Source organism: Caloenas nicobarica, chromosome 11, assembly GCF_036013445.1.
Source record: "Caloenas nicobarica isolate bCalNic1 chromosome 11, bCalNic1.hap1, whole genome shotgun sequence".
Lineage (NCBI taxonomy): Eukaryota > Metazoa > Chordata > Aves > Columbiformes > Columbidae > Caloenas > Caloenas nicobarica.
The window spans coordinates 2493198-2780632 of record NC_088255.1 but is presented as its reverse complement, the minus strand read 5'-3'; the positions used below and the strand labels follow the sequence as shown (position 1 = coordinate 2780632).

At 45.8% G+C, this 287435-nt stretch overlaps 5 protein-coding genes and 1 long non-coding RNA gene across 9 annotated transcripts; 1 reads left to right on the top strand and 5 right to left on the bottom strand.

Moving 5' to 3' along the window:
• Positions 1–16481: 16481 nt before the first annotated feature.
• Positions 16482–116720, bottom strand: BICD2 (BICD cargo adaptor 2). 2 transcript variants are annotated; one of them, XM_065642426.1, is made up of 8 exons: positions 116319–116655; positions 64281–64493; positions 40766–40918; positions 37887–38339; positions 35882–36901; positions 34655–34806; positions 21732–21942; positions 16482–18572 (listed from the first exon to the last, which is right to left on the bottom strand). In XM_065642426.1, exons 1-8 carry the CDS (start codon positions 116556–116558, stop codon positions 18567–18569), a joined length of 2448 nt encoding a protein of 815 aa, XP_065498498.1. In that variant the 5' UTR covers positions 116559–116655; the 3' UTR covers positions 16482–18566. The 2 variants fall into 2 exon arrangements, with proteins under 2 accessions (XP_065498498.1, XP_065498499.1); XM_065642427.1 differs by lacking the exon at positions 16482–18572 and having other exon boundaries at positions 18581–21942; positions 116319–116720.
• Positions 116721–143535: 26815 nt separating this feature from the next.
• Positions 143536–149017, bottom strand: LOC135993190 (antigen-presenting glycoprotein CD1d-like). Its single transcript, XM_065642856.1, has 6 exons — positions 148936–149017; positions 148490–148618; positions 147101–147358; positions 144172–144453; positions 143783–144067; positions 143536–143636 (listed from the first exon to the last, which is right to left on the bottom strand). Exons 1-6 carry the CDS (start codon positions 149015–149017, stop codon positions 143536–143538), a joined length of 1137 nt encoding a protein of 378 aa, XP_065498928.1.
• A 1444-nt stretch (positions 149018–150461) lies between these two features.
• Positions 150462–160383, bottom strand: LOC135993189 (uncharacterized). Its single transcript, XM_065642855.1, has 14 exons — positions 160302–160383; positions 159723–159980; positions 159283–159564; positions 158894–159178; positions 158690–158782; positions 156544–156801; positions 156104–156385; positions 155720–155999; positions 153734–153843; positions 152209–152469; positions 151379–151660; positions 150990–151274; positions 150761–150857; positions 150462–150625 (listed from the first exon to the last, which is right to left on the bottom strand). The coding sequence occupies exons 1-14, from the start codon at positions 160381–160383 to the stop codon at positions 150580–150582; spliced, it is 2901 nt and encodes a 966-aa protein (XP_065498927.1). The 3' UTR covers positions 150462–150579.
• A 2797-nt stretch (positions 160384–163180) lies between these two features.
• Positions 163181–165106, bottom strand: LOC135992907 (T-cell surface glycoprotein CD1b-1-like). Its single transcript, XM_065642331.1, has 6 exons — positions 165025–165106; positions 164446–164703; positions 164005–164286; positions 163616–163900; positions 163408–163504; positions 163181–163241 (listed from the first exon to the last, which is right to left on the bottom strand). Exons 1-6 carry the CDS (start codon positions 165104–165106, stop codon positions 163181–163183), a joined length of 1065 nt encoding a protein of 354 aa, XP_065498403.1.
• A 13403-nt stretch (positions 165107–178509) lies between these two features.
• On the bottom strand, positions 178510–180017 carry LOC135993032 (uncharacterized). Its single transcript, XR_010606800.1, has 3 exons — positions 179986–180017; positions 179624–179729; positions 178510–178824 (listed from the first exon to the last, which is right to left on the bottom strand). It is a non-coding gene; the product is annotated as an uncharacterized LOC135993032 (long non-coding RNA).
• On the top strand, positions 179994–264982 carry PHF2 (PHD finger protein 2). 3 transcript variants are annotated; one of them, XM_065642612.1, is made up of 23 exons: positions 179994–180052; positions 180442–180624; positions 221220–221305; positions 226209–226323; positions 229111–229271; positions 231513–231654; positions 234505–234691; positions 235222–235384; positions 236813–236900; positions 237495–237601; positions 238786–238877; positions 240147–240236; positions 241294–241665; positions 242573–242692; positions 243953–244071; positions 244669–244847; positions 245066–245139; positions 246728–246885; positions 255932–256209; positions 258401–258496; positions 259427–259536; positions 260729–260990; positions 264105–264982. In XM_065642612.1, the coding sequence occupies exons 2-23, from the start codon at positions 180527–180529 to the stop codon at positions 264191–264193; spliced, it is 3186 nt and encodes a 1061-aa protein (XP_065498684.1). In that variant the 5' UTR covers positions 179994–180052; positions 180442–180526; the 3' UTR covers positions 264194–264982. The 3 variants fall into 3 exon arrangements, with proteins under 3 accessions (XP_065498684.1, XP_065498685.1, XP_065498686.1); XM_065642613.1 differs by lacking the exons at positions 179994–180052; positions 242573–242692 and having other exon boundaries at positions 180385–180624; XM_065642614.1 differs by lacking the exons at positions 179994–180052; positions 260729–260990 and having other exon boundaries at positions 180385–180624.
• The last annotated feature ends 22453 nt before the right edge of the window (positions 264983–287435 follow it).

The following is a 287435-nucleotide window of genomic DNA, read 5'->3' as shown; positions in this document are numbered from 1 at the left end:
GCCCGAAATCCCATCGAAAGCAGCAGACGGGGAGGCTTCAAGAGGCTACAGGGCTGCCACACCAGCTGTTGCCTTCGGAGCCAAACGCGGGGCATGTGGCGTGGCCCGGCGAGGCCGCGGGTCCCCGGGCCTCCCCAGGCCGCGGGGGCTCCCCAGGCCGCGGCGGCTCCCCAGGCCGTGGGTCCCCGGGCCTCCCCAGGCCGCGGCGGTTCCCCAGGCCGCGGGGGCTCCCCAGGCCGCCATCCTCTCCTTCTTGTACGTGTCGGAGCAATTCAGATCCAAGCCCTGTTGTTCGGCCCCCTCAGACAACCCAACCTCTTCCCACCTGCCAGAAACCCACCCCAAGCCATAAGGTCTTTCAGGGCTCCTTGAAAAATCAGACGAGGAGGTGCCCCCTGCGCCACCGCTCTGTGCCCCAGACGGGGAGCAGGACTCGCCAGGAGAACCGCAGCGAGACGCAGGACGATGCCATCGCAGGACGATGCCATCCGCGTCTCCTTCGTGGGCAGCGGGACGCTCGCGTGGCGCTGCTGAAGTGCCCCTGCCTTTTCAGGTGAGCTACACGCTAAAAGGAGAGCTTTCCGAGACTTAAGATCTTCAGCTCCTCATTGCAAGGAGTAAATAATACTGAGCAAAACAAATGTACTAAGCTTAAAAGCATGTATCGAGCAATCTGTCTTCAAAAGAACAAAACCACGTAGAACTGTCTTCACAAAGGCATTTACCTTCAGGGAAAAAATGCAAAATGGCAAATTCAAAAGTTAACTACCTCAGGCTTTAGTCTATCATTTTTATGACCCAGTAATCGGCCGTTGCTCCTTATCTTTCCCCTGAAACGTCCGTCTTTGATGAAGGTCCCATTGTGGAAATACACTTTTGGGTAACTTCAACAGTGTGGTGAAATGGAGAAACATTTTTGTAATGAAATTCATAAAATGGATTTATTTGGCGTAATTATTCCAGAATAAAAGGAGTAGCTGTTCTAGAGTAACTCAATGAATAGATCTAGTTAAACTAGAGTAAGAAAGCAGATTTATCAGTAACGTACAAACCTGGATTTCTTGATGTTACTTTTGAAATCCTACCTGTTACTTTCAAAATCCTGCCTCAAAGCATTAATAGACATATACAAATTTAACCTACAACCAACAGCTTTAGAGATTAGACTCTCTGCACTTATTGCTGTCCGAAATGGTCATAGCTCCCTAAAGTTAGTCCCGTCCTTAGCACAATGAAGCAAGTGATCTCAGCAGATCTGAGCTTACCAGCTATTGCTACATGGTTATCAGATGTAACAGCTGTTCAGCAGCAGAAACGACGATTGCTGAAAATTACCCGGGTTCTTTGCTCTCAAGAAAGCCAGGTCCCTGCTATAAAGTATAAAGCTGAGACAAACAAAGCATTTAAACGTATTTGATACAGCATGAGAACACCAAATAATGTTATTGAAAAGGATCAGTTCATGTCCTGTCCAATTCTTTCTCCACCCTCGCCAGCGTTTTGATTTTTGGTTGTTTTGGGGTTTTTTTTCCTAGAGAATTAGAGCATTTTTCATTGTAGGTGCTCTCAACTCTCACAGTCTTGGCGTTTGCAGTGTTTAATGTGTATCTCTGACCAGAATCAGCTGAATAGTTCTGGGGGAAGTTTACAATTTAAGCAAACGTTAAATTGCAGCCATTACTTTTGGCCAGCTAAGACTCTAACAAAGGGCCAGTATAAGTTTCTCCACATCTAAGAATAAGCCATTTCTTCAACCAAGGTAAAGAATTTGGAGTCAGAGAGCAGCTTCAGTAGATAAGCAACAAAGAAAAGAGGGGCTCTTTTTTGCAACTTTGCTAGGGATTTGACAGAATAAAAGCTACTGAGAAGGTAGGCTGACACTACCAGCAAAAAAACCAAACCAGTACAGATTTGGGGTTAGAACAGGAAGGTGTTTGCTGGGACACTTTCTCTGAATAACTTTTCCCCACATGAACTGACGGACATCCAATCCGTTAAAAGTGTGAGGAGCAGAGCCTGGGATTGTGCTTTGTGGCGCAGTTTATGAATCCTGAGTAAAAGCCCAGGACTCAGCCTTTGATTGAGTTGCAGGCTCTAGATCCATATCCAGCTTTGTTAAGCCCTTTGCTCCTAACATGTCTTGGGGCCCCAGCTGTTTGCCTTTGCTGTCTCTCTCATGAAGGAAGCATAGTAAGAACAAGTCCATCTTGTCAACATTTCTCTCACTTCTGCCCTTCTCAGGCGTAATCTCACAGAAGCCAAAACTGTTATTAAATAGAATAGAAACTGATTGGAAATCTTCCACATTGAACTGGATCTTGCTGAGCACCTTAAGGTCTTGGTTTTATTAAATCTTATTTGCGAATGCAAATTACCCTTTGTACCCAGTACAATATGTTTCTTTAAGCTCTGAAGCACTGGGCAATGTCTATTGAATGTGGTCTTCCTCGTGAGGTATTTTTTATTGCTTTCAGACCCTTGGTGTCTAATGCACATGTACACAAGAGTAACAGAAAAGGGTCACTAAATGCGATGTAAGCAGTTAGTAAAGTTCACACAAATATGCATTCTTTCTCTCCCCAAAAAGAAAAAAAGTTGCCTGTCATATCACATTAAAATGCTTTCTCAACATAAATTTATTCTCCCTCCTGGCAGGCTTTGCAGTTCAATAAGGATGACCATTGCATGTCCAGAAAAGATAAATCTAAAGAGGGTAAAAATAACCTCTCTAGATTTAATGAGACATTGAGGACCAAGAAGCGAAGGCTTTGCAAATACTTGGGTTTTGTCTGACATGCTTTTCATGTAAGAGATGCATGTTGTGTCCTCTTCCGGATGATGTAATCCTCAGGGTGACCCTCATGTGCTTTTGCCATCATATGACACTCTACTGAATATACAAAGTTCCTTTGTGTACAGAGCACTTATTTATAACTCTCAGAAGTTTGATCAGACCTTTTTTTTTCCTTTCTGAAGAGACTACTTTTGATTTGAAGATGAAGACTTGAAGATTACTGTAAAAGTCTTTTGAGTATTTATGCAATCTCATTTTTGTGAATTTGAAACTGAGCCTTTTCAACTGCAGGGAAAGAAGTACTGCTTTATTTCTCATTAACAATGAGATTAAACCAGCAGTTGCAATAAAAAAATTAAATTTTATGGCAGCACTGAAACAGATTCTGTTGCTTTCACTTTTCATTTGCAAAAAGAAAAAGTGGGAAAAAGTGATTCATTAAAGGTAGCTTTCAAGGGGAAATATTTTTAAGCTGAAATCCTACTGAGGTAAGGTTTGAGGTTTTTTTAATGATACCTTAGGCAAAAGCAAGTTTATGCCACATTCACCAATACCAGTTGCAAGAACAGCCAGGAATCCAGAGGAAAAAAGCACAGAAAAACAGAGGGAGAAAAACAAGGAACTGCAGGTAAAAGTAAAACAGTCCTGGACTCAGGACACAAGTCCTGCAGCAGCTTTTATGCTCTGGCATAAGATCTTTACAGCAGAGTGGAATAGTCTGTATTTTATCCCCACTTCATGAAGGAAGTGAAGTTAAATATTTACTAGGGCTAGTGTTCTGAATCATTGTTAATCCTCCTTAACAATGAGGCATTTCAAATCTTGGTCTTTCTAATTTTGCTGTTATTCTTTGTACGCCGGCTTAACAGTTTGTTCGTATAAATTGATTCAGATCTTCTTAAGGTAATATACATCAAAGTTGTTATCTGGACTCCCTGAAAGCAGAAGTAGGTCCATACCACAGATAATGAATGTTCAGAGTGTGTCACCTCTTTCCAGAGCCTGATCTTCCCAAGAAGAAATGTTCTTCTTGGAGTCCCCAAGGAGGGCAACGGAGCCATTCTTCATCTTCTAAATGCTGGGGAAAACAATCGTCCTGTTGCTCTTAATTGACAAATAGCCATGAGCTACAAGGATGGTGGATCCACTCCCTTCTGTGTCTCTCTTGTAAAATGATAATACCACCCTAGATCATCAGGGGACCCTGCCCAGAACAGCTGCACCTGATGTGCAGCTCTCCGCACGCACCGGAGAGGACGATGAGGACGAGGAGGAGTTACCGACCCCCCCAGCTCAAAGCCAGCGCGTGTGGCAGCCAGCAGACTCCTCATCTCTCAGTGAGTGTCTCTGTTTGCTGGTCACAACCACAATACCGAGGCTGGACTTGCGACAGAACACAGTAGTGTTACAGAAACCTCTGTGCATACATTAGATTCTATTTACTGTGGGTTTGCATTTTTATTTTTAGGTTGCTGAAAGCCGTGGGCTTGTCAGATGTGTATATTCATCTGCAAAACTGGGGAAGAACTCAGTGACCCAGAAGGTCCTTTCAACTCCCATGTTTGTAATTTATTTTGTGTCACATTATAAAGTAAATGAGGAGTTATAGCTTGTCGCCATTCGATTAAACATTTCCAAACAACACTGACTTTCATACTACCCTCTAAAACAAGATATGCCTTATGAATTCAATCATCTGACATGGCACAGATGCACTGAGGGTGATATTTTTCAAAAGCAATGTCTTCCAGGAACATAAACTCCATTATTCAAAAGGAAAGGGACAGAGGTACCTAAATGCTCTTAGCGTTGTGCAGGATTTACGTTGAGCCGTTTCAGAAATTATTAGTTAAATATTTGAATAACATAAAGGGCGTTGTAGATTTTACCCCAAAGTTTTCAGTAACCTGAAGTCAGACAGACTGAGATTCTGTCGGTTTGTTGCTTTGATAGAGAGACACCAAAACTGGAACCTCTGTCAAACAACAGAGGGAAATACTGTTTTTCTGGGCACCATCGGATTATAAATTTACTCCTGCTTTGGCCTGAAAGAGGCTAGAAATGTTGACTTTTAAGACATGCCACAGTGGTCTGGCAGACAACAACGTTTAACTTTTAAACAGGAAGAGAGAATTTTGGCACTTGATTTTTGTCATCCTGGTCACTGTTAATCTGGGTCCAGAAACAACCACTGACTTACTTTGAATTTTGATAAAGGCATTCTCATCTCTTTTTTACGTTACTCTACACACATCACAAATTATGTAATTATTCCATGACTTATGGGTGACCCCACAAATCAGTTGAAGCCAAAATATTTAGTAGAACTTCTTTACTCAGAAAAAAAAAAAATCAACAAAGTGGTTAGTACAATATTTATGTAATCTATAACTGAATCATCCAGAAAACCAACATATATTCTTTAAAAGTAGATTCTCTTTGACTCTTCATGAAACTACTAGAAGGTTCTCATACGATAACATTCTTGAATGATCATTTATACAAGTTTCAAACCAGTGATCAGCCGTTGCTCTCATTGCGGACCCACTCTATGTGTCATCAGGATCTCAGTGAATGCAATACTATCAAGGGTTACCCACAACTTACTCCTTCAGCCCGTCAAGCTGCCCTTACAACCACAACTTCGTATGGTGATAATTCCAGTTCTGCCCAGCCCATGGTTGGGCTTAGCTAAGGCACAAATCAGAGCGGGGAGGACACTCGTGCCTTGCAATGATGTTCACATTTTCTGTCACATGGAAGCTCTTGTGCTACCTCTGTCCCCAGGAAAGCAGGAAAGTAAATCTGATTTATTAAAGCACAGTCAATTTGCATCTCCTGTCTTCAAGGAGTCAAATGGCCAAGCCTCTCACAGAATTCATTGGGTAGGCTGAATCAGCATAAGCATCTTGTGTGACCTCTTCAAAAACAGTTTTAAAAATATAATCCAATTTATGTACTTGTATAAAGCCCAAACTTCCTTGAAAGTCAGAATCTGCAAGTGGCTTTTTAGCCAAAGGAGATTTATTTCTAGATCTTTGTCTACTGAATTATATAGCAGATGTAATTTTTACCTTGTGCATACATTTTGGATATACCTAATAGACAAGAGATGTTAGACTACCTGTTTTTCTTTCTACCTGTACTTTTTTAGATGTCACTGTAATGAGAAAAGGCAGGCTTTAATTAGCATGGTCTAAACTAGGGATGTTTGTGAAGCTTGAATATACCAACTATTCTACCATGTTTTACTCTTGAGGGAAAAAGTAGAATTGAAGATGAACTACAGACCCAAGAATGGAGTTTCTGGTGGAGTTTCTTTAAATCTCTGAGAGAAATCAAGTCTTTCGTGGAGCGCTACGAGGCTTTATTTATTGATTAAATAATGGAATTGTTTGCTACTTTTGATGTAGTAGGTCCATCTCCTGTTGAGAACTGACACCGCTTTTAGCAGGTATGCCACCGGAATTAATTACTGTGGTTTCTACATTAGCACCAGGCAGCAAAACTTCATAAACTAATGTAATGAAACTAGGTTTTCATTTTGATAGTTAGGATTCAGTCACCTAGGCCTTGAATTTGCCCAGCTTTGTTTTCCTGCCCATTATTATTAGTGACTGAGTAGCCTGTCGCAGACTTTTCTCCACCAGTGTCCAGAAAGGAACAAAACATGTCTGTGTGTAAATCCCTTCTGCAAAAGAGAGGAAGACTCCACCTCTGTAAAGACTGAACCATTAAAAACCCAAAAGGTGGCAGCGTTAGTGCAAGCCATTAAATTTAGGTCCTTTCTGTGTATTTATCAAATTCCCTTGAAACATTCTTGGGCTGATTTTTTGCCCACATCTCTATGGACATCCACATCTTACCCTGATTCAGTAGCAAAGTTCCGTCGTCTTTTTCTTGCCTTCATACCTCAGTGATCCCCACTGAAACCCAGGTTTTCAGTCCGTGTTATCGCAGAGACAGGCCGTTTGGCGCTGGGGTTGTTTTTTACCAGATGGTAAAAGCATCTGTGGCGTTATTTCTCTTCTGTGAAGAGCGATAACGACCAAAAAGGTCCACCATGAGTTCAGGTCCAGTGCAGAACAGAGCAATCAGCCAGACACAGCTTTTTTTATGACTTTTCAGACCAGTTGTCCATGTTGTGAACAGGCACTGGATTTTTCTGCAGTCACTGAAATAGGGGCAAAAAAGATCCGTTAAGTAAGGAAATTGCCATTGAAGCCATAATGAGTAGGGGACACAACCAAAGCACCCAAGCAAGTACCATTCCACAAGCAAAGCTGTTCTCTGAACGGTTGAGTGCACACAGGGCCCTGAGCTGGCAGATCACCTTCCCCAAACGTCTGGGGGAGCAGGTTAGAACAGAAACAACAAGAAACGGCCTGTGAGGACACCAGAGATGCAGGAATTCACCGTCGCCCCTTAATGACAGTAGCTTTGGGGTGGCAGGAAGGCCAATGTACCTCTTCCATCAGCTCTAACCTTTTCCCGATCAGCTGCAAAGCAAGAGCAGGTTCCTTGTTCTCTGACTCCTGAAAGTAGTGCGAGATCCCAAACAGTGACGGAAGAGAGCCAAAGCATGACAGCTTCTATAAAACTCCATATTTAAGTTTCTTCTATCTGCCATGCATATGTGGCCATGACATCCATTAGGTAACGAGATTTATTATTTATTTCAATAGTTTTAGCTTTGTTCCTCTCTGTACGATGGGACGTGATGTCTGCTGTAAGACCTTCTGCAGCGCTTGCCAAGCTTCCCACCTTTCGCAAAGACCCTGTGCAGACTGGCAATGCTGGTAACTGGTGAGCTGAAAAGACGTAGAAGTTCTCACTTATTTGCAACCACCTCCCCCAGAAGTGGCCACAGGCTGCTGTACTCACCCTTGATGAAATCTTGGCCATGCTGTTTTGAGACAGCAAAGTCTCAAACTCGGGATTAAGGACAAGCAAAGTGGAAGATGCAGCTGAGCTCTTGCTGGTCGACAACCACTCTGTCAAGCCTCTTGACCTAATGTGCAGCTGGAAACAGCTTTCGCTGGCCCACATCCCGTTCCTACTGGGCATTAATATCAGCAGGTTCCTGATGACGGCAGGTCCAGCGTAAGCCCAAACTGGCGCACTGACAAATGACACACACTGGAGCTACCAGAGGGATCCAAAAACAAAAGCGGAAAAAATTATTCGCACTTGTGGTTCTACTTCTTGTCCATCACGTGATTCTCAGGGTAATCAGTTGCAGCAGCGATAACCATTCATAAAGCTTCGTGTTGCAAACCTGCCCCACCAGCAGCTCATGAGAAGAGCAAGAAATACATCCAGGATGAGCTGGGAAAAGCCACAGGGAGCACTGGCAAAGCTACACAGAGGAAGAAGAATTCTTCAGTGTACTCATGCATGGGGCTTGCCTTTTAAAATATTTTAATGTTCTATAGGCAAGACCTCAAAAATCAGCCACTGGCACTGAATTTAAACATTGGCATTTGGGGTTCTGTAGTTTGTTTGTTCGTGGGTGGGTTTTTTTGTTTGGTTGGGTTTTTGTTTGTTTCTTTGTTCTTTTTTATCCTGATATCTGGAAAAGAGTTCTTGGAAAGATGGGAACAAGATTTGTCCCTCCTTCTCTTAGACCACAGTCAATCTTATTTCACAGAGCTGAGATTACCGAGAGAGCTGTTCCAGACATTTAGTAGTTCTGTAATTAACAGAGCATGAGGGGGCTGAACTGGAAATTTGGCACTTTGAGCACAAATGCCACATAGAAGAAAAAACAGTTCAGATCTTCAGTGGTGGCCAGACTTGTAAAGAATACAATTTAACAGGCAGGTGGCCAGACCCTCCAGCCATGCTGATCTGCTAGTACGAATTTTAACTCATTTGTCCAAATTTATGCCTTGATTTGCTGGGCACTAAGAATAAAAACCACAACCAGCAAGGTGAGAGAACAAGCATTCCTGTCAGGTCTCCACCAGGCAGGTCTCCCACCTGGCAAGGGCTCGTGCTCTTCTTCCTTCTGCTCTCTTGAAGCTCACTTGGAAAGATTTTCTTCACACTACTGAGAGCAGGTTTAGACTGCCCAGCATAAACAACTCTGCATGAGAATACCTGGATTTTGTGGCAGGAGCACTAGCGGTCTGCAATCACGTGAACCTTGCCAACCTTTTTTTGTAAACATTCCAGCACAGTGGACTTATCACAGCATCTGCCCTCACACAGCTGTGTGCACCGAATGCACCGGACCCCTCCAAGGGGGACTGACTCCTGGTGAGGATGTTGCAGAGGTGCAGGCTTTAAATGAGCAACGTAGAGCTGGGCACTACGTGGTTGTCACAGGGACAGCACAGCTGTGAAGAGCAAGATCTAAACCAGTCAGGGACCAACTGCCATGTTCACAGAATCACAGAATATCAGGGACTGGAAGGGACCTCGAAAGCTCATCCAGTGCAATCCCCCCGCCAGAGCAAGAACACCCAGATGAGGTTACACAGGAAGGTGTCCAGGCGGGTTGGAATGTCTGCAGAGAAGGAGACTCCACAACCTCCCTGGGCAGCCTGGGCCAGGCTCTGGCACCCTCACCATGAAGAAGTTTCTTCTCATCTTTAAGTGGAACCTCCTGTGTTCCAGTTTGCACCCATTGCCCCTTGTCCTATCACTGGCTGTCACCCAGAAGAGCCTGGCTCCATCCTCCTGACAGTCCCCCTTTCCATATTGATCCCCATGAATGAGGTCACCCCTCAGTCTCCTCTTCTCCAGCTCCAGAGCCCCAGCTCCTCAGCCTTTCCTCACACGGGAGATGCTCCACTCCCTTCAGCATCTTCGTGGCTGCGCTGGACTCTCTCCAGCAGTTCCCTGTCCTTCTGGAATCGAGTGGCCCAGAACTGGACACAATATTCCAGATGCGGCCTCACCAGGGCAGAGCAGAGGGGCTGGAGAACCTCTCTGACCTACTGACCACCCTCCTTCTAATCCCCCCTGGGCACCATTGGCCTTCCTGGCCACAAGGGCCCAGTGCTGGCTCATGGTCACCCTGCTGTCCCCCAGGACCCCCTGCTCCCTTTCCCCTACACTGCTCTCCAACAGGTTGTTCCCCCACACCGATCTTCTGGCCCCCTCTCCATGGACCTGGCTGGCACCTCCTGGCTTTCTTGCCTCTCTCCCAAATTGCTCTTCTGTTTCTCTCTGTCCATGACTTACTGCACAATTTCCAGTGGGTACTAAAGGTGACAGATCCCCCAGCCCTGCCCAGAGCGTGTCCATCACCAGGATAACGTGTCCCAGTGTTTGGGCTCTTTTGGCTTTAGCTGGTACTGGCACCGACACTGCCTTGGCTAGGAGCTTTCCATGGGCACCTGGGGCAGCAAACTTAGTTTTCTTAATAAAACAACAGGGAAACTAGTTTAGTTAAAACCACATTCAAAAGCAGCCTAACCCAAGGCTAGTCAAATGTATCTGCTTACACACGATATTGACATTCCGATAAGTATAGCTGTATTTAGATTGACTCATATTAATTACAAGAAATATCCTGATGTGCTTTGATAGGAACTCATTCTATGAACTAAAGCCGAAAGAGGATTGCTACAACCCAGACTTGCATGAGACATTCTGAAACCACACACAAAAGCGTTCATATATGCCAGGGAACACACTTCTCTCCCACACGTTCTCCTAATTTTCTTGCACTGTTCCTTCTTTCTGTAGCCTCATGTGCCTCTTCCCAGCCCCTGATGGCCAATAAACGTGCTAGCTGATCCCTTTAAGATGGAGAAATGCACACTATGCAGTCTGTACTACCAGACTACACTAAATTGCCAGCTGCTTTTTTGGAATTGAGTTGTTCCTAGGCTTTATGCCAAACGATCCCTGCCCACGGCAGATCCAGCTGCTCCAAGTTGCTCAACAGTCCATCCTAATCCATTGCTGCCATTTTTTCCTTGCTGCCTCTTTCATATTCTTGCATACCTCACTCTCTTTTTCTTTTTTTTTAAATCCGCCCCATGCTTACACCCTTTGTCCCCACTTTATCTTTTCTCTTCCTGCCACTTCCCCTTCTCACCCCCACAAAAAAACCACATCATTTTTTCTACAAATAGGAATTTGAGGCTAGACCAGTGGCTGCTTTTGCAAGCTTCTTTCTGCCTCCATGAAAGTAACATCCCTTCTGAAACAGGACACTGGTGAAAACTGGCCTTCAGAGCAATGGAGGAAGCAGCAATGACAATTTTGCATCCTACAAATGACACAGAAAAGCAAGAAGATTTGTTGCCCATTTGCTGACAGATGTTCTGTCCAGTTTCTCAAAACAGCCCTGAGCTCCATGGATATGATGAAGCAGCAGAAGTGACAGTCGCACTTTACACCTCTTGGAAGAGCCTTCCCGGTGAGAATGAAGAGTCTAACCCAGCTCAGAAAAGGAATCAGGAAAGCTCATGACAACAATGACTCAAAGGGAAGGAGAAAAAGGCATGAATTCTTACTCTACTTTCTGCCACCCAACCAGCTTCTCCAAGTAGATTGGAAAGGCAGAACACAAACATCGTCTTAAGCTCTCGGCCCTTCTCTGGGCTGGAATTCCAGTGCTGCCGTGGACTGTTGAGAACTCAGGGGGGTTGTGAACAGCACCAAGAGCCCAACCTCACACTTCACTGAGGCGAAAGATACTTTAGCCTCTGCGTAACAGCTCTTAGAAGTAAAGTGTTCTCAGCTATTCCTCACCCTCATTGTTCCAATTGAAAGCCAAACAAGCTTTTAGCAATTTTTTTTTTTTTTTTTTTTTACAGAAAGTAAACATTCAATCAAAAAATATATATACATGTACATTCCTATGTCGTTGAAAGAAAAAAAATACCCAGGCTTTCATCCATACAGCACAAAGGAAAAAAGGTAAAAGTTGAAGATGCAAACTTTTTCTCTTCCCCTACCATTTTTGTATTGTTCCCAAAACCAGTAACTGAGGAAACCCACAAACCCTAAAAACCACTAACAGTGATGCAAAGCCAGGGCTGTAGTTTCACTGGCAGCCTATAGGAAGGTGCAAGTCAGAGACATCTAGAAGGTGCCACCATGTCTGATGAGTTGCCAGCAGCATAACAGAAGGTGCCAGCCACAGCCAAGTGCTCTGTAAAACAGGTGCCTGAAAATTGGATTCATTCCTGTTCCAGCTGGTTCCTCAAGTCATGTCAGCAGAGACCAGAACTGATACCTAATGGCTTCTCAGCAGCTTGCACAAACCCAACAGCATGACGAGAACCCCCAAGAGAAAAGCAGCGCTCGTGTTCGTGGTGAGATCTGGAGGCATCAGGTCTGAAGGGCAAAGTCCACCTCGCCAGGGAGAACAGATGGAGGCCAGGGAGCTTGGGCTGACGCTTAGTGCTGACACAGTGTGGTCAGTTCTCTTTTGGCCCAGCTCTTCGAGCACGGTCAGACATGCTACTTCATCTCCAGCTCAGCTGGGTCCCCACTTCATCCTTTGGATACACTGACAGAGTTGCACCCTGTTCTGAGTCTGCCCAGTAACCTGATTTGTTATTCAGATTCAAGCATCTGGAGTCAGGAAAGAGTAAACACCAACTTTTTGCCAACAGATGTGAAACACAGCAGACCTCTGGCATGTCAGGCTGTAGTGGTAACTACCAGTGCTGAAGTAACTATGAACAGCTGTCCCTGCAGCTGCACCCCGGCGGGGAAGGCACCGGCAGCAGGTTCCTGGGCTGCTCGGGTCACGCTTGAGCTGTTTGACCCGAGTATTTGCACTGACAAAAACAACTCGCCACCCTAAGCATGAAAGTCATAGAATCACAGAATGTCCTGAGCTGGAAGGGACCCCCAAGGACCATCGAGTCCAACTCCTGTCCCTGCAATGACACCCCACAGGTCACCCCGTGTGTCTGAGGACGTTGTCCGGTCTCTTCTTGAACACTGTCAGGTTGGGGCCGGGACACCTCCCTGGGGAGCCTGTTCCAGTGTCCAGCACCTCTGGGTGAAGAACCTTTTCCTCATGTCCAACTGCCCCTCCCCGGCACATGTTCCTGCCATTCCCTGGGGTCTGTCCCTGTCACAGAGAGAAGAGCTCAGCCCTGCCCCTCCTGCTCCCCTGCTGAAGCTGCAGCCCCATGAGCTCTGCCCTCAGTCTGCTCTGCTCCAGCTGAACAAACCCAGGGGCTTCAGCCGCTCCTCACACGGCCTCCCCTCCAAACCTTCACCAGCTTCGTGGCACTCTTACTGGTGACAGATGGGAATTCTGTCCTTACGGAGAAAGGTAAACCCACAAATAACTTGCTTTTACAAACCAAATGTTATTTTTTGAGAGCTGTTACTAAACAACCACATGACTGGCAGCTAAAAAGAATTAATGCTTTCCCCACCCTAATAAGGCACAAGTTCAGGCCATTCTTTAGATCCAGGTAAGACCACACTTCAAAAACCTCCTCCCAAAGCTGTCAGCAGCATCGGCTCAAGGCTCCTCCCTGACAGAGTCGGCCTCTGAATGGAGACAGATGAATGCTCAGCTTAATAAAGGCTCATCGTTCATTTGGCGATAACAGGGAGCGAATATCCTACTGCTGGATCAAATACTTCACTCCTTATCTCTTGAAAAAATCTCGAGCTCCATTAATTTAAATTCCAGGGTAGAACCCACACAGGAAAATAAGCTAAATAATATTTGAGACTAGTCGAAGCTGCCTAACCGTTTACTCAATATAATTTGGAATGAGGATACAAACTGTTCTAGTTAGGAACAGTCTCATCACCAAAAATTAAGGTAAAAAACGTTTGTGATTATGAAATTGCCCAATGGAGTGTTTTCCTTACTCAGAGTCAGCATGCACCTGAGTGCTGGGAGACTGTCTGAACCTAAAATTTCTGTGTAAAAACAGGGAGAAAGGTTTCAAGGAGAAGATAAAAGAGAAACTATCTTGTTAACATCAAGTAATACAAAGTAGCATATACTAAAATGAACGGTTGTTTTTCCTTCCCTTCCTTAGATATGGAGATCTGTAATTCCTCATATACATTACTGTTTGAAAAGCAGTAATAATCAGTATCGGAAAAAAAAATACTGTTATTGAGAATAATGGATTATGCAAGCGTTAGCAAGAATTTATTTTTAAAAATTCTGCTCTTTGAATATGTATGATCTCTTTAAAACTGTATACTAAATCGTGAGCTTTTAAGTTTTTCCTGTTCGTTAAGCCTCTTCTAGTATTTTAGCACAGGACATTCACAACTCAAACGTCCACCTGCTGACATTTTAAAAAATGAAATCGCAGAGATATTTTTTTAAATGTAAAGTTGTTCAAAATTCTTGCAACATAAAGAGACTTGGGCAGGTACATTTCTGGCCTTCGCAGAGCATCCTTCTAACCCGACATTTGATTCAGTAAAGAGCCACAGTGTTTATGGGTTCTGCCCATAAAGGCATTTTCTGCTCAGTGAACCGACTCTGACTCTCACTGGGGTGGTGGGCTCTGGGCTCAGCTTAAACTCACCGCATCCACCTAAGCCAAGCTTTGCCTATGTACGTAGCCTTAATCAGCAAGTAGCACATTACATATATACTGCTATTTGCCTAGGACAATATACTATGTTTTAAGTAAATTTTAAACTTTCTCTCTGGTTTCCTCCAGCATAATCACAAAAATCAGCTTTCATTACACTGTTCCCACTTGGTACGTTATCTTTACTTCAGAAAAGGTCTGCTTTAATATCTAGAGCCAGATCCAGCTTGTTTGCTTCTTGGCCTTTTGGTTTTGTTTTGTTTTTTTTTTCATTTTAAACGCAGTTACTGGATCTAAGACATTTTACGAGCACTTCATTTGATAATTATAAAATGCGATGATTGAGTTAAGAGCAGCAGGTCCCAAAGTCGCCGGGCTGGGTGAGGTAAGGCTGGTGGACGCAGATTCAACGTTTGAGATCAGGTCTCAGATGAAAGGAAAGAAAGTTCCCCCTGCAGTGCTGAGAGCTCCTTCTTGTGGAAATTTGCCTTTGCACTGAGAAGCAGCAACCACCACCCACCACTTACTCTTAAAAGAGAGGAATAGGATGAAATCCTCTTTTGAGTAGCTTGTACGCAAGTGTTTTTCTCAGCAACCACTAATGAATGTTTGCTTGAAGCTTTTGTATATAAACATTCAATATAATACTCAAAATAATCATACTAACTAGCTGCTTTGCTTGTTTTTGAGCTTACAGAGGTGATCTTCGTAGTTTTTCCTTGTTTTCGCTAAGTCTTTGAGTGGAAAAATACCGTTTCCTGGTCCTGTAGGTCAATCTACATCATCAGCCTTCAAAAACCACAAAGAATGCGAATCTATTTTTGAAACTGTAACTTCTGTAAATATTTGTGTAGCTGAATTTTACCGTCTTATCCAGTGGGATCTCCAAAAAGCACCTTCGCCTTCATCCTGTAAAATGAGGTATGTGGGGACTTTCAAGTTTGCTTCTCCTTATCTTGAGGCATCTAAGCACATCTGAAAATCTGCCCTGTTCCTCCTGTGGGAAGTCAGTAGCTTGTGTTCAAGCCTCACTTGCAAGAACGGAGCGATCAGCACTGCAGGACGGATCCCACGGCAGCAGGAGCGTTACGTGAGCTGGCAGGTTCCTTTCCCAGAGACCAAACTCAGCAACATCTGCAGCTGGAATGCAGCCAGTGACCCCCCCCCGGACAGCACGGGTGACATTCCCTCCCTTCTACACAGAAAAGAGTAAAATCAATTCACGTTTTAATTCATAGCCATTTCCTAGACAAGCTTTTAATCTAAATATTCTACTGTTTTCTTATTAAAGCATTTTTGAATCACAGCATTTTACGATTTCGATGGGCCTGTTCTGCTGCCGCTGTCATTTGCATGTCTCTCTATAACGTGTCTCCCTTAGATGACCCTGCAGGTAAAGCTCCCATTATTGCAAATTGCAAAACTATACAATCAAGGCAAGCGTCCTGGCAAATATGGTCTGCTAGTTTATCGCGCACAATTCAACAAGTATTTTCAATGCCTCAGTAAAAAATGCCATATTGTTCTCCAGTTATAACATCGATCAGCTGGTGTAACGCCCCTGACTGCAGGCAGGTACAGAAACAATAAGCAGAATAGTTCTAGGAATCCTGCCTGGGGACATAAGAGTTGTTAAACCACAGTATAAAACCAGACTTGGTATTTCTAGGGGCCAATACCAAAATTCATTAATCCAGGAATATCCTTGAATCCATGGGGCAAACCTCAGCCTCACCCTCAGACTTCGAGCATGGTCCTTCAGGGGGCTTTTGGGTGATTTTTGTTAGTTCTACTGGATAAACGTAATCTAAGACATTTTGGAGAGTATATGAGAAATTAAGATGTAATTTCAGGAACTTGTCACCCCTGCCACCAAAAGTGTTTAGTCCCTTTCCCGTGCCAGAACAAGTGTCCCACGGCTGGTGAGTGACGCCGGTTACACCAGCCTGGTCGTGCCAAAACTAACCCAGGAAAACCTCAGGAAGCAGCACAGAGGATGCTGCTCCCCAAATACCAGCACAGATCATTAATTTTCTAGTTCTGCAGCGAACTTTGGCTTAAGTTTTCCGTTTCTCTCAGATAAGAATTAGTATTTCTTTAGCCCCGCACTGAAAACAAGCTTGGAAAGACCAGCCAATTACAATGGCACCTTCTTAAAACACAAAAACAACAAGCAGAAAACACAATTCCTTTTCTCTTTTATTGATACTGCCAATGTGACTACCTTTACGCAGGCAGATTGCTTTCCTACATTAAATGTTTTTTTAATTAATTTAGAAGTAACGTTTTGCCTTCTATACCTCCTAAGGTTATCCAATTAACACACAGATATACTTTTAAGAAGTTTCCGCATTTTTTCTTTGACATTTTTTTTTTTTCAGATCTGTGTAAAGGTTACTTGGCAAGAACACATGCATATGACGTTAAATGGAGACCAATCCACCACTAAAAGGTAATGCACATAAAACGTAATACAGTACTTCGACATCATTTCAAATAAATACCCACATACAAATGTAGTAATTTTAAATGCAACAATATTTCTTATGAATCAATACTGTAACAGAAGATGGAATTATAAGTCCCCACATCTAGGAATAATAATGCTTTTTGTTCCAGGAAACAGAAATCTTCTCCCAGCTGGCAATATTATTTCAATTTGTACTTTTTTTGAGGAGTGGGAAGGTTTCCCCCCAGCAAGTACCAATTCAATCATTCGGATGAGCCTCAACAAACGGCCGGGATGGGGACAGCTTGTTGATGCACTTCTCCATTTCTGTTTCCTGAAATTACAATGATTAGATACAACATGCAAGAGAAGATACCAATGTTTTGTTGTTCTCATTTGCAAACAATACTATGGTTAACTGCATCCACCACCGTACAAAGCTAACATAACAGCAATATTCCTGATACGTTCTCTGTACTGTTACCACAAACGTGTTAATACGTCTTGCTCGTTTGTTCAGCATGAGTCCATTTGGTTCCCAAAGGGTATTTGGGTTTGTTTGAAGTTTTTTTTTTTTTTCATCTATACCCCTGAATTTGCACGGATTTGCATGATGAAATATCATTGACTAACAGAATTTTTTACAATTCCTTGAATATATAATCTCTATAGTAAGACTACCCATTAAAAATGTGCAAAAGGGGAGTTCACTTTGCACTTATTGCTCCATGTCTTTAATAAATTCCAAAACAGCTGTTCCGTTTCTTCTAAGTTACAGGACTTAGACTACGCTATTCTAAGAGTCTCCCTTAAAATGATTAAAGGCACTACTGGCAATAATTAATGACAGAAAGGCGCTGATATGTAACACCCTATCATTGACAACTTTAGAATTTTTCTTTCTAAATGTACCATAATTTGGCACAATAAAATGAAAAAGTAACAAAACAATTCCAATTTGGAATTTAACTGGTACAGTTGTATAAAATTCTGTTAATCACTAATACTTCAACTTCCTAAAACCCAGGAATTCTGGAATTTATAGTTAATACTAGTTATTTAATATTTTTCAAGTGCCTATTACTGTTTTAACCAGAGCAAAGTCAAGTTTTCTTCTTGTTACATTGAACTATTCCTAAGAATAATAATACAATATGAAAAAAACCCCAGAATTTGAATACCCTGGATTTCTTAATGAACATGGCAGTTTAAAAAAAAAATCAGTAATTTAAACGTAAAGCTTAACATTTTATGATCATAAAAAAGCTGCTGAAGCACAGTTTAGCAGAGCTCCTGGTTTTGTTGAAACTCTTTTCTAATCACAATCTAGAGCCCCTAGAAAATCTCTGCCATACAAATTCCAAAATCACAAGCCCAAACTGGAGAGAGACTACGATCACAAACCACCGCATTTTATAAACTCTTCTACATAAGGAATTAAAGAAGCTAAAGAAAAATATCAAAATATCAAAAGTGCACAGGTTTAACAATCAGATAAAAAACGAGCATCTGCAATGAAATAAGAAATTCCCCTACCCGAACATTTCTAGTAGATCATAAACGAATATGGTGATCGTTACATTTGCAGGTTTCTTCAGCACTTGTAAGTTTTCTTACTGCAGCAGCACTTACAGGTAAAGCTTGTTTGTTTTATAGCTTCAGGCATAGAAGGAAAGTTTCAGGTAGTATATAGGAAAAGGTGTTTTCAAAAGTTAGGATGGGGTCAGTGGTTTCCATTCTTTGTGCAACGGGCTACCACATGTAACCGTAACGAAAGAGGCTAAGAAATGCTGTTACCCTGCTGGAAAGGCCTTCTCCAGGGACTACTCTACAGCTGAAAAACGGAAAAATAAAATAGCATTAGGGAAAAACAAACCAACAACACTGTTTATTTCTCAATTAAAGAACTGAAACCAAAGTGCTGCGCAAGCGGGTTAGTGGGCTGGGGTCTGTTAGATCGGCGGGGTGGAAACGGGGGCTCTCCAAGCTGACGGAACAAGGCTCGATGCGCTTCGCCTGGAAGCAGCAGCTTTGCAGAAAGAAGGTTTCTTACAAGTACTGAATAAAGCTTTGCTGTTCAAGCACAAGATAACAGCCATGAAGGTGCAAGGAACATTTCCAGTGAAGCTTTAGGTCTCCAGAAACATGCAGGTCAGCGGATCATGCAGAGAACACCATCCCGAGGAGCCTGCTCGCAGAGGTAGGTGACGGCCTAAGAAATTCTCCATGCGTTATCCCAACCCATTGAAAGTGATACCAAAGACTTACAGCAAATGTGTGTTTCAAGAAATTGTTAATCAAGAATTACAAGAGTCAATCTTAAATAATACCTAAACATAGAAACAGCAGGATCAAGTCGCCTTACCATCATTCCTCATTTCTGTTTAGAACAGGTGCTACAAGAAGTTAAACCATCACCTTGACAAGCTCAAATAGTGGGCAGGTTGGCTTTCTTGTTTTTTAAAGATTCACATAAATGAATGAAGATGGAAATGACTACTAAGACTATTGGGCAATAGCAAAATTGTTCATACTTGGAACTGAAAGTGTGAGCGAAGACTGATAGTAATAGTCACTGTCTGGTAACATTGAAATCTTTACAGAAGGTTCCAGTTAATTTGAAAAAAACTAACAACGCGTTCAATTAGTTTCTCCAATTCACCTTCTTGCCATTAGTATTTTTCAAAAATACTGCCAGCAGAGACATGGAAGCAGGAAAAGTTGTATAAAAGCTCCCTACCAGAGTGGAAGCAAAACTGTAACTGTTTCTACTGGAGCAGAAAAAGTTAGCACTCAAATGCCTGCTTTTCTGAAGTCTTTTAAAATTATAATTAATGCAGGAATGAGAAGAATAAAGGCCTTTTGGAAGATTGTGCAGCAAAGAAGAGAAAAGCAGGATTGAAAATTGTTAAAAAAGATGTCTCGCTTCTAAAATATCAAACCTGCTATTTGCAATATTAAAGCTCAAATTCAGGAGAATTCAGTGTTTTCTAAAAAAAAGTAATAATAGATGCACAGGGCCTAGTTTCTAAAGCCAGAATTGCCATTTGTTTAAACTTCTCAAGCAGTGATGTTTGAGCAACGTATTAGACCTAAATCACTTGAGGGTTGTTTTTTTTTTTTCCCTCCTCTCAATATTGGTAGATGCAATTCTGGCATTTGACATTCGGATGGTTCCCAGCTTTGTGGCAAGGTTTCTACAGTCCCATTTGTTTCAAGTCTCATTGTATGAATTTAGAAATCTTTTGCCTGTGCCCTCCTCTCCCCCAATGTCTGAGAAGCCCCAAATCCCCTGTAGTTTCCCCTCCCTGTGCTCCTTATCACCTTCTCTTAGCACCGTGACATCTCCTGGCTACTTATAGGCAGAGCGGCGATGCGGAGGGAGCAGCTGCCGACCGGCTCCAAGAAATGGTGGTGAGATGAGGCAGTACCACACCAGCAACATTGGAATGGCTTTAGAAAACAGCACTAGCAAGCAGACTCGCATTGCTTTTAGTAATACTATAGGCATACAAAATTATTTGAAAGAGTACAAAATGAACAGGGCTTTACATTAAAATAAAGTTTGAGGCTAGGCACTTTGAGACTCTGGTTTAAAGAAAAAAGTGTGCCTTCTTGTGCTCCACAAATTTTCCACAATTTTAGAAGCAACATTTTCGACCTTTTTCTCTTATGTAGGCACCAATTATGAAGTACACTTTTATATTATCAAACATATTGTAATTAAGTGGCTAAAAAGGCTCCTTAAAAGGTCAATAGCAGACGAAGGTTTATTTGTTTTTAAAGATTAATATCTATACTAAGCTACTTCATAAATAATGATTAGCAGGATGATCTGGTTCAATTTCCTGTGCCTATAATGTAGAGCCCTGTGAAACATCTGCTTGCATAAGGAATGCAATTTCGTTTGTGTAATTAAAAAAAAATGATCAGAGCTCTGAAATACTATCCTATTTCAATTAATACTGATAGCTGAGAAAAACTGGTTTGTGACTGACAATACTAGATCATAGTCACATTAATTCTACACATACAGGTTGTGTGGCTACAGTAATATATAAAACAGATTCTTTCCAAAGTGTTACGCTTGCAAGGAGCAACATGAGACCACAAAGATCCTTTCAGGACATGACACTTTTCCACAGCATAACTTCTTAAAGTGGAACTGTCTACCAGGTAGGATCCCAATTCTTCAACTTTTAAGTTTTATATCAGATGGAGTAAATATTGCATATTTTAAATATAAATGTGCAAGTTTCTTCTGGTTAACCCTCTGAAGAGAGGGAAGCAGAGTGTAAATAACGTACCCTACCAAGCTTTTCCTAGCTTTTATAGCCCATAAAAGCTTTAGGACTCTCGTCAGTGGTGATATGACAGCAAGTTCTCAATATCTGCCACAACAGGCAAATTAAGTTTGGTTCCAGTTTCAAAATGCTCTGCATTTTCAAGACATACCTCTAATTTTAACAATTGCTTTTCACCACTTCTTAAGCCACAATAACAAGGAAGGTTTTCTGTTTGTTTCTGTCTGTGAACGCATTTATTGAAGTATGCTGCAACTCTGGAGAAAGGATCACGTCTGTGCCTATACAAACTACAATTAGTAGCACCAGATATACTATATCAGGTGTACTCTTTTAACACTCACCATAAACAGCAAAACCCATACATGTTAATTGTGGAAAAAGCTAATTCCTTTCCACTCTTCACTTGTTAATAGCATCCCCATACTTACGAATTCGTTACAGTTAAGACCACCATAATACAATTTGTATTACCTGGTTCAACAACATACTAGTACAAGTCAACTCACTGCGACATTAGATAGTGGGGATTTAGGCTGACAGTTACAGCATAAAATGAGATGCATAATACGATTTTTTTCTACACACGTGTCCTAGTCACAATAGATTTTGTATTTCTCGCTACAAAAAACCTGGTTGTTAAGGACAGATCCTTCAGACCTGTCTCCACAGGACCGAACGTGACTTACACTGGGGTTACTGCTCTTGGCTTTGGAAGCTGATTTTGTGCGCACTCTTTTGGACTGCTCGTGGTCCAGCTCCAGATGTTCCAGGCGCTGGGTCAGTGCCAGTTTCTGCTGGATAGCCATCCGCAGCAAGGAGTTCAGAGTCTTCTTCTCATCCTCAGCTGCCGCAAGCTGCCGCTGCATTTCATCCAGCTGTGTGACGTATTCGTCACATCTGCAACGAAATACATCGACCTTTAGCAATCCTGTTTCCCTCTATAAAACATGGATCCCTTGTGTCTGGCTGGTATTAGCAGAGCGACAGCTTTGCAGTTGCTTGCATACACACGCTTTTAAACGTGAACTTCAACCAAACCTGTAGAAAATTGCATTTACTTTTCACTGGGTTTCTTAGAATCCCACACTCGGCACTTACGTTCTCACCTCTCAAGATGTACTATAATTAACAGCATCCTTAGATAATGAAGGTATGGAGCCTGACACAGAAGTGCTCCTGTGTGAAGGCTGGCAAGATCTTTCCATAGCGAGTGGGCGCAATTCAGTCAAATCACTTTTGTCTGTGCTCACACAGACCACGACGGTTCTCAGCTTCAGGCTGCACAGGGAGTCTGGGGGGAATACCAGGAGTTTTATCTCTAGCAAGTGGTCTTTCTATGATTGTTTTCACCACCAAAATGAAATGTGAAACAATTAGACGAAGGAACAGAGTGTTACCGGGAACCCTGCGGGGAAGCCGTACGGATGCCCACAAGCTGTTTCATTTACAGTCATTTTCACTGAGCTTGGAAGCTACTTAACTTGCACGGTGCATCGTGAACAATTTAAAAAAATTAATGTCTTCATATGTAGACGCATATTTACTGCACGTGGAAGACCAATTATACATATGGGTAGAAAAAGAAATATTCATAGGTACCAGCTGGAATTTACAATGGCCACATCTGTAAAATACAACTTCTTCATAAAAGCAAAAATTTCAGCAGAGAAGTTCCTTTTAACATCAAAATGGAATCTCCCCGACTTTAAAGGACAGTTGTCATTATTAAGTAAGAAAAAAAAGCAGGCTAGGGCAAAAAAAAAGCAAAAAACCAAAACAAAACACCACTACAAAACAAAACTGCGTTCACATGCAGATTTATCAGCTGTGCTTATACTATCAGGTCCTGGATGCTGCTCTCCTTGACTTCAAATAGCAGGATTAGACCTATAATCCTAATTACATTTGCTTGGGAAGAAAGAAGGAAAAGGAAAAAAATAGAATTTTATTTTTTAATACATATGGAGAATAAACAACGATCCAGAACTATTCATGTAAAACCTGTGTGGATACAATGTGATGTAGCTCAGCGCTGCAGGAGGGATGGAGCTCAGGGCCGCTGCGTGAGTGGGAACCTGCTCTCCCGAGTCTCTGGCGATCAGCACAGTCTCTCTCGTACTGTGCAGCGTGTCAGGGGTTTCACTTTTCAGAAAACAAACTCAGGAACCTTAGATTTGCTAGGATCCCAACACCGCCCATTCCTCTTCACTGCCAGATGGACCTTCCAAGGCAGGACCAGCCCTCCCCCCGCAGGGCGTGGGAGCAGAGCAAGGGCCGGGCCTCACCCCGCTCAGCAGCGGAGCAACGCGGGCTGAAACGGCCTCGGGAACTCGGAAAAGATGAAAATACATCTTGATGAGAAGATGAAAATAAATCTGCCTTGCTGCCCTAGAGCATCGACCTGTTGGAGAGCAGTGGAGCTGGGGGTCCTGGGGACAGCAGGGCGACCATGAGCCAGCACTGGGCCCTTGTGGCCAGGAAGGGCAATGGGACCTGGGGGGGATTAGAAGGGGGGTGGTCAGTAGGTCAGAGAGGTTCTCCTGCCCCTCTACTCTGCCCTGGTGAGACCTCATCTGGAATATTGTGTCCAGTTCTGGGCCCCTCAGTTCCAGAAGGACAGGGAACTGCTGGAGAGAGTCCAGCGCAGCCACCAAGATGCTGCAGGGAGTGGAGCATCTCCCGTGTGAGGAAAGGCTGAGGAGCTGGGGCTCTTGATCTTAGAGAAGAGGAGGCTGAGGGGTGACCTCATTCATGGGGATCAATATGGAAAGGGGGAGTGTCAGGAGGATGCAGCCAGGCTCTTCTGGGTGACAACCAGTGATAGGACAAGGGGCAATGGGTGCAAACTGGAACACAGGAGGTTCCACTTAAAGATGAGAAGAAACTTCTTCATGGTGAGGGTGCCAGAGCCTGGCCCAGGCTGCCCAGGGAGGTTGTGGAGTCTCCTTCTCTGCAGACATTCCAACCCGCCTGGACACCTTCTGTGTAACCTCATCTGGGTGTTCCTGCTCCGGCGGGGGGATTGGGCTGGATGAGCTTTCGAGGTCCCTTCCAACCCCTGACATTCTGGGATTCTGTGAACAGAGACCTGTTTTCTGGGGGGTTGAGGAATTTAGAATTCTTTATACTTCCCCACATTTAGAAGATTGTTCAATATTCTTTTCCTTCCCAAGAGACAAAAAGATTCTTTCTACAGCTAGAAGTAAACACTGCATTAAGACATCGGAGGTGACCAGGATATGATGCTGGGTCACCAGCTTAAAAACCAAGAGGAAAGCAAAAAAGTTTGAGAGAAATATTGTAAAGAATCCACTAACTGCCTTAGAAATGTGGATACGAAGGCAGCTCTGAGAGACCTAACCCATAGCAGCTCCTCTGCCTGATGTAACTGCACTGCCTACTTTCTTTTTATTAAAATTTTTTTAAAAACATTGAAATATAGTGGAAATTTCATTGAAAAAAACCCAACCAACCCACCCACCCCATGCTGATGACCAAAGAGTAAGTTGGGGGTACTCTACTATTTGTTTTCTTTATACATAGTTCATTCTTCTTTCTCCAGCTCTTCTAAACTCTGTGGATAATGCTCTTTGTTGTTTTGCTCATTGAACAGTTATTTACAATGGATAAAAGCTATTGTACATAAGGCACAGACTGAACATTACTGGGAGGCCTGAGGGCTATGGGATTTCCCTCCAATTTTCAAACAGACTCATAACATCTGAGGCGAGAAGTGCAAGTCTGGCTGTATCACAAGTTATCTGTCTGTTTTCTTTTCTACTCACGTCTCAAACCTGATTCCCTCAAAGCTCCACTGCTGCAAACCAGGGGAATGTCCAGAAAACGTTACCAATTCCTCGAGGAATGTGATGTGAGTGCTTCAGGAAAACACGACCTGGCACTGGAGTGACCTGTCCCCATTACCCCTGTTTCATTCTCAGTACTACCCTGCCAAGAGATTTGGGCAAGGCAAAATAATGAGGAGGTTTTTTCCCCCTTTCCCAGATCCCTTCTTGTGAATCAAAATGTATCCCCCCTCCTTTTTTTTTTTTTTTTTTTTTTTTGTACAGAGCAGGCAGTTTATTTAGCCCCCAAATTCTCCGCTCGGTGAAGCGCTGTCGAGATTGCTGCAGTCTGTCTGGCGTTTGACTTCCACCAGAGAGCTGCTCATCAAACCACTCAAGGCAAGAGGGGCAGATTTCTGCCCCCACCCCACCTCATTTAGAAACAGAAAAATTAAATAATAATTTTTAAAAAAGACATTATGGAAAAAAAGCAAATCCATTTCAGTAAAGCAGAGTAGGGACTTCCCACACAGTCTTGCTAATGTCCCTTAATCCTCTTCTCTAAACGTTTCTGATATTACCCTAATGCTTCTTGATCAAACACAGTCAGTTGTGCCAAACCCGAGAGCTGACTGCTAACACAAACACTTGTCAGAGCCTAGAAGGCAGTAAAATAATTTTCATGTGAGCCAAGCTATAATTAAAGCCATGATTTTGCCTCCAAAAGGTTATTGTAGCAAGTCATTATCTCATCAAGCACAAAGCACAAAGGTTTAAAACATCACACAACTCTTCTCAGAAATTACATGGCATTCACTATTTCAAATATCTAAATTAGCTTCTTTTCTTTTTTTTCCATAAACGTCTGCACAGTGAGTTTTCCGTCCCTTTCCAACCAAATGAAGTGTTATCAGTAGTTTTTACTGCACCTGAATAACTGTTCTCTCACACATCGGAGAGGACTGGGGAGAGGCAGGACTGCTAACTACTATGACTACGCGCAGTTTTTGCATCCTGAACCTCTTTTCCTGATCTCTCAGTCAAATGAACCGCTCCAGCCTCCAACGCAGGCGGCTCTGCAGCCCGTGGCTGTGCAGGGTCAGCGAACGCGCAGCATCGTTCCCTCGGGCGGCCCAGCGAGCGCCGACGCGTTTCCCTGCACGGGGAACCAGGACCTGCCCCATTTACCATCTGCCTTCCTGCTCTTCGCTGACTCCCAGTTTCATTTTCTCAAAAAACCCCACCAAAATTAGCCTCTCTAAGCATATAGGGCGACAGAGCTCCTAGCACTACTTAGCTTAATGCAAAGCTAGGAGTAGTACCAACAGCAGCATATTTTTTGTACTATGTGTATCTGTATTTTTGCTGCTTTGCAGCTGTAATAAAGGATCCTTCCCTTCTATGATTTCATTTGACATGTGCTGAGCTACTTCCCTGCTATATATTCAATGCAAAAAATCATTAAAAGGTCAGAGCAGAAAATGCCTTTGTTTTAAAAACATCTCTGAAAGCAAATAATGGAGCTTTCATGCTTTAAAGAAGAATAAGAAATTAGCGTAAGCCTGTTGTATATTCACACATTCACAGTTTAAAGTGGATTGTGAACAGAAGGCTTTGATGTTGCCTGTTTTCTTATGACTGGTAATTAACAACGACAAAAAAAGGAGCTTAAGGAAACATCAACTAGGCTTTTAAAAACACCTCTAGCTAAAACAAACATCTACGCAGAGGAAGTAAATATCCTGAATGTTAAACATAATGATGAGAAAGAAGAATGAAATCCTTTAAAACACTATCTGGAGCCAAATTATTGAAAAATATAAGAATGGGCTGTCTCGTTTTCCAAAGCTGCATGCCACTGCTTCTCACAAATGCCATTTGTGCTTTATTTCTACATACCATTTTACTTCAGCCTTAGCATGTACTATATTTAATAAAATGTACAGCTAAATTCACTACTGAATCAAGATCTGTTCTGGCAAAAAAAAAAAAAAAAAAAAGAAAAAGTAACCAAATGCATCTGAGTATAATTATACTCCTCCTCTGCAATCAATGCAAGGACCGTGTGACAACTTCCAAGACAGATGTGACACAAGGAGGCCTGTTCAGAGAAGCACCAGCTTCTATATCCAAAGATTAAATTGTCAGCCTACATAAGAAGTTAAAACATGGAGGATTAAATAGCAATTTTTGGCCTTATTAAAAACTAGGAAATATATTAGCAGAGCAGCAGTTAAAATGACACGTAAATGAGCTCTGGCTGCATTCGGCTATAAGGGATATTAGCCACTCGCTACTTCAAACTGAATCTTTATATTAGAAATTAATATGAAGACTGAATTTTAAACACTCCCCCCACACACTCCCTTACCTCAACCCCTTGTGAAAACGAGCTCATCTGCAGAGAAAGGGACAATTTTGTATCACAAAGGATGAACACAGGAAGATTCTGACGGTAATAAAGCTCCCGAGTCTCCTTTCAGAAGGTGGCCCCAACTCTGCCTTGTGGGGCAGACACGGGTGACCCCACCACGTCCCTCGGTGCTCTGCTCCTCACACCAAGGTCACATTTACAGCCACAAGATTTGGATTTTTAAGTGGAAGAACACGGAAGGCTGTTACTAGGGACTGACAGCAGCAAACTCTGGCCTCGGTTTGCACAGGGGGAGCTGTGCAGATCCAAACCCCAGGAACAGGAACACGCTCTTCAATAATCCTTGAACAAAGTAAAGCACAAGTCCTGAAGAAGGCAGAAAAAAGAACGACCCAGATTTAGGCAAATTAGGATTACAGATAAGCGAGTTCAAGGGAGTATCTAGGGAAACTTTAGCCAATTGCTAATTTGTAATTCCTTCCTCAATACCTCACACTGAAAACTCATCTGAGTTGTATATTTGAATGGAATAAATGCTATGACCTCTATTTGTAGAAACCATTGCGATTTTCACCAAGAACTGAGAATAGTTTATAACAAGCTATAGTTTTCCAGAATGTTCATCATCAGCCATGTGTAATCAATGTCCATTAGTAAAAGCTATTAAATAATAAGGAGACATCATAAACTTTTACAGCAAATTCTGTCCTCCTAGAATTCAAAAGAAAATTCCTTTCTTTTTTATAGTTAAAGGTTGAATTTAACAATCCTGTGCCACTAGATTAGAAGCAATTTTCAAGCTATCACACAGGCAGGATCTTTTCCCAGCCTCCACTGAGGGGGGTAATATCGGTGGAGGATCCGTCCCTCTCCACCCTGTACCACTGGAGCTGTGCACACACTTTGTTTTTATACAGGTTGTGAACACTGACACTTCCACTAAGTGCCAAATGAAACCAAGACTTGCCTGTCTAAAAGACGATGGATACAAAGAACTGCCTCTGCAGTCGTCTCCCATATAAGGTATTTTGCAGTAACTCCCCTTTCGATTAAAAACAAAAGGGCAGACAAGCTACATGTGGCATTGTCTTTACTCTGAATAGTTCTACAGCATCACAGAAACACCTCCTGTGTTTTACACTCCTTAGCAGCAGGTATTCAAATGAAGCACACAGGGGTAAGTGGTGTGGACAGAGCTACTTCAAAAAAATAAATGGGAGAAGAGCGCGAACTCCTTGTTGCGACCCAGGTTCAGGGTCCGTCTACAAGGGGCATCTTCACCAAGGCTGAGTCTGGATATATCCGGCATTATTTGTAGCAGATATTTTAATTGCTAGACACATTTAGATTCTCGAGCAGGCGCGTCAGTATTATAAACATGACTATGTGCAAGACATCACTCCTGTCTTTTTGTAGCATCTCTAAGACAGCCAAATGCCTTCGCCCTGCCCAGACATCTCCTTGCTTTCACACGGGTGCTGGCAGCCCAGACATTTTTCTTTCCCGATGTCATTCATCTCCTCTAGATCTAGCACAAGGAAGAGGAGGCAAATGCTGTTACCCCCCTCTGGGAATCCCATTCTGGACATTTTCGAAGTCACATTTTCTGTCTGGCCCCTCTGAGCGTTTAAACTATGGGATATTTTTAGAGAAGTGCGGAGTCCAGTATGAAGACCCTTTAGCTGTAATTCTCAATCTGGAAAGGTTCTCTGCAGTGTTCTGTGCATGAATTTAAACTCCTTCATATTCTGCAGGACTTTGATGTCCATGGACACAAGAATAGTTTCCCAAATGCTTTGGATATTTGGAAAACCAACAGAGCTTTTGTGATTCTGAACGGATGGATGTATTCATTCGAAACACCCTTTCTCCACTAATGAACAATAGCTAGCTGCTAATTTCTTGTGTGTATTCATGGTTTTGTTTCTTTATCACAAGTACTATCTTGTAATTTTAACCTTATGTGACATGCTGTCAGTCTTTCCAGGATGTTCTAACACTGGCCACTCGGCCCCTTGCTGACTTGTTACAGAGTTTGTCTCTACTTTTATTTACAGTTTACAAAGCACTGGGACATGGGGATAGCCATTATTTACATCTAGGCGCATCTGTTCTTGGCTTTTCAAAGACTTCTGCTACTGCTAGATTTCTTAATTACTGTTCTATCTTTATTTTAGATGGACGAGAAATGGTTGTTCTCTTACTATTCTTGCTTGTCCTCAGGCTCTGGAAAAGAAACCAAAAATACACAAGCAGCAAAGTTGTGAAACCTGTGTCTTTAACCAGAGGAGTGAAGGTGTATCCTAAGTCACTTCTCTGAGCCAGTTTAAGCCTGTCAGGGTTTATCAGGACAAACGCAACTTCGTATAATTGTTTGGTTTTGTTGCCTGACCCTGAGCAAATAAGGCAGCGAGGAGCCAGCTTGGCTGTTTGCAGCGAGCGCTGCGATGTGGCCGGTCCCATGGGAGGGACTTGTAGAGAGAGGAGATCGGGGCGTCCTCCCGTGAGGGCACGTGGTACCTCACACCAACGGCAGAGACGAGAAACTTGCAGGATCTATCCAAGGACAGAAAAACGGCACAGGGAAGAGAAAGGTGAAAAACCACATTGTACTCTCATTGTGTCTGGTAATATGCCCTCTTCTATATTTAGCAGAATTTTCTGAAGAATGCCTACTCAAATTCGAGCAAATAAAACACAAGGAAAAGACTAGCATAACAAAATAAAATAACCTTTTTCTTTTTAAAATGCAAAATTGTGTTTAAGCTCTCTCCTTGTCCAATCCACAACAAGCTTTTCTCAGCGTATCCTTTCCTTGGCCGTGAAGCGATGGCCATACCGGCCTCCTCCTCTTCATCTAACCATCCTTTAAGGACTTCAGCCTCAATTGCCAGCTGATGAATCTGCACACTTGTGCTTCACTATCACTTGGAGTGTATTCTGGAAACTGCAGACTCAGAGGTGTTCTCCAAACAACCAGGAGAAACCTACAGTCTTCTTATTCCTTCTTTCCTTACTGAAAAGCTAAACAAGCCTCATGCTTAAATGCCAACCTGGATTTTTCTCATCTGTTTTGATACAGCATGCTTTTTTCTCTCCATAGTCAGTCTTAAGAAATCTGAGCTCTAATGTGCTTGCAGTTTGAACGACAAATTGCTTAGAGGCAATCTAGAAATATAACTTGACCTACAAGACAAGGAAACTGCATTTCACTCCTACCCCAAATCATTAGAAAACAGGACGTATTTCCTTCAAGTTCCCCCAAAACACTCGGGAGACACTCTTTGTCTAGCAAAGAAAGGAATCAGCTTTTCTTCTGACAATGTTTTAGGGTAAGATGAATTAATCCATCTCAAATTTGCTACTAACCCCTCCTCCTCACACTTAAGTAGGGATTTCTATTGCTCTGTATTAAAAAATATCCTTCCATCTTCTTAACTGACTAAATGAGAGTTAAAAAAAAATAATAAACCTACCATAAAATATTTCTGGAGGTTAAATATTTTTTGTCAGGATAAACCAGCAGCAGCTCCCCAAGCACCTTTTGAAGTGACCTGAACAGCACCAGCGGTATCTACCTCTAGCCTGGGAATTCCTGTTTTCACTCACTGCTTTTTCCTTCCTTGGTGCTGTTAACATAAGGTTTTGGTCACGTTAAAATCAATAAATACTCAGACACTTTGAAAGTAGCCCCTTGATTCATATGTACTTGAACAAAGACCTGAGTGAAATGAGTTAACTGCAAATATGGGCTCTTTATACTTTTTTGTTATAGAGATGCAGTTAAAACTCAGATCAAACTCTGAGAGTAAATACTGCGTTTTAAAGACTTATTCTGTCTTTTGGAAATTTTCATTGAAGATTTCATTTGAAAACAAGCTAGTTATTAGTTTATACTACCTAAGGTAAAAATTCTAAGATGAGTGGTTTAGGTGAAGACATATTATCTTATGCCACTTTGCAAAGATTTATTCTTTAAAATACAGAAGATATTCACCTCAGATATTATTCTAGTTCAATGTTGCAACTCTGCTGTGAAAGTGACTGCTTTCTTTAAGGTGTTCAATCATGTGAATACAAGCTATTCTGTTTTAAATTGCTAAGTACATAAAACTCATAACCCCCTCAAAACAGTAACCAGAGTAGTGCCTTTCGTATGATGGATTTTGAGAAAGATTATTTTGTGAAACATTCTTTCAAACAGCTGCTCCAGATACTGCAGGAGCCAGATGGTATCCATAAAGAGAAAGAAGTACTGCTTCCCATCTTGTAATAAAGCTGAAGGCTGCATCCTAATGCACATTTGCTGCATCATTGTCAGGCCCTGGTTATTGATGTTTTGCAGCCCCCAAGATGCCCATTAGCAGGTGCAAACCTACCTGACAAAGTAAAATAAAGGTGATGTTCAACTTCTCTTTGCATTTGAAATGGAGAAGTGATTGGATCTTTTTTTTCTGGTGAAGAGAGAGTTTACTACAAAATGTTTGACTGTAATGTAGTGATAAATAAATAGTTATTACAGTCTAATTAAGGAGATAAATTCAATTTTCAGCTCTACAGGACAGATTTAAATCTGGCTTCCAGTGTTTTCAGTCTGTTTGCACATATAGCAGGGATGTGTGTTGATTAAGAAAATCTGGATTTTAACAGGACGGCTATTGCATGTACATCTATAGTACGTTACACATATCTTGATTCATTCCTTTGTACGACAGCTTAATTTTAGGCACACAGGGCTGCGGCAATCCCTGGAAGCTGTTCATCTGTGTTTTGCAAGCCTTTCTTTGTCTCTAGGCTCAGGTCTTATTGTATTTTCATTACTTATTAAAAATAGCTGGTAGTATTGTCAAATTAGTGGGATTAACCTACTTTAAAAAGGAAATTAGGTCAGTTACTATATTCATGCCCAGCCTTCGACTCTCATGTATTGTTACAGATCTCTTGCGTCCTCCGAAACGGGCAGTTTCCTGTGGAAAATACAGCCCTGCGTGCGGCAGTCTGCTTCACCCACCCTCGAGCACAGCACTGAAACAATCACGGTGGGGTAAAGGCCCCGTCACCTGTGATCAGCCTCTGCTGATAAAAGCCTCTCGGCCAGAGGAGGACGGTGACTTACTGCAGGCTGCTAAGAGATGCCCCATTAGCAGGTCGTTTGCGACAGTGAAGACAAATGGGGCTGTTACATACTTCTGATATTTGAAACACACCTGAAAAATCAGACTTCAAAACAGTTTTTGAGGTTATCTTCACCAAAGCACCTAGGAACACCCCTTCCAAACCTACCGTACCTGAAATGGAGAAGAAGCAAGCGCTGCCATGGAATGCACTCACCAACCAGCAAGCCATGGATCCTCTGAGAAGAAACTTCTTCCCAGTGAGGGTGCCAGAGCCTGGCCCAGGCTGCCCAGGGAGGTTGTGGAGTCTCCTTCTCTGCAGACATTCCAACCCGCCTGGACACCTTCCCGTGTAACCTCATCTGGGTGTTCCTGCTCCGGCGGGGGATTGGACTGGATGAGCTTTCGAGGTCCCTTCCGATCCCTGACATTCTGGGATTCTGTGATTCTCTCTGACCAGAGATCGGGAAGCAAAGGGGGACTGGACACTACCTGCAGTAATAGCTCTAGATAGCTATTGTGGCATCGGAAGCACAGGGCACACTGGAGCCAGAAGCGATTCCTCCTGCTCTGTGCAGCTGCCCCTGTCTCAGGCCACATGCAAAGTCCAAGGCCCAGCTGCTTCTCTGCCATGCAAGGATCAGGAACGCAAGCGCTCACAAGGCAAAGGCTCAGCAGACCATGTCTCCACTCACTCCATCCTCAGCTTTTTGAGTCCTCCTTTGCTCTTGGCCCCTTATGTTTTTCACTAGAGTTACTAAGTAAAGCACATATTCAGAACTGATGATTGCCATTTAGGCAGGGGAGTCTGTTGTGCATCCACGAGCAGAGTTCACTCCTGCCTCCAGTCACCCGCAGCTCCCCGTGAGAGCTCCAGGGTAGAGCCCTTAAGCCTGTTCCTTTCAAAAAACCTTTTATTCTGCCTCCAGTTTCCCCATGCCATAGAATCTTTATTATTGTCTTCCTGGTAAGAGGACAAGATTGACCTCTAGATAATACACCTAGAGAAAGGCAGAGAGAGAATTACCCTTCTGGCTTTTCTCTGACAATTCCTCCTCTCCAAACCAGTTCACAGTCACCCTCACTCTCACACCAGGGTAGGAAAATTAACATGTAGGGAAAACACGCAGTTACATGTCATTAGCTACCTATCTGCATCTAGGAAAAACAACTGAAAGTTAATAGTGTGCTTTTTCTCTTTCCTCTCAGCTTCAAGCTGATCTACAACTAAAAAAGAGATTGCAATTTCTGCATATTAATTACACCCCAGAAAAGGGGAGACAGAGAGGAAAGAAAGTAGGACAAATCCAGCCTGTACAGGGCGTTCCTTTCTCTAGAACAATGAGCCGCCACAATGCAACTTCTAGCATTCCTTGGTGTCCACTTCTTTCCACGCTGACCCACATGCACAGATACTGCTGAGAAAGGCTGAACCGTCAGGAAGCGTAAGGTTACTCAAGGAACACGAGAGCCGCTGCAGAACCAGCCCCACAAAAAACATGCAGAAAAGCCTCAGGCATCCTCATGAACACCCTTGGGATTCCTTAGTACTGTACTTGTTAGCAGGTAACAGAAAGAAAACCTTTGTTGTTGTTTGGTTGGTTTGGGGTTTTTTGGTGAGTTTTTAAGTGTCCAGAGAAAGCAGAGAGCAAAGCAGCGCACAGCACATGCAGACTCTCCCACCCCCTTGTGCCAGCTGAAAAGGAGAGTCCAGCTTACAGTGAACAGCATCCTTTACAGTCTCCCTTCGCCATCTTCTTTAGGCAACGCATGGAATATGCAGGAAATGCACACTGCCAGGGATGTCTCTGTGAATCCCACTAGACTGGGGCTGACAACTTTTAAATCAAGCTTTTTCTTTTCCCGTTTTCCGGGACCATCTCTGCACAGGAGCCAACTGAACGTTCCTGAGCTGTGAAGCAGATCTGGATTTTGTAACATGATGCTGTTGCCTCAACATTCAACTGCAGGATGGGCAATCTCATAGTAAGATGTTTGCGACATCTTTACTTTTTTCTGGATCATTACACGGCAAGCAGAGTCACATCTCCATTGTGTAACAAATGCTCATTTTGCATTGTTAAATGTCACTTCTCAAAGTCAGTGGCTCCAAGAACCAGGGATAATCTTGCACCCAAATGAAATAAATACTGCCACAACTTCTTACTTTGTAGCAACATTCTATATCCCTGGCATTTTCCTCATCAATAGGAATATATCACAAAGAGAGCAAAGAGAGCCCACCCCGCCACTCTGCACGGGCAGGTGGGCAGACGCTCAGCTCTTCCCCCAAACAAGCAAGGAATGACATTTTGCAGAGTTCATACATTCTTTACCTTGTAGCAAACATTGCCCTCAGGGAAGAGAAGGTCGCGGCATCTTCTTTCAAAGCCTTCAACTCATTTCGCAGCTTCATCATTGTCTCTGTAACCATAGCTTTCTCGTTTTCATACTTGCTTTTTAAGTTGGCAAGGGCTACCTCCGCAGTCTGTTTACCAAGAAGAACAGAAACGTACCAGTTAATGGAACTCTTCACCAAGTGGCTGGCCAAAAGATTTTTAATCACCGTTCACATAATGAAACATTTACTTTGCACTGGAATGTTAAACTTCTAGTCAACTTTTCTTGTACAAATTAAATAAAATTTCATTTTTGAACACTGGAAACAGATCAGGCATATGGGTCTCCTACTCCCATTAACTATGCAGCAGCATCTAGGGAGTTACAGAATATAAATTTAGTGACACCTATCTCCAACTACTAAAAGAAATTAAACTTTCTTTGTTCTTTGTGTTAAGTATATAACGTCTATTTACTATCTCTATATTTAAACGCATTCATCAATCACTTGCACAGTTCTCTAACCCTTAGAGCATTTTACCTATCTTACATTTTGGGGCACCTTTACTAAAATAAATGTGCAAAAGAAAGCCGAAAGTATGTACATACTACTTAAACAACACAATACATTCTCTTTTTATATTTTGAAGACAACTGCAATTTACATTACTTTAAAGGAAACAATGAAGCCTGTCACATGGTGTCCTAATGGCTGTTATTTTCATCTACTGCACTGCTAGTATGTATCAAACGGCACAGCCCAATCCCCAAAGACTAATTTTACCTTTCACCCTTGTTATTTTGACCATGTTCTTCTATCACATCCTCATCTTGAAAGGCTTTCTTTTATTTTGAAATTTGAGAGAGTGCATAAGCTTAAGAACTCTTTTAAGGGTAACTACTGGAATTCTTTCAAGCAGAAAATAGGATTTACTCCTTCATTTTAGGTGTCTTACATTAAATATAACCTGATAAAATTCAGACAGCAGTAGACTGCAGCTATAATAAGAAGTCTCACAAGTGTGTGACCAGCAGAAGGCAGTGAAAGCCCCAGCGCGCGGCTTTGTGGCAGGACAGCTGTGCCCCCAACAGGGGCCTGGACCGAACAAATAGCAGCAACAAAAGCCTCTCTGAGTTGAAAGTACGGCAGTGTGACAAATTCTCTTGTCTTTGTGACCTAATTCCTTGACTCTACAACCTTCCTATCTGTGAGAACTGGTTACCTGTTTGTTGGCCTTCAGCACAGTTCTCAGGGTTGCTATCTGTTCTCTCTTGGTGCTCAGCAGGGACTTCAGCTTCAGGATTTCTTCCATGAGAGCTTCCTTGTCTTTGTCCACCACCGGCCCAAGTTCTTGAGTGGCAACACGCTGCCTGGACAACTCAGTTGTTCTGTCCACAGCGGCTTGCAGGTGTTTGATCTGATCCCGGATTATCGCGATCAAGTTGTAAATGTTCATTGGTTCTTTCCGAGGATCCGACACGGGAGACGGCAGAGATGACACTGGAGATGGGCTGCTGTCACCGCTTCCATTCTCCGCCTTTCCTAGCTCTATAGTTAACAGCCCTTTAGAAAGAAGAATGGGAGACCTTCTTCCCTTGGTCTCCGGACTATTGCGTCCACCTTTACCTTCCTTGTAGTAATCCAGCATCACTCTGTTTGGAGTTTCATTGTTGCACATGCAGACGTGGTGGTATAAATTGGCCAGTTCTTCACTGAAGGTGACCAGTTCATCTTGGGCCACGCTGAGGCTGCCCTGTGTTTCTCCAGCGACATCGCTGACTTTCTTCAGCTCCTTCTCCAGCCTGGCCACCTGCTCTCTATCATGCCGACTGGATTTTTCTAGCGAGGTGATCTTTTCAGTGAGAGCTTGGCTCTCAGTCTCGTATCTGTTCTTCTCTTCCTCATACTTAGACTCACACTCTTTGTATTTGGCCTTAAGATTTTTAAGCTCCTCTTTTAGGTCAGTAATCTCTGCCACAGCCACTTTGTACTTGCACTCCAGGATCTCTGGCCCATTGATGTCGACTTCATAATAGTCTCCATCTTCATGGCTGTCTCGGTCCTTCTCATTGTCAAGGGCAGACTGACGTTCCTTGCTGACCTGGAGCTTCTTCATCGCATTCAGGTTTTCTGTGAGCCTGCCGACTTTCTCATGCTGCTCTGAGAGGGCCCCCCGTGTATTTTCCAGCTGCTTCTGAGATTCCTGTAGCGTTGTTAACAAGTTCACCTTTTCTCTTTCCATCTGAAATGCACGAACACAGACATTGTATGTAAAGGGAACTCTATCACCTAAATGATTTTATTCTAAGAGACGGCAACTTAGCCGAGGTCCATATGGCTACAGAAATCTGATCACATGCACATTATGGAAAAGGCTGTTTAATTTATTCTAAAGCTATCTCAAGCACAGTGTCTCTTGCCAATTCTTTCTCATTTCCACTTCAAAATGCACATTTTAACACTTTTCTTCCATAGCTGATGGTCTCATTGTGAAAACAACCTTTCAGCTGAAGATAAGCCAAATTTTACTGTTATCTTGCGAATTATTAAGTAAATATTAGAAAACATGCAGCTAGTCTACAGTGGAAGCTTGGAGCTTCATCGAAGACTCAGAAGTACTTAAGCTTTTGAAGTTTCTCCTCTCAATGTTCTCATTTTGAGAACATCCAGCATTTTTCTCCACAAAGGCTTTTTCTTATAGAACACTTCAAAAATGCTTGACAAAATAACTAGAAAACATTCCTAGGCAACACAAATATATACCTTCTTTCAAACTCTCCATCCTCCAAATAGCACAAATATAACACAGAACTGCTTGGTACTGATTAAAACTTCAATTTCTTTGACCTAATGAAAGAAACTTGTTATGGGTACAAAAGTCCTTTTCATGAAGATCACTGGAGTAACTGTCAATTTTTGAACAAAATACTACCTGTCTCGCTAGTGACATAACGAGTAGTCAGAGCATGTGCTGCATAGAAGATGCAGTACAACCTTCCTCCAAACAGTGTACACGACTGCCAGCTTCTTTGCATTAAAAAAAAAAAAAGCTGTGGATTTCCACTGACAAACATTTAACATCCTCAAATTCTAAATCAATCAGAGCCTTTACAAATATAGTTCGTACCGTATGGTGCCCACGTGAGATATTGAAAAGACTGAAATTACAGTACAAAAAACTCTAGCAGCTATTTGGAAATACGCAGTTGTTCAGGAAACCCATTTACCTGTACAAGCTGTTGTTTCAGCTTCTGGATTTCAGAAATGTTTAATTCACTCAAAAGATCTGAAACCAGACTGGGGGCTGGAGGGAAGCTTTCATTTTTCTTGGGCGTTGATGTACTATTCTTGCCATTGCTGAGCTTGCTGAGGCAGTTTTGTTCCAATCCGTTCATGATTTCATCATTATTGGGCTCCGTGGCTTCATCACTGAACTTCAGTCCATCCAAAGAGATGTTCAGGTGGCTGTTGTACATGGAGTCGTTGATGTTCATGTAGTGAGAGAGCTCCTTACGAAGGTTGTTCTTCTGCTCCCGCTCTGTCTTCAGGGTCTCTAAGGCCTCCTCAAGCTGCCGTTCCGAGATCTCCTTCAGCCGTATGGCATCTTCCAGCTGGCTGTTGAGAAATTCTGTTTCCTCTTCGAGCCTTTTGATTTCATGTTTCAGGCCTTCAAACTCTACCTGGAGGGGAGGGGAAAAAAAAAAACCTAATGAAAACGTCTGCCCACAAGACATCAAGTGATTTTACTTTTGAATGTTTTATTTCATTAAATATGGTGAGAATAGAATAATTTTTTCAGATCTGGAGTCTAGTTTTGGCACTATGACTGTAAACACTGCTTACATCATTTACCTTCACAGAGACCACGGAATAAAATTTTTAAGCGGCTATTCCAGCTTAATGAAGACAGGCGGGAGATACAGCGTGTGATACAGAGGCATCACAAAACAGGCTTTCCCAGCACATTATGCAAACACTTTCTCTGTTTGATTAACAAATTTCCTGGCCAAACTTCCCACAAATTCAAGCTCAGATTTCCAAAACCCAGCATGGCAAAGCTGTGCTCCCGACGCTCTGCTGCTACGACAGGACACTGGGCTTAAAACTGCTGGGATGCACCGAGCAATCAAGCTCTGCTTTTATACATTAAAAATAAAATGGTTTATTATTTCAACACATCTTGAGAGAACTACAATTCAGACTCTACACTTCAGACTCGTAGTGCTGCTGCATGAAATTTGATGGCATGTTTTAAGTTTTTACCTGCAAAATTGCTTTTTTTTTTTTGAACCTCTCTTGCACTGAAATTACGAACACCAACCATTAGCGTAAAATTTTGAATCCCTCGTGGGCAGAAAAAAAAAAGCATAGAGAACATATTTTCCTCACCTTGAAGCAAAGGCAGGAAAAAAATACCACACAATATATGATCCTATTGATTTTTGCCAACTGCTGAAGGAATTTTAGATGCAAACATACACCAGCCTGGTAGCACCGAACCATGCCTGACTTAAAAACCAGGAACCAATCACGTTAATTCAGTTTTGCAAGTTAAGCCTGGGAAAACGTGATGACTTCTTCTAGTGTGATAATTAAAGCTTAATAAAGTTAATCAAGTAGGATTAGGACAAGGTAGAAAATGAAATAATCCGTAGCCACGAAAGGAATTAGCTCTTGGTTCTATATATGTCTACTGAGCAAAAATATTTAAGATGGTAGTCTATTTTCGAAGGTTCAGAACACAAACGCAGTAGCCAATAACTCCTAGCAACTGACAGATAGCATCTGAGGTTAAACTTGGCTCAGCCCAGAATGACAGCATTCTTCAATATTCTTATTTTAGAATGTGAACATGGAGCTGGGAACTTTCACTTGCTCCTCTAAATACAATGAATGAGGAAAAAAACCCAACCAACCAAACAAACAAAGGTAAAAAATGAAAATAAACAACTCTGCAGGCTGGATTTTACCAGAGCACTATCTCTTCCAGTCTGCACCCAGAGCATAACGGCACCTTCATCCCCACCGCATGATGTCAGGGCACTCAAAACAGCGTCACTAGACCAAATGCATTGAGGTGACAAGAGGTCCAACCTGGAACCCCCTTTGGGCACACCAGTGAGGCCAAAGTGATAAACCCCGACATGGATTTTCACCGGGAGATAAATGAAGTACATTCAGTATCCCAAATACATCGCTTGGTAGGGCAGCTTTTATTCAGACCGCTGAAGGAGATCTGAAGCAAATCCTAATAAACTTTTGCTATGCGCACACTCCAACAGATTGTATTAACATCACTGTTTTCTTCAAGAGCTTTTATTTCAGGAATGTGATAACATTTTCTCAATTGAACGTTGAGTTCTATTTATACAATGAGACTGATGGGTACCTGAAGAATAAAAATATTGAGTCCCCAATTGACAGATGAAGAAAAGTGAACCGTGCCAAAGACCACATCTGATCTAATTATCTCTGCAAATGATAACTCGGGGAAATTGAGTTGTTCCAAAAATGCAGTTTTCTAAAATTCTGAAAATAGGTGAAACTGTGCAATTAAGTGTGACTTTTCAGATGAGCAGTAGTCACACAGGTCTGACAGTACAGAGCTATTAGAACAGTAGTCCACGTCTAATGAAAGCAGCTAGAAGAGAAACAGTACAGAACTGGAGAGATAACGTAAGCGCTATGTAGCAATAAAAACATCTGTTCAGAAATACACCCAGTTACAGATATGGTAGATGAGGATGGAAAGATGGACAGAGAGTATTGCAAAGAGACAATGAAAACCTAGTGTAGCAAAAAGACTAAACCAAGTAACGAATCAGATTGGTAGAGACGTCACTTCCATCGAAGAGAGAGAAGGCAGTGGAAGGACTAGGAGGTCAAAATAAAAGCAATGAAGTCTTCTGGCTGCGTATAAACAGTCAGAAAGGACTTAAACACTTTGCAACAACTCTTGGTACTAGAAGATAAGAGCTTATGGTCTCAAAAGTAGTACAAGCACAGACAAGGAGTGGTTGGATATTCGAACGAGACAGAACCGTGACATAACACAGGAATTAACTGGTCCTACCAAAGCAGTGCTCACTATTTTGAAAAAACTTACCTGATTTTGCTTCAGGACAGACACTTGTTTCTGGAGACAGATGTTTTCCTCTTCCAGCTCAGTGTAGTCTTGCAGCAAACGCGCTTCTCGGAATTTATATTCCTTAATATCATCTCGCAGACGGGCCCTTTGGATTTCCACATTCTGATTGACCTGGAAAATCAAATAAATTCGAAAATGATGGTGACTTGGTCAGCTACAATTAAATTTCAAAGTTTTATCTTTCCTTATGTGCACTAATCAATTAGATTCTATTCAAACAGACATTCTTCCCCTCCCCTCAAAATGAAATTACTGAAATCCAAATCATTTACACAATAATTAGATTTTGCTTTTTTGCTTCTCTTACAAATTCTCATCCTTGACTCAAAGAAAAGTTAATGAGCAAGCAGAGTGCGCTGGTTTGACTGGAAGTGAATTAATTTTCTTCACACAGTTAGAAACCTTTCTTTTTTGTAGCTAGCATAGTCGATATTTGGATTTAGTTTGAGAACAAGAAGATAACACCCCGGGACAGAGTTAATGTTTTTTTTCAGTTGTTATTGTCTGGGTGCCAAGGTCTTTTTGAGGTCTCTGGCTGCAGGTGTGAGGCAGCTGGGAAGGGGGACGTGGGTGGGACAGACCTTGACTGACACCCAGACCGATCAATGAGAACATGCCGTGGCATTAGCATCAGGCTTCAGATTTAAGGAGAGTCGGGATCTTCCGGCTAAAGGGAATGGAGAGACCTGTTCTGGTCTCTGCTCCGTTTCGGAGGAGTTCTGTTTGGGATGTTCTTTAGTTCGGCCTTTTGCCATCCCGCTGTTTTGCAGAGGCCTCTGGGCCTTTCTGCCTCTCTCTCTCTTTTCTCTCTGGGATCAGCTGCTCAGGACAAGGATTCTCCTTCCTGGGACTGGCTGCTCCTTTCTTTTATATTCTATTTCCATTTTATGTATATTTTATCAGCAGTGGTATATTCGTATTATTCTGTTATTTCATCAAACTGTGTTTATCTCAATCCACGCATTTCTCCCTTCCCGTTTGATTCTCTCCCCCATTTGGGGGTAGGGGACGGAGCGAGCGGCTATCGTGGTTATATTGCCAGCTGGGGTTAAACTGCGACGCAGGGAAAGCAGCACTCACACCTACATTGTCTCACTGGCTGTAAGCACCAAACAATAGTTGTCCAGGTCAGAAGTCAATGCCTAAATCTGTTAACATGAAGGGCCTTTTCACAAGAGAAAGACAGATTCAGATGACTCCAGGTATTCTTATTTGGACATGTTTTTGCTGCTGCTTTTCAACAGATCTTTTCTTTATGCCTAGTGCAATAATTTGGCAACATTTTCTAATGAATCCTTTTGGAGAGAGACACTGAGTTAAAGCTCAAATTAAATCCAGGATCCCAGGTACAAAGAAACAGCAACTGTGGTTGACTTATAAAATGTTCGCTCTCCTCAGCCCCAAGACTTATGCAAGACCTTAAAAAAATTTTAACCAAAAAAAAAAAAAAAAAAAAGGTCACCATTGTTTTGGGATAGATAAGAAGTAAAAATCAATATATTGGTGTAGAAGGATCTTCAGATCTTTTGTGAATATACACGGACACTTAAATCGAGCTAGCACTTAACCAGCTATGTGAATGGCTCGCTGTACTTAGCTTTATTTTTTCCAATGTTATTTTCCTTCTATCCACACCTTCAAATACTTAACTAAAACAAAGTGAAAAACATGTTCGAAAACATCAGTGTAAATATCTTCAGAGATAGGCAATACAGTTCCCTACAAAAATAGTATCCAGATATTTTAGCAGCCATACATGTGAAGTGACAGGATGGTTTTCCAAACAGTTCTAAATCGGCTCAAAACAAACACAAGCTCATGAAAGAGGCATCCCATCAATTCAGCTACTTAGGTTATGGTATGTTATTTCTGTTTTCATCTACCCAGCAGCCCAGCCAAGAAAGCTTCATCCTCTGCTATACAAACTCAGATTCTGCCGTGTTCTCCACTTCTGGTTAGAAACAGGAATGTCAGCAATGAGTAAGATATGGTCTCACTCCTCTTGCGGGTGCACAGAAGCAATACAACAGGTATTAACAGGCACCTACAAAGAGGTGAGAGATAAAGGAAATGACTGTGGCAGGAACATATGCCAGGACTTGGATCTGGCATGTTCTGAACACAAACACAGAATCACCTGCAACTGTTAAGACCGATAATTTAAATTATAGCTCTCTCACACATCAGGTAGAGATTAGACTATATAAACTTGTCAGTTTATTTTTAGCAACGAAGAACGCTACTTCCCGGCACACTGAAAAGCTAAAATAAGCACTCATTGCTGAAACCAGACACTACAGTACAACGATGCCCATGAAAACTTGTCACATCCCATATTCCACACCTGAGCAGGCGTTGGCTCCATCTTTGCACAAACCCAGGGCCACAGGGAGCTGAAGGCTACAGGCTGACGTGAATTCCCATCGTAACTTCGCCTTAACAACGGCAATGAAGACCTCTTGCCTTCAGTAGAAAGAGCCTCCAGCTGAATAATCCAAACTGTTAGGACTGCAAAAGGCTCTTACATCAAACTGTGTTTCATACAAATTAGGAGATCTTATCTGTAATTTCCCCCATTCCCAAGCAAGTGAAATGCAATGGAAGACCTCCCACAAAGCTTTTGGCAGCTTCTCTCCTCACCATTCAGGGGTTGCTTTGCTCCTCCTCCTCCCTGGATGATTTAATCTTTGCAGAGGTCAATGCCTGGAGAAATCATTGGAGCCAGTCTTCTTTGAGAAAGAATGGTTTCTGTCCAGTCTTGCCCGTTTAATTCAGAGCAACAGTAAGAGCTCATTATTTAATGCAAAAGTATCACTGTGCTCTGCCTAGCACAAGAAAAATCATTCTATTTCAATGCGTGTACAGGAAGGGCAGATTTAAAAATAGCTCCCTTGTTCCCTGACTGGGCAAGGAAGATATAACCTAGATTTATTGGCTGTTTAGCAAGCTGTACATTCAGTTTGCTCTTAGCATTTTCTTGTCAAACAAATGTGTGTGTCTGCAAGCTGCAAGGTTAAACGAGGTGCCACGCTCTCTCGTATAACTGACCAAATGGTGGGATTTTTTCTGCAGGGAAGAGACCAGATTTTTCTATTACCCATACAGAAAGTGGTGTTCATGTATTTTAAGACAGATACACATTCATTGCACGTGTTGTCACAGGCGGTGTTCTACAGTTCCTCAAATCTGCAGAAAAGGTGAGTTGATGGATGAGTTTGAACCTTTCTGTGACTCTTGTTGCTTCAGTGGTTTAGTGGCTTCTTCCTTCCTCCTTGCCCTGAGCTGCCCCTGAGCACAGGAGAGAAGAGGGAGCTGGACCACAAGGGTTAGGCCCTCAGCTACACACAAAAAAATAAAAATCACACCTCCACTCCAAGCTAATCATACAGCACTTTGAAATATCATTACCACTGTGCACAGAATTGATGGCCATGAAGTCCCGTTGAGAGATCATCTGTCTGACAAAACTCCTCAACTTCTCAACCTCAAGAACATTCCTGCTACACAGACACCTCCCCATCCTTCCTGCCCAGGAAGAGACTGTGATCTGAACATGATTTTGCTTGATCTAAAGGCCACAGACCACTCTGCTCCTGCTACTAGAGAGCTTGTCTTCAGCCTTTTCATCCTCCCAGCTTTGCCTCATGCAGTTCTGCAAGGGGCCCCTCTGGGCAGCACCGGTGCTAGAAACAGCAGGGATGTCAAACACAAATACTGTCCTTCATCCCCGCCAAAAGCCTGCTCCTCAGCACTTGCTCTTCCAGTACACCCCAGCATACAAAGTTAGGTAAAATTTGACCCTGGGAATTAAATCGAGAAAAAAGAAAATCTCCGGTAGCTGATTCCCGCTGTTGTTTTGGGCTGAGCTCACCAGTCAAGCTGGGACACCGCCATGGTTTGGTTACCGTGAACTCCAGCTCCTGAGCTCACGGCTCAGTTTGAGTTGCCCACTGTGGTAAACATGCTCACACCTAATTTTACATGTTAAGAGTCAAAACTTAGCTTGCCTAAATTTATTAGGAATTCTAGGATTAGATTTAATGCTTCATGCAATAAATTTTCTAGATATGATCGCTCCCTCTTGTGCTCTTCACGGGGAGGATTCACAAAAAAGGATGCAGACTCTTTTGAATAACTACAGTACAGTCAAGAAAGGATGGCAACTCATATGTACTGTGTTTCTGTGGGGAAAAGAAAATCATAAAATCATTCAGGTTGGAAAAGACCCTTAGGATCACCAAGTCCAACTGTAAAGCTAACAAACACTATGAAGTCCACCAAAACAATCAATAAAACATCACATCTTACACAATTTATTAAATATCAGCATGAAAATTGGGAAGACTACTTCTTACTTATGTGACCTAGTGCTTTCTTCAGCACTTTTTTGAAGGAGATGCTTCAGCCAACATTTTTCTGAATACTGCCTTCATACTCACTGCTGTCACTCCAGAAAGGCCAACCTCAAAGCTACATCACCTACCCCAGCTATCGACGGTGAAATTAGAACTCAAAATATGGACCATAAACCTTTTCTATGTGCAAAAAGAAAAGGTCAAGTCAATCACTAGATATTAACACAACCAACAAGTTACATTATTTCAGCCTCAAAGACCAGCACTTGCAAGCTGTGTGTGAAATTCACAGCTGCCCATTCGATTTTCCTTGTTTCCTTTGCACATGTGAGGACTGGGGTCCTATGGCAAACTATCACACAACTGTGTCATTAAGGGCTAGGATATGAAATACTCCTAGCCCAGAGCCAATTAAGATTGCATAAGAAAGCAAAAATAATCTTCCCCTAGTTTGCAAGTTACAGGCTCTTAAATATTTTTAATTGTATTATAGATATAAGCCAAAACACTAATATTTGAGAAAGAAAAAAAAAAAAAAAAGATAAAGGTTCTGTTAGATCCAACTGTTTACTATATATAAACCAAAGGTTTGGGAACCTGTACTTTCACTGCTGCCCATAAAGATCCATGGCGTGACAAGGCTGTTTGCAGCCCCTGGCAATGGGCAAACATTTTGGGCAGGAGAGGCGGAGCGGCAGCTCCTCCTGACAGTGGCCTTCCCTCCCTCATCTTCCTCAGGTGTGGGAGCTACAAGAGCTTCTTGGTTTTACAACTTTGCCCACTCTGCTCTTACAGTAGAATAACTATAAAACAGTATTAAAACATGTAACTGTTTATCGAGGAAAAGCTGAGGGAGCTGGGGCTCTGGAGCTGGAGAAGAGGAGACTGAGGGGTGACCTCATTCATGGGGATCAATATGGAAAGGGGGAGTGTCAGGAGGATGGAGCCAGGCTCTTCTGGGTGACAACCAGTGATAGGACAAGGGGCAATGGGTGCAAACTGGAACACAGGAGGTTCCACTTAAAGGTGAGAAGAAACTTCTTCATGGTGAGGGTGCCAGAGCCTGGCCCAGGCTGCCCAGGGAGGCTGTGGAGTCTCCTTCTCTGCAGACATTCCAACCCGCCTGGACACCTTCCTGTGTAACCTCATCTGGGTGTTCCTGCTCCGGCGGGGGGATTGGGCTGGATGAGCCTTCGAGGTCCCTTCCAACCCCGACATTCTGGGATTCTGTGATTTATTTATGCAGAGGAGAAATGCCGCAGTGGCCTGGCTCTGGTTCCTCGCTCGCAGGAGAACCTGCCTCCAGTCACACCTGCACACGTCATCACATCCGCAGCCGCTTGGTGCAGCAGAAGATGCTCCTTTGCATGAGAAAAGCTCAGGCAACCTCAAGGTGGGAAAAGCAGCAGTTTCATTTCCCACACAAGCCCTGTACAACGATCGGTCTGTACCACCACATGCACACATACCCCACACACTGAATGCCAGGAAATGCAAACACGTCTGGTGGAGGCTGAGGGCCAGGCACAGCTCTACCTATAGCTGATTTCTATACATATAGAAACATATAAGAACTACCACTCCAAATTTGTGTTTATGACCTTTCTTCAGCACTCAACTATTCCCACTGACATTCGACAGTCACTGAGTTACTCAAATGTAACTATCTCAGCTTTTATACTTCAATTCCGTTCAGGAGCCACAGACATCCCTGTCCACTCCTACACAACAGAAATGGACTATTCTTTTGATACAAAGCTTTGCAGTTTTTTAATTGTATTCAGCACCTGTGCCCTCTTCTCCAAACACTGCATGGGAAATTACTAAGAAAACAGTTGTTATAAGCAACAGAAAAATTAGCATGCTCTCAGAAGTGTTTTTAAATACAAACACATTCAAAAGAAATATTGCAAAAGACAGACCACACAACCAGTAGGGAAGGTCACTGTCCACATCAGTCAGACTGTATTTTCCAAAATTTATAGCAAGTGTTTTTGGTGTCGTGATCACACAAGCCCGCTGGAGAAAAAATAAAGCAGATATTACGCAAAACTGTAGTTTGGAGTCTTCTCCACTGTTTTGTTACAAGTCATGCCATGACATGGTCTATCTGATGAAAAGCTGCTCGACTTTCTAAGCCTTGGTGTGACTGCAGACAGAAGTAGATACAAATAGGGAAGGAAGCGGGGAGGCAGAACACTGTGGTCACTTAGAAGCAGAAGAAATTGTGTTTTCTTTGTGTGTTTTCATAAACAAAGTCAAGCTTTAATTGCATTTCATACAGAAAAAAAATTACGGAGCCAAAAAAACCCCAAGAGAGAGATGACTCATATCCCAGCCAGTCTCCCTTCCCAGGTGCCTCTCTGAAATATTATTTCACTCTGGGAACAGGGGAAAAAAACCCAAACAAAGAAAAACCTCCCCTCCTCTCAAAAAAGAACCAGCAGTGGCAATTGCAGCCAAAAGCAGAAGAGAAGCTCCAAGCCCAGCAGCACAGCACTTGTGCCCAGTGCTCTCACAGAAACGCAGTGACGCTGTGATGCCAGCACAGGATCACAGGGGACTGGAAGGGACCTCGAAAGCTCATCCAGTGCAATCCCCCTGCCGGAGCAGGAACACCCAGATGAGGTTACACAGGAAGGTGTCCAGGCGGGTTGGAATGTCTGCAGAGAAGGAGACTCCACAACCTCCCTGGGCAGCCTGGGCCAGGCTCTGACACCCTCACTGGGAAGAAGTTTCTTCTCATATTCAAGTGGAACCTCCTGTGTTCCAGTTTGCACCCATTGCCCTCCAGCACAGCTCAGCAGCGCGACACGGGAGCTCTCGTGTTAGCACCTCAGGCTGTTCTGCAACTCATGCTAAAAGAACTTACTAAAAAAGTTCCTCACCTCACCCCTTCTGAGGTTTCCTACACTGGGGCCAGGTATATGCCCACTTTATGCATTTGGAGCCACTGAGCAAATCTGACCCAATTTCTCTTTCCTAGCAGAAGTTGTGGTCTTCTTATTCTTTTTATTTTTTTTACTAGGAGACAAGATCTGAAGAGCTCTAATTCATGTGAGACAGGCCCAGCGTTTCCAAGCACAGCCAGGTTGAACTTCACAACAAATATCCTGCAGGCAACAAAAATCAGAGATGACAGGGAAGAAGAGGTGGAATATGTGCAACTCACAGAATATTTATTCTCCTGCAGACAGTGTGGAACAAAGCACACTAGCTATTTATCATAACTTAGAGATAATGCTCCCAATAGCTCTGAAACATTAATGGAAGACATGCAGCTACCCTGAAACTTTGGTAGTAAATGTGCAAATCTGCATGTTTTTTTAGTAGGTTTGGGTGTTGGTTATTTTTGTGGGTTTTGGTTGTGGTTGTTGTTGGTTTTGGTTTGTTTGGGTTTGGGGGTTTTTTTTTGTTTGTTTGGGGCTTTTTGTTTTGTTTGTTTGTCTGTTGGGTTTGGGTTTTTTTGCTTTTTGTTTGTTTGGGTTTTTGTTTTGGGTTTTTTTTGTTTTTTAACCTGTCCTCTTATTATCCAAACACCTACCCCATGCAAAGCATCTTACTGCAGATACATATGCCAGTAATTAATGCTGGGGCACCACCCTACTAACGTACTCAGATTTCTTGATTTTTTTGCAAACCATTAAATAAAAAGCTTTGTGAAGCTGTGACCTTAAGGACGGGTTTATTGTGACATTGGAAAACAAGGAAACGCACTGTCATTGATTTCTTTTCTGCACAATATTACAGGCACCTGAGGTGAGACTCAGTTACTACAGCATACCCTGGAGCCATTTAAATCTTTTATAACAACTTAATCAGCATTAAGTCTTGCTACAATACATATGTCGTATTACTTAATGTGGCATTTGCTGTTTCAACAGTTGATCCAATCCAGAGCCAAATCAAAAGCCCACCCTCCGAACCCTTTCTGTGTCACAGGAGGGTTAACAGCTGCGCACGTAGAGCTGGGACGAGCAAACCGCCACTTACTCTTGTGTAAGAGAATGCAGCCCTGCTCTAGCGATGCTCTCCCACTGCAAGGTGACAACTCCGGGGAGGATAAATACACCGTCCCCCGAGCCGCGAGCTTCATCTGCCCACCCAAGCGGGTGGTCCATGCCCTGTAGCCCCTGGGTGTCTGGCATAAGGCAGCAGCGGTGCCATGTCTTCACAGAAACAAACAGATCAATGGTGTGGAAGAAGCTGGGAGGACTGGAATGAAGCTGGGGGCACTGATGAGTCTCTGAGATCAGAGGACAACTTTTAAAAGCCATCCAAACCCCATTTTAAAACTGGAATAAGTCAGTTACTGTCAATGGTCTCATTTCCAAACAGTGATCTCATCACCTGTAAAACTGTGCCGGTTTTGAGCTCCAGGAGCACTAGAGGGGACCCTGCCCCCTCTGTGTGTCCCCAGCCACACTTTTTTGGAGACCTGGACTTGTCCTCCTGCAGCACTGGGGCTCTGCACCTCAGCTCTGGCTGAGTGTGGGAGACTGGATGGAAAATGCTGACCCAAACTTAACGACAATGTTATGAATGGCAGCATGTCACGTTATTATTACAGTCTCCCCCTTCCTGCACTCAATTGCTTGCTAAGAGCAGTTAAACTCCAGCTGCTTTTCAAATATCAAATCTAAATGCTTGGCAGCTTTCCATGTCCTTCACTGCCACAAAGAAAACATTTAACCCTTTCAGGGCCTGCCAATAAACTCTTAGGTAGCTGCCATCTTTTACCTCCAGAAGGGCTGGTGGAGCCAAGCCCAGCTCCAAGAAGGGTCACTGCCACCCAAAGTATCCCCAGGCAAACACCCCCGGAGATGGGGGATGCTCAACAGCAGCCTCGCTCGCTGCTGCACCTGCTGAAAGTTGCCCACAGCCTCAGCCAGCAGGTTCTGAGGGGTGTTCTGTGGGCTGTGTTTGTATTTTCAGACGCTAATGAGACAGACTTGAGGTTGTTTCAACAAACCTCCTTCAAGTTGAAATGAGAAGGAAGAAGAGAGCTCAGTAGCTGAGACAACAGCCCTCTGCATTCAGCAGCATGACCATCATTGCCACAGGTTTGGGAAGACACGGGAATGCCGTCCCCTGGAGGACAGTTGAACTTGGATATACCTCTGGAAGAGACAAAGTCCAGCTCCCACTGCAGTGATTCTCCCTATGGATGCAAACTAGAAAAAGACTGGAAGGGTAAAGCACGCTTCCAGGAAAACAGAATGAACTATAAACCAGATAGATAAAGAATGTTTGCTGCCTCTTCTGTGGTTTTGTCTACAGCCTACACTTAGGGGAATAAAGTAATACCAAAAGGGTATTTCAATTAGTAACTCTAAGTCACATATAATTAAAAAAAAAAAGTCAGTTGTGACATCAAACAGTTTTTATATTTCAGATTGAGACTGCTTATTAAAAGCTAATAACCCAAATCAGGCACCCCCTATATCTGCACTCCTTAACAGAAAACAGCAATGAAACCTACAAGTGAGATATTGCTCTGCCTGGAGAAATGTGGTGGCTCCTAGGACTTACAGAACAGGAGGTCACAAAGCAAACTTTGAAACAGTAATTTGCTGAAATTGAGTTCAGACCCTTGAAAGCTCTCAGGGCTTCATTTCCTGACTGAAGCATATAATCTAGACTCCTCTAATGCACCAGCTGTCTTAGGAGAGTCAAACACGTGCAATTCACTGCGATCATTTGGTAGCAAAGCCCAAACAGGCCAGTTTCCCTAGAGACCGGCCTACATCTCTAGTTTTGAGAAGACACTCCCCCTCTCTAGAGCAACCATGCTGCTGGGATATGGCTCGCAATAGATCCACAACAGCCCTCATCGGAACAGGGACTATTTCTGGTGAGGTGTGAACTCGTCGTGTGCTGGAGCTGTGTGCTGGGACTCGGGGTGTGCTGGCCCAGCCCGGCCAGGGCCATAGAATCATAGAATCATTTCAGTTGGAAGAGACCCGCAGGATCATTGAGTCCAACCATAACCTAACATAGCTCTAGCGCTAAGCCATGTCCCTAAGAATCTCATCTAAATGGCTTTTCAACCCCTCCAAGGATGGTGACTCCAGCACTGCCCTAGGCAGCCTGTTCCAATGCCCCACAGCCCTTTGGGGAAGAAATTGTTCCCCAGATCCAACCTCAACCTCCCCTGGCGCAACTTGAGGCCGTTTCCTCTGGTCCTGGCGCTTGTTCCTGGGGAGCAGAGCCCGACCCCCCCTGGCTCCAAGCTCCTTTCAGGCAGTTCAGAGATCAGAAGGTCTCCCCTCAGCTCCTGTTCTCCAGCTGAACCCCCAGCTCCCTCAGCCGCTCCCATCACACTTGTGCTCCAGCCCCTCACCAGCTCCATCGCCTCCTCTGCGCTCTTTCCAGCACCTCAAGGTCCTTCTTATGATGAGGCAGAGCTGCTGCTGCTCCCAGGTACCAACAGCCTCGGACAGAAGGAGACAGGCTGGCGACCAAGGTGGGAAAGCTGCAGGGAATCCCTTCTAATGCCATCAGATCTTCCCTTGTCAACATCCTGAATAGTCTCGCTTGTCCCTAACCAAGCTAAAACAAGTCTAATGTTTTAGTATTTCCATAAACCACCTAGAAAAGGTGATAAACTTCTAAATGGTTTTCTGCCTGGTCAAGTTTTTTCGCTGTTGTTACTTTTATTTTTTTAACATCCTTCTGTTAATCAGCGATAAAACTGCACTTTTACCTGCTGTTATGCTCCTTTGCAAGTCCACGTTAAGTTTGCCTCATTAGAAATGTCCACAAACCACATATTTTCAATGATCGTAAGTTTCTCTTGTTAATTAAAGCCTGCCCTCTTCTGTTACAAGGTCTGTTGGAGGCTCATTTATTTTCTTACTCATATTTCATACTCATACTCTTATGCTAAAGGCCTATTTTAAAGTTTCCATCAAGTGTTTCCTCGGGCAGGTTTAACCCCACCATACCGCAGCAGCAGGCCAGGAGCAAATTTCTGCGACTTCAGCACTAGATACCACAAATCTGCCAGACTTAAAAGAATTTACAATTAAAATAATGTTGACAAAACGTTGAAGTTAATACAGCTGTTAAAGATTAGAGGTCTCCTACTGACTTAATTTGGCCATAACTGATTTATATGTAAGGCACGAGATAAAAACTTTGGCTAAATTTATACTTTCAGCATTAGCGGCCTGTTTTCACAAGATGCCGCACCTCCTGGACGCGGGAAGTGCTTAGTTTACACTACCCAATTCTACCGAGATATAATCATCTCAAAACCACTGGCTTAGAGCCCCATCACTACTTCAAACAATTTTAATGAAGTAAATCCCAAAGGACTTATCTATCTAAATTAATTATACCTACGATGCTACTTTATAAGTAGCAGAGGCATATGAAAGATTTTGCTTACATTTAGATTATGGAAGTGGTACTTCTTTACAGAAAATCCCATAGAATAAAGGAAAAGGCTGTAATATTAATATCATATGGAAGCCTTATGAAGGCTGGATTTTAAGCAAAATTCCCTTTACAGGTTCCAGCACGGTTCCTGCTGCCAAACTGAGATCACTCAGCATTCCCAATTAAAAGTTTTTGTTTTCTAACCTAGCAGCAACATTTTCTAGTAACGCTTCACATACAACGCACTGACTTGCACACAGACTGCACAAATTGCAAGCGTCTCTAGTGCAATTTTTTTTTTTTAAGTGAAGTTGCTGTGTATAACTTGCATTAAACTAAAGGCAGAGCCTCTGATGAGAAAAAAGGATCAAGTGAAAAGGGATGGAAAGCAAGGACGGAGCAGAGGGAAGATCAGTCTGGGCATAACCCCAGCTGCTGCCATATCACAGGCTATATTTCTGTTTTCCAACAGACAAACTGAAGGTTACAACAGGAGCGGGACTCAAGCAGCCCAGATTTTCTTTCAGCAGCCTTGTTTACCACTTAGCAGGACAGAATTAATAACTTTCTGATGACTTAATAAAATTACTTCATATATACTAGGACTAAATAATGAAATTTCCTTCCCTTTTCACAGTTGTACTTAAGACAGTGTGTAACATCTAGCTTGTACTCTACAGAAATAAACAGATGTGCGACACAGCAATTGGATCGTTGTCAAATAATGACTACATGCTGTTTCCAGAGATTTCCTTTGTCTCATGACGCTTATCTTACAGCTACAAGAGGCTTTGAAAAGCCAAAAACTCTGCAGGGTCAGTTGTTCTGAATGTATTTATGCCACACCAGCCTCTTCCTTGCAGGACACGCTTTGGAGGGAGCAGTCCAGTTCTGCGTGCAGAACACAGTACATGGAAGTTGTATACCAGTCCCTAGCAAGATACTGGTTTTTTCCAGTCACACTCAAAAGTGCACAATCTGTGCCTCTTAGAGGGCCACTGACCTATATTTCCATAAAGCAAGTAAAAAAAAAAAAAAAAAATCAATCTTTGGCCATGTAAGTGTAACACACTGCCCTCTTTTTATTAAAAAAAAGATTATTTTCCTAAGAACTGTTTCCATAAACCACACTAAAATTATACTGTATAAAAATCTACATGTAGGCAAAACTGGCAGCTGCAAAATAGAAGAGTCTCTGTATCACGAAAAAAAGCTATGTTCATGGACCCCAGGCCAGTTTTTCCTTCCACAAGTGTTTTTGTCTAAATTCCTCTGAACTCGAATGGTTGAGACATAGAGATGATCAAACAGCTCTGTTAGAATAACCACCAGAACATACACAGCCATCATTAATACACAAAAAGGGCAAGTCTCCATTCTAGATTCTGCATTTTAGGGCAAAATACCATGACAGCAGAAGTGGCAGTGCCCTATTCTGGGAAGCAGTTGGCAGTGCCTGTGCTGACATGCCCATCTATATTGCTGGGTAGCCATCAGCTGTCCCAACTAATACCTGCTATTTTCATACTGGCCACGCAACTGTAACACTAAGAACTTCCTTGGATATTCTCAAAACCAGATCCAAACCAGTAATTTATCACAGAATCACACAGAATCCCAGAATGTCAGGGGTTGGAAGGGACCTCGAAAGCTCATCCAGTGCAATCCCCCCGCCGGAGCAGGAACACCCAGATGAGGTTACACAGGAAGGTGTCCAGGCGGGTTGGAATGTCTGCAGAGAAGGAGACTCCACAACCTCCCTGGGCAGCCTGGGCCAGGCTCTGGCACCCTCACCATGAAGAAGTTTCATCTCATATTCAAGTGGAACCTCCCGTGTTCCAGTTTGCACCCATTGCCCCTTGTCCTATCACTGGTTGTCACCCAGAAGAGCCTGGCTCCATCCTCCTGACACTCCCCCTTTCCATATTGATCCCCATGAATGAGTCACCCCTCAGTCTCCTCTTCTCCAGCTCAGAGCCCCAGCTCCTCAGCCTTTCCTCACACGGGAGATGCTCCACTCCCTGCAGCATCTCCGTGGCTGCGCTGGACTCTCTCCAGCAGTTCCCTGTCCTTCTGGAACTGAGGGGCCCAGAACTGGACACAATATTCCAGATGTGGTCTCCCCAGGGCAGAGTAGAGGGGCAGGAGAACCTCTCTGACCTACTGACCACCCCGCTTCTAATCCACCCCAGGTACCATTGGCCTTCGGGGCCACAAGGGCACAGTGCTGGCAGGTTATGAGGCTATCAGGTTGAAATCAGCCGTCTTTTCAATCTCCGTTCAGGATTTCCCCTTCAGCCTGACGCAGCACAGGTATCCGTGGGTCAGGGAAATGCCAACTATCCCGGGTTTCTCCCATCTGGTTCACTTTTAGAGCCGCAGACACCTCCCTCTGGGCAATCAAAGACTAAGAAGTAGCAGGGGTTAATGAGTTAGCTATGCTCACTAATGAAATAAAAGGAGAGAATACCACGCAATGTCAATTAAAAAAATCTGATAGCCTCCTTCATCTACAGGTGATCCGGTAGCCGTTTATGGGGAGGGAAACTTGATATGTTACAACCCCAAACTTACTTCACCTAAAAAAAAAGGATAAAGAGGAGTAAACCACATCAAAACTAAACTTGAAAAACAAAATATGGGTGAAAAAAAAATAATGGCTTCTGATACAGCCACAAGGGGGTCAACAGCACAGCCACGTTATTTCCGACACCGCAGGCACATCCCCAGCTGGCTCTTTGTGCTGTGCAAGAGCGATGTTTTTCACAAGCCACGTTCTTAAAACCCACCGTATGTGACTTGAAAAAAAAATCTCAGGGTGCAGTTCTGAGTCAGTCTATCAGCACAGAAGCACTAGGAGAAACAAAGGAATTTTCCCCCAAGCACATTACAGTACTGCTTTGAGGCATACTGTGGTACGTGCTCTTTCCTATTTTCAAAAAATGCCAACAAATCTTGCTGGGACAGATTGCCGAGGGTCACCTACTTAATGGAAGCCGTGCCAAGCACGGGTGAAACAAAGCCATCTCCCTGCTTCGGCATCTTAACATCACACTGCACTCAGCAGGAAAAAACAAACCAACCTCCCACCTCTTTAATTAACAATTTGCAAAGTAACTTCAAGGCATTGTTTCACTCATTAGAGCGTTTCCAGCTACTTCGCCAATTGTGCGTATTGATTTTACATCCGTCAGAAGATTACAAGAGACTTTCTCCCTCCAGTGCTCTTGCCAGTCAGAAACCCTGAGCAGAATAAAGGTCGCAATGAAGGTTGTGAGGAGCCGCGACCGAAGATGAAGACTCATCCTGCTATTACTGCAGCACCCATAGGCACCCAGCAATTTAATTAGAACAATGAAAAGATCCCCCAGCAAGCGCGTCACCAGCTTAATTCCCAAACAATACAGTATTGCGGAATCTTAACTGCTAATTGAAACCCTGAGAATCATATTTAGAGTTTTACACCGTCAAAAGAATAAGAATTTATTTTAATATTTCTTTAAAATCTGAAAATATGCAGTGTTTAAGTGGTGACTTTTAGTGTTCCCATTTTCAGTATTAATTCATTTTTCGACACGGAGTTTCTAGGCAGCAGCCATGACAGCAAGAGAAACGCTGTTGTTAACATCTTTCCTCTGAATATATCAGTGCACAACAACAAAAGAGAAATCATGAGCAGATGCCTCCTTGAATACGTGCAAAGCACACCAACTGAATTTCCACAACCGTTCATCTTCGGAATGGATTTTTATTGTGTTTCAAATGGCTAAAAATGACAGGCAGGACTTCCTTTTTTGTAAAAATACTCAGCTCTCACAGCTCTTAAAAAAAGAAAAAGAAACTGTCAGTATAAAAATCGACTACAATGAAAATAAAAAGGTGGGAAGAGAACAGCTGCTGTGCGCAGCCATCTGTAACGTACGGAGCTGCTATCGCACTGGTAGTGCCGCCTTTGAACCTCCCGCACTGGACAAGAGACAGGTTTTAAAAAATAAATAAAACAAAACCATTCACACTGTGACCCTTCTAATTCTTTCAGCACCTTAGAGGACAAGAAATCCGGTCCTGCACGCTAAACGTGATGCCTTCAAGAAGCAAGCTCGGCACTGCTTTGCTTTTGGAGACGGAGTTTACCAATCTGCAAACAGCCACTTTTACATTTGGAGCACGTCTAGCTGCTGATTTCCAGCCACCCTGCTCTCTTCAGATGTAACTCTTTCAGTTTGTTTTAGCATTATTTAAATATGCTTCTGTATGCAAAGTTCAAAAAGCCAGCAGTGAATCAAGGAATATCTTCTATGTGCTGCTGTGGGCTATTATTTGAGCATTACACCTGGGCTCAGAAAGGACAGAAAAATCCACAGGTATTCAGCTCTGCAAAACCCCTTTGTGCTCAGAGCCTTTTCCATTAGAAGTTGAGGGTTGCCACAGGACCCTTGAACAAGCTGCTGCCTTATGTCCAAATTCGGTGCTGATAAATACATGGATTTCTATGATCTTTCAGGGCAAAAAAGACAATGTGCAAATGCACCAGCCTCCTGCAGCCTTTCCTGTGCAACATATGGGAACAGCAGTAAGTGGTACACAAGGCTGAAGTACAAAGCCACCCATAAATCCCTGGTACAGAGGCTTCCTAGCAATGCTTACTATATTCTGCAATGGAGAGATGACTTTTTTTGTTTTAGCTCCTCAAACAAAAGGAACAAGATTCTAGCTCTCTGTCAACATCCCATCCCAACCCTCTGTTTTCTTTTTGCCTCTTTCTTTTGATAACAACCCCGCTCCTGTTTCTAGGGTGACTACGACAAGTTTCTCTCTCAACTCCGTCTGCCTCCATGGGGTCCCCAGCCCTCCATATCTCCTAGAAGAAAGGTCCCTAGAAAAGCTTTTAGTTACACCTTCCTTCAGTGCAAGCAAAAATCTTACTCTGCCAGAACTCCAAGCTCTGTTGCTCCACAGCAATCAATTTTACCATCAACTTTCAGAGCTCTCCAGCCTCCTTCACTCCAATTAATCCAAATATTACCACTAAGGTCACCTTCCTTCCCCTTGCTCCAGGTCATATTCCCCATGAAAAATGTGCCTGTTCCCTGCTTTCTGCATTTGACACCATTTTAATGCCATTCACATCTCTGACCTCTTTTCCATTCTTCACACTTCTGCTTCCAAAAGCTGCAAATACTCCTCTACTATTGTCCTTTCTGCTTGGAAAGAACTCCCCTAGAGATCAAGTAATTTTTTTCTTCCTTTCTTCTCCCAGATTCTATCATGAAAGACAATAAATCTTTCAGCACTTTCCCTTCTCTAAGCTATTCATCTATATATGCAGCATTACAGATCAGACACTATTCAGAATGGGGAGGTTGGTTTGCTCTACACCACACAAGTGTGTACAGAAATAAGTGTTCTACAAGCACATTTTTGCTATGTGATCAACATTACCTCAAGTTTCTTTGACCTTTTCAATATATCCAGAAATATTACAGCAATAATGCTGAGCATTTCATATTATTTCATTGCATCAAAAATGTATCCCCCCCTTCCTCCGTTTATTTAAAAAGGGAAGAATGAGCCCCCTTTATTTGATACAGAAATACAAGTCAGACTACATGAACCAAAGGACTTCAATCTAGGATACATGCAATAAACTACCTGAACACACTTTTGGCTACTCACCACTAGTGCACAGTCTGTAATTCAGAGCGCAATAAAATGTTGTTTCCACTTACTCTCTGCTACAATAAAACCCTTGCCTTCTTTCAGCATGGCTCCTGATACAGCTTTTAGCGAATGCAGAACAGGGAGGCTTTCCATCCTTGGCTGCAGGGGAGACCTGTTCTGGATTTCTCTTATTTGTTACCAGCGTGTTCGAGTGGGAGAAACAGAAAGCAACACAAAGGGCTACTCAGCATCTTTGCTATAAATCCTAGCGGGAAAGAGAAGCGTAATCATAACTTTAGGAATACTCTTCCTTCACTGACAATGTTAAGGAAACCTGGAGAACTTTGTGCAATCAGACTATTGTGTATTTATAGAGCTGTCAGCCACCATCGATCCAAGCAGGCAGGGTCACATCTCACAAACAAGTTAATGGCCTACCATGGGAAAAACACTGGCTCTGAAAAACACATACTTGCTAGCAAATAAAACAGTCAAATATTGTGAGCAGGCTGTGTCCTGGGCTTCCCAGCAGTGCCTCCTCTGTTCCCAAGTTTTAACTGCAAGGCCCAGAAAGCGGCACAAGCAGCCGTCACGTCGCCACGTCCAACGGCACCGAGAGACAACCGCGGCAATCGTGTTCCTGCATGGGTCGGAGGGGCCTGATCTGGTACAGGCTGTCTTTCCAGTGACTGAGGATCAGCTTCTGCTCGAAGCTGTTCTAATCAGAGTGCCAGCAATTATCTGTGTGTCCTTCCGTGACGCATTTGCCTACCGGCAGCCAGAGACCAAGTTCTAGATCTTCACTGAAGAATAAACACGTCAGGGCTGGTTGGTTAGTTTTTTAGGTTTAATCTGAGAGCGTGGGTGAGCTTCATAGGCCATAAACTTAGTTAAGGAAATTATTTACGGGATTTGACTGGAGCATGAGGGTTGTTGGCGCCACTTGAGACTCTGGAAAACCAAATTCATGACCTATTCTGCCAATGTGAGGCAGGACAATAGAGTGGAGGGACAAAACTGACAGGTCTGTATAGAGAGGTCTGTGTGCTGGGTAGCCTTTTTCTCTAGGGTTAAAAACAAATAAACAAACAAAAGCCCAGGATAAACAATTGTGCGTCTGTGTTCAACACAGACCTGAAAATCCCAGCATCATCCATAGAAAACAGAGAGAGAATCCCCGGCGCACAGCAGGGCCAGGTCACTGCACGGTGTGGTTGACACACACTTTCTTGATAAAGCCTATTAGACAATAATGCAGAACATGAAAGTTTCTTCAGAACAAACCTGAAAAAAACAGCTTCCATTTTATAGTCTCAGAGGAATAAAATTACTCATACATTGCTGATAACTTTTAAAAACATGCTATTTAGTCCATATTGTATTTTATCGTATCATGTCAGCTATTTTTCTTAACAGGTAAAAGCACACACATTAAAATCTACTTCCTTCTTTAGTTTACATAATCAGAACAGCTTTACTTGCCTGGGAAAGAATCACTCATTTGTTTTTCAGCTTCTTTATACTAGGCACAGCTACCTCATGACTTCACAGCCAAATCACGCTATGAAATCTGTTTGGGTGCCATTAAACACAGGAGAGATGAAAGAAGATCAAAAAGGAATGGCAATTAGCAATTACTCAGGAGCAATTACTCCTTCATTGCCTCCTCCAGGACACAGGAGCTGCTGAGCTAGCTAACGTCAGCACTAAAACTCATCATCGGTAACCACCCTGTCGGCCTGTCTCAACAGGCCAGAGTTAGATAAGTCACCCGAAAACGTCAAAACCACTTGTGTCTGCTGCAGCAGCTCCAGGTGCACCCAATGTCACTTCTTCTCCTTCCCAAACCAACTCAATGCTTCTGTCCAAGTGTCCTAACGAGACACAAAAGGAACGACGGCACCTCGAACACGCAGTTTCGAACGCGTTTCCAACTGACACGGGTCAGCCTGGTTTCAAGCCACCACCAGCACCGCTGCCAGCGGCACCACCAGAGCTGCTGCCCGGTGCCCTCGACCATCCTCCTCCTGCCACTAAGGACTGACCAGACTCTTTCAAAAAAGTCCCAGCAACAGTAAAACTCCATGTCCTATCAAATAGCTACAAAAGAGCAGATAAAGACTTTTGCAGCCAGCTCTGACAAGCAGGCCTCCCTTAAAAATACATCAGAGATTCAGCATCAGTTGATTTCCTGACCGTTTGTTTTTCTTTTCTTTTAAACTTTAAGTTTTGACAGGAGGAGCCCTCTGCCCAGCCAGAGGACACACAATCAAGCATTTTCCACATCCTTCCTGTTTTCTGTGTCCAATCCAGAACAATTTGCAATGGAAGTAAATTTTCCTGTTCCCCCAGACATCTTGCAAGCCTGTTCTTTTGATAGGCAATAATATGGGACTTCCAAAATACACACTATAAAGACTAGATCTGCCTACAAACATTCTCCATAACAAGATGGAGAAGAGCCACAGTATTTTTTCCTTCCTCAGCAGTCAGAAAAAACGAAGGAATTTCCACTATGTCTCTGTGGTATAAAGCAGTAGATTGTATTCCACCTTCATCGTCAACATGTTCAGATGACAGCACAGGCTCCTCGAAGTAAATCAACATCAGACTTTTACCATAAGGCAGCCTAAAACTAAGCACGGCAACAGGGACTGGGGAAAACCACACTGCTTATCCTGCTCACTAGCTTACAACAGCCACAATATGTTCTCCTTGATTTCTCTTGCACAATGCTTTCAAATTGAATATGCTATTAGATCTACACATCATCACAGGAGGCCTGTGCGTTTCCTCCTGCTTCCACTTACCTGGACAACAATGGTGAAGTAGCAACTCTTTGAATTTGTGCCACTTCCTACTGCATCGTATGAGAGAAAAGCCAAGTCCCTTAAGAGCGTCATGTTGAATTGGCTTTTTTGTGGGCCAGGACAAGGCTGATATGTCTGTTCACACATCCTGTCTCGCTGTTCCCTACTAGTAATTATAAGACAAATGAAACCAAAATGCAATAAACAAATAGGTATCTTCAGAGGAAAATAATCGCATACCACACATGGTCAATTGGTACAGACGTTTTCATTTTAAAACTAAAGCTTCCATGCCATTTCTCTCTTCCACACCTCTTCACCTCACCATAATTTATCAGCAGCAGAACAAACAGCAAGGCTAAAAAAAGGGTAGGAAAGAAGAATGCATGTACCGAGATGCTGTTTAATCTCTTTATCAATGATCTGGATGAGGGGATCGAGTGCACCCTCAGTAAGTTTGGAGATGACACCAACTTGGGTGGGAGTGTTAATGTGCTGGAGGGTGGGAAGGCCATACAAGGGATCTGGACTGGCTGGATCGATGGGCTGAGGCCAATTGTCTGAGGTTCAACAAGACCAAGTGCCGGGTCCTGCACTTGGGTCACAACAACCCCATGAACGCTCCAGGCTGGAGAAGAGCAGCTGGAAAGTGCGGCAGAAAAGGAGCTGGGGGTGTTGGTGACAGTGGCTGAACATGAGCCAGCGTGTGCCCAGGTGGCCAAGAGGCCACCAGCATCCTGGCTGGTACCAGCACTGGTGTGGCCAGCAGGCCCAGGGCAGTAACCGTCCTGTGCTGGGCACTGGGGAGGCCAAACCACGAATCCTGGAGGCAGTTTTGGGCCCCTCATGCCAAGAAAGCCCTTGAGGTGCTGGAGCAAGTTGAGAGAAGGGAACGGAGCTGGGGAAGGGGCTGGAGCACAAGTGTGATGGGAGCGGCTGAGGGAGCTGGGGGTTCAGCTGGAGAACAGGAGCTGAGGGGAGACCTTCTGATCTCTGACCTGCCTGAAAGGAGCTTGGAGCCAGGGGGGGTCGGGCTCTGCTCCCCAGGAACAAGCGCCAGGAGCAGAGGAAACGGCCTCAAGTTGCGCCAGGGGAGGTTGAGGTTGGATGTGGGGAACAATTTCTTCCCCAAAGGGCTGTGGGGCATTGGAACAGGCTGCCCAGGGCAGTGCTGGAGTCACCATCCCTGGAGGGGTTGGACAGATGGAGATGAGGTTCTCAGGGACATGCGGTAGTGCCCAAGTTAGGTCATAGTTGGACTCTATGATCTTAAAGGTCTTTTCCAAACAAAATGATTCTATGATTCTACAAGATGACACAAAGCAACATTCAGATAAACCCCTAACTACACATTTATCACATTAAGTTTTGATTTTTATTTTTCTTTAACTGAGTTCAGTTTCCAATCAAAGTTTCAAATCAGTCACATCCAGTTAATTATCATCAGTCTTTATTTCTAGTCAAGTAACTAAAGGCATCTTGCCACATTTAGCAGAAGAGACCTTAAAAAAGTCTTAAAAAAAATAAAGTCTTCACAAGAAAACTGACATCGCGCACTTTCCGTTTTCCTGCACTGTTCAGTTCTCACTGGGCTCCATCTCACACGTTTGTGCACAAGCGTGTGTGGGTGAGGTGGAAGGACACAGCACAAGAAAAAAAAGCCCACACCCTAAAACCTTTCAAACAGACAGCTCGTCTGAGGGTTGTGTAAAGCAAAATGCAGCTCCAAGTAAAGGTGGCTGAAAAGTGTCAGCATCTAGAAGGAAAAATCACCTTCAGCTGCAGTGACACAGGAAGCAGGATGGAAATTTGCCCATCAGCATGCTTTTGAGTGGTGTTTGGGATTCATTACGGACACGATGCTGCCTCTGGGGTGGAGAGCTTTTCTTTTAAGCTGTTCTTAAAGGTTCAAAATATAGAAAAGATTTGTGTGTGTGCTTGCAGGGACTGGTTCCTTCATGTGGCCTGATTCCAGCTCTGTTATCCCACAGCCGGGACCCATGAAATTAAAGGAGGGCTTGCATGGCCCATTTGATCACCTCTGCCAGTTTGCCCTACAAATCTTCTCTGTTGTACCTTAAAGAGAGGAAGGATTGAACTGCCACATCTCCACAGAAGTAACTCACATTTCCCCATGAATTTTACCACCACGTGTTTGTTACTGTGTCCTAAAGAAGTTAAATCAGACACTTCTGATTTTCAGCTGTGGTGACAGAGTATGCCGAGATTAACACGTGGGCTCTTACATGATTCCCCTTCCTGGCAGGGGAGCCCAGGCAATTATCTCCCGGTCAGACGAGACTCGTACCCAGCACTTCAAAGGAAGGTGCAAGAAAGTTCATGAGTAATAATTGCGGATTGTTTACCACATCATCTGCAGTTTACAGTCTCTGCAACTTTTACCCAGTTTAAATTTAAGCAATGGTTTGAGCTCTCAAAACAATCTTTTCTGCATCGGTGCCGCAGAGACTCTTGCTGAACTACAGATTTCATAAGTAATTAAACTTTTAAAGTCAATTTTTCAGTGATTATTTCCCCTCAGAAACAGACAGAACAATAAAAGGTCAAAGGTACTTTGAGGTAGTAAGTTAAACAACCTATGAAAAAAGTAAAACACATCACTTTCTTGAGAGAAAACACATGACTCTGAGCTTTACTACTACACCTTTTGTACAATTCAGTGTTTTGTTATGCTCCCACATCCTTAGAAGTTAGGGTGGAAAAAGTGATAAAAGGGGAAATTATGTGCCAAATATTTTGCAGCAAGAGAATCTGTATTGGGAGCAGGGCAGAAAAAGTACATCTAAAGCGTCTCTGTGCGTGGACTAAATAGATTCCTCTGCTTTTTAAGGCAGCAGTTCTCAGACTGAGGGAACAGATGTGCAGTACCCACAGCACAGGCATGGCCCAGACACTCAGCCACATGTCTGTCAAACGAGCTGGGGCACACCACAGTCATTACTGTAGAACTAGTATGGATTTGAACAAGGCAGAGTGACTTTGTACTGGGTCAGAACCACTGTGGGCACAACAGGTAGGTTGAGTGGATAGAACCAGAAAGCTGGATTTACTGGACTGTTGAATTACAGCTTCGATTGGATGTAATACCTCGCTGAAGTCTCAGAGAGACAACCCATCTTAGCAGCCGCCAGCAGTATTAAGCAGATACCAATCAGCTCAAGAATTTTCCTTATGTTGGTTACACAGCACAAAAAACCATAACCGCAACACGAACTGTGATGCACACTGTACACCTTCACTCACCTCTTTCAGTTCCTGTGCAACAGAATTAAGGCGTTCATTTTCAGACTGGGTGTTGGCAAGGACATTTCTGAGCTGCTTCAGTTCCGTCTGTAGCTCCATAACTTTCTTCATGTAGTACTCTTCCTTGGTGGCCGATTCCTGAATCAAGGTCTCCTCTCTGCTCTCTCCATCTGCTGCTACCTTCTTGTGGTTGGTATGGGCCTGCCCAAAAGCCTAGGAGAGTCAGAAAACAAACCTTTTACTAGTAAACCCAGAATTTTGCATATGTAACTTCCATTGTAAATAGCTGAGAGTATTAACCCTCACATCTCTTTGATGCAAAACAATGCAACCTTTTCCTACACCCTCCTCTTCTGGGATCAGACTTTTAAATGCTGTCAAGTGGTGATCACAGGACTCTTTAAAGTAACATGTAGCACCCAAACAGTGTTCTGTGATACATGAGATATTTATGTAGAACCTCATATAAACCCTTGTGTGAGGGAAAAACAAGGTATCAATTTGAGTTTGCTGTTAAAGCAAGACTTTGGTTTTCAACAAGACAACTGCAAGATAATCAGACACTTCGCAGAATCCCAGAATGTCAGGGGTTGGAAGGGACCTCGAAAGCTCATCCAGTGCAATCACCCCGCCGGAGCAGGAACGCCCAGATGAGGTTACACAGGAAGGTGTCCAGGCGGGTTGGAATGTCTGCAGAGAAGGAGACTCCACAACCTCCCTGGGCAGCCTGGGCCAGGCTCTGGCACCCTCACTGGGAACAAGTTTCTTCTCATCTTTAAGTGGAACCTCCTGTGTTCCAGTTTGCACCCATTGCCCCTTGTCCTATCACTGGTTGTCACTGAGAAGAGCCTGGCTCCATCCTCCTGACACTCACCCTTTCCATATTGATAACCATGAATGAGGTGACCCCTCAGCCTCCTCTTTTCCAAGCTGAAGAGACCCAGCTCCCTCAGCCTTTCCTCACACAGGAAACTTCTCATAAGGGACACTTCTGCATGTGCATATTCTCTATAGTTGGGTCAGTCTCCTGCAAAAATCAAATCACTGAAAAGAGATTTAGTATAAACAGCCTGTTCCATTTCTTAGGCTAGGAGCACACTTACTCTTCCTCATCCAGCTCTACCAAGGAAACATTATCACCACCCTCAGCTGCTCGTAGCTGGAGATTACTGCCCCCTCCACCCCGCTAACCCGCCGAGGTCAGCAGGGCTGCTCTGGAGCCCGATTAAGCCGGCGTGGGTCACTCTGGCTGAAGTGGGTCAGCGACGCTCACCCCGCCAGCTCCGCCACCTGCGCTCCCAGACGGCATCTCAGCAGCGCCGACGAAGGGACTTAGAGGCAGGTCACAGCATCTGACCTCTTCAGCATATCGTGCTCCTGATCAGGCCTCTCATTCGCGGTTTTTACCTCTTCCTGCTTCTTTTTGGGGGTTCTCATTTTGCTTAAAGCTCTACCAGGCGATGCTCCAAGCTGCAGCGCTTTTCAAGACAGGAGCGCCAGTGCATACAGACAGCCCAGCTGCTGCATAGCAGCGTTTAAGAAACCCATCAGTGGCTTTCACTAATAGATGTTATAAAGCAAAGAGTTTAACATTTTACATAGGTATATATTAGTAACACAGCCTGGCAGATGGACCCAAGTCAATGAGATGAATGAACGCGAGCTTTTAACTGCAGCATGTGCCCGCACCGCAACCCAGCCCATGATGTATTTGGAGCTTTCAGGTGCCACAGCACCTTTTGGGATGCCAGTGTCCATAGGGCAGATTTTCATAGCCAACATTAATACCAGGCATTAAGCCAGGTCAAGGACAGATCAGCATCTCACAAAACTCCTTGTCTAGTCATGTGTTACGTTTTTCAATTAATCATCTTTCGCTAGCTCTTCAGAAATATACTGTCAGCGCAGAGGAAAAATCTGCTTTGAAGAGAAGCAGATTTCAGTATTTTATTACTTTTGTATGTTAGACCAGATGCAGTAATTATTGAACAGAGCTGAAACATGATTGAATGTGCTAGCCCTGCCTACAGTTAAAGACATCCACATATTGCTCCTATCAGACTAAATTTTATTTCAGATAAGCAATTCAGAGATACAGGAGAGAAATATCCATTGAAGAAATTCTAGCCAGATTCACTGAGATGACCCAAGGGAAATTAAAAAGTGTCACATTTCAGACAGAAAGTAAAGCACCATCTGTGTAAGTCCTTGTCAAATGAGTTTCAACAAAGCAGCTTAAGAGCCTAATACCTATGATCTCCGTAAATGTTAAAGGGATAGCAAAAAAATGCAAGCTTCTCAAACACGCTGGCTTTTTTCTGTAAAAAAATTAAGATCCACTTTTCTAGACTTGCATTTATTACAAATCTGATGCAGAGAAAGGGACCCTGGACATCCATTTGCCCAGTGAAGTGGCACCATGTTCTGGTAGCGGGATGCACCCATCACAGGACATTCAAAGCCCCATCTGATCCCCTAGTCCAGGCGGGATTCAATCAAGGAACTCAGAAATACTGCTAAAGGGAGAAACTCTTGAGAATGACGACTATTTGCTCTCAAAACTTTTGACGTAGATGCTAGGTCTTTCTTTAACAACCGGAAGGCAAATGCCATCATCTTGCAGAAGTCACTACTGACAGCGAGTATTTGAACACAGAAATTGGGATAGTGGATGAGACTGGGTTTTTTAATCCAATATCCTGTCTTCTACGAGAGGCTAATGCCAGATGCTTCAGAAAAAGGTGCAAGAAACTTCATTATCCCCCAGAACTGGTGGTTGCCTTAAGCCTTGAAGCAGAATGCTTAATGTAAATTTGGAAGAGCTATTAACATTTAGTTATCCATGTCAAATAGCTGCTTATTTGTCATGGGTTTATGCGTTTTTGGCCTCAATAAAATTCTACAGCAATAAATTCTGTATTTTAAATCATACTCTTACATGACCATTTGTCAGTTTACAAGTTTCCCATATTTTCATAAAAGAGAATGCATTTTTGTTCAGAGACTTGAAGGTATGTTGTTATTCCATAATCCCCCCTCAATGATCCATTGTTTTTCGAGACGTCCATCACACCCTTCTATTCCCTGGTGAAGATGAGGTGATATTCAGAACGCTATCACTGCTTTCCATGCCATAAGACAGTTCATCTCTTTTTAGAAAGTGCCTTTTCTTATGGCTTATCTCAACTTGCAGAATCCCAGAATGTCAGGGATCAGAAGGGACCTCGAAAGCTCATCCAGTGCAATCACCCCGCCGGAGCAGGAACACCCAGATGAGGTTACACAGGAAGGTGTCCAGGCGGGTTGGAATGTCTGCAGAGAAGGAGACTCCACAGCCTCCCTGGGCAGCCTGGGCCAGGCTCTGGCACCCTCACCATGAAGAATTTTCTTCTCATCTTTAAGCGGAACCTCCTGTGTTCCAGTTTGCACCCATTACCCCTTGTCCTATCACTGGTTGTCACCCAGAAGAGCCTGGCTGCATCCTCCTGACACTCCCCCTTTCCATATTGATCCCCATGAATGAGGTCACCCCTCAGTCTCCTCTTCTCCAGCTCCAGAGCCCCAGCTCCTCAGCCTTTCCTCACACGGGAGATGCTCCACTCCCTTCAGCATCTTCGTGGCTGCGCTGGACTCTCTCCAGCAGTTCCCTGTCCTGCTGGAACCGAGGGGCCCAGAACTGGACACAATATTCCAGATGAGGTCTCACCAGGGCAGAGCAGAGGGGCAGGAGAACCTCTCTGACCTACTGACCACCCCTTCTAATCCCCCCCAGGTCCCATTGGCCTTCCTGGCCACAAGGGCCCAGTGCTGGCTTATGGTCACCCTGCTGTCCCCAGGACCCCCAGCTCCCTTTCCCCTACTAACCCAAGCACAGGGGATCTGCAGAGCTCAGCTCACAGGGAGCGGCTGCGGCCCGAGCTCAGGGACCAGCGCTGCCGAAGGATGCTGCTGTTCTCGGGAAGATCCAGCAGAAACCCTGCCATTCGCTTGAAAGTATTACTGTCAGGGCTCGGAAAGCTGGGGACGGAACAGATACTGAGTGGACTCTGACAATGAACAGAACACAAGAAACTTTCTTCCCAGACACAGTCATCAGGATAGGCATCCTGGAACAATCCCGTCTGGGTGGATTTATAAGCTAACACTTCAAAGGCACCTCAATTCTAACCAAGTTTTATTATCTCTCTTGTACATACTTAGAAATGACCTTATACATTCATGTTACAAACCATTTTCATACTTGTAACAGCCCGTGTGGAACGGGAAATTTAACTTTAACAAAATTGGTTAAATTATAGGGCAATGCAATTACCTTCCATGGCTACAGCCCAGGCCTGTTTTAAACCAAGCTATTAAAAGAAAAACTGACTTTTTAGCCATAATCCTTCACTTACCCAGAAGCCCAGCATCTACCCATCCACTTTTGCTTTAACACTAGATAAAACACAGAAATAGAAGCCAAATTTACTCTGCTCTTCTTCCTTGTCCAAATCCTCTATTTCTATCTACTAAGGTACCAAAATAGTGAAGAAAACTGTTCACAGTTCTATCAGAATGATACTCGTAGGAGTATAATCTCTTCACAAAATAAATGAGTTTCTGACAACTCATTTGCACACACCTTGCTGGATGCGAGGGCTGCAAAGCTTCATGTTCTGCTGAACAGCTGCCTCAAGGAATTATGAGAAGACACTAATATGAAGGGACTATCAAATTCCCTTCTTCCAGATATCCCAAGGTCAAGCCAAAAGTAAAATCAAAGAGCTCATGAACCAAAATGCTATCTTGCTGTTTGCTCAGCTACATGCACTCAACCAGTACATTGGAAAACACTTTATACTTGTCATGGTTTAACCCCAGCTGGCAATACAACCGCGATAGCCGCTCACTCACCCTTCCTCCCCACCACCCCCAAATAGGGAAGAGAATCAAAAGAGAAGGGAGAAACTTGGATTCAGATAAACACAGTTTAATAAAATAACAAAATACTAATACACTACATATGTGTGTGTGTGTATATATATATATATATATATATATATATATATATATAAAAATAAAAGATACCCAAGGCAATTCCTCACAAACTCCATCCACAACTGAGCAGCCAGTCCCAGGAAGCAGCACCTGGTCCCAAACAGCTGATCCCAAAGAGAGAAAAAAGGCAGAAAGGTCCAAAGGCCTCTGCAAAACAGCAAAAGGCCAAACTAAATGTCCCAAAGCCAACTCCCTCAGCTCCGACAAAAAGAGTGAAAAAGAATGAGAGAGTGAGAGAGAGAGGGAACATGCAAGCGAGAGAGAGACAGGAAGCTCCCCACGCTCCTTAAATATGCAGTATGAAGCTAACAGGCTGGAATACTCTTATTAATACTCTTATTGATCTCTCTGGGTGTCAGTCAAGCTCTGCCTCATTCATCCCCCCTCCCTCGATGCCTCACACCTGTGGGCAGAGCTCCGAGTGTCCTTGGCTCTCGGACCAGAGCAATCACAAACCTTAACTCTGTGCTGGGGTATTATCTCTTGTTCTCAAACTAAGTCCAAATAACGACCGTGCTAGCTATGAAAAAGAAAGGTTTCTAACTGCATGAAGAAAGTTAACTCATTTTCAGTCAAACCAGCACAATACTGCTGGACAAAGGTATGATTTGCTTCCACTTATCTCCTTAGAAAGCTTCATGAGAGACAGATGGAAAACTCTCCTTTGGTTTTAATGCTATCTGAAACTAAAACCAACCTCCACCCCAAACACACACAACCTCAAATTCTGTAGAGCCACTTATCTCTAGACCAAGTGAACATGAAACAATCCCCAGCCAGGGTGCTCGCAGTGACATGGTGCGAGGGCAGCGAGGAACACATGCCGAGCTCTGAGAAATGCACCAAATTATTCAGACACTAATTATCCGTTATTGCTAATAACATGCTGCTGAAACTGCTGCAAAGCTGCACATCAACTGAAGCCCTGACAAGGTTTCCCTTTTCAAGCTGCTATCCCAGTACATGTGGTCCTTCAGCCCTTCTCCCCCAAATACAACAAGGAATGCTGCCCAAAGGCTCTTTATGACAACCCTGAAGCCAAGGGGAATTTTATCATAATGAGCTGATAACTTTTACCAAAATAAATATCATCAACAAAGATATTATTAAATCAACTTTTGTGTTTACAGCATTACTTACATCAGGAGACTCAAAGCAATTAGGAGACACATACTATCTCATTCTTAAATAGCCCAGAAAAATCTAACTGCTTAAAGTCAAGGAGATTTCTAACAATTTAATCTTCAGCCAATGATGTCTTACATTTCAAGAATTCGAAAATTCTCCACAGTAATTATGAATAGGAAAAGGAGTGTGGACAGCAAGTGCATGAGGCAGACTCATCCAATAACTCGAGTGTTACGTAAAATGAAGCTCTTCAAATGAAGCTCTGGATTAAATTGCATTTAAACAGGGTTTAAAGTACCTATTTCCAAAAGACAGGCTCAGTAAAAGATGAAGTTTCTTCCAGATATGATGATTAAACAGATTCATTTGTGTATTTTGCAGGAGGAACCTGATTTCAATCATCTTAAAGACGAACATGAAACCCATCACACTGAAAGAGACTTTCATATAGAACTTCAAGCTTTGAGAAGAAAGCACTCCTGATACCTTGAAGATTAGCATACTTGTTAAGGTATCAAGTACTTCTCTAACAAGATTAAGATTTTGAACTTTTTTTTCCAAATGTTCCTTCACATGCAGATGTTCACTGATCACATCAAATGTAAAGAATCTCTGAAACACACTTCTTGGAGAGTTTCGAATGCTGCGATTCTCTCAGAACAGCTGCTGTGATATGAGAGATGCAAAAACTGATCACAGTGATGCTCAAAAGCAAGACTCTAGGCCTTGTGGAAACTGGGAACAGGGCTGCTTTGTTTGCCTCTTTGATCTGTCACTCCAGACCACTACTTAGCCAGAAGCAGGTCCTAAAAAGCATGAAATTCATCCCAAAGTATGCTGGTTATGCTTCCATATTTTCTGGTACTTCCTGAACTAGACTGCTGAAAACAAGAGGTTCATGTAGGCTGGGCAGTTTAGCGTAGCATAAAATACTAGGATGCCACTGTCATAAAAAACCCTGGTGCTGGGGAGAGTTCTTTCTAGGTTAGAGCGAAACCAGTACGACCTCAAATCCTCTACTGACTTTTCTCCAAAGAGCCCGTGTCCCTCTGTACCCGGCTTTTTATCCAGGGTGCAAGTGCAGGCATGCACTGAACCACAACAAGAACACAAAAGCAAAGAAAAAGCCTCGGAGCTGCTTAAAGTAGATGCACCAACAAGGAAAGAGGCACAACCCACCCCCAGAGATGTTCCTGAGGAGCAGAGAGCAGAAATAAGATTTCCCTCTTACTCAGTAAAAATGAAGAGGAGGTTCCTGTGTCATGAAAGAATACACCCAAGAAAGCAGAAAAGAAAAATATTCCAGTGAAGGAGCTTCATAAGATAAGTTGCTTACACTGTCATCTAAAACTGAACTAAAACTTTCTCCATTTAAAGAAACAGAGAGCAGGGAAACACAACTGCTTATAGATGATTTGCAGGATTAAGAGGGAGGAAAATCTTGAAGGGGCTCAGGGCCCCACCATACAAATCAACTTCTGGACAGTGACATATACCGTGCATTCCCTCAAACTTACTCTTCCTTCGATATAGAGGATTTTATCACGCAAGTCAAATTAAATAGGAACTGAAGGTTTTGCTGAACTGAGGCCTAAGACCATGGAAATGTAACTTTTGCTTAATGTATTAAACAGCATAAGGTATTACTGAGGATATCTATAATATTCAGCTTTTAAAAGTTCTGGAAAGACATGTTCACCAAATTTTTGCGAGGTAAAAAATTAGGGAACACAAGGTAAGATCAAAGTACCTCCGTATCCCTCTCTAATTGTTGGATCTCTGGCATGTTACCCAAGTCTTCGCACTTCCCAGTTACAATTTACATCCCACTAAATTAAACAATTAATCCTAGTAACATGTGGGGGTGGAGCAGGGGGAGAGTATTTCAGCTTGCAAACAACATGAAAAGCTTAAATATACACATATATACACACACACACACACTTTGCACAAACAATGTTTTGCTGGTGTGATTCTTCAGCCTGAACCAAGCCAAAATGATCTTTTTAAAGGAAAAGTTACCCTTTTTTTTTTTTTTTCTTTCTCCTTTACTCAGCTTATCTCACATTCTTTGGTTGCTATGATAGAAACAGTTGAGAATTAACAGAAGAAAAAGCCAACATATTCTAAAACATGAATCAGAAACGAAGGTCAGATGTTCAGAGATGCAGGTACTTACTATCCAGTTAATAGGTAGCCTAGAGCCAAGTACTGGGAACCCCATAGAGTTTGCTAATGCCTCTTCATACCCCCGTCATTAAGTCCTTTTGGAAACAAGGTGTCTGCTGTTTCATCGCTGCTGACCTGAGTACACAGCTTAGTTTTTCAAAGAATAAAACTCTCTCATGCTGATTGTTCGCCCCAGTCACTCAGGAGTTACTAAACAGCTATCTCAGCAGCAGCCAGGGAAAGAAGCATTAAACTATTAGTGATTTTAACATCTACTCTTTAATTGCTTAAAATTTGCATTTACATATACTCATGAAGTGAAAGCATTGCAAATTTGAATACATCCCTCTCAGTCTATAAAACTCCTAACAAGGGCACATAATAAACCTGCCATATAACAGAAAATTGCTTTGAACACGTTGAAATGAATGGATATTTTCAACCTCTAAGTGGTTTTAATGCTGTGCTCAAGTTGCATCATCTGACTGAAAACCAGCTGGGAGGAGGGAGCTGGTGTGCCCAGCATCGCCCAGCACCACCCAGCACCCCTGGGTGCTGCGCAGACAGAGCTCTTTAATACACCCCCCTGTGCAACACCGAGGGAAAGCCTCTCTTCCTTAGCACGTCAAGAACGTCAAACCTTTCTTCAATAAACACACGTTTTGGGAATTTCTACAATTTTCCTCTCCATGTGCTGGTAGAGAGGACAGATGCCTTGAACCGGGACAGCAGCGCATCTTGCAGTGAACGGCACTTCTGCCAAATTTTCATCACGCGCACCAGTTCAGTTTCCTTAAATGAAAACAGTTCAAGGGCAAAGAAAAAAAGAAGGATAAGGAAAAATTCAGATAAATAATCAATTTTTTCCTTGAGCACAGCTCCTGCTCGCTCGCAGTCCTTGGAGTACACAGATTTCCAAACTGGTGAAAACAGACACCAAGAAGAGTCTAAACAACGGGCTTCGGGTCTTTTTGTCTTGGGGTTTTTTTGCATTAATGAAATCCATGCAAAACCTTGCACTTCAAAAACCTTTACTGGTTTACAAACACACGTTTCAGTGGGATTTAGCTACAAAAAGCCTCCCAAGGAAAGGTGATCTTATGCGCAACAGCATCACAATGGAGAGAGCAAGTCAGAAGCAGGACCAGCAGGGAAACAGTGCCATCCGGCTTGTCTTGGACCTGTGCATTCATCAGTCGCAGACCTGGTTAGAACTGAGGGTGCACAGCCCACCTTCCATAGGGGATAAAGAGGCACCTACATGCCCCTTAGTGTCCCCTTAACAATTTGCTGCCCAAAGCAACTTGCCTGTGGCACTGCCAGTCCAGAACTACAGTTGCCAGGGCCAAAAGAGTTCACTAATAGTGACTGCAAATACAGGATGTAAAAGAGGTGTCACTGATTGTATAATAGCTGCTTTTTTATCTGTAGACATGTGGAAGAAATGGGAAAATAAGATTCTGAGCATAATGCTAGGAGCAGAGGACAGACACCAGCTTTACAGCTGCAATGCTCCAAGCTGGAGACAACCAACAGAGAAACAGTTAATGAACAAACAAGATTATGTCAAAGACTCCTGGCATGGTCCCCAAGATATCTCAGACACCAAAACAAAACTTCCAACCTGAAGTCTTCACATGCAGATTAGGATCACGGACTTAGGAGTCCATGACAAATGACATCACCTGAAACTGCCGGGGACATGACAAACAACACTGTCCTTTTAGGATTCATACACTTTTAAAAAATGTTGGGTAACTGGATGCCTTTGCTACTAATAAAAGTTCATATTCACATGTCATATCTAATTTTCCTTCTTTTAGAACTGCATGATAGTCACGATGCCTGGTCCCGGCATCCCACCCTGAGGGCAGGGTGCTACCTCCAGCAGTCCTGGTTTTTCAAAAAACCTTCATGGACATGCATTACAAACAGCACAACCATCCAGCACCTACAAGCTCCAACTTGCTTTAGACATGACAAAACTCCAGTATTGCAGTTTTCAAGATTATATACTTTAGAGGCCAAGACTTAATTTCCCCACGCTAGAGAGCCTAAATGCAGGTGTGCCCAACCTGCCTTTGTTCCCCAAACTGCTCTGTCTCAGACTTCTTCTTTATACTGTAGGTTATTTTGCTATCTTAAGGGGTCATATTGCTTTATTCGCATAAATATGGAGCTAGGAAAGCAGATGTAATTATCTGCTTTTTGCTTACCACAGATTCCCAGATAGCGTTAATGTTTGGTATACAAGCTCTGGATAAGCATCAGCATATAAAAATCATTAAGTCTCTTGGAGACATTTCTTGCTATCGATATTGAATTTTGAGCATGTTTCTCTGCTTATTCCACAAATGTGGTATGATAACAAAAAAGCAAAAGAGAGATTTAAAAGATAGAAGTCCGAGATCAATTCTTCAATCGTGCCAGTTATTTTTAACTGCAAACAAATCAGGGAAAATACAACTGTTAATGCAATGGAGAAGAAAAGGAAATGCTAGCTGCAAGTGAATGTTTAACCACAAATCCTTCAACTGAAGGAGAGTCAAGATGTTAGTAAAGTATTTGCAGTAAAGCAATTAACATTTTATACCTGGTGTGGAATGAAAGCTATGTGTATTTCTGGAGCGACTACAAATTTGCTTTTACCAAATGCCTAACAGATTAAAAAAAGGCAAAGATAAGCATTTCAATAAAAATGTAAAGAATAAACCATAGTACGTTGCTACAGGACATAGAATCACATCACTGGTATGAAAATACCAGCAAGACATTAGCCATTTTTGCTCATAAAACACAGTAACAACATCTGAGTGTAGAAGCAAAGGTCAAGACGTTTTGGAAAAGTCGAAGTCTGGGCATTGGAACTTAAGATTGTCTCTAGTTGTTAAGGATTGCTACCTTGTGCTGGTGGCATCGCTCTGCATCTGCCAGATGCCTTTTTCAGGTGTTGGTCATTGTCAGAAATGCTGGACTGAAGAGATGACAGATCCGATTCAATACGGGAATGTATTTGTACTCCCTTACCCCTTCCCGCACTCAACAGCAACCCTGCCCTTAAAATCTCATACGCCAATGCCATGCAAAAAAAAAAAGAAAAAAATATAAAGAAAGAAAGGGTGTAAGGAGGAGAAATGCTTTAACCAAGCCACTCACCCTACAAACAGGCCCATGGTGACAAGGGCCACCGAAGACCATCTGCATGAGGTGTTTCCCACTCAATCTGTCCCTCTCCAGACTTTCCCCTCCTTCCTCTTCCCCCCATTTTGTGATTCGAGGGAGTTTAATCTGTATAGAGCAGTACAGACTGCAGCTTTTCTGAAGAGCTATGTGTAAAGCCACTCGCAATTTGAGTTTAAATATGCCTCCCAACTTGATTCTGAAAGCATTCCTCACCAGGAGAGCTGGCCAGGGAACAGACCAGCTCCAAGTGTCTTTGAAGCAGTTTGCAAATGGTACCGTGCAGTGTTGGTTTTCTCCTCCCCCTACATGAAAATCCTACATTTTCATATTTTGCTCCTAGCAACTTCATTTTAATTATCAATGTCTCATCAATATTAAACTAATCAGGATATATTAATATGCATCAGAAGATTAATTAGCACTAAAAGCCACACAAAGTTTTGTTCATGTTTCTGCATTGTCAGTCCAAAAATTAATCATAAAATTTTAGCACCAGTTCAGCTCCTAGTTCTTTCTGCTTATCAGATTTCAAAATGAAAGACGTTTTCTGTGGCTTCAGCAAGCATTGCACATTTTTCATAACAACAAATTCATTATTACCATAATGATCTAAAATAGCAAAGTGCAAAAACACTTATCTAAAGAGACTGATGCCTCTTTACAGGGAGCAAGGAATTTAATAAAAGGAGGTATTATATTCCTCTTGCGCATTGCATTCATATGTTTTCATTTTACATTTTCTTGTTAAGTGGCCATCCGTGCATTCTTCAGTTATTAGACCAGTGCTTTGACTAACCACTTCTCAGCAAAGTCCTCAAATGAACGCTCTAGATTTGTACAAGAAGCCTAAAGCCGCAGTGACACAAGCGTTTTCATGTGCTCCCATAAACATCCTAATCCTTTGAGCATGACCTAATCCCGCGTCCCGCTGACTCAGTCCCTCTCGGCTCCCAGCTCCCTCGGCTGGTGACCAGGGTTGACGGCAGCACCGGCACGACGGAGAGGATGGATGGATGTGCACAAGACACTCACCCCTCCTTCCAGCAACCCCCAGCTCAGCTGCTCCGCTGACACCAAAGCGGTAACACCAGTGAGGCTGCTGGGCTCCTTCACATTCCTCCTAAATCGCTCCAGCACCTTTTACCTGGAGTCTTGCTTCATCTTGGAGACCTCACTACTGTTAAACACTCAGCAGCATCAAGCAAGTTGCAGCCCAAACAGAACAGGCATTTTGTGCCATTATATCAGTAGAAGAAAATGCCCTACAGGAGCTGAAGCTTTTAAGAGACTAAAATTTGAGAGGAAAAAAGAAAATTAACCTCATGCTTGTGTTTTGGGAGGTTTTCGATACCACAATACAAAGCAGACAGCACCACGGCTCCTGTTCCGGCTGAGCCAGAGTGCCCATCGGACTCACGTGAGATTTAACAAGGTTTCAGGTTCAGCAGGAAGAAACGCAAATGCCTCATAAGATCACAGTGTTCTCCCTCACAGATTAGAGGGGCATTCCACAGACGATTTAGAGGCATTACTTATTTATTTAAATGATAAAAAACACACTGGAGCCTATATTTAGAATATATTGCTTCAGTGCGCTGCTGCTGGGATGAAAAGATTCAAGGATAAAAAGTCTAATTCAGCCTGTCAGCTTTGTTAGCTAGACGCTTAAACTGTATTAACTTGCACAGTCCAGAGGGTTAAATGCTATTGTGCCTAAATCACTAGCTAAGCAGCAGCTCTACATATTGTTACAAGAGCTAGTGGCCAGATGTTGGCCATACTGGACACAGGTGGGAAGGGGCTGTAGCCTCCTCTCCTCCCTCAATAAATACTCCTTTGATATGACTCACCAAAAAAAAAAAAAAAAAAAAAAAGAATATCTGAGGGATAAAGCACAGGCTAAATGAAGGCAGTGGCAATGGCTCTGAACAATGCAGTAGGCGCTGCACTTAATCACCAGCACTTGACTTCTTCTGTTTACAGGCACGACCGCTGCATTTCCATTGCTTTTGTGATTTGGTATGTAGGATCCTCTCACAGGCGGGAACCAGCATGTCCAGAGGCTCCAGAGGGATTACTGAAGCTGAGAGCTTGGCTTCAGGTGTGGAAGTTGCTGAAGCAGCTAAGAATCAGTTTGCTCCCAAACTGAATTCATGCGAAAAGGTGTTAAAATGACAGCTCGAGTCAGGAGGTTGAGAAAAGTGCCCAGGATCCTGCCTGAGGAGCAAGGGCCCTCAGCTCAGGCCTGCGGGACAGCTGCTCCTCGGCCCTGCTCTGCTTGGCAAGGCCAGCAGCCTCACCAGCAAGTCCCTCTGGAAATTATTCTTACATTTCAATTCTTACCCTCATTCAGCAATAAAGCTTGGACTCGCTGGTGAGCAAAGTGTTAGAATCGGGACCACCTCAATAAGCACAGGCAAATCAGACAGCACGAGCCAAGCCAGAGCAGGCCGCAGCAGCCAAGGCGCAGTCTGTTCATTAAACATTCATTCCCTGGTACAGAAGTTCAAGCTGACAACTGCTTGGAGAAAAACAAACAAACAAACAAACCCACCCCCCCAAAAACCCCACAACCAAACAAAACCCAAAACAAACAAAACACCAAACCAAACAAAACCAAAAATTAAACCACACCACCACAACAAGAAAAACCCCACAAACCGAACCGAAACTCACAATGCAAAAATTATAGCAAAAAAAAAAAAGTGTGAAGAATGCACTGCAAAATAAACCAGTCATGCTTTTACCGTGTCTTTTTTATGAAAAAGGGTAATAGCTAGATACTTCAGGACTAGAAAAGTGCAATTTTGAGATTTTTTTTTTCCTAAAGAAAGAAAGTAGAAATTCCTTTGGGCACTTGTAGCTGTGCTCCTTTGGAACTGATTCCCCACTAGTCTCAAACATTAAAAGTGCTTTCTTAATTTCAAAGTTTTCATTATGTGGACAACTGCCCACGCCAAAATAATCCCTTTCTTTCATAAAGGCCACGCACCAAGTATGAAGCAGCAATTATTTCTGGATGCACTTGACCCAAGGTGAAATTTCTTGGGCTGTCCCATCCCGTTACCCCATTGTCAGGTTAAAATTTGAGGCAGCTCCTGTCCTCTTCATGGTATACAGATAAAACATGCTAAGGAAGAGAAAAGGTTGCTCTCTGTTGCTTAAAACATCTACTTAACATGTCATCCCAAAAAACGGCCCTACTAGCATCACAGGAGGGAGCAACACTTTTGCTCAAGCGCAAAGAGAAAAATAAGCATCAGCTATTTTAAATTACCCTTAAATTCAGCATGTGTCCTGCTGAATCTGTCCCTTCAGACCAGGGGGGGACTACGCAATCTGAGAATTAAGACCTTTTCCCCCCATTCCCTGGTGGGGGATGCCAAAGGCCGGCTGGCAAGGCAAACCGTGCAGGACCAGCCCGGGGAGCAGCCACCAGCCCGATGGCAATGGTGCAGATTGCACATGAGCTGCCCTGCATCACAAACAGACTGGCCTGCAAACGGGTCAGGCTATCGTGCATAATTCATAGCAGCTTCCCCATGATTTGCTAACTGCCAGCCCATAGCTCTGTGCTGTTATGAAAAACAAGATCAAAGAAGTGGTCACAGATTCATCACACTGTGCTGTTCCACCCACGACACATGTACCCATGCAGACTGCAAGGGGCTGTATTAGGTATAATGCTGCACTAAATAGAGTGGTAAGTATTCCCAGCTCTTAGAAAATGCCTCATATGGCTGTTCAGACAGCCGTTTCACCACTTTCTTCTTCAGTTTACTGACCTACAGTAGGGAAACAACAGTCCCAACGCACTGTCAAGTACAGGATAGTAGTAAATCTACAAAAAAAGGAGGGCAGGAACACAATAAACAAGTGTCAGTTTTATACTTCAACTATTGCACTCTTCTGTTAAACAAAGAAGCATGTGAAACCAAACCAAGCACCTGTCCAAAAATGTATGTATCACAAGACGACATTTCTACAGCCAACACAGGGGGAAAGAAACTTCATCAGTGATAAAGCCCCAGCACTTCTATGCTTTGCAGCAGTTTTCAAAGGCAATGCTTGCATTAGTAAGTTTTCTTCGTTTAACTTTGTTATAAACTCATTTACCAAGAAGAGCGTTTACTTGTGGACTTCATAATGAACGTGAGAAGCTTGCGCTCATTCCTGATTTGCACCCTGAGTCACGACTAGTATTTCCCACATATTTCCATAGGATCAGAGCACTGGCCAAGGGCCATCTCTTCAGAAGCATAAGCTGCAGAAGGAGCACATTTGCGTTATTACATCCAGAATCAGATGACAGAATTGAAAGCGATTATACAAGAGAGCATTTTTTTTCATTCCAATTAAATCCTCTGTCCTGCAAACAGCACCATGATGCCCATGAAAAACAATGCATTTCTCCTATTCACCCGCCTCCCTAATTCCTCAGTAACTTCAATAACCAATCTTCTGAGATTAAAAGGTAATCTTCAAAACTATAAAAGAGGGGTCTGAAAAACATAATGAAAATAGGATCAATCCAACACCATAAAGCATGCTGGCAGCAAACTATGCAGCTCCTGCCCAGCCACAAATGCCCTGGAGTCAGGCGGCCTCGTCACAGCAGGTTCTAATTAAAGGCTGTCACTTGGAAGTGAGAGATGGGGCATCACTGCCTGCCTGCGGCCACACACCCAAGCGTGCATATTCTTCTCCTTTAATCTTTTCATAAAGGAATCTCACAGGAATATAAGACATGAGTGTCCCTTGTGCTCATTTCTGCCCAAGTGAAACCTGCCCCGTCGGTGCACGGCCCCTGGCGGTGACAACCCAGCCAAGAAGCGCATTTCTCCCCATTTTTCAGGCTGCATGTCCGACTGCATGCGATACTGAAATGTCAAGTGGCAAGGGGCAGTCTCTAATAAATGCCATGCTGCCCTTTTTTCCGCAGTGAAACACTGCTATATGAAGCTAATTGTACTCAGCAGATTAACCAACACGAGGTATTAACCCCTGCTTTCACTCACCCGGAGCTGTTTAAGAGCTGGAGCTTGTTATCATCGTAACATTGCCATGGGTGGTGCACCACCACAAGCAGACTGGAACATGCACAATGTGTTCCTCCAAGAGGAATTAGTTTCAAACTCGTTGAACAGACATGCAGGCATATATATGGAAGAAAGGGAATATAAGAGAGCTTGTCTGAAAAGAATCCCTTGCCTTTCCCCATACGTTTGGAAAGCATAGCAATGCCCATGTGTGTGTGCACACCAGGAGAGCGGTATCCTCTACATACCATCACTACAGCAAACACACAACAGAGATGCTCGTTTGCAGTTTGGGCCCATTCCAGTAGATGCATTTCAGCTGCTTCTCTGCTGAAAAAAAATCAAGCAAGATTTGCAGAAACAGCCCTTTTTAGGAGGCTATTGTTAGCTGCTCTTCCAGTGAAAACAGGGTTTATCCATCAAAAATTAGATAGAACCCAAACCCCAATTAAAAAAAAAAAAAAAAGGGCAGCTAATCAAGATATCCTCTTTATTTTTTTAAATAAGTATAAAAGTCATGAGACCCAAAAAGTTTTTTTTTTTAAAAAAAAACCACAACAAAAACCAACAAAAACATTTTCCTTCAGTTGATCTTCACAACATCTCAAAGAGATTCAAGGCTTTTTTTTGGTATTGATTAGCAGAGACCACCATACATCCTGCCCTCCTTCAGCTCCAGGCACAGAATGGTGCTCAGAGCCCACGTGCTCTCCTCGTGGTGTCAGTGAGCAAAGCCAGCCCTGCTAATGTGCACTCTCTGACCACCAGGCAGAGGGACCGGAGAGTTTAGAGTTAAAAGCCAAAGGACATCAGTCACAAAGCATTTCATTCATTACTGTTCCCTCCCTCCCTCACGGAAACACGCTGCTCCTGAAGATGCCAACACAAGTGGGTTTCATGACACAGCTGGTGCTATAAATCAGCATTTGCATCTTCCCAAACAGTGCTCTCTGTCACTCACAAGCACATGTGAGAACTGACATCAAAAATCACATTTAGTGAGAGCGTGGAGCATTTCCTCAGCCCCTGGTGTCCTGCCCTGGGGACAATTAGCAGCGTGGTGTCCCCATGGCCAAATCAGGACCTGCTGATGCCTCCACCATCAGTCCTCTCGCTGGGAAAGCCACTAGCAAGCTTCAAAGTCTGTCTGGGAGTAAGTGGCTGCTAATCAGCAGCTGCTCCAGTTGGTTCCAGTGACTGGAATGGGCATTCATCCAAGGCTTTCGTTTGTTTGTTTGTTTTTAAGAAAAATTGCTGTAACCATAGCAGGGAAGGAAAATTAGAAGGCCTCAAATGCATTTTGCTGAGCTTAAATTAGAGAGAAATGGGAGTTTTGGTGTGCATCCATTTGTGCTTTCTTATAAAAAAAAGAAGAGCATGTGGGGGCATGAAGATGAAGGGGAGCAATACAGAAATCAATATAAAAAAGTCCTCCTTTCAGGATAATTTCAAGCCTGATGGATGAAGGAAAAAAAAAATTAAAAAGCTATCCTGAGGCATCTTTGTCTCCTCTGCATCGTAACAGATCAGTGAACTAATGGTCTTGCCTGCCACAAGCAGACATCTGCACAGCTCAAGACCAGGCCTCAAAGACAAGCAAGATGCTGCTGGAGATGGAGATGTGCAGGATAAGGAGTTAATGCTGCTGAACATCAGCACTACCTAGTAGTTTGACAGCAACAGAAACTGTAGACTTCTACTCCTGAATGCAAAGCATGCCCTTCACTGCCCATTGGGTACCAAAGCATGGCTAAAACTCACTCTTTCCAAAACCACATTGTGGAAATGTTGGTCATCAATTGCTGACTTTTAAACCCCTTGGCTAAATTTGATGCAATGCTTTATTTGTACAGGCTGGTTCACAACATCAGTTCAATCCTGTTAAGCAGTCCACTGGGTCTTCATCTTGCCCTGCATATGAATCAAGAAGTGACTGTAAATAGATTAGCAACGATAGACTGTGGCTCTTCTGCAGGTGCTCGAGCTGAGCAATTGTCAGGACTAGCATAAAAAGCGATAGTGCAGAAATTTGATGTAGGTATTAACTGCAATGAAATAATTTTGAAAAACTGAAAACCAGTATTAGTGATCTATAAATATTACACCAGACCTCTGCCAGCTGACCACAAAGCATAAATCACTGAAGTCCATTAATAGACCTGAGAAGATATGTGATGAACCTTTAAGGGTGTAATAGACCCTAGAAATGTTAGAAAAAAAAACTATTTCTTCTTAAAATGTTAGTTCTTTTCTTAAAACTCAGCAAGATCATACTGACATTACACACTTCATAACGGACAATGTAGGGTTACCTTAAGTACATGCCTCACACAACCTTTGTTATAAAAATTCATGGAAGAGAAAACTTTCATCAAGTGCTGTTAAGCACAAAGGCTGTTCAGCAAGTGCCTGATCAACACATCACTGGAATCTGGGCAAATGCGTCCTGGGGACGTCTCTGCTAACACTATTGCATTCCTCCTCATCTTCAACCTAAGAACGTAACTTGAGAGTGAGACAAGTATTAACTAATGTTCAATAACATTAGCACCAGCATTCCCCCCTCATACGTGTGCCTTTTTGCTCTTTTACGTTTAGCCCTAAGTATCGTACCACAATGCTATTACCACAGAGTCAGCTGAACTTTCGTTACAACTAAAAACTTCCGCAAGGAGATAAAAGAAAAATCAAATGAGATCTTGGTCCTCTAAACACAGATGTGACGGTATTTAAAGTTAGGAGGAATTATACTTAGCTGATAAAGCAAGTAGATACATGATATCCATCTCCAACCCAGCACCACCACCAGTTTCCTTCAGAGCCCCAGCCCACCATCAGACTGCGGCCAGCCACCGCATGGGTGTCACTACAACCACACGGACCTCAGCTCCTCATTTGTTCCTCACCATTGCGAAAGCTCTCACATTTCCACAAGTTTGGGAGTGGACTCTTTCTCCCACGCTCAAATATCCCCAGGGGCCAAACACAAGCCTTAGCTAAGCAGCCGAAGTGGATTCACAAACACCAGCTCACAGTTGATCCAGCAGCTACGGGGAAGTCATAAGGTTTTTCAAAACAACGCATCATGCCAGCCCAACCCAAACATGGTCACCAAACTCATCTTCCAAGAGGTGACACAGAATCACAGAATGTCAGGGATCTGAAGGGACCTCGAAAGCTCATCCAGTGCAATCCCCCCGCCGGAGCAGGAACACCCAGATGAGGTTACACAGGAAGGTGTCCAGGCGGGTTGGAATGTCTGCAGAGAAGGAGACTCCACAACCTCCCTGGGCAGCCTGGGCCAGGCTCTGGCACTCTCACCATGAAGAAGTTTCTTCTCATATTCAAGTGGAACCTCCTGTGTTCCAGTTTGCACCCATTGCCCCTTGTCCTATCACTGGTTGTCACCCAGAAGAGCCTGGCTCCATCCTCCTGACACTCACCCTTTCCATATTGATCCCCATAAATGAGGTCACCCCTCAGCCTCCTCTTCTCCCAGCTAAAGAGCCCCAGCTCCCTCAGCCTTTCCTTGTACAATGGTAAAGATTTGTGCACACTGCAGGAAAGAATCCAGCCCTTGATCTGACTTTGATTTTGTTAAAATGATGGTTTGTGCTTTCTTTGGTGAAAGCCCAATTAATACACAAAATTCTAGATCACCTTTCTATAAAATATTGTGGTTTGAGTTGGCAGAGTCAAGAATATGGAGCAGGATTAGTCCTTCCAGAACATCACAGCAGCACAACCCTGAAGCATAGCTTGCTTATCAGTAGATGTCTGTTAAGTAATAGACTGTAACTGTGAGGAAATAAAGTGACATTGCAGAATTTTGGGGTATCAGGCTCTTCATCTACTCCCATAAAAGCCTGCTGAATATCCTTCAACATTATGGGTTAACTGAACAATTGAGAGATGTTGCTGCAATATTATGAACTACTTTTCTATAAGCTTAGCCTAAAAATAAAAAATATAACACCTCATTCTCACATGAGAAAGATTACTTATTAAATATTAACACAACTCACTTATGCAACCGATGTTTAATTACAGAGGTCTAAAAGGTTGACCATGAATTTAAGTTGGCGCTGAGGGAACTGCTCCCTGGCTCAGCATCCAGTCCAAGGAAATTAGACTTAACCTCTCCCTCACCTCCTCTGCCCCGATCCAGCACTTGCAAATGCAGAACTAAGAAGAGTTTTGTTTTAACTGGGAGCAAGTTTGAGTATTTAGGGATGAGAAGACAAGACACAGCTTCCACTCACTCTTTAATTATTGGTAACCAAAGGACCACCCACGCGCAGAGTACAGTGTTGCAAGCCTCCTTCCATTCTCCTCAGTACTGAGACTTAGTGAACTGTGGAAGGTTTCAGTCCCCAACAAATGATCTTCGATCTATATGGTTAACAGTGAGCACGAAATTCTGCAGTAATACTTCTGTAACTCTCTACTTTTTTTTTTTTTTTTCAATACAACAATCAATGGGCATTAGCATCTATTGCATTGCATGAGGAATCCTGACTCGGAACAACGCTCCCTGCGCAGTGGGCACAACCCGCTCCAGGAACAGCCAGAGGAAGGAAGTCGTGTCCTGCAAAACGTATCTAATGTAAAGCTCATTACCCTGCTGTTTGTTGACCGGGACAGTGGCTTCCTCTGGTGTGGCAATAGTAGAGGCTGTTGCGAACAAACCCAGCTCCACAAGGGTCGGAAATACGGTTGCGTAAATGCAGTCCAGCACACACAAATACCTGTGAGTCGCTAGTACCAGAATGGACCAAGACATGAGGCACTTTGGGGGAAAACAAAATTTAAAAAAACCAAACCTCAGACTAATTATTTAAAGTATCTAAGAACACTTTAAAGCACTGAAATAGTAAAGGAGACTGAATGATAACTGTGGAATCGCTTACTGCATATGTTAAAATTACCTGTGGTCAGGTGAACTCAGCTGCTCACTTACCTTGTACACAGGGAGCTTTACAAAAACCAAACCTACTAGTCAGGTTTTTTGGTCTTACTGGTCTTCAATCATTCTGACACACGCACACAAGACTGCACAAGACGTCTTGTCAAATATACCATTAGTAGCAATTTCTGCACTACAAAAGCAGACTTTTTCTTGTTCTCTTAATAGCCCTTCCGTTAAAAACTCCTTACACCTGAATAGCAAATGTATTTTCCACTTAGAATGGGAGCAAAGGCCCAGAGTATTTAATCCAACTAGCTTGTACAGTATTTACAACAAACTCCAGATGAGTCTCTTGATTCCATTTCACATTTCTTGCTTGCAGCCTATGGCCAGGCTTCACACCGAACTACAGCATATCCACTTACCATTGCCCCTTATGGTTTTATATTGTTTAAAAAATAAACATTAGACATAGACACATTCGGACCTTTATTTTAAGCTTGGAGTTAAAAAGCAAGAAGGGATGGTGGAAAAAACCCCAGCCTTCTGGTAACACGATTTCTACAATCAGACAGGAGACAGCAACTGCCAACTGCAACAGCACACACGGCCAAGTCACTGGTGTGCACCATTTAACCTGAATCACGCAGCGGAATCAACGTTCCACCCAGCCGGAGAGAGTGCAGCCGGGGTGCTCCTCACTGCGCTCAGATGTCTCGCTGCTAGTGCTACCGCTTTCAGAAACAATTCACAGGCAGGCTCTTTGCACAATTTAAAAAAAAAAAAAAATAAAGGGAGGACAAGTGCTTTTCAGCCTACACAACTCCACGAGACGCTTTCTGGAGAAAAGAGAAGGATTAGGAAAGCGAGAACTGCAAAAATAAGGGAGAAAATGAAGCACTAGTGCATTACTTAGCACTGGCAAAGAGGAAGCGAAGGCTTCCTTTGCAGGAACCGCCGTCCCCGCAGGACCACAGCGCAACGTGACGCAGGCCAGGAGGACGCAGCCCCATCACACCGCATCCCAAACGTGCTGGGAGCTATTTTTACATGGGCCCATGGGGGTTACAGCAGTTGCTGCTTGTTTCAGAGTAGAATGCCTGTCAAAATAAAGAACTAATAGACACTGTTCTTGCTGGCAGATGGAAAGAGCAAGAGGTTTTGCTACAATGGGTAGCGCAAAAGACAGACCTGAGCACAACCACATATGTGCCAAAATGATTACGGATCCCCGCCGCTCCGCTCAAGGCCACTCTGAGCAGCATCCACAGCACCAAAGAGACTGTGCCCAGGCCCAGTGCTCCTGGGACGTGTCACTGCTTTGTCACCATCTGAGGGTCCTAAATTCTCTTGAGACTGTGTCAGCAGCAAAGCAAGTGCCTCCGCTTTCTTTTCAAACTTTTAAGTATTTCTCACACTTCTGATGATTCAAGTTCATTTTTGTTTTCCACTTTGTGAGCATACCCACAGTTTCCAAAGCCCAGACTTGATGGAACTACAGGGTGCTTTGGCACCTCTTCTCTAGATTCTTTCAAGTGCCATATTGTTTTAATAATTAGAGAATGTTTGCAATTACTATAATCAGAAAGATTCCTGCTTGCTTTTAGTGCCCCCTGGCCACTCCTTGGAATGACTTGAAAGTAAATTCTTATTCCATACTATAAATAAAAAAAAAAAAATATCATTATATCAGTTTCACATTCATTTTCCTCAGTTTCGTAGATACATGGTCACTCTATCTCCAGATTACCATTCCTCAGGCAGTAGGAAAATGGGTATCAGGTAGCCACTACCTTGTGTACAGACCTCAGAATTTATCACAAACTCCACTTGAATTACAAAGGCGTCCACATTTGACACCAAATAACAAGAGGGGGCTTCATTCCTGTTACTGCACAGGCAAACACAGACAATCCAACCTTGCAGCACTGGGCTTTGCTCATTAACACTGAGTTCTTCAATTATGACAACTGCAATTCTGCAGAATTTTAAAGAATTGTTTAGGAACACCAAGACACTTTAATCCATTGGTGAAATTAACCTTAACACAAGCCCATTCTTTTATCTCCTTGACATCAAGGCTTCAGCACCGTGACATGTAACAGCATCAAAAGGAGCCACAAAATTCTATGTGACGCCAGAACAAAAGGCATCCATACCATTAACCACCTTGACATTCCCAAACAAAACCTGAGGTCTTATTTTAAAGCACAGAGTCTTCATGAATTCCTAACGGATGTCAGAGCCACACATTAACTAGTTGTGCCATGGTATGACAGAACGTCACTTTTCCTCTACCTACTGAGTAACTCCAAAGCTCACAGGAGCAATTTAAGGACCGTTGTAGTTAACTATTGACAAATACCATTCGTGCCATTTCCAGCCATGATTGCTGGCTCAAAAAAGCAACTTTACAACAATGTGTTTCTTGTTCCCACTACCTGCCCTAAAGCCCACGCACTCAAGTTCTGCTTTCATTTAGAGGAATGTAAGTATAAGGTGGTAAAGATTTAGACTGGGAAAAACAAGTATAGAAAATAGATCGTATCAGAAGAGATACCTAATCTTCATACATGCTACACAGTCAGATTCTGTTTGTATCACAGAAAGAAACAAGCAGTCAGTACATTTGAAATCTACTCCAGATTTGTAAATATGCCATTCTGGTAGTGATGTCTTGCCGTTTTTTTTGTACCACAGCTGGTTTTAGTAAGACAACTTTAACACACCCAGGAAGCCTCACTCAATATCGATGCTAATTTTTTCCATGGTCTTGCTAAAAAAAAAAAAAAAAAAAAATTCATCAAAATGAAGTCTTCATTCTTCAGCTCTTAATGATTTTAATAAGCATCATGTGTTGTTTAGTATTACAAGAAATTACCATTTCCAGGCTGTGAATGCAGAGGTCCTGCTGCTATGAATTACAGATCCTCACTAAAAGCATCGATGCTTTAGTGCTTACCAGGCTTCCAGCTATGCAAGGCCCTTGTGTTTAAAACATTCGGCATTCCTTAAATTAGAACCCTCCGAATGACTGAAACCACATCACTTTATAGAATCTCGCAGCCCCTTTGGCCAATTCACTTTTCTTCAATTAGATCTACATTTAACACAAGAGTCTTTCGAATTTTCGATTTATCTATTACCCCTCAAGTGCAGAGCTCTCCTCACAAGGCTTTAGTCTAACACAGACACTGCAATTGTGAACAGAAGAGAGTCTTCACTAGCATGGAGCTGCTGCAAAAGCAAAGTCCAAGCACCATGAAGTCACCCGCTACACACAATGCGCAGCTTGTGCTCCGCACGCAGGGCACCGGTGACAGTCCCCGCCAGCCACGGTGACATCAGCAGCCAAATACAGCCCAAAGGCAGCGCCGCAGAGCGGCTCTGAGCCAAATGGGTGGCATTGAGACTTTAAAGCTTATGTTATTTTATGTATCCTGCCCAAACAGGAAGGAATACAGGCAAACGGCCAAGGAAACTGGAAGCTAGAATGCAGAACACACCAAAAAACCCCATGCAGACAGGTGCAGGGTGCACAAAATAGTAAAGACTTTATTGGCAGGTATTGGATTTCTAGTTATGGAATATAGCTACACCAACACAGGAGATTTCACTTAACTATGAGAAGAAACTTGTTCCCAGTGAGGGTGCCAGAGCCTGGCCCAGGCTGCCCAGGGAGGTTGTGGAGTCTCCTTCTCTGCAGACATTCCAACCCGCCTGGACACCTTCCTGTGTAACCTCATCTGGGTGTTCCTGCTCCGGCGCGGGGATATTGCACTGGATGAGCTTTCGAGGTCCCTTCCAATGCCTGACATTCTGGGATTCTGTGAATAATCTTGTACAACAGCAACCAGCTGGCAAGCCTCAGAAGCACAAAGCCCTCCAACATCAGTTGTGCAGTCTTGGGTCCTTATTAAGCGAGCAGAAAAAAAGGTGACAGACAAGTTAGCATGGAAACAAGGAGAAGGTAAATTAAAATCAACAGATTCATAGAAATTCCATGACAGAGGCCACATAGTCTTGGTTTTGGGAGGAATTAAACAGCACACGCCAGCGCAAAGATCATGAGAACTATGGGTACTCTCAGCAGCCACTTTTCAGAGCTGCTCTTCCCCATATTTAAAAAGGAGGGCATGTCTCCCTGAAGTTCAGTCCCATAAATACAAACAGCAAATAACAGAAGTGACGTCTGGCACTTCTGCTGGAAATAATGATCTTGGCTCAAATTGCACTAAACACCATAATTAAAATTGATGAAAAAAACCACAGATCCTCTTCCTCAAAACTGGCCAGTTTCTCAGCCAAATACAAGTTAGAATACGTCTGCAGGAGTTGCATGGCAGAATTAATTCATTTAGATACCGCCACCAAAAGATGTCAAAAGCGGCCCTTTCATTGCCATGGCTAAGGAGCTAACTAACAGAATGTAGTTTAAGGACAGATGAAGATATACATGTTCACAGCCACATTTGTGGATGCCAGAATTACAGCCAGGTTCAAGTAGGTTGCGGAAGAACGGCAAGAGGACTGAATGGTAAACTACTCTTATAACAAGTGAGGTATGGTCTGAGCTTCTGCCTGAGAGCGACTACAGAAAAGTGAAAGCCTGTTACGTATTTAACATTTTCAAAAAGAGCAGTTTAAAACACAGACTTTATTTTCATATAAAAGCTTCTCAGTTCCACCAGGACAGATTTAGGCTCTCCAAGGAATCACACAGAATCCCAGAATGTCAGGGGTTGGAAGGGGCCTCAAAAGCTCATCCAGTGCAATCCCCCCACCGGAGCAGGAACACCCAGATGAGGTTACACAGGAAGGTGTCCAGGCGGGTTGGAATGTCTGCAGAGGAGACTCCACAACCTCCCTGGGCAGCCTGGGCCAGGCTCTGGCACCCTCACCATGAAGAAGTTTCTTGTCATCTTTAAGTGGAACCTCCTGTGTTCCAGTTTGCACCCATTGCCCCTTGTCCTATCACTGGTTGTCACCCAGAAGAGCCTGGCTCCATCCTCCTGACACTCCCCCTTTCCATATTGATCCCCATGAATGAGGTCACCCCTCAGTCTCCTCTTCTCTAAGATCAAGAGCCCCAGCTCCTCAGCCTTTCCTCACACGGGAGATGCTCCACTCCCTGCAGCATCTTCGTGGCTGCGCTGGACTCTCTCCAGCAGTTCCCTGTCCTGCTGGAACTGAGGGGCCCAGAACTGGACACAATATTCCAGATGAGGTCTCACCAGGGCAGAGTAGAGGGGCAGGAGAACCTCTCTGACCTACTGACCACTCCCCTCCTAATGCACAGTGCTGGCTTATGGTCATCCTGCTGTCCCCAGGACCCCCAGGTCCCTTTCCCCTATACTGCTGTCCAACAGGTCGTTCCCCAACTTATACTGGAACCTGGGGTTGTTCCTTGAAGGACAGAGCTGCTACATGCACTGGGTGACTCTTCATCCAGCTGCCTTATCACACCAAGGCCCAGTCTCTAAAGTCACGATAAACCCAGAATTCTCCAAATCGGATGTAATCTGAGAAACCCAAAGATGGCCTGTGAATACGGTCTATTCCTGACTTCAAAATAATTTCAGAGGAAATATCATTAAAAAAAAAAAAGTTCAGAAAAGAAAACCAACACCACCCAAAACCACCCCAGCAGTCAGTGGCCTGTCCCTGCCGGCTTAGGAGCAGCAAGCGAGCAACAGGTAAGATGCAGGAAAAAGCCGTCTTTGAACTGCAAATTAGCTGTACACAATTACAGGCTACTGAAAATACACCAGAATTATTTAAAACAAATGACTGAATGATAACATGACAAGAGCCTGATTATTTTTTGTAATGCTGACGGGCCTTCTTTGTTAATTAAAAGACTGTGAAGAAAAGAGAACTTGTGTAGATTTTTTAATTATTGGCTGAACTATAAAGTGCCACAACGGAAAAGGAAACCATTTAAAAAAAAAAAACAAACGAACAAACAACACATCTTCGAAGTTAAAAGCAGCATCAAAACTTGCAGGATTCAACACAGAAAAGATAGAATCACCAAACTCTTCAGTGAATTGCTCAGCAGACATTTAATACATGCAAAGAACAGTTTAACTACAGTTAGAAATCAACAAAAATATGGATCGTTACAAGAGGTTCCACTAGAGTGTCTTGAAAACCTCTGTCTTGGGAGTCCAGAGCCAAGGTCTGAAATCTGAAATAACCCTCGTGCTACAGAGGATGCAATGAAGCACAATAAAGATGTTCAAACAGCACGATGGATTTACACACAGTGAGAAACTGCAAAAAACCATTACAAAGGAAAGGAGTGGATCAAGATTATCAAAGACAAGAAACATGAATAATCTACATTGTGACTTTATTCCAAAGCTCCAGACATTCAGAAATAAAAGGGAGTAAATTAAGTCGGTGAATTTTGGAGCCTTTGAAAGCAGATAACAGTTAGAGCTCCTAAAATAGCTGGTGGAATACATCTGTTTAAGCTAAGTCTATATGTTGTATTTCATTAAAGAGTGAATTTCCAACTAAGACAACTTAAGACTTTGTACATACATCTAGTGAACAGATTTTCTCCCCCCACAGACAAATTTAAAAATAATTACATGTGCTCCATCATTTCAGGAGATAAGAAGCTCATTTTTGCTGCCATGCTCTGTGGGTAATTGTTTCCAACTGTAAACTTAGGTAGGAAGTGCTACTTAGGCAGATGCAGCATGATTGTACATCCACTGCATGAAGGGTGCAACAACTCCGTGGTTTGCATGGCAGACGGTAAATGCAGCTGTGATAAATGTAAAATCCTGACCAGAAATAGCAGATCCCAAGTTGCTTGTTAAATAACACAAGACAGAACTCTATACACAAAAACCCAATAAAAAGACACAAAGGCTAAGTTCAGGCACTTTCTTTTTAAGCAGTACTAATGAAGTGGTAGCAAAGTATTGCTTAAAAAGAAAAAGGAACTATTTTTCTTCCTCTGAATGGAGCTAATTTTATTTTCTTGTGCTCACAAGTCCATCACAGCCCTGACTTGAGTAGGGCATGAGACTGCAGAAAAGCAGAGCAGCAGGGAGGAATGTTGACATTCCTCAGCAGTGCTCTGACTTCCATACCCACTAAAAACAAACAAATGTCATTGTCAACTTAAAAAAAACCCCAAACACATACAGGAAACTTCATTTAGGATTTTGGACATGTGAGGGAGCTTCATTTTTTACGTGCTGCAAGGACTAATTCAAAGGCTATTTTTCATGAGCGCAGCTGTTCAGCCAGTTCTTCAGTTTTCCTGCTGTTGTTTTCCAAGCCCAGGGATGTCTGTCCAGATTTCCACCACGTCTGCAGCCAGAGGCCCTTCACATGTGTGCAGCCCGCTTTCTGAATAACCGCTACACATGGTAACTGGTAATTGAAAACCCATCTTTAAACAAGTAAACACATCTTGACTCAAGTTCTGAACTCACATTCAGTAGGAACAAAATGCGGGTTTCGTTGCCGTTAATTATAAGCCAAACAGAAAGGTTTGGCTCCCTAAGGTCACCTGCCTGAGGAGCTTATGTATTTGAACCCATCTGCCAACATCCCAGCAAGAACCACCGACCCTGACGCTTTGGGGAGACCACACTATTTCAGGAGTCAGCTAGTCCTGTACACATACCGAAAGCCAAAACCAGGTCTGATCTTTGTAGGAATGTCACAGAGGTTTATATACCTGGTCATAAGTGAAAAAGAAGAAGAAAAAAAAACAAAAAAAAGACCCCACACAAAACAAAAACAACAAAAAAATCAACAACTTATATAAAAATATAAGATTTTACATAATAATACTGCAGGATTTCAGATCCTGTTGCTGGAATCATCCCACTGAAACTCCCCAAGTGATTTTTTTTTCCCCCCCCCCAAGGAACATGGAATAAAGGCAAACTTCTGGATATGTTTTACAGTAGCACATTCATTGATGAGTTGGGCACCAATTTGTGCCCCCATTCTTGCCCCCTCCCTCCTTTACTACTCAACTGCATTTCCTTATTTAAGAACTTTTTTCAAAACAAATCCACATATTTATGAGCAAATAAACTTTTGATTGCAGCTTGCCCTATGGACACAGTAGTTCACCCAAGAAGAGGCATAAAAGCCCCACGTTAACAAGTGATGAGAAGGTAGTCCTCTCCTGTCCCTGAGGGTGAAATTGGTTGCATATCACGTTTTTTAACCCAGATCAGTAATCCCAAAAGAGAGGTCAAAAGTTAGCACCCCCTCCCCCCCACAATGATTTAGGTTGTGGGAGTAGCATTGTGCCAAACAATAATTTAAGCTCCAGTTTTATGCACACAGTTGCCTTGATTAAAACAAACCAAGCCACGGTGCCAGGACTATTCTCTTTGACCTAAGGCTTCCCCCATGCAGGGCCAGGGGGTGACGAGCTGACGGACCCGGCACAAATGGCCACAGGGAAAGTCATCTCCCCAAAACTGCTCCCAAGTTTCAAACCAAATGCAACACAAGGAAGTGGGAAATAATTAATCTACTTCTCCATATCCCTATAGGGGATTTTTGAGTAGGATCTGCACAGACTGACCAGAAAGTTTGAGTCCTCTCAAGAAATTATCCAGACCATTGTTGTATGGGTCTGTTGGACAGCAGCCCAAACAATAAGCTGTTTTTAGAAAACCGGGGATTCATCCTCTTATGTGGCATGAGGGAGGGATTTAGCCTTAATTTAGCACCATTTAGAAAAGATTACCCTTTAATTGCAATAGGAGTTGGCAGACACAGGCAGCAATGAAAAGCCTTTATCCTGCAAAGCTTCCAGCCGGCCAGTGACAGTTCCACGGCCAGAAGAGGAGAGTCACCCCGGGCTGTCCCCAACCTGCCGCCAGGCCCGCGGGGCCGAGGGAGGGGAGGCCGGGGCTCCCGGCAGCGCCGCTGCGGAGGCAACGGCATCCGAAGGACAACACACACCCCGCGCTGCCACAATACCCAGGGAGGAGCTGTGGCCTTGTGAAGGGCTCAGATGTAAACAAAACACGGAGCCCAGACGGGCACTGGCGTAGCTCCGGGCCCTGACTGGTTCAGGCAGAGATCACGTAGCGGGGGAGATGCCAATTCCTTCCATTTTGGTACCAGTCTGGCTAGACCGGCAGACCTCAGCTTGCCGTCCGCTCTGCCATTCCCTGGTGACAGAGGCACTGGGCTGTATTTTTGGCCGCGGGAGCTCTGCCGGAACAGACACTTGGCACGTCTCAGGCGTAGGGTTGCTAGAGCCCTGCCAAGATCCATCACCCCACAGCCACTCAGAAGCCCATTACAAATATCATCTAATTGGGAGCAATCCTAATGCTCTTCCAGAATGGGGTCCAGAAAAATTTAATTATTGTTCAAACATTTTGCTGCAGCAGAAACTCCTGTCTTACATGTGTGCACAAACAATAAATTGGAATAATCCCAATTTAGGCTGGCACAGGAGACATCCCAGAGCCTATTGCACAGTTTAACTCAATCCAGCTTTATTTTAAAAAGCTCAATGAAAAGTACTAATTTCTGTGCATAGATAAGGCCTTAAGGCAAGGTTAAACCTCCTCCCCGTCCACTTCTTACCTGTGCTTGGCAGTGCCTGGCACTTTTGACCGCCTCACGCCTCAGAGATGATGCTACTGCCCAGCTGGTGGAGTTGTACAGGGAACCCGGGAGGGGAGAAAGAGGCTCTCCAGCAAGAAGGCTGGGAGCTGGAGAAGAAAATTGTCAGGAAAGGACTGATTGGACAAGGAACCACAAGAACTATTAGGGAGAAAGCAAATCTTGTAAGGAGGAGGCAAAGAGCATGTGTTCACGGGGAAGAGATAAGAGACAATAGTCAAGACAGTGGCACAGGATAACAGTGGCAACAGGGAGATCAAGAGAACCTGCGTGGCAGACACTACAATTGGGTTCAGGAGGAAACTGAGGAAGAGGAACAAAACCAAGGGCAGGAGGAAGTAGGAGTTGGAAGAAGAGACGTGAGCCTGTAGCTGCTCCACCACAATGGCTTTCAGACATCAACGGGCAGCCAACTGTCCTCAGCCCCTTTGTTTGGTAACTGCTTCCAACTCTTAGCCTAAGGCTATTTGTTTCCCATGCAGGTCTCTCAGGGAAAGCTCAAAAAGGATGGCCTCCAACAGAGCTGTGTAAGGGTTCTTAGAAAGATCACACATGAACCAAAACTAGCAGAGATACAAGTCTGTTCAAGACATTAATTCAGCCTAAGTCTTTACAAAGGACAGAGAAATCATCCTAGCCAGGACAAGGAACAGTGTGTTTTAAACTTAGCAGTATGGGAGAACTGCACTTTTTGTCTAGTTTTCACACATGCAAGCAGGTGATTTTGGACCTTCTTTCAGCTGCACCAGAAGTTAAAGAAGAGAAGTGGATGACCAGACTTCAGCTTCACCAAGTAGGCACATACCGTTTTGAAGCACTGCGGATTATTTGAGAACCGTTTACCGAGGGCATTCTTGCCTAAACATTTAAGTTCCCTTCGACACCAATAGCCTGGCGTCGCACTCAAAAATGCCTCAAAAGACACTTTAGAGGAGCAAACAGTAGTGGGATTTTTTACTTGCTTGGATTTGCTTTCTTAATGAGGGATACATTTTTTGCAGTTAGATATTCAGAGTGCCTGTGTAATATTAACTGACTCAATAAACCACTGCAAAGTATCATGCTCTTGGCATACCGATAAAAGAAGTTTATTGCTCTGCCACTCTCCCCAGAACCAAATATGAAGCAATTCTGCGTGCTCTGGTGCAGCTGCATGGATGCTGAAGTTACTACCAACAGATGACTGAAAGCATCTAACTACATTTAAGATGTAATGTAGGACACCTCAATTCGTGTTTGCCCCGCTCTGGTCATAAAGAGGTAATTTATGAAAAGTACATTTTCCCAGATTCAGAAAAGTAAGCAAGAGACTGAAGAGCAAAGTCAGGATTGAAGTAAGTTTTAAAGCTATGTTCTTCAGCCTTTCAGAATCAAACACCTGTCTCTTCTTAAGAGCAAGCTACCCACCATTCCTTGGGTATTATTACACTTTGCATTCACTGCTGCCCCTGCTGTTCATTCTCAAACCAACACTGGGTATGTCTATACAGGACTGATGTTTAAAACACAATTAATTCAAAACTAATCTACAATCCCAACACAGAACTGAGAGAAGCAGAGCCCCACCTTGCGCTTGGTGAACATACTGAAGCAGATCAGTTTTGTTTTTTAAGACTACAAGGAAGAATTTTCTGTCTCTCCATGAGCACATTTCACATTTAGAGCTGAAATTTGAGCAAATCGATTTGTTGCATTATTAATAGACATTGTTTTGAAGCACATGAAGGCCTAAAAGTTAAAGAAAAACTAAAGAAAGAGGAATTCTAGCTGTCCCCACAGACGTTTTTCAAATTCTGCAAATGTAGCTTTTCCATTATTACAGCAGTTTCCTCCACTCCAAGAAGAGAAATAGACGTTTCAAGACACTAGATCAGTAAGTCCAATGGGAAAACACTATAATTATGCTCTGCTGCAACACCAGTTCCAAAGGCAGCATTAAGACTGATCTTAAAACAAAAGAGGAAAAGTTAAACAATCCAAGCCTGTGCATTTGAGAGCATTCATGTGCACACAGACATCAAGTGCCAGAGCTGTCAAGAACAGCCCACTAATCTTTTACCAGTACGATCTAGCTTTAGAGCCTCATTGAACCAAGAGGCAATGGGACAAAACTCAGATCTGCATGAACTCCACATCTTGTGGAGGCTCTATTCCCTCGTACAGTCGCATCCACTGAAGATTAAGGCCACATTCTTCATACAAAGCCTAATATTATCTGCAGTAACACAAAGCTAACACATGACTTACACAGCATGGTACTATGCAGCGAATAGAGAAGCCCAGGGCAAAAGAAATACTTCCATCAAATTAATCACTTTCTATGGAGACGACCTTGCCACAGAGGAGAAGAATGATAATAAGATGAGAAAATACATTCCTTGTGAAGCACACATAGAAATACAGTGTCAACCTTGATACTATTTCAGGCCTATTATGAGTAAGTACAGGACAGGCCTGTTGCGAAAATAAGGGCATACACAGGCAAACTGATGAAGAAGAGGCATGGTGGACCCCAGGGTCAATAAATGCTCTTTGAGGATGGTTCTCACAATTCCCAGAGCCAAGAACCTTAAAACCAAACAGACGCCTCGCAGGGGCTTCGCTAGCCCCAAAAGCCTCCCTGGATGAGCCAAATTCCAAGAGACATTCCACAGCTGCAGTCCTACACGCTGAGGAGCATGAAAGGAATGAATGCCTTACCATGCTCCTCGCAAACCCTGACAATGGGGAGGTCAGAGGGAACATCAGACCAATTTTGATGTTAACAGGCTTTGTGTCCCGTTCAAAAGGTCTATTTGCTTCAGTCCAAATAACTCATTTATATTTTAGTGCGCTTGGCCACACAGGCTAGGTCAGAACAACCAGCTACCAACCAGTATAGTAGCTAATGTAAATCCACACAATTTTCATTCTATGCAGATGTACCTGCAGATATTAGCAGCTGTCACCACAACATTTCTCACTGAACTGTTGCTTGGTTTCTACCTGTTTCCCAAGTCAAAAGAGTAAGAAACAAGGAATCTCTAGAGACATTTCCTTGCTTCCTTCCACAAAGAGAATAATAAGATAGAGCAGAGTTATTATTAAGTCCTTAGGTGGGGGGCATCTCAAAAATGAAACTGCCGGGAAAGCTGTGTTCTGTCTACCCTGGCACGTATCCATGGGAGACTGAAACACAGAACATTTTGATGGGAAAGTTTTCCTCCAAACTTCCAGGCCAGTCCAGCGTTCAAGTCCACTGTCCCAGCAGCCCTGAGACAAAGCCTGCACCTCAGCACTCAGACACTCTCTTGTCTTCCTAAAAGCCTCCCAAAATTCAGAAAGGAAGAGTCACAAGTGAAAATCCATACTTCAAGCCTGATTCTACTGACCATGGATAGACCTCGGTACAAGCCTCCCTCCAATTCACCACTGTACTCACCTCCACTGGGGACCCAGAAGGACAGGAAAGTCTATTCAGCCATGGCTCACCCTGGAATACAGGATTTTTACCATGCCAGAACCCCACAGATGTTAAAGGTGACCCATCATTCATGCACACCATTCTAGGAGTTAAATAGGAGTTCACAAGGACAGAGAGTAGAATAACAGAATGATTTTAGTTGGAAGAGACCCTTCAAGATTGAGTCCAACCATTAACCTAACACTGCCATTAAACCATGTCCCTAAGACCTTCATCTCTGTGTCTGTCCAACTCCTCCAGGGATGGTGACTCCAGCACTGCCCTGGGCAGCCTGTTCCAATGCCCCACAGCCCTTTGGGGAAGAAATTGTTCCCCACATCCAACCTCAACCTCCCCTGGCGCAACTTGAGGCCGTTTCCTCTGCTCCTGGCGCGTGTTCCTGGGGAGCAGAGCCCGACCCCCCCTGGCTCCAAGCTCCTTTCAGGCAGTTCAGAGATCAGAAGGTCTCCCCTCAGCTCCTGTTCTCCAGGCTGAACCCCCAGCTCCCTCAGCCGCTCCCATCACGCTTGTGCTCCAGTCTCTCACCAGCTCCGTTCCCTTCTCTCAACTCGCTCCAGTAACTCAAGGCCTTTCTTGGTGCGAGGGGCCCAAAATTGACCCCAAGATTTGAGGTTTGGCCTCCCCAGTGCCCAGCACAGGACGGTCACTGCCCTGGGCCTGCTGGCCACACCAGTGCTGGTACCAGCCAGGATGCTGGTGGCCTCTTGGCCACCTGGGCACACGCTGGCTCATGTTCAGCTGCTGTCACCAACACCCCCAGCTCCTTTCCCAGCCGCTCTTCCCCGAGCCTGGAGTGTTCATGAGGTTGTTGTGACCCAAGTGCAGGACCCAGCACTTGGTCTTGTTGACCCTCAGACAATTGGCCTCAGCCCATCGATCCAGCCAGTCCAGATCCCCCTGTATGGCCTTCCCACCCGCCAGCACATCAACACTCCCACCCAACTCAATGTCATCTCCAAACTGACCGAGGGTGCCCTCGATCCCCTCATCCAGACCATTGATAAAGAGATTAAACAGAACTGGCACCAGTACTGAGCCCTGTGTTTGATCAAGTTCTGTTGCAGGCTTATGATGATCTAATTCTCTAAACAAAACAGGTGTTAAAAGAACATCTGAGTTTCAACTCCACTCACAGCAAACCTCGAGGGAGGCGGAGAGAAGAAAAAATTGGACGCGCTTCCCTCCCACCCCATAAATAATACGAATATACAAAAGTATTATTGTTTTTTCAGCTCACTCCCACATCTTTCTTTCCCGCCTTCTCATTCACAAAACACACTGGAAAAAATTATGATCAGCCAGGTATTAAAACAGTTGAGTTACTTAAGTTAGCTTTCATGTAATGGCCAAAACGTAACTGGATTTTGTAGGCTGAATCACCCTGTAAAAGTGGCTACCTTGGATTTGTAGTGCTTTGCTAAAACAATACAGGGAATCTTGCACAGTGATGCAGAATACATGCATGGGTGGGACGGGGGCTTGAAAACTCCTGAACATGAGAGTGATTAGTAGGATCACTGCAAAAACCTAAATGCAGGAATAAAACTATAAAGCCTGTGAAAGGCCAGACGCTGACAGAAGACAACCCATCTCTGCATTCCTTTCTTAAGAGGTAATACTGCAAGTGTCACAGCAGTCAGCATTCCTTCAGCCCTCCCAAAATCCAGTCAAACACCTATCATATCTCACATGCTCCACTTGCTAAAATCTTGATTCAGCTACTCAATCTGTCAGCAAGTATTCACTGCCTAAAAATAGCTGGAGGGAGGGGAATCATAAAAAATGAGTTCAAACTTTAGAACTGCATCCCAGACTATGGGGCATATTATAAAGCACAGCATGTAAAAATAATAAAATAAAAATATATAAAAGCAGCAGGAAAACAGAATTGCAGAATAGTTGAGGCTGGAAGGGACCTCTGGAGCACATACAGTCCAACTTCCCTGCTTAAAGCAAGGCCACCTACAGCAGGTTGCTCAGGACATTGTCCAGTTGGGTTTTGAATGCCTCCAAAGATGGAGGCTCCATAACCTGTGGGCAAATAATAGAAAAATGAGAAAGTAAGTTAAACATAGCACACTGTGCTTGTGGTTACTTATGTATATGCTATGGTTCAATCTAGTTTTTACAGACTTTTCTGTAGCAACACAAATACATTAGAGGCTGGAGCTAAACAACTCCACAGCTGGATTTGTTCCAAGTGACTCAAATGTGCTCTGAAAATATTTCTGTGATTACTGAACAAGACTTCATTGTAACCAGTGGGGGAGGGGAGAAATGTTTTAAAACACCCCTACTCTCCAAACACTGCTCAAATTTAGCCAGTTAAGTGCAAGCAGTCTCATTTCCCAGGGATTAGTTTGGATATTTTTGCTTCAGCTCACTTTTAAATAGCTTCTTAAATTGGACTAACAGTAGAGAACATAGGCTGCACTCATGAAAAAAAAAAAAATTTAAAAAAGTACTGATTACCCCTAAAAGAAGAAACTTATCAAAAATAGCTGCCTTATATTTTGCCTATCGAGCCTTAGTCAAATGTGGCTGTAATGAAGCCAGTGTCAAACTGCACCTGAGAGCCAGAAGAATCAGTGGACCCACATTTGCGTTCCTGCCAGTGGATGCTGCTCATCAGCGTGTCCTGGGCCCTTTCCATCCATCCTAGCCCGGAACCATCTCAAGGTGAACCTCACTTATTCTCACACAGAAAGCACAGCCTCTCGTCGCGGTTCGTACCTCCGGTGCACACTGTTGTGCGGCAGCTTCCCAGCAGAACATCCTCTGTTGCTGCTGCCGCCGCTCACCCTCCCAACGCCCAGCACACTCGCCCCAGAGAAACCACTGCTTGGCCAAAGACAAGACACACAAGCACCAAGCCATGAACGTTAAAATCTGCTGCAAGATCACCATCAGCTCTCCCCCTCTGACAAACTTAGCTCTCTTGCAAAGACAAACTTCCCACTGAAGCCTGCCGGTATTTACAGGCAGTCCCAGGGGAGTGAGACAGCTCTGCTGTCTGGACGTTATTTATCCTGGGGCAAAACAACATTCCTTCCTGCTAACTATGCTTTAGACAAAGTAGCCTGGGCCAAGGCTTGTCATTTTATTTTTAAGCCAATTGTGCATATACTTTTACACCTGACATTGCTATAATGTTAACATAGTGAACAGAGAAATTACCATGTAATGCTTATTACATAAATAAACCCGTGCAAGACAAAACATGGCATACATACACAACTGAAAGCAACAGGTAATTGCTAACATTTTAAGAAAAATATGACAAGCTTGTAACAGATTTGTCATGTTGAATTCCAAATAAAACTCCTAATATTTTTTTATTGTACTCTAAGCCTTCAATTTTGAAGGTCTTTCAGTAAAAATCCTTCATGAAAAGAAAAAGGAGAGACTTCATAAAGATTACGTAAAGTACTCTGCACTCCAACTGCGGCGATTTCACAATCGGCAACAGGAACGAAACCAAATCAAAGCCCTGTGGGTTTTACAGAGGAACACGGGACCTGAGAGAGGCGGGAGGGCTGGAGTTGGCTGGTGACTGTGAAATCCCAACCGCAGCAGCTCCCGGTTCCCATGGGGAGCTCAGACAGACCAACGGACCCACCTGCCACCCACCCCAGGTGACCCCCAGCCCCAGAGATTCCCCTCCAAGACCATGAAGACTGTGGCTCTTGAGCACTCAATACATATAGGGACAGGTGGGAGGGCGAGAGAAACAGCATCCTTTGAGGGGAAAACAAATCAAAACAATCACACAACAAAAACCCACCACAAACAAACAAAAAGTCACCCAAAAGTTTTGTTGGTGGTGGTTTTTTTTTCCCCCCATGTATTCCCTTTTATCTTCCAGACACAAAGAAATCTTGAGACAAAACTGAATTACCAAAAGGATGCATATTAAATGAGGAGATTGAATTCAGCAACTGTAATAAGAAGGGATCTGAACAAAAGGGCCAAACCTTCACGCAATGGCAAGCATGGAACGACCAGGAGCCAGAAAACGAGAGGCAGCTCCACAGCTACCCAACTCACTTTTGGGAAAGATACCTCCAAAAATCCTTTCACAGATCCAATGAAACTCTCAAACACAGTTTATTTGGATAGCAGAAACACCACCCTTTCCAAAACTTTAGAAGAGTTGGGTGGGGAGGAATAAAAGAGAGAGAAAGGGAAGAGTTATGGAGCAAGAAGTGACATCCTCCAGCCCCACAGCTCCAGGAAGGAGGTTCCTATTGAACGCAGTGCTTGGGCAGTCAGAGGGAATGCTTTGATAATACAAAATAAACAAAGATTTAACAAAGATTTAACATTACCAGTTCAGTCACTAGCTCCTATTCTCATTTTTGCTCTCCTTACCCTTTCCTCCCACTCAACTGGCAGCTGCCAAGATCTACATAAGAGATTGATTTACACATCCTTTCATTATATATTAAAAATTCAATGATCATAAACATCTTTCAAAATTCTGAAGAAGAGCAGCAGATTTAAGGTATTTTCTTGCGTTTAGCTATCGTACGCAAAAAAACCAAACATTTGAGCTTTTTCAGTCTTCTCCTAATGCTTCAATTTCTCGGACATGCAAATGTACACACAGAAAGGAGCAAAAATACAAGTAGCTGCCTCCTGTTGCAAGATATTCACCACACATCTACACCTTATTAACTTCCAATGTAATACAGAAATCTATATTGCGTTAGTTGTGTGTCTTGGGATTATCTGTGTTTACAATTTGGTTTGATGCCTTCAGAGAGATTTCTCAATGCAGTTCACCAAGGTCATGTTAAACTAGCCAAGTCCTTCCATTCAGTATTTAATTGCCTGTACTGTAGTGCAAATGTGAGAGAATGCGCTAATTACATGGACTGTATTTGGGAGTTTTATCAAGAATTGCTTAAGTACATTAAGTTTTACCTGAAAACAAATTTTCGGAATTTCAGGATGTATTTCCTTTCTCAGCAAAGATAACAAGAATTAGAAATTCTAACCTTAAACAGAATTAAAGAAAGAATGGATTTAAGATTAAACTCCAGTAGTAGGAAAGCATAAAATCTAAAATCCCTTTCCTTCAATTTACCTTCTCACAAATTTAATGAGGGAAATCTGTAAACTAAGGATGCAAGACGACAATTTAAAAACTAAGTTTGCTGTTTCAAAAAGCAAAGGAGCTATTCGAATTCCATGAGGTTTTTTTGTTGTTTCCAAAAGGAGAGAATTCAACACACTTCCACTGGTTTATTTAAAACAGCTGTGCTCACAAAACAGCCATTCCCATTTCCTGCCCATAAAACATTCCCAACCCATTTAGAATAACGGAGGGAGAAAAACAAGACAAAAATCTGGTACTGCAACTGCAGAACAAAATCCAAGTATTTACAAGGGTGTCTCCCTGAACTTCCACATGCCCATGCTCCCACCAAACACCGATATACGGCTTCAAGGAAACGCCAATATATAATTTTCCTGTTGTTGGAGAAGAAAGGTCCTTGCAGTCCTGGTCATTAGGTTTCAGGGTCCGTCTGCATTCCCATTAAATCTCCCATTTTGTAAGTAATTAGAGCACACCACAGACTACCCTCTTCTGCTGTTTTTAGAAAAGTTGCAACAAAGGGTCTTTGAAAGAGCAAGTTTTAACTCTCATTAAACTCAAAGCAGCTACAGAGTTAAGGGCATGATTTTGTGCTTGCATTTGTTTATATAAGGGGCTTAGGAGTATGAACATCTGTACAAGGTTAGATGCTCAGTTAACACTTCAGACGTGCATATACAAAACTGTCTCATGACTGCCAGAGGGCTTAAATTATTTTGCATTTAAAACTCCACTACTGGAGTCACGTAATTCATCCTTTTCAGGAGAGAAGGGGAAAATGCAGGGGCAGTTCAGGTGCTTTCTATTACAGCCTCTGCAGGTGCACAAAAGAAACAAATCAACCTAATTGTCAATTCCTCCTTCCTCTATCTTCACTTCAAAAAACTGTAGGCATGGCGGGGTTTGGTTCTTTTTTTTTTTTTTGTTAAAGGCACAATTCCTGATATCTTGGCATTGAAGACTGGCAACACTGCAGTGCGCAAAGCCAAGATTTTGGCTATGAGAAACTGTATTTGAGGCTAGACAAGCAGCTCTTTCATGTTTGTCTGCCAGGAATGGGTTTGCTGCACAAGTGTGGGCACAGAGATCGGCACATCCCGTGCGAGCCCAGCACATGGCAGAAAAAAGAGTTCTTAAGGTTTTATTAAGTCCCCCTGACTCCAATTCTTTTTTCTTGCAAGACTGTCATAACTCGCCTATGAAACAGTCATATTGGACTGGTCTCTGCTCCCACTGAAGTCCCAGATGATCTTGTCACAACTGAATAATCAAATGTTAGAGGGATCTTACTAATTAGGAAAAGTAAATTACAATTCTGCTTTCATTGGCTCGTGTAGCCTTTGCAGTTGACATGAGGTGTTAGATAAGTACCTTCCTGCCCACCTGAAATGGTTTTGATCACAAAAATGCCAGGAGGCAAAGACCATCATATCCTAACAAAAGAAGACTGAAAAACTCAGAGATGTTTGCCAAAACAATGACACAAAAATCAGATAAGTTTGGATTTAAAGTAAAAGTCTTATTAAAGATACACAAGGAAAGAAATTGTGAATCAAGACTAAAAATAAGCCCAGCGTAATACTTGAAATTGCAATCTACTGTACTTATCTTTTCTTTCCCAACAGGAAAGCAAGGCCTCCACATAAACACAGAAGCAATGCCAAATAAACCTGTCATAGCAAGGGGATTTTCCAACTTAACAAAATGTTCTGGTTTTCATGCACTCAAAGTTAACTCATTGACACTATTAAAATGCAGATTTTGCGTAGCTATACAGTTACGCTGAAGATCCCACTTGCACATTAGGTGTACTTGTTATGTACACATAGAGCAGATTTTTACATGACAGGATCTCATTCATCTCGAAAACCAACCAGCCATTCAAATTTCAGAACAACCATCCATATTGTTATGAAAGACCAGAAAGCCAGCCAACAAAAGCTAGAGCAGTAGGATTTATTTAAGATCACAAAGCTTATCATTCCATTATAATTGGGAGAAAAGAAAATCACCGTATTTTTCTAGAGGACAAGGCCAGGACAAAGCCTTCTTAAGGGTACTAACGCTTCAGAGGGTGCACAAAGGTTTGCATTTTCTTATGTGTTTCGTCACACTAAATATGTTGCTGCATTCAAAATGCAAATTCTTCTTTAAAACCCTCTGCCTACCACTGCAGCTGTAAGATGTGGGAAAATCTCCCAGTACTGCTGACTGACAGAATGAAAACCATTACCAAATGTGTAAAAAGGACTTGTGCAATGAGAAATGTCAGAGACTGAAGCCACAAAAGTTTGAGGACGAAAAAAACCAAAAAAAACCCCACACATGGAAGAATAGGTATTTGATGAAGGGAAAAATTACACCTCTTGTTATAGGTCAAGCCTCACTGTTATTGACATTACAGCTGTTAAATTATGTACATTTATATAAATTTGAAGGAGATAAAAGAAAATTCGAGCTGGAAATGAATAGATCCATCTTTGTTCCTCACTTCAAGATAAATTATGTACGTGAAAAATTATTGCCTGATTTTAACAGCCAAGAATATTTAATTTTAACTACTTCTTGGCTAAAAAGAAACACTTTATGAAAGCATCACCAAAAGGCAGCCAAGCAGAATTGCTTGCACAGCTGTCAGAACACAGTGAACTAGATGTGAGTCGGACTGGAGCCTTTATTCACATAGCTTCACGTCTCAGAAAGCTACTGGATTAGACTGTGCCAGAGAAAAGTTTAAATCGGGATCACTGCTGAATTATTTCAGCTAAATCAGAGACCAAAATTTATTTAGAGAGGTATGTTTTGGCAAAATAATCTTTCTTCTTTCGATAGTACGTACCAAAGCTGCGGGCACATTCTATACAACGCTGCTTTTTCCACTCATTGCCCCTTGGGGACAGTTGCACTCATCCTACAATAGCCGAGTCCCATTTCAAAGGCCAGAATACCCCCTCCAAATGACTTCAGAGCAAACCACAAAATAATTACATGCCGACTGCTTGAAAATGCATTCCCCCCGTTTCCTTCCTAGCATCATAGTGTCATAAAGTTTCCCTCACAGCTACTGGCAGGGCCCTGGCAAGAGCTGGGTTGGGCTACACACACCTCACTGGGCATCACAACCAAACCCCTCCTTCAAAACACACACAGCCTTGTGTGTGGGGAGTGCAAGAAAATCCCTCCTACTTTATAGTCATCAATTCATGCAACAGAACAAGCTCCAAACAAACAGAATCCATTGATCATTTGAAAACAAAAAGGATTTTGACCTTGAAAAGAGAGTAAAATCGGATATAGCAAACTCTCTGTGCACAGGAAACAAACCTGTTTGGTTTTGGCAGGTTAGATGGCAGTTGTTTTCTTCAGTATTGCTACAAACAAATCAGCTTATTCATCCATTAGGTCAATACACTTCTCTGCCTTAGGGCCAGAACTGAACTCCGGGGCCTGTCATTGACAGACGGGACACGCGGAGAGACTTCCCAATGAATTTACCATAATATTGCCTTGTTGCCTACAGCAGGGCACCCAGCACCACTCCATAGGCTTGCTAAGATCCACACTGCACGTTGGCAGCAATTAAGGGGTAAAACCGAAAGACTGAAGGAGACAGAGGACTGTGGCATACTGCAGAGGCTGGGCCATACAGCACGAGTGCAGCACACCACCAGACATGACATTTGCTTCAGCGAGAGCTTTATCGGTCCCAATACAGTACAGTCTTCCCTGACCCAAGTGCAAAATACAGCCACAAGAACTGCAGAGAAACCACATCCATTCCCACAGCTCACAGAATCCCAGAATGTCAGGGACTGGAAGGGACCTCGAAAGCTCATCCAGCCCAATCCCCCCGCCGGAGCAGGAACACCCAGATGAGGTTACACAGGAAGGTGTCCAGGCGGGTTGGAATGTCTGCAGAGAAGGAGACTCCACAACCTCCCTGGGCAGCCTGGGCCAGGCTCTGGCACCCTCACCATGAAGAAGTTTCTTCTCATATTCAAGTGGAACCTCCTGTGTTCCAGTTTGCACCCATTGCCCCTTGTCCTGTCACTGGTTGTCACCCAGAAGAGCCTGGCTCCATCCTCCTGACGCTCGCCCTTTCCATATTGATCACCATGAATGAGGCTTCCTCTTCTCCAAGCTCAGTCTCCTCTTCTCCAAGCTCAAGAGCCCCAGCTCCCTCAGCCTTTCCTCACACGGGAGATGCTCCACTCCATCATCTTTGCGGCTCAAGCCACAAAGCGGCACAAGAAACACCAGTTCAAGTACCGCACACTGCAGCATCTCTCTGCAGGTGCTGCAAGGGGAGCCTTCTTCAAAGCGGTATTGCTGGGGGCTTCTACTGGGCACCGCTGCGTGGGTGACAGCTGCATGTTCCCACATCCCCGAAGCAGAAGCTTGTGCAGCCCCTGATGTGGCAGAGGACCTGCCTGGAAACTGAAGGTCTCAAAACTACAGTCATTGGTGTTTTGTCACACAGGAGTTTTCATGCAGCTCTGCTATGGCGATAGCTGCAGTTTACTCATTTCAAATCACAGTTCTCGCTTGCCATTTCAACATCTGCTGGAACAAAGTAGTTTCAGGGATGTTAATACTTCATTTATCTCTTTGAATTTAGGACCATTTTTGTTCTAATGTGAAAGAAAATTCTAATGACTTGGAAAATTGCCTCGTTTCCCTAAAAAGGGGCGAGTGGGTGGGAATAGCAGTTCCTGGGTCTGTGTGCTGCCCTGGAGTTAATGGATTCACCATTTCCTCTTTCACTCTACTGTATGTGAAGTTGTGACTAATCTGTAGCAGCGTGGGGCCACAAGATGACTTCCAGAGTGTGATGCATCCTCCAGGCATTCATTCGCTTTCTTTCTCTGCTTTTGGCAGACTGCAGAGAATTGTTTGTTCAGATCTGGTAACCCAGCAACAGAGGAATATAATGTGGGTTTGAAATATGATCCACAAAACCTTAGCAGAGGGAACTGACATAAATAAACTTTGCCATCCAAATGAATGCAGGAGCACCCATTTCAGAGAATAGCTGAAGTTTTAAGTGTAATCACTGCAGAGCTGCCCCTTTTTTCTCATTTTTCCCCTTCCTCTGGCTCTTGTCTGTCTTCTTTCCACCTCCTGCTTTCCTTCCTCTCCTCTCTCCCCATCTGTTTTCCCTACTCTGACTGAAATACAGGCCAGGCAGGGGAGTCTGACACCATACCCCCTGTGTGCCAGGCTCACCCCCAGACAGGCGTCGCTTTGGAGGGGGCGAATGGCACCTGAAGGTTGCAGACTACCCAAAGAGTCTGCTAAAGGCTGCGGTCTGGCTTGCCCAGGAAACAGCAGGGTTGGGCACCAGGGCTCTAGGGAAGCAGGGACCCACGTCACATGTAGAGGGTCCTTTACACAGAAAACCGTTTGGCTCTGGGGTCTGCATGCCCGGTCATGGGCCTAAGTGGGAATCTTTGGCCCAGAGATAGTTGAAGCAACCTATCACAAAATCACAGAATGTCAGGGATTGGAAGGGACGTCTGAAGCTCATCCAGTCCAATCCCCCCGCCAGAGCAGGAACGCCCAGATGAGGTTACACAGGAACCTGTAGAGGCGGGTTTGAATGTCTGCAGAGAAGGAGACTCCACAACCTCCCTGGGCAGCCTGGGCCAGGCTCTGGCACCCTCACCATGAAGAAGTTTCTTCTCATATTTAAGTGGAACCTCCTGTGTTCCAGTTTGCACCCATTGCCCCTTGTCCTATCACTGATTGTCACCGAGAAGAGCCTGGCTCCATCCTCCTGACACTCACCCTTTCCATATTGATCCCCATGAATGAGGTCGCCCCTCAGTCTCCTCTTCTCCAGCTCCAGAGCCCCAGCTCCTCAGCCTTTCCTCACACGGGAGATGCTCCACTCCCTTTAGCATCTTCGTGGCTGCGCTGGACTCTCTCCAGCAGTTCCCTGTCCTTCTGGAACTGAGGGGCCCAGAACTGGACACAATATTCCAGATGTGGTCTCACCAGGGCAGAGGAGAGGGGCAGGAGAACCTCTCTCGTCCTTCTAATACACTCCAGGATGCCATCAACCAGCCATTGCCATGCTCTCCAAATGCCCCAGCAGCCCCTCCATCCCACACGCGGAGCCTCAGCTCTGCAGTGCCCTCAGCCAGGACTGAGCACTGAAGGATGCCAAATGTAAGTCTCTAATATGAACAGCTTATCTGAGTAAAGACAAAAAGCATTGCAAGAGAGACCACATCCCAGTACAGACCTTTACCATACCCGCCAGCCTGATGGTGATGCTGTTGCCACCATTGAGCTGAGCAGCAAAACTTGCTTAAGATGCTCTTCTCATCACCTATTTGCTGTTGCTGTAGCATGCTACTGGTGAGGTGGTATCTGCACAACCACACACAGCATGTGTGTGAACCAAATCGGGGAACAGACCTAATTCAAAACCAAAAAGGATTTGCTAACAAAAAAACCAACAACAACAAACCACCACCAACAACAACAAAAGTAAAAGAATAAAGAGGAAAATCTGGCTGTATCCCCTCCACCAGGACAGCAAACACACGGTGCTGCCACACTTCCAGAGGAAAAATGTGTACTAAATGGCACTACTGCTGCCAAACTTTTGTTTCATGAAACCCTGGGTTTAATCTAAAGTAGAAAATTAGAAACAAATCATCTAATGTTTGCTGGAAGGTCAGGGACAGCCCTCATTCTGGGCCAAGGCAAAAACAAGCATCACAAACCAAAAATGAAACACCACATTCCACCAAGATCCAGCTCTCAGCTGAGACTACAGCACCTTAGGGAAAACCACTAGTCTGGAAATACAGAAGTTTTTTAATAATTTAATTCCACCCAAAGGTCCTTACTGTTGACCCAAATATTTATGGATGTTCTATTACATAAGGTATAGTGAATTTTATCAGAAGAGCCCAAGAAGAAAATTTGGCATTTTACAAGAAAATAATCTGAAATCATCACTTTGAGAATATTATGATTTCTGATTTTTAAGAAAGGCAGTTCAAGCAATAGTGGCAAAGAAAATGAAGTTAGCAACACAAAACCTTACAGGTTACTATTTCTAGTACAGCAGGAAAAACTGGAATGTTCAGCTTTTCAGGCTTTGTTTTTTCCAGAATAAGGATACATAAGAAAAGCAGATTTTCCAAACCCCAGTATTAAGTGTTTATATAACACTGTAGACATCAGATTAAATTACAGGTGGCTCTATTCTTAATGTAAACCAACTGTAATTTATCAAAATATAAGCAGCTTAGTTTACGTGGGAATACTTTGCTTACCCCAACTGCAGTTTTCAGTCTGATTTTACACTAGAGACAGCAATTCTGTTCTCTTGTTACATTTCAGGCAGGTGTTGGAGTCCAAGTAACAATCACTATTAAATCCACAAGACAGGTTTGCAACAGTATAACTATTTTCCATTAGTATGTGCAAAACTGGTATCAGTTCCCCAACACCAATTTGTAATTCTACTTTTCTTATTCCAGATTTACATGCGTATAACCAGAATTCAGTTTTGTCTAAGCTGGTCCATTTAAAAAAACAAAACCAAACCAAAACAAAACAAACAAAAGAACCCACCACAAAACAATTCCTTTATGTGCTAAACCTTTGTTTTAACAGCACTGGAAGGTTAGAGGTAATCTCAAGCGCCATTACAGTCCTTCCCTTTCAGCAGGAATCAATACGACACCTGAATATCGGTTAGGAGACTGCAGAGGTGTACCCGAGGCCTTAAAGGTATTACTACGTAACATCATTATTTACCACAATTAAATGGAAAGACCTGGTCAATCCAGCACTGAACTACGAGCACAGAGGATTTAACCCCAGCCTGCCTCTGGCTTGTTAGGTGACTTTAGCCTGGGCATTTCTTCCCTCTTTGCCCTTATGTTCCTACATACAAAATGAGCATAGCAGTTCAGCAGCGTAGTTGGTAAAATGCTTTGAAAGGGGATACATCCAGTGAGGAAAATCACTGCTACTTCAGTAACCAGCTTATATGTCTGTTTATAAGGTATACAGTATTATATAAGGTATACCAGAAAGGGAACAATTTCTCCTCCACTTTTGAAGGTGCACAGTTAAAGCATTAAACCAGTCTGGATAAAGTATCACATATCCAATTAATCATTACATATGCAAGTGAATTAAGCAGAGCAAAACTTCCACTAGTGACCACAGATACTGAACAGTCCACTGAGCAGCATAAATATCACATGTATCACCTCAGTTGCCCAGTCCATCCCCCCTTAGCTTAATGGGAAATTAAGCAGCAAGGTGCTATTTGAATCTTTTTTCAAAGACAGCTGCCAAGTCTACCCAGGAATCCTCTACAGAGAATTCACGTCATGGCATAAAGTCAATACATGATCCTTAAAGGCAAAAACCAGAAACAAGAGTCATTGCCACCCTACAAAGAAATGCAGAGTCATGTACAGAGCATTGCCACCCTTCATTGTAAGCTTCCCCCACCTCTCTTCAAAAACATATACATCACATTAATTGTGCTGTACTGACACATGCTTTTAGACTTTATGGACAGCCACAGTCTACTTGCGTACATTTACATTATTACAGAAATAAATTATTCATCATATAATGCCCTTGCTTTCCAAGGGATTTCAATGCAAGTAGACCACCACCAATACAACATAACCACCTAATCAGAAAGGAGCTTTGGACAGCAGGCAGTTTCATAACCAAGCTAATAGTTATAAATCTAACTGACATCTCAAAAGCAGCGTGAAAGTACCGAACGAAGCAGATAACCCCTCTTCCAATCTAACATTCCACACCACTTTCCTGTACTAATCATCAGGAACACCAATAACTGAATCCTCAGACAATCACTTCTGTGAGCTGGAACGCACAAAGAGCTGATCCTACGTTATCTTCCCCGTAACTACGGAAATCCCGGCTCCGGCAGGTAAGCAGCCCTATAATTTCTACAATTAGCACCATCACAGACAAAGGCTCACAGGGTGACTTACTAGTTGAACACAGCCTATAGAAACAAATCCTTGTTACTTCACCTCCTAGAGGGAAAAAACCCCAACAATAAAAATTATATGTATACAATGTGAGGCAGTATTTCACTACAAGAAAACCAGTAGGTTATTGCTCTGAACTAGGGAAAACGTATCATCTACAGTGTTTAAAAGTATGAAATCAATTCCTTTTTACAAAAGCAAAGGTGGGACTCTAGATAACAAATAAGTTTACCTGGGAGACAGTTTGTATTTTAATTTAGTTCTCCCAAATGAACATGACAGAAGAAATGAAGCACAAATTACCATAAAATATATGAGATCAAGACAGCATGCAAACAGGTAAAAGGCCAAACTCAGGGAAGACTCGACAATTTATCAAGGACCCTGACTAAAGACAGGCTGGTGTGGAGCCTCAGTGCAAGGGCAGAACAGCTGCCCAGTTTCACCAGCAGGACTTGAACTGCAAATACTGGCTGCCCATGGAAAGCTTTACAAAACAGGGTACAGCTCTGAGGATGCCACCTGCACTTACCAAAGGGATAAAACTGTGGAGGCAAGGCTATGAAGTTCTGCCACAATTAGGGATGGAGTCAGGGAGGAGAACCTGGACAGAAATCTGTGGAAGATCTGGCAACTGTAGCAGAAAAGCCTGTACTTTCAACAAAATATGTTACAAAGTTCCCATGCTCAGAGCCCATTTAGCTACAGTATGAATGGGGCCATGATATGGGGTGCCTCATAACATTAAACAAATTAAAGTATATCGAAATCTACAACACCCCGCAGGACAGGAAACTTGGCTGTGTGCCTGCACAGCACTCAGCAAAACATGGCCTTGTGCTACTGAAGTCTCCAGATGTAGAGAAGAACAAAATAAGATTATTTATAGAGACTAGAATTGCTATATTTTAAAAGGCTGCATGACATCACAGTTAAGCAGCAAGAGATGGAAAGCACTCCTGTTCTAGTCAGACATGCCACCATCAACCCCGTGCCTTCCCCAAGAACAACCGCAGGTAACCCAAGGTGGAGTCCCTGTAGGTTGGAGCTTGACGTGTAGTAAGTCTCGTATGCAAGGCTCCTCCAGCCGTGCCCGGGAAAAGCAAGAAGTTGCATAAACAGCAAAGCTGATAAACTCCTCCTCTGACAGCATGCTTCATGCATTTGCTAGAGGTTTACAAGATCTAATGCAGACCAGATTCCTCCACAGCATCACAAGAAAGCTAGAGGAGCAATGCTTTTTCCCTGTGTAGGTTAACTAGCAGAGTCCTCAAGCTGTTCCCAGAACTGTATGCCTCCTAGGTTTTGACTTAATTACGAAAGCACATGTACACACAAAGGAAATCCTTCAGAAAGTTAAAAGCAAAAAGGAGTGAATCATTGCTAATCCTGCCATTTTAATTTTTTTTTTTCCAAATCTTTTACAAGCTTCTGAAGTGCTACAGCCCTATGAGAATGAAAATAAGCTGTCTTCAAGCTTTTTTCCATCAAAAAGCCAACGCATGTAATGCCCAAGTGTACACAGCACAGCCCAGTGAATAAAGCGCTGCTTGTGACTGAAGCAACCAGGCTCCCTCCCGTGGGTCAGGCACCAGCTTGCTCAAAGATGCTGGGCCACTCCCTTCACCTCTCAATGCCACAGTTTCCCATCCCACCTACCAAACGGGTTTACTGACTTTTCTTTCCCTTTAGCACAAGTTCTATTGCACTCACCTTCTTTTCCAGGCTCCTCTACCCTTCACTGTCATGTAGCATCTCTGCTACTGTATGCTGCTGTAACCACCTTTGTCTCAAGTGGCTTTAGTTACAGCAGTTCATCAGTTCAGCTTGCATATTTAGTTAACAAGTTTATAGCCATGTAATTCAAAGTAATTAACCTCTTTTCCTTATGCTTCTTTAACATAATAAAAGCAGAATAAAGTTTTATTTACAAGACAAAAAGAAACACAGGATGCAGGAAGCGAGGGCGTTGACAGATTCAGCTGAATTCGTAGCAGTTTGTTTACTTCCCATTTGAAACCGGGTATTTTGACTTACTTGAAATCCATTTCTAACTGAATGAGTTTAAACCAAAGACCCATAAGATACAGTTTGCACTGGTCAACTAAATCCACATATATTCACTTCTTAGGCTGTATCAGATCTTTTGCAATCAAGACAAGGCCTAAATCACTTGAGAATAAGCATGGGCTTTGCCTGCGCAGAAACAATCATCAAAATAACCAAAGGTACAGGCAGACAAACGAGTTCCCATGGCACATGCTAAGCAGCAGACTGGCAGGAGATGAGCTGTGCTTTCATAAGGAGAGCCAGCCATGTGTCTACATATTCTGGCAAGGGAGTGCCACTCCATGCGCAGGCTCTTCCTGAGGCAGCACTTTTCCTGTGTTCTAGATCTGGAGAAGATCTTGCACGAGAATGATATTAGAAAAAAATTCTTCCCGGAAAGGGCTGTCGGGCATTGGAACGGGCTGCCCAGGGCAGTGGTGGAGTCACAATCCCTGGACGGGTTTAAAAGGTGCATAGATGAGGCTCTTAGGGACATGGGTTAGCGCCAGAGTTGGGTTATGGTTGGACCCCATGATCCTGCGGGTCTTTTCCAACTGAAATGATTCTGTGATTCTATGATGTATGCGTCAGTTGACCTAAGAAAACAGTATTTCTTCTGACGAACCTTAGTCCTCTGTACAGATTAGATCTGAGATTTCCTCCAATAATAATAATAATAATAATAATAATGGTGGGCCAACAACAGGGAGCTGCACCAAAACAAAGCTTTGTGAGCTAAAGCCCACTATATTATTGCCGTGCTGCTCCGCACGAAGGAAGCCATTAACACCACCGCACGGTTTCCCCCTCCGCACAAGAGCAGGGATGTGACAGCCGCCGAAGAGGCGTCCGGGCCCCGGGCGCCGGCGCTCACCCCGGCCCGGCCCCGCCCGGGTCCCGCTCCCCGCCGGCGGCCGAGCGGCTCCGCTCCCGGTGCGGCCTGAGGCGAAACGGGGCGGGAAGAGAAAGAAAAGCATTGACGCGCTGCTCCCCCACATCTCCCTGGCACAGGAGAGCGGTCAGGGCCACAAAAGCCTTTTTTTGGGTGGTGGGTTTTGGTGGTTTTTTTTGGTCCTTTCCTTCCCCGGCGGGTTCAACCTCGCAGTCTGAGGCCTGGTCGCTCTCCTTGAAACTCTGCGGGAGGGCGGGGGAAGGTTCGCCCTCCGACGGCCTCACGGCAGCGCCGGGGCCCCTCAGCCCACCAGCCCCGGCTCGGAGCCGGCCACCTGTCCCGCTCCCTCCTTCCCCGAACCGCCTTTGTCGCCCTCGCCCGCCGCGGCCGGGGCCGGGCGGCCCCGCGGGGCAGGCACCTGCCGCCGCCTCACCTCCTTCAGCTGCTCCATCTCGCTGCGGATGGTCTCGTATTCCAGCTCCAGCTCCTCGTACTGCTGCTTCAGCTGCTGCTTCTCCTCCAGCACGGCCAGCCCGTACTCCGCCGCCTGGATCTTCTCCCGGGTGGTCTCGCCCAGCTCCTGGAAGAGCCGCTTGATCTCGCTCCGCAGCCACTCGGGCTCCGACTCCATCACCAGCCTGGCGTACTCCTCTTCCTCCATGGCCAGCGACATGTCGGCGGCCGCCGGCTTCCAGCGGGCGAAAGGGCGAACGCGCGGCCCGTGTGCCGCTCCTAGCAGCGGCGCGGCCCGCGGGCGGCCATGGCAGAGCCCGCTCGGGCTGCCACCAACGGGCGAGGCGCCCGCTGCGCTGCGCTGCGCCGCAGAGCCCCTCACGCCGCGCCGCCGCCGCTGCGGAACTCAGCCCGAGCGCCGACCGCAGTGAAATCATTCAAAAAGCACGGCCGGCCCGGCGCCCCGCGGCACGCTGGAGCCGGTAGTTCGGCCCCGCCGCCGCCCCGCGGGGCGCGCCGCCCGCCGGACTACAACTCCCAGCATGCACCGCGACGGGCGTGGGCGGTGGCGAGGGAGGAGAGCGGCCCCTGCCGGGCGGCGGCGGCCGGGCCCGCGGGAACGCGTCCGCTGGGCGGGGCCGAACATCGGCTGTAACGGCCTCGTCTGTCAGTCTCGTCTGTCACGGCCTGGTCTGTCAGTCTTGTCTGTCAGTCTTGTCTGTCAGTCTTAGCCTGGTCTGTCACGGCCTGGTCTGTCAGTCTTGTCTGTCACGGCCTGGTCTGTCAGTCTTGGCCTGGTCTGTCAGCCACGGTGCTGGAAATTCACAGAATCCCAGAATGTCAGGGACTGGAAGGGACCTCGAAAGCTCATCCAGTGCAATCCCCCCGCCGGAGCAGGAACACCCAGATGAGGTTACACAGGAAGGTGTCCAGGCGGGTTGGAATGTCTGCAGAGAAGGAGACTCCACAACCTCCCTGGGCAGCCTGGGCCAGGCTCTGGCACCCTCATCATGAAGAAGTTTCTTCTCATATTCAAGTGGAACCTCCTGTGTTCCAGTTTGCACCCATTGCCCTTTGTCCTATCACTGGTTGTCACCCAGAAGAGCCTGGCTCCATCCTCCTGACACTCCCCCTTTCCATATTGATCCCCATGAATGAGGTCACCCCTCAGTCTCCTCTTCTCCAGCTCCAGAGCCCCAGCTCCTCAGCCTTTCCTCACACGGGAGATGCTCCACTCTCTTCAGCATCTTCGTGGCTGCGCTGGACTCTCTTCAGCAGTTCCCTGTCCTTCTGGAACTGAGGGGCCCAGAACTGGACACAATATTAACAAATTAACCTTCATGCAGCCCAAGCAAGAGCACAGCAGAAAATGCACCACCATGCACACGTCCCTGGCAGCCGGCTCCCTCTCTCAGGACTGCTGGAAGTCGGGAGGCATTGGAAGTTGTTAACACAGCGAATGCCATGCAAAGGACACCTAACAGAAGCCACACGTGGGGACAAAATCAGAGATGTGGTGGGATGGTTCCCATTTGCCAGAATGGAGGGTATCGTAGGCCACACCAGCACAGAAAGAACAGAAGGTTGACGTGAGAAGTGTTGGCATCAGCCCTCAAATCCGCAGTCAAGAGCTGCCAGTGCCTTGTTCCCGGTGTTTCACATCTCCGTTGCAGTTCCTGCTTCAAGTAGCTCTCCATTTGCTGACAGGGAACAAAACCCATGTTCCCTGGCATCATCCAGAGGATAAGCACATCCATGGGACAAGCTGCTCACATAACCACCAGACTGCATGATAGAAGGAGGAAGATGTCGCAGCAAGTTCAACTGGCATAAGTAGTTGTGAGACAATAATACTTGGGCAACTTTGCCACGCTGCTTGAAAAAGAAGTTGCCAATCTAGTAGAAAAATGTTATCAGCTGTTGCCACAGGTTACACCATTGGGCACATATGTTGGCAAAGGCACAGAAATTGCGATACTCATTTCTCCATCACGGGTAGAATTAATTACTAAAACATATCAAAGGATGAACAGAGTCAAATGCCTCTCTCTAGTTGGACCACTGTAATTCCTAAGCAGCTTCACAAAAGTGGTGTGAATGTGCCCCTGCTTTACACCCAGAGGGCTTCCCCCCATCAGCAGGAGGGCTCACCTGGCTTCCCCGCTGCTTCACCCTCCTTTAGTGCAGAAAATGCAGCTCCAAGTTTCTTCCAGTGTCAGAAATAATTGGTAATGAACTGGTAAGTAAATGCCAAACATAATAAAAAATATTATGTGTTCGGGCAGTCCACAAGGTCCAGAATGTAAAGCAATGTATTTTTAGGGTTTTTTTCAAGCTACTTTCAACTTCTGCCTGTCTTCATCATGCTCTGTCCTGGTGCTTATAAACCTTTACCCTTTAACAAACGGTATAATGGCTGAATACTGCCTCTTAGTCATGAAACTGCCTCAACCAATTTTTCTCCAGGGCCCTGACACCTCCTGGAGCTCCCCATGCCTCACATGCAGGGATGCGTTTGCCTCATCAGCACCAATGCAACACTCAGACACCCGGATGTAAGAAGTAGCAAGTCAATGTCCTCAGCCTATGGTGTGTATGTGAAATTCCCTTAGCTTTTTATTTTCAGAATTCCTCAGGGAAGTTTTTCTGTTAAGAGAAAGCTAAGGTCCCCATCATCATTCAAGGTAATGATACAGCATAATAAAAGCTTGGAATGAGTGTAGGAGCGCAGCCTGGCCTGTGCCCATCACCTCCTCCTGGGCACAGCCAGGAGCCACTGCCCATTTTGGGCACCATTCACTATTTCCAAACTCCAAAGGCTTAGCTGTTACCCCACTGAATCAAGGTGTCATCGCCAAGTGTGTTTACGGTGCTATAAGCCTTATACAATAGGTGGAGAAGGCCAGCTTTTTTTCCTGCTGAGATTTTGAAGTTAACCACTGAGCACAAGGTGGTAGAAACACACAGGAACCACCTTGAATACTAAAATAAAATTGGATAGTTTTTCTTATTGTAGGAGTTAACCCTGGCGAGCAGTGCCCAATTCCTTCTCTTGTTTTCTATTTAAGGAAAAAACAAAACAAACCAAAACAACAAAACCAAAAAACCCCCACAAAAATAAAAACAAACAAACAAAAACAAAACAAAAACACACACAAAACCCCCACAAAACCAAACACTTTAGGGGTAGGAACACTTTGGGACTGGGTAGATCTTTGGGTAAGGTATGGTAACGACTGTTCTTAAAAAAAAGATCCTTCAAAATAAGAAACTGAAAGGCTCAGGTGGCTTGAAAATATTTATGTTCAAGAGTGTGGTGGGTTCCTGGCAGAAAGCTGCTAGGGATAGCACCTGCATGCAAGTAATGAGCAGAGGAATTAAGAGATGTTTGTCACAAAACCAAATTCTTAAGATGTCTAAGCGTCAGGAGAAAGAGGCAACTTAACTTTGGACATTTGATGGAACACCTGGGCTGCCTTTGGGAGTGTACAACGGTGAGGATTGCTCCGTGACCCAAGCGGTTGGATATCCAGCCTGGTGAACGCAGGGCCCACTGCCAGGAGCTGCGAAGTAGGAATGGCTGGAGGGTCCAAATAACGTCACATCTGGCAGACATCTGCCAGGTGCAGCAGGGAGCAGATGCTCAGGATAGGGAGAGGAAGGGAGGAATTTTCCCCCCTCAAACATCTCCCTGTTTCCTCCTCCTCCCGCTTGCACTGCAAGCCTGGCACCTCTCTCACAGCCACCTGCAGCTTCTCCAGACTGTGCTGTCTGCTCTTGCTTTTCAGCATTTTTGTTTGTCAGTCTCATTCACCTAAGGAAGCCTCTCCTGTAGGTCTGCAGAAAGGGCCAGGTCATCCCAAGTGGTTGACCTGTTCTCAACTGAACTGCAGTAAAGTTTATGCTTCACGCTGCTGAAAATGTTCCCTTTTAAACCATTGTTGCAAATCTGATTGACCGGCAGTAAATGAGCTGCCATTACTTACTCTCTTTTGATGAGGTAAACACACCCTTATTTGGATTTAAACCAAGCCTGTTTCATTTTAGATAAATCATATAGGCATATGTTTAAACTGAAGCAAAACAAGAGCCTCCACCGAGGAGTGTACCAGTATAACCAAGCAGATCATTGCAATGCTATTTCTCTCTCTTTTTTTTTTTTCCTTCATCTTCATTTTCTTATTATAACTCAAAAGGGTCCCAGCTGCCAAAGGTCACCTACAGGGGAATAATACAGTTATGCAAACACACAGAAATGCAGCACGTACTTTGGCAGGGACAGATTCTGCTTTCCTCTGTGCAAGTAAGAAACACTTCTACTTACTTACACCAGTGTGAGGAGAGAAGTTTGTGTATTTTCTCTCTTCTCATAAGCTCTGAAGTGAGACAGGCATAAGCCAGAGCCTGCTTTTGGCTGCACTGTTAAATGCAGCTGGAATTTCATGAAGTCAATTTAATTACTCCAAATTGATGTGACATGGGTAAAATCAGTGCGTCAGAGTCTTGGCCCCAGAGGGGACACAGGAGCTCTGGTGCCTTTGAGGAGTATTTCTGCAACCCCCCACAATGTGCCAGAGTCTCAGGATGCTGCTGGCACCTTGTGCTCCATCATTTTTTGCCGAAGAGTTAACCTGGGTGAAACAGCGAGGCAGCATTTCTGCAGTCAGATGATTTCCCCACTCCTAGGATATCTTCCTGGCAACGCCAGTTTTCCTAATATAAAGCAAAGCTCTGGGAAGTGCTTCAAGACAAGGCTCATGTAAAAGTCCTTTCAAAAGTTCCTCTCTACTTCCAAGCAAGCGCACTTCTGTGGCATCTCATGGCTGGGCTGGAATTTATCTATTTTGAATGACTTAATGTCACTCAATAGATGATGTGTAAGTTTGAAATAGAGCATTTTCCCTACACCAGGGAAGCCAAACTGTAAATTACATCTCTTGCTGATGCATTCACATGCCCATTACGCTTCTAAGTAGCTCAACAAGGTGAGAAATGGCTGTTAGTCCTTCTCTGCTCATCTTGCCCTGTTCTTAGCATAGTATTGCTCTGCCAATTTTCTAGATTAGATTAAGGATAAACTTAAAAAAAAAAAAAACAAAACCAAAACCTAACAGTGGCATTAAAAGCTAATCAACTAATTTAAAATCTAATCGACTAAATAATTCATAGTAGGTCTGAGCTTATTGTTATTTTCCTCTCATAATAAGGCCCTCAACGACAAGAGCATCAAGTTTAAATAAAGAAAAATCAGAAGGCGGGTGTAGCTGCATAGGCTGGTAGAGAAGGAAAGTTCCTGCATTTTGGGAAGCAGTGGGAGCAGAGAGAGAGGTGACAGTGTGCAGGGACAAGCACAGGGAATTCATGAATTTCACCATCTGCTGTAATTCCTGTATTAATTACTAATAACTTGAATTCCTATTAAATTCCTATTATTCCAAATTAAAATTGTTTTATGAAAGCAAAATATATAATTGTGTTCAATGCCAGCTGCTGGTGACTGAGGCAGGGCTCAAATTTAGCCCTTGGAAATATCACTGTGTGGATTTAAGATTGTAACTGTGGCTTCCTATTTTGTACATCTGGTTAGAAATAAATAGACTTATAGCCTAGTCTTTGTCTTTTGATGCCTATTCCTCTGCTCTGGCTTTCAGATAATGCTGCCTTTCCAGAACTGATTAAAAACTCTTGCTATCAAAAAACCAAAGCAAACCCAAAACAAACAAACAAAAACACACCACAAACAAAAAAAGAAAAAACAACCAAACCCCGAAATCCAAATGAAGGCAACCCCAGCAACTAAAAAAACATCAAATGTACAAAAAGGGATAACTGTAATGTGTTGCTATGGGCAGTGTTTCCACTGGATGTTACAAAATCCACAATTAAAATATAATGAAATGCCTCACTGCTCAGTTCAGAGCCTCCACAGGAGGGTTCAGGAAAACAGAGCACCAAGTTAATGGCACCTTGTTAAATGTAACGATTTAAACAATTAAACCTTAATGGGGTACTTTTTATAGCTACTGCAATTTTATACATCTGAATCATTTTTCGAAGTGGCTTTTGTGTATCTGCAAAGCAGATGCAGGGGTGTATTGGTGCAGGTTGTACAGACGGCATTGCAAGAATCTATTCACGCTAGTTATGGACAAACATAGCTGTCCAGTCTTCAGTGGAGATAGCACTGGTGCACAGCAAGAGCCAGGTCCCTTCTGCAGAGCCTTTACACTGACAAAAAACAGGGGTGCAGTACTTCAGAAGCACATGCTTGTACCCAGCAGTCAAATTCTTTGCTGCTATAAACATAATTAATTCCATAGAAAGATAAAAGCAGACATGCCACAGCTTTTCCTAAGCAGTGTCTGTGGGACTAGGTGCCTCCATCCATAGTGTCATCCCACCTCACTGGCGACTGGGACCATTGTAAGAGAAGAGGTGCACTTTCTTCTCAGCACACGCCCCATTTCTTTTGATAGCTCACCAGGGCTCTCCATATGAAGGTGGGCTGCCAAGAACACATGAAAAAAGAAAGCTGTTGGCAAAAATATGAACAAAAATAGAATTAGTTTTGCTTTCTTCTTCTGGCAGGAAATACAATAGGCTGGGAAAGCAAAAGCTACATCTTCCTTCACCATACCTGGAAAAAGACTGGTAGTTCGGGGGAAAAGCTGGAAGCCGGAGACAGCCTGATGTGAAGCCACATCCAAAGAACCGCAACCCTCTATCACCCTGTCATGAAGACATTCACACTATTATACAGGTAACATCATTCAATATGTAGCACCAAAAAAAAAAAAAAAAGTTAATGGTCGTGTTCTTGACTAGAATACCTGCAATTCTTACAGGCAGTCATGAATGCAAATTACATGGTAATTATAGCCCATCATTACAATGAGAAGGTCCACTGACAAAGTGCTACTATAAATGAAGACCCACATGCATATGATGCCAAGAACATAGCTGGCATTCTCCTGTTTCCATCTAAGCATACTTTCCACACAGATAGCCCATATATATCCCAGACCTCTCACACTCGAAAAACATGTTCCACTTATTTGTCACTTCACTGAAACTAGCTGTATTTTTATGTCATTGTGGCTATTAGTTTCAAAGAGTACAGCATTTGTCAGTATTTCATCTGTATGTTTTGCTCTTGCAACCTCTGTTTCTTTCACTTCTTCCAAAGCTCTTCTTGCTTTCCACCTTCCCCTGCTTAGCTCAGCACAAGGGACCAGTTTTCAGTCATCTGGAAAGCTTCTCTTTGTCCCAGTGGTGCATGGTCTCTGGCATAGTGCAGCACCACTCACAACATTTCTAAATCCATCAGCCTCATCTTTACCTGTTAGCAATGAATGTTAAACTCCTACTGCTTTAGACCTTTTGCAGATGGACAACTAATGTCCCATTGCTTCCTGAAGACGTTCTTATAGAGAGAGGAGTAGACCAAATGTTTTACTTGGCCAGCTGATTATGTACTGCCATGTAACATCTTTAAAATGCCAACTGATTCTAAGTATAGAATCATGGAATCATTTAGGTTGGAGAAGACCGTTAAGATCATTGAGTCCAACCATTAACCAAACAGTGCCAAGTCCACCACTAAACCATGTTCCTAAGTACCATGTCTACATGCCTTTTAAATACCTCGGCGGATGGTGACTCAACCACTTCCCTGGGCAGCCTGTTCCGGTGCTTGACAGCGTAATTCGGTGCAAAGAAATAAACATTAAGAAAAATTAAATAAACCAACTGGAATCATCAAGTTGGGCTTTGAACATGTGTTCAATAAGGACATGTCAGAAATGAGGCCTAAGCTAGGATCAAAGAGAGCAGACATTGACCAGAAGTATCTGTCTCCAAATGCAACACCGATTAGACAAACCACATGCCAATTTCTGCAAACAGTTCTGTGTTTTAATAACTTCAGAAAACTTATTGACATGAGTAAAATTCCTCATGCAAGTATTTGCGTGATCACGCAGGAGCCAGCATGGCTGGAGAAGTGTTTTATTTTGCTCCTTCACTATTGGTAGTCCAGTGAGGAAGGGGATATCATCTCCCAGTTTGACATAACCAGATAAAAGCACGTTAACTTGACATATATCGTGGCATTTAACTTAAAACTAAACCAGCCTAAAGGAAATTGTATAACTCAGTGTAGTTTCTTTTACTGCATTGCACATCCAAATTAAGTGTCACTGCAGGACTGACTTTTTATTGTTTAGATGCTAACTCATGCTCTTCTCAGCATGTCCTGTACATTCTGTTTTCAGATAAGGTACCTACATAGGGAAGGGGTTGTTCTTCTTTAAGAGCATGAAAGAATCCCTCTTACCACATAGCAAATTCAGTTTGGAGAGTGGCCTGTAAGTAGCTTTTGTCTTTTGTGGAAAATATGAGTCAGATCCGTGAAATACAAACAGCAGGTAAAAAAGCCCTGAAAGCAAATGATCTGTTGAAAGGTATGCTTTGCATTTGTGTGACAGTCTTCAGATAAGGTTCACAAAACTACCTAATGATTATTTGAATGTTTGATATAGATAACCACTATTTATATAGCTTCCTCTCTATATGGATAGCGTGTAACAACTGTGATGTGTAACACCTTTCACATGGAAGTACACTTCTGGGAATGGCTCTGGATTCTGGGTGCTTTGTGTTTTGAATTTCCACTCCAGCTCTGGATGTTCAGTAGTGCTAAAGCCAGTGGGAGCTGCAGATACACAGTAAATCCAGCAAGTGTAGGGACATGCACCCATAAGCCAGATATGGAGAACATGCTTTTCATGAAACTGCTTTTTGGCAGGCAGTTGTAATGCACTCAGCTAGAAGGAAGTCCAAGAATTCACAGTTCTAATCTCTGGAATACTAGTCTCAGCAACAAACATATTAAAAAAGAAAAAAAAAAGTGTTACTTGTTTCAGAGACAAGACTAAAATTTAATTTTGTTGAACCCTTCAAATAACATATCCCCTATCCTCTCCAGCAGTTGGATGACCATCTGTTTCTGGAGAAGGAAAAGTACCTCCTTTCCCTTCTCTACAGCACACTTCCCATGCAAAAAGATTTTTAACCTACCATGGTTTTAGCCTGGTGAAAACTGTTTAGCAGTAACTCAAGGTGGGGCTCACCACCAACTCACCTTCTCGGGTGTTGCAGCCCAGTTCTCTGCAGGGAAAACTGGCTAATACGATGACCCTGCTATTATTTGTATTGGGTGACCCAGACACCTCTGGAGCCTGTACAGTAAGAGAGAAAGATTTCAAAAGTAGAGGGAGAAATTCAACCTCGTGCAGTACCTTCGAAAATCTCTCCCCAGAGGCATAACTCCAAAAGCCATTAATGGGGTAGAGAGCTTTCATTATTTGAAGCGTGTTTATTGTATCGCTTTCCCCTGAGGAAAACAGCACCCGGCTGTGAAATGGAAGGCAGTTAATGGATTGCAGGAGCAGGAACTAAATATGTTTTCTTCTATAAGTACAAAAGAAGAAAAGGGCCAAGCACAGGTGCCACCCACAGAGGCTAACTGCTGCACCAGTTCCTCAGACAACACCAGTTTTACAGCTTCTCACTGAGCTTTGCATGAAAGCAGTGCAGATGCTCTGCCCTGGGAGAAGGACTATTCCTCCCTGAGTAACGTTGGCTGAAAGACTCGCACTGTGCACAAAGCTATCTGAACGGGCTAGAGGAGACTTACTGGTCCAGGGACAGAGGTGTTTGACAGACACAGGATCTCTGGGGCACTGTCTCTCCGTTTGGGGCTCTCTCTCACCTCCAGCCTCTCCTGCGGGCGCAAGACCTGTGCCCAGCCCTTGGTCACAGAAGGGCAGGTTGGAAGGATGCACCTGGGGTATGCAGCCCAGCATCCCACTGGAAGACCAGGTCTCCCATAGCTTGGTTCAGCTACTCCCAGCCTCTCTGGGTAACATCTTCCACTTCGCTCCTTCCCCACAATTTAGGCAAAATTGCTAGAGTGCAATGGCCCAATTGTGATTATGGATGGTTTACATCCCTGTCAAAGGCATCCTCAGGCAGCACATTTCATTTCTCCTGCTTGCACCCTGTAGAAACCTGCCACCCCATCACCCCAAACTGGCCCCTAAGACAAGCAAATGTGTTCCTATGCACAACAGCTGAGCTCTGGCCATTAGCGAAGGCACACGCCAGGCTGGAGGCTCACAACTGCCCTTGCTTTCAAGGACCTAACAGGAAAGAGCAAGCAGAGGAAAGAAAGCATTATCCTGCACCTGGCATATAAAAATTCTTCTTTCCAGCAGAATAAAACCAGGATATCCCCTAACTGAATTACTCATATGGCTGTGGCTGTTATCCTGATGCTGCAGCACAAGCAAACAAAAAGGAAATAGTGAAATGGCAGTGTAAGAAGAAGAAATGAGAATGGATTCCCCACTCAAGTCTTGGAAGAAGAAAGGAGAATGGATTCCCCACTCAAGTCTTGGAAGATGAGGCAAAGCCAGAAAGATTCCCGCTTTTAGAATATTTATACACATTTTTAACAAACTAGCATATATAGGAACTGTAATTAGGTATCTTGAGTTCTTCTGCTGACTTAGAAGATACCGACCAGAAGGTTGCAATTGCATAGAGATTCTTGAATTTGTTCCGTTCAGCTGAGCTTCCCTTGAGCTGAGATTGAATCATGGATATCTTCTGTCTGGGAGCCAATATCAGTCTGAAGGAAATACTGAAGGATAAGGTAGAAGGGGATGTATTGATTGAAAAATATAAACCCCATGGCTTTTATATGCAAGGTTAGAATAAAATATAAAAATGGGAACATAAGTTGTATTCATTACATGGTCCAAACACTTACCTTGTGCCAAAATTCTTCACACAAATAAAACATTTGTGGGGTGAAATGAAGAGTGTTTTTACTGCTTCTGTAAACAAGCAACTACATTGTCAGCTCCAAGCTCTCTAGAGTGTATGTGCTAGCTAGAGACAGCTATGTCTGCATATCAGTGTTACGGATTTTTCTACGCCAGTATTCAATTTGAACAGAACTGAAACTTCCACATTTCTCCAAATACTGATAAAACAAACAGCAAAAGAAAGGGATGATTTTCCCCAGTTTTTCCACCTAGTTCAGCAAAAGGCTCTGGTTACAGCATAATTTCCCAATGAGAAGAGAACTTCCCAGTGAGAGTGAGAACTAAGAAACTCACTTAGAAAACTGAGATTTGTGAGATAACCTAGGAGTCATCTCAATAAGACTTTGTACCATGGCCTCCTCGTTCCCCTACTTCAAGAGTCTGTACCCTACTAAACTATTTACAGTCTACATAAACTAAGAACGAGTAAAACCAGAGTGTTTTGAGAAACAGATGCTGAGACTGCTGTTTCGTCCTTCTCTGCTCCTGGCAGACAGGTAACGTTTCCAGTCAGACTGATCCCGTGTAGCTACACTTGCGGGGCTGAATTTCTCTTTTGTTCAGTGTTTGTTTGTTTGGTTGTTGTTGTTGTTTTTCTGCCATTCCCTCATGCTGCTTGCCTGTCCAGCAAACCTTTAAAAGGCCCAACCCCACTTTTAGATTATACACTTCCAGCTGGCCACAGCCTCCTTTACCAGAGCTTTGTCATCAAAGCCCGCAGCTCAACTCCCGCCCTAATTCTTTCTCTTGCTTGTTTACATTCCTCATATTCCCACTTCAAACGCTTCACCGCATGACCCCTGCTTTGTGGCCATACCTAGGCTGTACAAATATCTCAGGGCACTCTTATTTTCTGCAGGTTTTCTGTCTCCTGCCACTAGATGAGCAGGAGCGGCTGGGCGCGCAGGCCTCACCCACCCCAGCAAGCTTTCCTGCAGGGTCACCACAGCCCCACAGCACCGTGAGATTTTGAAATACATCCTCAGCGCCCCGCTCGGGCAGTGCAGAGGGAATTGCTGCCTTGTGCGATATGCAGTCAGACCTTTCAGACTTGTGCATGTGGACAAAGTCACTTTTTCAAGATTTCTGTGCTCCTGGGAGCTGGATTGTCTCTCCATGTGACACGGCAGTCATTTCCCACTCCGCTCTCTGTCCTCTCTTTTCATTGTGCTGATGTTACAGTGGGGGGAAAAAAGAGAAAAAAGAGAGAGAAAACAAGAAGTTTTGCACAAATAGGGTGGCCCAAGAATTTGGGCACTAGTTAGGAAGTCTACAACATGCAGCAGCTGGTGGTGGGATCTCACCTATTTCCCTTTGTAACTGGGTACCTTGCACACGCTCCTAAAACCCTTTTGCTGTTGTTAACATTCTTGTTGCCAGTGCCAGAGTTTCTTTGTTCCATTGTTATTTCAGTAAAACCCCACTCCTCCACTATCTTGTGTTTGCTGTTCTATCTATTGGGAGATACACGTAGAGCGATGGTGGTTCCTGTCTCCCCTGCCAGGGCAGGTCTTCCTGAAGATGACGGGTAATCCAAAGTACTGGAAAGTGGGAAAGCAAATGTCAGAAAGGACAAACCCTGGAACTGCACAGTCAGAGAGAGAAGCTGCAGCCGCCTGTGAAGACCTGTCATCACAGAGGGAACGCAGGTGAAAAGATGGGGCTCAGCAGAGCCGCGTGGAAGTGGGAGGACCTGACCAGTGAGCAAGTTGCGTTGGAACAGACATGCCTACACACCTACTTTGTTGAAAGCCAGTAGGTCTTGCATCACTGTAAATGAGTTTAATCATATGCTCAAGTGCCAAATGATTCCTCCAAATACTCAGCTATTAAAAAACAAAATCCAAGGGAAAAAAATTGTTGGTGCGAGGTACTTCAGAGCAAAGTCGCTGAAGTTAATTCTCACCAGCTGTGATGAGGACAAGCCGTTTTTACCAATACACTGTAAGCCTTCAAAGTGTTTTGTTAACATTTTTGACCTATTGGTTAATGCTCCTCTCTCAGAGAGTTGCACCTGTCCTGCTAATAACTAAGGAAATAGTAGCTGTAACAAGAATGCTGCCTTAGATCGATGACAGTGTCAGTTGTATGTCGGTATGGCTCTTGATCCTATAATTTTTTTCCAATCATGACACTTATATTTTATTGTTTCAAGCACAGTTTTAGCAGCACATGGTGTTTTTCTGTAGTAAAGAATCCGATGCACCAGCTTGCCACAAGTGGAGATTTATTTACTTTTTTTTTTTAGAATTAAGACAGCATAAGATTATAAAGGTTTAGGACAAAAATAAGCTTTATTTGAGGCAGATTTTGTAAAGGCAAAATGTCATATAGTAATTCTTCCCTTTCCCTGTAGCATCATTGATTCAATACATATTTGCTTGGCTTCTTAAGAACATTATTAACTGTAATTTCTTCAGAGTAATGAGATTTAATCCTCCCTTTCATAATTGCACATACTCCCTAGCCTCGGGACATTTCCAGTTGAAGGTAAGCATGATCAGACCTGAGACAAGAGCACAGGAAAGAAGAGGGTGTTGAGATTATTAACAAGGAGACAAAGGTAAGAGCAATTGCTCAAAGACCTGAGCTTTTCTGGAAGGATTATCAAAAAGGAAAAATAACTTAATCATGGGAACACAGAACATGCCAGGAGAGTGCAGGGCAGTTATGACAGAAGGAGCAACTGTGCAGTTTCCAGAGGTGGCTGTAGTAGGAAAAGCTGAAAAAATATTGTCTTCTCTTTGGTCTTCACTGAGTGTTTTCATTCCCTGCCCCTCTGGTTCACACAGCACTACGCAAGTCTGTGTGCAGGTCTGGTAACACAACTCCAGGACAAGAAGCCCTGCAGTGTGCCAACGCGGCGAGTGCCTCCAGGGCAGCGCAGGTCACTTGCTGTGCTCTGCTCAGACTGGAGCTGAGTGCGCTGGTGGCAGGGGAAAGCAGGCAGTAAGAGACTTTGAGGTGGATTTTTGTGGCCCCCCAAGTCTGAGTGACGGTTCTGTCCTTGCAAGGAGCAATCCTGTACACCCCCCATGCATGGACCGGATAACACTTCCATCTAGTGGACAGTCCGGCAGATCTGTGCTATTTTGTACCCAGGTCTGAGCCACAGGCTGCCTTTGACTTCTCACAATTTTATAAAAATTCTGGTGTCCAATTCTTCTGCATCATCGACTGGAGGACTGGGCAGAGAAGAACATGATGAAATTCAACAAGGGCAAGTGTAGAGTCCTGCACCTGGGGAGGAATAACCCCAGGCACCAGTACAGGTTAAGGGTCGACCTGCTGAAAAGCAGCTCTGTGGAGAAGGACCTGGGAGTTCTGGTTGACAAGAGGTTGACCATGAGCCAGCAACATGCCCTGTGGCCAAGAAGGCCGGTGGTATCTGGGGTGCATTAAGAAAAGTGTGATCAGCAGGTCAAGAGAGGTTAGCTGCCCCTTCTACTCTGCCTTGGTGAGGCCCCAACTGGAGTTCCGGGTCCAGTTCTGGGCTCCCCAGTTTAGGAAGGACAAGGAATTACTGGAGAGAGTCCAGCAGAGAGCTACAAAGATGATTAGGGGGCTGGAGCATCTTTGTGGTGAGGGGAGACTGAGAGAGCTGGGGCTGTTCAGCTGGAGAAGAGAAGCTGAGAGGGGATCTCATCAGTGTTTATAAATATCTCAAGGGTGGGTGTCAAGAGGATGGACCAGACTCTTTTCAGTGGTGCCCAATGACAGGATGAGGGGCAATGGGCACAGACTAAAGCACAGGAGGTTCCATCTGAATACGAGGAGAAACTTCTTTGAGGGTGCCAAAGCCTAGACCAGGCTGCCCAGAGCGGGTGTGGAGTCTCCTCTGCAGACATTCAAACCCGCCTGGATCGAGCTGTGTGATCTGCTTTAGGTGAACATGCCTTAGCAGGTGCGTTGGACTAGATGGTCTCCAGAGGTCCCTTCCAACCCCGACCATTCTGTGACTCTGTGATTCTGTGATAAGGAGCTTATAAAAAACATGGAGATAGACTTTTTACCAAAACCTGTTGTGTCAGGACAAGGAGCAACCATTTTAAACCAAAAGAGGGGAGATTTAGATTAGATATCAGGAAGAAATTATTCACTGTAAGGGCGGTGAGACACTGGAACATATTGGTCAGAGAACATGCGAATGCCCCATCATTGGAAAAGATCAAGGCCAGGCTGGATGGGGCTTTGAGCAACCTGATCTGGTAGAAGGTGTCCCTGCCCATGGCAGGGGATTCGACTAGATGATCCTTGAAGGTCCCTTCCAACCCAAACCATTCTGTGATTCTGTGATCAGTGTGGTGGGGATCAGCTTATCTCTGAGAAAAGCTCTCAGATTTCTACTTGGCTATCCAAATTCAAAAAGTTTGATTTGATAGTGTCGGTCACCATGGATTTGATGCCTTATAACTCATGTATTTCATCCAAGAATACTAAGGTGGGGTTTAGGTAAGGCTGATAGGCTTGAATAGGTTTTAAACTTAAACCAAATTATTTCCAAACCTAATTCCAGTTCCATCAAAGCTGATTCAAAGTTTAGATGAACAAGTAGATCAGGGCAAATTCATGACCTACAGTCTAGATAAAAATGAACTTAAATTCTTCTATGCTATTCAGTATATGTAGCCTATGTCAGAGGTAAAACCACTCTTTGTCAAAATGTTAAAACTCATTTTGGAGAAAAAAGGAACTGCCTGATCACCTTGGAAAAATCCAAAGGGAGTTTCAGGAGAAGTTTCTCCCATCTCTTTTACACAGCAACCACAGTAAATCCCAGAGAAACAGTCTGTCAGCATCAACACATTTAATGCAGATAGCAAGAACAAGCTGGGTGCTCTTTCCCTGTTTATCGTAGCTGGGAAGATTAAAATTTAACATGCCATTGCTAGGTACAGTATGTATTTCTGAAGTCCTGTTTCAAGCCTCTATACACAGATTGTCAAAAGAAACTGCAAAACAAAACAAAAACCAAGTACCCAAGTCCTAGTCCATCAAGGAAACTGAATCCCCAAATCACAGTCCCTGAAGGGACCAAATGTCTCCATCCTCTGGTTTCCAAACAGCCTTTTATCAGAGTGAATCTGACTTAAGGTGACCTCTGTCATCTGCAAGGAAAATTCCCAAGCAAAGAGCTGAATCTGCTGATGAATTAGCACAAATATTCAGATTACTCTGGCTTGGGGGAGAGGGGAAAGGGAAGGAGGGAAAAGAGAGAGAGAGATATCTTCAGATTTTGGCTTTACTCTGTTATTCAAATCCAGCTGTGTAGCGCTCGAAATTACAGTTGCTAAAGCTGCTACACTGTTTCATTTTGGCTGCTGACGTTTTAAATGCTGCTCTCTCCTTTACAGACAACCATTGCTCTTTCCATCTGCCTGCATGGTGCCATCCCGCGTGGTCCACCCAATGCTGCCTTTAAGTCTAGGGGAGCAACCTTTAAAATAGCAGGCACACCCTGTTTGTAAAAGCACGGACGGATAGGAACTGCAGTGCTAGTAATGGCAGTGGTGAGTGGGTAGCAAAGGTGAAGCTGAAATAAATAGGGACATCCTGAGCAAGCTGTGTGGACCATGTCTATAGGTCTGAACTGGTGGAAGGTGATGTGATGCATGGTGCTGAGTGATTCCAGCTGCCAGATTGCTACAAACTAAAAGAAATATACCAGTGTTTCAGACTGGTGGGCTGGTACCATCTGGGTATTAAAACCAAAAAGGGCTAATCTGAGGTAAACAGCAATGGCAAAGGATTAATAGGTGCCACATGGGTTCCTGACCCTTTTTTCTCTGGTACATATCAAGATTGTCCTGAAAGTTGCTGTGGGCTTGAATACAAAGTTTAGAAGCTTCTTATTCTATCTTCAAAATAAGCCAGGAAAGCCTGAGAGGACAATTTGGGGATCATACTGGCTGGAGTAACTTGCTGAGTGTTTTGACCATTTTTACCCCAATTTCTATACTAGTAGGAGAAACAGAAACAGTGTAAGTTTAGCATATCTTTATCTTTAAGAGAGAAATTATCTCTCATCAAATTTTGAGTTGATTATTAAAATTTGAAGGCTGTTTGCACAAGCAAAAATCTGGAGCTAGTCATTTTAAAGCATGACTGAAACAGCCCCTGCATCCTTTCCCAGGACTTCGACTTCTGGACCATGCTGCAGTCAGCCCGTGCAAGCAGGAGCATCAGCTCAGCAGCTCTCTCAGAGAGATTTCAAGAGGACCAGAAAATAATGAAATAGAGAAGGCAATAAAGAGATGTGTCAGCATAGATGAGCCTCAAAAACCCAGGTCAGAATTAATCACAGAATGTTAGGGATTGGAAGGGACCTCAAAAGATCATCTAGTCCAAAATCAAGTTCAGATGATTTGTAGGAATCAAATGACATAAAGGTAGCTTTCCCTGCTTCTCTAAATGTGTTTGCTCCAAACAGTAAATAGCTTGGAGAGGTACAATTTATGCTTCTCTGTCATAAACTGTGGAAGCAAACAACACTTCCCACTCTGACGAACGACTGCAGTAAGCATGGGAGGGAGGCTGATGACCTGATTTTGCAGACCAGGATTAAGGTAGGCATTGCTGAAGAGATGGTGAAGAAAGTGCCTAAGACAGAGAAGTTTAACAAGAGGATCTGGAGGAGCTGTCATCAGGTGAAAAGCTTAACACCTTGGTGGCGGAGGTGCACAGGGTGTCCCTGCCATAGGAGCAGCAGTGGGAGGATCACCTACATTCTCATGTGTTCTGAAAAATCTGGCCAGATCTGGGCATCCAAAATGAGGGAGGATTAAAATCTCTCTCTTTGCTCCTCTCTAAAGCATGGGTCAAAATCCCCTGCCTCCACAGGGCTGAAATGTGAAGCTGTGAAGCACCAGTAACTGCTGTGTGCCATAGCCAGAAGGATTTGTTAATTCTCAACAGTTATCATAGATGCAGGAGGTAAGACTTGAGTCACCCGCTGCCAGTGAAGAGAAAATAAAGTATTAACTACTTAGCGACGGTTGCTCATTGCTGCTCTGATTGGTTCAGTGACAGCCACCAGCCTCAGGAATCCTGGAAAGTCACACAATGTGTAACAGCTGAAGGAAGTCCTGGGAAAGGGTTTTGTGCAAGAAAAGTTACTAAAGCCGAGAGCCTTCCTCTGTATGATAACTTCCAAGTGAACATTGTATAAAGGGATCTGGAATGCTTATAAAGTCCTGGGATCAGCAGGTTTTTAATGGCCAGTGCATTTCCTGCAGCTGCACAAAGTATCATCTGACATATCTGTACTCCACAGGAAGGTAATTGATAGGCTACAGTCTGCTGTGCCTCTTGGAAAGCATATGCCTTGATTGAGAAGTGTCAGGGTCCTGTATACATTTAAGGCAGGATAGAAAACCTGTAGGTATGGCAGAGGTATTGCCATTCTGGGGTTAATTAGGCATTAACAACTGAGGCACATCGTGCCTTTTCTGGGGATTAATGACCATCTGGGAGAAACCGATGGCCTAGGAAACCCTGATTATTAGTGTTTAGGGCTTGTCCTTCCCCAAGGTCATTAGTCCGGCTGCAGGGTATGGCTGGATCAGAGCCCAGGTGCCCGTTCAAAGCCCCACCGGACTTTGTGCCTGGCCCTGCCAGCTGCTGATAAACTGATACTGGTGAGAAGGTTTCAAAAGCATTCAGAGACCATTGTTTGAACGAAGGGTAAAGGTTCAGAGCTCAGGTACACTTTTCAGTTTATAAGATCCATCAGTTAATTTGTTTTACAATAGCTGTTTTCCCCTCAAGCTCATAAGCAGCTATTTTGCTGTTATCAGTTCCCAAATGTGCAAGCACTGTAGTGTCTCTGCGTTTTGCCTCCCGTACCTGCCAACAAGAGATATCTCACAAAGAAGTTGGAATTGCAGGATAACCCACCCAAATGTGGAGATTAGATTTTCTTGCTTCTGTATGAAATTGGAAGGTTTATATTTTCAATACTTTTATACACACACTTTACGTATATACACATATGTATATGCACACAGAAAGAGAGAGGAAGAGACAAATGAGGTGATGATGATGAGGTCCACAGAGCTCTGATCATTCTGTACTTTACAAACGGGTTAGATTATGTTATCATGTTGCTGTGGCTGCCCAAGACAGGTGATGCAGCATGGCTCTGTGTTTTCAGACAGGCTTAGCAATTACAAACATCTTCCTGTCTCCTTGCCTTACCCTGAAAACTGAATCAAGGAAAACAGAATTCCAAATTCCTTTCTGAAGTTAGTATTACTTCTTACTCTCATGCATGTATTTCTAAACGTACATATAAATCGTGTTGCTTCTCCATCTCTGGAGGTCTTCTATATGTTTGGCAGTAAGAAGCAAAAGGTTTCATGTGGCTATGTAAGCTGAGGCCCAGGTCTTGTCTCAGGTGCATGTTGGCATAGAAACTCCTAACATGCCTGTCAGTATTGTGGTTTCAATATACACCAATAACTATTCAGCAGATGGAGGTCATCTGCCACCAAGTGCCCATTTAACATAGCTCTGTATCTCTTCCGTTCTTAACTAATCTCAGTTTTATGTCATTTTGAGTCTCCATCCTCAGCTCTTGACTGACTTGCCTGAGAGGACCTCTGCTCCAGCATACGACGCATGGTACAAAGCTGCTGACTGTCTCTGGTCCTGAGCTCCTCTGCTTCATCAGGGTGCCCCAATAAAGTTCTGGAAACACTTATGGGGGCGGTTGAGTTCCCTCAGCTGCCCTTCCTGTCCTACTGGAGATTAGACCTCTTGTGCCCCTTTCTATAATAGAATTAACCGAAATTAATATGCTCTGCCTTTCCATCTGCCTCCATTCACCGCCAGCTGCATTAACTGAGACACTGAATTAGTTCAGCCCAGCAGGAAGGACTGTCCAGAAACTACATGAAATTGTTTTTTATTTGACTACTTTATGTCCCTCAATTGCTTCCAGTCAGGCAACTTTCCGAGTCATGTTTGAAAATCAGAATACTTTTTTTTTATTATTATTCCTTTGCCCTTTATCTTCTATTTTGTCATTCAGAATTCTATTTCAGAAGTGTTTCATCTTGCCCTCCCCACAGGCAGAGCCACTATTGGGCGCTGCCATCCATACCGCACAGTGGAGTCTTGAAACAGTAAGAAATCCTGAACTGGGGATAAGAAACTTGACAGTCGCCAAGAGGGTTGTCAGCAGTTAAACTCCATTAACTCCCATCTGCTAGCGCCTGCCAAAAATCTCATGGGTAGATTGAAAAAACCCACTTTCCATACCGGTGAAGAAAGTATGGCTGAGCAAATAAGGCTCCCCATAATTTTTAACTTACTTTTGGTCAAGTTATAAGCAGCTGGGTAGTGTGAGATATTTAGAGCCCATTTCTGCTTGAGCAGAAGCAATAGTGGTTTGACAGGTAATAATGGATCACATCAAAAGCAAACTTCTTAAAGGTACTTTTTTTTTTTTTTCCAGCAGAAATGAGCCACTGAGTTTTAAATAGCTCCAGACTTTAGCAAAATGTGTATTTGTCCATAATTTGGCTTCAGCCCAAGTGATGCATTCAGCTAGCATCCTGCTCTGTTACTCACTCGGTTCTTCCCTTGCTCACCAGCATTTGCTCAGACATTGAAAAATTCTTCTTTGATTGCTTAGCAAAAATATATTACTTGAAGTGTTTAAAACTCAGGACCTTTTAGCATATCCCAGCTACTGACAATATTGTTGAACACAATTGTATTCCGCACAGTGTTTCCCAGTGCCTGATAAAGTCACGCATGGGCAGGCTGTGCTCAGGGGGTGGGGACCAGCATCTTTCGCTGGTAACAAGTTTTTGTTAACAGATAATCTGAGTGTTTGGCATATGTTCATAGAGCCATTTAAGTATTGTCTCCTGCAATGTATAGTGTATATCCTAAAACCCTTTAAGTCTTAACCAAAACCCTTCGTGTTTATGCTCCATTTCTCCATGAGGCTGCTGAACACAAATAGCATTGTTGTGTTATGGATTATAAATCTGATATACCAAAGAAACCATTCTTTTCAATATTATATTACTTAAATATCTTCCAATTTTTGTATTAATTGTTTGCTAAAGGTCTTTAGAAGTAAAAACAGAAAGAAGGAGAAAGGGCAAACAGTAATACAAATAATCAAAACACTTCCCATCCCTCCTCACCAGGGAGGCACCTGGCCCCAGTGAAACACACATCAAATATTCCCATTGCTTCAAGTGGGTGCTTTTCCAGCCTTGGTCTTTAAGGGCTGGATCAAATTGCAATTATTCAGCTAAGCATAGAAGATTACAGTAAGTTCTGACTCTTTTTGAATGTCTGATATTAAATTTCATTCTGTCTCTTTTTTAAAAAATCAAGAAATAGATTTGTTTTAAGAACATAAGCTAACATAGCTAACACATATCTCTCATATCCTGGCAGAAAAAAAATATTTTATACCTTGTCTCCTTATATCTTGCCTACTATGTCCAGGTTTTGGTGATTCCTGCCAGCCTACATGCTTTCCAGAGAGCCCTGTTTGCCTGTAACATTCTAAACTGCACTGCCAGTCTGTTTAGAGGAATCAAATTAATTTGTGACAAATGCAGTTGCTCCAAGTGAAAAAAACTTCAAGTTCTGGAGTTTATTTATTTTATTGCTTTACATTGAGCACATTCAAATAATAGTACTTTATTGTAACATAAGAATAGTAAACGACCTCTTTTTTTTCCCTCCCCATTCAATCTTTGCTATTTGTGGTGAAAGTATCTACTGTAGGCACAGACATCAAAAGATACAGCAACTTGCATTTGCTCGTATGGTTGGCTGGAGTAAACGGGAGAAGGACTGGACTCATCCGAAACAGTGCAGCACTAGCTACGGAGCAGATGTGCTGCTATGTAAGGGCACAGAATGAAGCAGTTCAAGCTTCGATTTTAACTTTGTTCAATTAGTTATTCAGAAGTTGAGCAGACATAATTGAGGTCTTTCTAAGCAGGAATATTCAAGATGGTAATTGCAGATGGCTCATCATTATTTACTTGATGGCCCTTAATCATTGCTTCAAATAACATGATTAGCCACAAGAGGTTGGATATAAATAATATAAACTACTCCCTTTTTTTAGGGTATGCTAAGCTGATCTTTAAGCACTTCAAATTCCTTTGCAAGGTTATTTCCAAGTTTTATAGGGACTGTGCCTCATAAAGGTGAACACCGCTTTATAATGCCCACTGTCGCCCTTTGACAAGCTTATCTTGTGGCCATTGTGTTGTTCTAATTAAATTTTGTTGATGTTAGTAATCCAGGAACTGTGGTCAAATAGAAGTGTCAATGATTTAACTACAGAAGAATTTCTCTTTTTAATTATTATGTGGCATGCGCCTTTCTTTAGCTGGCCATAGGTTCTGTTCAAAGGCATGTGTGCATAAACATAGACAGCAAAATAGTCACCCCTTGTATGGATCATTAAAAGGCCTATCCATTAAATTTGCTGGGTTTATATTAAGGATTTGACATTTTAAGACAGAGCACCTTATCAAGGAGAGGTAAGCAAGGAATGGAAACATCTAGCAGACACAGCTAGTATCTATCTAACAAGAACACAGTTTTTGCAAAAATTGGCTACCGCCTACCCAATAGCACACTTTAACTATGGCCCTTCATTCAGTTCTCACATGCTCTTTCCCCTCGTGCGTCTTGGACCTTTCTCCTGAGGCATAAGGAGGTGACAAACAAGCTATTTCTCTGCCGCAGATCTCCATTGCAGGGCCTGTGCTGCTTTGGCTTGCCTGTATGCTTTCAAAAAAATGAAAGACATGAACTCTTGCATGTGCAGACTTAGGTTTCTGTCTTTGGTATGAAATTATTGCAGAGGGAGATCGGAACCCAACTCTAGCCCCGTGAGTGCGTCACTCATGCCCTTTTAAAGCTCGTGTTTCTCCTGACTCAGTTGCAATTTGATCACATTGACCTTTTCCAGCCCTAAGATGCAGTAGTGCACAAAAATGGAACTAGAAGTCACAGGCACTTAGAAAAACAGAAAAAGGGACATATTATTTGGACTCCTATTCCAGTCACGCTGATTTGCGCTATAGTAGTTGAAAAAAATGCAAGTATGTGTTGAAGCAAAAATAGCTCTCTACAGTCGCTATTATGATCCCATTTTTAACAAATGATTTCAGATATTTGCATAAGGATTCACATCTATGTGCAGTGCTTTGAAACACCAGCAGTCTCGGGCTTTTTTCTCAGGTCTCCACTAGCACTACTGACGTCTGTGGTTTGCCTCAGGCCAGGTTACGGACTCGTTATGCTGCTGTGTGAAGAGAGGCAGAAACACATAGAATCATAGAATATTTTGGGTTGGAAAGGACCTTCCCAGCTCCCCCAGTGCCATCCCTACCATGAGCAGGGACATCTGCACCAGCTCAGGTTGCTCAGAGCCCCGTCCAGCCTGGCCTGGGATGTCTCCAGGGATGGTTCAGCCACCAGCACTCTGGCCAACCTGGGCCAGGCTCTCACCACCTGCAGTGTAAGAAATGTCTTTCTTATATCTAGTCTGAATATGGGAAAATAACACAAGGTTGACAAGGAGGAGAATTGTAAATAAGCTTGAGCAACTACAGATGGAGTGTAGAAAAACATACATTGTGCGAACGGCAGGACGTACGGCTCCAGCCACTCGAATCATAAAGCAAGATCAATACTAACATGACCACCTGGGTGGTCAAAGAAGAAATAATACTAACATGATTAAATCACAGCAATTAGTCAAAACGTAAAGGGCCTTGGACAGGTCATATAGAAGTATATTTTTTATGAGTGTAAGGAATGATAGCCCAGGCCAGTGAGAATGATACCTCGGGCCAGAAAACCGCGTGTGAATGAGTGGGTCTGAATATTGCCCACAAGATATGCACGGGAACGTGACTGAAAACAGTCACAACATGAGTGTGGTGTGTTTGGAACAACATTTTTTGAAAAATACATCCTGTCTAACCTCTTGGTCCAGGCCCATATCTATAGACCTATGAACTGAGAACTGTTAATAAAAGACAGCTCAGCTCGGCTCTGCTCTGCCTGGCTCTGCTCTCGCTGCTAACAAGAACCCTCTGTCTGTGCGTCTCTGTATGCGTCGTTCTCATCGCCGCATATATCATGCCAGTTGTTGTTTAGCCTTGTGTGCCCCACAAGTAGAACCTCTGTGTTTAGATAACATAGGTCTGTGACAGTCTTAAAGGGACCTTATCAAACACCCTTGAAATTCTGCTCTGCTGCAGGTCATCTTTTCCACCAGGGCTAGTTCAAAGCTGGTACAGAAGGACACAATTGTTTCCTGGCAAGCTTCCTTTATGCCCCATAGGAACTTGATAATGTAATGGTATTTCTGGCTTTGCTTGGGAGACAAGGGAGACCAAAGCCCTTGTATAACAGCCTGGCAGAGTGAAACCCATGTGATGGTCACACACATGGCAATCCAGGTCTATGAGCTGTGAAAATCCCAACAGAAAGCTCCTTTCTACAGCACTCGTATATTCTAAACATAGAAGAGAGATGCTGTTGTGCTTTAACCCCAACCAGCAACTCATCCCTACGCCATTGCTCGTTCACTCCTGCCCAGTGGGATGGAGAGGAGGATCAAAAGGGTTAAAGTGGCAAAACTCACAGGTTGAGGTAAAGACAGTTTAATAGGTAAAGCAAAATCTGCATGTGCAAGCAAAGCAAAATAAGAAATTAATTCACTACCCGTTGGCAGGCAGGTGTTCTCCCATCTTCAGGAAAGTCAGGCTCCATCACGCATAATGGTGACTTTGGAAGACAAGTGCCATCACCCCCAATATCCCTCCCTTGCTCCTCTTCCCCCCAAGCAGAGAACAGTTCATGAACTGAAGATTAGGGGTTCGAACCCCATGTGTGCCTTCTGCCCACCATTTACCCAGAGATTTTGTTTGTTCACCTTGAGCTGTGGGAAAGGGCCGTGTGTGTGAGGAGGATCTGCTTTCTCTATTTAAAGTTTATGTGGCAGCAAAAATATCGCAAGATTAGAACTAGACAAGAGCACTGAAACCAAAATGGTAAGCAACACAGACAGCTCTAACAACACATTTTCACCTGATTGCATTGTAATGGGCTGTGATTAAATATCACAGTCAAGTCCCTGAATTATTTCCAGTTCAGGAAAGAAAATAATTAATTCAAGCCTGAAAGTGTGATATATTCTGGTGCAAAAAGCATTTTTCCGGATTTGTAAGGAACATTCTGCCAGGCAAGTTTGAAATGATGTTACTTTAAAACATAATTACCTATTTAGGATATTGGACAGTAAAACATAGGATTTGGTTGCTTATAGTACATACTTGTAGGATAAGCTTTGACCTAAGAAGGGTTTGAAGTGTCAAACTTGGATCAACAGGCATATTGCCCAAAGCAATCTTGCACTGAACCAGCTTCAAAAATGCAGTATATTTTTTGCATTTGTTAGGCCTTTCTCTCATGATATGTGCTGAGACATGCACACAAGTATCTTTAAGGCAGAGCTGCTCCTTGTAGAACAACGAAAGCCAGGAGCCTGCTCCTGCTCTAACAGCTACACAGACATCAGTGACCCCATAAGCATGACACAAACCAGTGGCCTGCTCCTACCCTGTTAGCTACTTCATCTATCAGTGGCATCACAAGAGCCTTCACAAGCCCGGTTCTCCCCCTGCCCTATGAGCTAGTCAGCCACAAGTGACATTGCAATCACCTGCACAAGCCAGTCCCAAGGTTTTCAATCATCGCTGGTCTCATGCTGGTGGAATCACTGCTATGTATGAGGTTTCCTGAGACCTGCCATTGCAGGGTTGTTAAGAAAAACGCTCTGCGAAGTCTCCGAGCCATCTTGTCTGGCAGGGATGGGAAAGATCTGTGTACAAGGACTCTAAATCCCACTGGTGGGATTTCCACGATGAAAACGAACACTACTGAGGACATGCATCCCCAAAGCCCTGTGGTGCACAGTGTCTGGGCACACTGCTGTCCCCAGCACTGCTCCAGAGATAGGAATGCGGCTTTCTGTGAGTGTTTCTGTCTCCTGGGGAGGGACTCACTGCCCCATGGAGCTCCGCCAGTGCATGGGTTGAGCACACAGCTGTGTGCCTGCATCCCAGGGCCTTGCTTGACTGGGGCACCACTGCTAAGCACGGTGCTACAGGCACATGTCCCTGATCCGCACCACTCTTCTGGCTGATAAAAATAACATAGCACTAATATACTGCTACTGCTAATATATAACTGGAAATGGAATATAAAATAAAGGATACTCAATGCAATTCCTCATAAACTCCATCTGCACTGAGCAGCCAGTCCCAGGAAGGAGCATCCTTGTCCTGAACAGCCAATCCCAGAGAGAAAAGAGCGATAGAGGCAGAAAGGCCCAGAGGCTTGTGCAAAAAGGCAGGATGGCAAAAGGCCGAACTAAAGAAAGTCTCAAACAGAACTCTCCTGAACAGGTCTCCATCCCAGCTCCAAGAAAAAAACCAAAAGGAAAGAACCTGAAGATACCAACTCTCCTTCAATACAAGGCATGATGCTAATAGCATGGATTAATCTTATTGCTTAGTCTAGATGTCAGTCAATGTCTGCCCCATCTATGCCCCCCTTGCAAGCCACCTTACACCTGTGGGCAGAGCTCTCAGAACGTCCTTGGCAATTAAATGTCCAGGGCAATTAAAAACATTAACTCTGTCCCAGGGTGTTATCTTATTGTTCTCAAACTAAATTCAAACATCAACTGTGCTAGCGATGAAAAAAGAAAGGTTTCTAACTGCATGAAGGAAAATTAACTCGTTTTCAGTCAAACCACCACAGACAGTAGGAGAAGTGAATTCCTGGGACATCCTTTAAGAATCACTGGAAGACCACGTGTTGCGCATGTTCAAGAAGCTTAAGCTTAAACTATCACATATTGATTGTGAAGGCACACACAATCTGTCCAAAAGTTTGCTTGAAGAAGCCAACGAACCAGTCAAACTTGCTGAGCACGTGTGAGTGCTAGGAACCAGATGCTCTTGGTATCGCCTCCAAGGGTGAGGAATGGCATGGACCTTCTCTTTCTCTCCCTCTCTTCCCACATGCATTGGAGTGTTAATCTGTGGATTTTTATCAGGGAGATGTGGGGGGGCCGGTGTGGCCCCAAGGCATCTCTGGTATGGTGTGTCTTGTGCTCTCAGTTCCTGCAGAATAGGAGGAGGTGGGTGAGGCTGGACAAGGGCAGGCAGCCCTCACCAGGCAGCTCCCACCCGCCTGTAACCCATAGGGCTGGTGCAGCTGGGCAAGGAGGAGACCTCACCTGCGCCTGTAGTACCAGATGGCCCCAGCGAGGGCTGCAGCTGTGGCCAGCAGTACCACAATGGTGATGCCGACACTGAGAGCTACCTTGGAGTTGTCTGGAGGAGAGAGGAGAGAAGGGTTGGGGGTGCACAGGGAACCAGGGATCCATGGCCAGAGCTGCAATCGGAGCCTGACCCACCATCACACAACCTGACCCGCCTGTGCCCACACCCTGCATCCCATCCCCACGAGTGGCACCTACCCCACGGGATGAGGAGGCTGCGGGTGCCCAGGCTGCGGTGGCGCACGCGGCAGGCGTAGCTGTGCCCGTCACGGGGGGCCACGGCCAGGACACTGTGCAGCTGGTAGGTGAGGTCGGCGTTGGGCAGGATGGCGCTGGTGTTGATCGCTGGGCCTGGCGGCACCTCCTGCCCATCCCGCAGCCAGGCCACGCTGATGGAGCGCGGGTAGAAGCCGGTGACGCGGCAAACCAGCAGCAGCTGGGCTGGGCTGGGTGTGCGCGCGAAGACGGTGGCCACGGGCAGCTCTGGGGGGCGAGAGCAAAGGGATGAGGGGAGCCCCGGTGGGGACCGCTTGGCTCCAGTGTGTGGGGGCTCTGGGGTGGCTGTGCCAGGGTTGGGGTGGTCTCACCTTGTCTCTCCAGATCGGCTCTCCCATACTGAATGAATTTCTTCATGTGGTCAACACAGGTGACATTGAGAAGTTGATGCAAAGTCTCAGAGAAACCGATGAAGGTGTTGAATTGCATCTCAACTTGAGCTGCCAACTCAGTCTTCTGCTCCCTCTTCCAGAAGCTGTTGTCCACATCGAAGCTGAGGAAGTCGTCGGTGTTGTAGGCAAGATGGTAGAATTTTGTATAGGAGCCATTGGGATACAAGTCACAGCCAGCCACGCACTGGAACACGTAGGGGTCTGGGGGGGATGATGGACATCATGAGTGCAGCTTGAGCCGGAGCCCGAAATTGTACCTGCTTCTTTGAGCACAGCCCTTTCCCTCTTCCCTCTGCACCCCAAGTGACTCTCCCCAGGGACAAGATGTGAAAGGCCAAAGTATGTTAATAGCAAGAGGAGGTCTAAAGAAAACAGTGGATTGATACTTGTTGAAGGTGACTAATAGGGATGAAGAAAAAATGGAGGCATTCGATGATTTTTTTTGGTTCAGTCTTTAATAATACTGGTAGACCTTGGGCTGCCAGTCCTGAGTCAGAGGACCACAACTGCGGGAACAGTGACTTTCCATTTGTGGACAATGAAATTGTAAGGGACCAACTGTATCAGCTAAATGTTCACAAGTCCATGGGGCCTAAGAGAATTCATCCCAGAGTTGTGGTAAGACACGTCTTATCATCTACCAAAGGTCTTGGGAGTCTGGGGAGGTCCTCATTGACTGCAAGCTGGCCAATGTTATTCCAATTTACAAGCAGAGTGTGAGAAAGACCCAGGAAACTACAGATCTGTGAGTCTAATCTCAGTTCCTGGAAAAATTTCAGAGCAGATCATACTGGGTGCTATTGAAAGGCATTCAAAGGACAATGCAATCATCAGGCACAGTCAACGTGTTCCCAAAGGGTAAGTCTTGTAACTAATTCGATATTCTTCTAAGGTAAGGTCACCTGCCTAGTGGGTGAAGGGAAGGAAGTGGATGTAGTTTTTCTGGATTTTAGTAAGGCTTTTAATACTGTTCCTCATAGCATCCTTCTGGACAAGTTGTCCAGCTGTGGGGTGAGGGGAATCGTGGCATGCTGAGTGAACGAATGCCTGAAGGACAGGGCTCAAAGAGTTGTAGTGAATGGGGCTACATCTGGCCAGTGACTGGGCTCAGTCCTAGGGCTGGTGCTGTTCAATATTTGATCAGTGATCTGGATGCAGGAGTTGAATGCACCATTAGCTAACAGGGTAGGAGCAGACGTGCTGTTGACTCTCCTGAGGGACAAGGGGCCTTGCAGAGTGATCTAGATAGATTTAAGCATTGAGAAATCATCAGTGGCATGAAATTTAACAAGAACAAATGCCAGATTCTGCAGCTGGGATGGAGTAACACCAGACACAAATACAAGCTGGGAAGGGAGTGGCTGGGGAGCAGCCCTGCAGAAAGAGACCTGGGGGTACTGGTCAACAGCAGCTTAATAGGAACCAGTGTGCCCTGGCAGCCAAGGGGGCAAAACCCATCCTGGGGTGCATCAAACCAGCCGGCTAAGAGAGGGGATTATTCCGCAGTATTTAGCATTGTTGTGGCCTCACCTTGGGCACTGTGTGCAGTTCTGGGCCCCACAATTTAAGAAGGATGTGAAGGTCCTTGAATGTGTTCATAAGAGGGCAACAAAGCTGGTGACAGGGTTGGAAGTCATGTCCTATGAGGAGCAGCTGAGGACTCTGGGCTTGTCTAGTTTGAAGAAAAGGAGGCTGAGGGGTGACCTCATCGCTCTCTACAGCTTTCTGAGGAGGCGATGTGGAAATGGAGGTGCTGATCTCCCTGGGATCTAGTGACGGGGCACATGGGAATGGTTCAAAGCTGCCTCAGGGTGGGTTCAGACTTGACATTAGGAAACTTTTCTTTACAGAGGTGGTTGACCTAAACACCTGTCAGTGTTTAAGAAGCATTTGGACAATGCTTCTTAATAATTTGCTTTAACTTTTGGCGAACCCTGAACTGGCCAAGCAGTTGGACTAGATAATCATTGTACGTCCCTTCCAACTGAGCCTATTCTTCTCTTCTATTCTATTCTATTCTATTCTATTCTATTCTATTCTATTCTATTCTATTCTATTCTATTCTATTCTATTCTATTCTATTCTATTCTATTCTATTCTATTCTATTCTATTCTATTCTATTCCATTCTATTCCATTCTATTCTATTCTATTCTATTCTATCCTATTCTACCCTATTCTATCCTATTCTATTCTATCCTATTCTATTCTATTCTATCCTATTCTGTTCCGTTCCGTTCCGTTCCCTATTCTCTACATTCTACATTCTACATCTATTACCTCATGTCACTGCTACGCTTTACACCAGATGGAAACTCTGTGGGTGAGGAACCTGTCCTGAGCCCTGTAGCTCATCATCCTCAAGCTGCCCTTGGCCACAGAGGGGTTGGGAGCCACGGCAAAGCAGGAAGCACTGCTTTGGGTGAGGATGGTGGCATTCTGCCTGGTGTTCTGCCCTTGGTTAACCAGCACTGCACCAGCATATGAGGCCAGGAGCTTGTTACAAGTGTCCCATCCCACAGAAAAGAGCGGAGAGGTCCCTTTGACCTTCTACTCCACTTTCTTAGATGACTCCTCTGGTGGGATTTGGGGTGCTCGGAGAGCAATAAGCAGGGGGTGTGGTGTGAGGGTGGAAGTGTTGCTAAACACACCAAGGTTTGTGCTGGGAACTAGGATGGCCCCATGTGACCTCCACACAGCACATGATGGTTTGGGGGTCTTGCTGGTGCAGGATGAGTCCCATTCCCTGCCCTCCTGCCAGCCCCGGTTTGGGAAAGCTGTTGGTGGTGGCTCTGAGCTGCTTCTCACAGCTCCCTTGGGTGAGGAGGTGCTGAGCACCTGGTACTCACAGGGTATCTGGAACAGACTGGCATCACTGGACAGGGATAAGATGAGGTTGTGCAAGTAGATCTTGAATAGGTTTTGCAAGTTTTCCCACTCTGCTGCAGGCAGGGCTGGGTAGACCCATGGGTAGAGGTAGCAGATGTCCCTGGTGTATTTCTGCAGGGTAGCAAAGACGATGTCCTCCAGGGTGGCCCAGACCGAAGCGTCCACAAAGCTGGTGTTGTGGAAGATGTAGGTTTGTAAAATGTGGAGTTTACAAGAGCCTGTGGGGAGAGCAGGGAGAGGAAGCAGGATTGGCACGCATGAGGATGAGGGAGGAAGACAGGGGACTGCTGGCTCCAGTGCTGGTGGGTGGCCCCAGGAGGAAGGCAATGTCCCTGGGTACAGGCAGGGTGAGATGGGGCAGACAGGCAGGGCAAGGGAAATCCCCTGCTTTTATTCAGCTTGCTGTTTCCGTCCACAGCCTCTCTGAGCCTCTCCCTGCTTCTCTTATTTCCGTTTTTTAGCCATCCACTGCCGCAATGCGATCTTCTGGGAGCTGTCAGGCAGCTGTGTGGAAGGGATGGCAGAGGGCAACTTGGTGCTGGTTTGGGGCAGTGCTTCCCCTGGCAAGGAGCATCTGTGCAAGGGCCCGGACCCACCGGAGACCTGCAAAAAGTGCAGGAGCTGGGAGGGCTGGTAGGGAGGGGCATTTCACCCCAATTTAGGGGCTCCTGGGCAGTTCTTGAGACTGTACCTTAACAGGAGGCAGGAGATGCTGGAGTGCTGAATGAGGGTCTGGAGGAAGCAAGGCAGAGTGAACCCTGTTTTGGAGCAGTGAGTGCCCCCCTGGCCAGGGCACAGTGAGCCCCTGCCCCTGGAATGGGAAAGATAGGATGGGGATGCAGGTGAAGGCTCATTGTAGCTGCAGGAGGAACCTTAGAATGTTGTTTCGCGGAAGGGAAATGCAGAGGATCCAGGGACTCTTTGGTTGCAAAAGAAATGATCCCAAAGGCTGCGGGCGGTGCCCAGGACCTGCTCAAGGGGTTGGAGCCCAGTGCAGGGCTGTTGTGCTGTGCGAGGCTGAGAACTCCTGCTGCCCACAGGCTCCCTGCAGGACAAAGGTGTCTTTGGGGGCATCCCAGCACCCCAGGCCTGGCTGAGGGACCCCTTGCCCCTTGGCTGTTCAGGCACCTGAACCCCAGTGCCAGTGGTACTGGGCTGGGCAGGACAGTGTGGGGCTGGGAACCCCGAGCAGGTGGGCGGGGATGAGGCATCTTTGGGTGCTGGGGGGTGGGGGGTGACCTCTTGGTGATGGGGAAACTGTCCTGTCCATACCCACCCCCTGCCACCTCTGTGGGGTCCCACAGTGCAGGGATAGGAAAAGCTTGGGGTGAGCTGGGGCTCCCACTTACCCTCTGGATCTGCCCACATCCCAGGGAGGTGGAGGAGAAGGAAGAGGAGGAAGAGGCGGTGAGGGGGCTGCATGGTCCTGGCGGCAGGTGTGCACGTGCAAGTGTAGCAGGAGGAAGGGGCCAGCGGAGCTGTGATGGAACATTTCACCCTAGGGCTGCTCTGCTGGGGCCAGTGTCATGAGGTGTCCCTGGCAGCCAATGAGGCTGCTGCTGAGGTTTTGGGGAGGGCCTGTCTGGGTGTGTTCCCCAGGGATGCTTGTGTGGCTGGTGGGGGCTGGGGCATTCTGGCCAGTGCCAGGGGAACTTGGTGGGTGCAAAGTCATCCCTTCTAGCTGCAGCAGCACCCTGACACCAAGGAGATGTAGGCTGAGCCCCGCCTGTAGTGGCCTTCACCTCCTCCCACGGTAACCCCCAGGGGTTTACTCTGTAGACAGTATTGGGCTTACGTGGCAAGTTTTGGTAGCAGGAGGGCTGCAGGGGTGGCTTCTGCGAGAAGATGCCAGAAGCTGTCCCCATGTCCATGTCCATGTGCCAGAAGCTGTCCCCAGAGCCAGTTCCAAGACAGACTCACTGCTGGCCAAGTCTGAGCCAATCAGTGATGTTGGTAGTGCGCTGTGATAACATATTTAAGAATGGGTAAAAACTGCGATGCAACAGCAGCTAGGAGAGATATATGAGAATATGTGAGAGAAACAAGTATGGAGACACCAAAGCCAGTAAAGGAGGAGGAGGAGATGCTCCAGGCACTGGAGCAGAGATGGTGCCTGTGCATCCTGGTGAAGGATCACAGTGGGGCAGGTGGATGTGCCTGAAGGAGTCTGTGACCCTGTAGAGAGGAGCTCACACTGAAGCAGGTCTTCTGGAATGACTTGTGACCCTGCATGGGATCCATGCTGGAGCAGTCCATTCCTTGGGAAGAAACCATGCTGGAGAAGTTAGTGAAGAACTGTCTCCTATAGGTGAGACCCCATGCTGCAGCAAGGTGAGGAGGAAGGAGCAACACAGACAATAACTGGATGTCAATCCCCACTCCCCATCCCGCTGTGCTGCTTGGGAGGAGGAGTTAGAGAAGAGTGAAGTTGAGCATGTGAAGAAGGGAGTGGTGGGGGAAAGGTGTTTTTAGGTTTGTTCTTATTTCTCATTATTCTACTCTGACTTAGACTGATGATAAATAAAATTAATTTCCCCAAGCTGAGTCAGTTTGGCCCATGAAGGTAACTGTTGAGTGATCTCCCTGTCCTTATCTCTGCCTACGAGCCTTTTGTTATATTTTGTCCCCCTTGTCCAATTGAGGAGGGGGAGTAATAGAGCAACTTGGTGGGCACCTGGTGGACAGCCAAGGTCAACCCACCACACCACCCTTCTTGGTGGCATGTTACTCAAAGACAGAGTGCCCCAGAGCAGCGTGGCTCTTTCATGGCTGTCAGGCATATTAGGAGGGTGACTGTCCCCCATCCCTACAGCTTTTGCAGAGACAGGAGTCAGAAGTGGAGGAGATCCTGACCCAAAACCATCCTGGAGAGAGGGTGAGATCAGCACTGGAGCTGGGGTGGCTTTGCATCTGCTTAAAATGCTTCCCCATGTCAGAGGACTGGAGATGTCACGTGGGTCCTTCCTTCCCCTTCTCTCCCCAGCAAAACAGCTCAAATCTCTCCATCTCTCCTGAGTCTGTGGCCTGCTCCACCCCCCATCCCACCCAGCAGCCTCACGCTGGTCTGGCCCCAGGCTGTCGCTGCCCTTCTGCCAGGGAAAGACACTGGTCATGGAGATGCCGAGATGTGGGAGAGTTTGGCGGAAGAATTGCTTCTTTGCTGACATACCAGAGGGGACTGGCCAGCATCGAGGGACGGTCTTCCTGGCCACACTGTGGGGTCCTGCAAAGGACTGGGGGGTTTCCTGGGGGGACCTTGTGATGTGGGAAGGAGAGTGAGAGCCACAGGAGCCACGTGTGGCTGGGAAATTTGTAGCTGTTTAATGCAGTGGTTTTCCAGAGCAAACCCCTGTCAGTGCTGATGAGTCAGGGATAGGTGATGAGATGAGCAGGGAGAGCCAGTGCTGAGAGAGCTCATTGCTGGGCAGGCAGCCAGGCCTCAGATGATGAATTCCTGTTCTCCCGTGTGGTCTTGGTCACCTTTCCTGCAAGAGGGTACACCGTGAGCCACACTCAGGGCCGGGGAGTTCATTCCCACAGAGCGGCTGCTGCTGCTGTAACCGCTGGCCTGACCTGTCTGTCCAGAGACCTGAGAGGAGACGGTGGGAAGGAGATCTCACCTGCGCTTCCACCACCAAAACCCCCCAGCAGAGACTGCAGCCACAAGGAGAAGCACTGCAATGGCGATGCTGATGGTTGGAGCTGTGCTGCGGTTTTCTGCAGGGAGAGAAGAGCAGGGAGAGAAGAACGCAGCTGTGTGAGTGTGGCAGCACCATGCAGGAGCGGCCCCTCGCAGCGCCAGTGGCTGCTGCCCACACCCTGCCTCCCATCCCCACGGGTGGCACCTACCCCACGGGATGAGGAGGCTGCGGGTGCCCAGGCTGCGGTGGCGCACACGGCAGGCGTAGCTGTGCCCGTCACGGGGGGCCACGGCCAGGACACTGCGCAGCTGGTAGGTGAGGTCGGCGTTGGGCAGGATGGCGCTGGTGTTGATCGCTGGGCCTGGCGGCACCTCCTGCCCATCCCGCAGCCAGGCCACGCTGATGGAGCGCGGGTAGAAGCCAGTGACGCGGCAAACCAGCAGCAGCTGGGCTGGGCTGGGTGTGCGCGCGAAGATGGTGGCCACGGGCAGCTCTGGGGGGTGAGAGCAAAGGGATGAGGGGAGCCCCGGTGGGGACCGCTTGGCTCCAGTGTGTGGGGGCTCTGGGGTGGCTGTGCCAGGGTTGGGGTGGTCTCACCTTGTCTCTCCAGAGCTGCCTTCCCGTACCTGCACAGGTCGAGGATTTGGCTTGGGCAGGAGATGGAGAGGAGGTGCTCCAGGAGCCCCGTGACAGCCTTCTTGCTGGTGAGGGACTCGCTGACCAGCTCTGCTAGTCGGGATGGCTGTTTGGGCTCCCAGGCCTGCCTCTCCACCTTGAAAACTGTGAGGTCTCTGCCGCCCTCCCCAACATCAAAGAAGCCCCAGCTTGTCCTATTGGGGTGCAGCACACAGCCTCCACGCATCTGGATCACCAATGGGTCTGCCAAGGGCAGAGCCAGTGGAGAGGTCCTGTGAGTATGTGGTACATGGGCAGCACGAGGCAGGATGTGACTGGAGGCACATGTAGGGGAGCAACGGGCAGCAGGGCATGGGGCCATCCTTCAAGAAGCCCCAGACACTCTGCAAGCCCTCAGTCCCCTTGGAAGGCTGGAGTGGATACAGGGCCAGTTAGCATGGGACAGTTGCTCAAACAGAATATTGTCCCCCAAAATATTTGCCCTCAACTTTCTGTTTCCCTGATCTGTGCTGTGCAGGTCCTGCAGCCCCAGTAAATTCGGTGGCAGCTCCCTGGTGCGCAGAGGGCTTCCGCTGTGCCAGATGGCAGGAGCCCTGAGGCTTTTTTTTGATGTGCTGCCCTCCCCGCCCCTGCTAGCCATGTGCCCCATCAGACACAGCATTTTCCATTACCCGTTCAGGAGGTGTTGCGCCCTATTAGACTGCACAAATGCCTCCTCAGCGGGAAGCAGGGCACAGATGGAACCCAGGGAAAGGGGCTGGGGCTCTGGGTGGGGTTGTCCCCATACTTACAGTCCAGTTTCACCAGCCGGGCTATTTCATGCACGTATCGTACCATATTGCGCAGAAAGTGTTTGTAGTGGGGCAATATCTTCTCCATATCACCCTCAGCTGCGGCCTGGCGGGCCCAGGGCCAGTGGAAGTGGATGCTCCAATTGGCAGGATCCAGTTCAAGTAGGGGCACATCCCCCAGAAGAGCCATCCCGGACAGCTCAGCAGAGCTGACATTGGCAAAGAGGCCGGTCTGGAGCAGCTGGAAAGACTGCGGCTCTGCTGGGGTAGAGTATATGGATGGGAAGGGCTGCAGGAAAGAGGAGGTGAGAGGGCGGGGGCTAGAGGGGAAACAGAGGATTCAGACCTAAGGAAAAAATTTTTTATGATGAGGGTGCTGAAACAGGGGCACGTGTTCTCCCACCCCTGGAGGCATCTCAGGCCAGGCTGGACGGGGCTCCGAGCAACCTGATCTAGTTAAAGATGTCCCTACTCATTGCAGGGGGAGTGGACTAGATGACCTTTAAAGGTGCGTTCCAACCCAAACTGTTCTGTGATTCTATGCTCTTCATGCCACAACACAGGGACCCCCAGCAGCCTGCAACCGGCCCTGCCTGGGCAACCCCGCAGCCGTGTCTTTGCTAGACTTCCACCTCCTCGCCTGCTCAGGGTTGCTTTCCTGTCTGAACTTCCTCTGCTTTCGCTGCTCTTTCTTCTTCTCTATTTTACTTTCAATGAAGTATTTCTCTGCGGTACAGCATTTCAGGCACTTTGTCCTCTCCCCTCCAGCCCTTCTGCTGACTGGCTATGCGGAGCAGATGGTGGGCGGCACCTCAGTGCTTGTTTGGGGTGATGCTTTCCCCAGAAGAAGGACTCGTGCCAGGACCTGGATGTACAAGAGACCTGCACATGGCACAGAGGACGTGTAGGATGGAGGAGGGGAAAGAGCATTTCATTCAGGTTTGGGGGCTCCTGCGAACTGGGAGCTCAAGGAGACTGAACCCTCACAGGAGCAAGAGAGTAGCCCAGCCCAGAGATCATTCCTGTGTTCCAATGCCTGCTGCTGCACACCCCCGGAAACGTGAGGTCTCTCAGGACTGTGGTGAAATGCTCTGTGTGATGATAGTGCACAAAACACCCTCTCACAGGTGCAGCCTCCCAACAAAAAAGGAACTGCTGGAAGAGGCCCACAGCAGCACGTGGAGCTGAGACACCTCTCATGCCCATGGGTCCCCTGCAGGAGGAAGGCACCTTGGGGGGAACCCCAGCACCCAAGACCTGGCTGGGGACCCCTGGCCCCACTTCTGCTCGTGTGCCCAAGTACCTGTGCCAAAGGCGGTGGGGCATGAAGTCCCAGGTTGGAGGCAGGAGCAGAAAGGGTGGGCAGGGACAGGGCACCTTTGGGTACTGTGCAATGCAGGGTGGCCTTTTGATGGTGGGGATCATCCCCCCCAATCAGGAGCCTGGCTGTCCCTTCCCTGAGGAACCTGTGGGGTCCTCTGGCACAGGCGTGAGAGCGTTTGGGGTGAGCTGGCGCTCCACTTACCCTCTGGGTCTGCCCACATCCTAGGGAGGAGGAGATGGAGAAAGAGGAAGAGGAGGAGATGAGGGGGCTGCATGGTGCACCCCGCAAGGCCGAAGCAGCAGCAGCAGTGACTGTGGGAGGAGGAAACACCCACGAGGTCTCGTGCTCAACCCTCCCCAGCAGTCACAGCAGTGGCTCTCCACCAATGGGACTGGTGCAGATACATCGGGGAGGGCCCCAGGGATCCCAGCTTGGAGCTGGGGATGTGTGAGGGAAAGTTGAAATAAGGCATGAGCATGAGGTGCTGTGACAGGCTGGGGAGAGCCCAGCCAGGAGCAGAGGGCAGGGAAAGGGAGGCCCAGGAAAAGGCACTGGGAGAAAACCAGTGCTCAAGGACCTGATCTGGATCCCCCTGACTCCCCTGCACCGCATCCCACCTTGCCTGCATCCTCGTTCTTGTGGGATGCACCAGCTCCAATGGAGCTGAGAACGGCTTTTGGGTTTTGGCCCTGATTGGAGAACACGGCTGCTGTACCCAGCCCCGCATGGGGAGAAGGGCTGCTTTGCCACCCCCAGAACCTCATGCTCAGGCTGCTCCTGGACCATTTGCCTAATCCTGAGGATGGGGCTCCCCAAGGGGGATGTGATGAGCAGTTCCTGCCCAACCCATGGCTGCAGGAACAGTGCTGGGGAACTCCAACTGTCCCATAAATGTCCCAACGACAGAGCCTGGGCCTGGGTTGCAGTCTGATACTCCCCTTTCCTTCTCACCATCTTTGGTGGGGAACCCCCTTCCGCTCTCAAATGCCACCTAGGTGTGCAAACAGGAATGGTGGGAGCCATTCTACTGTTCTGCCCCCATTGTCACCAGTGTCCATTGCTGGAGGGACAACAGGGTGACCAGAGCTGGCCTCACCCCTACAACTTCCCCTAACCACTGGTCCTACATGGTTGTCCCCTGCTGCCTCCTCTCACCCTACAGTTTCTCTTCCCCTTTTCTGGCAGTGCCTGCATTGGGGACAAAGGCAGAACTGAAACCACAGACAAGGGGAAATTTGAGGTGGAGCGCCCTGATAACATCCAAACACAACCAGGACCGACGAGTCCCCTCTGCATTATGGCACGTCACCGTGTGACCACTCTAAGTACAGCTGAGACCAGGAGTCCCTGCTCCATGTCTTCATCTCAGGTGTCCCCAGCTGTGGTGGAGACACGGGGAAGGCCCGTATGGGGCTGCTGCAGGCTGAGCTGCAGCACCCCGTGACACTGAGTCAGAGATGGGGAGACAAGGACACCAAACCCCTTCCCTTCCATGGAGCTGTCCCATGGAGAAGTAGGGATGCTGCGGTGGCCTGGCAGGCCCAGAAATGGCACCACTTCCCCAGCATCTCACCTCAGCGTCACCTAGGGGATGTCTGGCCATGGCACCACAATGTCCACATCCCTCCCAGCAGAGCCACCATTGCTGGGGGCAGAGGAGAGCATTTGGCCAGTGGAATGGCAAAGCATAGCCATGTGGTGGCCATTGAAGGAAGGGGCAGGGGCATGTTTGTCCATGCAGTCCTATGAGGTGACCATATGTCCTCACGGCATCCTGTAAGGTGAGCGTTGGTCACTTCTTCCTGAGCAGCGGATTGATAAGCTATTAGCAGGCCTACGGCTTGTGAAGGTGCGTGTAGGCTCACTGGTAGCTGAGTAGCAACACAAACACACTTTATTTTTTTTTTCCTTTGGTGTTTCCTGTAATTAACACCAATAATTCACTGCTACTCCCTGGGACAGAAAGGGACTCCCCTGCGTCTCCACAGCCAAAGCAGCATGATGGCAGCCATGGCCACGACTGCCAGCAGCCCAGCCCCAAGTCCTGCAATCAGCACCAGCTCTGAGCTCCCTGAGAAACACAAGCAGAGGTTGCCATGAGCTTTCGGAGCTTTGCTCCATCCCGCAGGGCAGGGCAGGGCAGCTCAGAAGCCCCATCTCTGTGCCCGCGGGTGGCACCTACCCCACGGGATGAGGAGGCTGCGGGTGCCCAGGCTGCGGTGGCGCACGCGGCAGGCGTAGCTGTGCCCGTCACGGGGGGCCACGGCCAGGACACTGCGCAGCTGGTAGGTGAGGTCGGCGTTGGGCAGGATGGCGCTGGTGTTGATCGCTGGGCCTGGCGGCACCTCCTGCCCATCCCGCAGCCAGGCCACGCTGATGGAGCGCGGGTAGAAGCCGGTGACGCGGCAAACCAGCAGCAGCTGGGCTGGGCTGGGTGTGCGCGCGAAGACGGTGGCCACGGGCAGCTCTGGGGGGCGAGAGCAAAGGGATGAGGGGAGCCCCGGTGGGGACCGCTTGGCTCCAGTGTGTGGGGGCTCTGGGGTGGCTGTGCCAGGGTTGGGGTGATCTCACCTTGTCTCTCCAGAGCTGCCTTCCCATGCTGCAGTAACATCTCCATGTGGTCAATACAGGTGGTGTTGAGGAGCACTTCTACCAGCTCTCTGGAGCTGGTGTAGTTCTGACTAATGGACTGGGCATACCGTGACAGCTCGGTGTCTTGGGAGAGGAGCCAAGTGGCATTGTCCACACAGAAGGTGAGGAAGTCCTGGCCATTGTAGGCCATTTGAGCGAAGGCCTTGTAGGTCTTGTTGGGGTAGAGCGTGCAGCCCGCTATACGTTGGACCACAAAGGGGTCTGGAGGAGCAGAGAGGACAGAGAGCTTTTATGAGGAGCTGGGATTGCCTTCCTGTGCATACGGTTAGCATCTCCTGTCCAGCACCAGTACTGTCGGGTCCTTCCCCACTTCCAGGATGCTGTTTGGAGAGGGAAGATAGATAAGACCGAGTACTTACAGGCTACATCCTTCTGCATGGCACCTTCATTGACCAGGTAGTTGAATTGCTGCGAATAGATCTTGATCATGTCCTGTATCATGTCCCAGTCACTGGGGGGCAGGGCTGGGCGCACCCAGGGCTGGTGGAAGTGGATTTTCCAGGTGTGCTTATCAAGAGAACCCAGTTCGATGTCCTCCAGCAGGCCCAGCCCCTCCGTGTCCACGAAGGAGGTGTTTTGGAAGGTGGAGGCCTGGAGCAGCCGTGTAGTGAAGGCCTCTACATGAAACAGGGATCGACAGGGGGAGATGGGAGTGATAGGAGAGGGATGGAAAAAATGGAGGGGCTGAGGGATGGGTCCTTGGCATTGCAGGGATCTGCAGGACCCCATAAGCCTCCTGCATCCTTGGCAGCCCCAGCTCCCAACCCTGCACCCACCTGGGGTGACTGCACCTCCGCCAGGGGGTAGTTCTGGAGCCAGGGGACAAGGAAGGTTGAGGAGCCAAGTGCCCAAGGCAGGCGGGGAGAAGGAAACCCCTCACTCGCGGGGTCCCACAGGGGTGTGAGAGCAGATGTGGATGAGCCAGGGCTCCCACTTACCCTCCAGGTCTGCCCATGTCCCAGAGAGGAGGAAGGGGTAGAGGAGAAAGAGGAGGAGGAGGCAGCGGCGAGGGGGCTGCATGGTGCCAGCGGCGAGGCCCCGAGCGTGCAGCAGTGGATGCAGCAGCAGGAGGAAGGTTCTGTGACAGAGGTGGCCACACACTTCTCCTCAGGGCAGCTCTGCCCGTGCAGCTCCCCTGGTGCTGGTGGCCCTGGCAGCCAATGGGGCTGGCACTGGGGTTTTTTGGGAGGGCCCTGAGGTTCCTGCTACGGGTGGTCTGGTCTGGGGCACCCTGAGTGTGACTGTGAGTGCTGGGGGGAATTTGGGTGGCAGTGAGGCTGTCCCACTGCCTAGAGGAGGGGTGACATTGGTTCTTACAGTCCTCCCAAGTGACTGTTCATCCTCCTTGTCCCCTGCCAGGTGACTATAGGTCTGCAGTTCCACCTCATGTGACTATTGGTCGTCACAGACTCTGCAGGTAGCATTGGTCCTTGCAGTCCCCCCTCAGGTGTGGGCTGTATTCCCCCGGGGCCCAGAATTGCACCTGAGTGAATTGGGGTGCGCTGGGCAGGGCTGCAGCGCCTCTGGGTGCTGCACGGGGTGTGTGGGAACCAGCACCCGCAGGGCTGGGCTGAACCATCTGAAGAGACCTCTCAAGCACCTGGGTGTTGATGTGTGTGTGCTTGTAGGGTCTCTGGAGGGCTGTGAACAAACATTTGCAGACACCTCCCCAGTACTGGGTGCTTGGTTCTGTGTCGTTGTGGGGTGTCTTGGGAGGTCATGCACATGACTATGTTTTCTTGTCTGGTTTGCTCACCGGCTGCATCTGTTCTCCAGGTTCAGTGGGTGAGCTTCATCCTGCTATGTCCCATGAGTGCTGCAAGGTGTTTCACTCCATTTGGGATATGAAGTGCCTCATGCGCCCTGTTGGTGCTGGGGCTGTGGGCTTCCAGCCCCAAGGTGAGACCTGCCTGCAGCCAAATTTTCATCAGTCTGTCCTAGCTCAGCAAGGGCGGGGGCAGAATCAGCATCACTCCTTGTGCAGTGAGATCCTTGAGCCCTGCACTGCCGGCAGGTGATTCTGGCTGTCAGATAAAGTCAGTCCTGCTCACAGCACTGGGGTTCACAGAGTTTGGCCAAGGGAGAACCAGCTCCAGTGGACTTGTGGTAGATGTGGTCCACAGGCCAGCTGGGTTTTCTTCTGACTCAGCTGATAGTTGGCTCACATGGCTGCCAGAGAGTTTTCCTGTGAAAATTTGCCAGGAAGTTGTCCTGTGACACCAAGACTTTTGAAGCTGCACATTCAAGTGTGTGGTTGATTTGGAGCAGAAATTAAGCCTCTCCTATACCTATCTGAACTCCTCTATTTTTGATGGGAGATTGACTTCATTTTGTCCTTAATTGGGAGGCCTGGAGGCATTTTACCCCCATGTGCACAGTTCCTTATTTCCGTTAAATACATAAGAACATGTTAGTATATGCACAAACACATTTTATTTTGGTGTTTCCTGTAACTAGCACGAATAATTCACTGCTGCTCCCTGGGACAGAAAGGGCCTCCCCTGCGTCTCCACAGCCAAAGCACCATGATGGCAGCCATGGCCACGACTGCCAGCAGCCCAGCCCCAAGTCCTGCAATCAGCACCAGCTCTGAGCTCCCTGAGAAACACAAGCAGAGGTTGCCATGAGCTTTCGGAGCTTTGCTCCATCCCGCAGGGCAGGGCAGGGCAGCTCAGAAGCCCCATCTCTGTGCCCACGGGTGGCACCTACCCCACGGGATGAGGAGGCTGCGGGTGCCCAGGCTGCGGTGGCGCACGCGGCAGGCGTAGCTGTGCCCGTCACGGGGGGCCACGGCCAGGACACTGCGCAGCTGGTAGGTGAGGTCGGCGTTGGGCAGGATGGCGCTGGTGTTGATCGCTGGGCCTGGCGGCACCTCCTGCCCATCCCGCAGCCAGGCCACGCTGATGGAGCGCGGGTAGAAGCCGGTGACGCGGCAAACCAGCAGCAGCTGGGCTGGGCTGGGTGTGCGCGCGAAGACGGTGGCCACGGGCAGCTCTGGGGGGCGAGAGCAAAGGGATGAGGGGAGCCCCGGTGGGGACCGCTTGGCTCCAGTGTGTGGGGGCTCTGGGGTGGCTGTGCCAGGGTTGGGGTGATCTCACCTTGTCTCTCCAGAGCTGCCTTCCCATGCTGCAGTAACATCCCCGTGTCGTCAATGCAGGTGTCATTAAGGAGAACACCTAGCACCTCTCTGACAACGGTATAGTTCTGGAGAGCATCCCGGACATACCGTGACAGGTCGTTGTCTTGGGAGAGGAGCCAAGTGGCATTGTCCACACAGAAGGTGAGTGACTCTTGGCCATTGAAGGCCACACGGGCGAAGGCGTGGGAGGTCTTGTTGGGGTAGAGCGTGCAGCCTGCTATACATTGGACCACAAGGGGGTCTGGAGGAGCAGAGAGGACAGAGAGCTTTTATGAGGAGCTGGGATTGCCTTCCTGTGCATACGGTTAGCATCTCCTGTCCAGCACCAGTACTGTCGGGTCGTTCCCCACTTCCAAGATGCTGTTTGGAGAGGGAAGATAGATAAGACTGAGTACTTACAGGGTACATCCTTCTGCATGGCACCTTCATTGACCAGGTAGTTGAATTGCTGGACATAGATTTTGATCACGTCGTGCATCATTTCCCAGTGACTGGGGGGCAGGGCTGGGCGCACCCAGGGGTGGTGGAAGCGGATTTTCCAGGTGTGCTTATCAAGAGAACCCAGTTCGATGTCCTCCAGTAGGCCCAGCCCCTCCGTGTCCATGAAGGAGGTGTTTTGGAAGGTGGAGGCCTGGAGCAGCCGTGTAGTGAAGGCCTCTACATGAAACAGGGATCGACAGGGGGAGATGGGAGTGATAGGAGAGGGATGGAAAAAATGGAGGGGCTGAGGGATGGGTCCTTGGCATTGCAGGGATCTGCAGGACCCCATAAGCCTCCTGCATCCTTGGCAGCCCCAGCTCCCAACCCTGCACCCACCTGGGGTGACTGCATCTCCGCCAGGGGGTAGTTCTGGAGCCAGGGGACAAGGAAGGTTGAGGAGCCAAGTGCCCAAGGCAGGCGGGGAGAAGGAAACCCCTCACTCGCGGGGTCCCACAGGGGTGTGAGAGCAGATGTGGATGAGCCAGGGCTCCCACTTACCCTCCAGGTCTGCCCATGTCCCAGAGAGGAGGAAGGGGTAGAGGAGAAAGAGGAGGAGGAGGCAGCGGCGAGGGGGCTGCATGGTGCCAGCGGCGAGGCCCCGAGCGTGCAGCAGTGGATGCAGCAGCAGGAGGAAGGTTCTGTGACAGAGGTGGCCACACACTTCTCCTCAGGGCGGCTCTGCCCGTGCAGCTCCCCTGGTGCTGGTGGCCCTGGCAGCCAATGGGGCTGGCACTGGGGTTTTTTGGGAGGGCCCTGAGGTTCCTGCTACGGGTGGTCTGGTCTGGGGCACCCTGAGTGTGACTGTGAGTGCTGGGGGGAATTTGGGTGGCAGTGAGGCCGTCCCACTGCCTAGAGGAGGGGTCCCTCATGGCTGCAGCAGCACCTTGGCAATCAGGGCAATGCGAGTGACCCAGACCTGTTTTTCTACCCCCATTACCGATGGAGGTGCCAGCTGGCCATGGGCTGCATCCATTGTCCCTGATGGGAATGTCCCTCGCTGCCACTTGTGCCCGGCATGTCTGGCCCTGCGTAGCACAGACATCTCCATCTGCTCTGTGCTGCCTACTAAATGCTCCCATGTGTCTGTCCTCTCCACAGAGGAGCTGAACCCTGTTCCCACAGCCTGGCTGCGTGCCTGGGCTCCCCGTGCCACCAGGCTGCCCGCTGGCCTCACGCCTCATTGTCACCTCCCGGCCATCCCGCCGCCAGGCCAGGCTGATGGGCCACGGGCAGTGGCCGGTGATGCGGTAAAGCAGCAGGAGCAGAGCTGGGCCAGGCACGGGGGCAAAGCTCATGGGCATGGACAGCTCTGGCACACAAGGCTGAGGAGAGCTGCTGAGATCCCTGATCCCTCAGCACCACTGGCCTGATCCTGAGCAAGGGGCTCCCCAGGGAGGACGTGATGAACAGTTCCCACTCAGCCCATGGCTGTGGGGTCAGGGATTGGTGATGGCAGGACCGGAGGGTCCAGGTCCTCCACGATCTCCTCTCAGGACATGGGCAGTGGATGGGCTAGAACAGCTGTAGTGTGACGGTCCCCAAGAGACAGGAGAGCTGCAGGGCCCAGAAGGGACTGTTTCTCACAGACAGTCATCGGACCCTTGGAGCAGCAGCGCTTGCCCAGGCAGGATCCCCAAGCTGGGACGGGGATGGACCATGATCAGCATACCCCAAAGCCCATTTTGGTGGGCGGGAGTGGATGAACAGCCTCCTCATTTCCATGGACCTCCATCCACGCTGTGCGGCCTGGGAGCTGACTCTGCTTCCCCTCACCCCATAGTGCTGGGGATTTCCAATTGTCTCATAAGCGTCCCTAGGACATCCTGTAAATGCTGCAGCCTGGTACTCCCCTTTGCCTGTCACTGGTAGCTGAGTAGTTGATAGCACAGGAGGAGGCATCTGGCTTGTGTGGTTACTCATGATGTATTCAACTGTCTCTGAATTTTCTCCAGAATCTTCCACTGTTGCAGTGGACCAGAAGCTCTGCTTTAGCTCTTCTTCGTCTCTATTGAATTGAATTGCAGGGACAGGAGATGGACTCGATGAGCCTTGTGGGTCCCTTCCAACTCAGGACATTCTATGATTCTATGAATGTACTCGCCCTCATGGGTTTTTTTAATTATTTATTATTTTCTTCACTTTCTTACATGCTGTATCAGAGGTCTCAACTTCTTCCTCCTTGATGTTGTCACTTCCTTCAGTCAGCAGATGACAAAAAGGGACATATGGCTGTTTATCCACACAGACCATTGGTCCCCACAGTCACCTCTGGTAAGATTGGTTCTTATAGTCCTCCCAAGTGACTATTCGTCCTCCTTGTCCCCTGCCAGGTGACTGTAGGTCTGCAGTTCCACCTCATGTGACTATTGGTCCTCACAGACTCTGCAGGTAGCATTGGTCCTTGCAGTCCCCCCTCAGGTGTGGGCTGTATTCCCCCGGGCCTAGAATTGCACCTGAGTGAATTGGGGTGCGCTGGGCAGGGCTGCAGCACCTCTGGGTGCTGCACGGGGTGTGTGGGAACCAGCACCTGCAGGGCTGGGCTGAACCATCTGAAGAGACCTCTCAAGCACCTGGGTGTTGATGTGTGTGTGCTTGTAGGGTCTCTGGAGGGCTGTGAACAAACATTTGCAGACACCTCCCCAGTACTGGGTGCTTGGTTCTGTGTCGTTGTGGGGTGTCTTGGAGGTCATGCACATGACTATGTTTTCTTGTCTGGTTTGCTCACCAGCTGCATCTGTTCTCCAAGTTCAGTGGGTGAGCTTCATCCTGCTATGGATGCATGTGGAGCTGTTCAAAACCTTACCAAGCCCATCCAAATCCTGAAGAAAGGCACGCATTCTAAGTGAAAACATGAATGTTTTAATTTCATTTTATACATATCTGCTGCTCCCACAGATTACATCAGAGTTTCAATGTTATTCAGGACTTCGTAAAATGGTTTGTGGTGAGGTGCTCTTAATCTCTGTGGAACAATTCAGTCTGAGCAAAAATATATCAGGAATATAGATAATAAATGCAGCTCTTAGGAAAAAATACCAGAAAGCCACAGTAGAAGGCACAGCTTACCACCTGCTGATAAATGTGTTACTGCTGCAGAACTGGGAGAAATTGCCACTGGGCATTGGGGTGCCCTAAAGAGCCTCATTGGACAGTGCCATGAGGTAAGAGGTGATCATGTCTGACAAGCGAGGAGGTCTCAGACTTGCACCTTTGCTTAGCAAATTGAAGTGCATCAGGAGCACCCCAGTTTCCCCCCCAGCGCCTCCGAGTCAGGTGGATCTTGCAGTGCCCAGAATTTTGTCGAAGCAGAAAAAGGTAGGGTTTTTGTCCCTGTGAGGGTGGTGGAAGGAAACAAGGCCCTTTGGCTCCCTTCTGGGCTAAGCTTCTTTGCTCAGGATGGAGTTCCTGGACCCTGATTCCTCCATCTGCTGGTGCTTTCTGAAATGAGAGGAGAACAGTTCATGGCTGTTCCACGGAAGAGGCTCCATGGGGGTGCAGAGCACAACTGGCAGGGCCAGAGCAGGAGCCTCGCTGCTAAGTGCAGCGATCCCCTGGAGCATTTCCTCCTCTGCCACTCTGCTCCCTGGGACTGAAAGGGCCTCACCTGCGTCTCCACAGCCAAAGCACCATGATGGCAGCCATGGCCACGACTGCCAGCAGCCCAGCCCCAAGTCCTGCAATCAGCACCAGCTCTGAGCTCCCTGAGAAACACAAGCAGAGGTTGCCATGAGCTTTCGGAGCTTTGCTCCATCCCGCAGGGCAGGGCAGGGCAGCTCAGAAGCCCCATCTCTGTGCCCACGGGTGGCACCTACCCCACGGGATGAGGAGGCTGCGGGTGCCCAGGCTGCGGTGGCGCACGCGGCAGGCGTAGCTGTGCCCGTCACGGGGGGCCACGGCCAGGACACTGCGCAGCTGGTAGGTGAGGTCGGCGTTGGGCAGGATGGCGCTGGTGTTGATCGCTGGGCCTGGCGGCACCTCCTGCCCATCCTGCAGCCAGGCCACACTGATGGAGCGCGGGTAGAAGCCGGTGACGCGGCAAACCAGCAGCAGCTGGGCTGGGCTGGGTGTGCGCGCGAAGACGGTGGCCACGGGCAGCTCTGGGGGGCGAGAGCAAAGGGATGAGGGGAGCCCCGGTGGGGACCGCTTGGCTCCAGTGTGTGGGGGCTCTGGGGTGGCTGTGCCAGGGTTGGGGTGGTCTCACCTTGTCTCGCCAGAGCTACGTTCCCATAGTGCAGTAACATCTCCATGTCGTCAATGCAGGTGTCATTGAAGAGGACTTGTATCAGCTCAGTGAAGGCGGTATACTTGTGGAGAACATCCCGGACATACCGTGACAGTTCGTTGTCTTGGGAGAGGAGCCAAGTGGCATTGTCCACACAGAAGGTGAGGAAGTCCTGGCCGTTGAAGGCCACACGGGCGAAGGCATGGGAGGTCTTGTTGGGGTAGAGCGTGCAGCCCGCTATACATTGGACCACAAAGGGGTCTGGAGGAGCAGAGAGGACAGAGCTTTTATGAGGAGCTGGGATTGCCTTCCTGTGCATACAGTTAGCATCTCCTGTCCAGCACCAGTACTGTCGGGTCCTCCTTCCCCACTTCCAAGATGCTGTTCATAGAGGGGACACAGAGAAGACCAAGTACTTACAGGGTACATCCTTCTGCATGGCACCTTCATTTACCATGTGGTTGAACTTCTGCAAATAGATCTTGATCATGTTCTCAATCATGTCCCAGTCACTGAGGGGCAGGGCTGGGCGCACCCAGGGCTGGTGGAAGTGGATTTTCCAGGTGTGCTTATCAAGAGAACCCAGTTCGATGTCCTCCAGCAGGCCCAGCCCCTCCGTGTCCACGAAGGAGGTGTTTTGGAAGGTGGAGATCTGGAGCAGGCGAAGAGTGAAGGCCTCTACATGAAACAGGGATCGACAGGGGGAGATGGGAGTGATAGGAGAGGGATGGAAAAAATGGAGGGGCTGAGGGATGGGTCCTTGGCATTGCAGGGATCTGCAGGACCCCATAAGCCTCCTGCATCCTTGGCAGCCCCAGCTCCCAACCCTGCACCCACCTGGGGTGACTGCATCTCCGCCAGGGGGTAGTTCTGGAGCCAGGGGACAAGGAAGGTTGAGGAGCCAAGTGCCCAAGGCAGGCGGGGAGAAGGAAACCCCTCACTCGCGGGGTCCCACAGGGGTGTGAGAGCAGATGTGGATGAGCCAGGGCTCCCACTTACCCTCCAGGTCTGCCCATGTCCCAGAGAGGAGGAAGGGGTAGAGGAGAAAGAGGAGGAGGAGGCAGCGGCGAGGGAGCTGCATGGTGCCAGCGGCGAGGCCCCGAGCGTGCAGCAGTGGATGCAGCAGCAGGAGGAAGGTTCTGTGACAGAGGTGGCCACACACTTCTCCTCAGGGCGGCTCTGCCCGTGCAGCTCCCCTGGTGCTGGTGGCCCTGGCAGCCAATGGGGCTGGCACTGGGGTTTTTTGGGAGGGCCCTGAGGTTCCTGCTACGGGTGGTCTGGTCTGGGGCACCCTGAGTGTGACTGTGAGTGCTGGGGGGAATTTGGGTGGCAGTGAGGCCGTCCCACTGCCTAGAGGAGGGGTCCCTCATGGCTGCAGCAGCACCTTGGCAATCAGGGCAATGCGAGTGACCCAGACCTGCTTTTCTACCCCCATTACCGATGGAGGTGCCAGCTGGCCATGGGCTGCATCCACTGTCCCTGACGGGAGTGTCCCTCACTGCCACTTGTGCCCGGCATGTCTGGCCCTGCGTAGCACAGACATCTCCATCTGCTCTGTGCTGCCTACTAAATGCTCCCATGTGTCTGTCCTCTCCACAGAGGAGCTGAACCCTGTTCCCACAGCCTGGCTGCGTGCCTGGGCTCCCCGTGCCACCAGGCTGCCCGCTGGCCTCACGCCTCATTGTCACCTCCCGGCCATCCCGCCGCCAGGCCAGGCTGATGGGCCACGGGCAGCGGCCGGTGATGCGGTAAAGCAGCAGGAGCAGAGCTGGGCCAGGCACGGGGGCAAAGCTCATGGGCATGGACAGCTCTGGCACACAAGGCTGAGGAGAGCTGCTGAGATCCCTGATCCCTCAGCACCACTGGCCTGATCCTGAGCAAGGGGCTTCCCAAGGGGGATGTGATGAGCAGTTCCTGCCCAACCCATGGCTGTGGGAACAGTGCTGGGGAACTGTCCTATAAATGTCCTGGGGAGAGAGCCTTGGCCTGGGTTGCAGTCTGATACTCCCCTTTCCTTCTCACCATCTTTGGTGGGGAACCCCCTTCCCCTCCCAAATGCCACCTAGGTGTGCAAACAGGAATGGTGGGGGCCATTCTACTGTTCTGCCCCCATTGTCACCAGTGTCCATTGCTGGAGGGACAACAGGGTGACCAGAGCTGGCCTCACCCCTACAACATCCCCTAACCACTGGTCCTACATGGTTGTCCCCTGCTGCCTCCTCTCACCCTACAGTTTCTCTTCCCCTTTTCTGGCAGTGCCTGCATTGGGGACAAAGGCAGAACTGAAACCACAGACAAGGGGAAATTTGAGATGGGGCGCCCTGATAACATCCAAACACAACCAGGACCGACGAGTCCCCTCTGCATTATGGCACGTCACCGTGTGACCACTCTAAGTACAGCTGAGACCAGGAGTCCCTGCTCCATGTCTTCATCTCAGGTGTCCCCAGCTGTGGTGGAGACACAGGGAAGGCCCGTATGGGGCTGCTGCAGGCTGAGCTGCAGCACCCCGTGACACTGAGTCAGAGATGGGGAGACAAGGACACCAAACCCCTTCCCTTCCATGGAGCTGTCCCATGGAGAAATAGGGATGCTGCGGTGGCCTGGCAGGCCCAGAAATGGCACCACTTCCCCAGCATCTCACCTCAGCGTCACCTAGGGGATGTCTGGCCATGGCACCACAATGTCCACATCCCTCCCAGCAGAGCCGCCAACCGAGGATTCTCTCTATGCCCGGGTATGGCATGGGGTGAACCACCCCAAGGCCTTTCCTGGGCACTGCAGGGCCATGGCTGTCCCCAAACATGCTTCCAGGGCCACCCCCAAGACTCTGCCCCCCTTGCATACCTTGGCCACAATGGACAGCATGCTGCAAGTGCTGGTGTGCAGTGCTGGCACCCTTGACTTCCCGGAGCTGCAGAACATCTTGCAGGTCTGACCTTGGCACAGGACCCCCACGGGCAGTGACCCCTCGCTTGAGCGCTGCCCCTCCAGTGCCTGGTGCAAGGACAGGGGCAGAGAACATCCCTCCTTCCCCGCCATGCCTCCCCCACCAGCTGCCTGCCTCCTGGCTGCTGCCAGACCTCCTTCTCCTCCAGCCCCAGCCCACCACAGGTGGACCTGTCTGTGTGGCAAGGGGAGCCCATCCCTGGGGCTTTCACCCTCTGGCTCCACCATGGGCCATATCCCAGAGCCCTGACCACAGATTCCCAGGGAGGTGGTCACCCCAAAGCCTCGGGGTCCTTGGGTGGGGGTGCAGGGTCGTTTTTTCAGGGTGAAGTGGAAGGCAGCAGAGGCAGCAGCAGGACGCAGTGACCTGCCTGGCCACAGCAGGTTGCTGCGAGGGACAAGGACACATGCCCCATCCCAGGCACTGCCCCACACAAGCCATGCTGTGCCATGCTGTGCCATGCTGTGCCACCTCCCTGGCACAGCAGCAGCTTTCCTCCTCCTCTCCCAGCTCCTGCTGCCCTTCGCCATTTCCCAGCCAGCAGAGGTGCAGGAGAGGGCTGTGACACGGATTGTCAGCCTGGCCAAATTCATCAGCACCACCCCTCCCCTGTCACAGGTGCCTCCACTCCCACATTCCGCGCTGTCCCCCCGCGGCCCCTCTGCCTCCCGACCCCCGGGAAGCGCCTTGCGACCCCCAACCCGCCCATTGTCTCCCACCCACACTTGCGCTCCCCATCCCCGCGCTTCTCCGCACCCCAATCCCGCGGCTGTTGTTTTCACTGAAATTTGTAATTTGTGATTGTTTTCATTTCCGTCCTTTCCCGGGGTTTATTTCGCCGTTATTTCGCTTTGGCTGCTGCCGCCCGGCGGCCAAAGCCGGTACTGCAGCTCCGGCTCCGCGCATGCGCAGCGGGGCCGCCGCGCTCGGTGCCGCCGCCGCGCTCGGTGCCGCCGCCGCGCTCGGTGCCGCCGCCGCGCTCGGTGCCGCCGCCGCGCTCGGTGCCGCCGCCGCGCTCGGTGCCGCCGCCGCGCTCGGTGCCGCCGCCGCGCTCGGTGCCGCCGCCGCGCTCGGTGCCGCCGCTCATGACGGAAGCGCCGCCGCCGCCCCCCGTGCGCGGTGCCGCCGGGCGCGCAAAGCGGGAACCGCAGCGCTGCTGCCGCTGCTGCCGCCGCCCGGCGGCCGAAGCGCGGTGCTGCAGCCCGGCGGCGCCGCCGCCGCTGGCGCCCGGGGGAAAGTAATTGGTGCTGCTGAAAAGCCCTTCTGATGTTAAAAATAGCCAGTTTTCAGCTTAAATAAACCCTCAGACGGGCCTTTTTTTTGGGAGGTGGGGAAGTTGGACGGTGAGGGGAGAAGCATCCTGCTGACGTGCGGAATAAACTCTACAACTGAGGGCTGAGGGAGCTGGGGCTCTTGAGCTTGGAGGAGACTGAGGGGTGACTCATTCATGGGGATCAATATGGAAAGGGGGAGTGTCAGGAGGATGGAGCCAGGCTCTTCTGGGTGACAACCAGTGATAGGACAAGGGGCAATGGGTGCAAACTGGAACACAGGAGGTTCCGCTTAAAGATGAGAAGAAACTTCTTCATGGTGAGGGTGCCAGAGCCTGGCCCAGGCTGCCCAGGGAGGTTGTGGAGTCTCCTTCTCTGCAGACATTCCAACCCGCCTGGACACCTTCCTGTGTAACCTCATCCGGGTGTTCCTGCTCCGGCGGGGGGATTGGGCTGGATGAGCTTTTGAGGTCCCTTCCAATCCCTGACATTCTGGGATTCTGTGATTCTGTGAACTCAAGATGAGTTATAAAGCAGGTATGTTTATTCTGGCGCCAGTATGCGTGCGAATATTTTCCAAAGCATGCATTCCTTTGTTTCAGAAGGTAGCTAAAGGTGCTAAACACTCTATTTGATGTCCTGCAAAGATTTTTGGCCTTGTAGCTGGGTTTACTGTCTGCTGGGGAAGTTCTGTGTATGTGGAGCAGACACAGGGCTCCCTGCAGAGCCTTGGGCAGTCAAAAAGAAGATTTGGCTCACCAGTAGCCAAATTTTTCAGGCCCTTGGTGAAGGGCTCTTTGCAATTTGGGGAGGTCAGACCATTAAAATCCCATGGTAGCTATATGTGCTAGGAACTGCCCCCCATGCCTTTGTTCCCCACAGGTCCTGAGGGACCCGAAGTGTTTGCTCAGCAGCCGAGCCTCCGTCGGTTATCGGCAGAAATCGGTGCCACGGTCCAGCACAGGCCCTGCGCTCCCTTGCCTGCTGGCACTGCCAGAATCCCCCGTGGAACCAGCATCCAGGGAAACACCTGGATGCTGGTTGCTGCTGGTCTGGCGAGCTTCGCTGCAGACAGAAGCTGCATCATTAAAGGGCTTGTCAGCTCCCTCGTGTTCAGCTCCTGGCTCCCGAAACCAGCTCCTGAGGAAGCTTCTGCAGGGCCGTGGCACCTTGTGCCACAGCTCACACACCCCGATTTCGAGCTGGAGACAAAATAGCTCTGGCAGAAGGGCACGAGCAGCAATGCCGCCACTTGCTCAGAACACTTCACTTGGAACTTGTTCATCAAATACAAGCTTAATTTGAAGACCAGAAGCTTTCAGAGATGCTGTTTTCAAACCTCTCATTTATACCATGTTCCACATTATTCTGCTTTGTAAAATTTGTTGTTTTCCCTTTCAGAGAGGTTTGACCAGTGAATAGGTGTTTCGAAAACTAAAAGCACGGTTTAAGTCATCTGGGGTTAAAACATCACCCGTGATCACAGCATTTTGCTGTTCCACGCCACCCACCAGGATGCTCTTGTAGATGTTGCCACTTTCGTCGTCAGGATGGTGCAGCTGCCTCCATTCTGCTGGTCGTAAGCTGGAGGCACTGGAGGCATTTCTTTTGAGGTGACAGGTGTCACGGAGTCAGGGCACTTCACAGAATCACAGAATCACAGAATGTTAGGGATTGGAAGGGACCTCGAAAGATCATCTAGTCCAATCCGCCTGCCAGGGCAGGAACACCTAGGTGAGGTTACACAGGAAGGCGTCCAGGCGGGTTTTGAATGTCTCCAGAGAAGGAGAATCCACAACCTCCCTGGGCAGCCTGTTCCAGTGTTCTGTCACCCTCACTGAGAAGAAGTTTCTTCTCAAATTTAAGTGGAACCTCTTGTGTTCCAGAGCACTTGTCACTGGATGGCAGCAAGGGAGGGGATGTGATTAAAGATGACACCCCTGAGGAAGAGGTGTCTGTGGCATGGTCAGTGGTACGGAATGGGGAGGTTTCAGGGAGATACACAATAGAAAGAAAGAAAGTAATCTCGTAAATCTGACATTTTGTATGTGTTTGTGTGTCATTCTGGAGGAAGAGCTGGAGAAAGCAGAAGGCACGTACAAAACCTCAGCCACCGGCACAAGGCTGGCAGAGGGATTCTGTGCCTCCAGAAAAAGTGATCTTCACTTGATTCCTTTCACCATTTTAATGAAAACTTCTTTCCAATTCGCTGTGCCAGACCCTGCACCGCTTGCTCTTGCCCCTCAGAGCAGGCCAGGAGGTGGCAGCAGATACAACGACCAGAATCGGGCTGTGGGCACCAGCCAGGAACTGGGACAGACTGGGACAGACTGGGACAGACTGGGGGCACCGCGGGCACCGCTGCTCCCGCACCAGATCAGAGCCTTTCCCGGAGTGACCACACACGCGCCTCCCTGTCTGCCCTGTCCAACCTGCTTATTGAAATCACGGTAACAACTGCTCCAGCTCAACAGTTTAAACCATTTATTTATTGTGCGAAACTCCTGACTGGATTGCTTGCATTTTTACACATCATTTACAGACCTGTTTTCTTTTACAGACCTTTGTTTTCTTTTACAGGTGTATTCTAGCGTTCTTATGATTACTGTTTTTCAGTCCATTACTCCAACGATGCTCTGATCGTTTGCAGGGAGTCATGCAAGACATGGTACCTTACCTTGGTACCTTCCTCATGGATCTCATCATGATGGACACAGCCCTTCAGGACTATCTTGAGGTAATTTGTCCTTGGGCAGCTCTTAAAAATGGAGGAATCTATTTTCCAAAAAAAAAAAAAAAAAAAAAAGGAAGCAATATGCAGTTTTCTTAGTAACAAGAATCTTGTATGAATGTGAGTGCAGTTATCTCAAAGGACAAGCTTAGCATTATATTTTGCCTTGTTTTCTTAGGTTTAAAATGTGAAGAAAGATGGCTTTCCATCATTCTGTTTTGTTTTTTGGAAAACAACATTTTAGGTGTAAAGATTTCTGTGACTAATTGGTAAAACACACAGAATCAGCAATTCAGCTCTTCAGGCTGCTCACTGAAGTGCTTCAGTATTGACTCGGACACATCCGAGCCCTAAAGTGATTCGAGACTTGGATTTTTAATTGCTCTGTAGCTGAATGAGGAGGGGGAGCCCATCCAGCATGGGAAGGGAAAGAGGATTGCAGGGGAGTCTGGTGGTTTAATCCCCAGTGGTTTAATCCCCAGTGGTTCAGGAGGCAGCAGCATTTAAGTGATGAGGAGAGGTAGGGTCTCAGCCCAGCTGGTGAAGCAGCTTTTCTTACCCCACACCCACCCACAGGTGCAGGTTCAGGTTCTCTCAGCTTTTAGCTCTCTGCTAAATTTCAAATTTCTTGGATATTGCTACTTTGAGACACATAACTAATAGTATTGTCTGCTCTGCAGTTTCCACCTTTCACGTGAGATTGAAGCAGCTGCTGACACGAGCATCACGTTGGCCAAATCTTGGAAAAGTGTGGTGAAGAGGTTCAGCCTGTGAGTACGACGGGGCCAGGGGGGTTTGTTGTGTTATTATGAACTGGAATAAATCAAAGAAGCAGCACATACTCATTTCACCAGCTGGCACACCTGGCTGGGGATCCAGACCACTGCAGTACTGTAAGGAGAAACTAACAGCTAGAAATACATATTTCTGCCTGAAATTGTCCCTATCTATTGGTATAAGTAGTCATGAGGATTATTAGTGGTTAAAGAGATTAGAAATAAGCCTTCCTAAGGTGTCAGGAACAATTTTAGTGCTGGATTACAAATTCAATATATATTGTGTAATAACTTTCCTGAATGCAGTAGTAAAACAGAATAAAGAAGGATAAAGTCTAACTTGCTATACACATACAAAAAATTTCCTTTGCTACTCCTTGAAATTTCCTTGCCTTGCATTTAGAAATGAGTCCAGGAGAGGGAGAGTGCCTGTAATTTACACTTTCTTGTGATCTGCTCCTTGTGTACATGTCTGTTGAGACTCTTAGAGAGAAACTGATACCTGTGGCACCTTTATTGAGTTGAAAGAATTTGCAGCAGGGGATGAATTTGCCTTTAGAAAACCTTGGCCTGGTGTATGGCTGAGTGTTACCTCTCACGTGCTGTTTCACTTATGGTGACGGAGTATTTTGAGCTGCCCCATGTCAGAGGGACCAGGAGCCCTCAGGGAAGCAGCTGCCATGGCTCTGGCTTGTACCTCATCCCTTGGAGTGTAAATGCTTCAGATTCACCATCAATCACCTCCTGGCAAGTGAGTCTGACAATTCACAATCTGACGAGGAGTCTCGTTTCTGACATTGGGCATTAGCTCTGACTTTGGCCTTGCAGCTGGCGGGGACGCTGGGTGAAGAAGGTTTTGTCTTAGTGAGCAACAAACCCCATAAAGAACAGGGAGGAGATGAAAACAATAGGCCACTTGAGATAGGAAAACACAGATTTTTTGAAGCAAGTGACAGCTTTGCTCAGCCCAGCTCTTCTGCTTTCCCTCACCGGCTGTTATGCTTTCTTTTATCTCCTAGGCTGTTCCTGGGCTTGGGGGTGATCGCTCACAGCACACCCATCAAAGCGCAGCCCAAACCTGCTCCAGGTGGGAGCTCTGGGGACAGCACGGTCAGCGTCGTCTCTCCCACCAACACTCCTGAGGACCCTCAGCACAAGGTAGCGCCTGGGCCCTGTTTTCAGCACAAACAGCCTGCGCGAGGCTGCTGATGCTGCAGGCAGCCCCAGGCACTTGCCCAAGCCTGTTGGTCTTGACTACAGCGTTGCTTGTAGTGGAATGGAGGGACCTGAGCTCTGGGAAAGGTGTTTCTTGGGGGGAAAGCTCATCTGCATAAGCCCAGCCTAATTCTGGAGAAAGCAGAGCAGCTGAGCAAGTGAGGGGCTGGTGAGGTCAGAGCTCACCAGCCTCGGGGATTTGACCTCCCAGAAGCTGCTCAGATGAAGCCTTGCCTGGGCTCGGTTCAGCTTCCAGGGAGCTTTTTCCTACAGGCCTTCCATTTTCAACTAACCTACATTACCTGGATTGCCGAAGCTCTTTTTAGGGGTGTTTTACTTGAAGAGTGTCATGTTGGGGTTTAGCTTATGGATATTTTGCATTAAATTGTACTAAATGTGCTTAAACCAAATGAAGTATGGGGTGCTGGACACTGGCATCTATAAATGGTTTAAACTGTTGAGCTGGAGCAGTTGTTACCGTGATTTTAATAAGCGGGTTGGAGAGGGAAGATCCTCTCAGTGGTTTTTGAGCAAGGCAGATGAAGAGAAAGGCAAAACCCTGAGGAGCAGGGGAAGGAGGGGGCAGCTTCAGTCAAGGAAAGGATATTCCAGGAGAAGGGGCAGACAGGGAGGCGTGTGTGTGTGTTTTCAGTCCTGGAAAGGCTCTGACATTGTGCAGGAGCAGTGGTGCCCGTGGTGTTCCCTGCTCTGTCCCAGTCTGTCCCAGTCCCTGGCTGGTGCCCACAGCCCAGTTCTGGTCCTGGTATCTGCTGCCACCTCCTGGCCTGCTCTGAGGGGCAAAAGCAAGTCCTGGTACAGCAAATTGGAAATAAGTTTTCATTAAAATGGTGAGAGGAATCAAGCAAAAATTGCTTTTTCTGGAGGCAGGGAATCCCACTGCTGAGGGTTTGTAGATGCCCTCTGCTTTCTCCAGCTCTTCCTCCAGAATGACACGCAGACATAAGAAATTTCTGCTTTATGAGAATGCCTTTCAAAAATACTTTTTCAAAAAATATATTTTTTCAAAAATCTTTGCAGGACATCAAATAAAGTGTTTAGCACAGGAGACTGGGGATTAATTGATGTCTGCAAACAACAGCTGGGGCAGCTGTTGCTGTGGACTTCTATGGCTGCTGAGAACATCTCACCTCTCCAAGTGGTTGCTCAGGAGAGCAGAGGCTGTGACTTACTGCTGCCTCTTCTAGAACAGTGTCTGTTGTCTTGAACTAAAAAAAAGACTATGTGTCACAGATAGTAGATTCTGCCAGGTACTAAAACGTGCTATGTAGTTACCAACCCATCATAATTTTTCACTTCTCAGAAACCTTTTCCAGGACCAATTAGTCTGCAGAAAGCCAGGCTTTGCATAGCCTGATGGAGCCTGACAGAGTGCGATAGGGCCCAACAGGGCCTGACAGAGCCCAAAAAAGCCTGACAGAGACCAACAGGGCTTGACAAACCTTGACAGAGTCCAACAGAGCTAGACAAAACCCAACAGATCCCGACAGAGCCAGACAGAGCATGACAGGGACTGATAAAGCCCAAGACAGGGCCAGACGAAGCCCGACAGGGCCTGACAGAGCCCAACAGAGCCAACCGAGCCTGACAAAGCCTGACAGAGCCCCATAGGGGCAGACAAAGCTTGACAGAGCCCAACAGCGCCTGACAAAACCTGACAGGGACTGACAGAGGTAGGCAAAGCCCAATACAGCCTGACAGAGCCCAACAAAGCTTGACAGAGCCCGACAGGGCCTGATAGGGCTCAACAGAACCCGACAGAGTCCAACAAAGCCCGATAGATCCTGACAGGACCTGAAAAAGCCCGACAGGGACCGACACAACCCGACAGAGCTTGACAGGGCCTGGCAGTGGCAATAACTGGCACGGTGATGGTCCCACAGGGATGACCCCAAAAATAACAGCAGTCTCATCGAAATGCTCAGCGCTGCCCAACCACGGGCCACCATGTGAGTTGGGATCAGTCCCAGCCAAGCCATGGGACACCCTGGGGCTAGCAGGCGGCTGCCCGCCGTGCCCCGGCTCCCCTGGTCTGTGCCAGCTGCAAATCTGCCGCCATCCTTCTCCTGTGTGATTTTTGCAGTTTCAAATGAGGCTCTGCTGCCCATTTAACTCCCTGAGAGCAGCCGGGAGGTGTACGGAGGTTTTGCTTTTTTCCCCACCCTCCAGCGCAGAGGGAATTGGGTGCTCCTTGGGGCTATTTTTTTAAATTTTATTTAAGTTATTCTCCTGTAGGGGTTCAAATCAATGGAGAGCTGCACACGTAACATGAATAGGGAGTGAAAAGCCATAACACCTCCTGCCATGTGGGCTTTGAACTTCAGGACCACATTTAATGGAAATATTTCTGCTGCTGAAATAAGCATTTGCTTCTGTCACTGAGCTTGGTCATTTCACTGCTTTACACCCGGCTGTAAAATACGGGCAAAAAACACCTCAAAAATATTCCTGTAGCCAATTTTCTTTAAATTGTAGGAGGTTTATTTGCCAGATCTTGGCAATATGGTGCCCAGCCCTGGTGTGTGGCAGTGCTGGTGGCAGAACAGGCTGGACCCGCTCAGCCCGGGCTCCCCCAGAAAGCACCCGACCCATGGCCTGGGGATGCTGTGACAGTGGCTGGGGATGCTGTGGCACTGCCTGGGGATGCTGTGACACTGCCTGGTCCTCCACACAGCTCTGCAACAAATAGCGCATTAGATGTTCTCACCACTGGGAAGTGTTTTTTTCCACTGCCATCTCATGGAGGAGCACAGACGGATTGTTCTTGGTCCTCTGTTCCCTCAAATAAATATAGAAACATAACAACAAAGACACAGCATAAATAAAGTATGAGTCCGCTAGGCCTGCTTGCCTCTAACTGTTGTCCTGCCCGACAGCCGCCAAGTAGAACTACTGCTCGGGAGGAGTTGTTGATGCTGCCTTCTACGGCGGCTGCATCCCAAGGGCAGCTCCTGCCCCATGCTCTTGCCTTTTCCTGCGCCTCCGCTCCACGTGTGTCCCTGAGGCCACAGCATGGGGTCTACGGTGAGTTTTCTGAGTTATTACAATTGTTTTGCCTTAAAAAAAAAAAATCTGAAAATTTTATATCTTGTAAGTGAAACCGATAATTTTTTATTGACACTTGACAGGATGGTCAAAGCTCAGGTTTTGTTTGTGTATCCTGTGCAGATTTTGGTGACTCACAATAAATGCAAAATGTTAATGTCAGTATGACACTGATACATAATGAAGTAACTTCTCCATGTTGATGTGGTGCATGACGTTAGACTGCGTGCCAAAATGTAAGGCTGGGGAGAAGTGTTTAAGTGAGAAGGTACATGTATGGACTGATAAAGTGCAAAATGCTTAAGAGTTATGACTACAAAGTAAGTTCTTTAACTAATTCTTTAAGCTAATTTGCTACATGAAAGGCCCTTTTAAACCAGTCATCTTTTATGACTTTAACCGTTTTAAATTAAAAATGCTGTTTACATCCTTGAGTGCCCTACTTCAAACTGCACATCTCATTATTCCTCTGGGTTTGGGTTTATTTGGGCATTTTGTTACAGCATTTGAACTACCACTTCTGTGCATTTACCGTGGAGTTCCCTTAGGACAGCCATGGGCTGATGGGTGCTGTTTTGTTTGTGCCAACAAAAATAGGCCCAAAATAGGACAGTTATTGCAATAGCGAAATCTGGCATTGGAGAGGAAACTGGAAGGGATGTACGCTGTCATCTGCTGCCTCCTCTCTTGCTGCAGCTCAGCCATCCCTGTTGTTTCAAGGTTGGTTTCACAGATAACTTCTTTGCAAACACTTACTTAGAGAGTAGATATGGTCAAGGGGAAAAAAGATAACTTGGTTTGCTTCTGTACAGTGGCATGGAAATAACTATGGGGACGACGTGCCTAAAGCTACAGGGCATCATCAAATAGGACTTTGCACACATCACTGCAGAGGAGATCTATAGGACGAACACTACAAAATGGCAAGAAAAATGGGGAAGCTCAAAAACTGCCAGTGATCCTTCCCCCTGTGCTGGTGATGGAGCCTGAGCCTGTTCTGAGCCCCACAGCAGAGGTGGGACGGGGGAGCTTGGTGGTGTGAGCTGGCCCTGCCCAAAGCGAAGGCGCAGACTGTCCCCGAGTGCCCACTTCAGGATGTCATTGTTGGAGAGACGTCTCCTCCTGGGGCATTTAAATACTCCTGAAAAATCCCACCCTCTCCCATGAGCTTGCAGCCAGCAGCAGATCTCTCTTCATGCGATGTAGTCCCCGGATTTCAAGTGTCCAACTACTTTACTGCCCACAAGGCCTGCGACCACCATGTGGATGTTTTCTGGGCATCTGTTTGTGCCCACACTGCTGATTTTTTTTTCCAATTGGTTTAAAAGTACATATTAAAAACTTGCTTCAAAATTTCAGTAAAGTTGACTCGATGATGAAATGATGTCCTACTGAGGCATCTCAGCATAGCTCCACCACTCACTTGTCCCTGCCCAACAGCAGCCAAGCACCCTCCTTGTGTTGCTTCCAGATCAAAACACCCATGGAAAAGTCAGGACAATGAGGGAACCTCACCAATTAGTTTCTTTATCTAGTAATCCCTGGCAAAATGATGAGTAAGATGTCTGAGTTGAGAGAACAGAGCCACCGAGTCTCCCATAATTTGTTCCCGTGCAATATCAGCAATGTCGGCTCTAGCAGCCTCCAGCACAACTTGAGATAATCCAATGGACTTTGCAGAGGAAAGGGGTAAAAACCCCGACCCTGGGAGCACAGCTCTGCTGCTGGATGTCACCGTCACTCCGGGAGCAGCGCAGGGCAGCTGATGAGCTTTGAACTGCTCCAGCACCACTCGAGAGGAGTGTCTGGCTGCACCCCTGCGCATCCCAGCTGTGGTTGCCAAAATCTCCGCGGTATTCTGAGGGTTCAGCTCACCGGTGGCTGCAGGGGAGACATGCTGACATGAGAATTTTGTGCAGTGCTTTGGAAAGTGGCTGTTTTCATGGAGATGCTTATGAGACTTGAGGAAAGGCAACGAGGATATAATTTTTCACAGATCATATGGGTTTGGTGTGAGCAAAGCCCATAAAACAACTGGGAGAGGGAGATGAGCACAGAATGTGGTGTGGATGAGCTGCTGCGCTTGCAAGTGCTTCCATGCTCTTTAAAACTAGAATATCAGTTTTATGAAAGGAAGGTAGCACTCCAGGTTGCGGTTGCACCCATTTCGGGTGTGCAGAGGCACGAAGCCCAATTTCTGTGTGACTATCCTGTACCAAAGGGCATCCAAATTGCTGAAAGCTCCATTTACACCCTGCGCTGAGAGGTGCTGGTAGATGCACTTGGCATTGGCGAGCAGCAAAAAGACTCTGTAAAGGTGTGTGCAGCTCTCACGATGGTTCCCAAGCCTTTCCTCCTCATCCTGCTTTACTCCCTAGACTTGCTCTTCTACTTTCTGAGCAATTGAAAACATGATAGATCTATTTAAACTTAAAAGAGGTCTGATTTTTCGAGGGCAGATATTTACGCCACTCAGCATGATGAACAGGCCCCTTTGTGTGTCGAGACATTCAAAACATGTCATTGAAAACACCTGAGTCAGGATTTAAAATGCAGGTCTGTAATCTTCCCCCCGCATTACCACACCTTGAGCTGTGTCAGAAATCTCAGCTCGCTCCCATAAACATCCACGGTGGAGCAGAGCATGCCGCTTCTGACACGACTTCAAAGCACGAACACCAGCTGCAAGTCATTTCTGTGGCATGTAACTCCAGTGGGCAAGGCAAATAATTTTGGCAGTTCCTCTTCAGGTGTCCAAAACAGCTTCTGCCTATACCAACAATGGCCTTCTCTCTGTAGAAAAACAGAATTCAAGTTATTTGGCTCTTTGAATTTCCCTTGTCCTCTGCAGGTGATTTCTGAGGATTTTTGCAGACTGATGGAAAAAAAGGCAGAGAAATGTCCATTTTCTCTCTTGGCTTTAAGATAAATAGAAGAGAGTCGTGTCCCCTCCCCACCCCCCCACCACTGTTCTCAAGTGAGATGGATACGAGATGCTGAATCCATCGTAACTGGAATTAAGATCACATCTCAGTTGGATACTTCGTGAGTACTTCACAGGAAGCTCTTGCGCTTCTCAGGGAAGCGTGTCAGGGGCTATTGAACACTCTTGAGACACAGACCCCCCCCCCCCGCGAAATGCCCCACAGTACAGTCGTTTTAACCACCTTCAGAGTCTTGGTGGTGAGGGGGAGAGAGGTTCTGCATCCACAATCTCGGTTCAAACTCGCGGGTTCCTCTTGTGCCTGAGCCGCTGCCATTGACCCATGTCTGTCTGAGAGGAAGCCGGTGTCGGGGGGTACGTGCAGCCTGGGGGTGCACGGATGGTATGTGGCCAAGTGGCCCTTCCCAGCACAGCCCCAGCTCCCTCCTGCCTTGATTTGGTGCTTCACAGGCACAAAGTATTTATTTTCATCTCTTTGGCGTAGCAGCCCCACTTGCAACAGTGAAAGGGCTGCCCCGGGCAGAAGCGGGTAACGTTAAAAGCAGTAATATAAAAGCAGCAATAGAAATCTACCAACTAAAAAGGTAGTAATTTTTTTTTTCCTTTTTTAATATAAATCATCACCTGCGCCTGTTTATAGGCCCTTACCTGCCATTGCCACCCGGACACCAGACCATCGCGGCGTTATTTCTGCTGTAGGGCAGCACCGGACTCCCAGCTACTTTGAAGCGTGTCCGCTCCGTGCTGCCTCCTCCTTCAGAGAGAGCTTTTGTGCTTCGCTCCCGCAGACCCACACCGAGCATCACCCCGCGCTGGATTTGCGAGGCGGGGGCTGCGAGCCCCGCTCCCCCCCCCAGACCCCCCGCGGCGGGGCAGAGCCGCGCCCGGGCCGCTTGCTTTAAAAAACTCCCCCCCCCACCCCGCGGCAGGCAAATGGTAAAAAATAGTAAAAAAACCCCGCATCCACTCCCCCGAAAAATCCCCCCGCGGCCGCCGCCGCCAGCGCTCACCCGGCCGCTCCGCCGCCCGCCCGGCCCCAGCCCCGGCAGAGGAAATATTGCAATGTTGCAAGCTGACGTAAGGACATTACAAGGAAAGGGCTACATTTCGGAGTGTTTATGAAAAGCCTCGGTACTGTACTGTCACCAGGGGGCACGCAATAGAATGCATTTCGCCAAACATTTTGAATAATAATCATTTAACAACAACAACAACAAAAAGCCCCAGTCCGGTCGGCGCTCGCAGAGCCGGAGGAACCATGCAGCCAAACTTTGGGAAGCCCTTTATTATTTTTCTGACATTGCTCGCCCGCCCTTGAGGAGCCGTAATTGCATTATCTTGTTTCCCCCCCCCTCTTTTTTTTTTTTTTTTTTTCGTTCCCCCGTTACCCCCCCCACCCCCCTTTCTTTTCTCCCTTCTCCCCCACCCCGTCTCCTCGACATCGCCAATTCGCCGCGTTTCGGCAGGAGCCGCCGCCGGAGCGACCCCGCGGCAGGAGCCGCCGCCAGCCCCGCCGCTCCGGGCGCCCAGCCGCGCTGTGAGGGAGCTAACATGGCGACGGTGCCCGTCTATTGCATCTGTAGGCTGCCCTACGACGTAACCCGCTTCATGATCGAGTGCGATGCCTGCAAGGACTGGTTTCACGGCAGGTAACACAAAGAGCTCGGGCCTTTCCCCCCCTTTCGCCGCGGTCCCGCCGCCTTTCGCCGCCGTTTCTCCGGGGGCAGCGGCGCTGCCGGAGCCGCCGCCGTGTGCAGTTTTCCAACAGGCCTTTTTGGAGAAGAGGAGGAGGAGGAGCCACTCTGCCCCCGTCTCTTCGCTCGCTCTCTCCCCGTTGTATTTTTGTGTGTGTTTTGTTTTGTAAATTTTGCCGGATTCCCCGCACAAAGCTTCCCCCCCCCCCCCCCATCCCCGGGGCTCCGGTGTCACCGGGGTGGGGGGGCCATTGTGCTTTCCTCGGGAGGGGATGGCTCCCGCCGCCCGGCGGGGCGATGGCAGCGCGGCCGGGCCGTCGCGTGTCCCGCGCCGCCCGCCCCTCGCCTCCGCAGCGCTTCCCGCACCGAGACGGGGCCCGGGGCGGCGGCGGGCCCGGGGGCCGGGGCGGGCGGGGAAAGCGCGGGGCCGCGGCGGCGGAAGCCGGGGCTCTGTCAGCGGGCTCCGACGCCTGGCGCGCCGGGCCGGGCCGGCCTCCTGGCCGGGGGGGGATTCCGGGCACCCCCCTCCCCAGTGCTCCGCGGCTCCCCGGGGCGGCGGGAGCGGGGAGGAGCGGGGCGGGGGGGGGCAGCCGGGGTGTTTCCCGGCTGACAGGGCTGCCATCGCCGCGCCAGCCTTGCGGCTTAACCCTTGGCGGGGCGGCCCGAGGGCTGCGGGGAGCACGGCGGGGCCCAGCTCCGCGCCCGCCCTGGCGGAGGGGCCGGCGGGCGAGGGGAAGCCCCTCCGCGCCGGGAGCCGGGCGGGGCGGCGGAGCGCCTGCCCTGAGGCGGGAGGGCCGGGCGGGGAAGCCCCCGCTCGCCCAGAGCCCGCCCCTGAGCCCGGGCGGGCCCCGCGGGACCTCCGCCGCGCCTCACGGCGGGCGCCGCCCGGGCCGGGAGCGGCTGCCCCCGACCGCCGCCAGCGCCCCCGGGCCGGCCCTGTTGCCGCCGCCGGAGCTCCCGGGCCGGGGCCTGTCGTAGCGGCCGCCGCCGGGCGGGGGGAAGCGGCGCCGGCGGCGGGGAAGCCCGGGCAGAGCGGGCCGGGCCAGAGGACTCCTCTTTTCGGCTCGTTTCTCCCCAAATCCTCCTGCCGGAGCGCCGGGGCGGCAGACAATGGGGCGGGCGGCCGCGCTGGAGTTAAGGCGGCCGGGCGCAACTTCGGGAGCGTGTGTTACAGTGTGAGAAAGGGGGAGGCTGGCGGCGGAGAGCCGAGGACGACTGGCAGAACTAGCGGGAGGACGGGTCGGCGCCGTCCTGCGGGCCCGGGCTGCAGCGGCGGGGGCGCGGGGAAGGTGCCGCGTCCCGAGCGGCGGCTGCCGGAGCGGGCGGGGCCGGGCGCCGGGGGCCAAGCCCGGACCCGGATCCCCCGGCCGGGACCCTCGGGCGGGCGGTACCGGAGGGTCCCCGGGAAGGGGGAGCGCCGGGCAGCCGTGCGGGCAGCTGTCCTTGCAGCGGGTGTTACGGGGCGGGGGGGTGGGTGATGGAGCTTGCTGGCTTTGCAGCAATTCTCCATGCGTGATAAAAGTGTAAAAAGTGAAATTAAAATCTGGTAAATCACCTGGATGAGTGCTTTTTGTGACAGGTATTCCGTAAGGTTAAACTGTATCTGTTTCATTTTCACTGGCTCCGGTAATTGACTCAAAATAGCTGAGGTGAAGGCAAGAGGCGCTCTCGTGGGGGTCACAGGTGTCCGGGAGGCCCTGGGTCAACAGCAGATCTTCCCCAAAACTACCTGTGCGCCCAAAAAACTCTTAAAGAAACTTCACGGTGGCATTAGGGGTGTTGTTCCACCATTGATTTAAAAAGCTGTGTAAAAACATGAAGCAAAATACCAAAAGAAATACCTTTGGTGCCGGTGTTGATGGTGCGGTGCTTTGCACGTGTGGTTCTGGACATGAGGCTTAAAGGATGCGCACTGGCCTGTGCTGATTAAGACTTAGGCACAGATGACAAGGTGAGGGTGATTTAGAGGCTGGAGAGAATCTTCAATTTAATGACATTAAAAAATTAGGTTTGTAATGCCAAGTGGAGATAGAGTGGATTGGTGAAAAGATAAACAGCAAAAGGAGTTAAGCTGCCTGCATACGGTGGTGAATTTTGATTAAAATAGATGAAAAGAGATTAGTTGTAACTGATCAAGAAAATGATCATTTTGTGGGCGGCTCAGGGGCAATATCTCGTGCGCGCACAAAGGTATTTAATTTTGTGGTATAAAAGGACAGAATTGAATTGTAGCTGTGTCACAGGGGTTTTTGCTTAGCTCACAGTAGCATCCAGAGATGGATTTTAAAGTAAAGAAGACTGAGAAGGAGGAGACTTCTCACCATGTCAAAACCTAAGATAATTGTACTGGAGAGGTTTGTCGAGTGATTTACTAGAAAACAGCTTATATATGTCCCTGTTTTCTTTTTGTGGTATTACATCAACCAATAAATATTCAACAAAGAAAATTAAAAATCAGGTTTTAGTTATATGAAATTGTCCTGTCCTTCCTCTAGACACCCAAAGCACTCGTAGTGTTGATGTTTATATAGAAACTATGCTGCAATCAAAAATAAGCAAGCGTGCAAAGCTGCATACCGTTAGGAGACTTGCCCAGTTTTTTAATTGTTTAATCATCCTTATGTCTCTTTTAACATGATATACAGTGTGCATTTCAAAAAAAAAAAAGTAATTTCTGGTTTGGTTTTGTAGAAGCAGCTCAGGTGTTTTCACACTTCCTTTCTGATGGTAGTTTCCAAATATTTGAAGAAGTGTTTTTCATGGTTTTATTCACATAACAGTCAGAGTTTTGCTCGCATCTGAGGTTGGGTAAAATCTCTGTGGCAAATTCAGCAGTTCCAATGGTAAATCTACGTTATAAAAATATCAAATGTATGTTACAGTTACTCAATGCGGTTTAGAGGTTGGAAGCGGGGAGATGGAGCCGTCACCCGGGTCGGACGCGCGCCCTCCAGACCACTGCTGGGTACTTGGCGGTTTGCTGAGGCACCAACAACTGCAGTTTGGAAATCACTGCTCTGTAGTGCTTCGCTGTACAAGTGCCAGAGGGATGGATTCGGGCTTTTAGGTATCACAGATCATTTTTATTATCTTTTTCAGGGAGGATTTCTCTTGTGGTGTTTGATCTTTCTGTAGAAATCAGGACTTAATACTGAAAAACATCCAGGTGGTCCTTCCTGGCTGGCGGGGAAGGTGGCACCTCGCTGCTCTTGCTGGGGCACCCATCATCGCTCTGGTATGGTCTGCTCTGCATGCGCTGAAGTTGCTGCATTACACCACACAGTGGAATTGATATGTGTCCCTGACAGGTTTCTTCTGAGAGGCAAAGATCGGGCATCCGCGTTGATTTTGTAGGTCGGTAGCCTTTGGTAGCCTTGCCCACGCGGTGTTGTGGAAAGAGGAAAGAACTTGTCATGGTTTGCTCTGTTCCTTTCGTTCTGAAAGCTTTCCGAGCCCCTCTGTTAAGACTCCATGTGGTACTCATCATCAGAGACACTTAGACACTGTTTATGAAGTGTGTTGAGCTATGGAGCCACCGGTATGTTCAGCGAGTGCTGTTTGTGACTTCTCGGTAGGCTGTTTCAGTCATTTCCATGCTTTCCATGCCTGAGCAGCTCGAGACAAGCAGCTTCAAGCTCTGTCTGGAGAGCATGGGGGTGATCTTATCAGCAAAAGGAAAATAGCACTAAAGCAGACGGTGGAGTTGTTTGACTCCTGTACATTCTTTGCCATCGGATCTGGATGTTTGCTCTAATGAAGTCCCACACACCTCAGCTGCTTCTAATTCTTTGCTTTTCTCTAAAAACCCCACCTCGGTGCTCCACGCTTTCCTGGCTCCTCCGTCGTCATGTCGTAATATGTCTAAGTGACGTCCTCACCTCTTGGGTCCCCTTCCTGGAGAGTTGTTCCTGGCATTGTTCCACGTGTTCCTGCAGGACTGCGGGCCGGAGCTGCGCTTGGTGGCAAAGCCTGCTGGGCTGGGAGATGGCTCCTTGGACTTGGGGAAGCCAGGAGGTGAGGAGGAGGAGGAGGGAGTCGCATCGTGTGCTGATGGATGAAGAAGCTGAGACTCAGCGGGTGCCCGGGTGCTGCCTCCCCTGTGGGCCTGGCAGACGTGGGAGATGGTTTCTGTGCCCCGTGCTGTGCAGCTGCGGTGGGAGAAGACCTTTCCTGGGCCAGGTGGAGTGGTTTGGTCAAAGCATGTCCCAGTTGTGCCGCACGAGGGGCTCTGGCTTCTCCCCGGCTCGGGGTGATGCTGTGGGTGGTTTTGGAGCTGCCCGTGTCAGGGACACCCGTCTAAGAGCAGCAAGGGCAGGTTTGCTGACAGGTTGTGGATGTAACCACCCAGGGGTGGAAGAAGTTGTATTTAACAACAAGTCTCTCATATCTCATCTATGATGGGAGCGTTACAGAACCTAATATTCAAGGCAGGGCGAGTCCTCTTGTACAAATTTATTCAAGTAAAAATCTGTACTGGGTTATTTATTACAGATGTAGGTGAAGGGAGGTGAATTATTTATTTTCTCTGCAGTGGATATTTTGTTACCTGTTCTCAAAACATGCACCTGGTGTTGTAGGGTGGGATCATACAATCACTTGCTAAATAAAGTAACAAGTATTTTTATGTTTGTTTTTCTACTCCATGTATATTTAAACTTTGAAACTTATTGCCCCAAGCGTAGCTGAAGTAAATAATTCAGTAAAATTACAAAAGGTTTAGTTATATGAAAGTAGTTCCTGCAGTTACCATAGCAGCATAAAATTATGATGGGTGTTAATCGAGGTGCTTCGATGTGCAGAATGAACTCTGGACACGTTAAGAAAAGCACTTGTCTAAAAACTCTGTGCCTGGGGAGATTTTGTTCTCCTACTGGAGTGTTCAGCATTGTCCTTTTTAAAAAATAGGTCTAGCAGTGTCTGGTTCCTCTCTTCTACATAGGCTTGTCACTAGCTGTGGCCAAGTTTGGAAATTTTGGTAAAATTTTAAGATGAGGATAATCCTAAAACCACCGTGCTGTTTGCCTTGGTGTTATCACAGCGGGGGAGTTACTGAGGTTAATTGTACTGTGCACAGAATGATTTCCTCTAGTGTGCCACGTTCAGATAGGAGCGAGGTATGTATGTTTTTCCAACAACTGAATATTTAAGATTATTTCAAGTTTTCCTGAAGAACTGGTCTGCATCACAACCTCAGTTATGCTGGGAGACTGACCAGAGCAGCTGTTGTGAATAAGCTGCACTAATACCTGTACCTGAATGCTTTCCCTTGTGCTCTATTCCAGCAAAAAACAAGGAAACCAGGTCGATTTTGTAGAGCCTACAAAGCACGCTAATTATTCTAGATTAAGTGTCCGCATGGACACTTTGGTGGGTATTGTTTGCTTTAGAAGGAAAACAACACAAACTAAAACACCTACTTTAAAAAAAAAAATCAGTATGGAATATGAAGAAGATTGGAACTTAAGATAAAGCTGTTAAAATCCTTCTTGTCTTCGGGTTGAAATTGCTGTCCTTTAAACCTTCCTTTCAGTAACATAGCTTTAGTTATTCTGTAAGTTGAAAGCTGTTGAGAGCTTAAGAAGCTTTTTTTTCATTTTGAATCAATTTTTTATGTGTATATATATGTATGTATGTTTGCTTTTTTTTTTAATTCTTTCTAAATGTCCAGGGCTGCATAGAGGCAGACACACATGGCACACTTGTCCCAGGTTTGTTGCCTTATACTATGGTGTGGTCCCACAATGATTAGCACCATCCTCAGAGCATCAGGAGTCTGGCCAGATGGTCAAGCACATCAGTTTTGCGTGTTGTCCGTCAGCGTTGTGTTCTGAGTCCTTTGGCATGGCTAAAAAAGCTTCTTGTCTTCCCATTTCACATCCCTTTGTGCCCTGAGAAAGAGCCTGAGATTCAGAATGGAAAATATGTCAGAGTTTTAGAATGCCATTAAAACTCTGAGTTGACCTCAGAGAGTCTCTTGGGCCGTCGCAGTATCAATTGCAGCTGCAAGAAGACTTTGCAAGTATTTGTTAAAAGTATAGCCTCAATTTGCGTAGCAGATTTCCAAATACAAAGGTTCATCTGCAGTTTTATCTTGCAGGGAAAATGTGCTAGAGAGTTGAAAACTTGTATTTTGTATAAATTGAAAGGACTGAATTCTTACTCGAAGAAAGAAGTTTGCATGGAAATTGAGGTTCACCCTTAACTTTTCCACAGTGCTGTTTTAACACTGACCTCCCAGGAAGAGCACTTGGCACAGCACTAAGTTGCTATTCGGTAGAATGGGCTCATGTTTGGATATATTGGCAAAAAGTGCATCAGCTTCCCCAGTTCTGAGTTGTCTGTCCTTTTCTGGACCACTGCCTGGGTAGAGAACAGGTTTTCTGTGGATGCCTGTGGAACATCTCGGTCTGCAAAGCTGGCTTGGAAGTAGAGTGGACACTTCTCTTTTGATGAGTTCTTTGCTGCAGGACCGAGCATCACTGTTAGACACCTCTAGATTTACAGTCCTGGGTGTCCTGTATTTAAACTTGCTCGTTAGAGAACCCTGTAGTTTCAGTTTGAAAAAGTGTTTAATTGAGACATCAAGTCTAGTTGGGAAAAGAACTGCTTGCCCCAGTTCATGCAAATTGGGATTTAGGTATTGCGGGTGCTCAGCTGGACTGAACATTGAGGTTTTGTTGTGTCAGCTCAGAAATCGTGGAAATATACTCCAAATCAAAGTATGCTTTAGAAAATGCAAGTTGAAGGAACACTAAGTGTGGACAGTAGTGTGGAGGAGCTGGCCTGCAGGTGCCTGGTCTGGTACTCTGGTCCTTGGCATAGTATGGATCACAGAAGGGTGTTGTACATAGAGATTTGTTGAATTTCAGATGGTTTTACCTCTGAAATTATTCAGAATTTACCTCTGAAAGGATAAAATATTATGGATATTAAGCACATTTCGTGTTTAATTAGAAAAGAAGCATTTGAAAAAGAGTTTTAATTAACGAGTGCTCCTCAGCAGCCCAAACCTTTAGCTTGGCTCTTTGGTGAGCAGTCCTGCAAACTCCAAATTCCTGTTAAATTCAGTAGTAGTGGGACTGCACCCTTACCAGGCGCTGGCTTTTAATTAGAAAAGTTAAAGTAATGTCATTTTTCAAGCAACAAAAAATCAGTTCTGTGACTGAAGTGGGACTTGGCTACCCATAGCTTTTTTCTTATTGCTGAATAGCTTTATAATGAAGGAAAAGGATAAAAATGTCCTGAAAAAATTATCAGCGCAGTGTAGCTACGTGTAAGGAGAAACTGGTGAAGAGAAAAAGTGTTACAGAATCACTGTAAGGCTTTCTAAACCCCATCATCTTTAATATTACCTTAATATATTCCTTCTGATCAATATACTCTTTATAGTAGTAGTGTAGTATATCTACCCTGACAGCTACTAGTGTTCCACTCTTATTACGCTATCATTCCGATGAACAAAGCTCTGTCAGTAACTTTATAGTTTTAATGCCTTATTTTCCTCTCTGTCAGAAATTTGTATATCTGAAATATTTCACACCTCCTCAAAACATTTTATTAAATGTGTTTGTGACGTTAAAAGTATCATATAAAGGTGCACTACAGCAGTGCTAGAGGCTTTTTTGTGACATAGGTCCTTGAAATCAACTGGATTTTTCATAGTAACCAGTTTACGCATCTTATTAGTGGCTGGGAACACCACAATGTGAGTGGATATTAGAAACTCTTACAATCACTGAGTGATATGAATAGTAATTCCTTTCTAGATTTTTATTGGAAAACAACAAGCCTGTGCACAATCTCTTTTAGGGCATTATGCACAGTCTATTTTCGGATGTTACCTAGCTGTTTGTTACATCGAAATACCTTCCCTGTAGAATATATTGGCAATAACAAGACCTGAGCAGATGTGAGGACACCGGGTTTCACTGTGCTGTTTGTGCACTTAAAGTTCCACAGCTCCCTAGGATAGGCCTCTAATGGGATCGTCAGCAATTTTTAGTATTTTATCCATTAGTTTTAGCAAGTACTTGAAAGAAGCAGAAAGCTAAGTATATTTTGACAGGAAAAAAATAAATCAAAGTTGTAAAAACAAAAATATTTTTAAACTTCCTATTTGCATTTGTTAATCTGATAAATCTAGAACTATGTGGGTGCAGTTGGAGTTATAGTTGCCCTTCTGTTTTTATTGAATTGCTTATGGATTTCATTGTGTTTTCATCTTTTAGCAAAAGAAATACAGTACATTTCCGCTCAGGGAGAACATTTTTCCTTGAAGTTTTCATCTGACAGACTGAAAGGATGTAACAAGTGGGAAAAAAAAAAGTGAGATATTTCTGCTAGGAGTCACTAGATGTGATTTTTTTTTTTTTTGTTAAATGTCCTTTTTCGCTATTAACATCTCAATGGAAGGTGATGGAAATGTGAAAATTGGCAGGAACACTGCTCCTGTGTCATATGTGGCATTCATTGGTCTGGAAAAGCTGCATTTGATATGGCCAAATTACAATGATTAAAAAAACCTCCTAGTTAATAGATACCTGTTATTTAAAAAAATCATCTCCCTGTGCTCCTTGGGCACAATGACACCGTGTCTACACCATGTGTGGACAGCAGAGGGATCTCGGTTGACCAGATGATATATTTGTTTTCCGTGGGATTTGCGCAGGGAGTATGGCTGATTATAGTACGCACTGGTGATTGTTGGTGTGCATAAAAATACGCTCGTTCAACGTCAGCCATGTGGTTGGGGTTCACCCTTTCCCCCGCGTGGAGACATTATGTTTCGTTATGTTCCTGGGTGAACACACAATAACACGGGAGCACGTGAAACACTCAGTGATGGGTGTTCGGGAATACAATCCCCATAGCCAGGATATGAGCAATATTGAATCCCTTGTGTTGAACATCTCACCAAAGTCTCTGGGTTGGGGCAGGAGAGGGAAGCGAAAGGACTCAGACTTGTGGTGTTCTGTGTGTGAACAAGGAGAGCGTCTCCTGGATCACCATCTCCATTTGTGATTTTCTTTCTCTCCATTCAAGATAATTAATACCCTTAAATACACTTGCAGCAGTTGCTAAGGGATGTAAAATTAGAGTATATCTAGTGTACTTCAATTTTTTTAGTTAAAACGTGGTTTATTGGCTAGAATTAATTGGGAGCAGGATGACTTGGACATTCTTGGCACTGGTGAGACCCCACCTTGAATCCTGGGGTCAGTTTTGGGCCCCTCGTGCCAAGAAAGGCCTTGAGGTGCTGGAGTGAGTTGAGAGAAGGGAACGGAGCTGGGGAAGGGGCTGGAGCACAAGTGTGGTGGGAGCAGCTGGGGGAGCTGGGGGGTTCAGCTGGAGAACAGGAGCTGAGGGGAGACCTTCTGATCTCTGAACTGCCCGAAAGGAGCTTGGAGCCAGGGGGGGTCGGGCTCTGCTCCCCAGGAACCAGCGCCAGGACCAGAGGAAACGGCCTCAAGTTGCACCAGGGGAGGTTGAGGTTGGATCTGGGGAACAATTTCTTCCCCAAAGGGCTGTGGGGCATTGGAACAGGCTGCCCAGGGCAGTGCTGGAGTCACCATCCCTGGGGGGGTTGAACAGACACGGAGATGAGGTTCTCAGGGACATGGGGTAGTGCCCAAGTTAGGTCATGGTTGGACTCAATGATCTTGGGGGTCTCTTCCAACCAAAATGCTTCTGTGATTCTATTCTATCTAGTTCCTTACAGACTATGAACTCTTATCCAAGAAATACTGCTTGTGGAACTAAAGGATGCTGTTGTAGTGAGGGATCCTGCTGGATACCTGAATGAATACTAATTGAGCAAAGACTGGTAAGCTTATGGGACTATTAAGTGTTTTTTCCATGGTCACATTAGAAATTAAAGTCTCAGAAGTACCATCAAAAGCAGCAAGACCCCCAGGATGACCCAGTAGCCCAAGGCTGCTTTTCCACTGGGCGTAATCTACCTAGAAAAGAGGTCGGTAGGCAAACTCGGCAGTCAGCTCGCTCATCCCTGCCCATTGTGTATGAAACACTAAAGCTTGTACTCTGTTTAGTTGCTGACTAGGGATTAATCATTCTAAAGATTTGACTAATTCCTGGTCTGGAAACAAGGTGTCTCAGTTAAGCTTTACTAATGAAAGCAATCAAGATGGTAGAGAGCATTAGAGAAGGTCTGAGAAAAGATGAGGATGCCATTTCCTTACAGCTGAATGTGGGACTTCTGTTCTAAAATGGGTGGGATTACTTTTGCTTAAATGATTAAGGGACCTTGAAACAATCGGGCTTCTTCTGAGAAGATCTTATGAACTTACAGATTTTAGTGCCAGAATGGTGCTTGACAGTATTCTGCACTCTTACATAGATCATTGACTGACCTTGTTTGCATCAGAACAAACACATCAGCCAAATGAATGCACATTTACTCTTGAGGAAAAGTCAACAAATCCACTAGTGAGTTGTACCAATAGTTTGTTGTTTCTTTTTTGGGAAAAAAAAGGTGTATTTCCAATCCAAGTTTGCTTATTTTCAGTTTTCAGGTGTTGTATCGCATTATTTTGTTATTTAAGTTGGAGAGCCCCCTATCTCAGTCAGATTTTTCCATCAACATTTTGATTTCCTTCTGCTAAGAGAGTCATCATCTTAAATTGTGAGATGATATAATTGTTCATCGGAGTTCTGCTGAGAAAGTAGTTCAATATTTCTTCTACAGCCCAAGAAATATGCTTAATTTTCTAGTTCCATTCAGAGACCTTTTAATTTTTGACCGTATATCAGTGAATATTTTTCCACATATCTTCCACTCAACAATGTTTCCATTTTGCTTTGTCCATATTTTCGGTAACTTATCAGGCATAACCAGCACGTGTTTGTTATCTGCAGTAAACTTATAAAGAAGCCAACTAAGGGCTTACTAGTTATTTTTTAAGCAACTCGGTTCTGAGATTGGTTTTCTACCTTTTGAATTAGCTTTTAACAGCAGAAGGCTGTGCTCTGAGTTCATAGAAAGGAATTTCCTCTCCAATATGGTGACCTCACACTGGTAAGTCAAAGTGTGAGTATTTTAGGTGGAAAACATGTGGTGTTGGGGAAAATTGTTTAGAGTTACTGCTATAAGAGTTCACATTCTCTGGTCTGGTGAAGAGAGGGTAAAATGTTCTGATTCAGCCTCAAAATACAGTAAGGTGTTACGGTGCTATAGGGGAATCGTCCTTCCTGAGCCTGCCAAAAGGCTCTGGAACGGAGGTGAAATGTCTGTGAAATACTTGCTTCATTTGTAAGAGTGTTCTCCTGTGTTCTCCTGTGCAACTCCCTGGTTTTCCAAAGAGCTAGGAATGTATTTAACTTCTTTAGAGACTTTGTATTCATTTGGAAGCGAGTGTCTGTCCTGACCTACCCTGCCTTCTGCGCTGGCTTTGTCTTCCAGTTTACGCTTTATAAACAGTATCAGAAATAGTAACATTTTCTCATCCTCAGCTGCACTTCACCCTGCAGTATTATTCATAGTCCCCTGCAGTTTCACTCCCACGTCCTCAAGCAATCCGGGGTTACTAATGACACCGCTGTATTCATCGAAACGTGCCCATTCCTTCCACAGCACCTGTAGCTATCGTCTGCAGAGATCTTGGGGGTGAAGGAATGAAAGCTGAGCAGCACTCGGACGAGAGGCCCACGGTGTTGGCAAAGCTGCTAATGAGGGTTGAGTAAATAACGCGCTTCCTTTGGAGTGAGTAGGAGCCAACTCCGCAGCGCCGTGCGAGGAGCAGGATCCTCTGCGGTCATTAGAGTGCCAGGCGGTGATCCGCATTATGGAATACTGAGTTCTATTCAATGAAATAACCTAAAATTTTTTTTTTTTTTTCCCACGTTATGTTTTTCTTTCTGCTTTCCTCGGTTCTCCAGCAGTTTCACCCGTTGTTGCAGTGCAGCAGGTGTTGTGGTTGAGATGCATAGTGCGATGCAGCCCTACGCTGACTCTCTGCAACTGTCTCTGTGTGTTCGGGAGAACTCTGAAGCGTAAACATGCTCTGGATTTAAAGTTGCTGTGTAAATTGTTATAGTCAGTACTCTGTGTTAAACACTTGACATTTATATTTTCAGACATACTGGCTAGACACAGATTAATGCAGAGGGCAGAGATGGGACTACAAGGTTTCCTTATTGGCTTTGCTCCTTTCCTCCCGAGTTTCTGTCAAATCAGTTAACCTCTGTGGCTAGGTTTGATTCAGCTCTCTCTCATGCATGCACATTAATTAATACATTAATGTTTTTAATGTAAAGCATAACATAATTAAGAAAATGAGTAGTTTATCTCTTGAAGAGGAAAGACAGTGAGAGTTGTTCTTGGAAACGGAGTCCGAAGAGGACGCGGAAGGTCTGGTGGTGCTGCCGTGGTTGTGTCGGCGGGATTTCCCTGCCTGAGGGCTGACAGCTTGAGTTGCCTCCGAATCTGAATTTGCTCTTACAGGCATCCCCTTCGCCCCCCTTCCGCCTGGCGCTGGCTTACACCGTGCGGCAAGTACACACCGATGACCCTTGCAGTATTTCTGTTTGGTAGAAGCCCAGCAAGCTCGTAATCACACGGCGCCTTCCTCTGTTATTTGGTACCTTCAGAAAATTATTCATTTAAAGCAGAATGTGTGTCTTGAACGTGCTGCGCTCCTTTGCAGCTTGATAGGGATGTGGTGGAGCAGATAAGTGACAATCCACTGTGATTTTTCTGAGTGTGTGTCAGAATATTTAGCTCTCGTCATACGTGCGATTTGAATCAACAAATCTGTGTACAAGTTGCGGTTTCTGGAATGCTGCTATCAGAAATGTGGGTAATGTCATTTGCTCACTGTTCTGGAGGTTTTTTAGATTTCATTTAGGGTTTCGTTTTTTCTCAGCAGAAGTTACCTGATTTTACTTCTTATCTAACTCAGAGGTTTGCTTTTGATCAGCTGTGTTTTCCTCCTGCATGTTCACTGCTCACTGTAACTGAGAAAAAAATACGTGAGCTGATTCTCAGGTGATGGGATTTTATTCTTTTGATTTTCAAGCGGAATGTGGTCCGCCGGCCTTGTTGGATGCTGTGGGTGTTACTATAAAGTGGGTGTTTGTATTTCAACTTCACTTTTGGGGAGTAGGTAAGAAAAATGGTGTCCGTAGGGTGGTTATGTAGATATCCTGAGGGGCCATGGGTTCAAATGTGCAGAACAGCGGTGAGGAAATGATGGGAAGCTCAGTCCTGCCTCCAGTTTATTCCTGGCAGGGTCCTCCGGTCCCATTGAGTCATTGCTGAAATTGAATCACTTCAATACTAGTCGAAAAATACTCAAAGGGCTGCAATAAGCAGTAGTTGGAGTTGTTTCCTTATGCTTCCAAAATAAAGGACAGCAGGAAATGGTCAGTTCAACATACGGGTTGTAATCAGGGATGTTTTTACCCGCTATGTTAAAGAAATGACAGGACGAGTCTGGAAGTTTTTAATTTGTCAAGACTCTGCTTTTTCCTGAGAGGGGCTGACAATTTTTTTGTGTGTTTTGTTTGTTGGTTTTGGGTTTTTTGTTTGTTTGGTTGGTTTTTGTTTGTATGTTTGTTTTTGTTTGGTTTTGTTGTTGTTTTGGTTTGGTTTTTTGGGGGAGGCAGAACAAGCAGATTTGTCATTTTATGCTTATGTAAAAGGAAGTTTTTCACAGATACTGAGTACTTGCTACAAATGCTGTTCAGAATATTTTCTCCTGCATTTTTATGGTGAGAGAGTTGGCGAATGGTGTTAGGAAGAAAATCAGGCTTCAAGGAGGTGTTTCTGAACAGCTTACACTGAATTTAGCAGCGAGCAGGCACGTATTACGTTTTCACAGGCCATCCGACTGCTGCCGGTCACAGTGTAAACCTGCGGGCTGCTGCTGGTTTTCCTTTGCTCTTTCTGAATTTCGTGTTTCTTTGCGTTCTTGGAGCTCCAAAATTCCGCTGAAAGCAGAGCCGTTTGCTTTAAAGGCGGGGGGCTCAGCCGCTCACCCTGGCAAAACGCCTGCAAGAGCCGCAGGTTCCAGCCCAGGTCTTCAAGGGGACAGAAATTTCACAACAAATGTCACGGTCATCGAAGGAATGATGGATTATCTGAGGGGAACCCAGCCTGCGCGGACGGGAAGCGTTCACCCTTTAGGTAAGGTTTTCCCTTCGAGGAGAGCAAGGCTGAACTCTCATTTTGAGTTGATTACGCCACAGACAGGGAAACAATATTAACGCTTTATGTCGTGTTTGTAAAAAGGCATCAAAATTGTCTGGAGAGAAAAGAGAAAATTTGTTACTTCCCATATAATAACTCAAGTAGCTTTGGAAATGAGTGCCATTGGTAACAGTTGCATCTTCCTACTTCCTTTATATAAGAGTTCCAGTGAATGTACCATCTTGATTTGTGCAAGATAATTTTTAAATTATAATTTTAAAAATATAATTTTAAAGCATAATGTTAAACATCAATATAATGTTAATCGTTCTTAGGAATATGTATCAGAATGAAAACAATGCTTCATCTGAGACTTTGCAGAAGCGCAGCGGAGCCTCAGCACCACGTGCCGAGTGTTGTAGTGAAGGACCCAGCAGCTCCAGGTGTAGGAACAATCAAAGCCACTCGCTGCGTTTACGGAGACACTTAATCCACATCTCAAAATGTAACATGATTACATTTTTTTACAATTCTTTGGTAAATGGAAATCTGCTTCATAAATTGTGTGCAGTGAGTGTTTGTCGATTCGCAGACGTCTGAATCAGCTGAAGCAAATAGCAATTTGCAGCAGTATAACATTACACCCCTAACAATGTGCAATCTCAGAGCACATTCAGCTACTAATGACACTGAATGTTGCTCTGTATTTTACGTGCTGTGACTGCTCCTCTGCAGTTCAAAATCATGTGCTATTAAGAAATATTTAGGGGTTCCCGTGTCAGTCTGGACCAAATTGGTTGCAAAAATATGAAGTTAGCGGATCCTAATGTATTTGGAGTAATTTGAAAATAGACTAAAAATTACACGAGACTGTGACGTGTTTCCTGTTGGAAACAAATTAATGTCTCCATTATAATTTGTATAATAATAATGGAGACACTAGTAATGGCATTATATGAAGCATACAGAAATCAGTTTTATACAAGTTACTTTGAATGTTACTACTTATATTTGATTTCAAATTTACTTTTTAAACTTTTAAACATTTTGTGCTTTTAAATGGCACAAAGCCACAAAAGAGATTTGATAAGGAGAGAGAAGAAAAGCATAATCTTAAATGCCTCTGGTTGGCTGCCAGAATAAGACGATTATGGCCCATGAATGCAACCTAATAGCCACTTTTGTAGCTTGTCTTTTGCTTCCCACTTAGGCTACAGAAGTATTACGAGATTGTATCTATTCTGGCTGGCTTTTGCAGCAATGTCAAAAAGGTAGCGAACAAAGAGATTAAAAAGAACAGAAATAGGAATAACTTGGCACACTGGGGCATGAGGAGTAGGAAGCTTCTATTTTAAGAGTTGCTTAGAGCTTCATTGAGATACTATTTTGTTTGTCCATTTCAGCTGAATTAAAGTTGGTGAGAGTTTGTGGTGTTGTTTTTTTATTTGTTTGTTTTTAGCAGGGCAATGTTAAAGGTGTAGGTAGGGAGGTGGTGGTAGCAGCGGAGCTGGGAGTGCAGGTCCTGGCCATTTTTGCATTTGCCATCCCTGGCAGGATGCCACGGGTTTCCCAGAAAAGGAGCTGGAAACATGGTTCCATTTAAAATGCCTGGTTAAATAAAATTCTGATACTTACTGAGTTTATGAATTCTTTCTTCTGTGTATTCAAAGGAGGTTTGGGTCTGTCAAGTGTCTTGCCCAGGACCTTGAAAACCCCAACCTGCGTCCTGCTGTTTCTTCGGTTTAGCTCAGTTTAGGCAAACTTGCCTTACAGAGTATTTGTGCGTTACTCTGGAAGATTCTTTGAACTTGAGCTTTACACGATGCGTGTGACTTTCACAAGTGTTCGCTATCGCCGTGCTTCCGTACGCGCAGCTACGAGACCAGCAATTCCTCCCGGCTTTGGGTTAGACCATCGCATGCTAAACAGGTGTGGAAATCCCACCGCCTGTCTCCCTAGGTTAAAATGAGCGCGAGCCTCTTTTCCCTCTTGGGAAATGGAAATCCCCATTGCTGGAGTCACGGCTGCAGTCAGGCCGTGTTTCTCACATGAATAAGCTCCAGTTCTCCTCTGGGTCGCGAGACTAATGCTGTGTGTTCACTGAGTCAGGCTCCAAGGCTTCATCCCGAAACACAGCTTAAAAGGACAGTTTTGTGAAATGTAATGTTAATTTATTGTGGATTCATTTTCTAGGAATCACATATGAAATCCCCGAGGTTCCCCTGCTCTAGTGCCTGGTGGGGGCTGCTGGTTTTTGCAAGGCGTGATGTCTTTGGATGCGATGCTGTTGCGAAAGCTGTAATGAATGACTTACTGCAACACGTGTGGTCATGGTGTGTGGGTATGTGCTGTAAAATCTCCGATGAACAATGATAAACCCCAAATAGTGCAGTGCACAGCAGGAATCCGCTCCGCAGTGGTGCCTTGGGACCTGTTTCGGTAAATGGAAGTTCTGCGGAAGCCAAGAATAAGGGCGCCAGGATCGAGCCCCGTCGACTGATCCATTATCATCAAGCTGTTATGTCATACAGCTTGTAAAAGTGAAATCCATCCCTTTGCAGACCGGGAGGGAGGCCAGTAGTACCCATTAGCCAGTGAAGTGTGTACATTCAGGGTTGAATTACCAGGAAGAACAAATGATTCCGAGTACCGGGACGTAAAGGACACTACTTCACTTTGTACCAGCCCAATGATTAGTCTGAATGCCTGATCCTAGGAAACCTGCATGGATAGTATAGATATTACTACCGTGTTTTTCTTTCTAAACACGCAGGTTTGCTTTTTTTTCCCCCTGTCACAAATGTTATCCATCGTTCTGAGACATGTATGCTATCCGCCGTATCAAAGGAGAAGATGTACCATCTTCAGCAAGGAGACAACGCAGAGCGTTGTGTGGGCAGAGGGATCCCGTGTCATCACACGGGGTTCGTTATTGTAGAGATCGGTCGGCCAGCGAACTGCACGGGAAAGGCATTCAGAGCGCAGCACGGATGGACACGTGTGCATATAAAGCCGATTTGCCATCTGGAAATGGGAATAAAACGTGATAAAGCCGTAATTAGATCATTTGAAATTCGGTGTTAGTCTTTTGAAAAATGTATTTCAAGTACTGAAAGCTGATGAAGTAAAGATACAAGAGCAGGTTGTGCAGCTGAACAACAGAAATAGTCAAGTATTGTTCGGGGGTTCTGCTAATAATTTATCATTCTTCAATTATATCGTTCTTGCTTTCAATATAGTAAGTTCTTCAGAAATACGACAGTGAAAATCCATCTCTTTCCTTCTCCCCTCCTTGTTATACCATCATTTCATTTTTGGAGCTTCTCCTGTGAGCATTACAGTTGGCTCAGATTGTTTACCGTGCGAAATAGAGCATGAAAAGGTAATGTCAGTTCACTGCTGCATGTTTATAAATATATATATATAAAAGAATACATAAAAGTGATACTGTCAATGAAAATGAGAACCAAGCAAATGTTGCTGTGTATTTTTAGTGAGATCTTAGCATAACAATGCCTATGCAAATTACAATTATAAGTTACCTCAGATTTAAAAATAGGTTATAAGTGGATGTTGCAATTAAAGCAAACCAAACACATGCAGGACCCAAAAATGTATTTATGTATATTTTGGTACAAGTGGTTATTGTTGTACAAAGTTAATGACGTTGCCTGAGGCTTTGTTGCTGTTTAGTTTATTTGTAAGGTGTTTATTTGCATGTATCTGTAGTTTAGTCATATATATATATATATATATATATATACATATATATAGCACATCTCCAGCTTGCTCTTGCAGTACAGATGACTTTGTGACATGCAAAATGACCAGATCTTTGATGCGGTGAGTGGGTGGGATAGTGAGAAGGGATGCGGCAAACTCTGCCTTCCTAAAATAGTGGTTTTCTCTGCATATTACAGCACACGGCAGCTGCTGGAGAAACTAGCATTGGATCGCTCATTTAAAGAACGACTGGTTTGGTGGCGGAGTTGGCAAAGCAAAGCAGTCCCTTTGCTGGGATCGTATTTGTGCATAAATACCTGTGAAAATAGTCCTCTGGTCTCGGCAAAGACGAAGTGTTTTCTGAGCCCTTTGAATGGTTTCTTCAGAGGGCAGAGCAGCTACAACAGTCATCTGTTGTTTTATTTTAAAGTATTTATGTAGCCTCAGTAACTGGAGTGCTGAAGCTTAGACTTGATGGACCTCCCTTGTAGATGTTTAATCCAGAAGACGGGACACCAGTGTAACTGCAGCAGTAAAATTGCTCATACGTTGCTCTATATAAATGAGCCCTCAGACGGGTGTACAGGAGGGCAAAGACATCGCTTAATTTCAGTAAGCTTGGAAACATCTGATCCAAACGTATTTCTCCTCTTCAGAGCTTGATTATTTGCAAACCCACCTTTTTCAATGGAAATGTAAGCACAGATGTGTCTGTCCAGGTTGAAATCGAAACCCCTTTCGTTATCGGTGCACAGGCAAATTATCTGAACTCTGTGTTAGCAGTAGGAGAAAACCCTATTTCTCCTCTGGTTCTGGATTCAAACAGCCTGGAGATCTTCTCTTAAACTGCCCATAGAAACTGAAAATTATTCCCCAAAAGAAAACAAGAGTGAGAAATATCAGCCTGAGGCACAGCTTTACACTGCTGAAAATGTGGGTGTTGAAAATTGTAGACGCGCCCGGCGGTTTTTCATAAGGTGAGGTTTGTCGGGCATTTTTTAGCTGTGCCAGGGAGCAGGTAGGAAGGAACACAGGTCTGCTGGTGGCCACTGGGGCAGATTCTTCCCTTCCTCCTCCTCTTGCACACCCCCAGCTTGCGATCCAGAACCAGTAAGGTGTATTTAAACCCTGGTAATGATGTTCTGTAGGCAACCGGAGTGAACTGGTGGCCCAGCACCCGGGCTGGTGCTGCGGAGGCTCAGCGGTTCTGCCGGCCATGGAGCGGTGCTGGAGGGGTTTGTGTGTGTACGGCGGGGACTGGGGATGGGAGATGAAACAAGTGGGGAGGAAAAAAATACAGACTCGGTTTTTAACGGATGCAGATTGCTACAGCTGACTTTAGTGCAGCTGGGCCAGTTTACGGGAGCTGAAGGTGTGATCCGTGTGTGTTTCAAAGGAAACAAGTGTCTAGAGAAGAGAGAGAATGCATTTTTTTCCCTGCAAACAGTTGGATTTGTTTGTCTAAACTTTCTGTTAAGTTCATTTGGTCTTCATGCTGCACAATTATTTGCTTTCAACCAGTAATATCAGGGCTGATGGGGCTCACGTACAGGAGGGAGGGGGCTGAACACCTTAAGCACGGGTCTCTTGCTGGAAAGACAGGAATGTAAAATAGCTTTTGCAACGGGTAATGATCTTGTTAGTAATTCTAACATACTTGGATTGCATAAGGTACATTGGTTTTATAAATAAATAGTACTTGCATTATGGTTCAGTGTTTTGGCTGGTGAGTATCTTAATGGATGTTTTTCTAATTTTATTTTCAGCTATCTGGAGTTTGCCTTTAAATTCACATTGGTCTAGTAATCGCTAGGCAGAGCTGATCAACTGGAAATTTTCCTGCTGTTTACCCAACCTAGCGAGTTACTTTGAGATGTGTGGCAGAGAGCTGATGGAAACCATCCAGCCACCCTGGTTGCCCAGCTCCCTCTCAGACCTGATGCCCGCCCGTCCCGAGGGAAGGTCAGCCCGCGATCCACAAAACAGGCGTCTCCAGCGCCGGCGTGTGCTGTATCCCTGTTGTTCCCATCCCGCTGAGCTGTGCTCTGGGCAGGTTTAGCGCCGGTTCGGTCACAGCCTGAGGGAACGGTGTTGTTCCAAGTGCGATGGCTTTTGGAGGACAAGCTACAAAATCGAATTACTGAGGGATCTGCAGATGTGAGTTTACAATAGGTTGGCAGTACAGTTTTGGGCCCCTCGCGCCAAGAAAGCCCTTGAGGTGCTGGAGCGAGTTGAGAGAAGGGAACGGAGCTGGGGAAGGGGCTGGAGCACAAGTGTGATGGGAGCGGCTGAGGGACCTGGGGGTTCAGCTGGAGAACAGGAGCTGAGGGGAGACCTTCTGATCTCTGAACTGCCTGAAAGGAGCTTGGAGCCAGGGGGGGTCGGGCTCTGCTCCCCAGGAACAAGCGCCAGGACCAGAGGAAACGGCCTCAAGTTGCGCCAGGGGAGGTTGAGGTTGGATGTGGGGAACAATTTCTTCCCCAAAGGGCTGTGGGGCATTGGAACAGGCTGCCCAGGGCAGTGCTGGAGTCACCATCCCTGGAGGGGTTGGACAGACACGGAGATGAGGTTCTCAGGGACATGGGGCAGTGCCAGGGTTGGGTTAACGGTTGGACTCTATGATTTTAAAGGTCTTTTCTAGCCAAACCGAGTCTATAATTCTATATTGTATGGCTATTTCTACTATGGAGACAGGGCACTGTTGCAGTAGTGTTTGCAGTAACATTCCTTTTGTAAGGAGAAATGAAATGACAGGGTCATGGCAATACTGCAGTCGATTTGTAAGGTTTTAAATAATGGTTGATTTTCTGACATGTACGTGCTTATTTTTAGAAGTTAATTCCTAAAATTGTAATGTGCAAGAAATAAGGAATATGTTTTAAAAGGTGGTACCGAAATTGTTTGCTGTCTATTTTGACAGGAACTTTCATTTGGGCTGCATCATGGAGCTTTGTGTGGAGCAATGGCCAATAGCAGAGGTGGCGCGTTGAGTGAAGAAGAAGTGCTGAGACACTAATGTCACAGAATTTTATATCATATGATAAAGCAAGGATGTATTTTTCCCTCAAGACAATCCCCTTTCCTACGCCTTTCTGTACTGGGCAGAACTTAGCCTGTGGTTTTCAATGTGTGTGTGAAAATGAGTGCACTGCTATTATTTTTGGTTTACTGTTGTACTTGACTCTCAGGATCTATTAGAGGACACACTTCGTCACTTGATTATTTGCAACTGAAAAATAATGACTTGTTTTGGTCAACCCAGCACCTAATTTCATACAGAACTTCTGAGGTGTGTGTGGCAATAGACAGAGGATTTGCAGGAGAGTTGCCTGTGTAGAATCGTAGTGAGCTGGGAGCCTGAGGGACAATTTTATGTGTGAATCCACTTTTTCGATTTCTTGCCGCTAAAGCGACAGAGACTTTAGATCCAGGCTGAGCCCCAGGACCAGTACTCAGCTTGCAAGTTCTCTTTGCCCACGTAAAGCTCTCAGTGACTTCAGTGGGAAAACTTCAGTATTTCCCCCATTTGGTTTTTAGATCCGAGCCATCAAGAAACTTAGTGTGAGGAGTAATCCTGCTGACAAGAGGCTTTATTAGGAGTATCCTGTGAGGATGACAGGTTTGAAGGCATCGGTCCTAGAACGTGAACATCAGGCTAGTCCAGTACCGGTGAACTGGTGACAACCAAAGTTATGTACTTTGTTAAAGAATGGGAAGCTGCTGCTTTCCTGAGGACAAAGCAGAAGCGGTTAATTGTCACTTGAAGTGTTTGCCATTGCGCAAAATGACCTGTCCTTGAAAGAGGCCCATTCTCTTCTTCTCAATACGCAACAGAAACACTCTTCAGATTCCAGGGCAAAATGCTCTACTTCAAGCTTATTGACTCTCTCAAAAGTATTTTCTCGAGTGACTTCCCATCCTCCTTCCTGTTCCATCATTCTCGGGAGCTGAGTTATTTCTGCTCAAACTCAACATCCATAGCGGGACGTAGTTTAAGGCCTTGCAATGCAAAGGTTCTGCTGATTGCGGGTCACAATGAGGAATCTGTACTGAAATGTGGGAAGAGCTTTATGAGACCCTACAAATATGTGTACTATTTACTTTTTGCAGTCTTACATCTGGTCTTCAACTGAGGCTGAAGTCTGTTGTGCTAAGTGTTGTTTGAGACTAGAAAAAACCATCTCCTCAGCAGTGCCATCGTCTGTAAGACAGAACCAAAATAGAAGATTTTAATATGATTTTATGGAAATGACTTATGCACATGAATGCAGATCTCCAGAGCACCTGGCCGTTTTGTTGCAGATGAGACCATTTTTCTCTCCTGCAGTGTTCTTTTTCTCTTCCTGGGTTTCCTGGAAGAGTGTATGTGTCACCGCTCCCAGCAAGAACCACTTGGTCCGTGAGCAGGAGGCAAAGGCAAAAATGTCTTGGTTTTATATACGTAGAGCTGACAAAACCTGGATTCGAACAGTGTGTGCCATCACACGTGTAAACAAGTAGGCTAGGCTTGTTTAGAAAAAAAATGTATTTGTGTTGATATAGGGCCGGTGCCTGCAGAAATAAACAGAAACACTTTGGTGCTTTCAGAGATTCCAGACCAGGAGAACATTTCCATTCCCCAGGATGCTCGTGGACAAGCACTCAACTCTTTTACCTGAACAAACTGAAATACGCTGCAGAGCACACAAGGGAATTGATTTTCTTACCGCTTTAATCCGAGGTCTCGCCGTGCTTGGCGGCCTCTTCTCTCAAATCTTGACCGGGACTGGAAGGGACAAATTTAAATGGAGGAGACCCACCCTTGTGTTGTGGCTTTGGAAGCTGGTTTAGTGATTGTGAATGCAAGTTTGGTTAATAAAGGTTATATTTCACTACCATTTCTGTCCTTAACACACAGAGCAGCTCACTGAGGGAACAAATCCATTTGTAGAGACTTCAGCCTTTTTTCACTATTAGAGGTAGAAGTACACATGGGGCTTTTCATGCTATATTCCACTGTACTTCTTAACGTAAATTGTAAAAGGTGGGAAAAGTTGCACGTGAGAACATTCATGAAGAGTGAGCATGTTAGGCGCTCATTGTGTTACTGATCTGTGGGCCTGTTATCTAAAACTTTAGGTAACACTGACCTATTTTAGTGGGAAATTCCTACTCATCTAATGGAGTTTGGATCAGGCCACTTTTTCTTATTTGAAAGGTAGTTCAGATTTTCTTTACCGGTTCGTGCCACGTTGCTGTTATTGAGGTTATTGCATCTGTCTTGACCACTGGGACAAGAGACCTCCCTGGGTCCCTGTGTAGAGGGAGCGTGGGCTGGTGACAGAGGTGACAGAGGTGACAGGGAGGGGACCTGAGCATCACGGGGGCCTCTGTGCAAAGGGAAGGGGCAGGTCTGCAGCCCACTCGTGTCGATTTACTTTTAAATTCTTCTGCAGAGTGCCCAGAAAGGGTCTGTCCAGGTGTAGATTTTGAATATTATATCTCCACATTTTGTAACCGAGGACCTCAGGTGCTGTCACGCAGAGTGACACTGGCGTCTCGGCTGGTGTCTGTTCTGCGGTCATTAGCTGGCACCTGGCACATCGGTTGAAGATGAAATGCAAAATTGTAGAGAACAGAAGGTAACTGGTGAAAGGGGTGGGAGAGAGCAAGCAACAAAGAAAACCCATGTGTGCTCACCAATTCTTTTTTCACACCTGCAGCTCTCAGCTTGCACTCTTGAGCCGGAGCTTCCTTCCCCTTGTCAGCATCTCCTGTTGCACAGCTCGGGTGCAGCGCGGTGCTTTTGAACGCCCGTTGGGCTTTGTCACCTTCCCCAGGCGTGGTGAGCACTTCTAGGCTACCAGCAGTTTCCTTATGCCCTGGTAGCCTAGAAAAAAATGCAAGTTTTATTACTGTGTGTGGCCAGGTTCTCTTGTGGACCAGCGCCCCTTCTTTCAGTTCTGTTACACAAGGATTAAATTGAAAAATAAGAGGATGATTTTGAGAGGAGGGTTATTTGTGTGTTAGTTGTTTAATGTACTTCCTGACCTTTTGTTTTTAATCCACTCTCACTTTGCAATTTTTTTCTGGAGTTTTGTTTTGTTCATGCTTTTTACCACCGCCTCTTTCTCTGGTTCCTTCCTTCTTGGCTTATTTCTCATCTGCTTGTGGGAAATCCCGTCAGGAGAGGAGCAGAACAAGGATCAGAGCAGCTGTAATCACACAGGGACGAGCAGATTTTCCAGTGAACAGGCTGCGTTTGGCAGAGCCCCGTTTTCAGCAGCGAATCCTTGGCACAGTAACAGGTTTTCTCCCCAGATGTCCTGCGCCGAGTGCAGGTGCTGCGTGTGGCAGAGGGTGCAGGGTTCCTGGCGCTGCCAGGAGCCAAGGCGAGAAGGCAACAGTCAAGCAAAGAAACTCATTGACAAACTTCAGATTGGGGAAAGAGACTGTGAAAAGATTGAAACTCTAATCCCAACTGTATTTGGATGAGTCTCTCAGTTTCCATCAGCGTGGTCCTACGTGGCAGCCTGGTGTGGCTGAGAACAGAACCAGGCTCCGATGGTCCCATTGTCACGGGAAGATGATGAATTTTGGATATAGAGGGGAAGATGCTGCTGTGCAAGAAATTGCATAAGCTGTTCTCCCTGTGTTGTCTCTGGGAAAGGTGACCTCTTCAAGGTGTTGCCTTTGGTCAGCTGGACTTGTGTGACTAAACGCTGGGGTCAATCTCTAAGACTTCAGTTATTTTAAATTATATGACAGTAACATGAAATAGAATTTTGATTCAATATAAAATAAGGCGGAAAAGAGTCTCATTTGGCACTTTTTAACCCAACCCCTTATTTAGAAACCTGGTTTTCAACCTAAATTCATTTGTGGTTGGTCTGTTCTAACGAGAGCGCTGTCTTTCGGCAGTAGGAATTGGGAGAGCTGGACTTGCTCCATTAGCCTGCTGCGGGTTTTCTGGGTGACTCTAAGCCATGCTGAACAACTTTTGCATTCAAAGACTAAAACCCCACTAGTCTGCAACTGCAGGTGGTCTGGCCTAAAATGGCAAACGCAGAGGGTTTGGTGCAGGGCTGAGGTGTCTCCACAGGACAACACAAAAGATGCTCTAGGAATGAGTTGGCCCTTGGCTTGAGTTGTAACTTCTCGGGTGTATTTACATCTACGTTGGCTGATACCTCCTCAAGGGTGGTGTGTCTGACTAATGTGTCCTCAACGAGCCCCTCTTCCTAGTGAGATAAAATAAACTGCAACTGCCGTAACCCGGGGAGCTTCGCGTTAAAAGTGTGACGTTACCTTTCACTTCCCAAAATTACAACTACATTGGTTGTATGCAAGCCCAATTTTTCGTGTTTTTTTGTTTTCCTTTCTTTCCTGCTATCAGTCGCAAAAAATTACACAGTAAGCTCAATATTAATATAATAGCTAATGAAAGATGTCATACCCCAGAGCATATGAAAAAATGTCAACTTGAAAGACCCAGTCCGTGGTGTATTTCCTTGGTCTGTATGTTGCCTTAGTGAGAAGAGGTTGTTAGGAAATATTCATTTTAAACTAACAGTAAGCCTCATTCGAATTATATTCTAATAAAAAAAGATAACATCTTGGATAGTCTTTGATTTAGATGTGCTGCATTTTAAATGTGTCCTAATTATAGTGCTCATCGCTTAACATTAATTTAATGAACATCCTCATTTATATGGACAAGGTTGGCAAATAGGAATTAATGCCATTAAAACCCACATGTCTCCCAAAGGAAAAAAATCAAAAGATCTATGAAGAAAACATAATCGTATTATTTGTAACAAGGCAAAGGGCAAAATCACCAGCTGTACATTTTTGTAATTGGCTCAGAGGCCCTTGGCAGACGCGGTTTGGGGATGACGGATGCCCAGCAGGGACCTGCCCTCGGCCATCGCCCTTGCCGAAGCACAACTGGCTCTGAGGAGCTTCCAGTCCAAGGTTCCAGTCTTGCAGGTGGACCCTTGGCTTCGTTTTGGTCTCAGTGTCTGGATCAAGACCAGATCTCCTCTAATCCCCTCCAGAAATGACCACGGTGGTTCATCAAGGCCCAAAAGTAAGGACTGAAGGAAGACATCATCGTTTTCTTGGGGGATCTGGAGAAGTGCTGATGACACACGTCTCTACTTTTATAATTTAATTAAATGCTGATATCAGAAGTGTTTGATTTTAAGAAACATGAGCTGTCAGGGTTTCTCCGTAGGCATTGATTTCAACACACATGGAAGGTGGAGGGTCCACTCCCTCCTTGAAAGCCTTTGTCATCCTGAACTGTGGTTCTGTGAAGTTGCAGGAACTCAAGTGGTGGCAAGGACAGTTATTTACAAGTCAAAGAGACCAAAGGGTTCATTATTTTAACAAAGGTAGTAATTCTCTGTTGGACTTCTTGGAGTCTATTTAAGGTCACGACTGTGGTTGCATTAAAATGTTTTGTGTGTCTGTCTATGTAGGTTTATACCTGTATGGACGTGTCTGTGTCTCCAGTGGTGGATAGATACAGATGTGATTTTTTTTTTTTTAATTTTAAATTCTGAGAGGATATGTGATACATTTGACAAGTTCCACTATTGATGTCAGAGGATCCAAGTTTATAGGGTTTTATTCTGGAAACTAAAGTGCCTTGTAGTGTATTTAAAATAAAATAAAATGATACAACTTAATCAAAAGCTAAACCGAAGGGAAAAGTTGGTTTGAATATGACTGTGACGAAAGGGACTGTAAGATACAACTTCCTCCGAAACCCAAGAAGAAGGTATGTGACACACAATAAAACACCCAGTCATGAGAAGATGTGGGGTAGATCTGTGTATATTTGAAGAACAGCCTTAGGATTACTGACGCGCTTTTACCTTGTCTCAATACCGGTGTTTTTCCCTTTTTAATGTTATTTTTCTTATTTAGGTTTCTTTCTATTAATAAGCCAGAAGCAGATCCAACTTCAGCTCCCACATGCATAGAAGAGGGTGGACTCTAAGAGCAGAAATTGGCTCAGATGATTAAAAATTTTGTGTGAATTTATATTTTGCAAGGCATTTTAACTTAACACCTTATAGGTAACTGGAAATGTATTGTTTCTAGGGTACCAAGACACTGGTGTCAGCCTCTAGAAGACAGTGCACAATAGGAAGTGCACATCTCAGATTCTTCGTATGAATTGTTCTTTACATTATTGAGTCAGGAAATGTGCAGTAAGGATGCTTCACAGTTTATCTATGTTAATATTTTGTCTTCTACATGGGCTTCCTGTCTCTTTGGTGCTGGTTTCATTTTGTAAATTTACATGTTTTGCTTCAAGCGAGAGCGAGATTACATCTCTGCTTGCGGTACGACCTATTTATTGTTGCTTCAGAAAAGCAGAATTGCGTCTGTGCCTCTTACCTTCTCATGGAGTGCAAATGAAGTGCTCAGGTGTTGAGTGGCAGGGGTGACAGCCAGGGCCGGGACTCGGTTCCTGGCCACCTGTTCCTCATGTCAAAGCCAGTGGCATTAAAGAAATTACCTGAGTCCAAACTGAGTTGGGGCTCTGGGGTCGCCAGGCATTGTGGAGAGAAATGATTTATTGGCATGCACACCACCATTTCCTTGGTGAATTTCTTGCCTTCTTTAAGGGAATGCCTTGAAAATTAAAGCAGTAATTAGTGAGCTGTAGCGTGTTGAAATGAGCGTGGAGACACCTGTGACAGGACGTGGAGCTTTTCATGCTGCTCGTGACAAATATCGTTTCTCTGGAAGGGCGTCCACAGTGTTTATATTGCTGCCTGCAATGTAGTGAGCATCCATCTTTAAAAAACTGTTATTTTCCTGATGAAATACCAGGGTTCCTGGGTACTATGAGGAATGAAATGGAAATCTAGAACCTCATCTGTGCCTCCAAGAGTACGAGCTTTGCTGAACGTGGACTCTCAGGAGCGGCTTCAGTCCATCTGCGCTACAGCCCAGCTGAAGCGTACGTAAGCTCACCAGCAGTAGTTTCAGGTTGGTTCGTTGTACCAATGTCAGTAGTACGTACTACAGGCTTCACCGCAACCTAGAGCCCAACTCATGGTCTTGGGTTGGGTTGGGGCCCACTTGCAATGGAGTCGTATCCTCTGTCAGGGCCACAAAAGCTGAGCTTGACCTTTTCAGTGCATACCTAGTGGGTCTTTGAGCTCCTGACTTTCCAGAATAACTTTAAAGACAGATGGATTTTGAACAGTTATGCTGAACATGTTCAATATTCAAAGTTAAATGTATCCCGGTTGGTCTGACCAAACTGCCACAGATTTATTGCATTGATTTATTAATAATTACTTTTAATAATTGTATGAATAAGTGAGAAGTTATTGGGTTATCAGAATTTTTCAACAGCTGTACCGATTTGCCTTCAGGGAAGGCTGCGGAAGAGTAACCCAGGACACCCTGGCACACCCCAATGCACCCTTGAGAAATAAGAGGCGGGTTGTTTGCTCAAAGGATCCTTCTCTCAGGCCACGTTTTGCCATCCCAGGGCTTAGAGATCAAAAGAACTTTAAACCCCTTGTAGCACCTTCTGAAGAGTAGAACGGCGATGGCTTTCAAGTTACACAGGGAGAAACCGCCCTGGAGACTACACTGGGGTGGGAACAGCTAAGGGAGGGAAACACAGGTGTACATCAGTTTGGAGGGAGGAGTATTCTAAATAAACGGTACTTGCTTTCAGGAGGTTATTTGGGGCAGCGCTGGGGCAGGGTTTGCCCTGGACGCTGCACTCCCCGGTGCCACGGGGGCTGTGTGAGCCGGGGCAGCATGTTGGGTAATGGAGATGTGTTCTTCTAGCACAGGAACAAGCTGCGGGGCACCCTGCAAATGGACCCCAGAGAGCTGTTTGATTCCAGCCTCTGCAGAGAAGAAATAGTCGAAGCTCTTGTCTTGAAAGCCCGTGTCCATGGCAGAGGTCAAGCAGACCTCCAGGTAACTTCACGGCGGCACGGAGACATGCTGCAGCTCATAAAATCTCTATGTGTGTCTATATTATGATTGCACATGACTCCCAGGTCTAGGCTTAGATTCAGGTTGTGTAAGAAGAGGAGACTGAGGGGTGACCTCCTTCATGGGGATCAATATGGAAAGGGGGAGTGTCAGGAGGATGCAGCCAGGCTCTTCTGGGTGACAACCAGTGATAGGACAAGGGGCAATGGGTGCAAACTGGAACACAGGAGGTTCCACTTAAAGATGAGAAGAAACTTCTTCCTGGTGAGGGTGCCAGAGCCTGGCCCAGGCTGCCCAGGGAGGCTGTGGAGTCTCCTTCTCTGCAGACATTCCAACCCGCCTGGACACCTTCCTGTGTAACCTCATCTGGGTGTTCCTGCTCCGGCGGGGGGATTGCACTGGATGAGCTTTCGAGGTCCCTTCCGACCCCTGACATTCCGTAATTCTCTGAAAACCTCTAGTTTACAAGTTCAGAACACCTTTGCTGGGGATGGGCTCCAACATAAATACTAGATTACGAAGTATACAACATACAGCTGAAAAGTTACTAGTCCCAAAGAGAAACTTCGTTGCCAAAAATGAAGCAGATGACCAGCAAAAACTTATTTTAAACCAACATATAGTTGATTTATTATTAGAAAATCTGGGTGAAAAGAGAGGTCAGAGGTGATGAATTGGGAGCGCATAGAACTTGTGTGTTAGTACTGACTAGAGAATGTAAATTCAGTACCATATAGACTCACTAGTCAGGGGGCATATGAAGAATGGCAATGAAGCTGGTGAGGGGCTGGAGCACAAGTGTGATGGGAGCGGCTGAGGGAGCTGGGGGTTCAGCTGGAGAACAGGAGCTGAGGGGAGACCTTCTGATCTCTGACCTGCCTGAAAGGAGCTTGGAGCCGGGGGGGTCGGGCTCTGCTCCCCAGGAACAAGCGCCAGGACCAGAGGAAACGGCCTCAAGTTGCGCCAGGGGAGGTTGAGGTTGGGTCTGGGGAACAATTTCTTCCCCAAAGGGCTGTGGGGCATTGGAACAGGCTGCCCAGGGCAGTGCTGGAGTCACCATCCCTGGAGGGGTTGGACAGACGGAGATGAGGTTCTCAGGGACGTGGTTTACGGTCTCTTCCAACCCAAGTAATTCTCTGATTCTATGATAACTGTAGAATCTGCTTTTTCCATGAGTTTCCCTGACACTAAACACCTCATGTATGGATTTGTGGCTCCTAAAGACAGCGGGTGTTACATACAGAACTAGGGAAATTGAATTCTTGTGCAAGCTGATATTTGTAAAATACTCTCAGCTCTTCCATGAGACTTTCTTGATAACTGGGTGACAACGGCAATGTTGGCTGGCTCTTGCAACAAGAGGAATTTGGCATGCAAAGAAGTAATAGTGAGGCCAGAAGGAAGGTGTGGACTGCACATTGACTTGTGTTCAAATCCCAGACAGCTGCTGCAGTAAAGAAACAGTTTTGGGTGCAGCAGGAAAACATTTTGCACTAAAACTAACACAGCAAAGTTATTAACTTCAAATCCAGGTAGTTTGTTAAGGGAGAAAATGGTATTGCCGTGGGAAGTTGTGATACCGTCAAGTTGTTGTCAAGTAAATGGGACAGGTTGTTGAAAATTACTAAGTATTCATTTGGACAGGTAGATTTTATTCTACAGCTGTCACTGGGTCCTGTTAACACCGCTGTGAGTATCCAGGTTGAGTAGAGGCTGTATTGCTGTGGTCGGGTTCGGGCACTGACATCTCTGTGTAGCTGTTTGTGCCATGATGAACGTGCCATGTGGTTGGAGTCACCAATGGCACTTCTAAGTTAAAACAGCTTTTGGGTTCCTCCTGCTTTCTTATAAGATTGGCTGGCCAAAGCCTAGACTGGTTTATATCTTTTTGAGGTTCTCCAGGCATCAGAAACACAGAGTCTTCTAATTGAGCATGTTCTAGGGACCCCCTGAAATCACTGTGCATTTTTAACAGACTTTTGATCTCAGAAAAATAAGTCTGATGTCAGTAGACTTAAATTTGCTCTCCAGAGGACACAGGAGAACATATAGGACTCCGCAGACCAGCAAAGGTTGGGAAACCACTTTTAAGTAATTAAATTATCTAAACATGATACTAAAAGAGATAAAGGGATGTTTTTGTAACAGCTCACTGGGACCCCAGTCCTCTTCCTGTATGTTAAATATGTGAAGATCATGATTCTCTGCATGACTCCAATTGGGAGAACTGGAAGTTTTTAAGAAAGGAAAATTTAATTATCTTGTGTTTGGTATATTATGGAGCACTTTTGTTGCCTGATATAAAATTAGGTAATGCAGGCTATGACACCCAGGCGTTCCCCTGTGCTGGAGGAATTCCCAGCTGAGCAATTAGGGCAACTTTTCGATCCTTTGTGCCCCGAGAGCAGCCCAGAAAGACTGGAACAGCGTCCAGAATCTGGCTCAGAGTTGAAATACAACTGCACACTTGAAGGAAAGGAAAATGCAGCCAAAGCTGTGCTGCCGTGTAAGGAAGTTGGCTCTGCAGAGCCCGGATGGGGTCGGGAGCGAGGGCTGGGGAGTCGTGCTGGGGTGGCTGACAGAGCAGCTCTCTCTCTGCAGTGTGTTTTAAGGACTCATCTTCTTACCATCAACTTAGAAGAATCTTCTTTGTGGTGTTTTGAATGTAGGTAGGGGCTGAAAATGGGCTTTATGTGTCTAAGCCGCTGGAGTAGTTTAGCATTTTATGCCTATGCATAAAAGCAATGCAAGCAAATAAAAGTAGTAACTCTTTGCAGAGTGATCTAAACTTTATTTCCTTTGTGATGTGTTGAGATTACAGAGATCACTGGGGACTTCAGCGAGCAGTTCAGATATAACACCTTCAAAAAACAGGATGTCTTTTTCCACAACAACTAACTTGCTCACAAAAATAGCAACTGAGGACAGATTATCATTAATAGCGTTAAGTGTAATAGAGACAAAACAATTATACCTTAGGGAAATATATCCTACAATAATAGCCTCAGTTGCTAAAAATGATTTGTTTCTGGTGTTTTTAAACTTGTGTTATGACTCAGGCTTGAACAATCTGGATATTGTTGATTACATAAAATCCGTAATTCTCTGAACATAGTTTAAGTTCTCAATGTCTGCATTTTGTTTCTGTGCTTACTTTTATTTTAGTTTTCCTTGCCATTTGGGCTGCACCTTCTGAAAAATGTTCAGTCCGTGTTTTTAAAGCTCTGCCTGTGATTTTTGTTCTCTGGAGGGCTCGGTGTGGGTTGTCCCTTATAGCAAGAGCAGCAAGCTCCAGTCCCAAGCAGCCGATCATTTCCCATTTTTGAGGTTTGACATATGTATTGAGCCCTTTGCCAATGTGGCTCTGTGATAATAATGTAGATAGACCGTATATTTGAATACCTGTATACCGCAGAGATAGGGTGTTCACACTAGAAATAGGGCAGGTTATCATCTCTTCATCAAGCACCTGCACTGGACAGTAACATCAGTGAAGTCCCTCAGCCATTTGCAATTAAAAAACTATTCTACAGCTGCCTTAGTTGGCTGTAACATTTGTTTTTCAGGGAGGTCCTGCTTTCACTCACTTTTATAAATAGTTTTATAGAGGTCAAGTAATTCATGCTTTCTCCCAAAGGGCTAATTCTCTGCTGCATACCACAACTGCAAACAAGTTTGCAAAAAAATTGCAAAATGTGGTTCAGTGAACCAAATTGCAAAGTTTATCCAAGACAGCAAAACTTGTACAACTGGCTGAAGTGCAGGGATGAAGGAGCAGAGAGCGCTCCTTGGTGTAATTCCATCCTGGTGGCATTTCTCAACCAGCCTGTGACAAACAGATTTACTCCATTCCTCATTCTAGAAGGAAAAGGCGCCTACTTTATAAGCAAGGGATTAATTCCAGTACAGTTGCAAACATCGAAAAGAGTGGACGACATCCTCATGCCCCAAGGAATTCCCAAATAATAAAGAAGCTAGAAATGACAATGTGCCCCTGAGACAACAGGCTTTTCCCATCAAAGGAGACGCGGATGTGAAGATTAAGGAGAGCATGACTTGCCGTCCTACCTGATTCCAGCAGTGGTCCCGTTCATGCCCTTTCCTCATCGGAGTTGGGATATGGGCCTTGAGCATCCCTTGGTATGAGATCCCAAGGGTCTGTCTCTGCTGGCTGCAGCGCCTGCACCTTCTTGTGGCGTTTCCTCCAACCTCTTCAGATTGCAGGAACTGGGTCAAAATTGCATAGAACAGAAAAGAAGCACCTTTGAGATTTTTCTCAGCTGGAAGAGGCTAATTCTTTGTGTTTCAAATACTACATTCGCTCTAAAAAAAGTCCCAGCGCTGAGCCTAGAATTGTGGCAACTTGAATGTAAATTTTAGTTTAAAATGATACCCATGAAAACGCGTGGAGTTGTGAAGCTTAGGAAAGGCTAATGCCACAAGGAGAACATGTCGTACTGGATTCCCACAGGAGAATTTACATGCAGCAGAGACAAACCTCTAAAGCAAAAGCTTTGCATGTAGGCAGCACAACCCAGTACTTGCACAGGGATTGATGCCATCAAAGCACCGAGCAAATGTTTGTTAATGGTCCTACAGCAGCCTCGGGGATAATTAACAGCATAATTAATTGAGGTTGAGGACAGTCATTACAACCCGATGAATAGCGCAGATTTTCCTCACCTTTATGTTTGTGTGTTGCTGAAGCTGCTGTGCTCCTGAGGGGGAGGGGAGGCCTTTCCCTCTACATTTATGCTGCTATTGCACCAAGGGTGAGCGTAAAGTGACATGAAATACCATGGTACCCATGGTATGAAATACCATGGTACCCATTATAGCCAAGGTTATCGCTCATTTAGGCCCTAATTCAACAAGTCCAGTGTGTTGGACACTTGCACGTGAGCCCAAACCAGCACACGTGGATTTTCTCCGGCTGTTGCTTGTTCTTGGGTCTCCTCCTGAAGTGACATGGACACGCATCTTTCTGCTTTCCCAAATGACTTTTGAACTCACTGTTTAGCGTTAATCGCGTCTGACAGCAGGCTTGAGGTCTCAAAGATTCCTGTATGTTTTGTGAAAATACATGGCTGATGAGATGAGACTAATCCTTCTGCTTAGGAAAAGGCTTGTCTGCTCCTTAGACACTGGAGAGCGTAGGTGGAAGAGCCCTGGTCAGAGTTCATCCCGCAACTGCCATCAGAAAAAACAGTACGAGACACAAGTCCAAGGAATAGCTTGTTTCGCTGCTCTTGGAACACCTGTTTTCTTTCCCTTTTTTGTCTTTTCTTGACATCACTTGTGTCCACAGTGTTGGCGGTTGTGTTTCTGGGTGCCGTGATGTGGAAACAAGAAACTGCTGTCACTTAACATCAGCCCGGCATCGAAGTCTGAAGCGTGAGTCTCTTCTGCTGGGAAGTCCTGATTTTCCTGCAGTACTTAGAGTTTTTTTTCAGGTGGTGGAGGCTTCTGAAAGTGGATGGGTATCGTCCTCACAAACAACACCTTGTTGTTCAGGAAGAGCATTATTGTGCAACACGTGATAAATGACACATCAAGAAATCATACCAGTTGCTAAGGGATAGGGATAAGCTCAAGTTAATTACTAATTATGACCTTTATTGTGTATAAAAATGCCGTAAATATCTCTTGCGCACTGTGATGGCTGCCCCACGTGGGACTTCGATGCTTAATCCTGAAGCACTGAGCAGCCCCATGTCGGAACTGGCCAGAGCCCCAGCGCGCTGGGGACGGGCCCGTCCGCGCAGCCCTGCGCCCTGAGGCAGGAGAAAGGGCTGGAAAATCCATCACCGCTTCCCGAGACTGCGTGCAATGTTGATATCCCAGATTCGTGGCTGGTAATAGAAGTTATTTGGATTTCATAGAGTTGTTTTGGTTGGAAGAGACCCTCAAGATCAAGTCCAACCGTTACCCCACCCCTGGCACTGCCCCATGTCCCTGAGAACCTCATCTCCGTGTCTGTTCAACCCCTCCAGGGATGGTGACTCCAGCACTGCCCTGGGCAGCCTGTTCCGATGCCCCACAGCCCTTTGGGGAAGAAATTGTTCCCAAGGTCCAACCTCAGCCTCCCCTGGCGCAACTTGAGGCCATTTCCTCTGGTCCTGGCGCTTGTTCCTTGGGAGAAGAGACCAACACCCTCAGTGCTACAACCTGCTGTCAGATTTGGGCTGATTCAGGGAGGGAAGCAAAAGCAGATATTTGATTGTGTGAAATAAGAGTTAAAGTATTATTTTTTACCAGTGTTAAAATTCCCCAAGCCTCCAGCATGCTTCTGGTAAAGTCGTAAATGCTGAAAACAGATTTTAAGATAAATACACAGAACAGAACAAGTAGTGCAGTGATGTATTTTCTAGTTACAAATTCTGAGCAATGTCTTTGACCGTGGATGTGGCAGGAACCGCTGTCCTGGGCAGGGAGCTCAAAACTGGTGCCACGTGTTGGGCTGTGCTGGTGACCTGAGCAAACCCCTCCAACCCGCTCGCCACAAATTCCTCGTCTGCAAAAAGGTACAACCGTGCTGACCTTCTCTGTAGGTAATGTGTACAGGGTAGGGAAAGGTGGGCTCTTCCCTGCTCCAGAAGCTGGGAGCTGTGTTTCGGGGGTGAGGTGGGAGCGACGGCAGGGTGCTCCGTGCTGCCTTTGAACCGTGCTTCTCAGGTACCGAGAAATGCGTGGCTTCGGTTTGTTTTCAGAAGCTAAGATTTTTATTTTTCCTCCCGCTTTATTTATGTATTACTATATTTGATTTTCTTTCCCACCAAATTGCCTTTTGTTAGGTTGTTTTTCTTTTTGGGGGGGATATTTTTCCATACTTGTCTTTGGGTTGATAGTGGAGATTACATGGTTTTAATACTATTGATACCATGTGGATTAGTTTTTGTCCTAAAATTACTTAAAATGTCATCTCACTGAAGATGACAACTTAAGGTCCTCGTAAACATTCAAACTATAAAAACAGTTCAGATGTACATACCTTCTATTATTGTTGCCTCCATACAAAAATTGTCATTGAATTTGTCAGCATACAGAAATCTGAACATCTCTCCATTGTGAGCACAGAAGCAATTTAGTTTTAAAGTGGCAAAGGGCAGAGTTTCTAATAAAAATGTAATTTGTAGCCTCTGACAGCAAATGCTTCTGTTTGCGCTGATTTTCATTTAAGTCACTGTAAAATGTGTGATATATCAGCTTAATCAGCTGGAATATCAAAGGCTTTACTTTTTAAAATTTTTTTGCCTGTAACAGTTTTGGTAAAATGCATCAGTAATAATGCTTCACTTTTATCTCGTTATCAAATTAGTTTTACACTGCCTCAACCTGAGTTAAATCACTTAAATAATCATTTAAAAATCAATCATTAAGTTGTTTTGAATCATTCCAACGAGATATTTGTGCATGCACAAGAATTAATCTCTTATACCATCTTGACTGCTTTTGGGCAAAAAAGGTGGAACAAGTTTTCCAGAGGTTGAGCATGACGGTGGAGCAGTGAGTGCTCTGATGTCTGGCATCCCCGGCGTCCTGCATCCCCATTGTCCTGCATCCCCATTGTCCTGCATCCCCATTGTCCTGCATCCCCAGTGTCCTGCATCCCCAGCATCATTTTAATTTACTTTGTGAACCTGATGCTTTCCTCAAGATGAACTTGTTTGGTCCTGCCAAACGTCTTATCACACAGTCAAAAAGCAGCAGCTGGAGAGAATTCACAGACAGTGAGGGACATCCCTAAGTACCTGGTCGGAGGACACCTGCTTTATACCTGTGCACACCTCTGAACACGAAATTGCCGGTGTCCTCGCTGTGGAACAGGAGGTGTTTAACCATCTCTTGCACAGATCTAAACACCGCACCACTTGATTTGTGAGTTCTCGCAGCGGAGCGGGATCTTGCTGGGATGTCAGCAGACTGGTTTGGGGTGTCTGCGGGTTTTGTGAAATGGGTTCTTGGAGCGCTGGTGCAAACAAAGCAAATAAATCTGCTCCTGCTGTCGTTGAGGCTGCTTCCAGCTCAGCCTCCTGCTGCCTGGCCCGCTGCTCCCTGCCCGCCCTGCCTCGCCGGCTGCCTGGTGCGTCCTCTGCTCAACCTCTTCTGTCCAGTTTTATCTCAGTGGCGGATCTGAATAATCACACAAAAGTGCTACCGAGACCTTTTTCCAGTTCTTCTCTACCGATGGCAGCGCATCCCGGGCTTGTATTGACAGCTGAACGCGGGACGGTCGCTGGGCTGTTCCCTGGCGCAGCCTGTGATCCCGCGCTGCCGCTCAGCCCCTTTCATCGGTGCGGGGGGTCCAGCGCTTGGCTCCAGCCTTTTTTGTGTGTTTGTGTTTCTCTCAGGCAAATGGGGCTGAAAAAAGAAACTGGAGGGAGCAAAGTGGAGCGTTCTCATGAAAAAAACTAATAGAAGTGAAACACAAAGCACCGTTTGTGCTTGGATTTGGGGGGTGAGGGGAAGGACAGCACTGTTCAGCTGCTATAGATGACTTGATTATCTTCAGCTGGAGAAATGCTTTGATTCTATTCTATTGTTAATTAACCAGTCTGAGAAAAAATACGTTTGTAAATTAGGCAGGAGACCTCTTCAGGACTCTGTGCTGCGTTCTGCCAGGGCTGGTAGTCTCTGGTTCTCATGGGTGCAAATGCTCTGGAGACCAACCCAAGGGCAGGTCAGGGCCACGGGGCTGACGGCCCCTGGCTACCAAAACCTTGCCCCGTAAAATCAATACACTCGGCAAGAAATGCTTGTTCCTCTTCTGGCAGGAGTGTTCTTGAGGGGTTGTCTCTGTTCGGCTGTCTTTAACTATGGAAATTCACTTTGGTATGCCTGTGTTGACATGGAAACCCACAAACAGTTCTGCTGGTGGAAATACCTGACTGTTTGCATTGAGAAGAGGGGCACAGACTGGAACTGGGTCAGATTTTGGTCAAAGATCACCTGAGGCATTTCAGGAGGGTGAACTCTTGGACAGTTTGTGCTCACAGTTCCACAGACGGTGAGGACAGCAGCTTCTGCTTACGAGTAGCTGTAAATGGCCAAACCTTATTCAAAAGCCACGTCGTAGTTGGAAAAGTTGACTGCGTCTTTTAGAGGACCGTTTGCATTTGAGGTCAGTTATTTTTACTTTTCCATTTTGTTCTAGTTAAATATTTTTACTTGCTCTCAGAACAATAGCTCCCACCACACTGAAGCCTTCGCCCAGTGCAGCAGCTTTCTGTACCTCCTCCCGTAGCAATCCATGCAGTGCCCAAGGGTCTCATCTCCTTACTTTAGCTAAATATAGACTTTTCAAGCCCTAGTATAGGGCCTAATCCATACCTTTACTAAGCTTAACAAACTGAATCCAGTGGCATAAGCAGCTGATGCAGCTTTATGGGTGGAGGAATCCTCGACATTCTCTTATGCTTCCTCTAATCTGCTGGGGTTTGTTTAAATTTTTGGCTGCTTAATCTGGTATTTTACTGCCTGTACGTATTTGAATCTGAGGACTGGATTGTTGTGATGATTTTTCCTGTCTGCAAACCTACTCTTCAGTTTTCCATGCTGTCCGCCCAGGGAGACCAAATAGTTATATATTTTCAAGTAACTGTTTAATTAAACAAACAAACAAACAAAACAAAAAAAACAACAGCCAAATCTGCAGTTGCTTTTACATGATTCAGAACTAATGTCCTGTTTACCAGCCTGTTCTGAGGCTGAACTCACAAAAATGAGTTTCTCTGGCTTTGATTGCAGAGCTTCTCTCACCCCATACTCTTTGGTTTGGAGAGAGCTGGTCCCATACACAAACTGGCAGCTGCAACAGGATGAAAATATTGCAAATATCCACTAAGGTTTCTGGCAGAATCTTATTTTGACAAAACATTTACGATGGCTATAAAAAAAGAGTTGTTTCCGTATCTTAGCTAGTTTGGCTTTTTCCAGTGTGGTTGCAGTCTCGGTATGGGGTTTGTTGATGCTTTTTTCTAAAAGCAAGTAGATCTGTGGTTTGCAATCCTGATGCATGCGGCGGCGCACCCCTGTGTGCCTGGGATTCAGAAGTGGTTCCAAACCCCAATTTGTAAACAGAGAGGGTCAGATTGTGTTTTAACAGTCAGTCCTCCACGATGGGCATGCGTGGCCGTGCGTTCTCCTTCCTTCATCCGTGCACCTTCCTGTCTGCCAGCAACCCAGAGTTTAGAGCCCTCCTGCATCTGAGCCGTCGCATTTAGTAATTACTGCCGTTTCCAACCTACATGAATGTCTCTAGTTATTTAACTTGTTTGTAATTTTGGACACTTTTATTGTCTTAAAGAGCTTGAACATAGTAAAAATGGTTTGAAAGATTCTGTCAGTCGCTTGACAGACTGACCCAGCCTGTTGCCTTGCCTGTGGGAGAGCAGCAAACATCCTGCTCTCTGCTTCCCATGGTCAGAACCCGCAGCTAAAAGCTCTGAATTCGTGTTCCTGCTCTAATCGCCGCTTTGCAGTGCTGGTGGGGTGCAAGGACGTTGAACGCTCCCCCACCGTGGAGATGGCATTGCCAGGACACGTGCCCAAACCCTTTTTCAGGCAGAGGAGATGTTTTGGTGTTTTCCGCTAACTGGAGAGCGCTGAGGTGTTCCTGCTCCGGCAGGCGGATTGGATGAGATGATCTTTCGAGGTCCCTTCCAATCCCTAATGTGTTGATTCTGTGAGGAGGCATTTCAGGCTGCAGAGCGGAGAAGCTCCCTGTGTGTTCTTATCGCGGTGTGATCTGGCCTTGTTTGCGCAGGTGGTTGCGGTGAAGCCGCCTTTGTTGCCTCTCGCAGATCCTCTTGCCCAGCCGAGCTCTCGCAGAGCCGCGGCACGAGGCTGTAATCGCAGCACCCGGCTGAAGCTCTTGTTTCTGTGCTAAAACCTGCCCTGCAGCCTGGGCTGCCTCAGAGCGAGCGAGCAGGAGCAGAACCCTGTTTGATTTTCCTCTGTTCTGGAGTTTATTTGGCTGGTTGCACGGCGCTTCGACTGCGCAACAACTTCTTATCTCAGCCACTTCATTCCTCTGCAGTTTAGTTGTGTTTTTCTGCAGCGCCGTGTTCTCCCGCTGGATCACATTCCCAGGCGTGCCTACGGGCTGCCCCGCATCCCTGGATGTGTTGTGCCATCCCCAGTAACCTCAGTGGGTGTTCTAAGCAGCTGACAGGATACAACCCGTCTTCTTGGCACCCAGAAGTGCTGTGAGATATACGTCCTCTTTTCCTCCTTATCTTTGTGTATTGTAATGGAGGTGGAACCTATAGAAGTTTTGCATATGGTATACCTTGCCAAGATTGCTCTGGTACCTAGCAGCTGTCCATACATGCTTGGTAAAGAAGATGTGTTTTCTTAATTAGGTTTATGCGGGATGGTGCTTGGAAAACTCTATGTAGATAGAAAATGGTACCCTTGGGGAAAAGAAAAAAATTCTTTGGGACTCTTTAACACATTTTAATGGAGGTTCACAGTGAGCTGGTAGTGAGCCTCTGAATAATAATACCTTTTTTAGCACCACATCAGGAATGCAGGCTGCAAAAAATCCAGTCTGACTGTACTAGTGTAAAAAGCACCTAAGCTTTGTTTTGATATAGCTGTTAGCAGTCAGCATAGCTGCATAGTAAATGTGCAGGTTATTGGAGTTTGGGTTTTTTCATTATTAATTGCATGCTCGCATGTTGGGAGGTGGACTCATAATACTTACCTTCATATATTCCAGCTGTGTGGGTGTTGAAGAAGATGAGGCACCAGATATCGACATCTACCATTGTCCGAATTGTGAGAAAACCCACGGAAAGTCTACTTGTAAGTATACCTGCACCGCTGGTCCTCAGATACAAAGCAGATTCTGTCTGTTTAAACAAAAGAAGCTTGTGGTTTTTTTCCTTACAAAAAGGCACGCCTAAATATCTTGTGTCATAAAAATTTGGTCCCGGTCTCAGCAATGCAAACAATGTGTCCTTCCTCACACAGAATTAAGAATTGTGAAGACAGTACTATGGGCTATAAGTATAGAAGTATCCTACAATGACAGCTAGTTCTAATACAGTGAGTTCTGGAAACTTGATGGTGGGGTTTGTCTTTGAATGAGAAGAGTAAGAAACGGTATGTTATGCTTGGCCTGGATATAAAACTGTAGCGATTTCAGGGGCGGGCAAAATTGTAGGATGTACTGAGGGTGCCAATTCTTGCAGTTCTTTCACAGGAAAAGTTCTCCTGAGTAAAAGTGACAGTTGATCTCAGTGGGAGTTTTGTCTGGGAAAGAACTGTAGGATGTGTTTGTTTTGGTCAGATTAATTCACAAATTCTTTCTATTATACAATGGGAAAAAAAAAAAAGAAAAACCAATCGCTGTAAAAAATGAAATGCTTTACTCGAAAGCCATTTCATGTAAATAAGCAATAATGATGTGGAGGTTCTGACTGCTTTGCAACCTTACAGCAGCACACAGAGGAAGAGCACTGTGCTCGTCTCCCAGGAGCCCAGCGAATCATCATGTTCCTTTTTTGATGAGAAAGACAGGATGGCTGCAAACTGACTTATGTCATGTTAAAATTCAGTAATTTTTAAAACAAGCAATTATTTCTGCACTGCTTTAAGGGTTAAAGTTTTAAAAAATTCTACAGAAAGGGGAGGAATCTGAAATGTTCATTTTGCGAGCAAAAATTGGAATCATTTTTCTACTGTGACTTTTTCAAAATCAAGTGTGAACTGGAAACCTGAGTGACCTGCAGCTGTTCCTGTCTCCCAGATGGTCTGCAGACTACTTTGGCGCAAGCAGGGCACCCACAAACTGGGCAAGCTGGAAAAAACCTCTCGAGAGGCTTGTTCTGAAAGACTTAACAAGATCAGTATGTCCCCACAAAATGTTTTGGTTTAAAAGAGTCAGCCTTTCTAACGTTTCGTTGGAAGATTTCTGACAAACACACTGGAAATCGGTCAAACAAATAACCGCAAATCATCTTCGAGTGAACAATTAGGCATTTGAATGGGTTGTGTTGAAAAGGGGGGTCTGACTGCAGACCCAGCGCAGAAGCAGCGGCACAGGAGTTTTAGCCTCTTTGAATTTTATATAACATTGAGATGTGGCTGATGCTGTGATTTCTTTCACTTTGCATTATGAATGATGAAAGCCATCTACTTCTCAGTGTGAGGGGGAAAAAAATCAGACAGAAGCAGCAAAAGTCTATAATCAGGAATTAAATATCAATTCTATAAAAATGGTGGTGCATAATCTTAGAATTCAAGAAATGGCAGTTTTGATCAAAATATTACAAGTCTAGTATAACAGTTAAGATGAGGAGAGTTGAATAGACAACAGTCTTCTGATGCTTCAGTAATGTTTTTGGCTATCCAATTCTTTTTATCCAAATAAAAATCCGACTTGGCAGTACGTCCCTCAGTCTGCATCCTGTAGCCCAGCAGAAAGTGCTTCTTTCTGGTCTTACTGGTGTCTGGGGTTGTTGGTGTGGTAGGAATACAGACCAGGACAGAATACAGAACATGAGATCACTCTGCAGTACAGCAACGTGACTTTGTTTTCTCCCTTCCAATGCATTACAGAAAGTTGAATGATGTCCAAGACCCAGCATCAAAGTAGTTGAGTATAAAAATTTCAGGAACATTTAAACATTAGTTATTGATAGTCTTACCTTGAGTTTTGGTGCAGTGCGAGATCACAGGTTCTTAAGCTGCACAACCATTTTCACCATTAACTCGTAGAATGGTGGATGATGTTGAAAAATGAGGCGGTGATCCCGCAGCCCCTCCTTGCAGAGTGCAATAGGCCGGGAAAGTTTTAAAAAAAAAAAAAACCAAAACCAAAATGATTAGAAGGCAACAGGAACAGCTTGCCTTAATGCGTTCATGCTGTCAGGGTGTCCTGCTGCGCCGCGCTGGGCTCTGCGGGGATTTCTGGGAGGTGATTGCTTCCATTTGGTCGTAAACGGTTAAAATAGACATTTAAACCAGTTATCCAGCAGTATCAGTTTTGTATTAAACACCTAAGTGTTGTTCCAGAGCCAGTAGTTCACTAGTACGATTTAATTATTGCAAGATTAGCAAAGGGAAACACAGACACCAATTGTCCGTTCTGTAACTTGTCTGGATTTAAAAATATATGTGTATTTCTGGAGCACACATTCTGCAATATATGTTTTCCAGATGTCAAATTTAAAAATAATTTTCCTCTTCTTACATTTTTCCACTTTACCAGTGTGGCTTAGTGGCTACTATTTCAGAAGATTGTTTCCTGTCATATGACATTTTAAGCCATTTCAGTTTAATGAAATTTGTAGAGACTCCTCGTTGGGAAAAATTGTATACATTCATACAAAATTTTCTGACATCATTTAAATAAAATGTGAATGCTTTGTTTAGGCAGACTTGACTCATTTTCATAACACAATCTAAAATGTTCAGTTTGATTGCTGTCTCTTGTAGCAGTGAAAATGAGGAGAAATTCTTTGGAGTCAGTGAAGTTACATAGATACAAGTAAACCAAAGTCAGGCTGTTAACTATTTTTAAGTAGTTACAACCTTTAATATAAATAACTAACAAAGTGTTTCTAGGTATCTCTTCTTCATAAATACATTTGAAATAATGTGTGTATTTGAAGTCCAGAATTATCAATCTTGAGATACAGTTTTCATAAAAATGTATTCCCTTGTTCTGTAGAAGGAACGGGTTATATTTTCCAAAGGTCAAATTTGATCAGAATGTTCTGCAGAAAAAGAAATCTGTAGTCATTTAAGAAAAAGTGGCCTTTCTGGCCAACGCTAGTATTTGTTGCACATGTTAATGGGCCGTTAATCCTTACTGTGGTGTTGGTGGTAAAGATGGAGTGTAAAGAGAATGGCTGAAAATGGGCCAAGTGTCGATCGTTGGATGCAGGATAACGCGCTACAGCAGCCGGGCTGTGAGACGGCACCTCCTGGGGAGCGTCTTTGGTGCCTCTGCCTGAGAGGTGGGTGTGAGAGGGGGATGGAAGTGGGAGGTGAATGATGTGAGATGGTGGATGATGTGCGAGGTGGACGCCTGCCGGCGCTCGGTGCCGAGGGAAAGAGCTCCCCGGTGCTTCCTGAAGAGTTGCAGTGAATTTCTTAATTCAGCACCGATTTGCTGCTTTTATTTCTCGGTGCTCTGTGCTATCTGAAGTGTAATAAAAGAACATGCTAATACGATAAGCTCTTTAATTTTCAGTGTGGCAAGTGACACCTGTTTCCCCCGGGACTCATGCTAAGAGTCCCAGTGTTGGTTGGGATCAGCTGAGAGGGGGAGGAGGCCATAGTTGGGAAGGGGAGGAAGGACTGGCATTCATGGAGGGCTTGTTTCCTTTGTTAGCAGGAGCGCTGAATTAATACACTAAGCCTGAGAGTCATTAAGATAAAGAACTAGCAGCTTTAATGAATATATCCAGCTAGGCTGGAGAGCCGCATGGAACTAATAAAACCAACATGCTTTGTGCAAAACCTGGGATGGATTCCTTGGGAGATGTCTTTACTTGAGCTAAGCCAGGGTTGTGGTCGGGAAAACAAAGTTAGCTTTTTCCGAACCTCATGTCATGTGGCCTCCAGATTCCTTTCTTAATAAAAAACTATGTGGATCTCTGTGTGTGTGCATGTGCAAAGAGCAAGGAAAGAGTGCCGTCTGTGCGTGGTTACCGAGGAGTCTGGTTCCTCTCCTGGCAGTTTTGAACAGTAAGAAAAGCATAAGAGATCTTGATTTTGAGGTAAAATACTGAGTTTTATTGTGTAAAACAAGGGTGGAATATAAAAGAAAGTTGTGACGTATGAAAATGGTGCTAACAGAGTCTTGAAATTGAATGAATATGCACTTGGGACTGAAACAATTTACTATGAAAATGAGCGTGTCCGGACAGACTCTGGAAGTAGGAACCGCTGAGAGAGATAGTGCTGACTAGGAGAAAAAGCTGGACCAGTTTTTCTTGCTCTGTGTTATCTGGCTGTCAAAGAGGCAAGGCAGAACTACATTGACATTTGACTTACTTATTTGAGCTTATTCCAGCTGACCCTTTTTTGATGATGAACTTGCCTGTATGTCCCACCACTGGGAGCACAGTCGTGGGGCCTTCAGTCTGCTGTCACTGACTTAAGGCCTAGGCCTGGCTCACCTTTCCAAACCTAGGAATAAGAGGAGTTCTAAAAATGGCATTTATGGTGCCCTTGTGTATTTTTTTTTTCTTTTCCTTTTATGTGCCCGCTGCTGTGTGCAGGGTATAATTCAAAGCCCATCAAAACTGATGTCAAATCTGCCACTGTGGGGCAGACCTTTAGACTAAGGTAATTAATGATAAATATGTCCATAAAGATCTATACTGTATATTGAGACGGCAGAAAAGTGGCTTCCTAAGGGTTTTATGATAAGGATTAAGCGTGTAGTCTGGCAAGTACAAAACGTCCAGAGCCTGTGTTTGCATAAAGCCTGCGGTAGCTGCGCAGCTCAGCAATTATCCGTCTGGTTGCCCTTATGTTACAAAGCGAACACTGTTCAGTGTGTAATAGATCTTCAGGCTACAGTATAATTGTCTAATGGTGAATTGAGAGCAATATTAAAATTTGCAGTGCAGCATAGTGGGGGTTCCCTCTTCTCTGCTCGTGTAAGAAATGAAGATTTGTCCTTCCTTCAGATGTCTTAATAGTTACCTTCTACTTAACATAAGCTACTGTCCAATTCATTATTTTTCAGTGAAAAAGAAACGAAATTGGCATAAACACGATACTGGACAGACAACAGAGGTGAAACCTGTACAGAACGGGAGCCAAGTCTTTATAAAGGAACTTCGAAGTCGTACTTTTCCAAGGTAGGTGGACAGGGCTGTGGTGGTGAAGCACGTATAGCCAGTTCCCTGGGAAGCTGATGATGATCCTTGCTGAAAATGTTATATAGTACAAAGTATGAAGTTTAAATGAGTGCTGTTTTATTCTAGATATCCCAGGCTCTTCCCTTTTTTATATTTGTGCAGCCATATTAAAATCTGCTTTTGATTGAGCCCAGCTCCAAAATACGAATGGTTTTGCTGAAGTCTGTCTCCATCTTGAAAAGAAGAACAATGACATCCTCAGTTGCTGCAGTGACAAAGGCTCTCTTATTTGGGGTAATGAATAGTGCTAATTGTTAGGTGAGATGTTCCACACTTTATTAGGCTGTTCACAGCCGTTTGTAAGAGTGATGATTTTCTTCTGGTTCTTTAATGTAAGGTCTTAGCCAAATAAATCCTTAATTATTGATGACTAATTATTTTAGAAGAATCCTTGGAGACTGGTAAAGTATACTTGGTAAACACAAAACTTCTTTCTTTTTATGGGGAATTTAATTTCACGTTTAATTTCAGATACTGGTCTTAGGCTGGTTAAGGGAGAGGCTGTGAATGCCTCTGCAAAGTTTTTGCAGCACTTACAGATGTATTTCACTGAACTCAGCACCCAGTAATTTTACTTGCTTGGCTATTTTTATTTGGGCCTTTTAGATTTTTGTCTTGTGTTTGTTTGTTTGTTTGTTTGTTAATTTTTTTATACAAAGCCATTTCATAGGTTGCAAAGCTAATTTCTTAAAAAAGGATTAAGGCCTAGGCAAAATGATTTCAGTAACCTCAGATGGCCTCTGAGGTTGCACTCACATATGCAATATCTGAGTCACTCCTAAATTGTAAAAAAAAAAAAGAAATGGACTTCCATTTTTTTTTGTTTGTTTCCCACATAAATGTGCACATAAGAAAATATTGCTGCCAGATTAAAGTTTCTGAGAAAGAAGGGTCTGTAGCCAAAAGGAGTGCCTGCAAGATTCAGGCCTCTGACATCTACAGTTGTGCTGGTAGTAAAACTCTTATGAAGAAAATGAACATCTGCAGATGTTCACAGAACAAAACCCAACACTTGTCAGCTAGAATGTGATGAACAGAAAAATGGGGTTTGAGTCTAAAGACAGAAACATCGTTGCTGATTCACAGCACACGGCAGTAAATTATAACCCACGGTTAGTCCCTTGGTGAGGCTTGGATCAAAAGGCACAGCGAAGAGAGCAAAAAGACAAAAACTGTAATTCATGTCATACCGCTTCTGAATATTTAATACCAAAATAGCATTAGAGTAGTAATAGTAGTAGTAATTATAATTAAATTTGTGGTTCAGGTACTTCAGTGTAGGTGCCAGACTCTCCATTTTGGCAGCACCGTTACTAGCTGCTCTGCTATGACTGCTCTTTATGACTGTGTGTACGTTTCTGTGGCACATATGGAAGCAAATCAGACTTGAACAAGTACGTGAGATATATATATGGGTGATGTAAAGTAAGTGCAGCGGTTTAGTGTTAAATCATGGTTTGCTTCTTGCTCCTTAAAATCTCCAGCCTTGTTCTTTGTATGTTGCTGGCATACAGTACCGGTGCTCACATAAATAAGGAATGCTGCTTTTAGTTAATTATTAATTAACTTTTCCTCCTGATTAGCCATTGCCGATTCACTGTGGCTGGGGTGATCCGGAAATACATTGGGCTTCTACAGCTTATCCCTGTTTGCATCTGGCCATCTTGTTCTCCCGGGGGTTCAAACCCTGACGGGGCTTTCTGAGCAGGCCCAGGGCGAGGGGTTCCCCCAACGTGGTGGGGTGAAATCGGGATCCCCCCCAGCAAAGCTTGTGGGGGAAACCCGTAGTTAAAGGCTGTGGGGGCTCTGCCGCAGGTTGGGTGTGATGGGCGGCAAAGGTGGCGAGGCCGGAGGGTGCGGCCGCCATGGCGGCGCTTGCAGCCTCGTCCCCTTTCCCGCTGGTTTGTGGTGCTGCATGAAGCCGTGAGCTGTAGTTCAGAACTGCCGCAGGAGAGGGCAGCCACGTGTTAGCCTTACCCGCTTGGGCAGGGAGTACTTTTTGGGGTGAACACTCAAAGTTTTGCTGTTCCCCCCACCGGCAGCCATGGCCCCGGCCTGCCGGATGGTTCTGGAGCCCAGTTGACAAACACATGGCAGCAGGGTGCTTTTGGGACTGCTGGTTGTTCGTATACAGTCACTTTTTACCCTGAATTCAAAGTATTTTACTCTTGAAAAGATGTGGAAATCGGACTCGAATTTCCCTTGGGAGTTGTCGGTGCAAATAGCTGCTCGTCTGATGAAACTGCCCTTTCCTTACTGCCTTCGATGCCCTCCCAGTGACTTGAAAATAGTTTGCAGAGTATTTCCCGAGCAATTTATTTGACTACTTAAAAATTATTTGCAAAGTATTTTCTGGGCAATTTATTCGAGACTGTGTAGTGTTTTTAATCTTACCTTCTTTAGAGGGGAACGTTAAACACTAATTTCTTTAACACTGATCACTGGTAACTCCACAGATCCCTATAGCTGAGGAAAATGTTCTTTTTCCGTAAGCTGTTATTTTAGGAGTTTCCAGTAGCTGGTGCCTGAGGCTTGAGCGAATTGATTTCCAGACAATTTTCTTGTGCCCTGTGTGCTTTGCAATAAATGGCTTTTTGACTTTTGTGTTATGCACCTACTTTGCGTATAATTGCTTATTCATAACATTCCCTTTCAGTGTTGCAATGCAGAAGATGACAAACTCGGTGTGGAAGCACCTCACCATTGAATCTGTGTTTCCTTTTTCAGTGCTGAAGATATAGTTGTGAAAGTGCCAGGCAGCCAACTGACAACAGAGTATTTGGAAGAAAATGGCTTTTCAGAGCCCATCCTTGTCCCAAAGAAGGATGGCCTGGGTTTGTCCGTACCCGCACCCACCTTCTACGTCAGCGATGTTGAAAACTACGTTGGTGGGTATCTGGCAAGCAGATGGCATGTTACTGGTTAGAACTCAGCTGCTTTCTTAAAAAAAATTCTTTTTTTGGTATAAAAAGTTGTAAGATATATTCTAAAATACTGTCAATGTCTTGGGCTATGCTGACTTCAATACTTGTTATGTAGTGGTAGCTTGTAATTAGCAATTAATTTGCTCCTGTTTCTTGTACCAACTTGTGGATCTTACAGTGAGCCTGAGCCAGACTGCATTGTACTCTGCAGCACTGCATTAAAAGGCACAGTTACAGTAATATTAAAAAATTGTTTCTTTAGGCCAGGTCTTAATTGATTACTGCCATCTCGCTTTGTATGGAAGGAATTATTATACTAGACTGAGACTCCCACTCTGCAAAGGCAATCGATTTTTTAGCACTGGTGTCAGTGAGAGCTGTTTTCATTGCTGCTGATAATTTGGATTCGTGTTGGCATCCTCCTGTCTCTACCCTGAGCAGGGGATTGTACTGCATCTTCTTGCCAGTCGTCACGTCATCCCACCTCGGAAGACCTGCCTTGGCCGGGAGCTGTGGAAGTGCTCTGAAGTCACTTGTCTCCACGTCCTTCTCCCTTTAGCACGTGTCATCTTGTCTCTTGGCCTCTCTCGCTTCGTTCCTCTTCTGGGTCACTTTCTGTCCGATTCTGTCTCCTTCTGGCAAGGCATTGTCCTTTTGGAGCCAGGGCTCCAGCTCCAGTGTGTCTGTCTGTGTGTCATGGTCACTTATCTCCTCACGTAGACTGCCAGCCCACCTGCACGCTCCCCATCAGGCCATTGACTGCTCCCCAAACTGGAGGGTGCTGTCATCAGCCGCGGATATTCTCGACTATATCTATTGCTTTTGCGGTGATGTGTGAAGTGAGATAACTCTGAATAAAGGAGAATTCAAGATCCCTGATTTTGTTGTTCTCTCCATCCCATTGCTTCTCCAGGAAACATATTTTCCTTGACCATCCGCTACACTTAGCAGATTTTCACCCAGGTGCTCCTTCTGCATCTGCTGGCTTTCTCTCAGCCTCTAGCTGAAATAATCCCACCCTACCAACAAAACAGTTTGTGAAAAGCTGGAGGGAAGAGCATGGGTTGTTCGTTCTGTAGCTGGCACCAGATTTGAAGGTGAACGGAACAAATACGTGTGGGTCTGACCTCTCTGGGCTTGGTTCACTTGAACAGGATTTCCCAGGCAGGGATTTATCTCACTGTTCTGTAGTTTATTACATCAGGCCTAGAATATCTTTTAGAAACAATCTAAAGTAAGTGATAGAGGACAAAACACCACCATTGAGACTGCCAAATACATCATTACTGTGCTGGCATTTCATGAAAAAAAAAAAAAATTCCCTCTTCTAATGTGATAAAAAGCTATGAATGAAACACTGGGAGAAGGAAAATAAAGCCAATTAAAACTGAAGGAAAGAAGGCTGGAGAGATGCCTTTTTTTTTCCAGAAAGTATAAGAGTGTGCTTAGTAGTGGGCACTTTTTATAAAGCTCTGACTTTCTCCATGTGTTCTCTTGTGTTAAATTCCACTAATTGGCTAATACCATTAGTATCAACACTGGAGATTTGTATCTGACAAGGTCTATCAGAGGAAATGTATAAGTACTAGCAACTTATTCTCGGTACTCTAATACAGAGGGGATGGATTTTTAATAGGTGTAATTTTGCATAAAATAAAAAAAGTCACTTTTTTTGGTGGCACACCTGAAATATGTTTAAAAATGGGAATTTTCCTGGAAAGCTCTTCCTTGATTATAGAATATGTATGCAAAAATTTAAAATACAGCATAAGAGAACTTACAATTTTGGAAAATCAGTTTGACAGGTTGCCCTGTATAGTCTGACACTGTCTGCAATCACAAGACTTCTACAGATTGGTAGGTGGGGCTTACTCTGCATATACAGGTGTTTGCGTATAATTTCCACCACACAAAAAAAATTCATAATGAAATTAAACTTCAAAGTAACTTAATCTTTTAAAGAGAAAAACTACAGAAATAATCATGTCACTGTTTTGCGCCTCTACATTTTATGTATATACATGTCGTTTGTAGATATCTGTATATGTGTTTACAGGCATAAACAACAGGGAAGATACAAAGGCTGAGAAGATCAGCAAATCAAAAGGTTGAGATGTTTCTCTAAAAGCTGACTTGCCCCAAGCACACAAAATGGGTCAAATCAGGCTGCCCTTCAATCTCTTTTTTCATTGAATTAATTTGTAGGACCAGAGAGGAGCGTTGATGTCACCGATGTCACCAAACAGAAAGACTGCAAGATGAAGCTGAAGGAATTTGTGGATTACTACTACAGTACCAACAGGAAAAGGGTCCTCAACGTGACCAACCTGGAGTTCTCGGACACGAGGTGAGGGTCCAGCCTGCGACACGGGGGTTCAGCTGGGGGTCTGAACTGGCTCCAGTGGTTCTCTCTTTAGGAACTGCTGCTTTAACCCTGGGATGGTGGCTTCTTGCAGCTCTGACTGCATTGTCCATGTGCAGCCAGAGCAGGTGAATGAAAGTGCTAATTGCTGTGTGAGAAGAAGGATACACAGTGGAATAAATGGGCAGGCATTTGTGGTCATTCATGCCTGAATATCACCAGCATTCATGTGCCATCAGCAGTCACTTATCAGAACAGGGGATTTTGGTACCTTTCAGTTCTATTTTAACTCCAGTAGTGTAAGTATAGTTAATTCAGTGCAACTGAGTGAATTCTCTGCCTCGTCCTGGTAGTGAATAATATGTTCCTAGCATGATCTTAGGTACTTAGACGCAGCTTGGTAAGTACCAATAAGACCAAAGAAGAGAGGACAGAGATGACCACAGGGGTGTGATAACACTGTATGTGGGAGAACATGGACATAAGGGGTCTTATTTTTTAATATTCTGTGTTATTCTTCTGGTGAGATGGGAATCCTGATGGATATAAGGCAACAATGGCCTTTCTTCCCACTTAAGGTGATCTTAGAACATGGTGGTGTTATCATTATACTGGTAAACAGTATTCTCTGAAAATAAAACAGTTTCAGAACAAATATGAGGCCTTGGTGCTTATTTTTAAAATGTTCTTTAAGCTTCAATGATTGCTTGCTGCTACCCTTATCTACAGTCATGCTGAATAAAACTACGTCTAAATGGAAAGTTAAATGTATTCCCAGGGTGTTAGTGTCTACGTGTCATTATGTGCAGTCTCTCAGAGAAAGCAAAGGTAACTACAAATAGTGCTACGCCAGAAACTAGTTTCTTCACCAGTGATCTGGTGATCTCCTTGGAGCATTCTTTTTTAAAACATGTTGTACAGCAGTGAGCATCCTTGTATAGCCCTGGTTTGAGCGCATCGTATATTGCTTAGTGAAATATTCCATTTAAAGTAGTGCGGAGTGAGTCAATAGATGAGGTGTGGCTCTAGGTGTAGTGTAACATGTCACTGGATGTCCTTGAGTAAGTCTGAAATTCTGATTTTGTAATCCTGTACCATGCGTTACTGTTCTAGTTTCGGTGCTTTTGTGAGTTAAGATGTAGTTGTACGACAGCAGTTCAGAACTTCGCAGTGGGCAGCCGTGGGGTGCGATGGTGCCGCTCGGCTGTAGTGATCCCTCAGTGACAGGAACCCTAACTGTTCTCCTCATGTTTATATATGTTTTATACATAGGATAATTACCTGATGTAAGTACCTAAGAGTTCAAGTTATTGCTCTGTGCTTTATTTAGCTGTGCTCATCACCTGAGCTGGGCTTCTATTCCATAAGTATGCAGATGCATCTATAATGTATTGAACTTCATGCAACTGTGCAGATCATTTTCACGGTTCCTGCAGTTATTCTGGGTAACCGACACTTCTCAAAGGGAAGCGTCAGAGAAGGAAAAGATTCCTTTATATACAAACACTACGCAGCTGATGATGAATGTCAACATAAAAATAAAGGATAGTTGTTTTGGGGAGCATTCCATGTTAGCAAGAAGACTTAAAGTAGCCTTAAAAAAGGAAGCTGATTTACAAGCTCATTTTTTTAAAGCCATTACCTTTAGCCCTGTGGTTAGTGTTTTAGTAGGGCACACCCATTTCTGCAGAAAGCTTCTCTAGTAATTACAGGCTTCAAAGATTACCAGTATCTTCAGCTGAGATTTTTTTAGCTTTCTGCCATTATCCCAGAATGACAGGAGGTCTTTTGTTCTGAAGGGCTGCTGGAGCTGTCACTCATATGCTGCTAATTTAGACATTAACTAGCAAATATTTTATTTCTTAACACAGACAGTGACACTTTAATTGAACGCACTGCTCCATCCTTCCCTGCCATTTCAAATGGAGCTATTGTTGTCAATGTTTGACAGTGAGCATAAATGACACACAGCAGAATTTAATTTTAGTTTGAAGTGCAGATACTCTTACTGATGTGACATTTTTGAGTGCCCAACAGTGAACCTTCTGCAAATTTTAATCCAAGTTTTGGACTATTGAAATATAAAATTTAACACATTCTGGGATGAAAAAACTTTAATACTTGTTTATCATGCCACTACATCATCTTACCTGTGACTTATAGTACATATTATATCTTTAAGATAATAATAATATATAAATTATATAAATAAATATATACAATAGAAGCATACACTCAATGTATATTCCTTGGTATGAATTGTATAAATAAATATTATATATGTTATACTTAAAATATATTCACATTATCAACCGCATTAGACTTTTTCCTTCTTCTGAGCTTTTGATGCAATGTGGTCAGTCTAAATAAAAAGATCACTGTGATACTCATAGTCAGATCAAGACCTATTTAGTCCTTAAATATTAATGTTATTGTTGTTAGGATTTTTAATATGAAGCTTAACTTGTTTGAAGATTTACCAGACCATTTACGTAAGAGTGCACCCATTTCTCTTCTGAAGGGGGCTGGAAAAGTGGCTATGATAACAGCGCTCTTGGGACTAGAAAAATCCAAACAGCGCATACTTGATCATAAATACTGCTACTGAAAGAACTCAAAGGCTCGTTGCTAAGTCCTCCTGTTTATAAAGCCTTAAATCTCTGTCTGTGAACAGTTTTCACAAATTTTCTAAATGAGGAGCAGTTCCACTACCGTGTAAGGAGCTGCTTCAGATCGCCATGCAAGTATTAACGTCATGCCCCACTTTTTGTTGGATCGGGGTCCTTGTGCTCTCTTTTAATAATCTGATTTTTGTTTTCCATTCTCTCCATAAAGGATGTCCAGTTTTGTAGAGCCTCCAGATATAGTTAAGAAGTTGTCCTGGGTGGAAAACTATTGGCCTGACGATGCTCTTCTGGCGAAACCCAAAGTGACCAAGTACTGCCTGATCTGTGTGAAGGACAGCTACACCGACTTCCACATCGACTCGGGGGGAGCTTCTGCCTGGTACCATGTGCTGAAGGTGAGGGGCCACGTCTTTGTCGTATATCTAGTAAAGAACTCAATTTTATATGCCAAGACTGTCCTCAAAGACTAACTCTCAAAAATTCAGGTCTTGGGTTTTTTTTCCCCACAGTCCTGCTGTTGTAAAGTCTTACGCAGAGCCCTAACTGCTCTAAGTGGGTGTGCTCAGGGTGTGGAAGTTGTCTGTCTATTTTGACTGCATTAGGATTTTAATATTTGTTTAGTGCCTTCTGCATATATGTCACCTAAGGTGTGAAAGATATTACATCCTGCTTTTGCAGGGTAATGGAACCTGGCGCTCTAAACTTTTTGTACCATCAGTCCCACAAATCGGAGCATATGTGGTCAGCTAGTGATTCAATTATTTCAGCCACTCTGTACAAAGCTGACGACGAAATTTTATTTAAATAGTGTTAAACTACATAATGTTATATATATACTTAGGTAAATATTTGTGTGTGTGTGTGTATATCTGTGCCGGTACAGTATTGTTTGCTTTGACTACTAATTTTATATCTTCTCATCCAGGGAGAAAAGATATTTTATCTCATCAAACCAGCCTCTGCAAATATTTCTCTTTATGAACGCTGGCAATCGGCAGCAAACCACAGCGAGATGTTTTTTGCAGACCAAGTAGATAAATGTTACAAATGCACAGTTAAACAAGGACAGACACTCTTCATTCCATCAGGTGAGCAGGCTGGTGCAGCTGAGGTTTTCTGCTCATTTTAGAGCTGCTGAAATAGCATGTCCGAAATGCTAGAGGGATGTGATTTGACAACTTTCTCTGACTAAGTATGAAGTCTAATTCTCAATAGAAATATAATTTCATATGCTTACAAAAAAAAAATCAGAAGTTTTACTGCTTTCGATATTTTAGCAGCCTTTTAAAAATACTGCTAGTAATAGTGTTCTGCTCCTGGTCTAAGCTGGGTTGCAGTAACTCATGAGTTCTCTCTATATCCAACCATGACATTGGTGCTTTTTACCATCTAACAGAGAATTCATGTTGAATTACATTCTGACCATGACTCCCCACAAAATCCTTTCACAGTCATTGATTCCTTGTGACACTGAGGACCTGTAGGTGCCTGCAGGAGTGTGAGTGTGTGTGCGTGGTCTCACACGAGGCTGAAGACCTGCATGTCACAGATTTTTATGGATTACTTGATAGACTCGGGCTTTCCTTGCAGGTTAGGGACAGTGAATTTTGGTTTTCTCCATTCCTGGGAGGATCTTCAGAAAGATAGGGAAGACATTGCAGAGTTTTAACTGAACACAGTTCTAGTCCTGCCCCTGTCCCTCACCTTCCTCTCACCATGAACCATTACTCCGTCATTTGCATTGCTGTTTCCAGCACTCCCTGTTACCTGTTGAAACTGAAATCTCTTCGGGACAGGGATTTTCTATGTGCCTTTAAACGACGTGCTGCCCACGCGATCCATAATCTGAGTTGAGGCTTCCAGGCAGTGTGAGTAAGTAGCAGCAGCGGTACTTGTGTTTGGGAGGCAGCATCCACTAGTGCCATTTTTCTGTGTGTGAGTATATTCTTGCACAGAATGTTTACACACTTGAATTTTACTTTGACTGTAAAAAGCGGCAAGTGGGTATATCTCTCATGACCATATGTGGAGCAGATGGTGGAATAAATACCGAGCAATTTATAGAGATTGACTAATTTGAGTAGATTTTTGTATGAAAATAAATGTTTGGAATACACCTGTTCCTGACACTACAATAAAGTCCGTGTCAGGAGCTGTCATATATCTTTATGGTGATGTGCAAGCAGCTGCTGTTATGTAGCTGCCACTTTTCACAGTAACAATAAAGTCACGTCGGTGTGAGCAGCGTGTCCCCGTTCAGTGTCTGGCACCGCTGAAGGTGGCCCTGGGACTGAACCCAACGTTGCGTAGCACCGCCCTGGGCTGGGCCTTATCGTGCAAAGCAAACAAGACGCCAGATGGGACTGTGTTCAATCCACATGTGGTTCTGGTGCTGATTTGATCTGGAGAGCTGTAGTAGGAAGTAAGTTGCTAAGTGAAGTATAAACATCGTGTTGTGAATAAAGTCTTTGTTATTGTCATTCCAGTTTTTATCCTCAAGACTCTTTCTCTTTTAGGTTGGATTTATGCAACTCTAACACCTGTAGACTGCCTGGCCTTTGCAGGACATTTTCTACATAGTCTAAGTGTTGAAATGCAGATGAGGTAATCTGTCTTTAAAATCTAAAATTAGGTAGAGGCTCAATTTTTAATAAATTGGCCATTTCTCTCCTATTAATTAGCCTACATGTGCAGTAACATTGTTGTAGTTCTGTTGGGCAGTTTTGGAAAGTGTACCCATGTTTATCCCCTTCGACGTGTTCTCCCATGCTGAGTTATTCCAGGCTGTCTTTTACACCTGTTGCATAGCACATGGAAGGATATGTGAGGTGTAGCTAAGTCTTGAAGGAAGAACTGTTAAAAACCACCAGTTTTACCCTAGAATGTGCCATTCGCCTTCTGGATAAGCCCCTACCTGCTCAGCTGGTCTCTTTGCCCAGTGTAAGACAACAAAAGTAATTCTTTACCGATGCTGGACAAATAATGCAATAAAACTATCTTACATCTGTATCACACAGTTTCTTACTAGTGTTATTTTTATGTTTTGCTTTTGGTCTGATGCCAGAATACTTGGTAGCAGCACCACAAAGAAATGGGAGTACTGTAAACTGAACCTCAGGCATTTATGAGCAGCGCTTGTCACTGTGCGACATACCTGTGACCTACTCTGCTTTAAGTTTGTGTGGCTTTATATTGCAGGGCATATGAAGTGGAAAGACGATTGAAAATTGTCAGTCTGACTCAGTTTCCAAACTTTGAAACTGCATGTTGGTATATGGGAAAGCATCTGCTAGAGACATTCAAAGGTAAAACTGCATTTCTTTGCCTGCCTTAATTGCTCAGCACTGGGGGCCTCAAAATAGTTGCTCTTAATTTCTGCTGATGTGCCACATAGAAGATGGACAGGTGGCCAAAGTCAGTCTTGTTAGTATTTGAAATCTACTTTTAACATAGCAGCAGAACGTGCTGGTCTGGCCGAGCTCTCCCCTTAACATCCTGCCATCTTGCTCTAGGAAGGGCCTTAATTTTCCCTCTTACCTGCGTCTTTCCTCTGCTTTGTAAAATGTATTTGAGCTGCCTCAGAGGTACATAATGTTGTCATGTTTCAGTTTTTAGTTGCCTGTTGAGTCTGGGTTCATTCACTGGTTTAACCTACTGAACTACACGCGCCGTCAGCCCAAGGCGCAGAGCAGCACGTCCTTGTCCTGGCATTCTGCTGATCCGGGCAAAGTCCATGGGCAAGTCATGTACACATGGGGCCACAGCAGCGTCAGAGATGTGGCCAGCAGGAGCACTGAGCATTAAAGCAAAGTTTTATGTGAAATTCAAAATCTTCCTAGTGAGATTCCTTCAGGGTTGATCCAAACATCCCTGTGTGTATGTTCTTTACAGAGTTGGGCTCGCTTTGCTCTTTGCCTCTCTTTCTTTTATTACAGAATGTGTCTAGAGACACCCACCAGATCCTTTTATAACAAGAAAAATGTGTCTAATTAATAAGCAAGTCCCTCCGAGTGTCACCAGGAGGGGCCCTTGTGACCAACTCTCAACAAAAACTGGAATGAGGGGAAAAGTTTAGGCAAGCCTGTACTCATGCAGAAGTGAAATGCATTGCTCCAAATAACCTTTGTTTCTGCATATCAGTACTTGCATTTTCAGTCAGAACAAAAGAACCACTGACAGTGCCTTTTTATTCCCACAGCCTAGGATGTGTGAACATGGAAGCTAGCTTGAGTATGGGACCAAGGAAGGAAGCGGAAGGAGTGCCAGTGTAGACATAACTTACAGGAGCACAGTGTAGGAAGGCTGAGTTGGATTGATGACACAGTAAATATACTCCTTATTACCATCAAATTATAACAGGGATTCATTTGTGGTGACCAGCTTTCAAAGAGTTAACTTTCGCAGTGAAACTTTTTCATATTAAAGACGTTATGTAGAACAACTTTAGCTATCTGTGTTTCAATGGCATTGTCTTTTTTCCTCTACTTAGGTTTGCATAAAGCTGGGCAACAACCTCCTGCTCATTTACTCCAAGGAGCAAAAATTCTCAATGGTTCTTTCAGGTCATGGACTAAAAAACAGGTAGGAGATCTTTTAATATTGTGTTCCTCAGGTTTGTCAGTCACTGGAACAGAGAGCCAATGCTAGAGCAAATAATATCTCCGTAGCACGACAGCTAATTCTGAAATCCCAAAGAGAAGAGCCTGGGAGAACAAGGAAGGAGAGTGATAGTTGGGATTTCTTAGTGCAACACGAGGAGTCGGCCCAAAAAAGGTGCCACCTGGGTTTTAAAAAAGTCAATTCTGCACACAACCAAAAGGATTCTGAATCAGCGTTCTCCCTGACTCCGAGCATTTTCATGTGCCAAATCAATTAAGCAGAGGTTGTGTAAGTGAGTAAGGCCTAAAACATTTTTGTGTGCACAAGGTGCCCAGTTCCTGCAAATCAACACATTAATTGAGCCAGGAAATACATATTGGTTGGAGAGAAGGTTTGAAGGGATTTGCAGCCTAGATTTCCTGCTGCAGCCATTTCAGAAGTGATATTCTTGCATGTGTTGATCCTAAAGTTTTGAGGAATTAGCCGCAGGAGACAGGCCATTCAATCATAAAATGTGAATGGGGAACTAGTAGCTTTTGGGTTTTTGGACGTTTTAAGGAGGAATGAGCAGCTGAGCACACGGTTAGGCTACTTGGTGGCTGTCACAGATTTAAACGGAGTCAGGGAGTTGGCTGCTCCCTGCTGCACAAAGCCAGTGATTGAGCCTGAACCCAGAACTGCTCCCTGGTTCCTGTGGAAGGACTGACTGGTATGGAACTCTCTTCTCCGTGGCACCCTGGTTATTTTTCCACTTGCCATGCAGATGAGAAGAAGTGAGTCAAAGGAAGTCAGACTGGGTTGGCACTGAGGTCAAGTTGAACTTTGAGTATTATAACATGACACGTGAATGAAAATGTTGTTAGTCCTGGCAGGGAGCTCCCAAACCACTCTCCTGACAGGGTACATACCTGTTATACTCCTTGTTGACACCAGCCTAAGACAGTTTCTCCTCACAGACATAGAAAACAAATTTCTCACAGAATCTGTTATAACAGGGGTGCAAAGTGATGTTACAGTTGTAAAAATGCAATAATATCTGAAAAAGGCTTTGTTGTTCTGTCAGGACAACTATTTACAGTAATATCCAGAAGGGGAAAAAAGTATATTTTTTTCCTTATTTAGACTAGTGGTGCAGTCAGTATTGATTTCAGTATATAGGAAAAATATTGGCATGTCACTTAATGAGGTTTTTTAAAAACGTTTTTGCAAAAACACACACAGAAACAGCAGCCTGGCTTTGTTCTGTTTTAGGCTTTAGCAGAGCATGAAGATGAACTACCAGAAAACTTCAAACCAGCACAGCTTATCAAGGACCTTGCCAAAGAAATAAGATTAAGTGAGGTTTGTGCTCTTTTCATAATATTAACAATGTTCTGGGTCTTTTAATAATCTAGGCTGTACAATGGATTACTTGAAATAAATGAACCATTTTTCCCTGCTCTCTACTCCGCACCCCAAAGTATGATAGAACTCAACACTGTTGCTCCCCACGATCACGCTTCCTGTGTCGTATCTCCTTGTTCTTCTGTCCATCAGTCTTGTCAATGACATTGGCTGAGCTGGAGACAATTAGTCTGTACATTGTCCCAATTTCCCTTGCTCTTCACTGGCTTCTAGGTAGAGTTACTATAGCAAATGTGATAATAATTATAACAACCCCTCCCAAACAAAACCAAAAAGGAGGTTGCATGGAGGTTCATCCATTGAGTCTGGCATCATATTCCACTTAGTGGGGATGTGTGATGGTGACAATACTAGTTCAGTTGTTTCAAGGAGACATTCTGTTACATTCCATCCCTTTACTACCATATCCTAAGACCTCAAAACTGAAATCTATCTTGTCCTTTTATCCTCTTTCATGTAGTATTTAAGTTTTCTGATTGTCAGAATGGCAAGATAAGCAGAAAATAATTTCTTTTAATTAGCCAGACAGTGTTAATTTTAATTGGGCAGCTATTTTACTGCTTATTTTTCCTGAGGGCATGAAACATTATTCTGCTACATTCGTCACATCTGAATTAAACGGAAATAGTTTGTGCTTGAGCTGATTAGTATTTTAAACAAAAGGCCCTTCGTTTGATGCGTTTGTTTGTACGGGCAGCCTGCTTCAGAGTCCTACCTGATGGTATAACCTGGGGAGAGTTATGTTCCTTATGAAGCCAGTGGAGTTTCTCCAGGCCAAACTTGTGCTCAAGGAACGTGGGGGTGAGAATTAGTGGTGAGCACTCCTGTGACGTGCTCGTCATTCCCTGGCCAGCCTGACCTGGGGATGCAGTTACCCCCTTATTGAATGGGGAATCTTTGGGAGTTGTTTCCCCAAGGAACAGGAGGGTGCAGGGAAATATCGAAATTTGGACAAATGGGTCTGAATGCCTTCCCATTTTGTGCTAAACTACAGAATGCTTCGAAAGCCAGCAAAGCAGACACGAGTGCCAACACAAACACCGAAGAGATCTGTCCTGTGGAGAAGGAGGAGGCACCGTCACCCGTCCAAGTGACACCTCCGCCCCCACCTGTAGAAAAGGTCCCTAAAAAAAAGACTCCCAAAACTGTGAAAACCCAAAAACAACTCAAGCCATCCAAGCCCCCCAAGCCTCCCAAGCCACCCAAACCACCTAAACCTCCCAAAACACCAAGAGTGAAGGGAGAAGGCAAAAAGAAAGGCAAGAAGGCAAAAGAGAGTCCACCACCAGCCATCCCGAATCTCGACCTGCTGGAGGCACATACCAAGGAGGCTTTGACGAAGATCGAGACGCCAAAGAAAGGGAAGGTGGGTCATACTTTAACCTCTCCCTGTTCTCTTGCTATAACAGGGGTAAAATCACTCCTTAGATCTCATGAAAAAAATAACGTGAGCAACACAGTGTGAAACCCTGACTCCACTGAAGTAAATGGAAGTTTGGTAACTGTGAAACCACTCTTTTGTTACATGACTGTTCAATTTGATTTGACTGCTTGTTTAGTTTTGATACGGAGCCTCCAAGAAACCTACTGATTTGAGCTGAGTCTGGCAAACTGCAGCCAGTTGCCTGCCCAAACTGAGGCAAGATGAAAATTAAAAGACATTTTGTAATGGCGCTATTTTGGCCCTTGAACTATTCTATTCTTATTTCAAGTGTTATTAGCACTCATGCATTCCCATAATCAGTTATCAAAGACGAAGGAACTCATTTCTAAAGCTGGTTTGCATGAGATTTTGCTCTCGAATGAGCGATTGAACATATAACAATAGTTTCCTTCCATTTTTGCCCATGTAGGGCAAGTTTCATTTTGATGTCAACGTGACTTTTGCTGCTGACTTCAGTAGAGGCCAGGATTTCACTGAGGCGCTGACAGAGTAATGTTAAAAAGTATCCATAAGCCTTTTCTAAAATATCTCCGAATTTCCTGGTAGTTTGTATGCAGTTTGCAAAACCTGTCCACGGAGCAATAGGCAGGGAGCTCAGCATGTTTTTACAGTAACCTTGTCTGTTGGGATATCAAAGAGAAATGCAACTAGTCTTCCGCATTCTCTGAAGCAGCAATATTTGATTGAATCTCATACTTGGGTTCAAAAAGAATTAATCAAAAGAGGAGTTTTCAAAAATATATCATGTTATATTCCAGATGAAAAATGTGTTTCTGTAACATGCCAGCACTCCATCCTCATTAAGAGTACATGCTGACTTTTTCCCCAGGCTGCAAAGAATGTTTTAAGTGTTCCAAATAAGGAACCTGCTAGTAAGCAGAATGAGGTGGAGAAATTTGAAGTTCGAGAGCAAAATAAAAGCAAAACAGAAGCCAAATGGAAATATAAGGTAATGTCTCCTGTTAAATTCTGCTGCTGATTCTGCCACATAATGATATGTCAAGGGTGGAGAAATGTTCATAGGTCTACCCCAGGAGAGGTATCAGCCACCGATTTTCAGTTCCCAAAGAAAACATTTTGAGCAGAAAATAATCAAGTAATCATTGACAAAGAAGGTGTGTGTGGTGGGTTTCAAAAGCATATTTGAATTGTCCATCCTCATCCTTGGCAAAGCCAGTGGGAACGCTGTTAATAGTGAGATTTTTCAATGCTGATCTCTTGTGGTTCTTACTTTAACCTCGTCGTACGGTGTGAAGTCTGGAGTAGTTCCAGAGAAACTAATAACTAATGAGGGTATTAAAGTAGAGCTAATGAAATCTGAATTACGCCCCATTAATTAAAAGCTTGCCTTCCTGGAGAGCTAATGTAGGGTGAGTAAAACTCATTCACAGAATAAAACATTTTTTCTCCAGGTGCCATTTAAAACATGGTGACACTAGGCTTTCTCACAGAAATAACTGTCTGAATTTAGCCTTGTTTGTGAATTTCTAATGATGAATGTGCAAACAATTCCCTAAAACAAAACAAAAGTACTTGTTTTTTCATGTGGGAAAACTACCAAGAACCATGAAGCGTTAACATTAGAGACATCGACATTTTTTGTGTTAGAAAGAGTCACGGTTAACGTGATTAGATCAATATGTACCAATTAATTCCACAGCCAGTACAGCTTAGGAAAGTATTAAGGTGATGCTTAAAAAACAATGAAAAGCTTCCTTTGCACTGAATGAATTTGATATGAAATTATTAGATTCATCATTCAAGCTCTTCTGAAGGTGTGATGGGAGCCAGCGGAGCCTGGGGATGCGATGCCGCCGTCCGTGCGTGGTGGCTCATGTCCTCAGCCACACACCACGATGCTGAGGAGCAGCCTGTTTAACTCGTGCTCCGATTCACTAAATGCATTTTTAGTATTTAACCTCACTCTGTAGCAATTTAAGAGTGCAGTATTTAAATTGGGCATTGTGTTTGTGGCAGGCACTGCTTAAAATGGTGCTGAAGTGCTTCTTGGATGGGGATGAGTCCCTGAACTAAAACCCACGTTAGTCTGTGGAGGAGTATAATCCTCTATCGCTTACTGCATTTGGGGGAAACATATTTTTCTCTGCATATAAATCAATGGATTCTCTAAGGTTACGTAGGAATCCAAAATAACCACAACTCATTTAACTACTTTTACTGTTCTGTTTTGGATCTTTTTGCCTTTCAGAACAGTAAACCTGATTCACTTCTAAAAATGGAAGAGGAACACAAGTCAGAAAAGACACCTGGATCAGGAAATAAGGACAACAAATTTACATTCTCCTTCTCAAATAAGAAGTTACTTGGGTAAGTAAAAAATATGACAATACACATCAATTAAAAAAGCAGTTTAAAAAGTCTTGTCATTATTTATGGGGTTTTTTATGCAAGAAGGTGAAAATCTGCTTTTCTGGTCAATGTAGAAAACACACTTAGTCAAAAAGTTCTTTGCTCTAGAACTTTATTTTACTTAGAACCCAGTATAGTTGGCCATAACAACAATGACTTGTGTTTTGGCACTTCAGGTTGTTACTAATTGTGTTATATCAAGTGTTTTTTGTGCAGATCCTACTCAGGGTACACTTTTAAAAAACTGTTGAATGAACTCTGCATGCCAAAATTCCATGCTGCATGTGCATTATGCATGTCTTGATATACTTTGACGTTGCTTTAAATAATACAGGATTTATTTGCAGCCTGCCAAGGCTACTTTAATTGGCATCATATTTGGAGATATAAATTGTAGGTAGAAATGTGTTTTTAAAAGTAATTGAATTGCTGTGGCACCTATGAAAGTATTTAAGTTGGGTGAGATTTCTGCTTAAAGATGCTCATTGTCTTCCTGTCAATTCACAAAATGTTTTCCAGTCAAAGTATTGTTACTGATTTATAATTTTTTTTCAGTTCAAAGGGAGTCAAAACCCAGCTGAACACCAGTGTGTTTGGGTCACTGCAGAATTTTAAAGAAGATAAAGCAAAACCTGTACGAGATGAATATGAATATGTGTCAGATGATGGTGAACTAAAAATTGATGAATTTCCAATCAGAAGGAAGAAAAACACTACAAAAAGAGAACTGCCCTGTAAGAGTATTTCCTATTTTGTCTGTAGCTGTGCAGCAAAGTCTTATGTGTTGATTGTCCAAAACTAGTCTTTAAAATCTAGGTGACTTATAATAAAGAAAACCATGTCTTAAGTATCAGTCACATATAAATGAATTTGAATTGCTTTAGAAGTTATGGCTTAGGAGTGTGATTTTTTGAAGGGAAAAGAACCATGACGTTGTTTTGTTTTAATTCAGTTTTAGCAGATAAAAAAGACCCTGTGCAGCACACTCCTGTGAAGAAGCCGAAGGTGGAGTCAATGTCATACAAGGTATGCGTGTTATTGTACCTCTCAGAAGCGAGTGCCCGTCATATGTCTCTGACATGCTGTGATGGCAGCGGCAAAGCCTTCGTGCAGGCTGCTCTCACGGCCTCTCGGACATCGCAAGGACAAAGCATAATTTTGTTCTGGGCCTCGAACCGCTTGTACACCATCCGGCCTGATGGGGTGCGTGCGTGGGGACCGTGGCGGTCGTACTGCAGCGTGAGGACAGGACTGAGTGACAGGAGGAATGGAAAGGGTTGGGAGGAGGTTTCTGGATGTTACGTTGCTGATGGGCACAGGGGTCTGTGCTGAGCTGTGCTCCCGACCTGTGTCAGTCCCCCCATTTCCACGGGCTTTGAACGCTGGTCATTAAACTGCCACGCTCACGTTTGACAGGTGGAACTCAGAGTAACGCTTGTCCAACTGAACTCATGTCGTTTGACGTTTCACATTACTGGAAGCCCTTAATACCTACTGTGTAGCAATTAAAGGTTTTGTTTGCTGTCAGCAGAATCTCCCTCTGCCCGTTATGGGCTCACATCTAGAATGCCCATGACTCAACATGACACTTTAGGATGTCCCTAGCTTGAGGCTGTGCCAAGGTGCCTGTTGGTAGCTTATTACCTGCAGGAACTTGAGCAGCACAGGCCTAAGTTTGCTCTGTGTTAGCATTGAAGCTCAGTGCTAGAAATTAAATGACATTAAAATTAAATATTTTGCTCAACTGTTAATACAAATTCATATTATAATATCTGAAAGAGTCAGAAAAAGCAAACCACCTTGTTAACACAGAATTGACTGAAATGTTTGGCCCTGAGAACTAAGGAATCTTTTTCATCCTCCTTTGGCTCGGGGATGTTCAAGAGCAAGTGCAGAGCTCCTTGCCCCAGTCAGTACTTGATGTATGGAGACCTGTGCATGGGGAGCAGGGAAAACCATCCTGGTGTCCCCATGTGCAGAAGTGTAAGGAGGGACACCAGTTCCTGCAGTCTAAGCAATAAGGATGCGGATTATATAGGCCTGAAAGCAGGGCAGGAATGGGGAAAAAAATTCTGTTATACTCTAGCCTGCTGCTAAATGGGTCTGTCCCATTCCTCTGTCAGATTTTTGTGTTCTCTTGCAGTAGGGATGGCAGATGTGGGGCTGTCCCTGGGGCTGAATTAATAGTTAATATTCTTGCGAGATACAGACCTGTGCCCTGATGCATATCAGGGCTGACAGAGACATGGCCACATGCCCACATCTTTTGCAACATGGGTCATGGTCTCAAGCACAGGAGCAGGGGCTGAGAAGGCAGCACAGCACCTGGAAAACTGCTCAGTGGTTTGATTCCATGTACAGGATCAGATCTCAAAGCTGGCTCTCCAGGGTTGGAAGGGGAAAGGAAAACGCACCACGCCTATGGGCTGCGAGGAAATGGATTCTTACTGCATACCTGGGGTTTTTTATCATTTTGTTATGGCTTTTCTTTAACGAAAGCAAACTACGAATGCTAGCCCTGTGTCTTTGGAGGAGCAGCAGGCTGCAGAAATGTGTTCTTCTTGTTGACTTAGTGAGTTCCAGGTTTTTTTGAGCCTTTCCCTTGCTTTTGCAGAGTGACGACTCATCAGATGAAGATTTGCTTCACATTGACACAGAAGCAAAGCCAGGGCGCAATTCCAAAGTAAAGAAAGAGAGTGGAAGTTCAGCAGGAATTCTTGATCTTTTGCAGGCAAGCAAGGAAGTTGGGGGTTTAGAGTATAACACCAACAGGTATGTACCAAGGGACGCTTTTTCCTCTTACCCATAAACTAAAATTGTACTTTTGTGGTGGTGTGTGTGTGAGTGAGAGAGAGAATGAATTTTGCAGCTCAGTAACTGCTTTTTCTCCAGTAAGCAAATTCTTCCTTTATCCTGTGATCTGGAGGGAGAGGTGGAAAGTGTGTGGGAAAGATTTTAGTGGTGTATTTTAAACAAATAGAGGCATTTCACATCTGTAAATGCTGAATATCCATTTTAGCAATAATACTGTAATAGATGAATCATTAAAAAGGAAGGGAGAGCTGAATGAATATTGCTTGAGGGCATGAATAATGTTTTTTAATGTAGTAATAATGTAATAAAGTAATCTAAATGACCACCATTCCTTCCATAAGGCATTGTAAAGTGCTGCACAGTTCCCTAAATATTGAATGTTTGAAAGAAGAAAGTAGTAGGCTGTCTACCCCTACCCTCCTGCACACCCTTGGTCATCATTATTTCTCCCCACCAAAACACATGACTTGGAAAAAAAACCAAACTCTTTCATAGGTGCTTCTATACCTAAAATGGAAGTGCTTGCCTGGGCTTGGTTGTGTTTCATATGGAACCACTGTAGGTGGACACTGAAGGTGCCACTGGATGTTTTGGAATATAGTTAATAAGGTACAGCACTAGCTCTTTTAGTAATCCAAACAATGAGCAGTGGAAAAGAAAGGCGAAATTGGAAAATATGGTTCCTAGACTCACATCTCACAGTTTAGGACTGTCCGGAACAAGGGTTTTGTTTGGACCCCTCTAGAAACGAATGTATGGGTCCACTAGCTGTACTCTCTACAGGCCACATCTGGTCTTAAAATACAGGTAGAACAATTAGGTAATAGAAGTATGCGTGTCGTTTTGAAAGAAGCTTGTGGGAATCTTCATGTAGGGAAATGTCTTGCTTAACTCAAAGCTTAGGAACAAAGCCCCGGCAAGGGGTTTTGGGTATTAGGAACAATTTCATCCCAGAAAGGACTCTTGGGCATTGGAACAGGCTGCCCATGGCAGTGGTGCAGTCACCATCTCCGGAGGGTTTTAAAAGATGCAGAGATGAGGTTCTCAGGGACATGGGTTAGTGCCAGGGTTGGACTTGATGATCCTGAGAGTCTCTTGCAACCAAAATGATTCAATGATTCTAACGTCAGCTGAGTTTATAGCTTCCATGCGTAGAATGCCGCTGAAGATGTGAACTGCCGCATCTTATGCCCTGTGCTCCCTGGCAGTCTGCTGGTTAAGTAGATCTTCGCTGCTTCAGTCTTGAATGATTTATTCCCTGGCTGTAGAAAACCAGAGGTTTTCACCTGAGCACTCCCACTGCTCCGCAGGGATCGCAAACACGTTTGGGAGCTGGGGGCTGTTGGTAAATGCTGGCACAAGTTTCTGGCCTCTGACCTGTTGTTCCAAACAAAGGAATTGTCCTCTGCAAGGTGAGAACGGCAGGCAAGGTGGTGACGTGGCAAATTATGTGAACCATGTGGTAAGGCTGTTCTGGTTTGGCATTTTAATCGGCCAGGTCCATCTCCACTCTATCTTGGTTTGAAAGCCACCTTCCCCAGGCAGGCAGGACGTGTTGGTTCTCCAGGCTGGCTGCCTGAAGCAGCATTTATCCTATTCCCGATTCATTTCGTTGCATGGAAGCGAGATGTGTTGCACAATTTTATATGTGCAAAGCAGTGAAACCAGTCTGCTTTGAGCAGAAAAGCCAGATCCCACATTCAGTGGTTTTTGGGGTACCCCAACAGCATCTCCCTATTTTCTCTAGGTCTGCCTTGGTTGTACAAAGCCACAGAACCTGTGGAGGAGGTAGAAATAGGTGTACAGGTGATGCGAGAGCGGAGAACGGGCTGGACAAGGTGCTGTCCTCACCCACCTTGCTGGGTGTTGGGTGTGCGGACAAAGGAAAAGTGCAGCTTGCAAATGTGAAAGGACCTGCTAAACTGGAATGAGAAGGTCCCCTCAGAGAAGAAGATATTATCTAAACCTAGGGAAGACTGGAAGTTCAAAGCCCTAACTAAGAATTCCAAAAGATACACCCCATGGTCAAAGGGGAGCATGTGGAATAAATTATCAAGGGAAACCATAGAAGCAAATTTTATCGATGAGTTTTAAAAAAAGTTTAAAAAATGAGACTGTTTGATGTTGAGAGAGAAGATAGAATTTTTTAAGGTTGCAGTGTGGTGACAGAGCTACAGAGAAATCTAAAGGAGGGAGTGTTGCTGAACCAGGAGCATCTTCTGGTTCAACCTTCCTCCATTTATCAGGCAATTGTCTCTTTCAGAGCTTAGGTGGTTGCTCAAGATTAAAGCAGATCTAAATATAGGCTGGCTTCATGCAGGGTACGTCAGCTGTGAGGTACCGGGCAGCTCTGAGGGGCAGGCTTGCCTTTGTGCATCAATATTTAGAGTTTATGGCTGGTTGCAGCACAGTGACGTGGATTGTCTCTGTGCTGGGCAGAGCTGTGTGTATTCTCTGTTCATTCTTAACGGGGGTGAAAAAAACCAACGATTTTAAAATCAAGTAACACGGTCACTACATATCCTTAAAAAAACTTATCTTGACCAGCCTGCTATTTCTAGGGAAGAGATCTAATCTCCATTTAGTCCTGTTTTTCCTCTGTTATTGCCTTCCCCCTAGCAAGGAGTGGTTGATCTGAACAGCTGACCACCTCCTGTGATTGCAGGGGGAGTGGGGAGAGGTACCAACGTGTCTGCAGCTCCCAGGAGACATTATATTCTTTTGTTGTCTGAGCTCAAGTGGGTCCGTGGTTCTATATTTTTCTGATCTCTTGAGGTTTGGCCCTGACTCTGCAACTGCTGCTCAAAAGAAATAATCACATTGGCACTTGTCTATTTGGCTGTTCCTGTGAATTCCTTTTCATTCTGTGTTACGGTGCATAATGGAACTAGTGTTTATGTCAAATTTACACTGACATTTTGGCAGGTAATTAGACATGTAGCTTGGTTAGGTAAGTGTATCTAACTCTTGGAATGAAGTTGCCAGTGTAGTATGACCACCATACTTGAAGTTTGGTAAAAGAAAATTTGTCAACAGTTGTAAGAATTAAAAGAAATCTGTCTTGGCCTTGTTTACACTGCTAACCATTCCATATATAACATGTTTTGCTGCCTGCTTACAATGTGCAGAAGTGCAGGGGTAAGGAGAAAAACAGGTTAAAGAAATGAGAGTTTCTCTTCCTTGCTCGGGAGGTGTGTTTTGCTGTCTGCAAGGGGTTAAAAGTGCCACCGGGTCATGGAGCAGGACTCAGGCCTGTCATTTCCCCTCCCTTCAGCCTGGGCTCTCTACCTAGTGTATTTGTAGACTTTGTGGTTTCTGAAATCAAAGTCGCAAACGCAGCCACATAACTAAACTCCGCACGAATTACCACACTGTGTGTGGCAGTTCAGGAGGAATGTGTCATTTCAGTTTTGGCTCTTGTATAAACAATTAGGCTTTGGCAGTGTGTGTTGCAGATTGATTGAAAAAAGCTCCTGATAAATGAAATTACTATGTTTCATTTCGTAATTATGCTAGGCTTTTTAAATAGCCATAACATGCTTTTTTTCTAAAAAATTGAAGAAACATGATATGCAAACACACTGTGTCGCAACATAATGCCAATGTGGTCGTGTCTGACTCTCAAGGACAATTTCCATCTTTCTCTACTTGTAAGGCAGATAAAGGGTAGACATATGTATGCATTTATGTGTAGACATATATATATACAGTGGATACTGCACATAGCAGGAGTGCAATTAGGTCTCCGTGGAATCTCCTTCGCTCACACAGCGGTTTTGTCGATGAGACCAGCTCTGAAGTGGGACATGTGGAGCCCTGTCAGACAAAGCTGCTGCACCCCAGCAGGAACTTAGGAATCAGGTCAGGGCTTTTTGTGATAATGACCTTATCTGAATTGTGGGGAACTTTATTCTGTAAAATACCAGACTGTCATTCACAGCTGACCCAAAAGAAAGCCCTGATGGCATTGTCTAGATTGCTCTAGAGAGCTGCATCTCCTGTACTTGTGGCAATGGTGGTGAAATGGGAAGAGATGATGAGACAGAGGTCCTGCAGAAAGGCTGCCATAAATGTGGGAACAGTCTGAAAGAATCAAAATGGAATAAGGAAAAAACCTTGGAGGGGACCGGTAGTCATGTGATCTTGAGCTGAGCAAAATTATTTGCTGTTTCCAGGTCTGATTCAAAAATAGAAGGAAATACTGGTTTTATACTTGAAATTATTTGAGTTCCATAGTTTTATACAACCGTGACTTCTCAAAAATATTGATAAGTCATTACTGTCTTGGCTCCACTTCTTCTTTGTGGTTCATTTGCATTTGGCCACAGGTAGAGTGAGCAGAAATGCAGAAATTACAGAGAAATACTGTCACCAAGAGAGGATGGTGATGTATTGCCTTCCCCTTACGTGCACAACTGTATTTCAGTGGTTCTCATCTGAGGTATTCCAGAGTAACAGCAGTTGGAAGGGACCTTGGGAAGTCACCTGGAGCAGCCACCTGCTCACAGCACAGACAGATGTAAAGTGTGACCCGGTTGTTCGGGGCATGACCCTGGTGAGTTTTAAAGGTATGCAGGGGTGGAGACTCCGCAGCCTCTCTGATTCTATGATTCTATCTGCTCGGCCACCCTCAGTGTGTGACTTTCCTTTGCCCTCATCTATTTTTTCCCCTAATCTGAAGATGAGATTGGGTGATAGCTATTCAGAGGCGAGGTGAGACTTTAGTGAGTTTGCTGTCCTTCATGTCCCTCTCACCCTTCAGTGCCTCCAGCTGTCTGTGTAGGCAGCGTGGAGAATGGGGAGAAAGCCACCCCTCAATGAGTAATATTTTGCTGAAATTAGTAAACTGAATTTCTGAATATAAGGATATAGGTGAACGGCTCAGTAATTGCTTATGAAAGGAAGGAGATGATCTGCCTAGAGATGCTGGACCCTCAGATGATGGCAGTAGTAGAACTGGTTGTGAAAAGCGAAGCATCGACTCCCTGCATCATGTCGTCTCCTAACTTCAGGGTGTTGGGATCGTTCCTGTGCCAGAGGGCGCAGAGGCCAGCCTCAACTGAGGAGGTAAAACCTCTGTCTGTCTGTTTGGAATTGTATGTATTCTTGTCACGATAACGGCTCTCTGCCTGTTGCAGCCTGCTCTGGAATGTGCTGTCATGGAAAGGATGCTCGTGTCAAGTCTAGGAAGGTAACACGGGCAATGTGAAAGCTCCAAAACGTAGCTGAAGGGATGATGAAGGTACTACTTGCTATTTGGGGACACTGAGGTCCCAAGGCTTAAACCCAACAGAACAAATGGTTCCAGAGAGCACTGCATGGAGAGCACAAAGCCATCTGAGCCATACAGACCAGTGTCTTCTTCCTCGGGTTCTCACTGAGATCATAGAATCATAGAATGTCCTGAGTTGGAAGGGACCCACAAGGATAATAAGAGAAATAAGAGTCCAGCTCCTGTCCCTGTGTACGACAACCCCAGAATTCACACGAGTTGCCCTTCCCTGCTCCTCGTCACACTGTCCCAGCCAACGCCGCAGGCTGCTCAGACCCGAGGGAGATTTTACTTGCGATGAGTTTTAACAGCAGTTTTTCCCTTCCGTTATGGTGCTTCTCTCTATTAATAACGTGAAGATGTGCAGCCAGTTTCAGGAGCAGCAGCAGAGCGGCAGTTGCTGGTGTTGACGATGCTTGTGGCTCGTTAGCAGGGTTGTGAGCTCTGGCTGTGGGTACAGGCCTGGCCTGTTGGTCTCCGCTCAGTGGGAGCTGGGCCTGGTGACCTTGGGCTCGTCCCCCACAGCCCAGCCCCATGGGTCGCTCAGGTGGCACCAGGCCATGCCCTGTTGGCCATTGAGCGGTGGTTTCGCCTGTGCACCAAGCTGCGGCTGCACCCAGGTTTATCGCATGGTGCTGATGTTGCAGGGGAAGCTGGTGGTTCCAGTGAGGATCTTGTTCAGTTCCTGTGCTCTACGCAGCTGAAAATCACCAGATGCTTGCTAGGTGGCAAACCGTTATTGCAGCAAACTCACCGCTCCATCATGTGTCCTTGTCTTTACGAGAGTAAAAGCAAACAATAAAATCCCAAAAAGGGCGGCTGTGCAAGATGCTGAGGACAGGCTTTTTAGAAAGGTGTGTTACAACAGGACAAGGGGTGATGGTTTTAAACTAAAGGAGGGAGATTCAGGCTGGACATGAGGAAGGAATTGTTGCCCCTGAGGGTGGTGAGAGTCTGGCCCAGGTTGGCCAGAGAGGTGGTGGATGAACCATCCCTGGAGACATCCCAGGCCAGGCTGGACGGGGCTCTGAGCAACCTGAGCTGGTGCAGATGTCCCTGCTCAGGGCAGGGGGGGCACTGGGGGAGCTGGGAAGGTCCCTTCAACCCAAACTGTTCTGCGATTCTATGCTGAAGTGGACCCCGCTGCAAAAGGCACAAACATCTACTGGTCAGTTTGTTAAAGTGTCCTTGTCTCTGTTCATCCACACCATCATTTTTAGCTTGATGGGAGGAGGGCACGCTGTCGGCTTTGCAGTGCAACGGCAGGACCTGTGCCATTGCCAGGTGCCACCTCGCAGGGTGTTGGAAGGGCCCATGCCAGCTGCTGGGAGGGGACAGGAGCTCTCTGGCTGCTTTGCTCCTGCTCTCGCCCTCATTTTAAATGTTTTTTAAGTCATAGCTGTAGCTCACAGATAGTTTACTTACATAAGTGTTTTGGGTTTTTTTTTTAAATCATTGCTGAAGCTACAGAATGGGGATATGGACTTCCAGAGCTTAGAAATTGCTTCCTGATTCTTCTTTAATTTTATTTGGCTTAGAAAGCTGAAATACTTCTAGTGGAAGTACACGCGAGCACATGCCCTAATGAGAAACACTTTGCCCCGAGTGCAGCTCTGTCTCTTGGAGACATTTCAGCCACACATTCAGGTTGTGGTTTGACTCTTAGAGCCACTGGTTTTGATCAGATTCCACAATTTATTTGTTAAAGCGTGTGTTGCTTAAGGCAGTTCCTCTCTGATTTGCCCATTTAGTGGTCAGCGCTTGATGGTCTGTTTGCAGTGTTTTGAGAGTCCCGTGCTTGCAAAAATGGTTGGGGAAAAAAAATTGAGAGAAAATATGTTAATTTCTTATAGATGCTACAAAATATGCCTTTGACAGGAAGAAGGCTTAAGGCATCTGGCATAGTAATGAAGGAGTTAAAATGTCTCTTTCCTAAATAAGTTTTTCAATGTTCTTCTATTCATTGAGTTGCTAGCTGCTAACACCAGTCTTAACTCATTTTCAGGATTATTTGCAAATGCAATTAGTGGAGGAGTTAAAATGTCTTTTTCCTAAATAAGTTTTTCAATGTTCTTCTCTTCATTGAGTTGCTAGCTGCTAACACCAGTCTTAACTCATTTTCAGGATTATTTATAAATGCAATTAGTGCCCAGAAACTCCCGTTATGTTTTAGACGTTACTCTGTCCGGAGTCCTGTAATGGTTTAAAGTGGATTAAATTAAGACCAAATAAGAAAAAACAATGCAGTACTGCTAATTTACCTAGGAAATGCTGTGTGTTAGTGGCTTCTATTGCATCACTGTGAAAAAAAAGTCATTACCACAGCAAGTTTTTTTTTGCGTTTCACTATTTGCCCAAACTCCAAAGTCCTGGAAATATTTGATGGTGTGTTGTGCCTGTTGCAGAATTAATATCTGGCGTTCTCTGATGAAGTTATCATTCTTCTGTGTTGTGGGAAGCATGTTTCCCACCTTGCTAAGTGTACATGCCAGTCAGAATTTACACATCATTTCACCTCAGCCTACTCTGTAGAAATGTATTTCTGCAGTAGCTGTGCTGTGCCAGTTGACAACTAGCAATAAAATGTCAAAAAACAGGTTCAATGAGATGCAAGGTTTCTTCCCACCCTGGAGTCCACGCCTCCAGTCCGTATCTCTCCGGCATCTCCCATAATCGATCCATCCCACATCCACAGCAGGGAACCCTCCCAATGTGCTGCAGAATCCTCTGGAATTCCTCGTGCCCTACAAGTTGCACTTCCAGCAGATCACAGAATCCCAGACTAGTTGAGTTGAAGGGACCTCTGTAGATCCCCCAGCCCAACCCCTGCTCACGCAAGGTCACCAGAGCAGATCACACAGGTCGGTCCAGGCGGGTTTGAATGTCTCAGAGAAGGAGACTCCACACCCGCTCTGGGCAGCCTGGTCCAGGCTCTGGCACCTCCCAGCAAAGAAGTTTCTCCTCATGTTCAGATGGACCATCCTGTGTTTCAGTCTGCCCATTTCTCCTCACCCTGGCGTTGGGCACCACTGAACAGAGTCTGGTCCATCCTCTGGACACCCACCCTGGAGATATTTATCAGCATTGATGAGATCCCCTCTCAGCTTCACTTCTCCAGGCTGAACAGACTCAACTCTCTCAGTCTCTTGTCACAAGAAAGAGGCTCGAATCCCCTCATTGTCTTTGTAGCTCTCCACGGGACTCCCTCCAGTAGTTCCTCATCCTTCTTAAACTGGAGATGCTGGGGTGGTGGCAGTCCCCAGTGAGAGCTGTGGCCTGTGACCATGAGCTTCCTTCCAGTTATTGCAATTCTTCCTCCACTTGCTTGGCAGTGTGTAGCAGAAGCCCACCATGACATCCCCCTCCAACGCTGACCCAGAAGTCCTCAGAGTCGGTAGGAGAAACACTGTGTTGCTGGGAATGCTGTGATGGGCTTTGGAGAGTCCCCTGACCCCTGTCCTCACCCGCCAGCAACAGCAGTCCCCAGGGAGCTGCACACCATGTGCCCAGCCACCTGGCGCACAGCGTCCCGACTTCTGGGGCAGCAACCCCACACCTAATGTGCCGTGTGCCATATTGCTCTTAGCATATAAAGAACCAGCTGCTCAAAGGACAGCCGTCAGGAAATCTCTTCTAGCAACACCGTGCAGTCAAAGGAGTTGACTGCTTGAGCGGGGTTTGTGTTTTTCTGGAGTTGCTAACAACTCTCGTGTTTTCCATGTTTCCCTGCAGTCAGCCACCTGCCTCCCCCAGCACGCAAGAAGCGATCCAGGGCATGCTGTCCATGGCAAACCTCCAGTCCTCAGAGTCCTGCCTCCAGACGTCGTGGGGTACCAACCAGGCAAAGAATAACTCCATCTCCACACAGAACTCTAAAAAAACAGGTGGCAGCAGCAACAAAAATGCCGGCAAGCGGTTACTAAAGAAAAGCACAAAGAACAGCATTGACATCGAAGATTACGATGAAGATCAGGACCACTTAGATGCCTGTTTTAAAGATTCAGATTATGGTAAGTACAAACGAAGCAGTGATTGTGTGCCTGGGTATACATTTACATATTTGTGAATGTTTGCAAGTACCCGCTCTGTTTCTCATTATACGCTTGCTCACTTGCTGTCACGGTGAAGTTTACCGGGTATTTTGGTAAGGAGGATTGCAAATAACAAAAGGTCTGCACAGCAAAATGAAGCACTGACTACAGAGCCGGTGGTGATACGGTCATCCAGGTAGATGGTATTTGAGGCATGTCATAATCAGAAGATCTTAAGAAGCATGGAAGGCCAGTAAAAATGCAGCAGTCAGCCAACAAAAAGGAAACTGTCCCAAAAATGTGTGTCAGGTACTGGTACTTATGACAGAAATGTCCTTGTCTGCATTATAGCAATAAAATATCTAGCTGAGTAAGAAGTTGAATTTGTACTTGGATCCAGGGTTATTTTGACTGTGGGCAGAGAATGCAAGCATCTGAAGAAGAAATGGGCATGGAGCTAGTTTGCACCAGTTATATCAGCTCTGCCATAATAACCAGCAGGAGCGTTTTTAAATACAAGAAGTGAGGAAATGAAGAAAAGTAATCATGCGAAGACTGATAGGTCCTGGAAAGCCTGAAGCCCCAAAGAGAGGTCAAGGTTTATGCTGCGTAACAGGAGAGTCTATGTGTGTGTTTAAATCTCCCTGACAAGCAAGGCCATCAGAAATCATTGGTTATGACTGGAAAAGTGGAGTGTGTGTTTTCACATGACTGACAGAGATGCCAAGGCAAAACGGAGACGCTGTGATGAGCTGCAGAAGGCTGCCCAGCTGTTCAGAGTGCGCTGCATGCATTTGCTCATTCTGTGTCTGTGCTGCCAGCAAATGAAGAGTCTTTGTTGTGAGCAGGCTCGGTGTCCAGAGGCTGTTTGTGCCACATCTGATCAGCAGAGTTCTAGTGTCAATGGCCAAATGCCACAGTAATCATAGAATCATTTTGGTTGGAAGAACCCTCAAGATCATCGAGTCCAACCATGACCTAACTTGGGCACTACCCCATGTCCCTGAGAACCTCATCTCCATCTGTCCAACCCCTCCAGGGATGGTGACTCCAGCACTGCCCTGGGCAGCCTGTTCCAATGCCCCACAGCCCTTTGGGGAAGAAATTGTTCCCCAGATCCAACCTCAACCTCCCCTGGCGCAACTTGGGGCCATTTCCTCTGGTCCTGGCGCTGGTTCCTTGGGAGCAGAGCCTGGCCTGCCCTGGCTCCAAGCTCCTTTCAGGCAGTTCAGAGATCAGAAGGTCTCCCCTCAGCTCCTGTTCTCCAGCTGAACCCCCAGCTCCCTCAGCCGCTCCCATCACACTTGTGCTCCAGCCCCTTCCCCAGCTCCGTTCCCTTCTCTCAACTCGCTCCAGCACCTCAAGGTCTTTCTTGGCATGAGGGGCCCAAAACTGCCCCCAGGATTCGTGGTTTGGCCTCCCCAGTGCCCAGCACAGGGATGGTCACTGCCCTGGGCCTGCTGGCCACACCAGTGCTGGTACCAGCCAGGATGCTGGTGGACTTTTTGGCCACTTGGGCACACACTGGCTCAACATCATCAGTAATGTCACAAATGGCAACTGGCAAGATAATCAAACACATGTGAGAAAACATATAGAAACTTCATGGTAAAGGCTGGGTCAAAATTTAGGCAGTTAAGTTGGTGTTTATCCCAGAGGTTTGTGAAGGATCTTTTGGTAGAATGGTTCATGTTCATCTTTTGGATATTCTGAGTCAAGGAAAGCAGTTTTCCAGGTCTGTATGAACAGCACTGTGTCATTTCTCTCTACCCGCATGTTCAGGAGCCATAGGGGCCAGGAAGGTGCGGTGCTGCGTGAAGTCCTTAGTGATGGGTCTTCAGCACCAATCTAGCTTGGGATAAGGAAACCCGTTTGTGTCTGTTCTGGCTGTGCTGCTGCTCCACAGCCGGAAGGAAAACTGATTTTTCCTGTGTATGCTAAAAGTAACTTGTCACAGTTTAATGACAGCAGGCTCCCAAGTGTAGTGTGTGGAGGACAGCCAGGAGAAAGTCCCCTGAATGCTGCAGCTGTGTCACCTTTCAGTGGTACCACTGAGGGACGTTGCTATTCCAGCTGTGACACCACCACACCTCTACAGAGCACGTGGGCCTCTGTGCAGAGCAACAGCTCTTTCCTACAGTGAAACTATTGCCTTTCTTTCCTCCTGTAGTTTACCCTTCCCTCGAATCAGATGAAGATAATCCGGTATTCAAATCCCGATCAAAGAAAAGGAAAAGCTCAGATGATGCCCCTTACAGTCCAACAGGTAAGTCCATATGGTCTGTGCTGCCCAGATCTGGGCCAGGTCGTGCAGCTTCCTGAAAACACAGCCATTTTTCAAGGAGCGTGGCAACTGTGAGACCACAAATAGCAATTTCTTTATCATGTGAAGGATTAGTTATTCCTTTCCAGCACTGGGAAGTGATATCATGCGCTGGGGCTCACCCCGAGCAGTGTCAACCTTCCTCCGTCAATCAATTGGCAGGAAAAAGTCACTCCTGGGTGGGTTGTTGGCTTATTTTCCTTCACACTCTTGGTGACAGAACAATTGGTGGCCACCTTACCAGTGGTATAAGAGTGAAACCCCAGACAACAGAGTAGCCATGGCTTTTATTTTAGGTGCTGACTGTGAAAGAGTAATGAGAGAGGGTGTGGGAATAGTCTCCTCCAGGTTCAGCCGAAGCTGGTGGGCTGCAAGGGTGGTTTTGTTGCAGCCCACCAGGGGCAGTGACAGGCCAGGGTGTCCTTAGACCACTTGGATGTGGCCCGCTGACAGGGGAGTCTCTGCAGCTTGCTGTGTGTGTGACAAGCAGCCCGTGTCCCTCAGCTGGTGTCATGGCTTGTCCACCCCCAGCTGATGGGACAGTTAACACCATCCGTTTGGAAATGATGCTGGAGTCGCTCCTATCTGTAGTGTCAGCAGAAACCTCCTGTGGCTTTGGCTTCAGGAACTGCAGCTGCCAGGGAAGCTGCTCAGCTGTGACACATCTTTATTGGCAGCTTCTCCCCAGGCCACTGTCACTGGAGGCTGTTGACACCTTTTGCTGTCACATGCATCCCAGGGAAGGCAGGGCAGAGGCTGCAGCATCCCTGGCCCTCCCTGCTCCGGAGGGCAGAGCCTCACTGCCCCATGTGCCGTTGTGCTGCTCACACGGGCACGTTCTACACCTCTCACCTGCATCTGATTTCCTTGTAGCACGAGTGGGCCCCTCGGTGCCTCGACAAGACAGACCGGTGCGAGAGGGCACGAGAGTCGCCTCCATTGAAACTGGACTCGCCGCTGCTGCCGCCAAGTTGTCACAGCAGGTGAGGTTGCTTGGGAAGCCATAGCTGTCATGAAATGAAAGCCCTGTCCCCTCGCAGCAGAGTTGTGCCCAAACAGCAGCGCAGTGCCAGTCCTCCTCAGTGTTTGGTCATGCCAGTGACACAAGGCTCAGCAGTGTCAGGGGATAGAAATGGGAGGAAAGTCCTACAGTGTCCGCAGCATATCTGGCAGCGCCGCAGCGCAGAGGTGTATGGGAAGCGTAGAGAAGTACGAGTGAACAAGCAGAGCTGCCAGGCTGCCCCAAAGGAGAGTGCATGAACCACGGATTGATGAGTCTTTGAGAATGTGACTGCTGTGATTGCTTTGTTTGTGGAAATCGGCTGCTGGGAAGCGTCAGGATTTACTTCCACAGATTGGGTGAACTGTGCATAACTATGGGTCAGTTTAGCAAAGATATTGAGGCACTTGGGGTGTTGATAATTGTCTGGTCTCCGAAGAGGTCAGATAGATGCTAAGTGCTAGTGTACATAGGCCCCACAAATGCAACACCATGAGGCGTGAAGGTGACACAGTCTGCTGGAGCAAGGTTGGTGAGACACCTTGGCCAGTCGCTGGAGATGCAGGTTTTGGTGGCATTGGGCTTCTGTGATGTGTGCAGTTGAGTAGAAGAACTCTAAGGTTGGTAGCAGGATTCATCAAGAAGCAGACTGAAGGTAGGTGAGGGAAACAGGATGGTGACAGATCACTGCTCTCATGAGACGTGTGTGTAAGTGCAGTTACAGGTCGAGAGATAATGCGTGTGCCCTAGCAGGAAGCAGAGTCTGTGAATCGGTGGGATGTTTAATATCCTCCATGCTGTTGTGAAAGCATATGAAGATACCTGAAGATAGGAGGTGCCAGTTTTTGTGGAACATCGAAAACTTTGTTCATGCCAAACCACGCTGGTCTCCCAGGGCAGGGTTCTGGCTGGCTCCCGCTCGCCACGGTGTACGCAGAGTTACCAAACCAGGAGGTTCTGCACAAAGTGCAAACATAGCTGCAAGAAAGGCAAACATGTGCGTGCAGCAGAGAGAGCTGTGAGCGAGGTGGTATTGGAACAGACCGTGAGCAGTGTGTACATGGCAAGCTTCATGGGTTTTCATTGTATCAGGACCCTAAGCAACGCCGCTGGCCCTTGCCGTAGCTAAAGGTCTTCTGGGGATTAATCTGAGCTTCATGTTTGTCATTTTAAAGGAGGAACAAAAAGGCAAGAAGAAAAAAAATACCAAAAAGAAGCTGTCAACCAACAACGCGAACAAAGCGGGTCAGGAAGGCAGCTCGCCAGAGCCGAAGCTGGAGTCACATGCCAGCAGCCTCACAGATCACGAGTACACCGCAGGGGCCAGCACCTTTGGGGTCGCCCAGCCTAACAGAGGATCACAGCCAATGGCACCCGGTGTTTTCCTTACACAGAGGAGACCCTCATCATCCTCGCAGAACAATGCCTCCGCCAAAGGTACCAGGAAACGCCTGGGGTTATGGTGTAGGAATGGGGAAGGGTGAATTGGTCGTGTAATCTGTGCCTTTTGCAGGGCCCTCACGTGTTGTGTGTGTCGTGGGTATGTAGAAGTGTGTCGGCAGATCAGTTCTGGTCAGAGATGGGGCCCATGGTCTTGGCTGTCTTGGTGCCGTGGGCCCAAATATGTGTTTGTTACTGGGCTGTTTGTTGTGGGGTGTGAGGCATCCCATGCTAGGATGTGCTCCTGAGCATGCGCTGGGGCTCTGGAGGAACACCTGCAGTGGTCACATCACAGTCCAGCCTGTCTGGTGAAGCCTTGTCCAGGGGAAGATGCATCTGCGATGGCTGTTCTGCCCAGGGCTAGGTCAGACTCTGCTGTGGCGGGTGGTGTTTGTCCAGAAGTGCTGTGCTGACGTGTACCTGAGGACACCCCATCCAGCGAGCATAGGGCAGTGCAAATCTGCAAACCTTGCTCGAGAGTTGGCACAAGAAAGTGAAGGAACATCAGACCTCGGGAGTAACACAGCTACACAGCCAAAGCCAAGAGAGAGGAAGAGGCCGCTTGTCTGCTGTAGGGAAAGCGTTACAAAGCTGAGGCTGTCCTGGAGTCTGGGCCAGGACCTCCTATTCTCTGCTAGAACTTTGCTCAGAAAGCATGACAGAGGCAGGTGTGTGGGACAGGCACCGTGTAGTGTGAAGATTAAGAGAGGCCCTGATGTAAAAAGTGAGGCAACATGTCAGGTGTTTCCTGCATTCCTCTGCATTTCAGTGGAGCAAATTAGAGGTGATGCACAGTGTCCTGCCAAACAGTAAAACACCAGAGAAGCTTGAATGGGCCATAGAGGACTCTGTGGTAGGCACTAGGTCCTGCCAGGAGCTGCCAACATCTGTGGCTGTCTACAGAACCAGAGTGGAATGAAGGTATTTGCCTGGAATTGTATGTTTGTGGTGGAATGGTGGTATTAGTGAAAGAGGTCCAAATCAGTGGATGATGTGAAGGGACGTGCTGAATGGAGCTGAACCCTAGTCTGGCCGGTGAGCTGGGCGGCCCAGTCAGGGCATTGTGAAGTGCCTGACCCGGCACGCGGGTCACACCTTGCCTGTGGTGTAGCCCAGGCCTCAAAGAAGGGACGGAGCCGTGTGCCAGGAAAGTGAGCGGCTGACCTCGCAGGGAGCAGAGCACTTTCAGGGCCTCCTGTGCAGGGTCTTGGGACAGCTGGAGGCACCAAGGGGACTTTAGGGCATCTCTCTGCACAGAGCGCAGGAGAGTCCTGAGCCTGGGGTCTACCAGTTTGTGCGTCACTGTGAGTTAAGGGACTGTGGAAGGAGATGGTGGGATGAAGCAGAATTAGGGAGCTCTAGGACCTCCTCAGGGAAGGTCTCTCAGTCCTAAAGAGTGAGGCAAAAGGATGAGAAATGAGGAAAGTTCCCATGGAAAGTGTCACCCACACTGACATGGTCTTTAAGGCTGGGGCACTTAATGCAGATGGGAAAGGTGGTGAGGAGCTGAGTCCCTGCAGGTGTTGCACAAGAGCGCACCAGTGGCAGCACAATGGGAAGAGCGGAGGCTGTGTGGGTTTGTGTTGTGCCCGGGTGAACCGGGGAGTTCTTGGCCATAAGGAGGGAGCTGGCGAGCGCTGGGGCAGCGAGCCGCTGCGGCAGCTGCACCGGTGCCGGGACCAGGACACAGGGAGCACAGACCTCGCTGAACTGCACAGCTCATGAGCCCACACCTGCGCTTGTGATGGCTGTGTCCTCTCATCGGTGTGGGGACAGGGAAGGTTGTCCACTTTGGGCGTGTTGTGGTGACTCAGTGCTAACCTGATCTGTGGAAAGTGGGGGGGGGGGGGTGCGTGTGTGTGTGCGTCTTTTCAGTGTCCTTCTGGCGAGGCTGGATGTGGGTGATCTCTCTAGAGCTGGGGGAAGAGAGTGCAAGAAGAAACATGGAGTTGTGATGGTTCGTGGGTTGGTCTCAGTGTGGTGGGCAAGGGCCCAGGCATCCTCAGGTCAGTGCATGGCCCAGGACACATGGTGGCGTGTGAGCTCAGCATCCCCGTGGCACAGGCTGCCCTTAGGGGATAGCAGAGACATGCCCAGAGAGCCCTGGGCTGTCCAGGTGTGTGGTGAGGGCAGGAGCTGTGACAGCCTGCCGGGCGTGGGGAGCTGTGGGGTTTGTCAGTGGCCAGTTGAACATGAGCCACCAGTGTCCCTGGAGCCAAGAGGGCCCCGTGTCCTGGTGCATCCAGCACAGCGCGGCCAGCCGGGCAGGGAGGGGATTGTCCCGCTCTGCTCTGCGCTGGGGCGGCCTCACCTGGAGCATCCACTGTGTGCAGGGCTGGGGACACAGGGAAAAAGGAGATAAAGCTGCTGGAGAGTGCCCAGAGGAGGCTGCGAAGCTGGTGAAGGTTTGGAGGGGAAGCCATGTGAGGAGCGGCTGAAGCCCCTGGGTTTGTTCAGCTGGAGCAGAGCAGACTGAGGGCAGAGCTCATGGGGCTGCAGCTTCAGCAGGGGAGCAGGAGGGGCAGGGCTGAGCTCTTCTCTCTGTGACAGGGACAGACCTCAGGGAATGGCAGGAACATGTGCCGGGGAGGGGCAGTTGGACATGAGGAAAAGGTTCTTCACCCAGAGGTGCTGGACACTGGAACAGGCTCCCCAGGGAGGTGTCACGGCCCCAACCTGACAGCGTTCAAGAAGAGACTGGACAACGTCCTCAGACACACGGGGTGACCTGTGGGGTTGTCCTGTGCAGGGACAGGAGCTGGACTCAATGATCCTTGTGTGTCCCTTCCAGCTCAGGACATTCTGTGATTCAGTGTGTGTCTGTGTGTGGCTGTCAGGGTTGGTGAGGGCACAGGGAGCAGGGCTGGCACTGCAGAGGCAGGAGGAGCCCCAGCAGAAAACAGGGATGAGCTGAGCCTCCATGAGCTGGGTGTGCTGCCGGGGACGTGTCCTGGGTGCCGGTGAGCGCTGGGTTTTGTCAGAGGCTGCGCTCCCCCCACGCTGGGCGGAGTGGGAGGGGTTCTGGAGGATGGAGGCGGCCAACACGGGGCCGTTCTGGGTGCGGTGCGTGGCGGGAGCAGGTCCTCACCCCACCCCTCACTCTCCTTCCAGGGAAGCGCACGAAGAAGGGCATGGCCACGGCCAAGCAGCGCCTCGGCAAGATCCTGAAGATCCACCGGAACGGGAAGCTGCTGCTCTAGCGGCGGGGCCGCGGGCTCTGGGCCACCACCACAATAATCCCTTTAACTTTCAGCGGTCGGAGTGTACAGAATCCTGCTATAAATATTTTTTAATATAGATGTCCTTTCTCAGAGTGCTGAGAGTGACTAGCCGCAAAAAGTTACTACTAATCCTGGTCACGGAGGAGCACGCTGGTCACCCTGGCCCGCGGCCGCAGCCCCGGGGGCCGGGGCTGGGCCGGGGCTGTGGGGCGTTGGGTGCATTTCTCAGGCAGCCCCCGTCGCCCCGTGTAGCTGCGTTTCCCTTTTCCTAGAATGTAGCTTGTACATAGCTTTTGGAATAACCACCGCCGGGTTTTTATAAGGGGAAAGTCTCTCGGGGGCGCCGCTCGCCGGTACCAGCTCTTTGCGTAACTTCTTGTACGAGGGAGGGAGACAAGTTATTTTACTAGCACCTTGTGGAGTGTTTCCGTGTTTTGTGACGATGTAATTTATTAATGTTTGTAGCTTTTTATATTTGTACATTTCTTATGGGCTTTGTTTATATACACACATTACCGGGGTGCGGCGCCCGCGGGGAACCAGAACCACCCGCGGCCGTGGGCGAGGGCCACAGGGCAGCCCGGCTGGGGCGTCGCACCAGCTTTTTTTATTATGATTATTAGTATTATTATTTTTTCGCAACATGTACATTTCTAACAAAGTTTATTGTGGCTATCTATCTATGACGGTGTTTTATTTACCGATTCATATCAAATGCTCTTGTATCGAGTTCACAAAATCTAAGTAAACCTAGAGCAAAGTTTAAAAAAAGGAAAAAAGAAAAAAAAAAAAGAAAGCAAAGTAAACTATTTCAGGTTTTGTACACAACTGCCTGGGCCTGGCCTTTTTGTGGGGTCGGTGAGGGGCAGCAGGTGGGCTCAGCGGGGAGCAGGAGCAGCCGTGCGCCCCTGGGGTCCCTCCGGCTGGGTGGGAGGAGCGGACAGGGACCGGCAGTGGGCAGGGCAGGGCAGCAGCCCAGCACGGTGCTCTGCCCTGTTCTGCCTGCTCCTCAGCAGGGACAGGCAGCTGGGAGGCTCCTCTGCCCCTTTACAAGCACAACCAGCACGCCATCTGCTACCCAAACCCCTTACCGAGACCTCTGCTTGCTGTAGCACCACGAGAAGCCCTGGGTAATTTGGCACAGCCTTGAGTGTCCTGGTAAGACACTCCGTGGTCCACCCAGATGTGTCTGCCCATGGCACTGCTCTTGCCATCCACCTCCCTTGGACAAGCACACAGACTCCTTCCCCTCTGCTTCCTTCCTCCATCTGGGAGGTACCAGGTGCTACAGGCTGTCCCCTTCTTTTCGCTCATCGAAACATCAGCTATCTCACCATTGACTTTGAGCCATTTCTCCAGATTGACCCTCCTGTCTCTGGGGCCATTCTCCAAATGCCTCTTGGTTGTCACGAGAACCTGAACATGGTACCCATAGACACGTGCAACTGCTGCTGCCCTTGGCCACATCATGCTGGCAGTGACATGAGCCAACTCCAACCTGCACAGAGTCATCCCTCACCCCTTCTGGCAGCCCCATCAGGCTCGAGGGGAGCGTTGCAGAATCCTCTGCCCGGAGGTAAGCATGACGTGGCCTCAAACCCCAATCATGTCATACTCGTCTGCTAGACGGCAATGACATGATGGCATAATATGGAGCTTTTCACTGGTCACATCTCTTCAGACAGGTTGCCTTTGGATGAAGCTTCGTTGTAAGTAATTCCTTAAGAAAGACAGGTGGCCAGGCGAGCTGCTGAGGGATTGCTTCCTTTCTGAGAGGCTTTGCCTCTGAAATACCTACACCCTGTGTCTGTCCTGGGTCTCTGATGCACATCAGGCAAATGCAAAGGCTGTGTCTGCTCAGGAGAGGTGGGTGCCAGGTATTATGTGCAGTACAAGGCATTGCAAAACTCATCTCAGTTGAATGTTGTCACCTTCCGAAGCAGGCAGCCAGTGGTGGCGCGTGGTCAGTGGATGATGACGGTGTTTCCCAAGGGAAGGCTCTGAGAACCCATTTGGATTGAGGGATCGGAAGGAAAGTTGAGAAGTTCCTTTCAGCCTTTCAGGGTAAGCTTGATCTACATGGGCCCAGGGAGTTCCTGTGGGGAACAGGGCACCAGGCCCTGGGTGGAGGTATCAGAAGGGGCAGCGGTTTGACCCGCTCTACTGCCTTCCAGCAGACAACTTACTAAAATGGTGGCCATTAGCTCCTTCCAATGTCACAGGCCAAAGGGTTGTGCTTGGATAGACAGCGCTTCCCATGAAGCAAGCTCCCAATCCTGTCTAGTTCCCACCTTTACTCGGGAATTCCCTACAAGAGTGGGGAAACCACTGCCAGGAGGGATGTGTCCCATCCACATCCCCCCTTCCCACTCCTGCCTGCGTTTTCCCACCAAACTTCTCACATTAACTCGCTCACCTTGTCCATCCAGATCCAAAAAAAGATGTTTCGTTGCCCTGTTGGAAAGGTGTTTTGGCTCGTGGCAACCTCCACCAAGTGCCGGAGCAGGTGGGTGTCCACATGAATACGGTGTGGAGCAGGAGTACGATGTTTGCTGGCTGCAGACCTCACCTTGGCTTGGACACTGGCAGAACCGCAGCAGCATGACCAGCATCTCTCAGACCATGTGGGGTGTGCACTGCTGAGCAGGTGAACGGTTTCTTTGGTAGACGTTGCTTTCCTAATTTTGCTGTGCAGCCCTGTTCCTGACACTCTTATGTGTTTGGAATAAGACTTTAAGCTCCATCAGGGATGGTCAGTGATGTGTTATGTATAGAGACTCTTATGTACAAAGCCCAAAAGAATATGCAAGTGACCTGAAACGTGTGGCACGGGCCAGGTTATGTGGCTGTGTTCTCTTGAAGTCACACTTTGAAGCAGGCTGGGTGTGATGTTCCCTCAGGGCTACGGTAGAGCATAGATGGAGAAGCAGCTGCGCCCACAGCTGCTGGGGGTTTGGCTCTTCTCACATTCCTGTCCAGCATCCCACAGTGCTGAGACCATGAGACGGACAAACCCCACCAAGCATGTGACATCTGTAAACACGTGCTGACCTTGTTACTCTGCCCGAATGACAGACAGGACAGTCGTGCTAACACATCGCTCGCTTTGGTAGGCCATGTCAGCGCATTGTCCTGCAGACACACATCGCTCGGATGTCCCCTCTGGCTTCCAACTGACCGGAGATCCCTGGATGTAGGTGAGATTTTGGGGTTGGTTTTGCACTATGTCCTCACAGCCGTTTTGGCCTGGAGGTGGGGTGGCTGGTGGTCATAGCAGGCGTTCGCCAGCTGGGGGAGTTCACAGTTCAGAAACCATCACAGCTTAGAAAGTAGGAGCTGTTGTAATTAAATGCCCAGCACCTCCTAAGGCTTGGTGAGATGTATGGCCTCTGTTCCCAGGTTTATTATAGTGCAGTTGAGGATGCCCTGGGACTCATCCCAGTGCACAGCTACCAGCAGCCTGAGGAGGCCACTGCAGGTCCTCCGGTCCGTGCAGAAAACATGACAGCGTGTAGCTGCTGCAGTGCAAAGGGGGCAGAGCACTAGAAAAAGGGTACAGAGCTGCAGCTCTCATCCAGCGACAAGAGGTGACAGTCGCTGCTCCAACTCCCCTTTGTGATAGCCCAGCACCGGCATGGGATGATACAGCCTGGAACCCGACTGTCCCCAGCGCCAGGCTCAGCCAGGAGGATCCAGGCTTTTGCAAAATCCCATTTGGACACCTATAGAAAGCTTTCCAAAGCATTTCTTACCCTTCCTTATCCATAGCCAGTAGTGACGTTTGAGGCCAGTGCTACAAACATCCTTCAGATGCTGCTTCTCGAGCATTTCCATGGCGACATTTCAGGAAGAACCGCCTTGTGGGCCTCTTGGGTTGCTAGGGGCTTCTTGCCATTCTCCTCATGGTTTGTCTTGGCTTTTTCAGCATCTCCCCAGGAAGAACATTTAAGGGCTTGTTGCGAATCAGTCCTCAGTCCGTGATTCCATCCAGGCATTTCAAATCTCTTGCCTGTTTCCTGAATTGTTATTGCTTCCTTTGCCTGCACTGATTTTGCCCTTCCTCAGGCCCCCAAAACAGCCCGTGTCTTTCAGCCATGAGCTCGTGCACCAATTGACAAGGTGTGTAGCTCAATCCTGGTACTCACTACACATGGCTGGTAGAAGTGTAACAGTGTCTTTGTCACTACAGATGAGCTGCTGACCCTGTGCTCTTAACTCCATTTCCAGGCAACTCCTCCACCCCTTCTTGGACAAGCTCCAGAGGGCTCTGCATTTGACAAGTTCTTATCCTACGCAAATGTAATATGAAAACTAGAGCATAGACAGGAAAATGGAGGGGCCAGCCCAGCTGACCCCTGGCTGGCTCGGTGCTTCCCATCGGCACAGCCACCTCGTGCTGGCGGCAGAGACTAAGGGCACCTGGCACCATTCCGGTCTCGCTCCAGCTCCTCGGCAGGGCTCTCCAGCAGGCCTCCCAGCCAGCATGAGTGAAAGCTGTCTGGGTGCCAATGAGATAGAAAAGCCACTTTTTTTTTTTTCTTTACAATATCTTGCGTTGAAAATACAGCCTGTACAATTGCAGTTGGAGTGCGATACCTCTGGCAGCCCGTGGACTGTCCCAGCTCCTCTGCCTTCCTGCTGTGCTTGGCAAATGCTGCCCCAAACCTCTGCTCCAGCTGTGCAGAGATCCTGCTGCTTTATTGTAGAACTACAGAATGGTTTGCGTTTTGAACCTTCAAAGCTCCCCCAGTGCCACCCCTGCCCTGAGCTGGGACATCTTCACCAGCTCAGGTTGCTCAGAACCCCGTCCAGCCTGGCCTGGGATGTCTCCAGGGATGCTTCTGCACCTTACATTTTACTTTTACAGTGACTGGCAACTGGAAATTCATGAATCTACTGCTCAACATACAAAGGATGCCGTTGCCAGAGAGGTATTTTCTGTACATGTGTGCAGAAAGGCTGTTGGCTGCTCCTGGTAAACGATTACTAACATTTGGTTTTCTACTGTTTCTGTCTTTAAACTGACAAGAATCACTCAAAAATGGACATCTGGCACAGCTACACGTTAGTGTTGCAGACCCAACGTTCATCCTTCATCTCTGCTCAGGGCAGATTCTGCACTGCAGAGAGCGTGTTTGTTACTTAAAACAGTGGCACGGTGCCATCCTGCACCGCCGTTCTTTCCATTAACATCTGTCGTGGATTTGGAGCACCCACCCTGCAGAATTCACAGCATTTGTGTAAACAGTTTTGAAGTTGTTCTCTGTATATGAGAGAAAGTCTGCTTCTCTTCTTCTCTTAAAAGTGTAATAATTATAATTAATTAGATTTCCTTCTGTTTCCAGTCTGCTGGGAAGATGCACTTTGAGGCCCACTTTTAGGTCACTCTTCTGTCAAACTGTACATACTTCTTTTCCCCAACTAACTGTATTTACTAAACATTCAGCTCCATGGGACACTTCTCAGAGAAGACACAAGGAGCTGGAGCTGCCAGCCAGGGCTGGGCTCGCTCCTGGCTCCCCCTTCACACGCTGTAGGCGTTCGCAGACCACGAGTCTTCCTCTCACCTTCGACTCCAGCAAATCAATAATTAGCAGTCACTTCAGTGACAAGGAGACGCATCTTAAAAGGCTTCGTGTTTACGCTACTCTGTCATTTACTGCTTAAAAAGCTTTTTTTGGCAGCCCAAGGAGAACACGATGCACCCTTCCTTCCGGAGGTCACCAGGGCATCTTTGGCTCAGCTCCTCACCCCAGTCCCGTGCTCATCGCTCATTTCTCACCGTTGGCTGGGACGGACCAGTAGCCACCGTGGGCCAGACCCCTGCTGGGACCGCAGCTCGTTCGCAGACGTTGCTTCGTGATCACACAAAACCTGCCGTCACTTCACCAGGACTCCGCACGTGGGCCGCGCACCTCTGTGAGGACCACGCGAGTGTGCAGGGCCTGTTCGCGGTGACGGTTCAGTCAGGGAGGCAGAACAAAGTCTGTGTGTTGGTTTCTTTGACGTAACAGGAGGACTTTTAGCACAAGGCCATTGCGTAGTCCCTCCCACACACCTTCATTCTTGGTCCATTTTGCACTACGGGGAACATCTGTCTCAGAGAGGATTTATTTTCCTCACATTTGTGATGTGCAACAAGTGGCCTTTTCTCAGGAACCTCTTCCTCCAAACAGAATGTGCAGCGCTGCGCAGCACGTGAAGGTGGGACGCTTCGTGCAGGTGAGGTGCGCCGGGGCAGGAGACTGGGCAAATAATGCGAGCACGGCTCCTCGCACAGCGTCCAGACTTTGCCTTGGTGAATGGACGGTAATAATTTAACTGGTTTTCTCCTGCAACACCACAGCATTTTATTTAACCTAGGTGTGCCAGTGGCCGTAACGTGCAGGGATAATGTCATCCAGTGACGCATGAGCAGAATGCTGGAGCGGTCCTTAACACAACAGTGAAAGAGATGGTATAGGAATGTCATGGGAGCTATTAGATATATTAAGTGCCTCTCTCTGTGCACAGCCAGGGAGGGCTTTCTTCAAGCTGATAAACTCATAGGTAAACCATTCAACATATAGTGGCATCATTTTTCTTACTGCACCTCCAGTTTACCAGCCTGAGATCAGTAATGACTTTTCTCTCTCGAGCAAGCTCTATCCTGAGGAATTACAGCTGGATTAAGAGACTGCTGCCTGACAACAACCCGTGGCGAAGAGAATGAGAAAATGCTGGATGGAGCAGCTCTGCTTTGAGACAGTGCCATAGCCATCTGACGGCTCCAACCAACCTCAGCTTGCAGGGACACCGTCTCTCGCCCATCTCTGGGGAGTAACCTCCCTCCACGGTCAGTGCAGGTCCATCCCCCCGGTCAGGCTCAGGCTCCGGTGCCCAACGTGGGGCAGGGGGTGGGAGGGTGTCGCTGCCCTGCCGGGCTCCCGCACCGCAGGCTCAGCCCGGGCTGGGCGCTGGAAGCTGATGATGTTCCCAGGCTGGCCAGTGTCTTGCTGTGGTAGTTCAGAGGAATCGCTTCTGCCTGTTTTGCCAGTAAGTGGCCTTTCTGTCTCCCACCCCCCTGGACAGAGAACCCTAAAGCCCGTGATGAGTGACACAGCTTCATCCTTTAGCTGCTTAGGTGGTTAAGATCGTGCTGGTAATGACTGATCTGATTCTGTTACTGCAGTGCCCGATGTGCCAGATCTGTACAGTCCTACACCCCTGTCTCATGCAGGTCTTGGCCATGAGGGCTGGATGGCCACCAGTGTGTTTTATCTAACTCCTTGCACTTGCTGGCAGCAGAAACTCTCCTGCACTGGCCATTTTTTTCACTTTCTTTGCTGAACTCAGCAGTTCCAGCCACATAGCCACTTTATTTTATTGCTGTCATAAAATACATTTGGTGGGTTGGTTTGGAAAACAAACACCTCTGCAGAATATGGAATATCAGATGCACCAGTTCAGAGGAGGTAGAAAGGGAAGAAGGGGTGAATGTTTCCTAGCAGCATTTATGTATAAATTTATTGGAGAAGACCATAAAGTAGGACATAGAACAAGTCATACAATAAAAACGTCCACTAATGCCCTATGGTCTGCATGTCCCTTGATCAAGGTTAGAGACTGTAACAGCTCCTTTCAACATATTTTCTTAATTCAAGCTCACCAGCCTTGTTACTTTGCCTCAAAATGCACAAACCTTTAACTTCTCTCAAGGGATAACATGAAACTCGCTCTGAGAATGAAATATTAATTAGAGTAAGGAATCTGACCCTACGCCCGTCACTGTGTGGCCTGGAGGAAGCCAGAGGAAGCCAGACGCGCTCCAGACCCAAAGTGCTCCCTTTGTCTGGGCCTTTTGTTCCCCACATTCCACCGGTTCTGCCCTGTCACAGCTGATAACAGCTCCCCAGCCCACTGAAAGAAAACTGTCACAGCTAAGTGTACCTTGCCCGCTTACACAGAATATAAGCTATTAACGAGCTTGTTATCTTGAGCAGGTTTTACACAAATTGTTCCCTGTCCGGCATTTGGCATAAGCAGCGATGACAACCTTTTGACAGATGCTAGTGAGAAGAGAATAAAGATGCTGTGGCCTCAGACCGTCTGCAGGGATTAAACCTTCATCACATTTGGTGAGTTTTCTGCTCTTGAGACAAAGGAAACTTTTCTTTTTCTCTAGCTACACACCTCGGTTTCTCCAAGACACTGTTTCATTGCCAGACACTTTCATTGTAGCTTGTCTACCACAGAGCCATTTGAAAACGACTGTAAATTGACTTTTTGCCCCCCTAACATCCAGACAAATTTAATCCACATTGCTCATTAATGCTTTTCTTAATCTCCTGCTTGACCCAGGGCTGTTTCAGGAAGGTTCTGGTTCCTGCTTAGGCCACCAGCTTCCAGCATTGGCCAAAGCCATCACTAGCCACGGAAGTCCAAGGAAAAAGCAACTCTGCTTTGTATGTGTGGCCTTCAGAATCACAGCTTTTCACATGCTTCTGACCTATGTGCAACGGGGCAAAAACCAATCCATTGAAATGACAGGAGAAGCTCCACTGTCAAGTCACCCTTCACATTCACTCCCCAACGTACTGTAAACTCTCAGCGTTGTGAACTATTGCCACGACGTTGCTGAAGATTTCCACCAACCTCCGTGGGCTTCGTGTCGGGGAAGATGCCGGCCATGGGGTTCCTGCTCTCCGTTCACCACGCATCTCCCCACACAACAGGGAGAATCTCAGGAGTTATCCAGCTGGTACCCGAGTGCTAATGGCACCGATAGCGACTCATGTTGATCTTATTCATCCTTGTGACAGAGAAGTTCTTCTTAGTTACAGGCATTCCCACAACGCTCTGGAGAACACCCACATAAATTGGAAGGGCCCAGTGCCATCACCCCAGGGGACTAACCTTCCACCATGTGTAAGGAGAGGAGAGAGATACAAAGCAAGCACCTAAAAATCTCACATGTAATAGATGGTGTGCTGCCTGTTCTAATACGTAATTCACAAAAATTCGGCAAAAATCTTTCCCACCCTTTCTATTATGAAGAGCCCAGTATGTTGAGAACATCCAAACAGACCTTTCAGAGGGACACAACCACCCCTGTGACTGTCACAGGAATGTTACTATATGTACAGAAGGAAGCTTGCAAGAAAGAAAAAGAAAAGAAAAAAAAAAAGGCAGATTCCCTGGGAAAAGCCAACAAAAGGACATTCACAGAGTTGTTGTCTGCAGAATGGGACCATAAGGTGAGAGACCGGGTTGGTTATGGGCTGAGACTGGGTATGTGAGGAAGGGCAGGTTTTCAGCTTGTCAGAGGTAAATTATCCCGTTACATATGGTGAAATTTCTGGGAATGGAGGGTGTTGGAACACTGCGAGGTCTGACAAAGAGTCAGGGGCCTCCGCCAGTTCTCCTGGCAGGCCAGAGCTATTGAGCTACGAGCACCGAGGAGACCCGAGAGACAGCAGGAAGGATGACATTTATCCTAATAATTCAGCGTACCTGAAAATACAGCTTGTTCCTCTGAGCACGTTCCTTGCTATGCAGAATATCAAGTCACCTATAACAAAAGCAAATGAGCAAGTAAATCAGAAGTCCTCATTATTTTGGTGCTCAGAGTTAAAAAGAGCAGACTCTTTAGTTTCTACAGATTTTTCTTTTACCGTCAAAAGAAACTCCCAGTTTGTGTAGTGGTGTTGATGCTGTGGTTCTGTACAGCACTTGCTGCAAAACCTTCCACTGGTCTCTCAGCAATCCACTGAGGAACACAGATGACTGTTGATGAACACCACAGTTACTCTCCCCCATCCCCTCCACTTTGGCAAGGCTGGATAACCTGTAACTCACACTAGACGGCAAGACAGCTGTACCCTTCCTAGACCATTTCTGACCTCCCTCATCTGTCATTTTTATTCAAAAGCAACACCAGTTCAACCATTACCCAACAGGAGCCCCATGAAATACATCCCTGAGTTTGAACAATCTTGGTTTGCTAAATGAGGAGCAGGGGGAGAAATAAATCTGTAGAACTTGGGCAGGAAGTGGTTTTTTTATTCATGCTTACCTTGCACTAGACAAAAAGGCTGGAGAACAGTTAGCATGCCTCTTTGTGTGTCTGCACAGGGATATCCTTGGGTTTTGGAGGACTGACTATGGGTTTCCAGCTGTTCTTGGCAGGGATTTTTGTCCTGGTACGGGCAGAGTATGGCACTGCAACTGCTGCCATCAGGGCCGCTGCTGGAGGGGGACTGCCACCGACATCACAGCTGACACCAACGTCACAGCCGCCACCAACCTCCCTTTCCTGCAGCTGTGCCTCCCCGAAAAGGTACGTACATTGGTTGTATATCTATAGCTTGTGTTCTTTGCAGCAGCATTTTCCGGCAATAGAGGGAAGAAGGAGCAAGGAGGATCACAGAACCATAGAATAGTTTGGGTTGGAAGGGACGTTCAAAGGTCATCTAGTCCAACCCCCTCTACGATGAGCAGGGACATCTTCAATGTTCAGTATAACTGCACACCAAGGAGGAAGAAACCCACAGAAGCTATCTCATTAAAGTAATGAGATGGTGGTGGCCTCCACTCTCTTAAGTGGAGGCCACGTTCTCCTACATCGCCACAAATGGCGTGCACCCACCAGCACACAAGAATGGCCTGTAAACCTCAGGCAATAGAGCCCTTTCAGATGGTTGAGCTGCCCCATGCGTACAAGGAGGAGCATGATAAATATTAATACAAGACTAAATGTACAGGTAAGGACTGTGTAAGGAGCAGAGCTTCCACCTCACCCTGTGTGATCAGCACGATGCTCCCCAGGAAATTCCCACCCAACCACCACCTCCATCCATTAGCGTGCTGCAGCCCGGCCCACGCCGTCACCTTCGCTGATGTCCCCGATGTCCCTGCAGTGTGCGACGCCACCGGGAACACCCCTGCAGAGAAAGCAGCATGAGGTATGTTCCGCATGTTACCAACAGATCCTCTGGTAGTTCATTACTTGTGCACAATTCCATCCACGTTAAATACTGCAAATATATAAAAACTGTCCCACCACAACCTCACAAACCTCTGAAATGGATATGTCTCATGGTGTCGCCAGGTCAACAAACTGATCCTGAATTTCTTTTTAAAAAAATACGTTATTTGCCAGCAGTGCACTCTATGCTTCATAATACATTGTCCTACACAACCCAATTGCCTTTTAAAACAGAATAACTGAGTTTGAAAGAAAACATGACTTTGAAGATTAAGAGGTGGGATCAGAAGTAAGCCACCTGTCAGACAGGGTAAGAACCCAGGATTTTTTTCTTCGGATTTAAGCAGTCATTTAAAATGTAATAGTTATATGCTTTAGTGTTCTCTATACGGTCTAATTTCAGAGTAGTTGTACAAAATAAATGGGCGCCTCACATTTAAAGCTGTATTTTCAACTATTATCTTCTTCATTGCGCTAGCCAGTTATGACAAGGAACCAGACTTTATTATAGTTATTTCTGGCCAGCAGCAATTTATTTATACACAGAAGTCAAGGCAGATTTCTTTCTGAAAACTGTCTCCACCCTGGCCCCAACTGTTCGGTCACTGCCTGGCCAGGCGAGGCACTTCATCCGCACGCGACTGTCCTGGGAAGGCACATTAATCCCGCTACGTGTGCGCAGGATAGATTTGCGCAGGATAAATTTGCACAGGCATAAATAAACAGAGCATTCTGTGCCTGCAGTCCTCTAATACCGGCATCTTTCCCTATTTACACATTGTGCCGGGTGAGATAAGCCTTGGCCCAGATCCCTTTCCCGAGGCAGAGCTTGGCTTAAGCTCCAGATCTGAGCAAGGAGAGCGATGGGGAGCAGTGGAGAGAAGTGTCGTTGCTGTTGCTAGTTAAAGGTTTGCTGTTTCTTAGAGCATTGTTACTGCCAGCATCCCATGAACAAGCAGCTAATTCTATGTACCAAAGGCTGGCAGGACGCAGTATTTAAGAGGCATTTCTCTTGGAAAAAATGTGCTTAGTTTTCCTATGAGACAAAGCGCTTGTGGCTGATGGATCCATGTCTGATTTGGCTGCAGCTTTTCTGCACAGCTCCACGGTGGGAGTCCCGAGCTCAGATCTACCTACAGGTTCACAAGACACATCACACTGATCTTAAACCTTATTTTCCATAATGAGTGACTAGAATGAGAAATCTAGAATAGTTGAGGAGCTTTATCCAGAAAGACCTCACTTTGCCCTGTAGTCCTTTTATACATATATATAAAATATATGTGTGTATTTGTTTATAGGAAAAACAAACTGACCTTGGACATAACAATAGCTAAAAGCTATACTTTAAATTCTTATTCATTGTTATTGCTATTAAATGGCTGTTATTCATAACACAACCCTACAGTACTTTGGATCTTAATCTCCTTTTGTGGTATAAAATGGTCTAAACAGCTGTTAAATGGAACAAAAGTGCAATCCATCAGTATCAATTTGAATAAACATAAACATCCCATTTCCTTGCAGACAAACATGGCATGGGCTAAGCAGCTTGCTTTGACCATCAGAATCATAGAATCACACAAGGGTTTGGGTTGAAGGGACCTTCCCAGCTCCCCCAGTGCCACCTCTGCCATGAGCAGGGACACCTGCACCAGCTCAGGTTGCTCAGAGCCCCGTCCAGCCTGGCCTGGGATGTCTCCAGGGATGCTTCTGGAGCTCTAACAGCCTGGAAAACTAGGGTATAAACTCGAGCTTGGCACGTGGCGTCCCCGTTTTGGGGAGCTGGCGGGGATGTGAAGGGTTGGAGGTTGGGACAGGTGGGTTTGTGATGCTGGGTGCTGCTGGCTGGGCCGTGGGTGCTCCATGGGCTGTGTGGTTTCACACACTTCGATCAGTCCCTTTCCACTCTGCAGCACTCGGTAGTATCTGTCCCTGGGCAAGGGGACATTTCTGAGGACTGCCAGGGAAAGGACCCTTTGAAGTAACAAAAATTAAAAGTGGAAGCTATTGGCATGAGGTTCCTCCTGAGACCATGCTACCAAATATTTTTTAAGCCCCTTTTTCCACCACAGCAGCACTTGCCAGGGTGGTCCTGGCAGCTTGGAAATGATGGTGACTGAAGGAAGAGGATGATCAGAAAAGTATGGTTTTAAAGAAGCAGAAATGCTTTCTCTGATTGAATTTGAAAGTTATAAACTTGAAACTACTCAGAAAAATGTTTCTGCCTTTGAGATGCCCAGCTATTTTGAACACATTCTGTTCATCTCAGGTTCAAAGGAAAGCAAGTGCTTGGCACTCAAATGCCGCTTGGCTGACAGGTTGGGGTAGGATGGATGGGGTCGTGCTTGTCAGTCTCATCCCAGCATGTCTCCTATACGCTGTACTTCTACACTGAGTGAATGAAAGAGGGTCTAGAGACAGCCAAAAACGGAGAATCAAATACACATTCGGTAACTTACACTGAGCTGGAGACAGGGTCTGCAACTTGGGGTCCGCTGTGGAAAAAGAGGGAAAGAAAGGAAAAATAATGGATCTGGAAAAGAACGTGTTGTCTTCACTCACAGACAACTGCTTCTTCCACCAGCCACCCTGAGTTGCCGCTTTGCCGTCTTCTGCAGATGCTTAGATATGCGTAGACACCACCATCAGGTGCTTCCTCCAGAGCTTGGGGTTGCTAAAGTGATTCCAGAAACAAGAGCAATCCCTCAATCCCACTCCAAAACTGTCCAGGTGACTTGCACTTTGCCATGAGTTTCATGTGAGGTAGTAGATGGAACTGTGTCTACTCTTTCTCCTCTGGGAAGTGTACTCCAGGTCTTGGCTTGCTCTGTCAGCTGTGCCTCAGTCAAGTAGGGGTAGAAGTATTAGCATACATTACTTCTGAGGCAGATCACTGTGCCATCCAGGAGCAATCACTTGATATACAGCAAAAGAAATATTATGGTTTTGAGTCTGGGACTACATGGGAGTTCCTCTTTATCTAAACAGCCAGGCCTCTAAATCTTCCCTTGCAAAAGAAAATTATCAACAATGTGACTTTGCTATTAACGAAAATATTTTAGCATATCGCAAGTGCGTGCAAAACGTCTGTGTGCTTTTAGCTGCCATCAGTCCAGACTCAGGCCCATTTGAATGTGATCTGCCGTATGAAAGTAATTGGAAAAATATGGCTAAAAATGTGTGTGTACACAGGCACATGAGAAAAGCAGCTTTCATTAAACATAGAAACTTATGCCAGAAGATTTAAATCACAAAGGTTTCCTCTGATTTACTACAACCACCATTGGGTATATGGAATGGTACCTTGCTTGGCTTGTGTGCAGCACTGATAGCTCTAAGCACAGAGATGGAGTCAAAAAAAGAGAGGTGGGCTGGCAATTTGGAGTCTGACAATTGAGTATTGTGGATCTTCACTGTTCAAGTAGAAATCAGTGTCAAGTCACTAGGAAACACCATCATGAGGGAAAACCGTGAGACTTGTAAGAGTGAGACCTCCTCATTTGCTTGAAGCAGCTGTCAGTGCAACATCTGGTGAAGATATAAACTGATTTATATCTTCATGGTGAAGACAAAAACTGACTTTGTTTGTAATAAACGTGGACCTACACAGGTAGGCACACCTTGGATTTCCTCGCCGTTTTCTGCCTGATGCTGATCGTTTGTATGTACATCTGGACTCAGGTTGGTTTCGGAAAAAGAACTTTTGGAGAGAGAGAAGAAAAATGCTTGTGAAGCTCAGAGGGCCAGGAGACCGTCCTGTGCTGCCCGCCCTGGTGAGACGGGTATGGTGGGGGCACGGGGACCTGCCAGGCACAGGTGTCCTTCCTGAGCTCAGCAGTGATGCACGAACCCCTGAGGGACACGGGCAAATCCACCGGAGCACGGGCAGCTGTTCCCAAACCCCAGCTCGGGCACGCACGGCTACAAACCTGGCAATCGGCTTAACCCCGTGTAAGTGTTTAAACTGCATCTAATCCTGCCTGTTTGGTCTTGGGGACCCCGTGCTGCCACCCCCAGCCCGCTTCCCGGGCTGCTGCAGGGGACGGCTGCGGCAGCAGAGGTGCCACGCGCTGCACAGTGCCGCGGATCCTGTTTACAGAACGGGAGAATCAGCCAATCCGCGTGTTTACATACAACGTTCGTTGGCCTGCTGCTGTAATGGAAGTACGAAGATAATGGGTTTAGTTTGTAATGTGTTTAACTTGTTTGTTTCGAGGCTGAATTACCAGGCCTTTCTGTTAGGGAAAAAGAGAATTGTTTTTAAGGGGCCTCTGCAACACGAACCCAGAGGCTGGATGTGGCCTTTGGAGGTAGCCTGTGAGTAGCCAAGGTTCAAGTGTAACCCAAGAGAATTTGTAGTGGCCATCAAAAAAGTGGTTACTATGACAGAGGAGATCTTAATTAAAAGGTATGAATTCCTTACATCGCTCATAGACAGCCACGTGCTCCCTGCGCTTGGAGCTCCTGGCTGGGGCTGTGCAAAGCAGCATGAGCTCCAAGGGACAGGGACACAGCCAGGGACACGGTCAGGGAAGATGCAGCAGCGCTGTGGAATCCTACGGCCACAGGAGCTTGTTTTTCCCCATGGAAGAAATAGAAAGGCAAGAAACCCAAAAAACTCCTCTGTTCTGCAGAAAACCCTTCCAAAAGGAAACCTTTCCTCCTTAGCTGAAGGTTTACAACCTTCTTCTTCTCTCTTCTTCTTTCCCTCTTCACAGAATCACAGAATCACAGAATGTTAGGGATTGGAAGGGACCTCAAAAGATCATCTAGTCCAATCCCCCTGCCAGAGCAGGAAAACTTAGGTGAGGTTACACAGGAAGGCGTCCAGGCGGGTTTTGAATGTCTCCAGAGAAGGAGAATCCACAACCCCCCTGGGCAGCCCGTTCCAGTGCTCTGTCACCCTCACTGAGAAGAAGTTTCTTCTCACATTTAAGTGGAACCTCTTGTGTTCCAGCTTGAACCCATTACCCCTTGTCTTACTGTTGGTTGTCACCGAGAAGAGCCTGGCTCCATCCTCGTGACACCCACCCTTTACATATTTATAAACATTAATGAGGTCACCCCTCAGTCTCCTCTTCTCCAAGCTAAAGAGACCCAGCTCCCTCAGCCTTTCCTCATAAGGGAGATGCTCCACTCCCTTAATCATCTTTGTGGCCCTGCGCTGGACTCTCTCCAGCAGTTCCCTGTCCTTCTTGAACTGAGGGGCCCAGAACTGGACACAATATTCCAGATGAGGTCTCACCAGGGCAGAGTAGAGGGGAAGGAGAACCTCTCTGGACCTACTAACCACCCCCCTTCTAATACACCCCAGGATGCCATTGGCCTTCTTGGCCACAAGGGCACAGTGCTGGCTCATGGTCATCCTGCTGTCCACCAGGACCCCCAGGTCCCTTTCCCCTACACTGCTCTCTAATAGGTCATTCCCCAACCTGTACTGGAACCTGGGGTTGTTCCTGCCCAGATGCAAGACTCTACATTTCCCCTTGTTATATTTCATTAAATTTTTCCCCGCCCAACTCTCCAGCCTGTCCAGATCTCGCTGGATGGCAGCACAGCCCTCTGGCGTGTCAGCCACTCCTCCCAGCTTGGTGTCATCAGCAAACTTGCTGATAGTACACTCAATTCCCTCATCCAAGTCATTGATGAATATATTGAACAGTATTGGTCCCAGAACTGACCCTTGAGGCACTCCACTAGATACAGGCCTCCAACCAGACTCCGCCCCATTGATCACAACTCTCTGGCTTCTCTCCTTCAGCCAGTTTGCAGTCCACCTCACTACCCGATCATCCAGTCCACACTTCCTCAGTTTTGCCGTGAGGATGCTGTGGGAGACGGTGTCAAATGCTTTGCTGAAGTCAAGGTAGACCACATCCACTGCTCTGCCATCGTCAATCCACCTTGTTACGTCTTCATAAAAGGCTATGAGGTTGGTCAAACACGACTTCCCCTTGGTGAAGCCATGTTGACTGTCCCTGATGACCCTCTTATCCTTGATATGTCTTAAGATGGCACCAAGGATAAGGTGTTCCATCACTTTCCCAGGGATGGAGGTGAGGCTGACCGGTCTATAGTTGCCCGGGTCCTCCTTCTTGCCCTTTTTGAAGACCGGAGTGACATTTGCTTTCCTCCAGTCCTCAGGCACCTCTCCCGTTTCCCAAGACTTGGCAAAGATGATGGAGAGCGGTCCAGCAATGACTTCAGCCAGCTCCCTCAGCACCCGCGGGTGCATCCCATCTGGACCCATGGATTTATGGATGTCCAGATTGCTTAATTGCTCCCTAACCCAGTCCTCATCAACTGAGGCAGACTCCTCCATTGTCCTGCCTTCCTCTGGGGCCTCAGGGGTACGGGGCTCCTCAGGACAGCTTTTCTTTCTCTTCTCTTCTCTTCTCTTCTCTTCTCTTCCCTTCCCTTCTCTTCTCTTCTCTTCTCTTCTCTTCTCTTCTCTTCTCTTCTCTTCTCTTCTCTTCTCTTCTCTTCTCTTCTCTTCTCTTCTCTTCTCTTCTCTTCCCTTCTCTTCCCTTCTCTTCTCTTCTCTTCTCTTCTCTTCCCTTCTCTTCCCTTCTCTTCCCTTCTCTTCTCTTCTCTTCTCTTCTCTTCTCTTCTCTTCTCTTCCCTTCTCTTCCCTTCTCTTCTCTTCTCTTCTCTTCTCTTCTCTTCTCTTCTCTTCTCTTCTCTTCTCTTCCCTTCTCTTCCCTTCTCTTCTCTTCTCTTCTCTTCTCTTCTCTTCTCTTCTCTTCTCTTCTCTTCTCTTCTCTTCTCTTCTCTTCCCTTCTCTTCTCTTCTCTTCCCTTCTCTTCTTCTCTTCTCTTCCCTTCTCTTCTTCTTCTCCTCTCCTCTCCTCCTCTTTCTCCTCAGACGAGGGCTGGAGACTCAGCTGGTGACAGTCAGCCTGTCCCCAACACCGTACAACACAAGTGCCATGAAATAAAATTGCTTCAAAGCCCCTCAGCCACTTCCGAAGAGGTGCCGAGGATGTGGGACGCAGGGTGTCCCATGGGACCGTCACCGCATCAGGGAGATGGTCAGGCCAGAGGAGCAACTGCAGAAGAGGAAGAGTGGAACATGTAATCTTTGGAGAGGGAACAAGATGCAGTTCATATAATGGCCCTACAATGGATAATGTTTAGAAACATGAAACCAACAGGTCCAGTAGGTTTTTTTTTTTTTTAATTTGGGAGTGTAGAGTTTTATTATTTAAAAGGTTTTATAAAGGAGTTTTAAATAGACCATGGAATTGCTATAGCAGGGGGTTTTTTTTCTGTTGGAAAATTACTCAGCCATTTGGTTTCTATTTTTGCAAAAAGCACAAGCTTTTTGAACAATCATTCGATATGCTTGTTGATGCATCACAAAAAGGAGATATGCTTTGAATTCTCCTTAAAAACCCCATGTAAACACAAGGCTTATGTATAATTGCAACAAAATACCATCTCCTTATTGAGTGCTTTCACATGTAATTTCCTCTCCGACTACTGCATGTAAACACACTTATTGTATTTGGGAAACTCCCAAATCTCAGGCACAATCAGGATCGATAGCTCAGCAGATGCAATTTATAGTTTAAAATGCCCGTGGTTTGCAACAAGATGCCTAGATGGTAACAGAGGAAGAAACGAAGGGACATTTTTAACACAGAAGGGTGGCTGGATGGCCCCGTTGGGTCACAGGTTCGGGCCATACACACCAGCAGCATCCTCCACCCCCAGGGAGCACTGGGGCCGTGGGACAGACATCCAGGCAGGGGAGTGTAATTCCAGACAGACAAGGGCATTTGCCTCTCTGTCCCCTAAATTTCTCTTTCTTTTTGTAAGTATCTTCCACCCATTGGGGTTCTGTTCATTATCCTTGCATTTTCAGTTCCCTGTAAGGGGCTGGAGCTCGGTGGCTGCTGCCGCCCCAGGTCTGTGCTGTGCCGCATCCTGACCCGCTCCCGGCTGCACCAGCATCACCCAGAACCAGCTGGAGGACGGGGCTACCGGGAGCCTTTATGTCAGGAATGCCATAAAGAAATAAGCAACAGCACCAAGACGTTACACAGGTGAGAAGAAACAGCAACTACTCCAAATTCAACATGACAAACGATTGCAAGAAAATTCTTAATTACACAGAAATAAGCGTATTCCCTTGGTTTCCCATCGTGCACTCGGCACATTTCTGTGCACGTGTTGGATCACTGTGTACTTCCCCCCCAGAAGCCAGCCAAAATACTGTATGCATTTTCCTTTCCTTGATCTTCAGTTCCCCACAGAGACTTGCAAGGTCTTTTTAGTTTAGCACATAAACCATCACCACCTTCTTCTCCACAGCTAGAACTTCTGGACAAAGTGTAGCAAGCCTAAATCAAATTAATTTGTAGATAAATAGCCATGAAATTATCTTAGAAAAATTCTAAAGTACTATTTGTACTCCTCAAGCCATTTATGGTTATGATTATATGGTTATAACCATTTCTATGGTTATAACCATCTTTAGGCTTACAACCACATTCATGGTTAAAATCATTAAGATGTCTCTGCTCATGGCAGGGATGGGACTGGATAAGCTTTGAAGGTCCCTTCCAACCCAAACCATTCTATGATTCTGTGATTTCCTGGCACAAATCACCCAGGGCACAGAAAGTCCAAAAGTATCAGACAACATGGCTTGTTTGAACATTGGTGCATCACAGGTTTACCCGGAAACATCTGACCAAATGCAGAGAGCAGGACAACTGCACGTGGCACACACAGCAAAACCTCTGCTTTCGCCTGGTTTGCATCTGACGTGCAACAGAACACTGGGCAAAAACTGCAGCGGTCCCGACCCTGCTGGCACGTGGCTGGGTCAGAGATGCCCAACCTGACAGGGTCACCTGCACTCATCTGTGAAGCCTTCAGCAGCTCTTCAGCAAACACCTGGCTGTGGACACCCCATGATCTTCTGACCTCATAGCTCATGCAATCCGTGTTTTGCCTAAAGCCACAAGGGTGCAGAGGCTGGGGAGGGAGCATAAAGCACAAGCATGGGACGGGACATGTATGATGAGATGGTGGTGGCTCAGAGCCAGGTGGACATGAGCACATCGCTCCTGACAGGGACATTCATGGAGTCATAGAATCATTTGGGTTGGAAGAGACCCTCAGGATCATCGAGTCCAACCATAACCCAAGTCTGGCACTAAACCATGGCCCTGAGAACCTCATGTCCGTCTGTCCAACCCCTCCAGGGATGGTGACTCCACCACTGCCCTGGGCAGCCTGTTCCAATGCCCCACAGCCCTTTGGGGAAGAAATTTTCCCTAATATCCAACCTCAACCTCCCTTGGCACAACTTGAGGCCTTTTTCTCTTGTCCTATCACATTGTACCAGCTCTGGTCACGCTGCAGCCCAGCGTTCCCGCATCACCTTGGCTTCTCCTTTGCTTTTTCGCTCTTCCTGCTAAAGTGAGGCTGAGGAAGAATCCTGCTTTTCTTTGAAAAGGTAAATCATTATGTATTGGTGAAAGCAGGAGGTGAAACCAAGGATACTAAACATCTCATACCTGAACATATGTATACATGCACACACACACACTACATAAACATATACACACACTGTGTGTGTATACATGTACTCATATACATATGTAAAAATATATACATAAGTATATAAATACGTAAATAATATAAAATATATAGACATACACATACATAAAAATGTGAGAGCAGTACTGCATAAGTAGAGTTCCCATGGACATTTGCTCTGACAGCCTGGGGACACTCATTCCCCCCCACTATCCTGTTTTTTTTTCCCAAAAAATTTTAGTAGAACAACAATATTTTAACAGTTGCAGCTTTGAAAAGCTCGATTATGACCATTCATTTCTCCCAGGCAATTGTATATTTAGCAGAAGGGAAAAATTAAACTTCCCAGGAATGAAGTTATTTAGGGCATAAAATTCAAGGAAATAGGTATTTAGGTCATTGTGGGCATGGTTTTTATTTTCCCTAATTTTCAGATTACTTTCGATTAGGTCTGTTCGGAGTGGAAACTTCTTGATGTGAAATAGATACTATCTAAATCATTAGAGCTCATTCATTGCCATGTGCCACCTTTTAGAGCAATTAAACCTGACCCTGGGGTTACCTCGCAGAACACGCAGCGACCCAGGGCACTTCCTCCCAGCTCCGAACAGGAATGAGCCGGAGCACAAATACAGTCAGGAGGCAGCAGCGCTCCTGGCACTGGTAATGCCTTTGTGAGACGGAGCTGAGACTGTGGAGCCCATTGATTCAGAACATCCTCTGCTGGGATCAGTTCTGGTTTGTATTTTTTTTTTGCCCTGACATCTGGAGTCTATCCCTTCACCAGCCTCTCAACCCCCCACTCAAAAAGAGGGAAACGGACAGACAGACTCACAGAACGAGCCCCAAAACAACTTTGAGAATTTTTTTTAAAATAACAAAAAAGTCTAAATTTTTATGTCTTTTGGACGCTAACATTTTTGTCAATTATTTGCCAGCTGAACTCAAGGCAGTCTCAAAAATACACCCGGTTCTCTCCAGATTGGGTTCTGCTTTCAAACTTTCCTGCAGCGTGCGGCACCTGTGTGCCAGATTTGTGGCTCTTTGATCACAATATATTTACAGGGCAACGAATGCCCTGTGCGCGAGTGACCGATTTCCCTGGAAATATCGGAGAGGCCAACCTGCCCATCAGACTTATTTCAATTTTCAATGCCTTCTTCCTTTGGCAGAACAAGTGTGGAAGCTGCCTCTACTTATATCAAACAGAAAAGGAGATGCTAGTAAACAATTAAGTGGGGTCTTGTTTAGAGAACAACTCTTTTTATATGCTGCCAAGCTATGCTAAACAATAACTGTCAGAATCTGTTAAAAGAGCAGAAAACCAGTATTGCTTGGTACAAAACTAATTTTGCTAACGTTTGTTCACAAACTGCATCGCACGTTTGGTCCCGTTTACCTCGGGAACTCTTGACAGTCCCAGCACTGTTCCTTTTAGCTTTCATAATGTGTTAAGTGGGGAAAAAAAGCCATATGGCATTCCTTCGGTTGGCAGGGCAACTCCTCATTAGGCTGCTGACCTGAAACGTAATCTCCACCGTGACCTGCGGAGAAATGCATGGGACCCACCTGCAAAGTAAAAGCCCTTTTTGGGACATAATTCCAGATTCCTGATCAGAAAAGTTTAGTATTCACCTTTAGGAGACTTTGTTAACCCAAATTTCATTGCCGTGTTGTGCAAATGTGGGTCATGATGACTTCACAGACGATCCTTTATTTCTTTTTTTTTTTCTAATTTTTCTATGTGTTTGCTATCTGCAAGACAGTGATTTATATAGAATTGGAATGATTTCTCTTTTCCCTTTGGCCAAGCTTATGGCCTGACCTACCTGCAATTTGTGTGATCGTGCCGACTGCCGGTGGCGTTTCAGCGTCACTGGATGAATCCACGCAGAGCAGAGGAACTGCTGGCAAGAGAAAGACATTTTTCTGTGAAAAGAAAGGAATTAGGTTTTTCTTATTAATACTTGACAGTGCACAAATCATTGCTGTTTTTATCATTCCCCCTTGCCATGCAGATGTAGAAGTTAAACCTCCTGGAGGAACTAAATCAAACCTCATCCTGTAACATGGACATAGTTCAAGGAGACAAGATATGGAAATACTCCATATTGCACCACTTCTAAATACCTTTACACCATCATGTACGTGGGATGTGCAAAGCCACAGCACAGCATGCAGAAACAAAGTCAGGACTTAATGCTGGGGGCAACAATTTCCCACTCTAGTCTATAACAGTCTAAAAATTAGCAAATAGCTACAGCCATGGCAGATTTTGGGATTCAAACAGAATTTTTCTATAGGCGTAATTATCAAAAAAGATGGTGATGGAGACTATTTCAAATCCAGCTTTATCTAAAAATTCTGTCCAAAGTAATTATCAACCGAATTAAATTGTTATGAGAAAGGTTGTTCATGCTGATTGCTATCTTCATAATTGCTGATATGTTATAAAAATACTTGTTCAAGAAAATCTTTCAGCTTTAAAAAGCTTGAAGATGGTATAGAAAAGTCCTCAGACTTCTGAAGGCTTACTCACACCTTACTCAAAACAACGTACTCAATTATACTTCCGTGATAGTTTGATCTGGCTACAATACCTTTCAGCAAAGAGAAGTCAAAATTTGAGAGCTCATGTAGATAGATGGAGTGATATTTCACGGAAATCCACTGCTAAAAAATATTTTTCCTTGTATCTTTG

What these genes read in the sequence shown, in the direction of transcription:
- LOC135993190 (XM_065642856.1), bottom strand. Translation starts at nt 149,017, where the DNA reads ATGGACATGGACATGGGGACAGCTTCTGGCATCTTCTCGCAGAAGCCA. An exon ending in GATGTGGGCAGATCCAGAGG is followed by an intron (nt 147,359 to 148,489) that starts GTAAGTGGGAGC and finishes CTCTCCCCACAG; the next exon opens with GCTCTTGTAAACTCCACATT. An exon ending in CAGTCTGTTCCAGATACCCT is followed by an intron (nt 144,454 to 147,100) that starts GTGAGTACCAGG and finishes CATCCCCCCCAG; the next exon opens with ACCCCTACGTGTTCCAGTGC.
- LOC135993189 (XM_065642855.1), bottom strand. Translation starts at nt 160,383, where the DNA reads ATGCAGCCCCCTCGCCGCTGCCTCCTCCTCCTCTTTCTCCTCTACCCC. An exon ending in GGTGCTTTGGCTGTGGAGAC is followed by an intron (nt 156,802 to 158,689) that starts GCAGGGGAGGCC and finishes TGTTTCATGTAG; the next exon opens with AGGCCTTCACTACACGGCTG. An exon ending in ACCCGCAGCCTCCTCATCCC is followed by an intron (nt 153,844 to 155,719) that starts GTGGGGTAGGTG and finishes CTCCTCCCACAG; the next exon opens with TCACTGCTGCTGCTGCTTCG.
- PHF2 (XM_065642612.1), top strand. Translation starts at nt 180,527, where the DNA reads ATGGCGACGGTGCCCGTCTATTGCATCTGTAGGCTGCCCTACGACGTA. An exon ending in CGAAGTCGTACTTTTCCAAG is followed by an intron (nt 226,324 to 229,110) that starts GTAGGTGGACAG and finishes TTCCTTTTTCAG; the next exon opens with TGCTGAAGATATAGTTGTGA. An exon ending in AGACGCCAAAGAAAGGGAAG is followed by an intron (nt 241,666 to 242,572) that starts GTGGGTCATACT and finishes CTTTTTCCCCAG; the next exon opens with GCTGCAAAGAATGTTTTAAG.
- LOC135992907 (XM_065642331.1), bottom strand. Translation starts at nt 165,106, where the DNA reads ATGCAGCTCCCTCGCCGCTGCCTCCTCCTCCTCTTTCTCCTCTACCCC. An exon ending in CAGCCTCCTCATCCCGTGGG is followed by an intron (nt 163,505 to 163,615) that starts GTAGGTGCCACC and finishes TGTGTTTCTCAG; the next exon opens with GGAGCTCAGAGCTGGTGCTG. An exon ending in CTTTGGCTGTGGAGACGCAG is followed by an intron (nt 163,242 to 163,407) that starts GTGAGGCCCTTT and finishes CTCTCATTTCAG; the next exon opens with AAAGCACCAGCAGATGGAGG.
- BICD2 (XM_065642427.1), bottom strand. Translation starts at nt 116,558, where the DNA reads ATGTCGCTGGCCATGGAGGAAGAGGAGTACGCCAGGCTGGTGATGGAG. An exon ending in AGATGGAGCAGCTGAAGGAG is followed by an intron (nt 64,494 to 116,318) that starts GTGAGGCGGCGG and finishes TGACTCTCCTAG; the next exon opens with GCTTTTGGGCAGGCCCATAC. An exon ending in AGGGCAATGTTTGCTACAAG is followed by an intron (nt 21,943 to 34,654) that starts GTAAAGAATGTA and finishes ATTTCGTTGCAG; the next exon opens with ATGTGACGAATACGTCACAC.